Source organism: Drosophila innubila, chromosome X (genome assembly GCF_004354385.1).
Source record: "Drosophila innubila isolate TH190305 chromosome X, UK_Dinn_1.0, whole genome shotgun sequence".
Taxonomy (NCBI): Eukaryota; Metazoa; Arthropoda; class Insecta; order Diptera; family Drosophilidae; genus Drosophila; species Drosophila innubila.
Window position 1 is genome coordinate 38,912,133 of NC_047626.1, and position 288,358 is coordinate 39,200,490.

The following is a 288,358-nucleotide window of genomic DNA, read 5'->3' on the forward strand; positions in this document are numbered from 1 at the left end:
TCGTACAACCAATTCAATCGCGCACTACATTAGTGACTTAGTGATTAGAATATAACAAGACAATCCATTCCGTTATCAACAAGAGACCTGTTGATGCCATCCTTATACCTGCAGGTGAACCTCAGGAAGAAATAACAGCAAAACTAAAGAATGAGCAAGACACGCTCCGGGCTAGGCTGAACACCCAGCATCAGAATAGGATTTTGAGGTAGGAGAAAAGGTCTTGGTAAAAAGAAACCGCAGGCTTGGCAACAAGCTGACGCCCTTGTGTGAAGAACGTGTCGTAGAGGCAGACCTCGGCACGACTGTTCTCATTGGGGGGAGGGTGGTCCATAAGGAAAACCTTAAGTAGGGCGAGAGCTATAAGTTTTATTTTTTGCGCCACTTGGCAATAGTTTTAAGTCTCAACTTTTTGAGCCACTTGGCATTATCTTTAAGATTTTACGCCGCTTGGCGTTATTATTAGGAGACACTTGGTAATAGTACAGTCCGTTTTGTCTGTTTTCCGCAGGTATGGGTGTCTGCTGTCTCTCTTTCTTGAGGGTACTTCGGCGCGTGTGGCAGACTATTCACACGCCAAATATATCCCTATTGTTGAGGGCGAGGTCCTGGTATGGGAGGAATTCAGCTTCGTCAGGCACACCGCTAACATCTCTGAATATGACAGAATGGTAAAGGAAACAATTGGGCTATGTGAAATGTTTCCGCAGTCACACATGAAGAAGCTTCTAAGCGTCGATGCCGCCCACCTCAGAGATATGGTAGAAGCGCTTGGAGTGCATCACAGGGTAGCGAGGAGTTTGGACTTTTTAGGCACAGCCCTCAAAGTAGTTGCAGGAACACCGGACGCTAGTGACTTTGAACAGATGAAGTTCACAGAGTTACAATTGGTGAACTCCAACAACAGGCAGGTAGCTATAAACACGAAAGTTCAAGAGCAGATCAACCAGCTTACGTCAACCGTCAACACAATATTAAAAGCTGCAAAGAAGAGTCAAGTCGACTCTGGTAATTTGTATGAGACGCTCCTAGCGCGTAACAGAATGTTGCTGATGGAAATGCAGAATTTAATGCTCGCGGTGACCCTTGCTAAAATAAAAATAATAAGCCCAAATATATTAGATCACGCGGATTTAAAATCTGTTTGGCTAGATGAACCCACAGGTACTCCAATAGCTGACCTTATGTCCGTTGCGTCCGTTAAAGTGTTACAGTCCACAAACGCCCTTCACTTTATAATTAAGTTTCCAAAAATCAAAATGGCTTGCAGAAAGGTGATGCTGTATCCTGTCGCTCACGAGAACGCTGTACTATAAATCGATGATAACATTATAGCTGAATGTGGAGATCAAGTGCTCACTCTTAAAAATTGCACTTCAACGCCTGGAGGAACCTTTTGTCAACTATCACCTAATAGCTCTTGTACCAGAGAACTTCATGCTGGTGGTTCGGCAAGCTGTCAGATACAGCCGAGTCATCTGGACCCGATCACATGGGTAGAAGACGGAATTATGATCATCAACAATCGGCCTGCTACAGACTTGGGTTCACGGAACGAATCTCATCACGTTCAACAAGTGGGCTCGAATCAACGAGACCAAATATCTGAATCTCAACAGTGTGCAGAGCAAGTTCCCCGGCATTGCAGCATCTCCCCTTCTGAACGTCACCGGTTACCAGGACGTACTAAGTCTCCCTTACCATCATCGTTTGAATGAACGTAACTTGGAGATCATTAAAGAAGTCAAAGACGAAATCGGAAGTGTCAACAGCGTTGTAATGGCCTTTTGGTTGGGAGCTGTTTGTTGCGCTATAATATGCGCCGGAATCATCTATCATCGGTACAGGAAGAACGTGGTCACAGCCAAGAACATCAGAGAGGTGATCGCCGAGATAGGAACGGCCGAGGGCGGCCGTCAAGTCAACGCAAGTGCAAATGTAATTTGATATCACTCCAGCCACAGAAGCTGGCATTGCTCTGGGCCGGATGTCTTGCACAACGGCAGCGCACGAGGCGTAAGCAAAGCATTTTAGCGGCCGTTGTGAGTTGAATCCAATAGCTTAAGTCTTTTCTATTTGTATCCCTTAGTTTAGTTTTATATCGGTTTTTGAACGAGGCACATCTGCCCACTATTTGCTACGACTGTCCGATCAGATCGAATTATATACCGATCGAAAGGTTTAGTCCTAACTTACATAATGGAATACTAAAACTTTTTCTAACCAACTTGGGTCATGAGATACGGGGGTGTAAGTGGAAGGGAAAAATTTAAATGATTGCAGCTAATGAGGCTGTTGGGGCTTTTAGGTAAAATTTTGTATTTTTTAAGACTTCTACTTAAAAATAAGCGTCGATTGATACCTCAATCACCCAAATCCGATAACTGGTTCAAAAGATAAATAAATTTGAAAATTTTAGTGGACTTCTCAAAATCAAATGAGAAGTCAGTTTGTTTGTCTGTTTGCATCAAAGCGCTAAAGAAGCTTAAATGTAATGATGGGGATTTATTCCTTTTTGAAAATCTAGATATGTTTGTTCTACTTTTTGAGAAAACCGCTAAACTAGAAAACGCTAAATCCCGCTAAAATTGAAACCTCAACAGTTTCTAAGCCATAGAAGCTACAGATATGCTCTATCATTGGAAAGGTGTTTTTAGGGGCTTTTAGGAGTAGCTTTAATTTTTTTATACCCTGAGCCCATTGAAAATGGGCAAAAAAGGGTATAATGTGTTTGGCAGAATGTATGTAACAGGCAGAAGGAGGGGTGGCAGAATCCATAAAGTATATATATTCTTGATCAGGATCAACAGCCGAGTCGATCTAGCCCTGTCCGTCTGTCTGTCCGTCTGTCTGTCCGTCTGTTTGAACGCGTCGATCTCAGATACTATAAATGCTAGAGACTTCAAATTTGGAATGCAGGTCTGTGAATACCATACGCAGGTCAAGTTTGTTTCCAATTTTTAATGCCACGCCCCCTTCGTCCACAAATTGCAAAATTTACAGGCGCAATTTTTGACATAGCACTCCCTAAATGAACAATCAGTTGAGAAGTATGCGTGTTAAACAACCCTGAAAATTTCAAAGCGATTGACCCATAAATAGAGAAGTTATTTCGGAATTTACATTTAATTCAATAATTACACTTGCATGGCAAATCAAACGTGCGAGCGAGACAGCATGTTCACGTTTGTATGCAAGGCGCGCACAAAGACAGAACGAATTAGTACCCATTTTTTTTTTGGGTACCAAATAAGAATCAAGCGATAAGCAAAAATATTATCGATATCATGTAATGAAAATGTTAATGTATAATTTATGTATATACAAATATACAATTTGATTAAAATATAATTGTGTTAATATATAAATATGTATTTTTGCATGGCAAAAATCAGCAGAAGCTGATAGCTGTGCATGAGAGAAATAGCGATCATTCTGCAGCACTACTCTTGCATCTTTGCCGAGCACTGAAAGCTGCAAAATAATAATTTTAATTATTAATATTTTCGATTCCTTACACATAAATATAATAAGTATCTGCTTATTATCGTTGTAAAAAAAAACTTAGTTTTTCCGCTTTAAGAATCTCATAAAATTAGACATTGCCTTTTATTTCAAATTTCGCGCGCACTGCAGCAGCCTTTGGCACACTTGAATTTGTTGCGTAAGAGGGAGAGAGTAAGAGAGGAAAATGGGTGCTGCCAGATTGCAAAGTTGTAGTTTGTGGCTACTTTTGACACACGCTACATCGATTGCAAGCGATTACGATTACGACTTGCGATTTACAAATTTATTAATTTCTAATTAATTTTAAATACGTTTAATATAATACCGAGTGCTATATTAGTTCAGTGGGGCATAACCTACAAGAATTTACACAATACATAAGAGATATAGAGCTAGGAATGCAACTGACAAGGTTAGGTATTTTTAACCCTAAATTATTAAAACATAGTCCATTATCACACGTGAATTCTGAAAAGATTTTAAACATTAAAACTTCAACATGGCTTTAAACAACTACAAACGAAATTTTGATAATTTCCCATATTCCTCGCGAAATTATGAATACTGAAATTATCCATTAACTGAAATTATCCATTACATATATTACTTACAAAACAGCCAAGCTTTTACAGATAAAACCAAAGACCTAGTTATGAACAAATGCATTACAGGAATATTAAATCAAGCATCAATCGAATGTAGATATTCAAAGACACACAAAACTTTTGAAATTAAATACGTAGAGCCTAATATAATGTTGACATGGAACTTACCTAAACCTATTTTAAATCAAAATTGTCTGAATAGAGAAATAACAATAGAAGGTGACAATATAATAAAAGCATTCAACTGTTCACTTCAATTAGAAGAAATATTAATTACAAGCACTATGTTAGATTACACACAAACAGTTTATGTAAACAACAACGTAACTAAATTAGAAACACTTTCCTTTATTCAAGCAAAAGAAATTGTACAACAACAAACAAAACATGAACGACACTTGTAATTATTATAATCACTCTAATACTATATTTTAGCTATAAGTATAAAAACATACCACACAAAATAATTGTTAATTATAAGAAACAAACAGAAACAAACCCACAAACAAATAATGTAAACTTAAATCAAATTTCAAACGTTAACGAAAATCCAAATATTGTACTCAGATCTATCCCAAATTTATACCCTACAATCACCGCCTGAGGACAGGCTAATTTTTATGGATGGGAAGTGACATATCCACTACACATACCCACTTATATTATTTAATACGACACCTCACTTATATATGCCTAAGCACATTCTCGTATCAAGTAATAAGATATCAATAAGGAAAGAGGAATAGAATAACATATTAAGTGCTCCCACAGACCCAATGTTAACATAAACATCCGCCAGCTCACTAAGGGTCAGTATTGTCAACGCGGCACGAATCCAAGCTGTTGCTTAGCACCCCAAATGTTCGTCATCTCAAGAGAGCGATCCCTAAGATCTCTATTTACTTAAGAGCAGATTCCATCTCCAAGATCCCACAGCCGAGGTTTGCTAAGCGTCGCCAACACACTTTATGATTAGTCTAGAATTATTCTCTAACTGGAATGTTCGCCTTTTCCGTATTATAAATAAAGTTTATTTTTTTTATAACTAAACCGGATTGAACATTGTTATTATACAATAAGTATCTGCTTATTATCATTGTAAAAAAAAAACCTAGCATTTTCCGCTTTAAGAATCCCATAAAATTAGACATTGTCTTTTATTTCAAATTTCGCACTGCGCAGCAGCAGGCTCAAATGTGTTGCGTGAGAGGGAGAGAGTAAGAGAGGAAAATGGGTGCTGCCAGAATTCAGGCTGAGCAAAGTTGTAGTTTTTGGCTACTCTTGGCACATTCTACATCGATTGCAAGCGATTACGATTACGACTTGTGATTTACCAATTTATCAATTTCTAATTAATTTTAAATACGTTTAATATAATAACGAGTGATATATTAGTTCAGGCATTAATAACGTAGTCTGCAGTCATAAACACAGTGACTTAAGAAAGCCGAAAGTTGTTCATAGTTTCCCTGGCCCATTGAAAATGGGCAACAATAGTATCCGCTTTTATACCCTGAGCCCATTGAAAATGGGCAAAAAGGTATAATGTGTTTGGCAGAATGTATGTAACAGGCAGAAGTAGGGGTGGCAGACCCCTCAAAGTATATATATTCTTTATCAGATCAACATCAAATGACAACTAACACCAGGAAGCCACTACATAAAACAATAGTAATTCCAATATTATTCTTAATAATATTTTGACTCAACAAACTAGTGGCCAAAGCTTAGAAATAAACCCGATTCAATCAAAAATGGATATCTTATATTCACAATAGGAACTAAAACTTACTAATTAATTACGAATACCACTACTTAACTGTTAATTAAACAAAATTGATGATACATAAAATAATCTAATAAAACAAGCAAAAGAATTTAAAACATTAACACAAATTCAATATTTAACAGAGAAATGAACGCTAATCTAAGCAAAACGTAATAAAAGAGGTCTAATTAATTTTGTAGGAACATTTTACAAATATCTATTTGGCACATTAAATCAAGAAGATAAAGCAGAATTAGAAACAAAAATAAAAAACCTTTCAGAAAACAGTGTCCAAGCAAATGAGCTAAACCAAGTAATAGATGCAGTAAATAAAGGAATAGAAGTTATAAACACTTTAAGTTTAATTAATGAGGGAGAAGAAAAATTAGCAATAATAACATTTAACTTACAAGAATTTACAGAATACATAGAAGATATAGAGCTAGGAATGCAACTGACAAGGTTAGGTATTTTTAACCCTAAATTATTAAAACATAGGAACATTTTACAAATATCTATTTGGCACATTAAATCAAGAAGATAAAGCAGAATTAGAAACAAAAATAAAAAACCTTTCAGAAAACAGTGTCCAAGCAAATGAGCTAAACCAAGTAATAGATGCAGTAAATAAAGGAATAGAAGTTATAAACACTTTAAGTTTAATTAATGAGGGAGAAGAAAAATTAGCAATAATAACATTTAACTTACAAGAATTTACAGAATACATAGAAGATATAGAGCTAGGAATGCAACTGACAAGGTTAGGTATTTTTAACCCTAAATTATTAAAACATAGTCCATTATCACACGTGAATTCTGAAAAGATTTTAAACATTAAAACTTCAACATGGCTTTAAATAACTACAAACGAAATTTTGATAATTTCCCATATTCCTCGCGAAATTATTAATACGCCAGTTTCCGAAATTATTCCATATCCACACAAAAACAAAAACATTTTAACTGAAATTATCCATGACAAATATTACTTACAAAACAGTCAAGCTTACACAGATAAAACCAAAGACCTAGTTATGAACAAATGCATTACAGGAATATTAAATCAAGCATCAACCGAATGTAGATATTCAAAGACACACAAAACTTTTGAAATTAAATACGTAGAGCCTAATATAATGTTGACATGGAACTTACCTAAAACTATTTTAAATCAAAATTGTCTGAATAGAGAAATAACAATAGAAGGTGACAATATAATAAAAGCATTTAACTGTTCACTTCAATTAGAAGAAATATTAATTACAAGCACTATGTTAGATTACACACAAACAGTTTATGTAAACAACAACGTAACTAAATTAGAAACACTTTCCTTTATTCAAGCAAAAGAAATTGTACAACAACAAACAAAACATGAACGACACTTGTAATTATTATAATCACTCTAATACTATATTTTAGCTATAAGTATAAAAACATACCACACAAAATAATTGTTAATTATAAGAAACAAACAGAAACAAACCCACAAACAAATAATGTAAACTTAAATCAAATTTCAAACGTTAACGAAAATCCAAATATTGTACTCGAATCTATCCCAAATTTATACCCTACAATCACCGCCTGAGGACAGGCTAATTTTTTATGGATGGGGAAGTGACATATCCACTACACATACCCACTTATATTATTTAATACGACACCTCACTTATATATGCCTAAGCACATTCTCGTATCAAGTAATAAGATATCAATAAGGAAAGAGGAATAGAATAACATATTAAGTGCTCCCACGAACCCAATGTTAACATAAACATCCGCCAGCTCACTAAGGGTCAGTATTGTCAACGCGGCACAAATCCAAGCTGTTGCTTAGCACCCCAAATGTTCGTCATCTCAAGAGAGCGATCCCTAAGATCTCTATTTACTTAAGAGCAGATTCCATCTCCAAGATCCCACAGCCGAGGTTTGCTAAGCGTCGCCAACACACTTTATGATTAGTCTAGAATTATTCTCTAACTGGAATGTTCGCCTTTTCCGTATTATAAATAAAGTTTATTTTTTTTATAACTAAACCGGATTGAACATTGTTATTATACAATAAGTATCTGCTTATTATCATTGTAAAAAAAAACCTAGCATTTTCCGCTTTAAGAATCCCATAAAATTAGACATTGTCTTTTATTTCAAATTTCGCGCACTGCGCAGCCTTTGGCAGGCTCAAATGTGTTGCGTGAGAGAGAGAGTAAGAGAGGAAAATGGGTGCCAGAATTCAGGCTGAGCAAAGTTGTAGTTTTTGGCTACTCTTGGCACATTCTACATCGATTGCAAGCGATTACGATTACGACTTGTGATTTACCAATTTATCAATTTCTAATTAATTTTAAATACGTTTAATATAATAACGAGTGATATATTAGTTCAGGCATTAATAACGTAGTCTGCAGTCATAAACACAGTGACTTAAGAAAGCCGAAAGTTGTTCATAGTTTCCCTGAGCCCATTGAAAATGGGCAACAATAGGGTATCCGCTTTTTATACCCTGAGCCCATTGAAAATGGGCAAAAAAGGGTATAATGTGTTTGGCAGAATGTATGTAACAGGCAGAAGTAGGGGTGGCAGACCCCTCAAAGTATATATATTCTTTATCAGATCAACATCAAATGACAACTAACACCAGGAAGCCACTACATAAAACAATAGTAATTCCAATATTATTCTTAATAATATTTTTGACTCAACAAACTAGTGGCCAAAGCTTAGAAATAAACCCGATTCAATCAAAAAATGGATATCTTATATTCACAATAGGAACTAAAAACTTACTAATTAATTACGAATACCACTACTTAACTGTTAATTAAACAAAAATTGATGATACATAAAATAATCTAATAAAACAAGCAAAAGAATTTAAAACATTAACACAAATTCAATATTTAACAGAGAAATGAACGCTAATCTAAGCAAAACGTAATAAAAGAGGTCTAATTAATTTTGTAGGAACATTTTACAAATATCTATTTGGCACATTAAATCAAGAAGATAAAGCAGAATTAGAAACAAAAATAAAAAACCTTTCAGAAAACAGTGTCCAAGCAAATGAGCTAAACCAAGTAATAGATGCAGTAAATAAAGGAATAGAAGTTATAAACACTTTAAGTTTAATTAATGAGGGAGAAGAAAAATTAGCAATAATAACATTTAACTTACAAGAATTTACAGAATACATAGAAGATATAGAGCTAGGAATGCAACTGACAAGGTTAGGTATTTTTAACCCTAAATTATTAAAACATAGTCCATTATCACACGTGAATTCTGAAAGATTTTAAACATTAAAACTTCAACATGGCTTTAAATAACTACAAACGAAATTTTGATAATTTCCCATATTCCTCATGAAATTATTAATACGCCAGTTTCCGAAATTATTCCATATCCACACAAAAAAAAAACATTTTAACTGAAATTATCCATGACAAATATTACTTACAAAACAGTCAAACACACAGATAAAACCAAAGACCTAGTTATGAACAAATGCATTACAGGAATATTAAATCAAGCATCAACCGAATGTAGATATTCAAAGACACACAAAACTTTTGAAATTAAATACGTAGAGCCTAATATAATGTTGACATGGAACTTACCTAAAACTATTTTAAATCAAAATTGTCTGAATAGAGAAATAACAATAGAAGGTGACAATATAATAAAAGCATTTAACTGTTCACTTCAATTAGAAGAAATATTAATTACAAGCACTATGTTAGATTACACACAAACAGTTTATGTAAACAACAACGTAACTAAATTAGAAACACTTTCCTTTATTCAAGCAAAAGAAATTGTACAACAACAAACAAAACATGAACGACACTTGTAATTATTATAATCACTCTAATACTATATTTTAGCTATAAGTATAAAAACATACCACACAAAATAATTGTTAATTATAAGAAACAAACAGAAACAAACCCACAAACAAATAATGTAAACTTAAATCAAATTTCAAACGTTAACGAAAATCCAAATATTGTACTCGAATCTATCCCAAATTTATACCCTACAATCACCGCCTGAGAACAGGCTAATTTTTTATGGATGGGGAAGTGACATATCCACTACACATACCCACTTATATTATTTAATACGACACCTCACTTATATATGCCTAAGCACATTCTCGTATCAAGTAATAAGATATCAATAAGGAAAGAGGAATAGAATAACATATTAAGTGCTCCCACGAACCCAATGTTAACATAAACATCCGCCAGCTCACTAAGGGTCAGTATTGTCAACGCGGCACAAATCCAAGCTGTTGCTTAGCACCCCAAATGTTCGTCATCTCAAGAGAGCGATCCCTAAGATCTCTATTTACTTAAGAGCAGATTCCATCTCCAAGATCCCACAGCCGAGGTTTGCTAAGCGTCGCCAACACACTTTATGATTAGTCTAGAATTATTCTCTAACTGGAATGTTCGCCTTTTCCGTATTATAAATAAAGTTTATTTTTTTTATAACTAAACCGGATTGAACATTGTTATTATACAATAAGTATCTGCTTATTATCATTGTAAAAAAAAACCTAGCATTTTCCGCTTTAAGAATCCCATAAAATTAGACATTGTCTTTTATTTCAAATTTCGCGCGCACTGCGCAGCCTTTGGCAGGCTCAAATGTGTTGCGTGAGAGGGAGAGAGTAAGAGAGGAAAATGGGTGCTGCCAGAATTCAGGCTGAGCAAAGTTGTAGTTTTTGGCTACTCTTGGCACATTCTACATCGATTGCAAGCGATTACGATTACGACTTGTGATTTATCAATTTCTAATTAATTTTAAATACGTTTAATATAATAACGAGTGATATATTAGTTCAGGCATTAATAACGTAGTCTGCAGTCATAAACACAGTGACTTAAGAAAGCCGAAAGTTGTTCATAGTTTCCTGAGCCCATTGAAAATGGGCAACAATAGGTATCCGCTTTTATACCTGAGCCCATTGAAAATGGGCAAAAAAGGGTATAATGTGTTTGGCAGAATGTATGTAACAGGCAGAAGTAGGGGTGGCAGACCCCATAAAGTATATATATTCTTGATCAGGATCAACAGCCGAGTCGATCTAGCCCTGTCCGTCTGTCTGTCCGTCTGTCTGTCCGTCTGTTTGAACGCGTCGATCTCAGAGACTGTAAGTACTAGAGACTTCAAATTTGGAATGCAGGTTTGTGAATACCATACGCAGGTCAAGTTTGTTTCCAATTTTTGATGCCACGCCCCCTTCGCCCACAAATTGAAAATAACGATTTACAGGCGCAATTTTTGACATAGCACTCCCTAACTGAACAATCAGTTGAGAAGTATGCGTATTAAACGACCCTGAAAATTTCAAAGCGATTGACCCATAAATAAAGAAGTTATTTCGGAATTTAGATTTAGTTGAATAATTACATTTGGATGGCAAATCAAACGTGCGAGCGAGACAGCATGTTCACGTTTGTATGCAAGGGCGCACAAACACAGTAAGAAATAGTACCAATTTTCTTTTGGGCTTGATTTCAAGCACTATATGACCTAGAGACTTCAAATTTGGAATGCAGGTTTGTGAATACCATACGCAGGTCAAGTTTGTTTCCAATTTTGATGCCACGCCCCTTCGCCCAAATTGCACAAAACGATTTACAGGCGCAATTTTGACATAGCACTCCTAACTGAACAATCAGTTGAGAAGTATGCGTATTAAACGACCCTGAAAATTTCAAAGCGATTGACCCATAAATAAAGAAGTTATTTCGGAATTTAGATTTAGTTGAATAATTACATTTGGATGGCAAATCAAACGTGCGAGCGAGACAGCATGTTCACGTTTGTATGCAAGGCGCGCACAAACACAGTAAGAAATAGTACCAATTTTCTTTTGGGCTTCGATTTCAAGTACTATATGACCTAGAGACTTCAAATTTGTTATGTAGGTTCCTGGATACCATACGCAGGTCAAGTTTGTTTCCAATTTTAGGTGCCACGCCCCCTTCGCCCACAAATTGCACAAAACGATTTACAGGCGCAATTTTGACATAGCACTCCTAACTGAACAATCAGTTGAGAAGTATGCGTATTAAACGACCCTGAAAATTTCAAAGCGATTGACCCATAAATAAAGAAGTTATTTCAATTTAGATTTAGTTGAATAATTACATTTGGATGGCAAATCAAACGTGCGAGCGAGACAGCATGTTCACGTTTGTATGCAAGGCGCGCACAAACACAGTAAGAAATAGTACCAATTTTCTTTTGGGCTTCGATTTCAAGTACTATATGACCTAGAGACTTCAAATTTGTTATGTAGGTTCCTGGATACCATACGCAGGTCAAGTTTGTTTCCAATTTTAGGTGCCACGCCCCCTTCGCCCACAAATTGCACAAAACGATTTACAGGCGCAATTTTGACATAGCACTCCTAACTGAACAATCAGTTGAGAAGTATGCGTATTAAACGACCCTGAAAATTTCAAAGCGATTGACCCATAAATAAAGAAGTTATTTCGGAATTTAGATTTAGTTGAATAATTACATTTGGATGGCAAATCAAACGTGCGAGCGAGACAGCATGTTCACGTTTGTATGCAAGGCAAACACAAACACAGTACCAATTTTCTTTTGGGCTTCGATTTCAAGTACTATATGACCTAGAGACTTCAAATTTGTTATGTAGGTTCCTGGATACCATACGCAGGTCAAGTTTGTTTCAATTTTAGGTGCCACGCCCCTTCGCCCACAAATTGCACAAAACGATTTACAGGCGCAATTTTGACATAGCACTCCTAACTGAACAATCAGTTGAGAAGTATGCGTATTAAACGACCCTGAAAATTTCAAAGCGATTGACCCATAAATAAAGAAGTTATTTCGGAATTTAGATTTAGTTGAATAATTACATTTGGATGGCAAATCAAACGTGCGAGCGAGACAGCATGTTCACGTTTGTATGCAAGGCGCACAAACACAGTAAGAAATAGTACCAATTTTCTTTTGGGCTTCGATTTCAAGTACTATATGACCTAGAGACTTCAAATTTGTTATGTAGGTTCCTGGATACCATACGCAGGTCAAGTTTGTTTCCAATTTTAGGTGCCACGCCCCCTTCGCCCACAAATTGCACAAAACGATTTACAGGCGCAATTTTTGACATAGCACTCCCTAACTGAACAATCAGTTGAGAAGTATGCGTATTAAACGACCCTGAAAATTTCAAAGCGATTGACCCATAAATAAAGAAGTTATTTCGGAATTTAGATTTAGTTGAATAATTACATTTGGATGGCAAATCAAACGTGCGAGCAAAACAGCATGTTCACGTTTGTATGCAAGGCGCGCACAAAGACAGAACGAATAAGTACCCATTTTTTTTTGGTACCAAATAAGAATTAAGCGATAAGCAAAAATATTATCGATATCATGTAATGAAAATGTTAATGTATAATTTATGTATATACAAATATACAATTTGATTAAAATATAATTGTGTTAATATATAAATATGTATTTTTGCATGGCAAAAATCAGCAGAAGCTGATAGCTATGTATGTATGAAATTGCATGAGAGAAATAGCGATCATTTTGCAGCACTACTCTTGCATCTTTGCCAAGCACTGAAAGCTGCAAAATAATAATTTTAATTATTAATATTTTCGATTCCTTACACATAAATATAATAAGTATCTGCTTATTATCGTTGTAAAAAAAAACTTAGCATTTTCCGCTTTAAGAATCTCATAAAATTAGACATTGCCTTTTATTTCAAATTTCGCGCGCACTGCAGCAGCCTTTGACAGGCTTGAATTTGTTGCGTAAGTGGGAGAGAGTGAGAGAGGAAAATGGGTGCTGCCAGATTGCAGGCTGAGCAAAGTTGTAGTTTGTGGCTACTCTTGACACACGCTACATCGATTGCAAGCGATTAAGATTACGACTTGCGATTTACCAATTTATCAATTTCTAATTAATTTTAAACAAGTTTATTATATTAAAGTTTATTATATTAAACTTATTTAAAATTAATTAGAAATTGATAAATTGGTAAATCGCAAGTCGTAATCGTAATCGAGTGATGTATTAGTTCAGTGAGGCATTAATAACGTAGTCTGCAGTGATAAGCACAGTGACTTCAGAAAACCGAAAGTTGTTCATAGTTTCGCGTGTGTAATTTTTGATACCCTGAGCCCATTGAAAATGGGCAACAATCAACTTTATAAAGAGGACATGGGCTCAGGGTATCCTACTGTCGAGCGTGCTCGACTGTAGCCGCACCTCACCGCGAGCGAAGCGAGCCGGGGGTAGGCGAGCGAAGCGAGCAGGGGGCGGAGCCCCCTTGTTTTTTATTAATTTATATTTTTTCGTCACTAGACTTTTACCTTGTGTAGAGGTTTTTTTTTGTGGTATTATATAACACGACAACAACAGAATTTCCTTAACACATTAACACAGTTAATTTTTTAATTACAGACCATAAATTCTATCTCAAATTTCAGGACCGATTATTATTTATAATTATTTTGTATGTCATTCGCAGGAATATTATTTTATTCCTAGAAAAGGAAGAGCCAATGCAGGAGGAAAACTGTAGCTAGATATCGCAATCAGCGGAGCAAGAAAACTATATATGAGTCATCTGTTTGCTCAACTGTAGTGGAGGAGTCTGAGGCTAACAAAACCCCAAGCGACGAGGTGGATTTAACAATATGAATTATCCTAAAAAACTATATACAGAGAGACTTGTCCGATTGGGAAGAAGTAAAAGAGAAGTGGGGCGCTACTTTTCATATGCGTCAAAGTGAGTTGGACTCAATGGATTCCATTGAATTTCTTAACAACTGGCCAAAGCTTAAAGATTCAAGGCTTCAGATCTGGTAAGTAAATGACAATCGAAATTTTTACATGTTTTCAAGTACAAAATTACAGATATATATTGACTTCGACAAATTGTACCCCACAAAGCAAGATTTTCTGCTTTCAAAATGGGAAGAGTTTAAAACAAAGATTGCCAACTATTACCAAGAAAGTCTTACAAGTGCGCGCTGCAAAGAACAATTTGCAGATGCCAAGAAGACAAAAAATAAATGTAAGTGTATTTGAGCTTTTATATAGACATATTTGTATAAACTATATCATCTACATCAGCGGTGGGCACGGAATTTGCAATCGTGAGCACTACAGCAACATCTACAACAAACACAACTTCTGAAGTCATAAATCAAAGCAAAATGAACACATTTATGACTCTGTGCGTCGGGACGAAAAATCTATAGTTGTTGTTGGTTTTGACCAACCAAAACAATTATACACTAAAAGAGTTTCCAATTAATTTTATTTGCAAGTCGAACGCTTATTATGTGGTAAAAATCAAAACGCATCAAAACCAACTTTACTTTTTCACACAGTGTACAAAACGCTGCTGAAGTCATAAATTATAGCAAAATTAACACTTTTATGACCGTACGCGTCGCAGCCGAAACTCGAGCGTTTTCTATGTGTTTGTTGTTTATTTTTATTGGGGGTCATAAATGAGTTGCGCGAATTACCACTTCCTTGCTGGTGTATCCAGGTTCGTCTTTGAGTTGATCCTCTTGGTGTTGCTTTATGTTCAGTATTATGTTAAGTGTTCATTTGAATATCTTTTAGGTTTATGAAAAAGAATAAAGACTGACTGCCTCTGGCAAGATTTGAAATCCAAGTGTACAGAGTTTATTTCGTTTTAGTTATAAGAAGCCTTTCGCAGAGGCTCTGTGGCTTAGTATATAAGGGAACAAAGTATATGAATATAGAGCTATGTAGGGGCTAATGTATTACGAAACCGCTGAGTCGGCTTTACGCCGGATATCGAGTCCCAGATTCAATGTTGTTTACATTGAATCTCAAGTGTGTTGCGTCGGCGGTTTATGCTGTGGTAGACAATGTAGTCAAGTTGTTGCGATGGACAAAGTAATGTCCGGGTTGAACGACATGGACGTTCAGTAGACCATTGACATTGTTCGAGGGGGCTTAGGAGGGGGTAATGTAGGGCGGTTGGCGGTAACTCCTCCCCCCTTAACCTGGAACGACGGCCATAATGAGGGCATGGCAAACGAAGGCATGCCAGGAGTGACAACAGGATCCAGGGTGTCAGGTGTGAAGATAATCGCTTTCTTCTTGAAGATCCATGCGAGGGTCGTGACTAAGCACAGGATTCCGATGAGCACATAGACGGTTGTCAAATGTACAGTGGCCTAATCTTTTATCCGAATTATTTCTAGGTCGTTCTCCATGTCGCTTAGGTAAAGGTCTTGGAGATTCAGCTCTTTATTTTCGGGTATTGTAGTTAGGTTGTGGACATGTGGTAGATTGATCTCGATTTTGTCTGTTATGGTGGTGGCGGCATCGACGTATTTGATACCGTCCGCGAAGATTGAACAGTTCTCATAATGGATGACCATGGAACCGCTGAAGGTCTTGTCAGACATGCAGTCAGAAGTGATATTCAAATTTTTGGCGTTGAAGATAAACAGTAGTCCTTTTATTGGTACGAAGATTTGTGGTTGATTTCCGCCGTCGATGATGTTGCACGTTGCTTTGCTATCGTTGAGTAGATTGTATAGACAATCGGGATTGGTTGGTGTTGCCGGGGTTTCGCATACATGTAATTTGCCCAGTTTAATACAAGGTGAATTTAAAATCTTAATTTCTAAATTATTTTTAATAATATATTGTGGGAGTATTACAAATTTAGTGTTATTAAATGGTAAGGGTATTAGGCGGTAATATTGATATTCGTGTTTTGATAAAATTTGTATTTTAATTTTGAATATAAGTGTTTTGCTTATCGTTGTGGAGTCTAATGAAAGTATATTATACATTTCATGATCTAATTCAATTTTAATATTTTGCTCTAGTAGCAACTGTTTTATGTTGTAAATCTCTTTTGAGTTTAGAATATATTTTGGTATTATTTTTAGTTTGGCAAATAGCAGGCTTTCCGCTTTGTTATTCAAATGATTATACAATATGTCAATGCTGTAATTTATTCGGTCAACGTTTTGGAGAAGTTGAATGTTATGTTGTTCTGAATCTATTTCTTTAAAAATTGTATATTGATAAGTGTTAATAAAATCATTTATCATTTTCTGTTCAGTGTTTATATGGTTTGTGATATTCTTAAATCTAATTAACGTTTCTTTTTGGAATTTTTGATCGAGTTCTAGATTTCCGAGGAGGTTTGCCAAGTCCTTATTTATTTTTATTTCGTCGTCGGCATCCATATTGCCGGAGACGAATTTCACTATACTACCTAATCCATTGATTAATCCCCTCTTTGGTCTGTTACTGTTTGGTAATAACGTGTTTAATCTTTCTAAGACTTGATGTATTTTTTCTTTTAGTGTATTTTTTAAATCAGACAATTCCTTGTCATTAGGCAGGCTATTTATTACTGTCAAAATTTTTCCCGCTGTTTCTTCGTAATCGTTCAGGTGTATGACATGGTTTATAGTTTTAAATGAGTTTACTGTTCTAGCCGATCCTAGGTTGACTTTTATTAACGGCTGATCCTTATCCAAAATGTCGATTTAAAGTCGTTGTCCGTGCCCTAGTGTCAGCCTGTAAGAATTTGTAAAAAATTTTTTTTTGTAACTGTTAATATAAGCGATCAATTGAGTAGTGTGATTAAGTGTTGTTCATTGTTTTTGTTATTTTCTTTATTTTCTGCTTGTGTAGTTTCTGTCTTTTTGCAGTACGTATTGTTACCCCGTTATCTATAGCTTTATGTTTACTAAAACGAGGTGTTATTTTCTTTCTTCTATTTTCTTTCCTAAATATCAAGTTACCTGTTGGTATGTCGGGAGGGGCTGTCCTGGATTCGTTTAAGTGTTCCGTCCGTTTATGGGTCTGATTTTGCATGTTTGATTTAACGATTGGGTAAAGTGTACTTCGAAATTCATTAAGTTTTGTTAAATAGTCATGTTCGTTATTGAACTTAATTGTCTTGTCAAAAATGTGTGTTCGTCCACTAAATAGTTCAAAAGGAGTGAGATTAGTGCTAGAGTGGATGGCGTTATTGTAAGTAATTATGCTTTCGTCAAGAATTTCGTCATGGTCTTGGGTTAATTTCAATTCTTTTCTCTTATTAAGGATTATTCTGTAAATTTCTGTCAGTGTTGAATGCAACCGCTCAACCGGCGAATTGCTGCTTGATTGTTGGAAGGAAGTGATATGAAGTTCGATATTATACTGTTCCAGGAAGTCCTTAAAAATTAATCCCGAAAATTCGGCACCTTGGTCGAGTATTATTTTCTTAGGTATACTAAATTGTTTCATGAAATGTTTAAAGGCTTTCGTAACGCTAACAGAATTCCTATTTGTAAGTGGGTAAGCTTGTGCAAATTTAGAAAACTTATCAATTATTGTCAAATTGTAATTGTTGTTAATAGTGTAAGTGTCTGTGTGGATGATATCTAACGGACCGTTCGGTATTTCAGGTAAGACGAAAGGCGGCTTCTGAGGCTGTCTGTCGTACTTAAGGGTAAGGCATACTTCACAGTCTCGGATTATTTGAGAGATTTTATGTTTTAACTGAGGGGTGTAGATTTCTCGTTTAAGGTGTTGGTATGTTTCGTCAATACCTCTGTGATTATTTTTAGTATAGTAAGTTTTAATTAAGTTGTTGGTTTCGTTCGGGTCTGTTGAGTCGGATAAGAAGGTCAAGCATCTACAGTGTTTATAACGATTAGTGTCTGCGAAGTATTTTAGGTATGCTTCTTTTATTAAGTTGAATATTTCGTCAGTTGTGTATACGGCTAAGGCTTTGTTAAATACGAGTAACGACTTCAAGATGTTGGAGACTTTATTCAGGTCGAAAGAAGGTTCTGATATATAGTTACGAATTTTGTGAGTGAATGGGGAAGTTTTGGTCCAAGAATGTGTTGCGTCGATTTTAAATATTGCTTGAATAGCAAAATTGTTAATCGGTGCTTTAACTAACGGAATGTCGGCAAGAACGGTATAGCTAGCGTCGTTTATACATGTGTTTGGTTCTATTCTACTAAGTGCGTCAGCAATAACATATTGGGAACCCTTCCTGTACACTATGTCATAGTCGTATTCGGCTAATGTGTCTTTCCAACGGAGAATTTTCTGGTTTTGACCTTTAAAATTAGTCATCCAAAAGAGATGTTTATGATCAGTTATTATTTTAAATCTGTTGCCATACAAGTATGGTCGAAAATATTTGACTGCCCAGATTATGGCTAGCATTTCTTTATTTTATTTTGTCCGGATTAGGTTTGATTCCTTCTTGAGTTACTATATGACCCAGGAAATCTATCTCTTTCCTAAGGAAATTGGACTTCGGTACTTGAATTTTTAAATTTGCTTGACGCAACTAGAAAAACTAGTCTAATATCTGTTAAGTGTTCTTGGAGTAAAGTGGAGAAAATTATAATGTCGTCGAGGTATACTAAACAAATTCGCCCTACCAAATCTCCTAGTACATTATCCATTACTCTTTGAAAGGCAGCCGGGGCGTTTTTTAGGCCAAACGGCATCCTTGTGAATTCGTTATGACCACCTTCTACCGAGAAGGCGGTTTTAGACATATCCTTGGAGCTCATCTCAATTTGATGAAACCCGCTTGCTAAGTCCAAGGTGAAGAAATACCTGGCTCTTCCAATACTATCGAGGATATCGTTAATGTTGGGGATGGGGTGTTTGTCAGCAATTGTTTTATCGTTTAACTTCCTAAAGTCGATTACTAGACTCCACTTCTTTGTTCCTGAAGAGTCAGCTTTTTTGGGGACCACCCACACAGGTGCGCCCCAAGGGGAGTGGCTGTTTTTAATGATGTTTTGTTCCAGCATTTTCTTAATCTGTTTTCGCACCTCTTCTTTATGTATGTACGGGTACCTATAGGTTTTAACGTGAACCGGTATGTTGTCTGTTGTCGGGATTTTGTGCTTTACAGCATTAGAAAAAGTTAAGGAAGTATTATCTTCATAGAAAAGGTCTCGGAATTCCTTACATACTTTATGTAAGCCTTCTTTTTCTTCGTTATTTAAATGTTCAGTTTGTAAATGGTCGGAAAAATGTGTCTCATTGCAATGGGGTTCTTCCTGTAGTGCAATGCTGTGTAATTGGTCGTTAGTATGTTCGTTATATGGTATTACTTCTAATGGTTGGTCCAAACATAGGGTTTGTTCTGCGTCGGAGATATTTGTTAATTCGAGGTAACTAGATCCGTTCACAGCCGTATAAAGGCCTCCGGTTATGAAAAGGTTTGCGTCGATGTTCGTAGGGTTACAAAGAAAATCTCCCTCCTTAAGATTAACTGGGAGGTGAATGCGGTTTTTCGTCAATGGTTGTATTAAATGGAGGTCGGTGCTACAGTTAATTTCCGTAAAAATTTGGATAGTCGTGAAGGGCGTTTCGAACTTAAAATCCTGCATGTTTATTTTTACTTTGTGGGACGTCAGGAAATCCATTCCTAAAAGCCCATTGAAATATGGGTGGAACTTGAAAAGTAGCAAGCTTATTTCGCCTGATTCTTTAAGTTCCGGTGGCATGGGCCAAACAATTTTATTTTTTATTTCGTAACTATGTAAAACGGTTTGAATTGTGACATTATTGGCCAAACCCAATATACTGTCTTTTGCGGTGAAAATCGGGTCAAGAAAAGAAAAGGTCGAACCAGTATCTATTAAAAATTTTAAAGGCGCTTTAGTTTGGAAAACGTTAAGAAGTATGTAGGGAAGTGTTATTCCGTGAGATTTTTTGTTTACGTATCCGATTGGTTTGTCGAGGCTTCCCTCTGAAAATTTTCGTTGTCATTTATTTTATTGAAATTTGGGTGGGGGCGTGGCCCCGAGTTATTGTTACTACGATTGTGAGCGTCTTGTCAGGGGTTGTTATTGTTTTGTGACTGGTTGCCCTCCCGTCTGAATGGATTTTGGTTTGATGGGTTAGTGTCCCTACGGTTGTCTCTCCTGTAGTTGCTATTGCCGAAGTTGGTTCCTTGGTTGTTTTGGTTAGAATATTTGTCATAAGGTCTGGTTCTGCCTGTGCTATTGTTAGAGTTTTGAGCCCTATTTTTATTTTGGTAGTAATAGCTCTGTTCGGCCTGACACCACTCATATGCTTTTTCGATGGTTGTCGGGTTCCTAGCCCTAATAATTGTCTTAAGGGGATCGCGAAGTCCCACCAAGAAAGCATGAAGGCAAATGTCGTCATACATTGCTTTTTTGGCCAACGGGCTTACACCCTGATGGTTATATGAATAAGGAAGGTTTAGCAATTGATTTCTGATTCTCATAATGTCAAAGAAAAGCTTGCCTAATGGAAGTCCGTCCGGTAGGGTTTGTATTTCTCTAATGAGTATTGGCTCGGTCTTCTTGCATAAGTACATACTGTTTAGATTTTCCTTAATGTGGTCCCATTCAAGTCTAGTATTTAGCATGTTCAATGTCTGGTCCGCTTTTCCTATTATTTTGTTTCGCAATGTTCTCAATAGCAACTGTCCATAAGGTGTATGGTCCGTACCCCTAATCAGCATAATAATCTCTTCGACGCTAACTATGAACTTTTCCAATGTTCCCGGGATTCCTTCAAAAGTAGGAAGTTGCTTAACGAAAGCGAGAATATCAGTTGGATTGAGAGTCATGTTAATAGAAGTGTTAAGTGCGGTACTGGCATCCCCTATACCTGCCCCACTAGTTGCAGGACTATCATTCCTGACTGTTCCAGAACCGTTTCCTGAATCCATGTTTCTCTGAGTTTCAGGCATAAAGGGTTCTTCTTCCCGAATTTCTGGTAAGCTAATGCTGCTTCTAAGGGTTCTACTTCTTAGGCCTAATCTTGACTTTGTTTTGGCGACTAAACCTCTTTGGGACATTTGCAATTTCACGAAATGTTGTTTGTTATAGGCTTTTTAATATAAAATTTTTTTTTTTGAAAATGTGATATATATATAATGTATAAAAGACAAGGGAGTTAAAAAGTGTGACTTAATGTTTAGATATATAATGTATTATAAAAATTATTCTTTTTTCCTTTTTTATAGTGTACGTATGAATGTGTAATATATTGTAATTTTGCAATATAACTTATCTTTGTTATTACTTTTGTGTAGACGATATTATTGTTGCCGTCTGTAATACATGTGTAATTAGTGTGTGTGTGATAAAAAATATTTTGTGTGGACTCAGTGACAATAGTAATAGGGAAAAATGTAAATTTATTTAGTGCTTTTTTTTTTTTGTTTGGTTTTGTTTATATTAGGGTTTTATTTTACATTTGGACGCCCACTCGAGTTTGTTGTATACAATTGAATGTATATACGGATTATGAGTGGCCCTTCCAACCGCAAAGTGCAGTTCAAGCAGAAAAAGATTGGTTTTTTTTTTTTTTTTTTTCCTAAGTGCTTTGTTTATACTTTGCATTTGACAGAGAGCGTAATTTGATATTTGCGTGGTGGGAGAATTAGGTTTATGTGTTTGCGGCGATAAGTATACAAAGTATGTACAGTAAGTGGAATAGGAAAATTTCGTTTTCTATGTGTTTGTCTACTGACGGTATCTGCACTAAATGCCCGTCAGAACGAAAAATGTTTTTTTATTTTATTTTATTTTTTTTTTTTTTCGTAAAATTTGTTGTATATATGTATTTGCATACCGGCGGTGATCTGCACTAGATACTGGCACGGTTACAAAAAATTTATATTTTTATTTAATTAATTTGCATACCAACGGTATCTGCACTAGATGCTCGTCAGAAACAAAAAAATGTTTTTAATATAATTTGTTGTATATATGTATTTGCATACCGGCGGTGATCTGCACTAGATACTGGCACGGTTACAAAAATTAATATTTTTATTTAATTAATTTGCATACCAACGGTATCTGCACTAGATGCCCGTCAGAAACAAAAAAATTTTTTTAATATAATTTGTTGTATATATGTATTTGCAAACCGGCGGTGATCTGCACTAGATACTGGCACGGTTACGAAAAATTAATATTTTTTATTTAATTAATTTGCATACCAACGGTATCTGCACTAGATGCCCGTCAGAAACAAAAAAATGTTTTTAATATAATTTGTTGTATATATGTATTTGCATACCGGCGGTGATCTGCACTAGATACTGGCACGGTTACAAAAATTAATATTTTTATTTAATTAATTTGCATACCAACGGTATCTGCACTAGATGCCCGTCAGAAACAAAAAATTTTTTTTAATATAATTTGTTGTATATATGTATTTGCAAACCGGCGGTGATCTGCACTAGATACTGGCACGGTTACGAAAATTAATATTTTTATTTAATTAATTTGCATACCAACGGTATCTGCACTAGATGCCCGTCAGAAACAAAAAAATGTTTTTAATATAATTTGTTGTATATATGTATTTGCATACCGGCGGTGATCTGCACTTGATACTGGCACGGTTACAAAAATTAATATTTTTATTTAATTAATTTGCATACCAACGGTATCTGCACTAGATGCCCGTCAGAAACAAAAAAATGTTTTTAATATAATTTGTTGTATATATGTATTTGCATACCGGCGGTGATCTGCACTAGATACTGGCACGGTTACGAAAAATTAATATTTTTTATTTAATTAATTTGCATACCAACGGTATCTGCACTAGATGCCCGTCAGAAACAAAAAAAATGTTTTTAATATAATTTGTTGTATATATGTATTTGCATACCGGCGGTGATCTGCACTAGATGCCCGAACGATAATACAAGTTAGGTTTTATTAATATATATTTTTTTTATGTCGTTGAGTTATATTATTTATTATTATTATTTTTTTTTTTATTATTTTTTCCTTTTTCACAGGCGAGTTTGTTCATTATTGCACTTTTCCTGCCTAGCATTGCCACTAAGTGCTCACCTGGTAATATTACAGTGTAAAAAATAAGATAAAGTTGAATTCCATTTCCTCCAGGGAACGATCCTCGGTTCTTTAATCCTACCGGCTGCGCCAATTACCACTTCCTTGCTGGTGTATCCAGGTTCGTCTTTGAGTTGATCCTCTTGGTGTTGCTTTATGTTCAGTATTATGTTAAGTGTTCATTTGAATATCTTTTAGGTTTAAGAAAAAGAATAAAGACTGACTGCCTCTGGCAAGATTTGAAATCCAAGTGTACAGCGTTTATTTCGTTTTAGTTATAAGAAGCCTTTCGCAGAGGCTCTGTGGCTTAGTATATAAGGGAACAAAGTATATGAATATAGAGCTATGTAGGGGCTAATGTATTACGAAACCGCTGAGTCGGCTTTACGCCGGATATCGAGTCCCAGATTCAATGTTGTTTACATTGAATCTCAAGTGTGTTGCGTCGGCGGTTTATGCTGTGGTAGACAACGTAGTCAAGTTGTTGCGATGGACAAAGTAATGTCCGGGTTGAACGACATGGACGTTCAGTAGACCATTGGCATTGTTCGAGGGGGCTTAGGAGGGGGTAATGTAGGGCGGTTGGCGGTAACTCGCGCGGCGTCAAAAGTTCTTGTTGTTGTCTGAGTTTTGTGAGTAGCGCGAGCAAGGGCTTGCCCATCGCTGATCTACATAATAGATGTTGTTCAATTATCGCTTAAATGTGTAAATGAGTAATTAATTCCTCTTTTTTTTATTCTGTAGAATCTGACCTACCCAAGAACTTTAATTTTTTATTTCAATTTAATAATGAGATTTTTTAATTTCTCTAATAGATGCAGAAGACTATTTGTTCGCAATTTTATTGAATGGGGTTCTGCCGTCAAGTGCTCAAGGACAACACAGGAGCAAAACAACCCAAGAAGGCAACATTAATCGAATCGCAAGAAAACTTTATTCTCCGATTAATAAATATTAATGACTATACCAACAAGGTATCTATGGTCATTAACAAATCATATGTCGCTGGTATGACTGTGCAGCCCTTCATAGTTGTTGAAGGATACACTGATACAGATTTAAAGACTTTCTATATATATTTTGATAAAAATTTGATTTGAGACGTATGCTTTAAATTGTTTCAAGTTCTTAAACTAGATTATCCTTTAGCTTGCCGTGATTCTTGGCTTTTCATTCAACAATATATTTACAACATTAACACAAAGTTTGATATTAAATATCCAAATATTACTTCCTTGATAAACTATTTAAGCACTGCAAATTAAAGCAATCGTCAACATGGAAAAATACACATGTTTTCTGTGAAAAAGCAAGTAATTAAACCTGAAGTACTTATTAAACATTTTAAAGAAGATCACCTTCTGACTAAGAAAAATCTTAAAATATGTTGCGTAGTACAAAACTGAAATCAAATTTTTTGTGATTTCAAAAGTTTTTGAATTCACTTGGAAAGAATACATAAGTGTGCTACAAATGAAAATACTTTTAATTTTGAAAAATCAATCTCTAAAAATATTTTGAATATTTTTACTGTAAGTGAAATGTCTATTAATAAGGAAATATCTTTTCTAAATGAATCTATAAATAATAAATGTTTTGCAAATGAAAATGTAAACAATGAGCAAAATGACAGTAATATACGCTGTATAGAAAGTAAGATGAAAAGAGAGGCTTTAAATTTAGCATTAAGTTTGTATAATGAAAACTTTATGCCGCGAAATAAAGTAATAGAAATTTAAAACATAATCAAATCCTTGCTTTTGACAGTCTCAATGGCATTTTTAAGTTGTATTAATAATCAAAAAAGTCAAAAAAGACTTTGACTGTTTTCTACATTTTTGCGAAAATCCTTTCATAGATATCCAAACTGAGCACAGAATGTTAAAGGTTTTGAATAGTTTACATTTGTTTGAATATCCAAAAAAATTTATTATAAGCAATAATATAACTGAAATTATCTGCAACGGAAATCCCACATTGGGGCCTAGTCCTGCCAGCATTTATATAATGCCACAAGAATTTACTTTTAAATCCATTTTTCAGTTGCCTAAACTTTTAGAGTATACCTTAGAATATACCGAAAACTTATTGAAAGAAAACATTTTAAGTAATTTTGTAAGTGGTCAAATATTTAAGCTTAAAATGAATTTATATAAGTTTGATATAGTTCTTCCATACGTTTTGTACTTCGACGATTTAAAAATCAATAATGCACTTGGCACCCACACTTTTTAAATATGCGGATGTTATTTGAATTTTCCATCCATGCCACAACATCTATTATCGAAATTAAATTATATTTTTCCAGTTTCATTTGTATCATCAAAAAATTTGAAAGATGTTGGTAACGTTAACGCACTTTATTAAGTGAATTGAAACAATTAGAAAATGGCTTTGAAATCGTAACTGATGGAAAAGTTCGCAAGATAAGATTTATTCTTGAACTAGTTGTTGGAGACAATTTAGCCGTTAATAGCATAATAGGCTTTGTTCAGTCGTTCAATTCAAAACGATTTTGTCGAGCATTCTCAAGAACAAAAATGGAAATGAAAAATGATGTGTTTGAGGTAGTGGAATCATTAAGAAACAAAGTTAGTTATTAATTGGATTTACGCAAAAATGATTTTCAAGAAACAGGTGTAAAAGACGTGTGTGTATTTGATGATTTAACAAACTTTCATGTTACTGAAAACTTTTGCTTTGACATAATGCATGACATTTTTTAGAGTGTATGTAGGTGCCTATGATGTCTGCAATATTTTAACATCGTTAATTAATGATATAATTATAACTTTAGACGACATAAATGGTGGAAAACAAGTCTTTAACTTTGGCGAAATCGAAATCGGAAACATTTCGAATCCATTAAATATTGCAAACTTGAAAAATTTAATTTAAAAATGACTGCCAACGAAGTACGCTCTTTTGTTCACTTTCTTCCATTAATGATTGGAGACAAATAAGCATTGGAAACTTTTGACAGTTCTTTTTTAAATAATCAATATTCTTTTCAAATCATCTTTAATTGACGAAGAATTATGTCGTGTAAATTTTTTGGTAAAAAAACTTCATAGTAAATACACTGAACAATATGGTGCATTAAAACCGAAACACCATTTTATGGTGCATTACAAAACTGCCATAGAAAAGTGTGGACCACTTAAATATTTATGGACGATGAGGTTTGAAGCAAAGCATAAGGAATCAAAACTATATTTTAATAATATAACTTCTAGAAAAAATCCGCCATACACAGCTGCATTAAAAGCAAGCATTAAGTTTTCAAAATTTTTGTTTGATAATGATAATGGCATTGAACCTATTCATAAAGTATTAACTGTGGAAATCCAAAATGTAATCGAAAAAGCTCATATTATTTTATTTGCAAACCAAGGCATAGATTTAGAAAGTTGTGTATTTGCTAATGACATTATTTATAGGGGAACACAGTATAAAAATAGTTATTACCTAGCTATTAGAAGCATATGTTTTGAATTATATAAAATTAATTATTTTATAATTCATAACGAAAGAATGTATATTATTTGCAACTCAATTAATGTAAAAGGCTTCGATCATCATTTTCAATCATATGAAGTTGGCGCCAAATGTACGGAAACATGCCTTAAGCCAATAAATGATTTTACAAGTCCACCTTTACATTTATATTGATTGAACAACTCTAAAACATATGTTCGCGAATAGCATATATAATCAAAAATATTATTTTACTTTGTAAATCTTATTTGAATATTTTGGGTCTTACAAATAGGAATATTTCTTCTTAAAATTTAAAGAACTTTGGTCTTATTTTTAGAATTGTTGTCTTGGGATTTAAATACTTTGTGGTCTTTAAATAAGAATAATTCTTCTTAAAATTTTAAGAGCTTTGGTCTCACTTTAGGAATTGTGGTCTTGGGATGTTAATAGTTTTTTGTCTATAAGGAAGAACAATTCTTCTTAAAATTTAAAGAAGTTTAATCTTACTTTAAAAATTTTTGTCTTGAGTATTTTAAACTCTTAAGACTATAAATAAGAATAATTCTTTTAAAATTTTAAGAAGTTTATTCTTATTTTAAGAATTGGGATCTTGAGAATTTTAAACTGTTTAGTCTATAAATAAGAACATATTCTTAAAATATTAATTCGATTTAATATTATACTTATATTTCTGGTCTTGAAAATATATGAGATTTTTATACCCTGAGCCCATTGAAAATGGGCAAAAAAGGGTATAATGTGTTTGGCAGAATGTATGTAACAGGCAGAAGGAGGGGTGGCAGACCCCATAAAGTATATATATTCTTGATCAGGATCAACAGCCGAGTCGATCTAGCCCTGTCCGTCTGTCTGTCCGTCTGTCCGTCTGTTTGAACGCGTCGATCTCAGAGACTGTAAGTGCTAGAGACTTTGGAATGCAGGTTTGTGAATACCATACGCAGGTCAAGTTTGTTTCCAATTTTTGATGCCACGCCCCCTTCGCCCACAAATTGAAAAAAAAACGATTTACAGTTGCAATTTTTGACATAGCACTCCCTAACTGAACAATCAGTTGAGAAGTATGCGTATTAAACGACCCTGAAAATTTCAAAGCGATTGACCCATAAATAAAGAAGTTATTTCGGAATTTAGATTTAGTTAAATAATTACATTTGGATGGCAAATCAAACGTGCGAGCGAGACAGCATGTTCACGTTTGTATGCAAGGCGCACAAAGACAGAACGAATAAGTACCCATTTTTTTTTGGTACCAAATAAGAATTAAGCGATAAGCAAAATATTATCGATATCATGTAATGAAAATGTTAATGTATAATTTATGTATATACAAATATACAATTTGATTAAAATATAATTGTGTTAATATATAAATATGTATTTTGCATGGCAAAATCAGCAGAAGCTGATAGCTATGTATGTATGAAATTGCATGAGAGAAATAGCGATCATTTTGCAGCACTACTCTTGCATCTTTGCCGAGCACTGAAAGCTGCAAAATAATAATTTTAATTATTAATATTTTCGATTCCTTACACATATATATAATAAGTATCTGCTTATTATCGTTGTAAAAAAAAACTTAGCATTTTCCGCTTTAAGAATCTCATAAAATTAGACATTGCCTTTTATTTCAAATTTCGCGCGCACTGCAGCAGCCTTTGACAGGCTTGAATTTGTTGCGTAAGTGGGAGAGAGTGAGAGAGGAAAATGGGTGCTGCCAGATTGCAGGCTGAGCAAAGTTGTAGTTTGTGGCTACTCTTGACACACGCTACATCGATTGCAAGCGATTAAGATTACGACTTGCGATTTACCAATTTATCAATTTCTAATTAATTTTAAACAAGTTTATTATATTAAAGTATATTATATTAAACTTATTTAAAATTAATTAGAAATTGATAAATTGGTAAATCGCAAGTCGTAATCGTAATCGAGTATTAGTTCAGTGAGGCATTAATAACGTAGTCTGCAGTGATAAGCACAGTGACTTCAGAAAACCGAAAGTTGTTCATAGTTTCGCGTGTGTAATTTTGATACCTGAGCCCATTGAAAATGGGCAACAATCAACTTTATAAAAGAGTACATGGGCTCAGGGTATCCTACTGTCGAGCGTGCTCGACTGTAGCCGCACCTCACCGCGAGCGAAGCGAGCCGGGGGTAGGCGAGCGAAGCGAGCAGGGGGCGGAGCCCCCTTGTTTTATCTTATTAATAAGAACATGGTCTTATATAAAATGTTCTTAAAATCAAGATATGTTCTCTTAATTTAAGAATTTCATGTTCTCGACGCATTTTTTAGACCGAAAATCTTAGTTCTGAGACTTGATTTTAGAACATTTTTTTTATCAGTGCATATGCATGAAAATCACAGCCTGTCGAAAGAAATCATAAAATACAGGGTACTCACTTGGTTTTACAATAATTAACACCAAGACTTGTTCACTTCAAGGTTTTATTTCATTTTTCACAAAATTAACATTTACTTCACGAATTTCTTAAGCCACTCGCTCAATTTTTCACGTTCTTATCTACTGTACTCTCTTACTCAACTCTACCGCAGCTCGTTCACCACGCTAAGCGGCGAACGAACTGGGCGTTCTCTTCATTTTCCTTCTCTTCTTAAAAATATTCTCTTAAAACTACACACATAGGGACCTCGATCCAATGGCCCTCTTACGCGCTCTCTTCACTTGATGATTGATAAATATAAACAATTAAACTTAAAATATTGTAAATAAATGATAAAAAGAAAATTATAACAAATAAAAAAAATAATTAACTAAATATGGCAAAATTATTATATAATAAACTAAGTTGATGAGGTGATAATGATAAAAAGAAAATAGAAATGAAATTTTAGTGGTGTGGATAGCACCCAGATTGTGAGCGCTTAACCATCTAACAGGCGAAATCGAAATAGACATTCAATCAAGTTGATGTTTATTTTATAAGTAGATATAGGTTAAATAAGCTTAAGAATTAAATTTCATAATTATCCGTTGGTTGGATCGACCGTCAGGTGCAAAATATTAAAGACCGTCTGTAGACGGTCTTGTAGGTTTGAGCAGAAAAAAATATGGCCGTTCGCTTGCATCACAAGGGAATATCGCACGCGACTTTTGGCGATAACTTTTGCTATTTTTTGCATCTTAATTATACCCTGAGCCTATTGAAAATGGGCAAAAAAGGGTATCAAATTTTTTACGTAGGTTCCTGGATACCATACGCAGGTCAAGCTTGTTTCCAATTTTGGATGCCACGCCCAAGAATCGAGCGATAAGCAAAAGTATTATCGATATCATGTAATGAAATTGTTGATGTATAATTTATGTATATACAAATATACAATTTGATTAAAATATAATTGTGTTAATATATAAATATGTATTTTTGCATGGCAAAATTCCTTATGACGTCACAATTTTCAATATAGTCGGGCAGAAGCTGATAGCTATGCATGAAATTGCATGAGAGATAAAGCGATCATTTCGCAGCACTACTTTAGCAGCTTTGCCGAGCATTGAAAGCTGCAAAACAATAATTTTAATTACTTATATTTCCGATTTTTCACACATATATATAATAAGTATCTGCTTATTATCATTGTAAAAAAAAACTTTACATTTTCCGCTATACAAATCTCATAAAATTAGACATTGTCTTTTATTTCAAATTTCGCGCGCACTGCAGCAGCTACTCGAGTCTACTCTTAACACATCGATTCCGAGCGATTACGATTTGCGACTTATCAACTTATCAATTTTTAATTAATTTTAAATACGTTTAATATAATACCGAGTGATATATTAGTTCAGTGGTGCATTAATAACGTAGTCTACAGTGATAAACACAGTGACTTAAGAAAGCCGAAAGTTGTTCATTGTTTCGCGTGTGTAATTTTTATAGTCTGAGCCCATTGAAAATGGGCAAAAAAGGGTATAGTGTGTTTGGCAGAATATATGTAACAGGCAGAAGGGGGCGTGGCAGACCCACCAAAGTACATATATTCTTGATCAGGATCAACAGGATCTGTTCGTGCGCCTGTTTGAACGCGTCGATCTCAGAAACCATAAGAGCTAAGGACTCCAAACTTTGTATGAAGGTTGCTGAATACCATAGGCAGATCAAGTTTGTTTTTATTTTTTGATCGGACCACTATATCATACAGCTGCCATAGGAACGGTACTTCGAAAATGAAGTTTCAGTATGAAAAAGTTTTTTGTTGGTTGAGATATCAAAACCAAACTGATAGAATATGCATCTGGGCTGGTATTATACATCTTGACCAAATTTGTTTAAAATCGGTCCACTATATCATAAAGCTGCAATAGAGACGCTCAATCGAAAATTAAGTCTTAGTATGAAAAAGTTTTGTAGCCGACCAAACCAAGCTCGTTTACTTTTAGGCAGCAACACCCAGTTCGGACGCCGTGCCACATCGTCGGGCCGAATGTATTTTACCGCTAACCGAATCCTTCTTGGTCGGCTCTGCGGGATTTGGGGTAAAGTCCTTGATTTCGCTCGGGGGCGGCAACGCATCAGCCTCCTCCAGCATTTTCTCGAGTCCTTCTTCCCAACCACACACCCCGTCGTGCGCGAACTCCGTCAACTGCCTCTCCTGCATAGGCAGACAAAACGATGTGTATCCGATAAATCGGCGTCCGCGGAACGCTCCTCTCAATGTCGCCGAACAACGATCGCATGCCCGGGTTGCCGGGTCGTACGGGACCGGAATTTCCACGCAGAGATGCATCTCCATATTTACATCGTATCCATAATTATAAAAGATTAAACTTTGTAAGTTGAAGTATTTAATATTCTTAGAGTGTTAGCGATCATCAATCTTTGGCGGTTGACTCGGCATGGTCGGTTCCATATCGGCTATCGGTCGAACTATGCCAATGAGAGGGTTTTAATTGGGCTATGTTGGCTAACCCACGTTTCTTTTCGCCTTCCTTTGCCAACGTGGCAATTCTGGGGGACACGAACTTAACGACCCGGTGCGGTCCCTCAAACTTTTGTGACAGCTTCGCCGCGAACCCTTCTCTATCCTTGGATAACTGATGTTGTCATAAAAATACGAGCATTTCCATCGTGGGTCGCCATTCCCTCCGACGCAAATTGTAATGCCGCCCTTGATCGCTGGATGCCTTTTGCAAGCTACCTCGAACGATGTCTAATATCTCTCTCAAACGATTAGCTTTCTCCTGCGGACTTTGGGCTATAGTTGCTGATCCTTGGGTAACTTTGTCTTACAACGCTGCCAGCAAACGTGGTTCTCGACCCTGTAACAAAAAAGCTGGAGAGAAACATGTCGAATCCGAAACACTCAAATTGACGGCGAGCGTTATTTCCAGCAAGAGCTCGTCCCAAGAGTCTTGTTTTCTTGAGATGAACTGCGCTATCATCATCTTTACCGTACGGTTCGTCCTCTCCGTTGAGTTCTATTGGGGACAGTACGGAGCTGTGTGTTCCACCTAGACGCTTCATAAATGTCTTGAAACCTCAACTCGTGAACTGTGCTCCGTTGTCGCATACAAACTTCTTTGGGATCCCGTAGCGGCATAACATAAACTGCCTGAACGCCTTTTGCAGGTGCTCTGTTGTCGCTTTTGTTAAAGGCACCAGATCCACCCACTTAAAGAAAGCATCGTAAAACACTAGTAGCATTGTGTTGCCAATTATGACCGGGGCGGGGGTCCCACGAAATCGGCACATAACACCACCATCGGTTCAGCCACTTGTCGGGTCAACATCCGTCCTGCTATTCTCCTTTGCTCCACTTTGAACTTTTGGCACGTTTCACAACTCCTCACATGTTTCGCGGTGTCCCTATACATGCCGGGCCAATAATATCGCTGTACCAATCGGGCTATCGTTTTCCTCAATCCCAGATGTCCTGCAGTGGGCATGTCATGGCACTCTTCCAGCACTCGCTTTCGCATAGTGGCCCCCACGCACAACTTCCACGGTAAGTAATCCTCGTCATCGTCTCTGTGTCCCAGATGACGGTAAAGCTGCTCATTTTCCTCGGTATTTTCGGGAAATTTCTCTGCCTCTTGGATCATTTTCCTTCGCATGCTGGTGAGCCACTTTCAACCGGGATTTTCTTCCATCACTTGGCGCAATGTTTCTGCTGGTTGTTTAGAGAGAGCGTCTGCTACCACGTATAGCTTGCCTCTACGATACTGCACATCGAATTGGTACTGTTGGAGCTCCAAAGCCCATCGAGCTATTCTTCCAGACGGACTTTCTATGGAGTTCAACCAATTAAGTGTCAGATGGTCCGTGATCACTTCAAAACGATATCCCCCGATATAGTTTATTTCCGCTATTAGAAGTTTCCGGCTGGCATACGCAATCATGGTCATCGACGGTTTGCGTTAATACCGCTCCAAGCCCACAATCGCTTGCGTCAGTCTGTAACATAAACTTCAATGAAAAATCGGGACAAGATAATCAAGGCTGCAAGCCGGTACTGAGCCGAACCTAGTACAACCGGTTCGGTTCGGGTTTTTAAGCAGCATGAAACGGTTGAGGAACCGAACCCTTCAAATTATTTACTTTGCAAGCCCGAACCTAAACCGAACCGCTTTTTAAAATAAAAAAATAAAAGTATTACATAAATTGTATGGTTTTATAATACTACGCGATTATTTGAGACTTCGGACTAAAATAAATCATATTTAAATCTTTAAAAAAATTTAAATTATAATCAAAATAATTTAATTTATTTTATAAAAAAAATTTTATTAGTTCAAAATGTAGAGAAAAATGTATAACAATACAAATATTTTTTGTATGAAATTGAACCAAGGCTCGAGCATAAACCTTGTGTTCAGTGGTTTTTTTATTTATTTTTTATTTCCAAGTAATAATTTATTGTTAGTCTAAGAACTAGTTAACCTATAACTATAGGTAGTAGCCTGGCTCCTGCGGTACGGCCGCAAAGCAATGCTTCGCAGGGGTTCGGCCCAAACTATGTTGCGTTTGTCCTCCTATCCAGCTTTCGTAGCTCCATGAGGACTGAGGCAGCAAAATGGCTGACTGCGTTCCAGTTCGACACACTGCTTAGCCTCATATCGACGATAGTCTCAGCAGTAATCGTGACCCCCACCTTGCTCTGAAGGAGATTTCTTTCAGTCTCGAATCTCCCGCAGTCGAAGAAAACGTGGCAGTCTCCGGTATTTCGTTACCGCACCATGTGCAATCGCCGCTCATTTCGTGCCCAAAGCGACGTAGGCTATCCCTGAAACACCCGTGTCCACTAAGCAGCTGGGTTAGGTAATAGTTTGCCTCCCCGTGATTTCTGGACACCCATACATCGATCCTTGGGATCAGCTTGTGAGTCCAGCGATCCTTGCTCGCCGCATCCCACCGTTGCTGCCACCTTTGCATGCTGGCATCTCTGGCTAGTGCTCGGATCACCCTCTTGCTAATGCGGTCACCAACTCGTTCGCCAGTTTTCGCATCGCTCCCGAAACTGCGGCGATTTCAGCTGCGAACTCATCGATTGGCTTGATTCCCGCGATGACCAGAGCTGCCTCGTCCGAAACCGTCCTGAACGCGCTTGTGGTTCTGATGGCGCACAGCCTTTGCGTCGATTCAAGCCCACTCCTGTAAGCCTTTACCCCAATGGCTTTGTGCCAAATAGGAGCAGCGTAGAGCATCACTGATCTGACAACACTATATAGAAGTAGCCTTTTAGCCTGCCTGGGACCGCGTGTGTTGAGCATAATTCTCGAGAGCGCTCTGCATGAAGATGTTGCTTTACTGTTGGCATATACTAAATGCTTACGGAACGAGAGCCTTGTGTCCAGCATTATGCCTAAGTATTTAAATGCTCGCTTTGAGGCTATCGTTGTGCTTCCAACCTGGATGTGCGCCACTTTAACCTTTTTCCTGCTACTCACAAGGACCGCCAGCTTGAGGCCGACGGTGGAGAGCCACTGCTCTATCCTCCTGATGGCGTAGTTGGCAGCCTCCTCCACTTGATTGAGCCCCTTTGCGACCACCACGATAGCGACGTCTTCTGCAAAGCCTATCACGATGCTCGGTAGTAGGCTCAGGCGCAGGATGCCATCATACATAGCATTCCGCAAAATTTTTCCCAGGACAGAACCCTGTGGGACACCAGCTGAGATCCTATGATTCTCTGTGCCATCTGTCAAGCCGTACAGGAGAATCCTGCCATCGAAGTAGCTGCATATGGTCTGCAGAAGATAGCCTGGAATCGTGAACCGCGTGAGCGCACTTATGATTAAGGGCCACTGGGCCGTGTTGAACGCGTTCTGGATGTCGAGGCTATACTTCTTGCTACCGCCTTTCTATCTGGTACCCTCTATCGCTTTTAAAGCCAGGTGCACCACTTTGTCAACTGCATACAGCGTTGAGTGTGCCTTACAAAAGCCATACTGCTGAATCCGCAATGATTTTTTCTAGCACCTTACCCACTGTGTCCAGGAGGCAGATTGGCCTGTAGGAAGAGGCTCCATCGGGTGGCTTCCCTGGTTTTGGTATAAGTATATGTATAAGAATAAGAATATGCCCTCGGCGAGGCACCTGGTGTACAATCCAACGAAGAATTCCAGGTGTAGCGTTAGCGCCAGCTTCAGAGCTCTGTTAGGGATAGAGTCCGGTCCTAGGGCTTTCTTCAGTTTTAGTGTCCTAGCCACCCTAAGCACCTCATCTGCTTAGACTGCCTAGATCTCAGGTTGCGCTTGAGTACTGGGGGTAACATTTGCCATGAATATACCCTCGTCCCCTTGAGGGAAGAGCTGCTCCACGATTCCTTTCAGTATCTCCCTGTCCATCATTGGAAGGGTACTGTTGGCCTGTACGCGCTTAACAATCAGCTTGTAAGCCCTGCGTCATGGGTCATGATCAGCAGTGTCACAGAGCTCGGGAAAGCACCGTTGTTTGCCAGCTTTGATTGACGATTTGAGTGTTTTCCTGCACTCTCGGTAGATCGCCTGACGCTCCTGGAAGGTGGGATGTCCCCTCGTCCGCTGATATCTCCGCCTAGCAGTAATGCTATCATTCCACCAGATCCGATCACTGCCGATCCGACAGAAGACCCATCCTATTCGGATTTTCTCCCATCCCAGCAGGATATAAGCAGTTTCCGCCGGCAATGCAAGTGTGGCAATTTGCTGCCCTCCGTACACCTTGCGCATAGACTTGACTGAGTCTACTTGCAGCTGCACCTGGGTGTCTTCCATTTTCGAATTTAAAGCGTTGATGACTTCTTCCTTCGTGGTAAGATCGTCAAGGTCTCTGATTTCAACTGGCGTTTGCCCTGTTAGAGCTCTGACCTCTGCGTTGGTGCCTAGCGCCTCGGCCACTGCCTCGTGCCTCGGCGTTTTGCTGATTTGCAACAATTAGCATCCGCTCTCCGTTTTGCGAATGCTCTGAACATCGTAACACAAGTCCTTCATGGCTGGTGCGGCCTTGACTGCTTGCAGAAGATCAGAGTACTGACAGTCGGCTGTGCTCCTCGCAATAATGGCATCTGGCCTAGTAATTCTTTTCCTACGTGGACGGCTCGTAACCGTAGTCTTGCCATTGTTGACAGCCTCTTAAGCCTTAGCCGGCCTGCCAATTCACGATTTCTGCTCTGGTTCTTTCCTCTGTTTGGCTGTTTTTGGTCGATGGTAGCGCAGCTTCGATTTCTTGGGTAGCGTTTTCCGTTGAGGATCAACGACCTCTTTTTGCCTCTTCGGGGTGTTGGAACCTCCCGGGTTCTTATTTCCAACGGCTTGCTTCGTTTGCGTGATCCTGGTTTCAGTCATCACAGAACGCAGTGTTTTTTTGGCGGTGTTTGGGTTGACGTACTTGCCGTTAGTGCTGGACTCAGCAACTTAACCGCTGCCTCTTGAAGGGTAACGATTTTAGTCAGATGGTCCTTGACTAGTTTGTTGATGGTGCGCTCGCCACCCTCTATAAGAGTCGTGAGCCCTAGTGCAACCTCGCCAATGTTCCTTATCGCCTCATCGAAAGTTTGCAGATCCTTTGCCCTGGGGCTCAAGAGCGATATTGCCACTGCTGCCACTGCAGTAGCTGGCGGCGCTCTCTTCAGCGCTGAGCTACGCGTGAACACTGTCTTCTCATTATCTCCTACTCCGTCTCCTACTCCTTCTCCTCCTCCTCCTGCTCCTGGGTTCATGGGGTGTACAAACCAATTCACGATCCGAACCGATGTCTTGCTCTATGGTTCGAACTTCCGAACCGAACCTTTAACAAAATTTTGGAGGTTTGCAGCCTTGAAGATAATATGGGAGCTGTCGTCAGATGACATTTGAGTTCTTCAAATGCTACTTGCCGTTCTTCACCCCAGCACCATTTAAGGGCTTTCTTGGGGAGAAGTGTCATCGGTGCCACCAACGCACTATGGTTTTTTTTTTTCGTTTTTTTTTGGCATAAAGTAAATTTTTTTTTTTTTTAGTATTTTAAAAAATTTTTGATTTTTAATTTTTAAACACTTTAGACAGATAAAAAAATGTTTAGCTTTAACATGTGGAGCAATACTGTTCTGCTTGCGCGCTGTAAAACTAAAGTTTACCAATGTTTGTGTCGTTGTTATGTGTTTTTGTCCAATTGTACCGTGTTTTGTTTAAGTGTAGTTGTGTTTCGTGGATCAGTACTTTTGCATGGCAAAGCGTTGCAAAAAGTTGTAAGTGAGAAACTATTAACCAAAGTGTGCAGATTAATGAGAAACTAATCCTTTTTGTCCAAATCCACACGTTTTCGAAAAAATCTAATTTTTCTAGTACCATATGTGTTCAGTCGTGCTGAGCTGGTTGACATTTGGAGCAACAACAATCGCTCGGGAGACGCCGTACAACAGCACATATTGAGAGTGATCGCACAAAAACATTTAGATAACGAAACCATAAAGTCGATAAATGAAATAGTGAAAGGCTTTGTCAATAATTTAAATAAACACTTGCCTAAATGTAATTCAACTGTAGAAAGATTTAAGGGAAAGCACGCAAAATGGCTTGGGAAAACCTTATTCATAGAAATCACTGGTCAATATGCATTGGCAAATAAAGTGGGTCGCCCAAAATGTGATTACGAAAGCGCTGGTCCTCGTCTGAAAAGAAAATTAGCCGCGGAACTTTCAGAGGAGAATAACAACTTATCTCCCTTACTCATACATGCTGCCACAGTTTCAGCTAAAAAATCTAACGAAAAAGACTTGACTGTTTTAAAAGCAGCTGCGAGTTGTGAGAGCATTAATGAAATAAAAAAGAAGCTTTTTGCGGATGAGCCCAAACAAATGTCAGCTGACAGTGCGCTTGCATTTTTAATGGAAAATGGATTCACAAAACGTCAGTATATAAATATACAATGAAATGCAAAAGCTCACGGATGTGATTTATACCCGGCATATCCGGCCGTTCTTAATTCTAAATTAAAACTCAGGCCAAAAGGAATTGAGTATTTTGAAAATAAGGCACTTGTATCATTGCAAAACCTCTTGGATCATACATCATCCCGCATTCTTGAATTGCAACACGAGGTCTTAGAAACACTTCCCAACGTGGTACATTGCAAGTTATTCTTCAGCTATGGATATGATGGTTCGTCCGGCCAGAGCTTATACAAACAGCGTTTCCAGATCCACGATAGTCCTTCAATTGACAGTTCACTGTTTGTTACTACAATTGTCCCATTGAAATTGATAAATGAAACGCAACAAATTATTTGGCTCAATAAGACTCCGCAATCTGTTAGATTTTGCCGCCCTTTGAAGATTGAATTCATTAAGGAAACTACCTCCCTTATATTAGAAGAAAAGGAAAATTTGGATGCCCAGATTCGCAACATGCAAATATATTTGTATAAATTTAAAGAAAAATATATATATGTCGAGTATATTGGCCACATGACACTAATAGATGGGAAAGTCTTAAACATATTGTCAGGCACCTTGTCAGTCTTGCCCAATCTGTGGAGCGAAGCCAAAAAAATTGCTCAACATTAAAGACATAAACTCGAAGGCTTTTGTGGCTAAGGCACACGCTCTTCAATATGGAATCAGTCCTTTACATGCTTTGATCCGCTTTTTCGAGATTGTTTTAAAAATCTCATATAGAATTGAGCCTAAGAAGTGGCATGTCAAGAACTGCGACAAGCTTAAACTAAAAGAATGAAAAAGACTTACAATTAAAAATGATGAAAGAAATGGGCCTAAATGTGGACAAGCCTCTTTCAAATGGTAGTGGAAACTCCAATGACGGCAACACAGCAAGAATGGCATTTTCCAATGCAGCTTTACTGTCATCAATTCTTGATTTTGATTATGATATTTTACAAAGTTTTCATACAATTCTAATGACGATTAACTGCTAAAGTTTTTGTGGCTTATCAGAAAAAATATCCTTGGTATCCGATGTCGCCCACTGTTCACAAAGTCTTAGTACATGGGTACCAAATAATAGACACTTGTTTAGTTCCAGTAGGATGCCTTGAGGAACATGCATCAGAATCCCGAAATAAATTATATAAGAGCGATAGAAGAGGCCACGCTAGAAAATGCAGTAGATTAGACAATATTACAGACGTTTTCAATAAATCCATGGATAGTAGTGATCCATTGCTGTTCAGTACCTATTTAAAAGAACGACGAAATACAATCATAAAGAAAACCATACCAGCAGAAGTTATATCTCTACTACAAGCACCACATTTAGAAATTCAATGTGAAAATGCTGATCCAGATTCCACACAGAATTCGTCCGACGAAGATTATAAAGAACTGGATGGACCTGAGGTTATTGCTTCAGAAGATGAATACTATCAACTAGAAGAAAATTGAGTAACTTCTATAGTAAGTAACATAACCAAACTTATTTAAATTTTTGTAAAATGTATCTTTACTTTCAGAATGAAGCATTAATAATGGATGAATACTAAAATGTGAATTTGTATAATTGTTACTGTTTTTTTCATTAAATATAATAGAAAATAAAAATGTTAAATGGAGCCTTGTTGCATGTCGCCCAGATCGGTTATATGGCAGCTTGGTAGGTCATCTTGGGAGTTAGGGCAAATCGGCCAGATTGGTTATATGGCAGCTATATGAAATAGTGCCCCAAATCATATGAAACTTGATAGGTCATCTTGGGAGCAGACAAAATGTATACAAACCAAATTTCAAAGCAATAGCTTGATAAACAAAAAAGTTAGGGCAAATCGGCCAGATCGGTTATATGGCAGCTATATGAAATAGTGCCCCAAATCATTTGAAACTTGGTAGGTCATTTTGGGAGCTTAAAAAATATATTTAAACCAAATTTCAATTCAATAGGTTTAAAATTAGAGTTTATGCCAAAAGAAACGGAAAAAAAAACCATAGTGCAACGTTGCGAAATTGGGGACAAAACGTCTGTACCAAACGCCATTCCCAAGCATTGTAGCAAGCATTTCTCTCTAGTTAATCAGAGGTTTTAGCAGCTGGATAGCTTTCACCTTTGCTGGGTCTGGTTGGATCCCTTTTTGGCTCTTTAGATGTCCCACATACACGAGAGTCTTCTTCTGAACCTTGTTCAGCCTCAAGTAAGCGGTTCTCAACCGTCGAAAAACTTTCCTCAAATTCTCAAGATGCTTCTTCTTAGTTCTGCCAATCACAATGATGTCGTCTAGATAAGCAAACGCATGTGGTTCCATTTCCGGGCAGATCACCGTATCAGCAGAATGCAAACAGAACAGCATCACTCGCCATTGGAATAATCCACGTCCGGGAACTGTGAATGCCGTGAATTCTCGACTAGCCTCAGCCATGGGTATCTGCCAATATCTGTGTTTTAAATCCAAAGCTGATATGAAACGAGCCTGCCGGAGACGCCCTAAGATGTGGTTTATCCGCGGCACCGGAAAGGCATCTGGAACAGAATGCGCGTTGAGTTGCCTGTAATAGACACACATTCTTCAATCGCCGGTCTTTTTCTTCACCAGCACGATTGGGGCACTGTGAGGACTCCTTAAAAGTTCTATGGCGCCTTACTTGAGCAACTCCTCCACCTGGTTAATGATAGCCGGACTCTTAGGATAGTATCGTTGCTTGAGAGGTTTATCATCTCCCATAGCGATACTATGTTCCGCTATATGCGTCACACCCTTGAGACTGTCAAATTCAGCCAATTTTTCTTCCAGAAAGGATCGCAAATCGGCCTCCAAGTCCTCTGGGCACACTTGTTTGCCCTCCGTGGATTTCTCTGTGACCTCTTTATCCTGTGAATCTGACACCGTTATCTCGTTCCTGGACACCGATCCGACCAATCCTGCCAACTTCGTTTCCTCACGCAGGTCATTTGCAAGCGGCATGGGATCAGTTCTCGGTAGCGTCCCTCTTGACATCACTTTGTCTCGTAATTTCAAACCCGCAACTCCACACTGTATCGTGGTGCCGATTGCCATCAGGAAATCCATCCCCAATATCATCTCGTCAAGCATTATCGGCATGACAAGCATCTCCGTCACCACCCGCTTCCCTGTCAACTGCGGCTCGATTCGTATTTTCTGACTGATCAGCTGCGTAGTCCCATTGGCCAACCTGATTTTCGTATCTGCCTCTATCCTGTCTCCTCTTGCGATCCTCGTCGCGCAATCCTCGCTCACTAAACTTCGCGTGACACCTGTGTCTATGGTGGCGATCACCTCGTGAGCGCCCACCAATACACGAGCGCCAACGCGCTTATCAATTAGAAACAAATGGCATCTCTCTACTGACGGGCTTCGGTCGCAGATGCGGCCACCTGATGCCGTCCCAGGGGCTGCTGTTCATTTCCCACCTCTGGCGGTTGACAGCACTGCTCGATTCTCACACTTCAACGCCTACGAAACAACAATTCTGGATTTGGACACTCACGAGCATAATGACTTTCCTAGACGCATCGAATAAAACATTCCGCGAATTCTGCGGTCTCTCAGGCGCTGGAACTCGAGTCGCAATCTTGTTACCATCACACTGTCCGAACGTCTGTTCCCGCCATTAACTGTCGTCGCTGCTGGAAACGCTGTTCTGAAGGGATTGTGTGTTTGCCACGACGTTTGATCTTGACCTCACGCTCGTGGAAAAATTTGTACTTGTAGCTGAATATTCGCGTCTCTCCTTCCAAACACTTTCAAACTCAACCGCCATCTGTGTGAGTTGTGAGAGGGTCGAAAAATCAGTTCTGCGAGTATACAAGCGATACTCAGGGGCACACTGACTGGAAAAAGTCTAAGAATTCTTTCCGAACACTGCCCACGACTCATCATGCAAACGACTGGTCATTAACCAACGCAATGTTTTGTCGGTTAGCACTTTACCCATAACTCGCGCTTAGCGATCTTTGTCAATATCGTGAGGCATATCTCGATCTTCGATACTTTCGAGGAAAGACAAAGGATCGCCTATCCCGTAGAAACGTATACCCCACTTTCTGACACTTTTCGGAATGAGCGCTCGGCATCATTCCTCCATGTGAAGGTGTCGTGTCGTCGTTTTGCAATCGGCTGTCGACGTATGTCCAGTTGGCAACTTTTCGGTCATGCCTGCCCGATCTTCGGGCGGAATCACGTCCCCCCTCCGCTGACAAAAAATTCATAGCGGTCCCTGCCATTTCAGTCGCTCGGTGAATATCTGACTCTGATTTTAGCAAATTCCTCCCCAATGCTTTTCCGGCAGTCCTAGCGACAGCCACTGCTTTTAATTTGGCAGAAAAACAATCCATGTCTGCCAAACGAGTTCACACTTCTGGAAGATAATGAGCTCCTTTAATCGCCGCTAACACTTGGGGTCGGAGATTCTTGACTTTACCCCCCGTGCCCAACCACAACTCTCGAGCAATGACTTTAAGTTCTTCTTTCCGCAAGTAATAAATCCACTTCACTCCGACTCCGGGGTACCCAATCTCCACCGGAGTGACGTAGGATTCACTACCTAATGATGCCATGTCACCTGCTTATCGTCCACTCGCTATTCTGATTTATTTTATTGTATCTATTTTTTTTTTTTTGTAATTTTATATGTTATAAACAAATTTTTTTTATTAATTTATTAAATTAAATTTTAATTTTTTTTTATTTTAAATAATTCTAATTTTTTTTTAATTTTGTTAAATTTTTATTGTACTCAATTTTTATCAAATTTCAATTTCATTCGATTTTATTAAATTTTAATTTTATCAGATTTAAATTTCATTTATTTTTATTACATTTTAAGTTTGTCTTGTTCTATTACATTTTAAATTTTATATTAACAAAAAAACTTAATTGTTTTATAATTTTAGTTTTATTTATTTTATTACATTTTAATTTTATTTAATTTTTCTTTTAATTTTATTTACTTCTATGAAATTTTTAACAAAAATTTTAATTTTATTTAATCTTATTTAATGTTAATTTTGTTTATTTTTATGAACAACAACATGAACAAGAACAAGAAAACAAAAATTAACGACGCGCGACCTTCCTCTCTCATTCGCTACAATGACAACCAGCCTTTTCGCGGCTGCCGATTTGACATTTTTATACCCTGAGCCCATTGAAAATGGGCAAAAAAGGGAATAATGTGTTTGGCAGAATGTATGTAACAGGCAGAAGGAGGGGTGGCAGACCCCATAAAGTATATATATTCTTGATCAGGATCAACAGCCGAGTCGATCTAGCCCTGTCCGTCTGTCTGTCCGTCTGTTTGAACGCGTCGATCTCAGATACTATAAATGCTAGAGACTTCAAATTTGGAATGCAGGTCTGTGAATACCATACGCAGGTCAAGTTTGTTTCCAATTTTTGATGCCACGCCCCCTTATCCCACAAATTGCACAAAATGATTTACAGGCGCAATTTTTGACATAGCACTCCCTAAATGAACAATCAGTTGAGAAGTATGCGTATTAAACGACCCTGAAAATTTCAAAGCGATTGACCCATAAATAAAGAAGTTATTTCGGAATTTACATTTAATTCAATAATAAAATTTGCATGGCAAATCAAACGTGCGAGCGAGACAGCATGTCCACGTTTGTACGCAAGGCGCGCACAAAGACAGAACGAATTAGTACCCATTTTCTTTTGGGTTTCGATTTCAAGTACTATATGACCTAGAGACTTCAAATTTGTTATGTAGGTTCCTGGATACCATACGCAGGCGTCACTCTGCCATGCCCCTGACCAACCTCAACAACGAAAGTGGAAAATACAACAACTTTACTTCATATGCATGAAATTAACAGCCTGTCGAAAAAAATCATAAGATACAGTGTATCAGACCAAGGCACATGTCGCTGAATTGAGCTCATTCATTCTATACAACACACGTTTCCTTCGTGTCAGGCAAGACTTGCTTTCTACGCAACAGGGTATTTGGCCGTCGGCGATCATAAAACTCTGATGGTGGCCACTCAGCGACAGAAATTAATTGGCGAGTGGTTACCATTGGACGCTTGCCGATGCCAAACAGATCGCAAATATAAATTGTGGCTAATACTCATTTGGTTTTACAATAATTAACACCACGACTAGTTCACTTCAAGGTTTTCTTTCATTTTTCACAAACTTAACTTTTACTTCACGAATTTCTAAAGCGTCGCAACTTTTTACGTTCTTATCTACTGAACTCTCTTACTCAACTTAACCACAGCTCGTTTGTCACTCAGCGTCGGAGCCCCTCGCTCCAGAATTCATACGCTAAGCGGCGAAAATATACTTTTAAAACTACAAGGGACCTCGATCCAATGGCCCTCTCACGCGCTTTCTTCACTTGCGGCTTAATAAATAAAAACAATTAAACTTAAAATATTGTAAATAAATGATAAAAAGAAAATAATAACAAATAAAGAAAATAATTAATTGAATATGGCGGAATATTTATATAATAAACTAATTTGATAAGTGATAATGATGAAAAAATAATAATAAAACGAAATTTTAGTGGCGTCCAGGGTGTGAGCGCTTCACAATTTCGTTTTAATTTTTAACAATTTTCAAAGTTTTTAAAATATTTTTAAATTTACAATTTTAAAAAAATTTAAAATGGCAGATCCATCAAATATGTTCTTTTAAAAAATTTGCCACATTGGATCATCAAATTCTAATCAGTGACCCAAAAAAACCTCCGAGTAACGAGCTGCTGATATCCAATTTTTTTACGATAAATATTCAATTTAATATATAAATTTAAAACAAAAGTATTAAATTTAAAAAAAATTACATTCATTGCACCATTCATTACATTCATTACTACTTAAAAATTTCTTTTTACGCAGTGCCGAATGGAATTTTTTTTTTTTTATTTGTATATTAAATTGAATATTGCTCATCACAAAATTGGATATCAGAAGTTTTGGGGAATGGAAAGATTTTTTGTCACTCGACTTTAACCACGTAGAGGTTTTTTTTTTTGGAAGACATCAGAAATTTTTAAATTGCCTATGCTTCAGACATTGATACTTTGAAAAAAGGTTATTAATATGCTTACTGCAAATTTAAAAATCAATTCACAATTACATCAAAGCAGGAAACACTGTGTTCAGGTATTAAGAAACAGTTCGGCGCGCCGAAAATTTGAGGCATTAAATTTGCGACTGATTGTTTCTATGACAGTAACCGGTGAACCGATTTGAACAAAATTTGTTTAAGATGTATACAACTAACTCGTTAGAAGTGATTAAGATATCTTAAATAACAAAAAAAGATTTTCATACAAAAACGCGACTTTTTGCCGATCGTTCTTATGGAAGCTATATGATATAGTGTACCGATATAAACTAATTTTGGTCAGGATGTTAATGCATTATCAAATTGGTTGAGATATCTCAAAAAACAAAAAAGTTTTTCGTATTAAAACGTAATATTTGACTGATCGTTCCTATGGCAGCTATATGATATAGTGGACCGATTTTAACCGATTTTGGTCAGGATGTATAAGTCTGACATAAATGCATTATCTGTCAGAGTGGTTAAGATATCTCAAAAACCAAAAAAGGTTTTCGAACTAAAACGTGATTTTCGACCGATCAAAAAATTTATATATTCGGCTAACAAGTTATGTCTTCCAAACCATATCATATTTTATTCCAAAAAACCGCGAAATACCTTTCGAGCGATATATGGGACGAATTTGCAGCTTCTATGGTTTGGGAATTTTAGCGGAATTTAGCGTTTTCCCACTAAACTAGCAGTTTTTCAAAAAGTCGTAGAACAAACATTTCTAGCTTTTCGAAAAAGAAGGAAACATACAAACAAACAAATAAACAAACAAACAAGCAAATAAACAAACAAAAATTTTAGGTCCCATTAGCTGCAATCATTTTTATTTTGTTCCTCCCACTTACACGACTCATGAAAAAGCAAAAGTTTTAGTATGCCATTTTGTAAGTTAGGACTAAACCTTTCGATCGGTATACATATATGTATCTCGATCTGATCGGACAGTCGTAGCTAATTTTAAAATTAGCTGTATATATTGCTAGTCGCCATTTGCACCCTTTGTGCTGCTTTCGTCACTAGCGCGGACTGCCGTCCTCATTGATTTTCTATAAATATATAATATGTAATTAAAATATTTTCTCAATTTGATGAACTTATTATAATTAGAATGTTTTATTTCTTGTCTTTGCACATTAGTATGATAAAATAAAAATACAATTTAAACAATTTTATTTGTTTTTTTTTTTTTTTAATAATTTATCAATGCACAATTTTACGGACCGTAGATTTAACAAGATTTAAATATAATTGCATTTATTTAAAATTTTTCTGCAGTTACGAGAAAAAAATTACTTTTGGGTTATATGGGATGTAAATGAGGGTGTAGTCGGATCGGTCTGTTTTTGTGGTTTTTTTTTTTTTTAATTTAATGAGCATTAAATATGTCAACTTACATCGCTCTTACTATGTCTGTTAAGTTTAAGCGAAAATTTACGCTATTCCGGTCAGTGTTCAGTGTAAGCTACGCGTTGCAATCGACGGCCATAATTTGTCAAATGCCCAAGTACAACAAACGCGGCAATCTCTTCCTTGTCCATTTTGACGCCACTGTCAACTAGTGACGTCGTTTATCGGCTTGCATAAACAGAAATTGGTTTAGCAGGTTAGGAATTATTGCCGTCAACACAAAAACTGTCTCTTACTCAAAATTATGTTAACGGTCGCACACCACTGCATAGCGTCGGCTCCAGCTACGTCTGAGATAAATTTCGGCAATACTATGCCGCCATTTTGACGACGCTTGCAATTTTTTTGCTAGTTGCAGAAAGTTTTGGTTTTGCTTTTCCAACAGAACACGAAACGGCGCGTCAAAGACTGTTGGTCGAGAGTTAGATCCCACTACAGTTAGAACTTTTTCCTTCCATTTGATTTCTTGGTTAGACTTAAATAGCGAGTCTCAGCGTACGTGTAAAATCCATCAATTTCACAATTTTACAACGACCGCACAGATTCTTAATGTTTATTTCTCTCTTTTTCTCAACCTATCACTGAGCCACACTGATGACAGCATATGCTGTCGTCCCACTCTTTTAGTTTTGTACAATATCAAAAGGATCTTGCCTTTTGAACCACTAATCAATTCGTTGCAAAACTTGAGCGAACAATTGAAATAATTAAACTTTCTACGACAAATATGATTATTCATACATCTCATAATTTTGTATAAAGTAGTTACTTATTTATAGACAATGAATAATTATAATATGTATTAAATTGTGTTATGACAGTTTTTTGACAGGTAACACCAGTAGATACAAGCAAACAATTTGACATTTATACCGATATCGAGTAATTTGTTTCCGTGTAGACCTGGTATGAATTATCTGAAAATAATCGAAATAATGAAATATTTTTATTAATTACAGATTTTGAGTGTAAATATGTTAAGAATCCCTCAATTAATTGTTCACTATTATATTAATGTAGGTATTCCTGAGAGCGATTCTGATTTGGTTTCGTTACGGATTTGATTTTGCCGATCAGCTGTTTACAGCTGCTCCATACAAAATGTGAGGGCTGCCAGGCAAATTAAAAAAAAATTATACGGATAGTGTGGTAGCCCTAAGTGATTTCACGAAATCAGGTCTGAGGCTGATTTCGTTTTGATTTCATTTCGATAATATGTGAGACAGTGCAGTTCGATAACATTATTTGACCACACTTGGCGTTTGCTTAAATTTTTGTGGTGATCACTGCGGACGGCAGTTCGCGTTAGTGACGAAAGCATCACGAAGGGTGAGAAAGGCGACTTACAATATATACAGCTAAGTTGGAAAATTTGCTATGATTGTCCGATCAGATCGAGTTATATACCGATCGAAAGGTTTAGTCCTAACCTACAAAATGGCTTACTAAAACTTTTTCTAATTCACCGGGTCATCATCGCAGCTTATGAAGCCGTTGGGGCTTTTTGGTAAAATTTTTTATTTTTTAAAAATATATTTTTTATCAAAAATACGCGTCGATTGATACCTCGATGACCCAAATCCGACAACTGGTTCAAAGGATAACTAAATTGAAAATTTTTAGTGGTCATCTCAAAATGAAATGAAAAAGTCAGTATGTTTGTCTGTTTGAATCAAAGCGCTAAAAAAGCTTAGATGTAATGATGGAGATTTATTCCTTTTCAAGAATCTAGAAATGTTTGCTCTACGACTTTTTGAAAAAACCGCTAGTTTAGCGGGAAAACGCTAAGTCCCCGTAAAATTGAATGCCAATTTTAATTTTAATTTAATTAATTTATATTTATATTTAAAATTTTTATATCAAACTGAATTTTGTTCGTCACAAAGTTGGATATCAGAAATTTTGGGGCTAGAAATGGCTTTCGTCACTAGACTTTTACCTCGTGTAGAGGTTTTTGTTGTGGGACTTTAATTTGGAGAATGTCAAAAGTTTCTTGCATTTCAAGAATGAATAATTTAATAACTATATTTTTAATGCTGAATAATTGCTAAAAATGTCCCTGATGGATATGAGAGCTAAGAAAGGGCTGCGAGAATTGAAGCTAATTCCCGAAAATTGCTTAAAAAGACGCAGATAATAAAGGAGCTGTTTATGTGTAAAACTGCAGCTTAATCATTATAAACAAATAGTATTATTCTAATTATACTATTCTGCAACCAAATTGTTAGTAAAAAGTCTTAGAAAAACAGATTTCACACTTTCATTTGTCAATTTGTGTTTCCCTCAATTTTTTTAAATTCTCGAAGTCGAAATCAAATCAGTGTGCAAAAAAGGGTCGTTCCTGAAACTGATCCAGATATGCTTAGGCCAAATCAAAATCAAATCTGAACCAGTTTCAGATTTGCTTAAACCAAATTAAAATCAAATCTGAAATAGTTTAGGAATCCCACTAATAACTATTATGTTACTAAGTATTATGGTGTTCCTTATTTTTCAATTTCAAAATGTCATTTGTCTCACCCCTCAAAAAAAGTTACATTCGATATTAAGATAAGTCACATGCCGAAAAAGTACTGTAAGCTTAAGTAATCCGATTTTGACCAAATTTACAAATATACAATCTGTGAGTTTGGTTCAGATATCCCTGAAACAGCAGAACTTTTACACCGAATTTGCTCCACTTGCAGGTCGAATTTTTTTTAAACCGTATTTTTTCGCGATAAAATCGTTTCAGCTACAATGATCAGTCAGAGCTAGAAACTTTTAGGTCGTCAGAGGCACGTGAAGGACTTAAATCAGAGACATGCAGGGGTGCTACAGAAATCACTTCCGCTTGAATTTTACTTCAATTTTATTTCGCTGTGCCACAGAGCAATCCCCGAAATAATTTTGTGCGCAACGAATAAGCGCTCAATCCACTGGCATACAAAGCTGCCACTTAGTCCGATTCAGATTTTTGATGTCAAGGTCAGCGATATCATATTTTTCAGTCAGATTTTTAAAAATATATACAAAACCACTTCTGTTTTCTTGAAATTAAGCAATAAAAAAATATCTTTTGAGGTAAAACAAGTTTTACTGCAAAATTCTTTTACTTATTGTGCAATTTGTTAAAACATTTGAGGGCAGTTGTACGTCTGACAGGTGGCATCACCTTAAAATCGTCAACGACGTTTTTAATTATCTTCCGCCGTAGCTCTTTGATGCCCAACTGTCTCGCTAGTGACAAATTTATTTATTTTGATGAAAACAATTTAAATTTGTTTTGTTTTGAATTTAGTTTTTATTGCTGCACGATGAGATGCCAGACTGTTGGTAGACAGTTGCTAGAGTTGTCGAGTAACTTTAATTGTTTGTCGCGCAAAAAGTTAAATGTTTAAATTTTTTAGCTATACAATATCAATTGCAATTAAATAAATTAAATTATATAATTAAAATAAGAAAACAATTGAAAACCCATTGTTCTGCAATGATAAACTTAAAAAATATTATAAAAAAATCGTTGGGTAATTTAAATTGAAATTCGTTAAGAAATTCGAGATGGGCGACGTCTTCAGCGTGAGCTAAATCCAATATCTTTTAGATCTGAAGAATATGGAAGAGGCAGAACCCGATGATACAGTTCGATCGGAAGCCGATTCCTTTCGCTTTGAACAGGTGTAAAAGCTCGTCAAGTCCTCTCTTCTTTATTTTTTATTATGTTCATGTTCGATTTTATCATTTTTATGCTTATTCTTATCTCCCAAATTTTTTTTAACTTTAGCTTGAAGTAAATTCTCCCTTAAATTACATACAAATGTCTAGCTAATTTATGGTGTGTGGGTGTCAACTTATGGTTGGCTTACATAGGGGCACGGAGAGTAATATTTGACAGCTACATTGGCAAGGAGCAATTTGAACACAAATGATGTGACATAAAATTCAAGTGGCACAAAAATGTGTCACTTTCAATGTGAACACCGGGGTTATTCCGTGCCTCATATTTTTTGTGACAGAGGTTGGCACGGATTTGACAGAACATAGTGTGACAGCTGTTTTAGTTGAACCAGCTCAAATGAACCCTTTTTTCCGGTGCCAAGCATATAGAGCAAGTTGGTTCTTTTGGGACACTGTGGCACGACCAATTACACTAGGCAACAAATTTAAACTTTTTGGCTATTACAAGAACTAAACCCACTTTTTTTTTTGTTAGATATGGGGCCCCAAACGACGAAAAACATTTTTTTTTCTATGGTGAGAATTTTTTTTAGAATTTTTAAATTTGGCTTTTATTTTTTAATACTTTTTTTTAGAGGTGCGCCCACATTTGTCATCATTACTCGAGAATGCCAAAATTTATTTTTAAAAGCTTTACTTTTACTGAAAGCTTATGAATATGTCTAAATTTTATTAATAAAAAGCTTAAGATTTAAACCAGTAGTTAAAGAGATATTAATTCTTGAATTAAGAAAATAATGTTTTTTTTTAGCTTGTTTCTTAGTTATTTTTACTTTAATATTCGAGGAAAAGTATGATTCATTAAAATCGATGGAGAGAGATATAATATTATTTTGTGTCCAGGCATGTTTTTGTCGACTTTGATGACTTCCTTGTGGAGCGGCATGACCTTTAGTATGAACATTTATTGTGATTTTTTAGATATCTTAACCAATTGGTGTACATTTTATAGTTTTTAAATTAACGTGATCTTAAAATTTATTCCATAGAGAAGCAAAAGTAATGTTGGATGAATATTTTTTAATTGACAATTTTAATTGGACTAACAAAAATGAAGGAATGCTAATCAGGGTATTAAGCAAGCAAAGGAGACGACGTAACATATTTCACATCAATGCTCAAAGTATGGCCAAGAAGATCGATGAATTTATGTATATATTAGAAGATTCAAAACTAGATATTAATTGAGTTTCCGAAACTTGGCTTACGTACAGTGTTAGTAATATGTCAGTGTCTTGTGTAGGATTCAATCTATTCGTTCCGATTGTGAGGGCCACGGAGGAGGAGTAGCGATTTATGTGAGGAACAACATTAAATGCAAGATAATATGCAAACAGCCTGTAGACAGTGTAATAGAATATTTATTCCTGAGTCTTGAACACAGGAATGCCTCAAATAAAATCCTTATTGGCTGCGCATACAGACCAAATACAAACACTGACTATTCAGGCTTTATTAACATGTTGTGTGACATTTCAATGAGTTATAGAAATATGGTCTTGGCTGGAGATCTCAACAGTAATATGTTGAACGAGCGTTATCTCGTAGATGAAATGAACTCTCTAGGTTTGACTCTTGTCAATACAACAGAGCCAACACATTTTTTAAGCACCTGTGATACCCTACTTGAAGTATTTTTTGTTTTTTTTTGTTTTTTTTTTTTTTTATTATTATTAAGTGTAGAACCTGTACAACATAAAATGTACCTTAACAACACATGGATGGAACATTAAAAAATAGACCAAACCTCATAGTTCAGTATGAGGATTCTTTGTATTTTTTGTTAGTGATAAAAGTAAATCGATTCTCTTTGACCAATTCTCAGTACCTGTATTCTCAAAACATGACCACCGTTGACTTTAAACTTGAACTCTTCAACCGCAAAATTCTAGTATTGCTGGACAGTTTTGTTCCAGAACAAAAAAAAAAAAACATTAAACCTACCCAACAAGTATGGTTTAATGATCACATAAAAAGTCTTATATAAGCTAGAGATGAGCCATATACAAAATGGAAGCGGTATAAATCAACAAACCATAGTTTACAATATAAACGATTAAGAGCGCGAGTCAGATCAGAAATTGCAGCCTCCAAACGTTCTTACTATTTAGAAAAATACAATAGCGTGATATCCTCTTCTCAAAAATAAAAGGAAATTAAACAATTGGGTATACGAAAATATAAAAATGAGTCTATAAGTGCAGAGGTAGATTTGAATGAATTAAATCATAAATTTGTTGACTTGACAATCCCAGAGCGTGATGTAAATGCGTACCTGGGACCTGTACCCAATATTAACTGTAATAGTAGTTTTAGTTCTGCTTGTGTAAGTCAGTTTGACGTCTTTGAAGCGATCTGTAAAGTCAAATCAAATGATGTAGACCTAGAGAAAATTTAACCCAAGTTTTTAAAGATACTGTTGCCGAAAATAATATCCTATATAACACACATTTTTAATACAGCTCTTACAGTGTCGATTTTCCCTAGTGAATGGAAATTAGCTAAAATTATCCCTATCTCTAAAGGGAAAGTCGAATTTAGACCTGTGTCGATATTGCCATTTTTATGAAAGGCCTTTGAGAAGATCATGGGAGGACAGATTTCAAGCTATTTATCAACGCACGCGCTCTTAAACGATAAACAATCTGGTTTCGGAAAAAACAAAAGCTGTAAATCGGCAGTTTGTAAAGTAGTCGAGAATATACGGTGTAAAATGGATGACAGCTTTGTCCCTCTAATTACGTTTCTCGATTTTAGTAAGGCTTTTGATACCGTAAATCATCAGATACTGTGTTCCAAACCTAATAGTCTGTTCAAGTTTAGTGTAAGTGCAACAAATTTAAACCATTTGTATATTTGTGATCGTCGTCAGGTTGTAGTTACGTCGTCCAGTTCATCGTCCTTATTGTCAGTTAATCGTGGTGTCCCCCAAGATTCGCTTCTAGGCCCATTATTGTTTTCCATGTATATTAATGATCTTGCTTGTTATTTGACGAATTGCGATTTTCATATGTATGCAGATTACATGCAGTTGTATGTTAGTTGTAGGTTAAAATGAATGGTGTGGAAATAAACCTTGCCAAATCGAAATGGCTTGTCATATTCAAGAAGTTGATAAAGAATAATTTACCAAGACTTATGATTGACAGCACACCCATTGTCTTTTGTGTTAAGAGAGGCAGACACATAACCTCCTATGCAAACAAAACTTTTAAAATGAGCATTTTGGCATTCCTGAGATTTAGGGTTTTTGATTTTTGTACATTAAATACTCATAACAAAAGAAACTGCATATCTCCTCAATAAATTTAAATTCGTCGCTTCTAGACGGACCAGAAATCTTGTCTCCTTACGAATTAACCTAGCAGGATCCCAGAAACACTTCTATGTTTATGCTGTTCGACTGTCGAACGACCTACCACAATCACTAAAAGCAATCGAAAACATAACACATTTTAGTGCCACGCTTACAACACACCTTCAATTAATTAACTATAACTAGATTTATAAATGTTAATTTTCAGAGTTTAAGTAAAAATACATTTTTAAGGGAGTATTAAGAAATTTATACAGATATAGGAAATATAACTTAGTAACTATGTGAATAGCTTTAATATTGTCACAATTTTTTTATTTTTTTATGTATAAATAGTTGTAGCATCCTTAAAGACAACATTCAACATAGTGAATAGTGCGATAATTTATAAGAAATTTTAATACTTGTAGCACTAGGAAACAAATAAATACAATTAATAATATCATTGTAAAATTTTTAATAATTAGGACATTTGTGAGTTTGGACAACATGATAGTTCGGACACCAAATTTTTAGTTATGAAATATTGTGTAACCCGGGCACTACACAAATTTGTTGTTTCTGAAATCCGATCACATTAACGTGTTTGTTTGTAAGAAAAGAATAAAAGTAGAATAAGTATGTGCAAGGGAATCCATTTCAACTGCAGTGATAATAACTACGTGTCGTTATATGTAACATTCGGGTCATTTAGCAGGTTTCATAATCGGTTATCACTTCTTTACTCCTGATGGATCAGTTATCAGTACCTGCTAAATGCCATGATGGCCTCTTGTTCAAATCAGCTTTCTACGATTTTTCACCGTTCGTACAAACCCATCATACTATTAGAAATAAATTTGACACTTTCTGTAGTTGGAAATTTCCTGCCGAATGCAAGAAGTAGAAACAAATTTATATAATACTAGGGGGATCCGCTCCATACTCGAGGAGATGAGCCCTTCTTATATTTTTCTTTAATAAACTTCTTTAACGCAAAAATAAATTACTGTACTATATTAATTATTCGGACACTTATTACTATAATTCGAGCAACCTGAATATTCGGACAGTCAATGTTTATCTTTAAAATATTCTGTAACCTGAGCACCACAAAATTTTGTTTATTTCGCAATCCGATCACATAAACATGTTTGTATGTAAGAAAAGAATCAAAACAGGAAAAATATGTGCAAATGGAGGCATTTCAGCTGCTGTTTCTTTAATTTACGAGCAAAGGGTCGTTATTTCTAACATTGGGTTTATTCAGCAGGTTTTTCAATCAGTAATCCCGATTTTACTTCTGATAGATCAGTAATCAGAACCTGCTAAATAACATGAGACATCAGACTAATACCTGCTAGATTTAAGAGGAAAATTCGAGGTTGGCGTGCAAAACCTAATCTGAGTTTGGTTAAGATACCGCAAAAATCAAAAAAGTTGTTCAGACGAAAGGTTAATTTGAGCCCGACTGTTCCTATGGGAGCTATATGATAAAGTCTTCCAATGTTGACCAAATTTGGTCATATACAGCTATATGATATACTTATCCGATTTTTACTAAATTTGGAAACGATGTAAAATAGTAACATATAGTACAAAAAATATATTCTGTAAGTTTTGTTGAAATATCATAAAAACAAAAAAGTTTTTCATAGGTTAAATTTGAACCCGATTGTTCCTATGACAACTATATGACAAAGTAATCCGAATTGGCTAAATTTGGTCAGTGTATTACAGGCATACATTGGCTCACAGTTTATTTTTGGGAAAACTCAAAGAAAATATATTTTGTGGCCTCCATTTTGTTTAATAGATTTTTGCCCATCCCTCCAAGAGTACGGTTTTAAGCGCATTTTTGTTGAAAATTGTCATTTTTAAATAGTCAGATCCAAAATTTGTAAAAAAAATTCTTGATTATATTGAGATCAGGTGCCTGGACTAGTGGACTCATCACATGAGAGCAGTTTCAGATTAACCGGGACTGCACAATGCCCGCATTATGTTTTGGATCACTGTGCTGGTAGAACTTAAAAGTACTCCGTGTGCCCAGATTTTCAACCATTTGGAGCAAATTATCCTTTAATAATTGAAGGTGCATATTCTTATACATTATGCCATCAATAAAAACCAGGTTTCCAACGCCTAAGCCCGCAATTGTAGCCCAAACCATTGTGCTCCCACCGGCATGCCATTTTCGTTTTTTTTTTTTTGCCACAAAATTTGATATCAGAAAGTTTGAGGCGAAAAACTGCTTTTGTCACTAGACTTTTACCACGTGTAGGGGTTTTTTTGTGGGATATCAGAAATGCTTGCAATTGCTTTTGCTTTTGACATTGTTACTTTTTCATTAATGCAGGCAGATAGTAAAATATATAAATTAAGTTGTTGAATTTCTTTCATATTAAAAAAAATTATTATACCCTGAGCCCATTGAAAATAGAAAAAAAGGGTATAATGTGTTTGGCAGAATGTATGTAACAGGCAGAAGGAGGGGTGGCAGACCCCATAAAGTATATATATTCTTGATCAGGATCAACAGTCGAGTCGATTGAGTCATGTCCGTCTGTCTGTCCGCCTGTTTGAAAGCGTCGATTTCAGAGACCATAAGAGCTGGAGACTTCAAACTTGGTGTGTATGTTCCTGGATACCAAAGGCAGATCAAGATTGTTTTTATACCCTGTGCCCATTAAAAATATGGACAAAAAAGGGTATAATGTTTATTTTTGGATCGGACCACTATATCATATAGCTGCCATAGAAACGATACATCGAAAAATAAGTTTTTAGTATGAAAAAGTTTTTTGTTTATTAATATATCAGAACCAAACTGATAGAATATGCATCTGGGCTTCATCGAAAATGAAGTTTTGGTGTAGAAAATTTTTTTTTTTTGAGTTATGCATCTGGGCTGGTATTATACATCCTGAGCAAGTTTGGTTAAAATCGATCCACTATATCATATAGCTGCAATAGAGACGCTCAAACAAAAATGTAGTCTTAGTATGAGATATCTTGACCAAACTGATAGAATATGCATTTAACTTGGTTTTGTCCATTCTGGTCGAAGCACGTTCAAATCGGGCGACTATATTATATAGCTGTCATAAAACCGATTGGTCACAAATAAACTTTTAGTATGAAAAAGTTTTTTGTATTTTGAGATATCTTATGTTAACTGTTAAAATATGCATTTAAGTTGGTTTTTTACATTCTGACCAAATGTGGTTTAACTTGGTTCCATATATCATATAATTGCCATAGGAACAATTGGTTGAAAATCAACTTTTATATAAGAGTACAGGGGCTCAGGGTATCCTACTGTCGAGCGTGCTCGACTGTAGCCGCACCTCACCGTGAGCGAAGCGAGCAGGGGGCTGAGCCCCCTTGTTTAGCTTACATTTTGGCGATTTCTGACAAAACGGCACTAACGATTTTTATTATTATTATTTATTTGAGTATGTAGTAGTACGTAACATTTTTGCATTTTTTAGTATATAAAACATATATTTTGGCTCAGGGGTTTGGAAGATATTACCTGTTAACTGTTTCTATCGGTCGAAAATCACGTTTTAGTACGAAAAACTTTTTGGTTTTATGGGATATCTAAACCAAACTAATACAATATGCATTAAACTTGGTTTTATATATCCTGACCAAACTTGGTTCAAATTGGACCACTATATCATATAGCTGTCATAGGACCAATCGGTCAATATTAAGTCTTCGTATGAAAAACTTTTTGTTTTACGAGATATCGAACCCAAACTAATATAATATGCATTTAAGTTAGACTTATACATCCTGACCACAGCTGGTCCTAATCGAACCACTATATCATATAGCTGCCAGAGGACCGATCGGGCGAAATCCAAGTCTTAGTATGAAAAACATTTTTTTTCATAGTAAATACGGGGTCTCCGACAGTAGAGTATGCTCGACTGTAGCAATGCAAGCGAAGCGAAAGAAATTCAACAATTTAATTTATATATTTTACTATTTGCCTGCATTAATGATAAAGTTACAATGTAAAAGGAAAAGCAATTTAAAAAATTTCTGATATCCCACAAAAAAAAACGTCTACACGAGGTAAAATTCTAGTGAGAAAAGCAACAATAATTGGCATTCGGCACTGCGCAAAAAGTAATTTTTATGTACAAAGAAGCTCACCCTGTTTGCTCACAGTGCATAATGGCAATTTTCGTTATTTTTTTTATTAATTTATATTTTTATTTAAAATTTTTATAGTAAACTGAATTTTGTTCGTCACAAAAGTGGATATTAAAAATTTTGGGGGTAGAAATTGCTTTAGTCACTAGACTTTTACCACGTATTATTTTTTAAGTATTAAGAGAGGATAGCAACAACAAGGCAAGAGAGCTGACAGCTTTGAGTTGCAAAAATAACCAGTGTTGCCAGACAGTTTTGTTTTGTTTTGAGTAAATTTAATATAAATTAGTAAAAAAAAAAACATGAAAATTGGCATTTGTTTTACATAAAACTTTACTTTGTTCGTCACAAAATTAGATATCAGAAATTTTGGGGCTGGAATATGCTTTCGTCAATAGACTTTTACCTCGTGTAGAGGTTTTTTTTTGTGTAAGTATTATACCGATTATATTGATTTCAAAAAGCGAATTGGATAACTAAAATTCGGATAACCAACAATATCGCTATTCGAATTTAGAAAACCCATATCCCTTACTCAAGATCGTGGAAAAATGCTTATTATAAATTACCTGTAGAATACGACGTCGATTTTGGTAGGTTAACTACATCTCGTCGAAACGTGGAAAGATTCTGTGTAAACCTAGGAAGAAAATCAGAATGCAAGGTTAGTAACGTTAATTCTTTACTTTACCAATTTCTTAACATAACACATAGCAAATGCTCGGGTTTCGGCTGCGACGCGTACGGTCATAAAAGTGTTCATTTTACTATGGTTTATGACTTCAGAAGCGTCTTGTACACAGTGTGCAAAAGTAAAGTTGGTTTTGATGCGTTTTGATTTTTACCACATAATAAGCGTTCGACTTGCAAATAAAATTAATTAGAACTTTTTTTAGCGTATAATTGTTTTGGTTTGTTAAAACCAACAACAATCACACAGATTTTACGTCGCGACGCACAGAGTCATAAATGTGTTCATTTTGTTGTAGATGTTGTTGTAGTGCTCACGATTGCAAATTCCTTGCCCACCGCTGGTATAATTGAATCAAAAGGAGTAAAAAGATAAATTTACTAAGAACAGAAATTTACACAGTAAATTAAAAAAAAAAGAATTTATAAAGAATTTGCCGGAAAACGAGTCCGCAACAAAATTGAAAAAAATTTAAAATGATAGAGGCTCAACGTGCTCAGCCACTCTTGTTCTTATGCGTTCAACGTCCCAAATGGCCATGTTGTTGTTTTAGTACTCAATTACAAAGTAAAAGAAATGTTAACATTACATTTATATATAAGCACTGAATTTTAATGTAAAATGAAAATGAATTGAAACATTAATAAATAAAGAGTCTTTTGCCCACGGCTGGACTCGAACCCACGAGCACTGTCCGACTCCGCGACTCAGTACACTGCCCCACGGAAGCCCACGTCTGAATGGACGCCAATTTGTTATATACGTTAATACAATTTTTTTTTTTCCAGTTATTCAACGCGCCATCATCGAATCAAACAGCAAAATTAATTATTTTAATATCTTCGCTATTTACTGTCCGATCACGACTAAAAATTTCAAATTTAATTATCTTTTGAACTAGTTGTCGGATTTGGGTGATCGAGGTACAGATTGACGCATATTTTTGATAAAAGTTTTTAAAAATAAAAAGGCCCCAACGGCTCCATTAGCTGCAATAATTTAAATTTTGCCCCTCCTACTTACAACCCCATTATTTCATGATTTAGGTGAGTATGCAAAAGTATGCCATTTTGTTAGTTAGGACTAAACCTTTTGATCGGCATATAACTTGATCGGATCGGACAGTGGTAGCAAATTTTCCACTTAGCTGTATATATTGATCCCACAAAAAAAACCTCTACACGAGGTAAAAGTCTAGTGACGAAAGCAATTTCTAGCCCCAAAATTTCAGATATCCAATTTTGTGACGAACAAAATTCAGTTTAATCTAAAAATGTTAAATAAAAATATAAATTAATAAAAAAAAAGCGAAAAGTGGCATTGTGCACTGTGAGTAAAAAGGGTGAGCTTCTTTGTACATAAAAATTACTCTTTGCGCAGTGCCGAATGCCAATTTTCGCTTTTTTTTTCTTATAAATTTATATTTATTTTAGGTACGCCTAAACGCCCTCAAACACACCTTTCCAATGATATATACAACATATCTGTAGCTTTTATGGTTTAGAAACTGTTAAGGTTTCCATTTTATAGCGTTTTCCCGCTAAACTAGCGGTTTTTTCAAAAAGTCGTAGAACAAACATTTCTAGATTTTCGAAAAGGAATAAATCCCATCATTACATTTAAGCTTCTTTAGCGATTTGATGCAAACAGACAAACAAAGAAACTAACTTTTCATTTCATTTTGAGAAGTCCACTTTAATTTTAAAATTTATTTATCTTTTGAACCAGTTATCGGATTTGGGTGATTGAAGTATCAATCGACGCTTATTTTTAAGTAGAATTTAAAAAAAAATTATCAAAAGGCCCCAACAGCCCCATTAGCTGCAATCATTTAAATTTTTCCCCTCCAACTTACACCCCCGTATCTCATGACCCAGTTGATTACAAAAAGTTTTAGTATACCATTTTGTAAGTTAAGACTAAACCTTTCGATCGGTATATAATTCGATCTGATCGGACAGTCGTAGCAAATTTTCCAACTAAGGTGTATATATTGTTAGTCGCCTTTCGCACCCTTCGTGATGCTTTCGTCACTAACGCGAGCTGCCGTCCGCAGTGATATGAAATAATTTAATATATTTCGACATAGAAAAAAAGTTTTGTTGACTTAACTTATAAACTTTGGTATATTCTCTACCATATTCTCAAATATCTTTTTTGGAATTCGATTCCACTCCACTTGTACACGGCTCTAAAGATCGTCCTTGGCGGATGGGGTTTAATCATACTGACCAAGTCGTTGCTCAACATTTGACCAAAAATTTTCTATCGAATCGGGCTTGGGACATTGTGCTGACTATTCTATCAATCTAAAATTTTACATTTGAAGCCATTTTTTAACAGTTTTTGCTATGCACACCATGTCGCCACCTAGCTAAAAAGGTAAAAATGTTTCAAAACAATCACATTTCTTGACAGATATTTGAGAATATGGTTGAGAATATATTAGAGTTTATAAATTAAGTCAACAAAACTTTTTTTTCTATGTCGAAATAATTTAAATTTAATTTAAAGTGCAAAATTGAGTACATGCGAGTTGTATTGGTTTTTTATTTTCCACTCCTTTTTAGTAACTTTTTTATGTTTGCTATTTACTATAATTTCTTACAAATAATATAATCATTTTTTGCCTGTTGCTTTTATAGTTTTGTTATTGTAGATGTCGAAAGACAAAGTTTGGGAACTTGTACTCATTTTTGCTCCCCACTGTATATATTCGGATATTGTCGATCAAACGTTCAGCAGCGTTGCATGAGAGAACTCAAGCTTACCTGCAAATTGAAAGTACCGAAAAGGCCGCAAAAAGCATTGCAAACATTAAATAATAGACACTTTCTACTTTATTTTAACATCTGTAATATAGATCGCAGAAACCAGCAGAAAGTTAGTTTTTAGTCCACAGAGCACGAGTATTGAATTTAATTAATTTTTAATTCTTAGATAAAGTCTTTACTTTGATTATGTTGAACTAAAATTTTGTTTTATTTCAATTCAATTTTCGACTTTATGCCAAATATTTTGCAATTTGGACCAGTGTGCAGTGACTTATAGGCGTAGGTCAAATGCATGCTCCGCAGCACTCAAAAAGAGGAATTGATCTTGGAACTATGGTTTGTTGACGAGATCATCTTAGAATTGACCGAAAATTACGAATTTGGATTACCATTTCCACTAATCAGGTTTTAAACCGTAATCAAAACTGTAACCTTTAACCGGTTTAAGTTAAAAACCTTAACTTAACACTTACCGAATCAATAGTTTTTATTATATCAAAATTATTCAAACCGAAATAGCTGATCAGTAATCAATTCGTTTATAATTTGATTTGAAATTTAAATATTGATCTTAATGGATAGATCTTTTTGAAATCAAAGAATATTTGTTTATAGATTATTGTTTTTTTTTTTAACATCTTTACAAATAAATTTTTTTTTCCGAAATCATATCGGTACTTGAATCCGAATTATAAGAAACAAACCATTATCCATTACGAAACCGATATACAAAGCTTTTGCGTAAAAGATAGCCAAAATACAAACATAACCAAAACCCTAACTGAAACCGATATAAGTTTTTATCTGATACCCCGCTTTTAATAAATTTTAGTTCATTTTAAAATAATTAAACATTGTATTGATGGACCAGTACGTCCCAGTAGCACATGCGATACATGTGATACATGCTCAGGTCTCATGATACACAAAATTTGGTATCATGATCAGAGAACTGCAACGGGTATGAAATGTTCGAACATTGACTCGAACTCGTTGTGATTTTTTCGCTTTGGTTAAGCGACAGGAGCGGACCGTTCGAGCTGAGTGCTCGGTTCGAACGCTCAGTTCAAACACATTGCCCGTTTGTGTTCCTGACCGTTTGTGTTCGTTTGTTTTTGTTCAATCACGAGTACTGACTTGATTTGATGCTTACCCATTTTGTTCAAACGATCAGATCGGTAATGGTACACGAGGCTCGAACCTGTTTTGGGTATTCGAACCGGTATGGGTATTCGAACCGGTATGGGTATGGGTATGCGAACGGGTGTCGGCTTTTGGGTATGCAATCAGGTATGGGTATGGGTATGCGAACAAGTGTCGGCTTTTGGGTATGCAATCAGGTTTGGGTATGGGTATGAGTATGGGTATCGGTTTTGGGTATCTAAATGGATATGGGTATAAGTATGGGTATGGGTATGCGTATGGCTGTGCGCATGGTTGCCTGCGTTTGGTTATGCAGGCTTGCAAGCGTATGCATACGCGAATGTTTTTTTTTTGTACTCTTGTTAGTAAGTATGTAATAAAATTATTATTGAATGGCAAAATAAATTGTATGACAAAGAAATAATATTTTAAAATATATGAATTATTTTATTTTGAAAATAATAAAAAACGTGTTAATAATAATAAATATTATTTTTGCATTTTAAAAATGAACTTATGCTTTAAACATTTTACTGACTGCATTTTTTAAGTAAATTAAACGAAAGAAACTAATTATTATTAACTTATTTCTAGAAGTTAATTTTAAGGTATATTTAAAATTATTGACGAAACTATAGTTGTAAATTTTATTTACCTAACCCTAAAAGTTATACTTATTTAAGCAAAAAGTAAAAATTTATATTTTCTTACACCTGTACCATACATACTATTTCTTTTTTATATACATTTTAGTGTTGAGGTAAACACCGCGCGTGCTCGCTATTGTGCGCTCTGTCGCACACTTGTTAAACACAGGCACTCAAGCTCATACCTATACCCATACCCATACCCATTCAGATACCCAAAACCGATACCCATGCTCATACCCATACCCAAACCTGATTGCATACCCAAAAGCCGACACTAGTTCGCATACCCATACCTGATTGCATACCCAAAAGCCGACACCCGTTCGCATACCCATACCCATACCGGCTCGAATACCCAAAACCGACACATGTTTGCATACCCATACCCATACATACCCAAGTTCGAAGCATACCCAAACCAAAACGTGGCTTGGGTATCGTCATAAACGAACCTCAATCGAGTTGAGTAGCTCGTAAGAAAAAAATCACGCTAGTTACGTATAACCCCACTTCCCTTCCCACGTATGTCCAAAACCCAATTTCGTCTTTACCACCTCTTAATAATAAAGTACAAGAATTGCTTAACTTATTAAATGCCAAATAAGCAATATATTAAAGTAATACAGTAAACAGGAAATGAACAGGTCGACGATCTGGCACATGCCAACCAAAATAAGTTCTAAAGAAATATAAAATCCAAATAAGCAATATAACACAGTAAACTGGAAATGCATAGTTCATCGATCTTTATTAAATTCAGGCTAACTAAAGGCCAACGATCTTACACATGTCAACCAGAATAGTTCATAAGAAAACCTAATAAGCACTTCTGTAAAAAAAAAAAAAAAAATTATCAATAAAGAAAAGTTAGTTGATATTTGCTCACCAAACCCGCTTGACGTATTTTATTTATAACTAATTTATTTTTTTTAAAACCTCGCAACTTCTTTTACAAAATTGGCGCAGCCGGTAGGATCCTTTTTAATTAAAGAGGGTCCAGTGATTATTCAAATCAAACTTAACGCGAAGTGAAAAAATAAAAACTTTTTGTAATTAAAAAAAAAAAAAAAACAACAAAAAGTCAGCGTACAAAAGCGAACTAAAAATCAGTCCGCTAAGTGAACGTGGTGCAGTGCATATTTTAGTCAAGCAGCGCAACACCAATAAATCCAACTAAAAATCAGTAGATTAATGCTTGTATAGTAAATCAAAATCAAATCGATTTAGACAACGCTAAGAAATAAATCAACTCAACCTGGATAGAAGAAAGCAGCGAAAGACCGCTTCATACGACAACGGCAGATAGGCTCACGATAACGGCCAGATGCCTCAAGACCTGTTGGAACAACTGGCCATAAGGGAAAGACAGCTGGAGCAACTGCAACAAGCGTATGTACAGCTTCAAGGAAATGGAAACAACACAGCGCAACAAGAACGGTTGTTCAAAAACATCAATCGCTTGGCGACCTTTACGGGAACGGGGGAAATCTCCATCAACTCCTTCTTCAATAGCGTGGAGTACCTACTACAAACGATAGAGGACCCACAACTTAAGAGAGAAGCCACTAGGACAATATTCTACAGGACGATTCAGGGACAAGCAAAGGATGCGGTGATAAATAAACATGAGCCAGACAACTGGGACCTGATCAAAGCCACCCTGAAGTTGCGATACAGACCAGACAAAGAGCCTCATCAAATCTACAAAAGGATCTGTGACCTGAGAGTGAATTCGGTGAGCGAGCTTGAAGTAGAAATTCAAAATATTTAAAATAAAACTGACGAATTAATTGTATATCATATGAATGATAATTTTATAGACTAAAGTAATGTCGAAAGTTTACTAGTTAACACAGCCAAAGAAATGACCCAAGGCACGTTACTAGACAAGATCTACGAAGTAAGAGATTTGAGCAATATATGAAAGATAATGATGCAACGCAGATATGAGAATAGTTGCATTAGGTATCATTATAGAAAAGTTAGACCCAATCAAAAAAATTATAGGAACAACAATATAATCAGCAAAACAACACAACGCGAAATGCACAACAAAGCAAGAATAACCAACAACAATATAATCAGCAAAACAACACAATGCAAAATGCACAACAAAACAATAATAACCAACAACAACATTATCAGAGCAACAACTCAGGACAGGTTAGACAGAATAATACCCCTCAGAGTTTTAGAGGCAAATATTCCGGACAAAGTAGGCAGTACCAAAATAATCAGAATTATCAGCAAACAGGATCACATCAATCCAGGCAGAATAGGCCAGCGAATGTGGTACCTATGGAGGTTGATAACATAGAATCCAACCAATACCAAAACAATACTGAGCAAAACCGATACGAAAACGACAACTACAACAGTGATTTCAATGACTCCAACGAAGAACACGGTAGCAATCAAATGAAAAACTATCAACAGGCAGAATTCAACAATACCGTTTTTTTTTACGAAGCCGCCTCGGAAGGGTTACCGCTAAAGTAGCAGTAAAAACTTAGAGAATTTGAAACTCGATCACTTAAATGAAAAAGAAGTCAGAGAAATTAAAGCCATTGTATAACGATTTAATAAACTATTTTTTAAAGAGGGAGACCAACTAACTAGTACGACTGAAATTGAACACGAAATACGGACCTCTACAGAGGACCAGTTAAACTTAAAACTCTATAGATATCCACCACAACACGAGGAGGAAGTCAGGAAACAAATAAAAGAAATTGAAGAACAGGGTATAATTAGAAAGAGCAATTCAAGATATTCCAGCCCACTTATAGTAATCCCAAAGAATATCGACAATTCAGGAAAGAAAAAGTTTAGAATAGTAATAGACTACAGGAAATTAAATGAAATCACTATTGATGACAAATTTCCTATTCCGAACATTAATTCAATTCTGGATAAACTGGGAAGAGCTCAATACTTCACTACAATAGATTTAGCCAAAGCCTATCATCAGATTTTAGTAAGAGAAGAAGACAGAAAAAAAACGGCATTCGTAACGCCACATTGGCTATACGAGTTTATAAGAATGCCATTTTGGTTAAAAAATGCCCCTGCAACTTTTCATAGACTTATGAATGAAATACTTAGGGATCATATTAATAAGAAATGCGTCGTGTATCTAGATGATATACTTATTTTCAGCACCTCATTAAAAGAACACATTCAAGCTATCAACGAAATATTCCAGATATTAGAGAAGATAAACTTAAAAATACAGGTTGACAAGTGCAATTTCATGAAAAAGGAAACTGAATTTCTAGGACACATCCTTACAAAAGAGGGCATTAAGCCAAATAAAAATAAGATTGCAATCATAGAAAAATTATTGTTACCACGAACAGAGAAGCAAATAAAAAACTTTTTAGGTATAACAGGTTATTATAGAAAATTTATAAAAGATTATGCTAAAGTAGCACAGCCAATAACCAAGTATTTGAAAAAAAATGTTAAAATAAATTTAAAAGACCCCACCTATGTCGAAGCACTTGAAAATTTAAAACATTTAATCAGCTCTCACCCAATTTTAAGGTATCCCAATTTCGAAAAAAATTTACATTAACCACAAATGCATCAAATTATGCAATTGGATCTGTTTTGTCTCAAGACGGTCATCCGATCTGCTTTGCATCAAGAACACTGAACAATCATGAAAAAAATTACTCAGCAACAGACAAAGAATTTCTAGCAATACTATGGAGCGTAAATTATTTCAGACCATACCTTTACGGTAATAAATTCAAAATATTAACCGACCACCAGCCAATAAAATTCTTAAATTCAAAACATAATGGTAAAGATATTTCACCTAGACACCAGAGATGGTTATTAAAATTAGGAATATATTAATTCGAGATAGATTACTTGAAAAGAAAAGAGAACAGAGTAGCAGATTTTCTTAGTAGATTGGAAGACAGCGACTATACGAACAAAACCGAAAACGAAAGAGACAATGAATACAACGATAATATTTCAGAAATAAACTTGATAGCAAACATTGAAGATAATCTGTCAAGATCAACAAATAACAAATATAAAACACAAATTATTATTACTGACAGTAAAACAGACGAGTATAAAACAATTCATGACTTTCCAACAATGGAGGATATTTTTAGGAGATATATACACAAAGGAAAAGTCGGAATCTATTCAGAATTATCGTACAAGAAAAATTAATAGAAATGTTTTTAGACAATAAACAATTAGAATTCATAAAATGCACATTTAGAGCTCAAGATATTGAACATGAAACAGAAGCAGTAAGACAAATTTCGTTTTATCATGTAAGAATTCAAGAATTCAGGAAACATATAACCAATTGAAAAACAAAATTTACTTTCCAAAATTGTTAGAGTTGGTGTTATAAATCAATGCGATTTTTGTAAAGAAATAAAATATGATAGAAACCCTATTAAAAACAAATTCAGTAAAACGGAAACCCCATCAGATAAAAATCAGATAATACACTTGGATACATATGTAATGAAAAATACACATTTTTTAACGATTAAAGATAAATGTACAAAGTTCGCAGCAGTATACCCATTAAATGATAGAAATCATATCACTATAGTAGAACAATTGGAGAAACATTTTACGAAAATTGGTAAACCGGGTAAAATAATATCTGACAACGAATTTGATTCATTCAGAATTAAAGAATTACTAAGACAAGAAGGGATAGAATTACACTTAACAAAACCTAATAGTCACACTGGCAATTCAGATGTAGAAAGACTACACAATTCACTAGCAGAAAAGTTTGGAATTACATATAAAACGGAAGTTGCGAATATGTTAGTAAAGCAAATTATGCAGAGAGCAGTGAGAAATTACAACGAAAGATATCATTCCTCAATCAAATGTACCCCTAGCGAAGCCCACAACAATAACATAGAATTGACAAAGATAAAAGAAAATATAGATAGCGCTAAACAAAATATGTTAGAAAAGCACAACAGTAACAGGGAACATTATGAGGAAAACGTAAAAAGGGTTTTATAAAGAACTATAAGGCAGTCAGACACAAAGACGCTCCGAAATTCAAAAAAGCAAATCTCAGTAATATTGACCCAATAAATATTAAACGACCTTATAAATTTACAGAAAGTACTAACGACAACAATGTTAATGACGGTAATACTGATGACGGTGGCGATAACAACAATATCGGGAACACTAACGACTCAAGAAATACTTGATCAGGACGGGTATGCGCAAATAGAAATTAAAAACCAAGAGATAATCATTACAACGGATGTAGTTGTACACATAATAAATCTATAAGATATTGATAATATTTTAAATGAAATAGAAAAGAATATACAAATGACGAACAAGGACAACAGACATATACTACAAGCGGAACTGACGGAAACAAAAAACCAAGTTATATACCCTATATGGTAGCCACAATCGCAATAGAAGAGGATTAGTTAATGTAGTTGGTAGTTCAGCTAAATGGTTATTCGGAACAATGGACGAGGAAGACAGGAAAGAAGTTGAGAAGCATATCTCAACGTTTAGAGAAAACATGCAGGCAACAGATGAAGCATAAAATAGGCAAATTTACATAAATACGTATTTCAACGATACAATAAAATACATTGAACAAATAGATAAATCAGATAGAGATGCAATAGAGAGACAATTGAATGCAATTAGCAAATTCAAAAATAACAGATATCAGGAGAACTTATATTATGACCAACAGATAAAAATCCAGTTAATAAAAAATAAGATTGAACATTTGCAGGATAACGTTGCTTGTGCTAGATACACTATATTACACCCCATCATATTAACGGAGCACGATATTAAAACATACAATATCAATTATAACAAACTAAACCATATCAAGTTAGCTACAGCTATGTTCAAAGATAATCTTTTAGTCTTCGCAATAGAAATACCAAAAAACTTTATAACAGTAAAAATACAACAGATAATACCGGTGCCTAATGAAGAAAACTTTGAAATAGATCAGGAATCAGAATTGATATTTAAATATAAAAATTCAACATACATCTATAAAACAAATAAAAGTTAAAAGAAATGCGAAAAAGTAAACATTGTATATTTAAGAAAAATTGCAAAAATAAATAAAATGCAAATATTAGAACTAGATGAAGAAACCATAGTAGTTAAGAACGCAAATAATTAAACTTTATATCAAAATTGTAACAACAAAGAAATTAAAAAGGAAAAAAATATGCTTATACACTTTACAAATTGTACGATAGCCATATGCATAATGCAGCCATACTTTTGTCAATAGTTATATTAATTGCTTACATTGTTTTAAAACACAAGAAAAATAAAATTCAGCTCAATAACAAGAGAATTTAGGAGAATTCTTATCCAAAGGGGGGAGAAGTTACGTATAACCCCACTTCACTTCCCACGTATGTCCAAAACCCAATTTCGTCTTTACCACCTCTTAATAATAAAGTACAAGAATTGCTTAACTTATTAAATGCTAAATAGGCAATATATTAAAGTAATACAGTAAACAGGAAATGAACAGGTCGACGATCTGGCACATGCCAACAAAAATAAGTTCTAAAGAAATATAAAATCCAAATAAGCAATATAACACAGTAAACAGGAAATGCATAGTTCATCGATCGTTATTAAATTCAGGCTAACTAAAGGCCAACGATCTTACACATGTCAACCAGAATAGTTCATAAGAAAACCTAATAAGCACTTCTGTAAATTAAGTTGTCTTTAAAAAATTATCAATAAAGAAAAGTTAGTTGATATTTGCCCACCAAACCCGCTTGACGTATTTTATTTATAACTAATTTTTTTTTTTAAAACCTCGCAACTCCTTTTACAAAATTCGGTCGATACTCGATCGTAAACAGAGAGGCGCGGAATGTGATCGAACACGTTGCGCCCAAGCCGCTAAGTTGATTTGGTTGAACTTTTTGCACACATGACCGATCATACTCGAACATACCCATTGCAGTTCTCTGATCATGATACAGTATCACTGCCAATCACCAGAAGAATCATAGGTATCACAAAAATTTTCAGGGAGGAAACCTGCCTGGTGAATGCGAAACTGTTTCCATAACGTACCGGAACCAATATTGTATTGGTTTTATCTTTGTTTAAAACTCGAATTGTAGATACGTACGTATCGATTTACTATATTCATTTTATACTTACTTTTCTTTATTTTTACTGGACACATTGCGCTCTATACCAAGCATCAAATCCTCAAACCACTGAGCCATTGTCTGCTGTTTTTCAACGGGTTGGGTACGTATGATGGTTTCCTTCAATGAGCTTAAAAATAAAAAATATTTTTCTGGTTAAGGTCACAGTTAACTTATCTGTAAGAATGATTGGTTTTATTATTTAGATATTCAAATTATAAAAAGAAAATCAAAATAAAAACAAAATCAGTTGAACATAGGCCCGAATAGTTTAATCACTGCGGACGGCAGTTCGCGCTAGTGACGTAAGCAGCACGAAGGGTGCGAAAGCGACTGCAATATATACAGCTAATTTGGTAAATTTGCTATAACTGTTCGTTCAGATCGAGTTATACACCGATCGAAAGGTTTAGTCCTAACTTACAGAATGGCATACTAAAACTATTTCTAACTCGCCTGGGTCAAGATATACGGGCGGGTAAGTGGGAGGGGAAAAATTTCAGTGATTGCAGCTAATGGGGATGTTGGGGTCTTTTGGTAAACTCTCTTATTCTTTACAAATTCTTAATTCGATCACCCAAATCCGATAGCTGGTTCAAAAGATAAATAAATTTGAAAATTTTAGTGGACTTCTCAAAATGAAATGAAAAGTCAGTTTGTTTATTTGTCTGTTTGTATCAAAGCGCTAAAAAAGCTTAGATGTAATAATGGGGATTTATTCCATTTCGAAAATCTAGAAATGTTTGTTCTAAGACTTTTGAAAAAACCGGTAGTTTATTGGGAAAACGCAAAATCCCGGTAAAGTTTAAACCTCAACAGTTTCCAAACCATAGAAGGTACAGATATGTTCTACATATAATTGGAAAGGTGTATTTAAGGGACGCCTAAAAGCCCTTAAATACACCTTTCCAATTATATATAGAACATATCTGTACCTTCTATGGTACAAACGCAAAATCCCGGTAAAGTTTAAACCTCAACAGTTTCCAAACCATAGAAGGTACAGATATGTTCTACATATAATTGGAAAGGTGTATTTAAGGGACGCCTAAAAGCCCTTAAATACACCTTTCCAATTTCCTTTCCTTTCCTTTCCTTAAGATTATTTCATCGATATGGCTGCGTTTGTCAAAATCGACCTGTAAATGCGTCAAAATGGAGTTCAAAGTTCACATGTATTTTCAGTTTACATGTCGAGTTCGAATCTCGCTTGATCATGACTTTTTTTAAATCAATCCGACAAAACAAAGACATTCATTTATGTAATTAACATATAGCAGTGTTTGGTCAACTGGCGAGTTCAGTACCTAAGTAGTGCAGAGGATGGTGTATAAGACCCAGGTGTAGGGAGACGCGAGTTCATTTCCCACAACAGGCAGGATTTTTATTTTATTTTTTAATTTAATTTTATTAACATATTTTTAAATTTAAGGATTTTGTACAATTTGGTCAAAATCGGGTTACTATATCATTATATCAAACAAACTCACAGATTGTGCTTTTTACGATATTTTACACCCTGACCAACTTTTGTCAAAATCGGATGACCATATCATATAGCTGTCATAGGTACAATCAAGCTCAAATTAACCTTTAGTATAAAAAGCTTTTTTGTTTCTTAAGACATGTCAACCAAACGCACAGATTGTGTATTTGAGACTGCCTGTTACACCATGACCAAATTTGGTGAACATCGGTAACTATATCATATACCTGCCATTGGAACAATTGGATGGAAATTAAATCTTAGTAAAATAATGTCATTTTTGTTTTTGAGCTATCTCAACCAAACTTACAGAATATGTCTTTTTTACTTAATGTTACACCCTATTCAAATTTGGTCTAAGTCGGATGACTACATAATGCAGCTGCAATATGAACGTTGGTTTCAAATTAACTTTTAATTTGAAAAACTTTTTTAATTTTTGCAATTTATTAACCAAACTCACAGATTCGCTTTTGCACGCCAAATATCGAAGTATTTTAAATTTTTAATTTTTTCGGAATTTTTCGGAAGTGCATATCTTTAACCTGTTCTTATTTTATTTTGGGCAACTAAAAGCTTAAATTATTTTAAACAATATGTCCGATTAATCTAATAAAATTTTCCACTACCTAATTATTCCTGTATATATTGCTAATCGCCTTTTGAACCCTTCGTGATGCATATTCATTAGAATGAACTGCCGGTTACAGCGATATTGACTTATAGAAATAATTAAAAAAATTAATATAAAATTCGAAAATATCTAGGTTAACTTAGATTAAATTAATTAAAAAAATAAATAAAGAGTAGAAGTTTACATATTGTATTAAGTATGTTATTGTAGTAAAAAAAGTGTAGTTTTATTAAATCTTATACAAAACATAACTTTACCGATAATAGTCCTCATAAAGTAAAATAAGTACTAATAGCGGACGAGACATTGACCACTGGTTTCTACAATCCTCCGCCAGCACATTATTTAACAAAGATGACATCATACTTTGAAGCAAGTCTGAATTAATTTCAACAATCTGTAAGTTAAAAAAAATATATTAGTATATTACTTGTTTTGCTCGGCAAACACCGGCTCACTTCGCTCGCAGACGCTCTGTAATGTCACGAAATTTATAACTTATCCTAGTTAACAAAATGTACCTTTGCATTTAAAAATACTACAATATTCACAATTCTGCTCCATTTTATCTAATGGAATAAAAGTGTCAGACCCCATTAAGTTTATATTTTTTAATCAGCACCAACAGCTGAATCGACATAGCGATATCACTTAGATCTGTAGGAGAACTAAAGCCACCAAGCTTGTTATGTAGGTTTTATATATATATAGTTTCTTTCTATTCTTTTTGGATCAGACCACTGTATCACCTAGCTGGCAAAGGAAAAACTAAGTTTTAGTATGAAAAACTTTTTGTCACAGGACCATACACTTTTAATAAATATATGTACAACCCAGGCTGCAAGCCACCAAAGATATGGTAAAGGCTCGGTTCGATGGTTTTAACCATAGAGGAAAACTTAGGTTCGACTCGCGAACTGGTTTATATCAGGGACCGTAAATAATGATTTTTTTTTTAATTAAAAAACAACAACATATTTTTGTCTTAGAAAATAATGATTAACACCAAAATTTTTATAATTTTACAATCTCTGCATTTCCGACAATATTCTTAAATTTCTGAGTTTTTTCTTTTTTTCAATGGTCGCATTCACCAGGCAGGTTAGCTCCCTGATAATTTTGGTGATACCTATGATACTTCTGGTGAGCGGTAGTGATACCGTATCATAATACCAAATTTGTGTATCATGATACCTGAACGTTTTGATTTTAAATTGTTTTTACTTGACTTCAAATTCGTGATCAGCGACCCCAAAAACCCCCGGGTAACGGGCTTCACACGAATCCGATAAATTTTTTTATAAAAGTGACCACCATATTGGATCCACCATTTTGAATTTTTCAAATTGACTTCATATTCGTGATCAGCGACCCCCGGGTAACGAGTTTCAAGCGAGTAAGATAAATTTTTCAAAAAAGTGTCCGCCACATTGATTTTTGGGGTTATTTTGAAAACCTGACGTGCTGGGGCAAAATTTTGAATTTTTACAAATTGACTTCATATTATTTGCTGGGACAAAATGGACTTCGGATTCGGATTCAGCGACCCAAAATTCATATAGTAAGTTTAGTAAGACCCCCAGATAAGAACGTTACTATATTTTTGTATGGCTGTGTAATCATTAGTTTTCAGTAATTAAATAAAACTTATAACTATATCATTATTTTTGACAAAAAAAAAAAAAAATAAAAATAAAAATAGTCATAATCAACAGTAATACACAGTTCATGAGTTTGAGATATCTAAAAAAGTTTTTTATACTTATCGCCTGTCTCCAGAACGCCCGGAAATAAAAATTCATGTCAAACTTCATGTAAAAAAAAACTGCACGAAACTTTTGTTTGTTGTTTTTTTTTTATATGAAGTTTGACAGGAATTTTTATTTCCGGGCCTGCTGGAGTCAGGCCTTAAAACTGGATTTTGAAGCGATCGGTCCTATGGCAGCTATTTAATGATATAGTGGACCGATTTGAACCAACTTCGACAAGGCTGCATAAGACCAATTTATATGCATATTCTATCAGTTTAGTTAAGATATCTTAAAAAACAAACAAATTTGTTGTACTAAAACGTGATTTTAGACCGATCGGTCATAACATCAGCCAGGATACATAAGACCAAACAACATCAGTTTGATTAGGATATCTTATAAAACAAAAAAGTTTTTTATATTGACACTTGATTTTCGGCCGATCGTTCCTATGGCAGCTATGTGGTATAGTCGACCGATTTAACCCTTAAATTCAAATTCTGTGAGCTTGGATAGGATATCAAAAAACATAAATCATTTTCTTACTAAAAGTGATGCCGCTCTACATGGAAGTCATAAAAATCAAGAAAAACATGCATAGATATAAAATTTTATTATATCGCCGTTTCTCCATATATTTTGATGAATCATATCTTTAACGACGCTCAATTAATGCAGCTTAAAAAAAGCTTAAAAAGCTAGTATAATTCTTGATGGAAAACATAAAAAATTAAAATATTAATGATTATATTTAAATTTTTTGTTTTTTTATATTAATTTCAAGTTTTTGACTGCGGTTGACATTTAAAAAAAAAATCTTCAGATTCACTAATTAAGCTCTTTAATATATATTAAATACCAAGCATTAACATTAAGGAATTTGTTTGTCAATTATTTGTTCTGATTAGACACACGAGTTATATTTCTTGTTTTTGTGGAAAAACTTAATTCATTGCATTTTGATTTTGTTTAACGCGGATACACCTATCTGGGCTATCCCTGTTTTAAATGAGGGACAAGAGCGCTTTTAAATAATCTAATGTTCTTAAGATCCTTTCTGGCGACATCGGTGGCGATACTTTTATATTTTCTTGAACCCAAGGCGTGATTTTTGTATTAAACATAATCTAATTTTTATTAAAAATCTATTTTTTTTTTTTTATTACTTTGGCTTTATTTATTGAATCTTCTCCAAGGGAGACTTACAATAAGTTTATCAAATCTTATATTTAAAGCTTAACTAACAGTCATGTTGACTTAATATGATCAACGGTGCCCCAAGGGTCTATTGCTGGGCTGGAAGGTCGTTTCGTTTAAGGCGGGTTCGACTGCAAGCCCGAGTTAACCGTTGAGCAAGAGGATTTGGGTGCAAAGATAGCTTAATGTTGTAGCTCGCCTTTTGTCTTGCTATCTCGTCTTTGACGTATATAACGTTTAAATCTCTATGAATGTTCTCGTTTCGAACATACCATGGTGCCCCAGTGATAGTCCTCAAGATTTTTGATTGTGCTCGCTGGATGATATCAATATTGCTACTGCACGCGTTTCCCCACAGCTGCGAGCCGTAGGTCCACACTGGTTTTATGGAGGAATTGTAAATTAGGAGCTTGTAGTCCAAGCTGAGAGGAGATCGGGGGTTCAAAAGCTAATAGAGATTATTGGCTTTCAGTTTAATCTGCGTTTTTTTTGCTTCAAGGTCACGACGCAAGGTGAGCCGCCTATTAAGATGAACGCCAAGGTACGTTACTTCTTTGGCTTGTGGGAATTGCGTATTAGACAGTGCTAACAGAGGACTTGTTTGCATGTTGAGAGTAAACGTGATGTGTTTACACTTTTGTTTATTTCACTGCGGACGGCAGTTCGCGTTAGTGACGAAAGCAGCACGAAGGGTGCGAAAGGCGACTAACTATATACAGCTAAGTTGGAAAATTTGCTAAGACTGTCCGATTAGATCAAATTGTATACCGATCGAAAGGTTTAGTCCTAACTTACAAAATGGCATACTAAAACTTTTTCTAATTCACCTGGGTCATGAGATACGGGGGTGTAAGTGGGAGGGGAAAAATTTGTATGATCGCAGCTTGTGGAGCCGTTGGGGCTTTTTGGTAAAATTATTTATTTTTTAAAATTTTTTTATCAAAAATACGCGTCGATTGATACCTTGATGACCCAAATCCGTTAACTGGTTCAAAAGATAAATAAATTTGTAATTTTTAGTGGACTTTTCAAAATGAAATGAAAAGTTAGTTTCTTTGTTTGTCTGTTTGTATCAAAGCGCTAAAAAAGCTTAGATATAATGATGGGGATTTATTCCTCTTTGAAAATCTAGAAACGTTTGTTCTACGACTTTTTCAATTTCCCGCTAGTTTAGCGGGAAAACGCTAAATCCCGCCAAAATTGAAACCTCAACCTCCAAACCATAGAAGCTACAGGTATGTTCTATATATCATTGGAAAGGTATGTTTGAGGGCTTTGATGCGTACCTTTTTTTCTAAAGTAGTCAGGTAGCATTTTACAGGTGATATTATGTTTTTAAGCTTACATTTTGGCGATTTTTGACAAAACGGTATATGACGGTTTTTTGGTATATGAAACATAAATTTTGGTTGAGGGGTTTGGAAGATATTACCTGTTAAGTGAATAAATACATTTTTCTATCGGTCGAAAATCATGTTTTAGTACGAAAAACTTTTTGGTTTTATGAGTTATCTCAACCAAACTGATGCAATATGCATTTAACTTGGTTTTATATATCCTGACCAAAGTTGGTTCAAATCGGACTACTATATCATATAGCTGTCATAGGACCGATCGGGTCAAAATAAGGTAAGAGTATGAAAAACTTGTTTGTTTAGTGAGATATTTTAAACAAATTGATAGCATTTGCATTTAAGTCAGTTTTAAAAATCCTGACCGAAGTTAGTTCTTATCGGACCACTATATCATATAGCCAATCGGTCCAAAATTAAGTCTTGGTATGAAAAACTTTTTTGTTTTACGAGATATCGTAACCAAACTAATAGAATATGCATTTAAATTAGACTTATATATTCTGACCAAAGTTGGTTCTAATCGAACCACTATATCATATAGCGGGCAAAATCCAAGTCTTAGTATGAAAAACTTTTTTTTTTCATAGTAAGTACGGGGTCTCTGACAGTAGAGTATGCTCGGCTGTAGCAACGCGAGCAAAGCGAGCAGGGGCGGAGCCCCCTAGTTTTTGTTTATAATTAAAGAACAATTTTTTTTTAAATATGAAATACGTTGAACAATTAAATTTATATATTTTACTATTTGCCTGCATTAATGATAAAGTTACAATGTCAAAAGCAAAAGCAATTGCAAAAATTTCTGATATCCACAAAAAAACACGAGTGAAAGCAATTTCTAGCCCCAAATTTCTGATATCAATTTTGTGACGAACAAAATTCAGTTTAATCTAAAAATTTTAAATAAATAAATATCAATTAATAGAAAAAAGGCGAAAATTGGCATTCGGCACTGTGCAAAAAGTAATTTTTATGTACAAAGAAGCTCACCCTTTTTGCTCACAGTGCACAATGCCAATTTTCGCTTTTTTTATTAATTTATATTTTATTTAAAATTTTAGATTAAACTGAATTTTGTTCGTCACAAAATTGGATATCAGAAATTTTGGGGCTAGAAATTGCTTTCGTCACTAGACTTTTACCTCGTGTAGAGGTTTTTTTTGTATTTTAATACGCCAGTCGGCTAGCCAATTCTCTACTACCGCCAAATGTTCAGCTAGACGTGCCGTTGCTTGCATCTGGAACGACTAAGAATTTAAATTACGTTTAATGTTGGTCCCAATACACTTCCCTAGGGAACTCCAGCTTCATCAGATGTAGTAGTGTTGCATCTCACTGCGAAGACTCTATTGTAGAGGTACGACTCGAGAAGCTTATGAGTGTACACTGGGAGCGTCGATTTGATTTTATGCATGAGACCTTCAAGCCACACTCGATCGAAAGCCTGGGAGACGTCGAGGAATATTGCGCTGCAGTATTCCCGATGTTCGTATGCTGTACGTATTTCTGATGTTATTCTTGCTAACTTGCTCGATAGTTCCATGCTTTTCTTGGAAGACAAATTGATGTTTTGGGATTGTGTTGTGTGTTCTCACATGAGAAATTATACGCGTCAAGGGGCATTTTTCAAAAAGCTTAGACAAGCACGGTAGTAGGCAAATTGGTCTGTACGATGATGGTATTGTATGATATTTTCCAGGATTGGGAATCATTATAATGACCGATTTCTTCCATTTTTTTGGGAAGTAGCCGAGTGTTGTAATCGCGTTGAAAAGTTTACAGATGAGGGAAATAGCACAGTTTGAAGTTCAATGATCATTTTTTGCGTTATTAGATCGCAGCCTGGAGCTTTCTTTGGTTTCATCTGTTCTTTTATGACTTTTACAATTGCATTTGGACGAAATTCAGGTGGTTCAGGTTCGCTAGAACTATCAGATACACAGAATGATAGTAAAAACTAATTTTTTGCGGGATTTGGTTGGAATACATTACGTAGGTGAGCAGAAAATGTGTTGGCTCTGTCTTTGACGCTACGGGCCCAGCAGCCTGAGGAGTTTCTTGTAGGCGTTACCATTTCGATCGGCGCACTTAGCGTAGGGTGAGTCCTCCACAAAGGATGCTTGGTATTGGTTGGTGATAATTGCTCTATGTAGCGGCGCTGGGCATCATGCTTAAGAGCTTTGCTGAGTCTGCGTGAAGCATATTTAAAGCGTTGTTTTGTAGATGGCGACCGGTGAGACTGCCATTCACGTCGCAATCGTCGTTTTTCCAGAACAAGTTGTTCTATTTGAAGATTAGCTTTACGTTTATTGGTCTGCATATGCGCGCGTTGTGGAGTAGAAATATGAGCTGCGGAGCAAGATCGAGGTGAGAGCTAACGTATTTCTTGTACTTGAGCCAGTTGGTTCTGTGTGTTGTGAGTCTATTAGAATATTTCACATATTCCGGGGATTGGAGTAGATTTAATAAAACGGGGGAGTGGTCGGATGAAAGATCCGAAAGTATTACGGCGCTTATTAGATTGCGTGGGATGTTTTTTGTCACAGCAAAATCTATTAAGTCTGGTTGTTTGTTAGGGTCTGCTGGCCAGTATGTAGGACTACCCGGGGAAACATAGTTGAGTTTGTTGCTTGGTTTTATGATTGCGTTGTATAGCTGCCTTCCTTTTGCGATCACAAGGCGAGAACCCCAGTGCGGGTGTTTCGCATTATAGTCTCCTGCTGCTATAAATCGCTGTCCCAGTGAATTGTAGAATTGCATGAATTGATCTTCAGAGATTGTAAAGCTGGGAGGACAGTATTCAGCGGCAATAGTAAGAAATTAAATAAAGTAAGAATTAAAAATCTATCTCGCCCGGGGCAGCGCAGTGTGACGGACAGAGCCTCTCAGATTTATTGGCCATGGCTAGAGGTGCCTGGCGGTTAGGCCTAAGACGCTATGGAGAGTGGTACCCCCAGAAAATAAAAACCACGGCTATGGCTAACATGATGGACTCGCGAGGATGCCAAAGTCTCCGTGGACTCGGACCTAGATAACGTAACGTCAATTGGCAAGACTGCGCTCACCAGGGCAAGGCACAAGCCACAAAGATGCCACAAATGCAGGCATCTACGAGTGCCTACGCCAATAAGGTCGAGGTTGCTGGCAACCAAAAGGCAGCGCTCGACAGAGAGCAACGAGAGTCCCGCGAGCAAGAGGGCTCCAGTAAACAAGCGTCAGCGTGGAGCCAAGGGTGCGATCTCAAGGGCCACGAAGTGGCCGTAATTGACCGAAGCGACGACAACGGCCGGATACCAGTAGAGCGGTGGACCTTGGTTCACACAAATCTGGTGGAGTTGTTGTTCGCAAAGATAACAGAAGAGCCCGGTACCTCCATGCCTACCTTTGATAGTGCTAGGGTCAAGCTTCCGAAATGCAACGGCGACCCAACGCTCAGGTGGCTGACGCAGAAGGTCTCACAGCTGGGAGAGATGGGAGGGAGCCAAGTTAGAGGTGGTAGATAGGTAGCTAAATCCATCGAAGCCAAGGGCGAAGGTACTGTTTCCTACCTCATCCCTATATGGGGACCAGGCGCTGACGCTCCTGCATACTTGCTTGCTGGAAGGTGATGCATACTGATTTTCCTTCATCCAAGGAAGAAGGCCAGAATGTTATCCTCAAGATCAACAAGAATGGAGAGGACATTTTATACCCTTCGCCTTAAAAAACGCCACCCTGAGGACAAAAACGCGCACACCCTTAAAGCTGGAGAGGTGGAGAAGGACCTAGGTCTGGAATCCATCCTTGGAGCAGCCGAGGGTCTGGCGGTAGACGACGACACTGTCGAAGCAGAGGACGGTGACCTGACGATCGTAGTCAACCCGTCAAGTAAAGCAGCCACCCAAGATGTTGAGTGTGCTGCAGATCAATCTGCATAAGAGCGAAACGGCGGAGCTCGTCATAGCCTTAAAGCGAGGCCCCGTTTATGTCGCACTAGTCAAAGAACCATGGATTGCAGCCGGCATGGTGGCTGGACTTAAATCAAGTACCCACAACGTTTTCTATGCACCTACGGCAAGCCTAGAACCATCGTACTTGTACGAAAGTGGTTTCAAGCTTATCTTATGTCAAATTACAGCAATGACGACCTGGCTGTAGTGTTGCTGGAGAACGACAGGAAGCGCCTAGTGGTAGCATCCTGCTACATGGCACATGACAGACCGACCCCACCTGCTAAGAAGACTGGTATGTGAAGCGGCCTCTAAGGACCAACACCTCGTCATTTGTACAGATGCCTATTCCCACCATCCAGTGTGGGGAAGCCCAGATACTAACGACAGATGTGAGTCACTCCTTGACTCTATACTATTAACTAACCTAAACATAGCAAACGTAGGCGAGGTACATACGTACGTAGGGCCCACCTCTTCTAACGTGCTAACACTAACACTAACAACGGGCAATGAAAACTTGATATCGTGGTGGAAGGTCCTCGAAGGACCATCCTTCTCCGATCACAGGTACATTAAATTCGAGTGTACCTTTAAACATCTACAGAAGGCATCAACCTACAGAAACCCCCAGAACACAAACTGGGCAAAGTTAAGAACGATTGCCACTGGGAAAATAGCAGAACCGGGCATCATAGAATCCGCAACGGACATTGAGGAGTCCCTAAAAACCCTGTCCAAGGATCTCACAGATGCGTTTCATGCATCGTGCTTGCTCTCAAGAGCAAAGGGGAAAACCAGGCCACGCTGGTGGAACCAAGATTTCACGATCCAAAGAAATAACCTCAGCGAATTCTACAAGATCGCCAATCAAGCGGAATAAGAAATTGTATACGAGGAATAGAAACTCATGCTCAGAAGATACAAGACGGACATACGTAAAGCTCAGAGAAACTCGTTGAGGAACTTCGGCTACGGGTTCGAGAAAGTTACTGAAACGGCCAGGCTAAGGAAGCTGATCTCCAAGCAGCCTACTATACAGAGTCAACTTAAACTAGAAGACGGCAAATGAGCGGAAGGCAGTAACGAGACCCTTGAAGCTCTCATGTCAGCCCCCTTCCCGGGATGCACAGAGGTACCCGATGTCTCAATACACGAAGACCTGGCAACCGAGGAACAGGAACCGCCAGCTAATAACCCCAAGGAAACTCCAGTGGGCCGTTGACTCCTTCAATGGAATAAAAGCCCCTGGTATTGATAGAATATTTCCAGCCGTGCTACAGGTGACGAAAGACGTGATCACCCCATGGCTGCTAAAGATTTACAACGCATGCCTGAGCACAGGCTACCTTCCTATACAATGGATAACCCAAAGCAGGAAAGTGCAGTCACATGAGCCCCAAGGAGTACAGGCCAATAAAATTAACTTAATTTCCATTAAAGACGCTTGAAAAACTGTTGGATCTTCACATCAGGAAAGAAGGGGGACGACTCATGTCGGAAAAACAGCATGCCTACACTAAAAGAAAGTCAGTTGAAACTACAAAGCATCTATTGAGAAAACCCTTCACCACCAAGAATATGCACCAGGAGTATTTGTGGACATCTCGGGAGGATTCAATAATGTATCCACTACATCAATAACAGATCGCCTTAAAGCGACCAACACTCACCCAGCTATTATCCATTAGATAAACAATCTCTTAGGTTGCAGGCGGGTACTATCACATTTGGGCACTGCCTCTATAGTCAAAGGGGCACACCACAGAGTAAGTCCTATCTCCCCTACTATGGAATTTGGTAGTCGACAACCTAATCAAGAGATATGACAGGAACTTCCCAAAAATAATCGCCTATGCTGATGACTAAGCTAATTATTACGGGAGTCTGTCCATCGAACCTCAGCTCCGTTATGGAACACACGCTCAGGGAGATATGCCAGTGGGCGGAAGGAGTCGGACTCAATATCAATGCGGATAATACGAACCTAATTTTCTTCACGAAGAGATACAAGGTTCCGCAATGGATCCCTCCAAAAATCAACGAAATTCGGCTAATACCAAAAACACAGGTTAAATACCTAGGCACCATGCTGGACAGCAAGCTGACAAGGAGAGCTTATGTTGAGGAAAGAGTGAAGTAAGCCACCATTGCGCTATACGCATCCAATTAGATGATAAAATGCACGTGGGGTCTCTCACCTGCTCTGATGCATTGGATATACATCTCGGTTGTGCTACTAACCCTGATGTTCGGAGTCTTAGTGTGGTGGCAAGCCTCTGAAAAGAAAACCTAGGACCAGAGGAATGGAAAACGGCCCTGAGTCACACCCAACATCTACAAATACACACAGAACGCTCCAAGATGGAAGACTGTCATATAAGCTACCAGACCACTGCAGTATAATCCAGGCGGAAGTCCTTGCAATAAGGAAAGCAGCAAAGCACTAAGCATGACCAAGTCAGTGCGAATTTTCTGGATTCCCAGCCACCAGGGCATTGATGGAAATGAGATGGCGGATGCTCTTGCTAAGGAAGGCGTCAGGCTAGACAACACCAACGTAAAAGAAGACGTTCAAGTTTCACTGAGAACGCTACATAGCTATCAGGAGAAATTGGCGTGGACTGAGATCAACACCAGGTGGCGGAATAAAACTACCTGCAAGATATCCAAAATTATGTGCAAGGAGCGCAACGCACAACCTAGCCAAGATGTCATGCATCTTTTTCGAAAGGACTGCAGGCTACTGGTAGGCATATTCACTGGTCACTGACTTGTGGCGGCGCATGCCGTCAAACTTGGCATCACCAACAATAATTCTGGGGTTCCAGAGACCCTAGACCATCTCATGTGCAACAGCTCAACTTGGGCAAGACTAAGTTATCTTGGAGCACCGATTCTGTTGCCGCTAGAAGGGCTCCAAGAGAGCTACTTGCATTCGCAAAAAATACGTTAATACTACAGGATTTTTAATCCCGTCTAAGGACCATAACACAAAAACGGATTGCTAAGGGCGTTACTGGCCTATGACCGGGTCCCGAGAGAGGCGTCCGGTTTAACCTAACCTAACCTATCAAAAATCTAAATTAGATTCAAGATGTCTTATTGTATCTCATTATTTTTTTTCGAACCTAACCTTTTATTTACGAAAGTGGTTCAGGTCAGGTTCGGGTTCGCGGCGTTTATAATATCAAAGGTTCGGTTCATGATTCGGTTCGGGTTGCTTAAAAATCCAAACCGAAGCGTTTCAGTTAAGAACCGGTTGGCAGCCTTGTGTTAAACAAAACATTACTTTGACGAAAGGTAGGCGGTCCTTAACCCTCTAACAGGCAAAATCGAAATAGACATTCAATCAAGATGATATTTATTTTATAAGTATGTTAAATAAGCTTAAGTTTTAAATTTCATAATTCCGTTGGTTGCAACGACCGTCATGTGCAAAATACTGATAACCGTCTGTAGACGATTTTTGGTTACTAACGTGTTTTTTGAATTGGTAATCACTTATATTACTATTCTAATAAGCAATTGACTTAAATTAAAGTGACTATTAAAAAATATATCAATTTATAAGCAGTTTTAAATGAAAAATTGCTTAAGTTGAACGTTACTACGTAATTTGTGGAAAATCCTTTTCACATGTATTCTTTTTAAGTTAGATGTCTTAAAATATATTTATTTTTGTAATGGTAGTCCCAAAAAGAAGTTTGGGAGACTGATTTGTATAAATTGAGCATTTACTTCTACCACAATACTGACTATATGCATCTTTTTCCTTTTTATTCAACCAAATTGGAAAATTATTTGAACAGCTCGTTTACAGTGATTGCTAATAGTCTTTTTACACTGTGACCGGTATGACGCCGTAACGAAAAAAGCCGGTATAGGCCTTTACCATACAAAAATTGGACAGTTAGGTTCAAATATAAAGGCTTCTAGGCGGGCCCGTATTATTAACGGCGTTATTAACGACGATTTTTTGACAAAAGTTGGCAGCCCTGGCTAAAAATTGATTAAAATCGATTTACCACCACAAAAAAAGGCCAGTTAATATTTAAAATATTTTTTGTAAACCGTCAATTCCTCATTAATTCAATTATGCATTCAACCAGTCGTTGGACATACATGATGGATCCGTTATATACATTTAAAAACAAACTTTATGTACAATTTATAATAAATTTAATAATGAGCAAATTACAATCTGTCAATTAGACTTCGAAATATCGGCCTTTTCATCAGTGTAAACGACTTTCGCCGTAAGCTAAGGCTTCTTGCTTACCGGTCTCAGTGTAAATTGACTATAAGCCGGTTAAGTCATTTCATGTCATTTCCTTGAAGGAAACAAGTTCTTTTGCTATTTTAGAAGGAACTCAGCTTGCTTCAGCTGCTCTGTTATCGTAAAGCTTGAGTCGGAAATTTTCTATGTAAGAACCCACTTGTATAATATGTTTGCATTAGTGCCATTCATGTTCATTCATCATATAGTAGAATAGCTTTTTTAAAGTTTCTGCTCTTAGTCCTTGGATTGTAACTGCCCATAAGGCCGTTCATCAAAGGGACTCCTTAAAATGTGATTATTGTATTCCTCATTTATTTGGAGGCAACTGATTTCTTATATAGCTTCAGCATCCTACCATAATGCAGTGCTTTAGCTCTTTCCACATTGGGATTGACTCTGAGGAGTGGTGATATCTTAACAAATATACAGCTAATTTTATCATCGCTTCTACAGAATCTATAAACTCAAGCAATTGTTAATTCGAAAAAAAAATGAAAATTGGCATTGTGCACTGTGCGCAAAAAGGGTGAGTTTCTTTGTGCATAAAAATTTCTTTTTGCGCAGTGCCGAATGCCAATTTTCGTTTTATTATTTATTAATTCATATTTTTATTTAAAGTTTTTATTTTAAACTCAATTTTGTTCGTCACAAAATTGGATGTCAGAAATTTTGGGGCTAAAAATTGCTTTCGTCATTAGACTCTTACCAATTGCTTTTGCTTTTGACATTGTAACTTTATCATTAGTGCAGGCAGATAGTAAAATACATAAAATTAGTTGTTAAATTTCTTTCATATTAAAAAAAATTTTTTTTTAATTATAAAGAAAACTAGGGGGCTCCGCCCCTGCTTGCTTTGCTCGAGTTTCTACAATCGAGCATACTCTACTGTCGGAGACCTCGTACTTACTATGAAAATAAAAGTTTTTTGGATTTGAACAATATGTTACATATATGTTAACAGGTAATATCTTTGAAGCCCCTCAGCCAAAATTTATGTTTCATATACCAAAAAACGCTAAATTTACGTACTACAAATTTAATAAAAATCGCTAGAGCCTTTTTGTCAGAAATCGCCAAAATGTAACCTAAAAAACATTATTTCACCTGTAAAATTTTAGCTGAGTACTTTAGAAAAAAATTTTAAAGGTACGTCTAAAAGCAAAAACACATTTCCAATGATATCATATCTGTAGATTCTATGGTTTGGAAACTGTTGATGTTTCAATTTTAGCGGGATTTAGCGTTTTCCCGCTAAACTAGCGGTTTTTTCAAAAAGCCGTAGAGCAAATGGAAATGGAATAGATCCCCATCATTACATCTAAGCTGTTTTAGCGCTTTGATACAAACAGACAAACAAACAAACTGACTTTTTATCTTATTTTGAGAAGTCCACTAAAATTTCAAATTTAATTATCTTTTGAACTAGTTGTCGGATTTGGATGATCGAGGTATCAACCGACACGTATTTTGGGTTACAATTTAAAAAAAATTAAAAATTTTACCTTCGTGCTGCTTATGTCACTAGCGCGCCTTCCGCAGTGATATTTTATAAAAATTAGACACTTAAATTTATGAAAATTTTATTTTAATAGTTATATTAGTGATTATCAACTCAAAAAAATCTTTAGAAGCAAAAAATAGCACAAGACATCGTCAAAAGTTGTGTGCGATATTCCCTTGTGTTGCAAGCGAACGGCCATAATTTTTTCACGATTGTTTTATTATTTTGGCCTTAAACGCAATTGTAATCTTCAACATTAATGTTTGACATTAAGAAGACGTTCGGCACTCCAAAGATTTAAAGCATTCAATTTTCGACCGATTGCTCTAATGACAGCTATATGATATAATAAGCCGATTTGAATAAAGTTTGGTCAGGATGTATAAGACCATCTAATATGCATACGGGCAATTCTCTAATGTATCTACGCATTCAAAGTAAAAAAAAAACAAATGCCAAAACATTTTTGAATTTTGGCAAAATTGCTGTTGATGTTGATTTTGGGCAATGGTTCGTTTTAAAAATTAAAATTACAAAAAAACAAGGCATTCGCATGCGACACAGAACAGTCATTCTCGCTGCGTACACTTCAAATACTAATTTCAGCGAAACCTGAAGGAGTTTTAAGGCGATTATTTTATGAATGTAATGCATTAATGCATCTTGTCTATTTTTGATTGAAATATATTAAGTAGTCTATTTTTTATTTATTTTTAATCACTTTCGCACGCGACATTTTGTTCCACCATGTTTTTTGTTTACTTCACATGAATTATATTTTAACTCTTTTAGTCCCCAATAAGCTTTATTATTAAAATTTAAGTGTTCAAGTGTTTAAGTGTTTGCATATTCATTACTTTTTTGAAGTAAGATTTCGTCAAAAAATGATTATAATTCAAACACTCGATTTTGGAAGTCAAATTTTGGCAAAACAGCCAAAAAATGTTTAAAATGTTTGAGCAAGTAACTTAAAAATGTTTCTGGAAAAAAATTTCACAAGATGTGAGTTTTTGATCAATTTCAAGTTTTTGACTGCGGTTGACATTTCTGGAGGGATATCTAAAAACAATTTTTAAAAAAATACTCCAGATTGATCTTTTAATTAAGCTCTTTAATATATAATAAATACCAACCATTAACATTTAGGAAAATTTAAAATTAAATTTTATGTTCTGAGGGAGTTAAATACCAACCATTAACATTTAGGAAAATTTAAAATTCAATTTTATGTTCTGAGGGAGTTCAAAACAAGGCACACTTTTCTAGTCAAATGATTAGACGCACGAGTAATATTTCGTGTTTTTGTAGAAAACGGTTAAATCTTAAATTAATTAATACGTGGAGACACCTATCTGGACTATCCCTTCGCAAATCCTATCTTAAATAATGGAGAAGACCGCTTTTAGATAATCTAATTTGTTTAGATCCTTTCTAGCGAGATCGGTGGCGATACTTTTAAATTAGCATCAGTGTTCCACTAAATATACCATTCGAGAAATCCACCCCAATCATTTCCTATCACATTTAAGACAAGAAAATGAAGCGACAAACTAAGAGGATTTACTTTTTTAATTCGAAATATATTATTTTGTCACTCGAGAAATCTGAATAATCACATTCTTTTGCTGCAATCACTGCGGACGGCAGTTCGCGTTAGTGACGAAAGCAGCACGAAGGGTGCGAAAGGCGACTAACTATATATACAGCTAAGTTGGAAAATTTGCGCCGACTGTCCGATCAGATCGAGTTATATACCGATCGACAGGTTTAGTTCTAACTTACAAAATGGCGTACTAAAACTTTTTCCAACCAACCTGGGTCATGAGATACGGGGGTGTAAGTGGGAGGGGAAAATTTTTGATAATTGCAGCTTATGGGGCCGTTGGGGCTTTTGGTAAAATGTATTATTTTAAAAATTCTACTTAAAATACGCGTCGATTGATACCTCAATCACCCAAATCCGATAACTGGTTCAAAAGATAAATAAATTTGAAAATTTTAGTGGACTTCTCAAAATGAAATGAAAAGTCAGTTTGTTTGTCTGTTTGTCTGTTTGTCTGTTTGTCTGTTTGCATCAAAGCGCTAAAGAAGCTTAAATGTAATGATGGGGATTGATTCCTTTTCAAAAATCTAGAAATGTTTGTTTTACGACTTTTTCAATTTCCCGCTAGTTTAGCGGGAAAACGCTAAATCCCGCCAAAATTGAAATCTCAACAGTTTCCAAACCATAGAAGCTACAGATATGTTCTATATATCATTAGAAAGGTGTGTTTGAGGGCTTTTACGCGTACCTTTAAACTTTTTTTCTAAAGTACTCAGGTAACATTTTACAGGTGAAATAAAGTTTTTTAGCTTACATTTTGGCGATTTCTGACAAAACGGCTCTAACGATTTTTGTTAAATTTTAATATGTTGTAATACGTACAATTTCGCGTTTTTTGGTATATGAAACATAAATTTTGGTTGAGGGGTTCGGAAGATATTACCTGTTAAGTGAATAAATACATTTTTCCATCGGTCGAAAATCACGTTTTAGTACGAAAAATTTTTTGGTTTTATGAGATATCTTAACCAAAATGATACAATATGCATTTAACTTGGTTTTATATATATTCTGACCAAAGTTGGTTCAAATCGAACCACTATATCATATAGCTGTCATAGGACCGATCGGGTCAACATTAGGTTTTAGTATGAAAAACTTTTTTGTTTAATGAGAAATCTTAACCAAACTAATACAATATGCATTTAACTTGGTTTTATATATCCTGACCAAAGTTGGTTCAAATCGAACCACTATATCATATAGCTGTCATAGGACCGATCGGTCCAATATTAAGTCTTAGTATGAAAAACTTTTTTGTTTTACTAGATATCGTAACCAAACTAATAGAATATGCATGTATTTAAGACTTATATATCCTGAACAAAGTTGGTTCTAATCGGAACCACTATATCATATAGCTGTCATAGGACCGATCGGGTGAAATCCAAGTCTTAGTATGAAAAACTTTTTTTTTCATAGTAAGTACGAGGTCTCCGACAGTATAGTATGCTCGGCTGAAGCAACGCGAGCAAAGCGAGCAGGGGGCGGGGCCCCCTAGTTTTTCTTTATAATTAAAGAAAAAAAATTTTTTAAATATGAAATACGTTCAACAACTAAATTTTTATATTTTACTATTTGCCTGCATTAATGATAAAGTTACAATGTCAAAAGCAAAAGCAATTGCAAAATTTCTGATATCCACAAAAAAACCTCTAAACGAGGTAAAGTCTAGTGACGAAAGCAATTTCTAGACAAAATTTCTGATATCAATTTTGTGACGAACAAAATTCAGTTTAATCTAAAAATTTTAAATAAAAATATAAATTAATATAAAAAAATGAAAATTGGCATTCGGCACTGCGCAAAAAGTTATTTTTATGTACAAAGAAGATCACCCTTTTTACTCACAGTGCACAATGCCTATTTTCGTTTTTTTATATTAATTTATATTTTTATTTAAAATTTTTAGATTAAACTGAATTTTGTTCGTCACAAAATTGGATATCAGAAATTTTGGGTCTAGAAATTGCTTTCGTCACTAGACTTTTACCTCGTTTAGAGGTTTTTTTTTGTGGGATAACAACCTTCAAGAAGAACATTTTTTAGAGGAAGAGCAGGAGAGCTCCCCTTCGTCTACAGGATACACAAGAAAATAAATAAAAGAGTAAAAATATTAATAGATACAGGTGCCACCGCTTGTTTTGTGAGCAAGGGTATTTACGACAATGCAGAAGAGTTAGTAATTAAGAAAATTATAAAGACTGTAAACGCCACAGGTTTATTGGTTGGCTACAATCTTTTGAAAGAAGTCAAAGCAGTAATCGATTTATCAGAGGGAAGTTTGCATTTTAATAACAAAACAGAAGAAAATAAACTTTATAAAGCATGCCCAAGAAACGGTAGGCAATTTTATGAGTTCAGATGAAGCTTACACAGTCGCTTCGTACTTTGACTACCAAAATGGAAAATACAAAACATTTTCCCTTTTTAATGTATCAGATACAAAATCATCGTCATTAAGTGAAGGCCCACAAACGAAAAAACAAAGAATTAAAAATAAATCTGAGGAAACAACGTTCAAGGAAAAAATCAAAATAGAGCAGACGTCGTAAGATGTCGGTATCCTCTACGACATTGAAACAACAGCGTTTTTTTATCAACAATGGTAAATACGAATTTCTACGTTTGCCATTTGCGCTTGCAAACGCACCAAGCATAATCCAAAGGGCAATGGGTAATATATTGCGCGAAAAAGTTGGTAAAACTTGCCACATTTATATGGACGATATTATAGTTTTTTCAGAAACTCCGGAACAACATTTCGATGATTTACAGGAAGTCATTGAGATTTTTAAAGCAAACATGAAAATATCTTCAGAAAAATCAAATTTCTTCAGAAGAGAAATTGAATATTTGGGCTACATTGTATCACACAACATAATCAAAACTGGTTCTCAAAAAATAGAAGCCATTATAAAATATCCTCCACCCGAGAATTTGAGACAGTTACGAGGTTTTCTAGGTTTAACCGGTTATTACAGGAAATTTGTAAAAAATTACGCGTCCATAGCAAAACCACTTACTTAATTATTACAAGGACATAACGGAATGGTTTCAAAACATATGTCTAAGAAAACAGAAATATCATTAGACGAAGAAGCTTTCTCTGCCTTCGAAAATCTAAGATCAGACTTGATGGCTAAACTTGAATTTACCCAACCAGATTATTCAAAAAGGTTTGTTCTCAATACAGACGCTTCAGATATCGCCATAGGCGCAGCCTTTGTCTCCAAAACTCTGAATTCAAGAGAAAAAATTATACGCTATTGTGTGGGCATTAAAGAATCTCAGAAATTATTTATATGGCGTCACAAATTTAGAAATTCACACAGATGATGACCGCTTTCATTTGCAGTTTCTGCACGAAACCCTAATCTAAAAATGAACCGATGGCATGCCATTATAGAAGAATTGAACCATAAAATATTCTTTAAACCAGATGCCACTAACGTCGTTGCTGACGACTTATCAAGGATAGTTATTAACCACATTTCTATCACAGGTAGTCAAGAATCCATTGAAAGAAACCACTTGTCTGGAGAAGAATCTTCTTCCGAAAATGAAACTGTTCATTCTGCAAATAGTAGCTATGAAAATGTATTAGAAGAAACCAACAAACCATTAAGTCAATTCAAACAACAGTTACTTATTTCAAAAATAGAATTACCATTCACGAAAAATACGACGTGTTCATCAAAACAATACATATTATAAAATACGACACAGTAGATAACTAAATTAACATACTTAAATAATTTCTGCAACCAAATTTAACAACAGGCGTTCATTGTTGTCTCGAAGACTTATATGAGATTCAGACTAAATTAAAAAGTACATTTACCAATAAGTTTCTTCTCACACGAAAATTTGTGCAAGACATTGAAAACAAAAATGATCAAAAAATTATTATCGAAGAAACACATGCTCGTGCTCACAGAGGATTTGACGAAAATCTTAGGCAAATTTTGAAGCTTTATTATTGGCCTTCATTATATAATAAACTTAAAGAACACATACGAAATTGCGAAATTTGAACAAAAATAAATATAACAGAACCTAGTTTTTCATCAGCACAATTCAAATCATCCATGTCTCGTTCAGGTATAACAATTTATTTTGCCGATCCCCGGCACAGTTTAAGTAATGGACAGGTAGAAAGAGTTCAATCAACATTAATTTAAATTTCTCGCTGTATTCACGAAGAATACAATATAATGGACCACTCCGAGCTTATTTGCCGAGCAGTAAAAGAATATAATAACTCAATCCAATCAACAACCCAACAAAAACCTTGCGACATATTATTTAACAAAATAAATCATGCAAACTTACCGAATAAACTAGAATCAGCTCAAGCATAAATGTTAGGGTATCACAACGAAAATTACCAAACGGGCCAAATCATTTATGAAAAAATACATGGAGAAGAAGTCTTAGGAAATAAAGTTAAGGTCATTAACCCTCTAGTGCCCAAATTTTGTTTTTCAAGAAAAAAATTATTTTTGGATTCAGTATGTATCAAAAGTGAATGTTTGTTTTAGAAAAACTTTTACTTTTGCACGGATCGAGTTTTATAGGACTATATCCTTAGACCGCCTAGAGGCGGCTTTGGGAAGGTAGGCCAACAAAAAATTAGGTAATTAATTCTTTTGTTTACACGTTTTATTATAAACAAATAAAAAACAAATAAAAAACAAATAAAATAACAATTAAAACTAAGGTTTCTTAAATACACAAAGCTTCAAATATTTGTGTACAAAAAGTTTGATTACTTATTTGTGATGAAAATCATAGAAAAAGTCTTTTTTCTGGGAAAAACACAGGTTTATATTACATTTACGGCAGACAATTTGAGTTTCGGAAGTAAACCCGGAAGCTTACAGGTTTTTTTGTCAGAGCGTGATAAAAACATTGGAAAATGCTCGACGGTATCATAACGTACATCATTAATCGGAAGAAAAGTTTTCTTCCCTGTGCATTTATTTTCCTTTCCATGAACTTCTCGCGGGCGCCCGGGTCCTTTTGGCAGGTAAGGAGTTTGTAGCATGCAAAGCACATATGCGACCTCTGATCGGAAGTTTGGCAATTGGTATTTTGTGTTATTAGCGTCGGGCTGGTTTATTCGGTGGAACAAAATGTAAGCGTTTACCATGGCTAAATCAAGCATATGTGTAAATAGTCGATTTGTATACTTGTTGCTCTTTACGGGAATTTTATATCGACCAATAAGTCCGTCCATTAAGTCGACACCACCCAAAGGCCTTCATCTTCGTTGCACACATTTGTTCATCCACAGATAAGCGTTGGCGCATCGGAACTGACTGAAACTTCTCATTGAAGTGATTCACGAGCGGCCGTATTTTGTATAAAGGATCGTGGTCGGCAGAATCCTTGAAGGGCAACTTACTATTATCATTAAAATGCAAATTACCTAGTATTTTTTCAAAGCGATTTCTTGACATTGTGTTCTGAATTGTTCCAAATGCGAACTTCCCGCAATATGAACGAACATTTGGGTAGCGAAAAACTGAGATCAAAAATAAAATGCCAATAAATTGTCGAATTTCTAAATTGGTTGTAGAAAACGAAGTATTGACATCCTTTTGGGCAGCATAGTGATATGCTCAATGATAGTATCATTCAAAAAGAATTGAAACACTTGAATGGCGGATCCAGATTTTTAAGTACTCCGAGGTCAGGCTCAGTAAAGGATATTGCATATTTCTCCGTGACTAGGTTCGTTTGGCGCCACAACATCTTTTTGAAAAGAAGTGATTTTGGGTAGATAGCCCAAACAGATCCTACACATTCAGCTATTGTGCTTTCTTTAACATGAGCAATATTATGATCAGCAGGCGCTTTGCGTTTGCGTTTCTGTGCTTGAGGTGAATTGGATGCAATCGAACTTGAGGGTGACAACAATTTTGCAAAAAGAATAGGACTTCCGCTTGAAGTTACACAAATCTCTCTAGCCAACATAGAATTCGACATATGTAGCACTTTTTCAATCCCTTCTTCATCTTTCTCATTGACAGGAGGCGCTGCCTCGCAAACATCATCAGTCAAATCGTCCTCCAATTCTTCTTCTCCGTCCGTATCAATGTCAAAATCAATTGAATTTAAAATTTTTTCAATCTCCACGTCGGAAAGAGCTGATAGCTTATTCACTTGTCGTCGTCCCATGTCTACTGAAGCAATTATTTGTAATTAAATATGTCATAGGTTGTTCCACTTTCAAACTTACCTTATAATTTTTTTTTTCCCGAATTGTCCCAAGACCGCCTCTAGACGGGATACCTTATAAAAGCAATAGAAAGCTAACGAAAACTTATTTTTAGTATGGGTTTCGTATTTTGAGTCCTTGAGACTATCAGCAACACGGTAAAATTTTTTTGTCCAGCAGCAAACTTTTTATAATATTTTAAAAAAATATTTATATTTTGCACTTTTTACAAGATAATTATTTCGTCCGAGTTGCACAAATTTTCTGCTTCAAATGACTACAGCAGCTTGCGCAAGCTCTAGTATGTATCCCCTGAATTAGAAAAAACGCAAAACCGAGTCAAAAGGAATGAAAAGAATAAAATAACGGTGTTTTTAACCTTACCCGTCTAGAGGCGGTCTTGGGCACTAGAGGGTTAAGAATCGGGACGAATCCTTATAAGAAAGGGAGGAGCTATCACCCAGCTGGCAAAAAACTTCTCTTCAAAATTATAAACAATGTTACCCATTGGATTTCTGTTTTAATCAGTTATCCCCTAGCTTAAATATCTCCCAGCTTGCAAAACAATTCTCTCCAGAATCATAAACGATGTTCCCCATTGGACTTCCATTCCAATCAGTTATCACCCAGCTTTAAAGAAATGATTCTTCTGCGCAGTCCGTAACGTAAACATTTAACGAGCTAGCTTCTCACGCTTTATTTGCAACGTAAGCAAAAAATTCTTTTGCGCAGTCCGTAACGTAAACATAATCCAAGCATCTCAATCACACCATTGAACTTTTAATTACATAAGCCGTTTTATACGAGCTTTCAAAAAGAAGCTTTAGCTTAAGCATAGCTGACTTGCAGCATATGTTCCTCATTGTACTTTAGTTCTAATTTTGGTATCAAACACATCGGGGGTACTTGCCTCCCACTAATAAATATTTTTTTCTATTTTATAACTGTTGAATTGTTTATTTGCATACCAAATTTAAAGTCTCTAGCTCTTATAATCCCTGAGATTTACGCGTTCAAACAGACGGACGGACGGACGGACAGACAGACGGAGAGGACTAGATCAACTCGGCTGTTGATCCTGATCAAGAATATACATACTTTATGGGGTCTACCACGCCTCCTTCTGCCTGTTACATACATTCTGCCAAACACATTATACCCTTTTTTGCCCATTTTTAATGGGCACAGGGGATAAAATCCCCAAATAGGGGGTGATTTATGATGAATTCACCAGTAAAAATTAGATTAAAGTCTTACTTAGTTTATTTTTTAAAAATCTTTTTAATTCCCATACAAAATGAAGATTTGCATGGTTGTTTTCATTAATCATTGGTCATTAATTTCGACTGTCTAAGAATCTATTTTTCACATTTTAATATCGGTATAAATTAATTCAATGCAGTCATTACGTGATGAAAAAAAGGAATAGAATTGGCTGCAAATTAAATAAAAATGGTAAAAAAAAAATGGTCAGATAAAACTCACATTCACCTTTTGTCTTAAAAATACATTATTTTTTGTATGGGACATACGATAATTTCGTGCGTATTCGTAAAACACTTTCACATACGGTAAAATTCACAGTCAAATTCTGGCGTAATTATACCGATTTTTGCTAAAATATTTTAGTGGATTTTGAAAAAATATAATATACGAAACTTTTACATAAAGGGGTCGACATCATAAAGCTGAAATTGGAACGCTTTGTCGAAAATATAGTTTTAGTACGAAAAACTATTTTGGTCATAAAGATATTTCTAGTGATGTAAGTCCAAACTTTGGAATGAATTTTATATTAGAATAGAATATCGACCAAATAAAGTACCGAGTTGTCGATACATTCGAAAATTATAGATCGAGTTGCAAATATCGAGTTTACTCAAGAGTTCTTTAATTTGAAAACGCATTTGTAATCACAATATACTCGCATACTTATTGCACAAATCTTATTGTTTTGTATCGTTTTTATACCATATTTAAACTTTAACATTTTTGTAGGTCATTTATTACTGTCGCTCATCAAAAAATTTAACGACTAATTACTCAATAACACTAGGCAACAAATTTAAACTTTTTGGCTATTACAAGAACCAAACCCACTTTTTTTGATAGACATGGGGCCACAAACGACGAAAAACTTATTTTTTTTTCTGTGGTGAAGAATTTGTTAAAATTTTTGTAATACTTTTTTTCAGAGGTGCGACCACATTTGTCATCATTACTCGAGAATGTCAAAAGCGATTTTCCAAAGCTTTTTCTGAAAGCTAATGAATATACCTATATCTCATTAATATAAAGTTCAAGATTTAAACCAGCAGTTTAAGAGATATCAATTCTTGAATTAAGAAAATGAATATATATTTTTTAGCTTTTTTTACTTTAAAATTCGAGGAAAAGTCGAAAAATTCTGGCTTTTTTATTACTTATTTTTAGAGGTGCGCCCACATTTGTCATCATCATTTTTTGTTTTTTAAGATATCTTAACTTAACTGATAGAATATGCATATAAGTTGGTCTTATGCATCCTTACCGAAATTGCTTCAGATCGGTCCACTATATCATATAGCTGCCATAGGACCGATGGGTCCAAAATCAAGTTTTAGTACAAAAAACTTTTTTGTTTTTGGAGATATGTCAATCAAACTCATGAATTGGTTATATTTAGTTGCTTTTCACATCCTTATCAAATTTTGTTGAAATCAGAGCACTATATCATATAGCTGCCATAGGAACGATCGATTCGAACGGTCGATAAGCAACGAATACGAAAAACTTTTTTATTTTTAAAGTTATCTGTACCAAACTTACAAATTAAGAATCTCGTATTGTCTTATACAACCAGTCCAAATTTGATTTGGAATCGGACCACTATAACATATGGCTGCCATGGGACCGATCAGTCAAAAATCAACCTTTGCGAAAACTTGTTTTATCATTTTTTTTTGCTAATAACTTACCTGTCTTTTCATAGATTTTAACGGTAAACATACTTAACGATGGGTAATTTATATAGCTATATTAATAGAAACAAATTTAATAGTTCAAATAACCTTTTTAAATGCATATTCTGTCAGTTTAGTTAAAATTCCTATGGTAACTATATGATATAGTTAACCGATTTGAGCCAACTTTGATCGTAATGTGTAAGACAATAGCAAATTCAAATTCTGTGAGTTTGGTTAAGATATCTCACAAACCACAAAAAATTTTCATACTAAAGATCGTGCCGCTCCATAATTAAGTAATCAAAGTCGACAAAAGCATGCCAAAAATAATACACACAAAATAATATTACACCGCCGTTTCTTTATATATTTTACATCTTAAACGACGCGTAGTTAATGCATCTATGCAAGTAAAATTGAAAATAAGATGTAATACACTTTTTTCGACTTTTCCTGGAATTTTAAAGTAAAAAAACTAAGAAAAAGGCTAAAAAAATATATCATCATTTTCCTAATTAAAGAATTGATATCTCTTTAAATACTGGTTTTAATCTTAAACTTTGTATTAATGAACTGTATATATATTCCTTAGCTTAAAGAAAAACTAAAGCTTTGGAATGTCAGTTTTGGCATTCTCGAGTAATGATGACAAATGTGGGCGCACCTCTAAAAAAAAAAATAAAAAAAAAAATTCTAAAAAAAAATCTCACCATAAAAACATAAAATGTTTTCGTCGTTTGAGGCCCCAAATCTATCCAAAAAAGTAGGTTTCGTTCTTGTAATTTTTGGCTGTTGCCTAGTGTAATCGCTTCCGCCAAAATCGAGTTGTCGATATTTCGATGTTTATTTACATCACTAAATATTTCATCGAATAGAATTTCCATGTCAGGAATTATTTAATTTTATCGACTTTCTATTTATTTCTCTTATCTCCTTGACAGCATAAAGTGCATATATTGATGCAGCAGCAATACTTACAATATAATAAATTTTATTGTTTGCCGACTCCATCATTCAACGATGACAATGCATAATGCAAAGCATTGAGAAAAGTAGACGTTAAGTTGTCATTTTTTTACAAAAATAAATTTGTAGCAAATTGTGAACACTTCAAGAACTGTTTGGCACGCTATCCGATTTTGTACAAAATCAGCATTGCCAACTTTCCCATTGAAATATTTTGCGTATTGAATTCACTTTTAATTGGTGAATTTAAGTCCAATAAAGTGATAAAATAAAATTTTAAAATGTTTAGCCCAAATGCAACGTAAAAAATTAAATTTTTTTAAATCCGATCAAATCGGAGGTGAAAACCGGAACAGGCCTGATTGTGTTAAATATTTTGCATATCTGAAGTTACCTTAAGCGTTTCAAGTGAGGGGGTGGGATTTTGTGAAGTAACGTGAAAAAGGCTATTATATTTAGGGCATAAAATACAAAATGAGTTGAGCAAAGCATAAACAATGTGCATGTCGGTAAGAATAAGAGCTGATAGTTTCTGGTAGACCTACAGGGGAACGAAAAATTGTAGGAGTCTCAATAGGAAACTAGAATAAATCTCGCCAATAGTCAATTTGTTAAGGAACACAACACCAAGAGTTTTTCTACGATTAATTAAGATGGAATATTGAGAAGAAGAAGCCTACAGGAGTAAACGACCGTCGGGGTCCGAGGTCGACTTGTAAGTTACAGGTTGTGTTGTATCGATGTCAAATGCCATTTAGATCTCAACTTACCTAGAATTGCCTTCATAAAGTTTAAGTGTGAAATAAAATTGTTTAATATTTTTATATAGCATGAAACCTATATATCGAAAATTTTGGACAAATGCCATACTAATACGTGTGAAATTTGGATTTGGAGTGGTTAAGGAACAGATCATTAGCTGACCTTAAACTTTTTTTCTAAAATACTCAGGTAGCATTTTACAGGTGAAATAAAGTTTTTTAGCTTACATTTGGCGATTTCTGACAAAACGGCTCTAACGATTTCTGTTAAATTGTAATATGTTGTAATACGTACAATATTGCGTTTTTTGAGGGGTTTGAAAGATATTACCTGTTAAGTGAATAAATACATTTTTCTATCGGTCAAAAATCACGTTTTAGTACAAAAAACTTATGGTTTTATGAGATATCTCAACCAAACTGATACAATATGCACCTAACTTGGTTTTATATATCCTGACCAAAGTTGGTTCAAATCGGACCACTATATCATATAGTTGTCATGGGACCGATCGGTACAATATTAAGTCTTAGTATGAAAAACTTTTTTGTTTTACGAGATATCGTAACCAAACTAATAGAATATGCATTGAAGAAAGACTTATAGATCATGACCAAAGTTGGTTCTAATCGAACCACCATATCATATAGCTGTCATAGGATCGATCGGGCGAAATCCAAGTCTGAGTATTAAAAATTTTTTTCGACTGAAGCAACGCGAACCAAGCGAGCAGTTTTTTTAAATATGAAATACATTCAACAACTAAATTTATTTATATTTTACTATTTGCCTGCATTAATGATAAAGTTACAATGTCAAAAGAAAAATCAATTGCAAACATTTCTGATACCCCACAAAGAAAACATCTACACGTGGTAAAAGTCTAGTGACAAAAGTAATTTCTAGCCCCAAAATTTCTGATATCCAATTTTGTGACGAACAAAATTCAGTTTAATATAAAAATTAAAATATAAATTAATAAAAACCAAAAACGAAAATTGGCATTCGGCACTGCGCAAAAAGTAATTTTTATGTACAAAGAAGCTCACCCTTTTTGCGCACAGTGAACAATGCCAATTTTCGTTTTTTTTTCTTTATTTATATTTTTATTTAAAATTTTTATATTGCTTTTGTCACTAGACTTTTACCTCGTGTAGAGGTTTTTTTTGTGGGATTATATGTTAACACAATTATATTTCAATCTTATTGTATATTTGAATGTACATAAATTATACTCGTACATCAACATTTTCATTACATGATATCGATAATACTTTTGTTTATCGATCGAATTTTAGCTAGGTACCCAAAAATATGGGTACTAGTTCGTACTCTCTTTGTGCGCTTACTTTGCGAGCGCCTTGCATATAAACGTATATATGCTGTCTCGCTCGCACGTTCAATTTGCCATGCAAATTTAATTATTGAATTAAACGTTACTCCGAAATATCTTCTCTATTTATAGGTCAATCGCTCTGAAATATTTCAGGGTCGTTAATAGGTTCAGTTCAGTTAGGGAGTGCTACCTTAAAAATTGCGCCTGTAAATTATTTTGTGCGATTTGTAGGCGAAGTGGGCGTGGCACTCAAAATTGGAAACAAACTTGACCTGCGTATGGTATCCAGGATACCATACTAAAGATCGTGCCGCTCCATAATTAAGTAATCAAAGTCGTCAAAAGCATGCCTGGACACAAAATAATATTACACCGCCGTTTCTTTATAGATTTTACTGAATCACATCTTTAACGACGCGTAATTAATGCATCTATGCAAATAAAATTGAAAATAAAATGTAATACATTTTTTTCGACTTTTCCTCGAATTTTAAAGTAAAAAAACTAAGAAAAAGGCTAAAAAATACATCATCATTTTCTTAATTAAAGAATTGATATCTCTTTAAATACTGGTTTTAATCTTAAACTTTGTATTAATGAACTGTATATATATTCCTTAGCTTAAAGAAAAACTAAAGCTTTGGAATGTCAGCTTTGGCATTCTCGAGTAATAATGACAAATGTGGGCGCACCTCTGAAAAAAGAAATAAAAAAAAAAATTCTAAAAAAAAATCTCACCATAAAAACATAAAATGTTTTCGTCGTTTGAGGCCCCAAATCTATCCAAAAAAGTAGGTTTCGTTCTTGTAATTTTTGGCTGTTGCCTAGTGTAATCGCTTCCGCCAAAATCGAGTTGTCGATATTTCGATGTTTATTTACATCACTAAATATTTTATCGAATTGAATTTCCATGTCAGGAATTATTTAATTTTATCGACTTTCTATTTATTTCTCTTACCTCCTTGACAGCATAAAGTGCATATATTGATGCAGTAGCTTACAAAATAATAAATTTTAGTGTTTGCCGACTCCATCATTCAACGATGACAATGCATAATGCAAAGCATTGAGAAAAGTAGACGCTAAGTTGTCATTTTGTTACAAAAATAAATTTGTAGCAAATTTGTGAGCACTTATTGAATGTGAGCACTTAATTTTGTACAGAATCAGCATTGTCAACTTTCCCATTGATTTTGCCTAACATACTATATGAAACAGGCCTGTTCCGGTTTTCACTTTCGGCAAGATTTGTCGGAAGTAAAAGTCTTTAGCCTGTTCTTATATCAACCTAAAAATATTTTGCATATTGAATTCACTTTAAGTTGGTGAATTTAAGTCCAATAAAGTGACAAAACATAATTTTAAAATGTTTAGCCCAAATGCAACGTAAAAAATTAAATTCTTTTAAATCCGATCAAATCGGAAGTAAGAAGATTGTGTTAAATATTTTGCATATCTTAAGTTACCTTAAGCGTTTCAAGTGAGGGGGTAGGATTTTGTGAAGTAACGTGAAAAAGTCTATTATATTTAGTGCATGAAATACAAAATAAGTTGAGCAAAGCATAAACAATGTGCACGTCGGTAAGAATAGAGGCTGATAATTTCTGGTAGACCTACAGGGGAACAAAAAATTGTAGGAATCTCAATAGGAAACTAAAATAAATTTCGCCAATAGTCAATTTGTTAAGGAAAACAACACCAAGAGTTTTCTACGATTAATTAAGACGAAATATTGAGAAAAAGAAGCCTACAGGAGTAAACGAACGTCGGGGTTCGAGGTCGACTTGTAAGGCACAGGTTCATGTGTTGTATCGATGTCAAATGCCATTTAGATTTTAACATACCTAGAAATGCCTTCATTAAGATTTAGTGAGAAATTTTTTTTTTTTTTTAATTAACATTTGCTTTTATTAATTAAATCTTCTCCAAGGGAGACTTACAATAAGTTTATCAAATCTTATTTTTAAAACTTAACTAACAGTCATGTTGACTTAATATGAACTACGGTGACCCAAGGGTTTATTGCTGGGCTGGAAGGTCGTTTCGCTTAAGGCGGGTTCGACTGCAAACCCAAGTTAATCGCCGAGCAAAAGGATTTGGGTGCAGGGGTAGCTTAATGTTGTAGTTCGCCTTTTGTCGTGCTATCTAATCTTTGACGTATATAACTTTCAAATCTCTGTGAATGTTCTCGTTTCGAACATACTATGGTGCCCTAGGGATAGTCCTCAAGATTTTTGATTGTGCTCGCTGGATGATATCAACATTTCCCCATAGCTGCGAGCCGTAGGTCCACACTGGTTTTATGGTGGAATTGTAAAGTAGGACCTTGTAGTCCAAGCTGAGAGGAGATCGGGGGTTTAAAAGCCAATAAAGGTAATTGGCTTTCAGTTTAATCTGCGATTTCTTTGCTTCAAGGTGACGACGCCAGGTGAGCCGCCTATCAAGATGAACGCCAAGGTACGTTACTTCTTTGGCTTGTGGAAGTTGCGTATTAGACATTGTTAACGGAGGACATGTTTGCATGTTGAGAGTAAACGTGACGTGTTTACACTTTTGTTTATTTATTTTAGTCCGCCAGTCGGCTAGCCATTTCTCTACTACCGCCAAATGTTCAGCTAGACGTGCTGTTGATTGAATGGGGCATTTGGAGTGACTTAGGATTGTGGTGTCGTCGGCAAACTTAGATGTTGTTAGCCGCTCGTTTATGGGGATGTCCGCTGTGCATATTACGTATAGTGTTGGTCCCAATACACTTCCCCGAGGAACTCCAGCTTTTATAATATGATCATTAGATGTAGTAGTGTTGCATCTCACTGCGAAGACTCTATTGTAGAGGTACGACTCGAGTAGCTTATGAGTGTACACCGGGAGCGCCGTTTTGATTTTATGCATGAGGCCATCAAGCCACACTCGATCGAAAGCCTGGGAGACATCGAGGAATATTGCACTGCAGTATTCCCGATGTTCATATGCTGTACGTATTTCTGATGTTATTCGGTTAACTTGCTCAATAGTTCTATGCTTTTCTCGGAAGCCAAATTGATGTGTTGGGATTGTGTTGTGTGTTTTCAGATGAGGAATTATGCGCGTCAAGATGCATTTTCAAAAAGCTTAGACATGAACGGTAGTAGGCTAATTGGTCTATACGATGATGGTATTGTATGATCTTTTCCAGGTTTGGGAATCATTATAGCACAGTTTGGAAGTTCAATGATCATTTTTTAAGTAATTAGATCGCAGCCTGGAGTTTTTTTTTGGTTTCATCTGTTCTTTTATGACTTTAACAATTTTATTTGGACGAAATTCAAGTGGTTCAGGTTCGCCAGGTCTATGAGATGCACAGGATGATAGTACAAACGAATTTGTTTCAGGATTTGGTTGGAATACATTACGTAGGTGAGCAGCAAATGTGTTAGCTCTGTCTTAATTGCTAAGTGCCCTGCAGCCTGAGGAGTTTCTTATAGGCATTACCGTTTCGATCGTCGCACTTAGCGTAGGGTGAGTCCTCCACAAAGGATGCTTGGTACTGATTGGTAATAACTGCTCTATGTAGCGGCGCACACTGGGGCAGGCGGCCGATATGCGTGGCAAAAATCATTTTTTTGACGAAAGCGTTTGTAAAAAGTAATAAAGGCATTCGATAGAGAAATCTCCAGAGATTACAAATCCAAAAGATTTTGAAATCAGGTAAAATTGTGGGCGTGACAGCCTCTCAAAGTTGACCCTTATTTCAGTGCGCGCACAAATGTGGATTTTTCCTAAAATGCAAACTTTAAAACTGATTTGATGACAAGTTATATGACCGATCTTTATGTTTTTGGTTTCATCTGAAAAGTACATTCATTTTAATTAAATGCCGTAGAATTTTGTTTCTTCACTTGTTGACCTTTCATTCCAGCGATGTTTAAAAAAAAGCACTAAAATTAGGCAATTTTTTGACTTTGATGGAATAGAAAAAAAATTGGACTCCGAAGGACTCGATCCCACTACCACAGGAGTCTTCGTTAATCAATTCTCTAACGAAATAACCCCGGTCTTTCATGCGTCCAGCTGCGTCTGGGAGAGTTATAGGACGAAAACTGATGCAACCTCGCAAAAAAAAAATGGTGATAGAAGAGGAAGAGCGCAGTACAATTACATACGTTTTCGGTATGCCTGTCTGTTAATGAATAAGATGCACAAAATATAGATGCGAATATAATGAATTAGCATTATTGTAACTTGTACCTGTCTTAAAATTGTTTAGAGCCGTTATTGCGCAAATTATGTTTGGGAAATTTTGAGCAGGTATGTATTGCAGGTAAAACCAATAGTGGAGGAAATTTATACGAACTTTTATCCGTTCTGATGCAATATGAATGGAAATCACTGCCTATTCTTTTTCAATAGGGTTTTAGTTTTACCTAGTCAAAAGGAAATACCTATTTAATGATTCAAAGGCAATATTGGGTAAACTAGATGTTGTTTTTACCTAATTAAAAAAGAAGTATGTACCTGTTTAATGAAATGTTTTACCTAATTTAAAAAAAACTATTTAATGAAATGCAGTCAATGTTGTTAGACAGTTCATTTTTGACATCATAAGAGCCATTACCTATCTGGAGCTGCTTTTTCTTGAACAGTATTTTTAAATATAATTCAGAAAATTTTCGTCAGTACTATAAGTGAAGTGTAATCATGGCTTTAAATAATTCAAAATGTTTCGAGATATTCATTGCAAAAAAAAAAACAAACCTGAATTCCAAATGGCTATACTGAATGATTTGAAGGTACCCTTAGAAGATGTCAGCTGAGTTAATAGTCAAAATTACCAACATTTATCGGGACTTGGACAAAAAATGGCAAAAATGCCAAGGATCAACAGAAAAGTTTCAGAGAATCTTTTTGGACTGGCTTGAGGTGGCAGGAGAAGAAACGGGCCCATCTACTAGCCAAGGCAGAGGAAGACCGAGGAAACCTTTGGAAGACTGCTCGACGTACACAAGGAAACGCAAGCTAGACAATGCTACAGAAGCAATATCCACGGAACATTTGGCAGATGCGCTATCCTCAAAATATGTGAAAGTACAGGAAAGGACAAAAGCGGATATTACAAAAGCAGTGAAGATCGCAAGTCCATTACGGCTGAACAGAATAAAGGAAAGCATTCCAACGCCACCCAATTCTGCGGCAACAAGCTATACAGTTGACGAAGCTTTTGCTTTATTATGGATTTATGGGATTGACTAAGGAAAACTATTTCACTTTACGAGGCTCCTTACTTCGACATAATGTCGATGTTCTTCCCGGATATAAAAAAATTGGATTTGCTAAAAAGGAAGCCGTTCCGCCCAATTGGACAATAACCAATGTATCTGTTGAGGTTGGACTTCAGGATTTGATGGATCACACCGCTAGACGCCTAATACAAAGTTTCCCTGAGGAAGAGGTTGAACTGCTTCCCGAACAACTTACATTACTGAGCAAGTGGGGATGTGATGGATAGTCTGGTCAAAGTGCATATAAGCAAATAATACATACAGAAGACGAAACCATTTCTGATGAAAAAATGTTTATGGCATCTCTAGTTCCCTTACGACTAAGAAGTAAAAGCTCTGAGCATTGGAGAAATCCTCGACCATCCTCTGTTCATTACTGCCGTCCAATTTTCTTCAAATATGCTAAAGAAACAAGCGAGCTGACACAATCAACTAGAGACGACATGGATTCACAAATAGATCGACTAATTCCAACTGATATTACAACCAAGAAAACCTTGAAAGTTGATTTTTCGTTTTTTTTCACCATGATTGATGGAAAAGTCTTAAATGATATTGCACATAATAAGTCAACCCTGAGGTGTGCAATTTGTAAAAAGACTCAATCACAATATTCGAAAAAGGGCGATTCAACGAAGGGAAATAATCTGGACGATTCAATGCAGGAAAATAATCTGGACGATTCAACGCAGGATAAGGAATGCTATAAGCATGGAATTTCTCCATTGCATTGTAGAATAAAGTGTATGGACTTTATTTTAAGCTTGCGTACACAATTCCACGGCCAGGAGAAAAATATGACGATAAACAAACACAAAAGGAAATCAGAGCTGACCGGAAAAAGATTATTCAAGCCGAGTTTACTAACAGGCTTGGATTAAAGGTGGACTACCCAAAGCACAATTATGGAAATACCAATGATGGGAATACGTCCAGAAGATTTTTCGCCAATGATGAAGTGACCTCTCAAATAACAGGTGTTCACAATGACATTATTAAAAGGTTGTCAGTTATCCTTAATGTCATAAATTCTAAGGAAATGATAAATAGCTCAAAATATGAAGAGTATGCATCAAAAACAAAGCAACTTTTGATTGAAATGTACCCCAAGAAGTTGCTTACTCCTACCGTTCACAGGATTTTGGATCATGGCGCAGATTTAATTGAGTACCAATGCCTACCGCTTGAGAGTTGTCCGAAGAAGCACAGGAATGCAAAAACAAGGAATATAAAAATTTAGGTACACGAATACTTGCAAGATTTCACGTGAGAGACAGAATGAAGACCTTTTTAATATGCTGTCGGCCTCTTCAGATCCACTTGTTTCATCCTTTAGACATGTTAAATCACGAAATGATTTAGAAGAAAATAATTATAGTCCCGAAATGATAAGTTTATTAGATATTAATCCAAATGTTGATGAATATTTTGAAAAAATCAGGCATAAAATAAATATATACACAGCTAAGCTCATAGAATATTAAAAAAAATTTTTTTTTTTTTTTTGTTATTAGGTTATTAAAACTATTTAATATGTTAAAAATATTGTTTAATAATGAAATAAGATTAAAATAAAGATACTAAACACCAAAAAATTGGTTTTTTTTTTAATTTTACATGTCAAAAATGCACCGAAAATATTTTTCAACTTTGGTCAACAACCCTGAATCGCCCTGTGGGCCAAACACCCTGTGCAAGCACTCATTTTAAAGCTTAAAGAGTTTTCTATCAAATGCTTTTTAAATTTTGAAAATATCTTCACCGGTTCAAAAGATATGATTTTTGCAACGCAAAATGCGGATCTGCCCCACTGTGCGGCGCTGGGCATCTGTTTCTTCTTGCTTTAGAGCTTTGCTGAGTCTGCGTGAAGCATCTTTAAAGCGTTGTTTGGTAGATGACGACCGGTGACACTGCCATTCACGCCGCAATCGTCGCATTTCCAGAACAAGTTGTTCTATTTGAAGATTAGTTTTGCGCGCGTTGTGGAGTAGAGATCTTAGCTGCTACAACAAGTACAGATTCTATTAAGTCAGCAGAGCAGTCGATGTCCGCTTCGATGTTGAACTGCGGAGCAAGATCGAGGTGAGAGCTAACGTATTTCTAGTACTTGAGCCAGTTGGTTCTGTGTGTTGTGAGTCTATTAGAATATTCCACATATTCCGCGGATTGGAGTAGATTTAATAAAACGGGGGAGTGGTCGGATGAAAGATCCGAAAGTGTTACGGCGCTTATCAGATTGCGTGGGATGTTTTTTGTCACAGCAAAATCTACTAAGTCTGGTTGTTTGTTAGGGTCTGCTGGCCAGTATGTAGGACTACCCGGGGAAACCTAGTTGAGTTTGTTGCTTGGTTTTATGATTGCGTTGTATAGCTGCCTTCCTTTTGCGGTCACAGGGCGAGAACCCCAGTGCGGGTGTTTCGCATTATAGTCTCCTGCTGCTATAAATCGCTGTCCCAGTGAATTGTAGAATTGCATGAATTGATCTTCAGAGATTGTAAAGCGGGGAGGACAGTATACAGCGGCAATAGTAAGATTGCTGATGTCCGATTGTACAATTATAGATGTGGCTTGTAGATAGTTTGCCGCAAACCTTTTGTGGAATTCTTGTTTGATGCGGTTTTTTATTGGAATACCGCTTCCGCCGTGTGCTTTTCCATCCGGTGATCTGTGCCGTAGAATATGTATCCACGTATTTGAAAGTTATATTTTTAGTAAGGTGCGTCTCAGAAAGCAGCATTACACCAATGTGATTGTCGTATAGGAATTGGGTAAGTTCAAGTTTATGCCGTGAAACACAGTTGGCGTTCCACAGAGATATTCGTAGAGGCTTCATTGATAATTTGGATTGTTGAGATTTAAGCATGTGTATCAATTTGTTTTGATTTTAAATAACACTTTTGCATAGTTGATCTCATAAACGACTTAAACTCCATCATACGTTGTTGTAAGGTGATATCATCGCTTCAATAGAGCTTTATGACTGCTGCATGGCTTGCTGAGCGTTATCCATAAAAAAATCTTCTTGGATTACACTTTGGTGCGCAGCTGAGGAAGGGAGGGGGGTAGTTGATTGTTGTAGGCCAGATTTAAAAACATTAGCGAAAGATATTCCGTTGATAGTGTTTGCGGGACCAAATGTGGACCTGGCTGCTTTGGCGAAAAAGACGTCGGGTGTACCTCGCGGATACGGATTTTTAGTTCCTTGTACACTGGACAGCCTCTGTAGTTACCTGTCTGATTTCCATCGCAGTTTCCGCACTTTTCTGTACTAGGGTCGTTCTTATTGACTTGGCAGGAATCAGGGCCATGGGAGTCTCAACTAGCTACTTATACCGAACGCAGCGTGCAGTACGTCCTGGTATGCCCATATTCCTGGCAGCTTGAGCATGGGACTGGACAATTCCGTTTGTGTGGTTCCTCAACAGAGATCCGGCGATGCAGCAGGAGCTGTAGTTTGTAGATCGGGTGCACTTCATTTTTCTTTGGAGCTTTACTATCTGGCTCCAGCTCAACTTTAAAGAGAGGTTGCTGTATTTGGATTTTGTTTAAAATATTTGTGACTCTCTTAGCGAGAAAGCCCTTATCTTCTAACGCACTTGCGAGAATGAGAAATAAAATTGTTTAATATCACTGCGGACGGCAGTTCGCGTTAGTGACGAAAGCAGCACGAAGGGTGCGAAAGGCGACTAACTATATATACAGCTAAGTTGGAAAATTTGCTACGACTGTCCGATCAGATCGAGTTATATACCGATCGACAGGTTTAGTTCTAACTTACAAAATGGCGTACTAAAACTTTTTCTAACCAACCTGGGTCATAAGATACGGGGGTGTAAGTGGGAGGAGAAAAATTTAAATGATTGCAGCTAATGGGGCTGTTGGGGCCTTTTGGTAAAATTTTTTATTTTTTAAAAATTCTACTTAAAAATACGCGTCGATTGATACCTCAATCACCCAAATCCGATAACTGGTTCAAAAGATAAATAAATTTGAAAATTTTAGTGGACTTCTCAAAATGAAATGAAAAGTCAGTTTGTTTGTCTGTTTGTCTGTTTGTCTGTTTGCATCAAAGCGCTAAAGAAGCTTAAATGTAATGATGGGGATTGATTCCTTTTCAAAAATCTAGAAATGTTTGTTCTACGACTTTTTCAATTTCCCGCTAGTTTAGCGGGAAAACGCTAAATCCCGCCAAAATTGAATCATTAGAAAGGTGTGTTTGAGGGCGTTTAGGCGTACCTTTAAACTTTTTTTCTAAAGTACTCAGGTAACATTTTACAGGTGAAATAAAGTTTTTTAGCTTACATTTTGGCGATTTCTGACAAAACGGCTTTAACGATTTTTGTTAAATTTTAATATGGTATAAAACGTACAATTTTTTGGTATATGAAACATAAATTTTGGTTGAGGAGTTCGGAAGATATTACCTGTTAAGTGAATAAATACATTTTTCTATCGGTCGAAACTCACGTTTTAGTACGAAAAACTTTTTGGTTTTATGAGATATCTCAACCAAAATGATACAATATGCATTTAACTTGGTTTTATATATTCTGACCAAAGTTGGTTCAAATCGGACCACTATATCATATAGCTGTCATAGGACCGATCGGGTCAAAATTAGATTTTAGTATGAAAAACTTTTTTGTTTAATGAGAAATCTTAACCAAACTAATACAATATGCATTTAACTTGGTTTTATATATCCTGACCAAAAATGGTTCAAATCGGACCACTATATCATATAGCTGTCATAGGACCGATCGGTCCAATATTAAGTCTTAGTATGAAAAACTTTTTTGTTTTACTAGATATCGTAACCAAACTAATTGAATATGCATTTATTTAAGACATATAACAACTAAATTTTTATATTTTACTATTTGCCTGCATGAATGATAAAGTTACAATGTCAAAAGCAAAAGCAATTGCAAAATTTTGATATCCACAAAAACCTCTAAACGAGGTAAAGTCTAGTGACAGCAATTTCTAGACCAAAATTTCTGATATCAATTTTGTGACGAACAAAATTCAGTTTAATCTAAAAATTTTAAATAAAAATATAATTAATATAAAAAACGAAAATTGGCATTCGGAACTGCGCAAAAGTTATTTTTTATGTACAAAGAAGATCACCCTTTTACTCACAGTGCACAATGCCAATTTTCGTTTTTTTATATTAATTTATATTTTTATTTAAAATTTTTAGATTAAACTGAATTTTGTTCGTCACAAAATTGGATATCAGAAATTTTGGGTCTAGAAATTGCTTTCGTCACTAGACTTTTACCTCGTTTAGAGGTTTTTTTTGTGGTTTTTATATAGCATGAAACCTAAATATCAAAAATTTTTGAAAAATGCCATACAAATACGTGTGAATTTTTGATTTGGAGTGGTTAAGGAACAGATCATTAGCTGAGCACCAGATACTCAAAGAATTTATTTCATCCTGCAGCTGGTGATGAACAGAGGGATTATTTGTATGACTCCGAATGAAGTTGTGTTGTAATCGTTCGACGAATTCTTAGATGAATTCGTATGTAGGAAGGTGAAAAAACGAAAGATGAATTTGGCGTTGCCGACCAAACGGCACGGAATTGCTCAAAACTGTTTTTGTTTTATTTATAATTGATGAAATTTTTTTTAGGTAGGGCAAAGTACAACATTTTCCAAATTAATATTCTGAAGTTATAAACATCGCATAATATCATAAGGCGAAAAGATTTTATTTTTAATAATTTGATTGTAGATCGTTAGCATTAGATGTGTTTCGTGCCTCAAAGTTAGGCACGAGCCCGGCCCGCCCCGATATGAGCCATGGGCAGCAAGGACCGTCATGGTCCGTGTCCACCTATAGTCCTGACTTAATCACTGACTGACTGACTTATCTTGCACAGCCCAAACCATAAGACCTATGAGGCTGAAATTTGTACACAACATAGTTGAGACCATTTTTTTTATAAGACGGTGTTTGGCAAAATTTTAATTGCAAGGAAGTCAAATTCGGGGTTAGAGTTCACACTTCGACAAACTTTTTTAGTATGAAAAGCTTTGTTAGATTTAAAATTATTTCAACCAAACATATATTGTATACTATACTTTTCTATACTTAGATCCTGATAAATTAGTCTTTAGTATGAAAAACTTTTTTGTTTCTTTAGGTATCTCAACCAAACTCACAAATTGTGTATTTGGGACTACTTGTTACAGCCTGATCAAATATCAAAGAATACAAATCAAAGAAATACAGCCGAGAGCACACTACACTAGAGCGGCAGCAAGACAAGCGTGAGGTCAGAAAATGGACATAGGCAAGGATGACACATTGAAGCTGGAAGAAATTGCAAAACCGAGAAATACCACAGCTGGAAAATCGGAAAAATCGAAAATTGGAAATCGGAACTGTCAATGCAAACGAGGAATGAAAGCACGTCGATCGCAGAAACTACAAAAGCGCTGCAGGAACTTGTTCAGCTGCTTGCTTTAAAAATGGGAGCTGAAGAGCAGGAGAGGAAAAATTGCAAAATCAAGAAATGGTTTGATAACTTTGAGTTGAACGCTGAGGCTTACGGTCTGAATATCAAACAAATGTACGTGCAAGCTCGTGGCAAAATGACCAAAACAGCAAAGTTATTTTTGGAGTCTACGTGCGTCTATCAGTACTCTGAGCTAAGGATGCTGTTGGAAGACGAGTTAAGCCGCAAATTCAGCAGCGCGGATGTGCATGCAGATCTTCGTAATCGTAGAAAGCAGAAGCAGGAATCATTTCACGAGTATTTTCTGCTAACGATAAAAATTGAAGCAGTTGGAAAAGTCGATGCACAATCGTATATTCGCTACATCGTGGATGGTCTACAGTTAAAGAGCGATTTTAAATATACGCTTTATAGCTGTAAGTCATTCAGAGAGCTGCAAAAGCAGTATAAAATCTTCGAGCAAAATGCTGAAATAAGCTCATAGCCGTTTGTTCAAAATCAAAAGAAGCCGAATGAAACCAATAATAAAAAGAATCATTGCTTTGAAGAAATTGATTAGGAAATAAACTGTCTAGTGGATACTGGAGCTGACGTATCCATCTTAAAAAATATATTTATAACACTGTTCCTGACGTCAACTTAGAGAGCTGTGCTTCAAAGCTACGTAGACTAGGCAACAAGATTACATGTTCAGTTGGATTTTTTAAAGTCGATGGTGCAGTCGATGAAGAGCTGGCCGAACATAAATTTGTTGTTGTTTCGGATGAAGACATGGAGTACGACGCGCTCCTGGGACTTGACTTGATCTCAAAATATAATTTTTCGTCGTCAGCAGATGGATACAAATTTTCATTCCCGCAAGGGGAAGAAGACTTGTGAGGAACCAAATAAGATAAGTATGTACAATGTGGTCTCCTCAAATGCTGATATCTAGTGGTGTAAATCCAAATTTCAGATCGAGTTGAATATCAAAATAGAAAATCGCCCCAAAAAATCATTGAGTTGTCGATATATTGGCAAAAAATTACGATATATCAAGTTTTATATCGAGTTGTTGCCAAAAATAAAAAAACAATTTGCAATGTCAGAAACTTCAAAGATTTTTATAAAAATAAAGTTTTTTCAATAGACTAGTTTAGTCTTAAAATTAATTTTGATGGCTAAATTCCTAATAAATCGCCCTCTTTTTGTATTTAAATTTTTTTTTTTTTTGGGGAGGCCCCCGATATCAGACCTTTACCGCGCGCTTAAATTCACATAACTTCTCGATAAGTGCTTAATTTCAAGAAAAGTTTCGATTGTAGATTATTTAGTTCTGCAAATAAACTACGATAAACAAACTCTTGTGAGTTGTCGATGTTTTCATGGAAATCGATTTAATCAACTTGATAGATCGTAAACAAAATGATCGAGTTGAAGTACTCGATAATCGCAGCTGGAATCACTCGGCAGTCGTCATCGAACTTTGCTAGTCGTCTGCTGCTGGTAAACAAAAAGGATGGTTCTCGTCGAATCTGCGTAGACTTCAGGAAACTGAATTCCATGGTGTTGAAGGTCTGTTTTCCAGTTCCTGTCATCGATGACTTCGCTGCAGACAGCGAAGTATTTCACCGTGATGGATTTGGAAAACCGATTTTACCATGTTTTCATAGAGATGAGCAGTAAAAAAATCCACAGCGTTTATTACCAAGTCAGGTCTCTTCGAATTTAGTCAAATCCCGTTTTGATTTCGAAATTTCCCGGCAGTTTTCATTAGATATGTAAATTTTGTATTTCAAGAGCAGATAAACAAGGATGTACTTGATTTGTATATGGATGACATAATTATTTACGCTGAGACTGCAGAGACATGTCTAGAGAAGATGGCACATTTTTTTAAAAAAGACGGAGCATTTGGCTTAAAAAAAAATTAAGTGGCAAAAATGTAATTTTTTGAAGACAAAGATTTACTTCTTGGGTCACTACACAGAGAATGGAAGCGTTTGGCCTGAAGACGGCAGCAGTCAGCAGATTTGCAGTACCGAAGAACGTCTGAGCAATTCAAGCATTTTTGGGATTAACAAGATTTTTCAGAAAATTCGTGCTGAATTGTTCTCAGATTTCTCGTCCCTTAACGGATTTGCTGCGAAAAGATGCTGTGTTTCAAATGGCTGAACCTCAGATGAAAGCATTTCAGTTTTCGAAGGATGCGTTAACAAAAGAGCTAGTGCTTAAGAGTTGCATACGGATGCATCGAAAGACTGATTTGCAGCGGCGCTTTTGCAGTGGTTAGAAGGCAAACTCCATCCTGAACAGTTTTGGAGCAAGAAGACCTCAGAAGCTAAGTCACGTCAACATAGCTGCATCCTGGAAGCAAAGGCAACATTTCTATCGGTGACGAGATTTAGACATTATTTGTTGGGATCGCCATTTAAGCTGTTCACAGATTGCACCGCTTTTAAACAAGCGCTGAACAAGACGGATGTTTCAAAAGCAGTTACTCAATGGATAATTTACTTGCAGGATTTCGAGTTCGAAGTTGAACATCGACCTGGCGAAAGGCTTAAGCCTGTGGATTGTCTGAGTCGCTGTCCGAGTCGGGTAATGCTGGCATCGTTGGAGATAACAGCACGCATCAAGAATGCTCAAGCTAAAGACGAGATACTTAAATCAGTGGTTGAGATTTTAGCAAGTCTTCCCTATGAGGGATACAAAATAAGAGGTGGAAATAAGTGAGCAGATGCTCACAACGGGCACTTTAGTGTTCAAAAAAACTATACACGCTGTTCAGAAATCTTATTGGATTCATCATCTACAACAAATGGTGCAGCAGCTTGTGAAGAACTGCGTTAAATGCACACTTTTCAACAAAAAGCTGGGCAAGGAGGAAGGGTTCCTTAATTGCATTGATAAAGGAGATACACCACACTATGGAGGCGACTGCAAAACAGTATATTAATATATATTTGCGATTGTGGACGCATTTTCAAAGTTTATATGGCTTTTCCATACAAAGTCAACAAGTTGCAAAGAGACGCTGAAGACGATCGAGACCTTGTCAGAAGTTTTCGGAAACCCAGTACGGATAGTCTCTGATTGAGGTTCTGCTTTCACAGCCAATTTATTGGCAGAGTATGTTCAGGAGAAGGGTATTGAACACATATGGAGCACAACAGGAGTACCTCGAGGAAACGGTCAGATAGAGAGAGTAAATCACACAATCCTTTCGACCATCTGAAAGCTTTCGGCTGATGACACATCCAGGTGGTTCAAGGTAGTACCAGAGGTGCAGAGAGCTGTAAATTCACATGTACACTCGCCGACAAAAAAATCGCCTTTGAACTAATGTTTGGTGTGAAGATGAACAATAAGCCCACTGATCGCTTAAAGAAGATTCTGGAAGAAGCAATTTATGCAAATTTTGAAAACGAACGGCAGCAAATGAGGCAAACAGATGAGGAGATGTAGTCGCCATACGCCGCACGCAATTCATGGCAGGAAAGAAGCTTTCCAGCGAATATTTAGGATCGTATGAGGTGACAAATGTACAGAGAAAGGGCTGTTATGACGTAAGAAAGGCAGCTGATGTAAAGGGTCCGATCAACACATCCACAAGTTGTGACTTTATGAAGCTGTGGCGAATAATGAATTATCGACAAAACAGAGCAACAATTGCCAAGCCGACGCCGAGAGAAGATGAAGAGAAATACGCAGAAATACGCAGCAGACAGCAAGAAATACGACGCAGTTAATTTAATTTACCAATTTTTAAATTTTCATTATATTTTCATCATTAATAAACTTTCGCGTTAATAATCTAACTCACATAAATTTGTTTCTACTCATTACTTAATGCAGGAAATTTCCAACAAGAAATTTAAAATTTATTTTTAAAAGTTTGACTATACGAACGGTAAAAAAATGTAGTAGGCTTATTTGAACAAGAAGGTATCAAATTATTTAGCAGGTACTGATTGCTGATCCATCAGGAGTAACGGGGGATAACTGATTAAAAAACATGCTGAATAACTCCAAAGTTAGAAATAACGACCCATAGTTCTTAAAAGAAAGAAAAATACGCCAACACTATATATCATTTGCATTTACTGCAGCTAAAATGTATTCCGTTGCACATAATTTTGCAACTTTTATTTATCTGTTTTTTTTTTACATACAAATAGTAAAGCGTTTTTCAATAGGTGCGCTTCAACTTTTTTTTTGAATAAAACACAAACGGTTTGACTTTTTTAACTAATTTTTTTTTTATTATCGAGTTTGAACATATACATTTAAGTATGAAATTTGATTTTTTTTGCATGACCACCGCGTGCACGTTTTACGAAGTCCAATCGTTGAACCCAATTTTTTTTGCATAAATCGGCCGAAATTCCAGCAAATTCTTCAGTGATGAAGCTCACTTTTGGCTCAATGGCTTTGTGAACAAGCAAAATATGCGTTACTGGGCAGAAAGCAATCCACACGTGATTCATGAGGCACCGTTGCATCCCGAAAAAATCACTGTTTGGTGCGGTTTACAAGCCGGCGGCGTCATTGGCCCATATTTTTTCGTTGACGAGAACGATCGCCACGTTACCGTGAATGGAAATCGATACCGCGACATGATAAACGATTATTTTTGGCCGCAATTGAATGGTATGGACTTGGACGACATGTGGTTTCAGCAGGACGGGGCCACAAGCCACACAGCACACGTTACAATTGATTTGTTGAAGAGTAAGTTCGATGAGCGCGTAATTTCCAGAAATGGACCGGTCGAATGGCCGCCGCGCTCGTGTGATTTGACGCCTCTAGACTATATTCTTTGGGGTTATGTGAAGTCATTGGTCTACAGTAACAAGCCGGCGACGATTGGTGAGCTCAGAGCCAATATTGAACGCGAAATAGCTGGAATTTCGGCCGATTTATGCAAAAGAGTGGTCGAAAATTGGGTTCAACGATTGGACTTCGTAAAACGTGCACGCGGTGGTCATGTAAAAGAAATCGAATTTCATACTTAAATGTATATGTTCAAACTCGATAATAAAAAAAAAATTAGTTAAAAAAGTCAAACCGTTTGTGTTTTATTCAAAAAAAAAGTTGAAGCGCTCTTATTGAAAAACGCTTTATATGCCGTCAAATTACAATGGTTACTTTAAATATAAAAATTATTGAATAAAAAAAAATTGATTTTTAAATAAAATGAAAATACCTAAAGCTCATTTAAAACGTCTATTTACCAAATATTTCAATAATAAAAAATTTTGTTTCAAAAGTTCTCATTTGGCTTTGCTGCTGCTTTTGTTCAAAAGCGTAAGTCGCAGCAGCAGCAACAGTTCGACTTCTGCAAGTCGCAGTTGCGACTGTTTTGTTCTTTTGCTGTTTGCTTAGGAAACTACCGTTATGTCGACACGAAGGCACAGTCCCTTATAAAAACAAATAACAACAATATAGACATATTTTTTTATCTATATCTCAACATGCGACGACACCCAGTTATCGCCACTCTCCGACGCATAAGTCATAGCTATAATGACACGCATAACTTCTTGGATTAACAGGACATGCCATTCAGCTAAAGAACCAATCATTTTATTGAAACCATTGTTCCCCGGGCGGTTGATATCGAAAAGTGGTGATTTTGACTGGCCACCGGAATTACCAGATTTGACGTTACCACACTTTTATTTGTGGCATTATTTAAAATCCAAGGTATACGCTAGTAAGCCAAAGACCTCCGCTCAACTGAAAGTCAACATTTGAAATAGCCGCCATATCGTCTGAAATATTTTTGCCTTTTTACTATCAAAGCTAAGGGTGTTCATTTACGCGATATCCATCTTAAATATTAGCTGGAACAAATCTCCTCGAGCCATACAAAATAAATTTTCAAACGAAGCTAAAAATTATTTGTTTTAGCTATGTTTTTTTCTCAAAATCAAATCAATCAATTTAATGACCTACCCTGTACTATACAGAAATAAATGATATTCTGACCATATTTATGTAAAACGGACTACTATATCATATAGCTGCCATAGTTGGAATTGGTTGAAAAATGTGGCCGTTCCTTAAGAGCTAATCTCGCAGATTGTGTATCTGTTATTGTGTTATCTATGCTTACCACATAAGGCTCAAATCGGATCACTATCTCATAGCTGCCACATTAATGATCGGTCGAAAATTATTAGTATTAGTACAAAAAACTTTTTTGAGATACCTTAACTAATTGTCTAAAAAATATTATCATTTCCGAAAACAATATAGGGCTATCAGCGCTTAACAATATTTTGGTTTGACATTGAACTAGACGCAGCTTACATTTAACAACATTATAGCGACACTGAGCTACAATTGAATACAAAGTTACTTAACATATATATATATATAAAAGTGTTTCTTTAACCCGGGCAGTGCTAGTGTGATTATATGGTAACATTCCAATCGGTTGACTATACTTTGCGCGTTACTGGTTAGACGTATTTAATTTTTCCTAACTAAAATTTAAATAATCAATCATTTGAACTTGGCTTAGTCCAGACAAAACAGCAGACATGATATGCACATTAACCCGTTGCACTATGGCGTATTTCAGGAAATTAGTTGGCAAAAATCTGTAACTTTTGAGTCCGTTGAGATATTGGTCTAAAATTTAAAATATATATTTCTAACACTTCAAAGAAAATTTGGGCCAAAAAAAGAAGGCGTGGCATGTAAAAGGGCGTAAAATAACGTTCAAACGCAAAATTTTACCGTTAATTTCGCCCTTTCCATGACATGCCTACTTTTATTTTGTGGTTGGAATTTTCTCTGAAGTGCTCTAAATATATATTTCAGTTCAATAGCTGGAGCTTTTACCCATCAACTTCAGCCAAACCTGCCATAGTAAAGCCATTGAACCTTTCAAATTATTTGCTCCTGAGCATAGGCTAACTCTATGGAGCAACATGGAAAAATACCGTGGGTTGTGTTACTAAAAGTCAAAAACCTCCAATCGGGCACAAAAATAGCAATGGTTTTTTGTTTTTTAATCTTTTCTTAAATATTCACAGAATCAAAAACAAAAATCAAATTTCGTGGACTCAACTGGACTCGATTTTGAAACTCAGCCTATATTTAAAAAAAATCCCCAAAATTACTAGGTCGTTCAAAAAGTCCCCGGAGTGACATAAAATTTAGAAATCAATTTTTTTGACAGACTAATTCATTTCTAGGCTGCTGTCAAAAGTTGAGCGCAATCAGACTCTTCGCTATCGAGTTAGAATTTTTATTGTGGTCCAAAAAGCTGAATTTCGTGTTTTGATTATAAGCATTACGGGGTCTCTGCTCCAGGTAAATCAACCATTTGCGATTGGTATTCCAACTTTAAACGCGGTCGTACGAGCACCGAAGACTCGAAACGTTCGGGAAGACCAAAAGAGTGAATTATCTCAGAGATCATCAGACAAGTCCGTCAAATCGTGTTGACTGATCGAAGAGTCAAAGTGCGTGAAATTGCTGAGATTGTTCGCACATCAACTGGGTCGGCGGTTTCGATTTTGCATGACCATTTTCATAAAAATGGATTAAATGGGTGCAGCATTTTCTAGATATTGAACAAAAGGAAAAACGAGTTGCCGATTCCAAGTCCTGTTTGGACATGTATAACCGCAATCCAAGCGAATTTTTAGAGTCGATATATCACCATAGATGAGACTTGAATCCATCACTACATTCCGGAGTCCAATCGGTCATCAGCTGAGTGGCGAGAGGCCGGTGAAAGCCATTCAAAGCGTGTGATAGCAAGTCGATGGGATCGTAAGGTTTTTGCCAGTGTATTTTGGGATGGTCATGGTATAATACATATCGACTATCTTAAAAAGGGTGAAAAATGCAACAGAGAATATTACTCAGCATTGCTTGATCGTGTGAATGACGAAATCAAGAAAAAACACCAGCATATGGTAAAGAAAAAAATCCTTTTTCATCAAGACATTGCACCATCTCACAAAGTTGCTTTAACGATGGACAAAATAAAAGAATTGATGCTGTTTTTAAACTTGAAAATATGGCTCCAGGGACAAAAATTGTAGTCCAATGAAAAAGTTGAATGGGAAACTGAAGCCTATTTTGAGGGACTTTCTTCCGACCATTACAAAAACGGCATCGAAATGTTAAAAGACCGTTGGACTAAGTGTATTAAGCTGGAGAAAACTATATTGAATAAAAATATTGATTTTTGAAAAAAAAAAATGTTTTTTTTACTGTCAGTCCGGGGACTTTTTGAACGATCTAGTACAGGGGTGCTCAGCACCTACGCACACGACTCACATTTGTTTTTGCTTTGCACATAGCAAATGGAAGTGTGGGAGCTTACACATTAGTAGGCTTCTTGTGCACATTGACAAATTACACTAACAAATTTTGACTTTTCGTTTTCCGTCCCTTTCGCTCCTTTTAAAACAAAAACAATTTTAAGCATTCGGTCTCATTCTTTTTATTTGATGTCATGCCGATGAGCTCAGCAACACCAAATTTAATAAATTTTTTGTTGTGTGAGAGACTCGTCGCTAATCCGAATGTAATTTGTTGTTGCCTTACCGTTTCGTGTACACTGAAAAACGATTTATTTTAGTAGCATTTTTTCAATGTAATTTCATATTTTCACAGGAAGAAACATTTCCTAATTTTTTCAGTGTACACATTGAAACAAATAAACTTGTTTGAGTTTGGTCGTTCAATTTTTGTTAAGTGATCGTAATAATAAATAATCTACAAAATTGCTAAAGTTTGAATAAAGCATGAAAACGATACATGAAAAATAAGATTTGTAATAAAAGAACGTGTGTATACGTGATAACAATTGCGTTTTCAAATTAAAAAAAAAATTTTTTGAGAAAACTCGATATTTTCAACTTATTCTACAATTTTTCGATATATCGACAGCTCGATACTTATTTTTGGCAATTTTCTATTTCGATATAAAAGTCTATCTAAAATTTGAGTTTACATCACTACTTTTAACCATCTTTCTATTTTATTTAAAAGTCTCGATAAAAAGGTTGTTTTTTCTATTTTATTTAAAATTAAAAGTCTCGATAAAAAGGTTGTTTTCTCCTAATTCAGAAAGTTTAGTGCCTAAGGTTAGCCAATATCTCTATTACAGAAAGACCTTACTTATTATTAAAATAACTTTGCATTTAAATTGTATCTGAGTATTGATATATTGTTGTGAAACGTTAACTGCGTGTTATTCATTGACAAACCAATGATGAATTGCAATAGACATATCGATAACCTTTGATAGAACTGTATTTTATATGAAACTTGCAATATTTTTCATGATTTTATATAACCATACGTTCAATCTATTTAATCTACCCAAAATTGGTTGGGTCGCAAGTGTCAAATATTTTACAGAGCCATTTTAGTTAAGAAAAATTCGGTACGTCTAGCTAGTGTCGAGCAGTGTATATCCAGTTAACAGGTAATATCTTCCAAATCCCTTATCCAAAAAATATGTATCATATACCAAAAAACTCAAAATTGTACGCATTTTAACATATTTAATTTATATAAATCGTTAGAGTCATTTTCTAATAATACGCCAAAATGTAAGCGAAAAAACCTTATTTCACCTGTAATATTTTAGCTGAGTACTTTAAACATTTTTTTATTTTTTTTTTTTAATTTGACTTTTTTTACCGATTTTTAGAGGGCGACGACATTTGACATCATTACTCGAAAATGCAAATTCCTTTTTCTGAAAGCTTTTGAATATATCTGTAATTCATTTAAGCACAGTCTAAGATCTTAACTAGTATTTTTAGAGCCATAAATTTTTAAATTAAGAAAATAATGATTTTTTTTTTGTACATTTTTTTATGATTTTTTGACTGATTGGAGGAAAATTTAAAGAAAAAAATATATATAAAGCCATATAAATTACCCGCCGTAAAATATGTTTACCGTTAAAATGGATGGAGAGACGGCTAAGTTATTAGTATATAAGCAAACAAGCAAATTTCAAGCAAAAGCTGATTTTCGACTGATCGGTTATTTGTTACAGTAGTCCGATTCCAACCAAACTTGGACTGGTTGTAAAAGACGATAAGAGATTCATAATTTTTGAGTTTGGTACAGATAACTTAAAAAAATAAAAAAGTTTTTCGTACTATATGATATAGTCAACCAAATTTGTTTAGAATGTTAAGGGCAATTAAGGATACACAAAGATATCTTAAAAAACAACAAAAGTTTTTATACCCAACCTTGATTTTCTACCGACCGGTAGTCTGGCAGCTATATGATATAGTGGACCGATGTGTATGAACTTCTGTCAGAATGCATAAGACCAACTCAAATGCATATTCTATTAGTTTGGTTAAGATATCTCAAAAAACAAAAAAGTTTTTCATACTTATATTTTATTTTAGGCCGATCGGTCCTATGGCATCTATATGATATAGTAAACAGATTTGAACCGTTATTGGTGAAGATGTATAAGACAACATAGAATACAAAATTTGTGAGTTTGGTTGAAATATTTTAGAAAATGAGAAAGATTTTCATACTAAAGGTGGATTTTATACCGATCGTCGATTAAATAGTGAACCGATTTAAACCAAATTTGGTATATAACCCATTATCAGAAACACACCCTGTCACATTGGTTGATTTAAGTCAAAAATGGTCAAAATGTGTAAGACAACAACAAATTGATATTCTGTGAGATTGACTAAAGGTCATGCCGCTCCACAATCGTAAAAAGCTATAAAAAAAATCATAATTTTCTTAGTTCAAAAATTAATGGCTCTCAAACTACGGTTTAAATCTTAGACTGTGTTGAATTGAATTACAGATATATTCATTGACTTGCAGAAAACGTAAAGCTTTTGAAAATCGGTTTCAGCTTTAAAAAAAAAACAATCTTAAAAAATTTTGTCATATGAAAATGATTTATTTTTATTTTCGAAACCGGTGTATCTATAATGGATGATACGATATAAAAGCAATATTTGTAAAAAAAAATCAATTTTTTTGGAAGTCATCCTCCAAAAACAGGTACTTGAATTCCAAAGCGGTAATGCCGGTACGTGTACCTTTTATAGTGCCAGCCCATTTCACAACCTTTTCACAGCCATATTGTTAAATTAATCAACCTTAAAACTGTATTCAAACATTTGCCAAAAATAACGTGCCTTCTTCAAACATTGCACACATTCCAAAAGAAATGTAACGGATAATTACTAGTTTTGGTATTCTTAAAAAATCTGTAAGTCCGATGTTTTTCCACCGATCTTAACAGTAGATATGGTTTTAAAAGGCCAACAGTTGGGGCTAACTAAGAAAAATAAAACTTATTTTTTACATACATATCTTTTGAGATTAGATCACAGTTATGACGGTTTTTTTGAGTTTTTGACTGATTTTTCAAAACTGATCGTCGATGAGCCATGTCCGAATGACCACCAAAAAAAATTAATTTTTTTTACAGAAATTTCCCTTATAACGTATCGTTCATTGAAGATACAATGTTTTCGAAAAAAAAAGTCAAATTCACTCCACCCTAATGCACATATAACAATTTTATTGAAGTGTGCGTCGAATATCTTTATCTTTATATCTTAATACAGGGTGCGTACCCTATGAAACCTTGTCATAAATTTGACATGTTTTGGACTTTTGACATATACATTCTATAATTTACCTAATTTCTTAACAATTTTAGCTACGGAGCAATACACACAAGATACTGAGTACTTAGTGTGCTTACGAAATCCACATAGTTGCCGAAATGTGTCGTTTGCGAAGACTATACGCAAGCTCTTTGTGGCAACATCTGTGCCAACAAATAGCTCAAAACAAAAGGCCTTCCTTAAGGTCCCTTATAACATAAATAAAGTGACATCACGCACAATGTACTTTATGGGGTTTAAAATATGAAACTACTAGTCAATTCTGATTTCTAGTTCTAATTTCTTAGGATACAACACAGACCTTAAGAAATTGTGAATTTTCCCGTGTCAATCGTCGTAGCTTCTTATTAGGGAATGTAGAAACTGTAATAAAAGCAATGAATAAAATTATAAGCATATAATACATATGCACATTTGTATTTATCTGTACTTTTTAGTTGAAGCAGCTTAAAGATGTACGAAACGATGCTATCCAAAATAGTGCAACAGCTTATATAAATTGCAGAGTCTGTAATTTAACAAAAATGAATTCACAATAAGTGTAAATTTAGAGACGCATACGTACCCAATGCAGCAAGTCCTTTTGTCAAACTTTCCAGAATATAGACAAACGCGCGTGGTTCTAAAGCAGCAAGGTATGTAACATGGTCTTGAGATAGACAATTTAATAAATTGTAATATGATGAGGCCAATTTAGGGTATTCCTGTAATTAAATCTATTTAGTGTTTTGTCTTTTATTAATATTGTATATAAGATTTACCAGTAGATCACTTTGTCGTATAGAAAGAATTAGCTGTGCGATAATATCAAGAACATTGTGCAAAGTGTCATCACCGTATAATTTAAAAACCCCACAGTTGACATAGTTTCCTCCAAGTGCATTTTTTAAAATTAAAAAACAAATTGATATGCCCTTTAATTTCATAGGATAAAGTTGATCATTCGACACTTCTAGGTGCAAAATACGATTGCCGTAAATGCAAATTAGTTTCGATGCTTCACGGAACAGTAAAATGCCCATGGGACTGGAAACATTGCCAGCTAAACGTTGTGTGCGGCAATGCACTAGTTCGGCGAACAGCTTTAACACTGGCGTGGTAATGGCAGGTTCATGCGCCCAGAGTTCCACCGCACGAAGAAGTATTGGTAAGTAATCCGTGTAGTAACTGAAATTTAAAAATAGCAGTTGGTAAAAGTCAGATTTTAATTTTTACCAAAGCAACTTTCATTTTTATACCCGTTACTTAAAAAATTAATACAAGAGTATATCGTCACTAAGCAAATAACCTATAGAAAAGTCATCCCATAAAACTGAAAGTGTCTCAGCTAAAAGAATGACGGGGCGTCCACTGGGTAATTTTTCGGTGGACGCGTCGTTTGAGGAAATTATTTTGGGTTTCGATTCAGTTGGCTGGCCGAGCTCGTTGCTGGCACAGCAAGCGAAACACAAAACATGCGTGCTATGAAATACCCTTTAGCTATAAAAAATAATTGTCTTTAATATTTTATAAAGAAAAAAATCGTAAATCTTATAATTTTATAAATGTAGATAATAAAAAATATGCGATGTGTTGTTTTTTTTAATTTTAAATATTTATTTGCGCTTGAAATTTCTTCATTAAAAAACTTATTTGTACAGGGTATTAGAGCTTACATACAAATTTTAAAGCGAAGCAACTTATAAACAAAGCGATGTTGTCAATTCTCTCAGCAGCCCATACATATGCACACACTTATTGTAAGATGCACGCATACATAGAGATGAGCCTGCGCGCCCAAATACATCTCTCTCTGTCTCGCTACATAAGGACACGTATGTCCAAAGAGAGCGAGAGATGAATATTCTCATTTTGTATGACTTTTCGACGCGCGCTGCTTGCGCGCTATCAGAGCACTATGGGGATTTTGAGCAGTTTTATAAAATAAATTAATAACTTATAAACTGCGCAAGATATTCTGATATTTTTATTTTTAGTATTATTATTATTTGTTGTTGAAAACGACACTGATCCATATAACTGCCATTTAGCAAAAAAAAAAAGTGATTTTAAGCTTTATTTTATTTAATATAATATATTTGAATAACAAATAAGAATAGTTAAATAATTTAATATTTATTTAATCTTTAGTTTTCTCACAGCTAGGGTGTAAGATAAAAAATCATTAAGCTTTTACACTTATAAAAACAACACATCGCATATTTTTTATTATATACATTTATAAAATTATAAGATTAACGATTTTTTTCTTAATAAAATATCAAAGACAATTATTTTTTATAGCTTAAGGGTATTTCATAGCACGCATGTTTTGTGTTTCGCTTGCTGTGCCAGTAACGAGCTCGGCCAGCCAACTGAATCGAAACCAAAAATAATTTCCTCAAACGACGCGTCCACCGAAAAATTACACAGTGGACGCCCCGTCATGCTTTTAGCTGAGACGCTTTCAGTTGTATGGGATGACTTCTCTATAGCCCAGCCAGCAAAGTTAGGAGCGCTCTAAATTGTGTCTGAAAAGAGCCGATTTTAAGAGTGTTTTCTGAGTAGGCACATATATAAGAGCATTTTCTGAGCAAATTTGCGGGTTGCTCCACATAGGCTCAAAAAGAGCTCTTATGTATGTGTGAGCATATTCGGAGCTGCGGTAAGTAAGTACAAAGTAAAAACCTCGCTTAAAATAACGGTGTGCAGATCGCTTATCGCAAAATGTTCTAAAATTGACAATTTTATTTAGCTTGAACATTGAAGAAGTGTCAGTTGGACGTGCTTAAAAAAGTGTAACAAAGTGTTTAAAATTAAGTAAAAGAAAGTGTTTCAACTGAGATTTATAATTTAAAGCCAAAATGAGTGTCCAGAGATCAAGCCGGTCTGAGTGTAAAAAAATAATTAATGCCCTGAAGGCAAAGAATCGACGCTGTGAGACGCCTCTGCCATCAGAGCTGGACGTATTCAATGAACCCCTAATGGATTAGGGAAATTTTTTGGAGCAAAATTTTATTGAAAATGATGGATACTCAAGTGATAGTAGTGACCTGTCTGAACCTTCGGAAGACCTTGATAGGGCTGTTGCATTTAATATTTCTTGCTCGGCTTTAAATGAGCTTCTTAAGATCTTGCGGCATATATCACCTGATTTGTCGTTGGATTCCAGAACTTAAAAAAAAAAACACCTAAAGATGGTTTTTGGGTACCAATGAATGGCGGTGAATATATGCATTATGGAATCGCTGATTGCTTGACTGATTTTTTTGAAAACTTTTCTTTTAATGAAAAGGAATTATACATTAATATAAATATTGATGGGCTACCACTCTTTAAAAGTTCTAACATGCAGGCATGGCCGACTTTAATAAATGTTGACAGAACTTCCCCCTGTATTGCTAGCAGGCGTCTTTTGTGGAGAGAGAGCAAGCCAAAAGATATTAACGAATATCTTAATTTATTTATTTCTGAACTTTCTTCTCTTATTTCTTCTGGTTTTGTCTATAAATCAAATCATTTCGAAGTAAAGGTTAGAGCCTTTATTTGCGACTCGCCCGCTAGAGCTTTTGTTCTTGGAAGTAAAAGTCATAGCGCCTATTTTGGTTGCCACAAGTGTCATCAACGAGGTGAGAGCTTCCAAAGAAGAATAATATATTAACTTCAAGAAAGCTTACCAAGAACGGATGACCAATTTACAAATAGAACACAAGTCGAACACCATAACATTCTGCATCCACTTAAAATTGAAGAGCTTCCATTAGACATAGTGCGCCAATTCCCATTTCGATTATATGCATACAGTTTGCCTCGGGGTAATGAAAAGTATGTTGAATGGATGGATAAAAATTAGAGGCCAGAACTACTCTTTATCTAAAGAAAAAATTGATTATTTAAATAACCTGTTCATGTCTTTAAAGACAGATATAAGTAAGGAATTTGACAGAAAACCCAGAAGTATTTTAGATATGGATAGGTGGAATGCCGTTGAGTTTAGGCAATTCCTACTATACACTGGACCAGTAGTTTTAAAAGGAGTTTTAACTGAAAGCCGATACGAACATTTTATGCAATTAAGCATTGCTATAAGAATTCTGCTTAGTGATGAGCATTGCTTAAGTAAAAATGTGTGCGCTAAAGAATTGATTCGTAGTTTTATAAGCAAATTGCCAGAGCTTTATGATGCAACTTTTCTAAAACATAATTTTCATTGTTTATCGCATTTGGCAGATGAATGCATTTTTTACCAATCAAGTTTACATTCTTTCAGTGCTTTCAAATATGAAAGTTATTTATGCAATGTAAAAAAAATGGTTAGAAAGGGAACACAAGTTGCTACGCAGATATATAATCGCCTCGTAGAGCAAAGTATGAATAGCACATTAAGAAGAGATTCCAAATCAAAAGTTTTAAAAAGATGTTTGAATGGAAATATTTTCTCAATTCAAAATAAAAGCATATATATGTCCATAAATGCTCCAGACCACATATACATTGTAGATTCCAGAGTTTTTAAAATTAATAATTTTGTGGAAGCAAACAACGAGGTATTTGTAAAATCAAATGAAATTTTACTTAATGAAGATCTTTTTACGTTACCTCTAAAATCAAGCCTTTTTAGGCATAAAATTATCCCAATCACTAGTTATTAGTGACATACCAATAGTTCATAAAGTAGCAGACGTTACACGAAAAGCTATTATTTTTAATCTTTTGTCACCATCGTGCATAATTGTTATTCCATTAATTCATAATGAATGATTTCACTGAGCAATTTTTTAGCACTGGCACGCATTCAGATGAATCAACCTTGGCCTTAATAAAATATCAAAGACAATTATTTTTTATAGCTTAAGGGTATTTCATAGCACGCATGTTTTGTGTTTCGCTTGCTGTGCCAGTAACGAGCTCGGCCAGCCAACTGAATCGAAACCAAAAATAATTTCCTCAAACGACGCGTCCACCGAAAAATTACACAGTGGACGCCCCGTCATGCTTTTAGCTGAGACGCTTTCAGTTGTATGGGATGACTTCTCTATAGCCCAGCCAGCAAAGTTAGGAGCGCTCTAAATTGTGTCTGAAAAGAGCCGATTTTAAGAGTGTTTTCTGAGTAGGCACATATATAAGAGCATTTTCTGAGCAAATTTGCGGGTTGCTCCACATAGGCTCAAAAAGAGCTCTTATGTATGTGTGAGCATATTCGGAGCTGCGGTAAGTAAGTACAAAGTAAAAACGGTGTGCAGATCGCTTATCGCAAAATGTTCTAAAATTGACAATTTTATTTAGCTTGAACATTGAAGAAGTGTCAGTTGGACGTGCTTAAAAAAGTGTAACAAAGTGTTTAAAATTAAGTAAAAGAAAGTGTTTCAACTGAGATTTATAATTTAAAGCCAAAATGAGTGTCCAGAGATCAAGCCGGTCTGAGTGTAAAAAAATAATTAATGCCCTGAAGGCAAAGAATCGACGCTGTGAGACGCCTCTGCCATCAGAGCTGGACGTATTCAATGAACCCCTAATGGATTAAGGAAATTTTTTGGAGCAAAATTTTATTGAAAATGATGGATACTCAAGTGATAGTAGTGACCTGTCTGAACCTTCGGAAGACCTTGATAGGGCTGTTGCATTTAATATTTCTTGCTCGGCTTTAAATGAGCTTCTTAAGATCTTGCGGCATATATCACCTGATTTGTCGTTGGATTCCAGAACTTAAAAAAAAAAACACCTAAAGATGGTTTTTGGGTCCCAATGAATGGCGGTGAATATATGCATTATGGAATCGCTGATTGCTTGACTGATTTTTTTTGAAAACTTTTCTTTTAATGAAAAGGAATTATACATTAATATAAATATTGATGGGCTACCACTCTTTAAAAGTTCTAACATGCAGGCATGGCCGACTTTAATAAATGTTGACAGAACTTCCCCTGTATTGCTAGCAGGCGTCTTTTGTGGAGAGAGCAAGCCAAAAGATATTAACGAATATCTTAATTTATTTATTTCTGAACTTTCTTCTCTTATTTCTTCTGGTTTTGTCTATAAATCAAATCATTTCGAAGTAAAGGTTAGAGCCTTTATTTGCGACTCGCCCGCTAGAGCTTTTGTTCTTGGAAGTAAAAGTCATAGCGCCTATTTTGTTGCACAAGTGTCATCAACGAGGTGAGAGCTTCCAAAGAAGAATAATATATTAACTTCAAGAAAGCTTACCAAGAACGGATGACCAATTTACAAATAGAACACAAGTCGAACACCATAACATTCTGCATCCACTTAAAATTGAAGAGCTTCCATTAGACATAGTGCGCCAATTCCCATTCGATTATATGCATACAGTTTGCCTCGGGGTAATGAAAAGTATGTTGAATGGATGGATAAAAATTAGAGGCCAGAACTACTCTTTATCTAAAGAAAAAATTGATTATTTAAATAACCTGTTCATGTCTTTAAAGACAGATATAAGTAAGGAATTTGACAGAAAACCCAGAAGTATTTTAGATATGGATAGGTGGAATGCCGTTGAGTTTAGGCAATTCCTACTATACACTGGACCAGTAGTTTTAAAAGGAGTTTTAACTGAAAGCCGATACGAACATTTTATGCAATTAAGCATTGCTATAAGAATTCTGCTTAGTGATGAGCATTGCTTAAGTAAAAATGTGTGCGCTAAAGAATTGATTCGTAGTTTTATAAGCAAATTGCCAGAGCTTTATGATGCAACTTTTCTAAAACATAATTTTCATTGTTTATCGCATTTGGCAGATGAATGCATTTTTTTACCAATCAAGTTTACATTCTTTCAGTGCTTTCAAATATGAAAGTTATTTATGCAATGTAAAAAAAATGGTTAGAAAGGGAACACAAGTTGCTACGCAGATATATAATCGCCTCGTAGAGCAAAGTATGAATAGCACATTAAGAAGAGATTCCAAATCAAAAGTTTTAAAAAGATGTTTGAATGGAAATATTTTCTCAATTCAAAATAAAAGCATATATATGTCCATAAATGCTCCAGACCACATATACATTGTAGATTCCAGAGTTTTTAAAATTAATAATTTTGTGGAAGCAAACAACGAGGTATTTGTAAAATCAAATGAAATTTTACTTAATGAAGATCTTTTTACGTTACCTCTAAAATCAAGCCTTTTAGGCATAAAATTATCCCAATCACTAGTTATTAGTGACATACCAATAGTTCATAAAGTAGCAGACGTTACACGAAAAGCTATTATTTTTAATCTTTTGTCACCATCGTGCATAATTGTTATTCCATTAATTCATAATGAATGATTTCACTGAGCAATTTTTTAGCACTGGCACGCATTCAGATGAATCAACCTTGGCCAATGAAGTTGCCTATACTCAGCTAACTTCTAGCTATGCGAATCCATCCACATCAAGTAAGTATAGGTTTGAAAATCTATCTTCAAAGAAAACTAAGTAATTTTGCCCTTTTAAGATATGTTGCAGCTTATTTACGACCAACTGCAAAAATTAAACAAAAATGTAGAAGGTATAGAATAAAGACTTTTCAATTTACAGACTAAACCAAAATATATTTTTATAGATCTTAATGAACGCTTAATTAAATTGGAAGCTGATAACACTAACATTCAAGCTCTCATTTTAACGGAAGTGATAGCACAACGAAAGCTTGTTCAAGGAAATAAGCCTCGTGTGTTGCTACCACCAAAATCCTTCAATAAAATTGAAGACATCGAAAAATTTGAAGAGGATTTAATTAATTCAGCAGAATTGTGTGAACAACTGGTAAGAATAACTAAAAATGCTCTGTAATTTTCAATAAAATGCAGTCGTTTCTTTTTTTTTATATTTTCATTTTTTTATAGGAATCAGAAATCAAAAATTACAACATTTCTGATCCTGCAAAATTTTTGCGCACAATTTGGAAGAAAATTTTTTTGAATAAGATTGCTGTTAAGTATTCATGGAAGGGGACTCACACTAAAAAGTGTGTTCTGAGCATGGCGATAGCGACAGCCGTGAGAAGTAATAATTGTTGCACTTAAAATATTTGACTTTAATCCATTTTTCCATTCTTTACAAAAATGTTTTTTCTATGTTTTTAAAATAACGTTTTTTTTACTCTTTTAAGGTGCTTTTAATCAAAAATTTGCCGTGGATGAAAAACAGATGTCATCAACTTCCAGCAAATGGTGTCAAACTGCAAATGACAGAATTAAATATTATAATAAAGCTAAAAAACATTTGACTAAGGAAAATTAATGGTTTATATATGGGTTAAAATTTAAGATTTAGTTTGAAAGATTTCCATATTTTTTATATAATAATACACATATACATAGAATTTAAGAATTAATTTTTAAGATTTTTCCAATTTTCCGTATACTTTTTGAGAAAAATAAAAAGCAAATATAAAATCTGAATTTTATTGATTGAAATTATTCCAAAAAAATGTTTCAATCAAGTGTCTGAAATGAACCTTTTTCGTTGCGATTTAAGTGCCTAAAAATGATACTTTTACGAGCATTTTCTGTGCGTTTTCAATGCTTAGGAGGGTGAAAGCATTTATTTCTGTGTCAAAAAAGAGTCATATTAGACTCAGAAATTGACCTCTTAAAGTACGACCGTTTTCACGGAAAAAAGTGCGAACATTTGATGTTGTATACTGCGTGAACCCGAACATGAACCGAACCCATTTCTTAAATAAAAAGACTAGTTTGAAAAAATAATAATTACATTCTATTTATTAGTGATGTAAACATACATCGAAATATCAACAGCTCGACTTTCGTGAAAGCGACGATATTTCTAGTTGATTGAATCGATTTCCATGAAAACATCGACAACTCACTGGAGTTTGTTCATCGTAGTTAATTTGCAGAACTAAATAAGCTTCAATCGAAACTTTCTTGCAATTTAGTGTTTAAGGTAGGTACTCACATCGAAAAAATTCCGTTTGCTAAGCCAAACTTCATATAAAAAACAGTGGCGGAACGCAAGAAAAATTATCTCGCTTCAGCTGATACTTCTCAGTCGACTGACCATTTATATGTGTTGTTCAATATAAGGACAGCCATTAGAGAAATGTCAGCTGTTGGTTGTGCACACAAGAGATAATACATTGAATTAAAATGGCAAAACTTAAAGTGAAAAGAACACGCTTGGACTTTTTTATAAGACGATAAGATAAAGTGGATAAAAGAAGTGGAGAAGTACACCATCCTATATGACCAGGATGAAAAAAGCATTTCGATGCAATTTTTATAGATTGACCCAATATGACCGTAGCCTGCGTGCCTCCTTCTCTTTTTCCTTCAGCTTAGGGCAATATGCCAACAATCCCTTCTCCATATCTTAAAATCTATTCTTTTAATTTATTTTTCAAGTTTAGCGCATTTTAAAATGTAAGCAAACCACAGCCCCAATGTGACCACTCAACATTTGGTTACTTTTTGGTGTTGCGTTGGTCACACTAGTTTGCGACGCTAGGCGTCCAACCGCGCGGAAACAAAACAAGTTCACTTAAATTATATAATAACATAATAAAAAACCATAAAATAATAGGTCATCTTAAGACTAATTTAGACTATTATATTTTATTATTTTTAAAATGTACTTCGATTAAAAAATCAAGAAAAGTTATACACAAAAAATTACTATTTTTCTTGCACATAATTGAACCAAGGTTTGAACCCAAACCTTGGGTTTAGGAGGTATATAAGCCGGTTTCCGAACCGAACCTAAGTCTTGCTCTAGGGTTCGAACCATCGAACCGAACCTTTTCCAAAATTTTGGTGGTTTGCAGCCTTGCTTATAACCTTAATTTTAGTATATTACCATGTTTTTAGAGCAGCTAAATCTGATTTTAACTTAAGCCGTATGTTCATACAACATATTTTTTTAAGTGTTTATACGTGCGACTTTATTATGTTATTATTGTGTATAAATTAAATATATAACATATCGTTGCAATTTTAATGGCACTTAGTAGTTGTATATAAAACCATGCGGTCTTAAAGTACATTTTAAAAGCGATGTGCTTATACGTATATTTAAAGCGGCGTAAAAAATTAGCGACGGGTTTAAAAAGCGAGCTTCGCTGAATCTCTGTTAACGTTAAATCGCATTAAAAAGTTTTTACAAAGGCGGTTTAAGGTAAGTCGCTTTCAATTAAAGCAACTTAATGCACTGTATAAGCATGGTATATATTATGATACATCACTGCGGACGGCAGTTCGCGTTAGTGACGAAAGGTGCGAAAGGCGACTAACAATATATACAGCTAAGTTGAAAAATATGCTACGACTGTCCGATCAGATCGAGTTATATACCGATCGAAAAGTTTAGTCTTAACCTACAAAATGGCATACTGAAACTTTTTCTAACCAACTGGGTCTTGAGATACGGGGGTGTAAGTGGGAGGGGAAAAATTTAAATGATTGCAGCTAATGGGCCTTTTGGTACAATTTTTATTTTTTTAAATTCTACTTAAAAATAAGCGTCGATTGATACTTCAATCACCCAAATCCGATAACTGGTTCAAAAGATAAATAAATTTTAAAATTAAAGTGGACTTCTCAAAATGAAATGTCAGTTTGTTTGTCTGTTAGTCTGTTTGTCTGTTTGCATCAAAGCGCTAAAGAAGGTTAAATGTAATGATGGGGATTTATTCCTTTTCGAAAATCTAGAAATGTTTGTTCTACGACTTTTTGAAAAAATCGCTATTTTAGCGGGAAAACGCTAAATCCCGTTAAAATTGAAACCTCAACCGTTTCCAAACCATAGAAGCTACAGATATGTTCTATATATCATTGGAAAATGTGTCTTTGAGGGCTTTTAGGCGTTCCTTTAACCTTTTTTTCTAAAGTACTCAGGTAACATTTTACAGGTGAAATAAAGTTTTTTAGCTTACATTTTGGCGACTTCTGACAAAACGGCTCGAACGATTTCTGTTAAATTTTAATATGTTGTGATACTTACAATTTCGTTCGGCATTCGGCACTGCGCAAAAGTAATTTTTATGGACAAAGAAGCTCACCCTTTTTGCTCACAGTGCACAATGCCAGTTTTCGCTTTTTTTTTATTAATTTATATTTTTATTTAAAATTTTAGATTAAACTGAATTTTGTTCGTCACAAAATTGGATATCAGAAATTTTGAGGCCTCGATATAAATATGTTATATAACGAAGGAACTTAATTGTATAATATGAAAAAGAACGAACTTTAAGTTCCAATACTTTGAATTCACGGACTTTAAAAATACGCTTATGTTATGTTGAGATCTGTCATTCGGCTACGAGTCACAGATGACACATTTTATAGCAGACGCCAGTCGCTCGAAGGCACTGAGCTACCAGGGTTGATGAGGTATCTTAAGGCGATTTTATAAAGTCCCGGCATGGACGCCTTATGCGAATTCCAGAATTGCAAGGGATCACTTTCCCATGAAGCATCCAGCAAGCTGAGATCTAACTTCAGCTCACTATTTTGGGGGTGACCAACACAAAATATCAAAAAATATACCGAAAAAATATCGCATACTCGATATTTGGACAAACAAAATATTACGATATAAATATATTTGTTTTGGAAAAAAATATCGACATATTGATATATTATCAACAACCCTAATATTTATTGCGATTTATTGTATTTAATTTTCACCACTGTTTGTTTTTTTCTACATTCGACTGTAGCCTTTCCCACTAGTTTTTAAAAAAGATATATTTCTTTTTTAAGCTAGGTACGGATTGCAGCACAATTCGTTCTGCTGAGCGTCAACTACAGTCGCGCATACTCAACTAAAAAATAGACCCCGTACTTACTGTGGAAAAAGCATAGACTGTTTAAAAGTAAAAAATCTTTAGTATACTCAACTGTAGGATGCTCTTAGACCAGTCACTTAGATGCTGCTCGGCAGCCGAAGATTTAATGGCCTGGCAGAGCGCTGACTTACAATAAACTTCTTTTACGCAAAAATAAATTACTGTTCTTTTTCAATAATTCTGACACTTGTTAATTAGGACAACCTTTTCTTACATATGTACAAGCAGGTTAATGTGATCGGATTAAGAATCAATAAACTTGTATGGTGCCCGGGTTACAAAATATTTTTTATAGATAAAAATTGAGTGTCCGAAATACTTTTGGAGGGGCTTGCAAGATATTCCCTGTTAACTTAATATATATATGTATATATAGTGACATATTAACCTATGTATAATTCTTCTATGTCAAGCCTAAATGGCCCAACTATAAACAACTCCACATTCTCACTCCCACGGTAGCGCACGATCAGCATGTGTTCCCCTTCAGGCTAAGACGACTAAGCAGTACACAAACTGAACCCATCTAAACAAATTCTTTTCCTATTATGGGAATCTCCGACATAGCAATATTGCAATTTACAGTCTAAATCACTGTCGCAACTTAAACCTGTCAAACTCTCCGCACGAAAATTCCCACATTTCAAAACAGCATAGAAAGCTTTTGGCCTAATGTTAAGCTCTGATCAATTGTAAAATTAATTTTAAAGATGTTTAGAATCGAAAAAGTTCTAAGCAATAAACCCAATAATTAAATATGAAGTGAAATTTACTTTTAGGTAAAAATGTATAAGCGAAACAATTTATTGGCTCAGCCGATTGGATATCAAGTCATAGTAATATGAAGATCCTTCTACAATCCAGTGGTTAAGAATCCTTGTACGACCAAGTGATCCTTTAAATTTGAGCACGTGAATTGCCGCACAAAAAGAGTTACGGTTAACTTTAAGGTTTAAGGCATAGTGGCCCGTTGTAACACACTGTGACTGCACTTAGTGAAAATATTTTATTTTAAACACAACGTGACTGCCACATAAGTGAAATTTAAGCAATTGCTTAAATAAAATTTAAGAACCGACGCTAAATAATTAAATCACTTAAGGTATAAGTGTCGAAGGTGCAATTTCCTAATCACAAAATAATAAGGTATAAGTTTCGATATACTAAAGCAGCGGTGGGCAAGGAATTTGCAATCGTGAGCACTACAACAACATCTACAACAAACACAACTTCTGAAGTCATAAATTAAAGCAAAATGAACACATTTATGACTCTGTGCGTCGCGACGTAAAATCTGTGTGATTGTTGTTGGTTTTAACAAACCAAAACAAATATACGCTAAAAAAAAGTTCTAATTAATTTTATTTGCAAGTCGAACGCTTATTATGTAGTAAAAATCAAAACGCATCAAAACCAACCTTACTTTTTCACACAGTGTACAAGAAGCAAGTTGTTGTTGTTGTTTGAGTTTTGTGAGTAGCGAGAGCAAGGGCTTGCCCACCGCTGTACCAAAGTAACCTGTAGGTTACATTTGGAAGCGCAATAATATCGATTAAGACCAAATAAATGCTATAAACAACATAAAAAACCACGACACAAACAGAACCAAAGCTAAATTTTGAAAACAAAGTTCTAACACCACCACAACCACGAGTAGGTCAACTAAATGATCAGACGTTAAGTCCATTGTTGCATAAAATACGAAATGTACCCGAATTCGAGGGAGACCCTGCTACACTAGCTCTGTTTGTAAGACGTATGATCTACTTGAACCAGCTCTACGCTACATCGAGTGAAAGGCAACAAAGCGTGATATTTAGAGTTTTAAGCAGGGACCGTAAATAATGATTATTTTGTTTTTTCAATTGAAAAATAAGCGTCGATTGATACTTCAATCACCCAAATCCGATAACTGGTTCAAAAGATAAATAAATTTTAAAATTAAAGTGGACTTCTCAAAATGAAATGTCAGTTTGTTTGTCTGTTAGTCTGTTTGTCTGTTTGCATCAAAGCGCTAAAGAAGGTTAAATGTAATGATGGGGATTTATTCCTTTTCGAAAATCTAGAAATGTTTGTTCTACGACTTTTTGAAAAAATCGCTATTTTAGCGGGAAAACGCTAAATCCCGTTAAAATTGAAACCTCAACCGTTTCCAAACCATAGAAGCTACAGATATGTTCTATATATCATTGGAAAATGTGTCTTTGAGGGCTTTTAGGCGTTCCTTTAACCTTTTTTTCTAAAGTACTCAGGTAACATTTTACAGGTGAAATAAAGTTTTTAGCTTACATTTGGCGACTTCTGACAAAACGGCTCGAACGATTTCTGTTAAATTTTAATATGTTGTAATACTTACAATTTCGTTCGGCATTCGGCACTGCGCAAAAGTAATTTTTATGGACAAAGAAGCTCACCCTTTTTGCTCACAGTGCACAATGCCAGTTTTCGCTTTTTTTTTATTAATTTATATTTTTATTTAAAATTTTTAGATTAAACTGAATTTTGTTCGTCACAAAATTGGATATCAGAAATTTTGAGGCCTCGATATAAATATGTTATATAACGAAGCGAACTTAATTGTATAATATGAAAAAAGAACGAACTTTAAGTTCCAATACTTTGAATTCACGGACTTTAAAAATACGCTTTGCGTTATGTTGAGATCTGTCATTCGGCTACGAGAGTCACAGATGACACATTTTATAGCAGACGCCAGTCGCTCCGAAGGCACTGAGCTACCAGGGTTGATGAGGTATCTTAAGGCGATTTTATAAAGTCCCGGCATGGACGCCTTATGCGAATTCCAGAATTGCAAGGGATCACTTTCCCATGAAGCATCCAGCAAGCTGAGATCTAACTTCAGCTCACTATTTTGGGGGTGACCAACACAAAATATCAAAAAATATACCGAAAAAATATCGCATACTCGATATTTGGACAAACAAAATATTACGATATAAATATATTTGTTTTGGAAAAAAATATCGACATATTGATATATTATCAACAACCCTAATATTTATTGCGATTTATTGTATTTAATTTTCACCACTGTTTGTTTTTTTCTACATTCGACTGTAGCCTTTCCCACTAGTTTTTAAAAAAGATATATTTATTTTTTAAGCTAGGTACGGATTGCAGCACAATTCGTTCTGCTGAGCGTCAACTACAGTCGCGCATACTCAACTAAAAAATAGACCCCGTACTTACTGTGGAAAAAGCATAGACTGTTTAAAAGTAAAAAATCTTTAGTATACTCAACTGTAGGATGCTCTTAGACCAGTCACTTAGATGCTGCTCGGCAGCCGAAGATTTAATGGCCTGGCAGAGCGCTGACTTACAATAAACTTCTTTTACGCAAAAATAAATTACTGTTCTTTTTTCAATAATTCTGACACTTGTTAATTAGGACAACCTTTTCTTACATATGTACAAGCAGGTTAATGTGATCGGATTAAGAATCAATAAACTTGTATGGTGCCCGGGTTACAAAATATTTTTTATAGATAAAAATTGAGTGTCCGAAATACTTTTGGAGGGGCTTGCAAGATATTCCCTGTTAACTTAATATATAGATGCATATATAGTAACATATTAACCTATGTATAATTCTTCTATGTCAAGCCTAAATGGCCCAACTATAAACAACTCCACATTCTCACTCCCACGGTAGCGCACGATCAGCATGTGTTCCCCTTCAGGCTAAGACGACTAAGCAGTACACAAACTGAACCCATCTAAACAAATTCTTTTCCTATTATGGGAATCTCCGAAATAGCAATATTGCAATTTACAGTCTAAATCACTGTCGCAACTTAAACCTGTCAAACTCTCCGCACGAAAATTCCCACATTTCAAAACAGCATAGAAAGCTTTTGGCCTAATGTTAAGCTCTGATCAATTGTAAAATTAGTTTTAAAGATGTTTAGAATCGAAAAAGTTCTAAGCAATAAACCCAATAATTAAATATGAAGTGAAATTTACTTTTAGGTAAAAATGTATAAACGAAACAATTTATTGGCTCAGCCGATTGGATATCAAGTCATAGTAATATGAAGATCCTTCTACAATCCAGTGATTAAGAATCCTTGTACGACCAAGTGATCCTTTAAATTTGAGCACGTGAATTGCCGCACAAAAAGAGTTACGGTTCACTTTATTTTTACGCAAAAGAACTCGAGCGTGCTTTTAAAATAAGGCATAGTGGCCCGTTGTAACACACTGTGACTGCACTTAGTGAAAATATTTTATTTTAAACACAACGTGACTGCCACATAAGTGAAATTTAAGCAATTGCTTAAATAAAATTTAAGAACCGAAGCTAAATAATTAAATTCACTTAAGGTATAAGTGTCGAAGGTGCAATTTCCTAATCACAAAATAATAAGGTATAAGTTTCGATATACTAAAGCAGCGGTGGGCAAGGAATTTGCAATCGTGAGCACTACAACAACATCTACAACAAACACAACTTCTGAAGTCATAAATTAAAGCAAAATGAACACATTTATGACTCTGTGCGTCGCGACGTAAAATCTGTGTGATTGTTGTTGGTTTTAACAAACCAAAACAATTATACGCTAAAAAAAAGTTCTAATTAATTTTATTTGCAAGTCGAACGCTTATTATGTAGTAAAAATCAAAACGCATCAAAACCAACCTTACTTTTTCACACAGTGTACAAGAAGCAAGTTGTTGTTGTTGTTTGAGTTTTGTGAAGCGAGAGCAAGGGCTTGCCACCTGCTGTACCAAAGTAACCTGTAGGTTACATTTGGAAGCGCAATAATATCGATTAAGACCAAATAAATGCTATAAACAACATAAAAAACCACGACACAAACAGAACCAAAGCTAAATTTTGAAAACAAAGTTTTAACACCACCACAACCACGAGTAGGTCAACTAAATGATCAGACGTTAAGTCCATTGTTGCATAAAATACGAAATGTACCCGAATTCGAGGGAGACCCTGCTACACTAGCTCTGTTTGTAAGACGTATGATCTACTTGAACCAGCTCTACGCTACATCGAGTGAAAGGCAACAAAGCGTGATATTTAGAGTTTTAAGCAGGGACCGTAAATAATGATTATTTTGTTTTTTCAATTGAAAAAAATCAGTCACTTTTCGTTACTTTAACGAGCGTGAAATATAGCAAAATTTTTCTTCAAGGGTAATCTATGCAATTTTGTTATAATCTCAAAATTTATAATTTTTATTTTTTTACTCATAAGATTTTTTTGATCAACAAAATAAAATTCAAGAAATAATCATTATTTTTGAGCAAACAAATAAAATAAATCTCATAAAGTATTGATTATTTAATATAATTCAACATTATTATTATTGTGCACTGTGAGCAAAAAGGGAAAGCTTTGTACATAAAAATTACATTTTTGGGAAGTGCCGAATGCCAATTTTCTTCTTAATTTTTTATGAATCTATATTTTATTTTAAATTTTTAGATTTAACTGAATTTTGTTCGTCACAAAATTGGATATCAGAAATTTTGGGGCTAGAAATTGCTTTCGTCACTAGACTTTTACCTCGTGTAGATGTTTTTTTTTTGTGGGATATCAGAAATTTTTGCAATTACTTTTGCTTTTGAAAAATATTTTTACTTTGGCCTTGAAGACACCTATTGAGATTGTTAAGGTGTATTGTGAGATCAGTCAAAAATGCAAGTCTTATGTTGAATTCTTGGGACTTTATTTCATTCAAGAAATCTAATTTTGGCAATTGCAACTCCATAAATTCAACTACATCCTTTCTCAGCTCAAAGAAACGCTCAAGGCATTTTCCTCGACTTGACCATCTCACTTCCGTAAACATCAGCAGGTCCTTGTACTGACTTTCACATTCCTCAAGGAAAAGTTTAAGCTTCCGATGTGTTAAAGAATTATGCCCTCCTCCATTGTGTGAATATTATTCGTCCACTTGGAGCACAAGGCCTCTTGATGAATCGCACAATAAAATGATGGTACCTGAATGTCATTTCTTATCAAATGTCCAATAAAGCCATTGGTTTTTCCTAACATAGCAGGTGCACCATCCGTGCATACGGCTGCTAGTTTTCTTGATTCTTGTTTCAAGTCTAATCTTTCATTAACAGCGTTAAAAATATCGACTCCCTTTGTGTTTTCCAAAAGTGGAATTAGTGCAAAAATCTCCTCATTTATGTTGCTTTCTTGGTCAATCATTCAAATTGCTAATATTAACTGACTGAAGTCAGTATTATCGCAAGACTCATCTAAGGCAATAGAAAAATATGAGCAGGACTTTAATTTTTCATTTAAAATTATGTCCAAATAAGAGTTGAGATTCTGAACTCTACGGGTCACCGAACATCTTGATAAAGAAACAGTCTCAATGAATTTCGCTGACATATTTCCGTATTTACCAAAACAGCTTAACATTTCTTGGCAGACTTTTTTAATAAAAGGGCCATCTGATAGTGGCTTGCATTGTTAAGCAATAGCTAAGGTGACTAAATATGATGCTTTCTTTGCTGCTTGATTACCTGTTCGTGAACTGACCATAATTTTTCTTTGCTGTTCATTAATTTCCTGGGAGTTTTCTTCGATATATGACAGAATTTGCTGCGCATCAAATTCATTAAATTGTTGAATAATGTTCTTATGTTCCCCCATCAAGCGCTCCATTGATTCAAGTGGATGGCATATAAAGAAATGCCTTTCGCGATTATATTTTGTATTAACCAATAGTATTTTATTACATAATATACATTGCAATTCACATTTAAAGTTTTTGGCGAAGAAAAGGCTTGCCCGTTCGTCAAACATTTTACCGACAAGTGAAAAAAAATGAAATGTCAAATGATTAAATCGAATTATATACATGTGTTAGAAGATGCACAAGAAAGTGAAGTCTTTTTTGTTTTCAGTGTACACGAAACAATCTGGCAACAACAAATTACATTCGGATTAGTGACGAGTCCATCACACAACAACAAATTCTATGAAATTGTTGTTGCTGAGCTCGTCGGCATTTAAGAAAATGAAAAGAAAGAGAGCGAATGTGTAAAATTGTTTTTGTTTTAAAAGGATCGAAAGGGACGAAAAACTAAAAGTCAAGAATTGTTTGTGTAATTTGTCAATGTGCACTAGGAGCTAACTAATGTGTAAGCTCACACACTTCCATATGATATGTGCACAACAAAAACAAATGTGCGTCATGTGTATAGGCAATGAGCACCCCTGTTTGATAGAATATCTTATGTACTAATTAGACAGAACTCAATATAGTGTTGACAATATTCTGGGCTTACTTCTACTCATCAAATCTATGTGATCTTATGTATTATTAGGATATAGTTGACATGATGTTAGAGTATGGGTGACTCTTTTCTACTTATTGTTCTATATTATCTAATCTATTATTTAGAGTGAGTTAACCATAGGGTTAACGTGTACTTGGCTCCTTTTTTCTTATTGTGAAGATTAGAGTTGTAATATATTTGACTCCTTTCTTTGCATTCTTGTATTACATGATTTTACGTACTAGCGGGTATTTCTTATCTATTTTTTAAATACAGGTTCACACATTAGTCTATTATTTCTGAGCGCCAGGATTGCGACCCATGTGGTAATTCTACATTTTAGTGACCCTTTCAAGTGGTTTGTGTATCAAATCTGTCACGCATTCCGAGGGCTGTTCAAACCGTATGTTCATTTATGAACAATTTTCTTAGTTCGAAAATTTATGTCTCGTAAACTTCTGGTTGAAATCTTAGACAGTGTATCAACGAATTAGAGATATATTCATTAGCTTTCAGAAAAATTTAAGCTATTGAAAATCGGTTTTGGCATGATGATTTATGATGACACGTGTGGGCGCACCTTTGTAAAAAAAAATGTTTTTCGTCATATGGGGCCCCCCCTATCTATCAAAAAATCTTGGTTTGGTTCGCGTAATAGCCAAAAAGTTCAAATTTGTGGGCTAGTGTTATGATCAACGAAATACTTTCGTCCATACTTATTTGGCAGGCAATTTCATATCTTAAGTTATTATATGCCACTTGTTTGGTTAGATAATATCAAAGAACCCAACTCGAAATTACAGCGTTGGCGTATTAAGCTACGCGAGTCAGATTTTACAACAAGGTATTTAAAAGGTAAATTAAATCATGTTGCAGATGCATTATCACAAAGACGACGATAATATTTCAACAATAAGATTATACAAATTCCATACCAATAACAGAAATAAATAATCCGCGAAAAGTTTACTTTATAGATTTTTATGCGATTGACAACGAACAATATCTGTCATGTATATCTATTCCAAATTCGCATGCCTTATATGAACCATCAGGTGACACTGCACACTGGGGCCGCAGGCTAAAAAGCGTGGAAAAATCATTTCTTTGACGAAAGCGTTCGTAAAAAGTAATATATTCATTCGACAGAGAAATCTTTAAAGATTACAAATCCAAAACGCGTGACAGCCTCTCAGTGTTGACACATTTTTCAGTGCGCGCACAAATGTGCAAATATAACAAAAATTACAAATTTTGAAACTGATTTGTAAATAAGTTATGCGACTGATTTTTATGTTCGTGTTTATAGTTTTATATTTAAATGTGCGTTCATTTCTAATAAAATACTGGAGAATTAAGTTTCTTTACTGGTGTACGTTTTATCTTAGCGATGTTTAAAAAAGAACTAAAATTAGGTTATTTTTTTTACTTTGATGGAATATAAATAACATAGACTCGTTTGAGCTCCATCCCAGTACTACAGGAGTCTTGGGTAATCAATTCTCTAACTAAATAACACCGGTCTGCATCCAGGTGCGTCTACGGAAGTTATAGTGGAAAAACTGATGCAACCTCGCAATAAAATAATGATACAAGAGGAAGAGCGCAGTGCAATTTCATACGTTTTCGTTATGAAATGCATCATACAAGATTTAAAAAAAAAACATTTTTTGTGTCAGTTGTTTGTCCAATTTTTTTCTTTTCCCCTGTTCCTCGCTTTGGATGCGATGAGTATACAAAGCAACAAGAAAAACAAGCACACTCGACAGTAGGATACCCTGTGGCTGGGTTCTTAAAGGCTGTTCATGACGCCAAAGGATGGATGCCCTTGCAGAATTCTGTATTGCATTTTGGGATTACTATCAGATATATGATATATTGAGCCGATTTAAACCAAATTTTGTCAGGATGTATAAGACTATATTTTAAATGCATATTATGTCAGATTGGTTCAAATATCTCAAAAAACAAAACTCTTTAGGTACTGAACCCAACCGTTTCTATGGCAGCTATATGACCTATTGGTCCGATTCAAAAATAAAGACAAACTTGATCTGCGTGTGCTATCCAGGAACCTACATACCAAGTCTGAAGTTTATATCTATTAAAGTCATAAAGTCTTATGAGTATATGGTGTTGTAGGTTCAATAAACATTATCTTCCTGACATTATACATAATGAGTCTACATTTCAAATATGGCACTCCTAGCTCTTATCATCCTTAAGATCTTTTCGTTCATACAAACAGACGGACATGTCAATATCAACTCGGCTGATGATGCTGATCAAAAACATATATACTTTATGAAGTCTGCCACGCCTCTTTCTGCCATTTACATATTTTGCACAAACTTGGTATACCCGCATAGGGTTCAGTTCAGTTGATGATGCTCAGTTGCTCAGTGCTGAACGACAGTACGAGTATTACTTTCCAGTTGTTATTACAGAAAACACAAGAAATACAAAAATATGTGTACTCTTTATAGAGTGAGCGCGTATGATTAGTTCTTTCTGTCTTTTTGGTGAGCCGACAGCATAGAAAAGGTTGGTTGCGTTTATTTTGGGGGCTCTCTTAATGATTCAAAAACATAAATCTAAAGGCCTTTGTACACTATAGAGTTTTTTCAGAAGAGTGTAGAGCTAGGTAGAGCTAAGTAGAGCTAGATAGAGAAGTGTAAACACCCTGTAGAGCTTTCTAGTAAATGATTTTAGTGTAAACGCATATTTATGACATTTGGAGAACTCTAGTTCAAACAAGTTAGATATAGTTGAGGATTTTACGTAGAGAATTTGACAGTGTAGTCATGGTCAATGAATTGAATACCATACCAGGTGTGCAAGTTTAAAATGTCGATTTGCTTTCAGCAGATGTAGAATAAAAACTAAACGAGATATCTGCAAGTTTAACCGTTATTTTGTTGGTAAGACTGTCCACTTGAAAACGACATATTAGTTTACTTGCTTACAAGATAGTAACATAGTTTTTTTTTCGAGTTAACCATGCCGATTTTTCAGCCAATTTATAACAAAAGTAAAAAGCATCGGAAAGTCATCGAATTCCTATGTAGACCTACGGCGATCTTTTTTTCAAATATCAAGACTTGTAAACGCGGTTTTCAACTTTTTAAAAGTGGCGAAATTAATGTTTTTAAAAAAAGATCTCGAAAATGCTATGTTTGGGTGGATAAGAAGGGAGTGGTGACCTCGAGCTTCTAAAATTCGACATATGATCGATTTAAGCCACGCATTGAGCGAAAAATGACAAAAATGGGATCAAACACTAAAAAAAGTCATTTTGCAGATTGACAAACTTCCGGCCCATTCATTTATAGTGGTATATTCCCCCGCTATATTCGCCAGACTTGGCGCCTATCGATCGATGGGACGCGTACTAGTTGAGCAGCACTTCTTTACATTCGAGGATATACAAAAATGGGTCGATGAATGGATGTTAACGAAACGTGAAGATTTCTTTTGGCATTCTTTTCATCAATTGCACAAAACGATGAACAAAATGTGTAGAAAGTGAGAGCGAATACTTTGATTTACAAATTTTTTATAATTTTTCTGGAATAAGCGATTCTTTTTCATAAAAAATTCAACATTTTAAGTTTGCACACCTGGTATACATATATGTTTGTACTTATATTATAGTATAATATTAAACAAATATACTATAATTATCATCGTCTGCATATAAAGCGGATCCGTTTCAAACATTTTTATGTGGTTAGTTCGCAGTGCTGCCAAAATTTGACCGTGAATGTAAATGTGAATAAGAAACGTTATGAATAAATGCAGCCAAAACGGAAAGTCAAATTTATGATTTCAGTGATTCCCTTAGTCTATAAAACTTTTTAACATTTAAAAAAAGACTGAAATGGCAACACTTTTGTTTTGATTGGTCAATTCAGATTCTTCTTTTAATCGATAGTAAGCACTACTACATGACAACTTTGAAGGAATTCATTTTTGAAAAATCCATCAATTCCTTAATTAATTGGGCAAGAAGAAATTATAAGAGTGACAACGACAACGATTGAAAGCTTGTATACGACATACGTAGAAAATTTGCATATGCTTAGTTATTGAAAGAACTCGTTGAATAGTTGCCTTCTTGCAATCCACTGCTGTACCCACAATATCTTCTTTTTAGAGCTCTACTCTCTACACTCTACTGAAAAAGCCCTATAGTGTACAAAGGCCTATACATATAAATATATAAATGTAAATGAATAGAGTCTGGAAATAATCGCAAAAAAATCGAAAGTAAATAAGTACAAATACCTGGGAGTTATTGTGACCAGTAATATGCGTTTTGAATCTCACGTTAAACGGAAGATAAGAGATGCAATGGTAGCTTTTACCAGTACATGGAGAAGCTTCATGAACAAAACAAATGTACCAAGCACCGCCAAGTAAAAACTGTTCGAAGCTACAGCCAGGTCCATCATGATGTACGGAGCCGAGGTCTGGGGCTTTACGGCTTCAACGATGTCGAGATGCTGCTAGAATTTTTTGAAGAAATTGTTCAGACTCCCGGCTAAAACGCAAACCAACGCTCTACACTTTAAAATTGGTTTGCCAACAATCTTTCACGAAAAATTGCAAGCTTACTTTGCGTATATAAGAAAAATAATGAGTCTACCGCAACATAGATTGCCCAGGGCTGTGGCGGAAGAGATCCGGACTAACAGAAGCCAGTAACAAGTCGAATTGGCTGCACTATTTCAAGCCAACGAAGTATAATATGATTAAGGGAATTCTGACGAGTGGAATTGCGCGCATGATACAGTGTTAAAGGTGATGGATGCAAACACCGACAAAGATGCGAAGAACAAGCCCGGAATAGCGAATCAAGACTACTCTATAAGCGACTTGAATATAGCCTAGGGGACAACATCTATTTCTTCGAGAAGTTTTCTACTAGAACAATTAGTCTGATTTTCCGCGCAAGAACGGAGATGCTCGCATTGGGGTACAGACCGCATGTCACCGATGATTCTTGCAGCCTTTGCAATATGCGAGCAAAGGATGACATGCTACACAAAATTGCCATATGCCACATTCTGGCTGCGATTCGAGCCAGGCACTTCGGACAAAGTATTCTAACAGATGATCAAGTAATCGAGCAACTAAATGGTAAAAACTGGAGAAACCTTGCGACGTACCTCAAAGTTGCGCTTACATATAGAACCAAAATAATTGAAGAGAATTTTTAAGAAAGAGAATAATATGTAACAAATGAATTCAATAATTATAATTTAGAATTATTTACTATAATATAGCTAACGACATATTGTCATGCTGAACATCTTTTAAATAAAACTTACTACTACTATAAGGCATAAATGACAGAAAAAAGATAAGTAAACATGTAATTTGTATCCAGTAAAAAAAAACCCAATTAATATTTTAGAATTAAATAATTTGTATAAAAATTGTTTTTATTGAATTTTTCGCCATTCTCTTTATGTCCCATGCCACTATGGACGATTTTTCGATTTGGACGGCATAAAGTCCAAGATTTGATGGTAGTATAATCAAAAAAGGCTTCTTCAATTAAAAGTAGATACTTCATCTAGATTAAGAAATATTTTTTTATCGCTTGGGTGGCAATACTTTTTTGTGGCAGCTTTGCAGAGTCAGCTGATTTTTCATAAAATGTGCTTATGAAATTTGGTGCCAAATATATAGTGACTTTCAAAAGCTAATAATGTATTAAAAATAAGCAAGGGAATAGAAAAATTGCGAGAAAATAATGATAGAGTTGACGATCTACGTGCAAAAGTTGCCGGCTCAAATCTGGAGGCTTTCAATGCTTTTTATTTACTTTTATTCGATGCACCAATTATTTACGACTTGTGCACGTTTATTTATAAAATATAAAAATACCGTTCATTTTTTGTTGTTTGGACTTGCAAAATAATTTGTCGGTTGCATTGTTAAATTTTTCTACAATCAACAAAATTCTTTTGTGTCGTGACGTCACTAAACAAGTGTTGTCAAAACTTTTACACTAAAATCGACATTTAATCGTGTTTTTTATCATCTTTACATGGGCATATGTGCCTGAATTTTCGTAGTCAAGGATCTGGGTCTAGCACCCCGGCAAGAAATTGTTCAGTACAAGTTGTTGTTGTGACGCGTGGCACATGTGCTCACTGCCATGCTGCCACTGTCAAGTGAAAACCCCAGTTATGAAAACTTCAGCGTTTGCAAAAACTGCTCCGTAGCAGCAAGAGCAATACAAATTTTACTATGCTCTGGCTACCGCTCTCACTTTTGACGAGAGCCGTAGCAGAGCCATAGCCGAACGAAAAAATGTATTAGCTCTGCTATGCTCTCGGATTTTGTCGTGTTAAAATCTGTAGCAATAGCAATAGCACAAAACGAAATGAGCGACTATGCGTAGCCGGAGCGATAGCCAAAAAACGAGAGCGAGATGAGAGCAGAGCATACGCAATTGTTTTTTTTGCTACGGCTCTCTTGTGTATGTATTTGTTGTTGTTGCTGCGTTGATGCAATTCGGCGATCGTTTGTTATTGCTGGTTCGTAAAGTTCCGTTATGTTTCCTATGATACGTTGCAGTTAGATAATTTTGGCACTTTTTAAAATCATTTCGAGAGTAAACATGGAGCCGCAAAAGAAAACCTTAAGCGTTTTTAAATATTTCGATGAAAGTGACGAGGAGCATGTTAAATGCAAAAAAGCATGGTACTTCCACATGAGTCAACAAATGTCTACGAGAAGATTGAAACGTTAAAATTACCATTTATGAAATCAAATGTAAACGTTTTAAATTTTTGGAAAGACAGAAAGTCAAACGATCCAGAGCTTTATGCTCTAAGCAAAGTATGTTTTGCTATACCGCCAACGCAAGTAAGTATTACTTACTAATTTATAAAAAAAAAATTAATAAACAAGTGGTTAAATTTTTTAATATTTCCAGGTTACAATAGAGCGAGCTTTTTCATCTATGAAACTGGTGTTGTCGGATAACCGAAATAGATTTAGCCACGAAACCTTAGAAAATATACTTCTTGTCAAGCTAAATTCAACACACTTAGATAGTGCCATCGACAACCTAAGTTTGTTTGAAAACGACATCTAACCATAAACTTTTAACTATACGTATGAGTTTTTTTTTTTTTATTTTATTATTTTCTTGTAATTTCGACTGAATAAAACTTTATAAATTTTGTTATTTTGAAAATTTTTGAATTTTTTTTCTCATAATCTCATAAGTTCTATCTCATAATACGAACCAGCAATAACAAACGATCGCCGAATTGCATCAACGCAGCAACAACAACAAATACATACACAAGAGAGCCGTAGCAAAAAAAATAATTGCGTATGCTCTGCTCTCATCTCGCTCTCGTTTTTTGGCTATCGCTCCGGCTACGCATAGTCGCTCATTTCGTTTTGTGCTATTGCTATTGCTACAGATTTTAACACGACAAAATCCGAGAGCATAGCAGAGCTAATACATTTTTTCGTTCGGCTATGGCTCTGCTACGGCTCTCGTCAAAAGTGAGAGCGGTAGCCAGAGCAAATCGAAAAACTACGGAGTAGCGTAGCATTTTCAAACGCTGGAAAACTTCCCTAATCACTGCGGACGGCAGCTCGCGCTAGTGACGAAAGCAGCACGAAGGGTGCGAAAGGCGACTAGCAATATATACAGCTAAGTTGGAAAATTTGCTACGACTGTCCGATCAGATCGTGTTATATACCGATCGAAAGCTTTAGACCTAACTTACAAAATGACATACTAAAACTTCTTCTAACTCACCTGGCTCATGCGATACGGGGTGTAAGTGGGAGGTAAAAAATTTGTATGATCGCAGCTTGTGGAGCCGTTGGGGCTTTTTGGTAACATTTTTTATTTTTTACAAATTTTAATTACAAACACGATCCGATTGTTACCTCGATCACACAAATCCGATATAAGATAAAAAATTTTAAATTTTTAGTGGGTTTCTCAAAATGAAATGAAAAGTCAGTTTGTTTGTCTGTTTGCATTAAAGCGCTAAAAAACCTTAGATGTAATAATGGGGATTTATTCCTTTTCGAAAATCTAGAAAAGTTTGGTTTACGACTTTGAAATAACCACTAGTTTGGCGGGAAAACGCAAAATCCCGATAAAATTTAAGCACCAATAGTTTCTAAACCATAGAAGTACAGAGTTTGAGTTTGAGGGCTTTTAGGCGAGCCTTTAAACTTTTTTTCTTAAGTACTCAGGTAACATTTTACAGGTAAAATAAGGGTTTTTAGCTGACATTTTAGCGACTTTTGAAAAATTTACACATGACATCTTTATTAAATTTCAATTGGTTACAGTCAATGAAATTCTGCGTGTTTTGGTATGTCACTCCTATCTGTAAAAAATTATTTCGGCAAGATATTACCGATTAAGTGTATACATACATATTACTAAGAGTTCAAAGATGACAGCAGCAATAAAGTGGCAAATCAGCAAACCTATGAAGCGGACAGCTTTTGCGTAACAAAAATAACCAGTAGTGCCAGAAAATTCTGTTTTGTGTTGCAGAAAAAGCCAGTGTTGCCAGATAGTTAAGTTTTGTTTTTTGTCAATTCGGGCTGGTATAATACATACTTATTGACCAAATTTGGTTAAAATCGGTCCACTATATCATATAGCTGCCATAAGAGCGTTACATCGAAAATGAAAATGTAATAATATATGAATTTAATAATAATAATTTAGAATGATCTACAATAATACATATTTAACGACATATTGCCATGCTGAAAATTTTGAATAAAACTTACTACTTCTACTACTACTAAATGTAAATATATATTACAAATTAATTTGTTCGCAAAATACACGATACATTTAAACGTAGACAACAACACATCTCTCAATCTGAGCCGGAATTCTATTCTCGCCAACTTCTCTGAATCTGAGTCGAAATTGTAATCCTCAAACCACTTTTCTCTGAATCTGATCCGATTGGTATTCCTCTCAGACACTTGTCGCACCGGAACCGGAGCCGGAACTGTATTCCTTTTCACGCTGTTCATATATGATCTGCCATCAGTTTTAGCACATTCTCGAGAACTTATGTATGCTGATGATTTTAAAATTTGTCAGCAATATAAAGATTGGGCATGTCACATCAAATTGCAGGATGATATTGATTCTTTGAATCTTTTAAATTTAAACTGTTCCAAATGTACTATATTGACTTAACTCGTATTAACCCTTATTTGGCGTCATACTCACTGTATGGTGGTCATCTTTGTTGGAGTACTGCTGTTGATGATCTGGATATACTCTTAGATCACAAACTTTAATTTTCCGACAATATTACTAAGATGGTAAAAAAAAGCCATGTCAGTTCCTGGTTTTATGAAGAGGTGGTCGATAGAATTCGATGACCCCTCTACAACTAAAACTCTATATATCTTGTTAGCCCGTCCAGATTTGGAATACGGCTTATGTCTAGCGATCGCACTAAAGTGATGCAAAAATAAACTCCCTTTTACTTGCACGGCGTTTACTTAATTGGAATGTGGAATCGACATTGTGGCGACAGCACATTTGGCACATTCGACGCCATTTTCATCATTCGGCCCGAATGTTGACTTCATTTCAGTACAAAATCCAAATGATCATTTTGGCTCATTCATAATGAATGTTAAGATTTTTTGCCACTCACCCTGGAGAAATTCCGAATTTTTTATCGAACACGCGATGCTTATCGATAAGCTCGTGAAAAAAGCAATTGTCACCTTAACCAGCTGTTTTCTTTAATGAAAACGGTAGGCATTAAATTTGCGCCAATTATAATATCAAAACAAATATTGAAATGTTGTTATTGTCAGCTTTTTATAATTTTTGCTTAGAAACCGAAACCCTGATTTGCTTTTCGTGAATGGCAAATGGGTTAACAGTTTCACATTTGGTCGTGGAAAGCCAAAAATGTGCCACACTCAAATGTGAGCAAATGTGGCACATGTGAGTGGTCGTGGAAATAGCCAATTAGACTTCCTTCGTAATCTAGAAGACTTTTGTTAATTCATTTCTTACAGCTAACTTCGTTTCCCACTTAAAAAGTTTATTTATAACTTATTTAGCTAATAATTAGTTTGGTTAGATATATTTTAACCTATATTTCCAACTTCCGTTCTTCCCATTTTTTGTCCGCAACTTTCTACCCGCATGCCCGTTTTGTATTAATATTTTTTTTTCTCATTTCTGTCCACCGCGAACGTGTCGTTCGTTATGCGACAGCGCTCCTTGGCTTCCTACGTCAAATGGGATCCGCAAGTGGACCACTTGAATGTGCATTCTAGTTACGTGAACGCACTGGCGGCATAAGCTCCATATGCACAATTTTCTAATGTCAAATAAGACATTCGTACGCATTCAAAGTGAAAAAAAGCATATGAGCATAGAGCAGCGGTGGGCAAGCCCTTGCTCGCGCTACTCACAAAACTCAAACAACAACAACAACTTTTGACGCCGCGCGCAAATCATTTAGTGTATAATTTTTTTTTTTGTCAAAACCAACAACAACCACACAGATTTTTCGTCGCGACGCACAGATTCATAAATGTGTTCATTTTGCTTTAATTTAAGACTTCAGAAGTAGTGTTTGTTGTAGATGTTGTTGTAGTGCTCACGATTGCAAATTCCTTGCCCACCGCTGGATAAGAGCTATAATTACTGTTAATGTTGATCTTTCGAAATGGTTGGTTTAAAAAAAAAAAAATTCAAAAAACCAAAGCATTCGCATGCGACACAAAACAGAAGTCGTTTTCGCGGCGGACACTTCAAACACTAATTTCAGCGAAGCCTGAGGAAATATTTTAATGCGATTAATTTATGAATGTTATGCATGGATGCATCTTAATAATGTCTATTATTTGATTTAAATTTATTAAGTAATTTATTTTTTATTTAGCTTTGATAACTATCGCACGCGACATTTTGTCCCACCCTGTATTTTATGTTTTTTGTTTACTTCGTATGAATTTTATTTTAACTTTTTTATTCCCTAATAAGCCAAAAATATAGAAAAACTTAATTATTTCAAAAAATGAAGTCGGTATGCTCAAACTAATTAACTAATTTATGTGTAAAATGTTTAAAGTAACTTGAAAATGTTTCTGGAAGATTATTTCACAAGATGTGAGTTTTTGATCAATTTCAAGTTTTTGGCTGTGGTTGACATTTTTGGTGAATTGTCCAAATGTAAAGTTGGACAGTTAAAATTTTGATGTACGTCAGTTAGACTTAAATGGCATTTAGAATTTTTTTTGTAAATTGGACAATCCCCTCCCCATTAGCCCTTAGGAAAAAAATTTATATAACGGCAAAAACTCTAAAAGTAAAGCTAAGCACTAGTCAGGGCTGGAAATACTGATTAATTTTTTTTTCGAATAAATATTTTTACTTAGTTGAATGTTCCCAGCGAAAAATAAATATTTTATAAATTTAGTTAAGTAATCAAGTCTACAGTAAATTACTTTGAAAATGCTTCAATTCTGTCAAAACTTCTTTTTATTTTAATTGTTGACATTTAAAATGCTTGAAAATTCAAGCTTACAGTAAATTATTACTGGCACTGGTTTATGTTCCAGCACCAGCAAATATTTATTTATTTTTTTCCCTACCAGTACAATTTTACTTGACATTTTTTCAAAGCATTAAAAATTTGCTTGGGATTTTTCTTACCAGCATACTTTTTATTGGGATATTTAGATGCACTATTTAATTTTTTTGCATATTATAATTCAGCATATTTTTACTTAAAATTTAACTAAACCAACAATTGAATTAACAAAAGAAATGTATATTAACATAAAATTATACTTACATAACATTGATATAACATGTCTAACTTAAATTCAGAGCTCGAAAGAATTGCTCCCTCTCGAGCTTGTTGTCAGAAAAAAACCACTTGTCTAGTGACTCGATGGGAAACTGTCACAAGAAAACACTCAAACTTCGTTTGTCTTTGACTTGCTCTGCACTCAACCGATGAGCACTTTTGTTCGCTCGCTTGGGTCAGTGTCACTCGAGACCGTTTACTTCGTAAAAATTCGGCAAACGGTCTTTTGAGCATGATATAGTAAATATATGCTGAAAATGAAAAAATTCAAGTAAAAATAGGCTGGAGGTAAAAATCCCAATTAAGAATTTGCTGGAGTATAAAATTTAAAGTAAAAATATGCTGAAGTATAATATCCCAAAAAATTAAATAGTGGATCTAAATATCCCAATAAAAAGTATGCTGGTAAGAAAAATCCCAAGCAAATTTTTAATGCTTTGAAAAAATGTCAAGTAAAATTGTACTGGTAGGGAAATAAATAAATAAATATTTGCTGGTGCTGGAACATAAACCAGTGCCAGTAATAATTTACTGTAAGCTTGAATTTTCAAGCATTTAAAATGTCAACTGGAAAATTTCAACTAAAAGTACAATTGATACAAAAAGTAGTTGTGACAGAATTGAAGCATTATCAAAGTAATTTACTGTAGACTTGAATATTCAACTAAATTTATAAAATAATTATAATAACAGCTCGGCAGAACGGCTGATGGTAAGACAACACCCTGCTCTAGCCCCATGATGCATCACTAGTAGCAAACTAAGTCATTAGGTTCAAATAGGCAAATTATATCACCGTGATGCATCACTGGTAGTAAACCAAGTCGTAAGATTCAAGTACTGCTGAATGTGCTAGGCTAACAAACGAAAAACAGTGCAAGCAAGAGATACGCAAAGATACGAATAAAAACGAAGAGATTTCAAATCGTATTTTGTCTCTGCTTTGTCCGCTTGTTCTTGCACGTTTTACTTTTCATTTTATTTCAGTTTTATCAAGCTATATCTTAATAATATTCCATGGCGCGTCAGTCTCAATAAATGGGAGTTCGAATTCCACAGGGACAGTTTGTTAAATTTAATTTGAGAAAATATATAAAAAATAAAAAAAGGAGCAGTTTTTTGTAGTCCTTATTGATAAATTATAATCTAAATAATAATATTTACACAAAAATTTAATAGCAATTTTTGCATTTCAGACCGGCCAGCACAGCAGGAACTGCTGCGAAAAAGGCGATCCAAACATGAAGGAATAATTATAAATACAACCAGTCAGAAAAAATGCATAATTATCAAAGAAAAACAACAATTAAAATATACGTCAAGATTAAAGGTTACAAATAGTTAGCTTTAATCAGATTATTCCTATAACAGCTATGTGATATAGACATCCGATTTTGACCAAATTTGGTCTGGGTGTAACAGGCAGTCTCAAATACACAATCAGTGAGGTTAGTTGAGCTAGCTCTAAAACTAAAACTAAAACTAACAGTTTTTCATGGAAAGCATTTTTCCAAAAGTAAGATCTTTAACCCCGTCTTATTGCAATATTTAATTATCTCAGCTATGTTGTGTGAAAATTTAAGCCTCATAGGACTTATCGTTTGGGCTGTGCAATGATCAGTGAGTCAGTCAGTCAGGACAAAGAATTATATATATATATTTTTTTTTGAAGATAATTTCGTTAAAAATATATATACAGCTTAGCTTTTCCCATTTCCGACTGAAATGGATTCGTTTTTACTTTTCAACTCGGTTTTGAAAACGTTTCGATAACAGTAACTCATCGATCGTATCAGCTGTTTTAGCCAATGAAGAAGTAGGAATTGCTAAAATAATGTAAATTGCTAAGTTATTTCTGCAAAATGCCGGCAGTTATGGTTATTTGTTGCTTGCATTTTGCATTACATTTTGCCACCAGCTGATTGCCTATCTTGTGCATGTGTTTGTTAATATCGACATGAACCAGAGCTGTTATGAATTCAAAATTAAAAACATTCAATCTTTAATTTTCCTTTTATATCCGATCAGAATTATTTAAAACTATTTTCAATTCATTTAAAAAAATTCATTTTAATTTTTATGTACAAAGAAACCCTTTTTGCTCACAGTGCACAATGCCAATTTTCGTTTTTTTTTTTATTTATTTATATATTTATTTAAAATTTTTATATTAAACTGAATTTTGTTAGTCACAAAATTGGATATCAGAAATTTTGGGTCTAGAAATTGCTTTCGTCACTAGACTTTTACCGCGTGTAGAGCTTTTTTTTGTGTTACAAATACCATTATTAACACGTATTGATCTAATGGCGTTTTTCTGCGTTTTCCCTAATCCCTGCAACACATCTTGGATCATTAAATAACCCAAGGCAAGAAATTTGAACTTTTTGGCTTATACAAGAGCCAAACCCACTTTTTTTTTTAAATATGGGGCCCCAAACGACGAAAAACTTTTTTCTATGGTGAGATTTTTTTTTTTTGAATTTTTTAAAATTTCGCTTTTTATTCATACTTTTTTCAGAGGTGCGCCCACATTTATCATCATTACTCAAAAAGGCCATAACCGAATATCCAAAGCTTTACTTTTTCTGAAAGCTAATGATTATATCTATAATTCATTAATATAAAGTTTAAGACCAGTAGTTTAAGAGATATCAATTCTTGAATTAAGAAAATTATGTTTTTTTTTTGTAGCTTTTTTCTTATTGTTTTTAATTTAAAATTCGAGGAAAAGTCGAAAAAAACATTTTATAATATTATTTTGTGTCCAGGCATGTTTTTGTCGACTTTGATGAGTTCCCTGTGGAGCGGCATAACCTTTAGTATGAAATTTTTTGTGTTTATCCAAACCAAACTCATATGACAAAAACAATTTTTTTTTCGAAGGTGAGATTTTTTTTTCGAATTTTTTAAAATTTTGTCTTTTTTTTTACTTTTATTAGAGGTGTGCTCACATTTGTCATCATTACTCGAGAATGCAAAACCGATTTTCAAAAGCTTTAATTTTTCTGAAAGTTTATCTATAATTAATAAATATAAAGTTTGAGATTGAAACTAGTAGTTTAGGAGACATAATTTTTTAAATTAAAAAAATTATGACTTTTTCCAGTTTTTTTTTTTTTTTAGATTTTTTTACTGTAAAATTTGAGGAAAAGTCGAAAAAAATGTGTTCGCTTTCCTTTTCTATTTTATTTGCATAGGAGAATTAACTACACGTCGATAAGATATAATTCATTAAAATCTATGGAGACACGGCGATATACGTGGGCAGTCCGGTAAGTAGTGCGCTTTTTCCCCTGAGGTCGCCAGTATCGCAAGAGTAATGTACTATCGGGTAGTTAATTCTTTTAGACGGGCACTGTCAAAATTTCAGACGATTCAGACCTTAATTTGATTTTGACAGCGTATGAAAGAAAACATGTTTGCGGATTTTAAAAAAATTTAAAAAGAGTAATATCGATCGGTGATCCGATTTTTGTTTTTGAAGGGAAATCGCGAAGCTAAAGCAATGAGCGTTTGGTTGCTGTATACGGTGACTCTTCTCCTTCGTTGGCGACTGTTAAAAATTTGATTAATTAACTCAAACGTGCTTGCACGTCACACACTGGGGCAGGAGGCCGAAAAGCGTGGCAAAAATCATTTTTTTGACGAAAGCGTTCGTAAAAAGTAATAATGGCATTCGATAGAGAAAACTTCAAAGATTACGAATCCAAAAGATTTTTGAAATCAGGTAAAAATTGTGGGCGTAACAGCCTTTCAAAATGGACCCATTTTTCAGTGCGCGCAAAAATGTGAAAATTTTATACAAATTGCAAACTTTAAAGCTGATTTCATGACAAGTTATATGACCGATCTTTATGTTTTTGTTTTCATATGAAAAGTACATTCATTTCTTATTAATTTAGAATAGAATTTTGTTTCTTCACTTGTTGACCTTTTATCCCAGCGATGTTTAAAAAAAGCACTAAAATTGGGCTACTTTTTTACTTTGATGGAATAGAACAAAAATTGGACTCATTTGGACTCGATCCCACTACCACAGGAGTCTTTGTTAATCAATTCTCTAACGAAATAACCCCGGTCTTTCATGCATCTGGGTGCGCCTAAGCACACTTTTAGTCGAAAAATTGAAGCAACTTTGCAATTTACTAGTGTGAGAAGAAGAGCGCAGTGCAATTTCATACGTTTTCGTTATGCCAGGCATCATACAATTTTATAAAAAAAACAAAAAGTTTTTTTTTTTGAAATAAACGTAATAAAACTTTTTTATATATTAAACGACGCTGTTTAAAGAATAAAAAAGATTGAAATTTATATTTCGAACAAAAAATAAATAATTTTTTTTTTAATTTTACATGTAAAATATGCACTGAAAATATTTTTCAACTTTGACCGAAAGCCCTGAATCAACCAGTAGGCCTATTACGCAGTGCAAACACTCATTGCTCAATGCTTTTTAAATTTATTTATGAAAATATCTTCACTGGTTCAAAAGATATGATTTTTGCAACGCAAAATGAGGATCTGCCCCACTGTGCGTCGTTTTTTGTCGTACACCATACAGGTGTCTCTCAAACCGATACAGCAAACAAAATCGTAACAAAATGCTATGATCACGTATTATCAGACTGCCGATTTTTGGTACGCGAGTTAGCTAAGACAGTAGGCACCTCAAAAACCGCATGGGTTATATCCTACACGCAATATTGGGCCTGAGAGATGACTGCCGCGTTTGCTCACATTTTAGTTTCACCAAGAAAATGAGCCATCACAAAGGCAATGGCAAAATTTAATGAATAATGCTTTGAACTGATTCGGAACTCTCCTTACTCATTAGACCCAAGTGACTTATTTTTAGTATCAAAAATAAAATAAATAAAAAAAAATTTAAAACTGTTTAACATTGTGAGGCCCATTACTTTGTCGGACCACCCGCGTAATATTATTTTGTTTGTCGACTTTGATGACTTCCTTGTCGAGCGGTACGACCTTTAGTATGCAAATATTTTGTGATTTTTGATATACACAAAATATAAATTTGTTGTTATTTTACACATTTTGACCATATTTGGTTCAAATCGGTCTACTATATCATATAGCTGCTATCGAAAAGATCGGTTCAGAATCAGTCTATACAGTAGTATAAAAACTTCTGCCGTTTCTTAATCATCCTGAGCAACTTTTTTTTCGAGTTTCTTCATGAAACTTTCAGGACTGATAAATTTGAGGTCGCTGAATCCGAAAAAAACATTATTTTTGTTCGTCCTTGTCAGTATAAAAGACAGGACCATTTTTTTGTTACCATAGGGTAACGGTAGTACCAACAAGGTACAGGTTTTCTTAATACTACAAAATGCGAATATATGCGAAAAAGTCTAACAAACACAGCTTTATCCAACAGGGGGGCTCCTCCTCGATATATATGATCAAATTTGGTAAAAATCGGTGCACTATATCATATAGCTGTCATAGGAACGATCGGGGTAAAATTCACCTTTTGTATGGAAAACTTTTTTGTTTTCTGAGATATCTCAACTAAACTGTGTACCCTGTACTTCCCAGCTTTACCATATGGTAATACGAAAATAAAAAGTGTAAATTTACAGAAATAAAGTGTTTTTTCGTTCCAAATTTATTTTTATAATTAAAAAGAGCACTCTTTTACCTTTCTAATTATGTGTGCATTGCCTATGGTTCAGTACCAAAATTAGTTAAAAGATTAAAATTTACATGCGACGAATTGCCAAATGCCGTTTTTTTGCACTGCAGAATATAGTGAGCAACTCAAAGCGCATTTTTCGATCAGCTTACTTCGAGGGATTGTTTCAATCAACTTTTTATCGGTTAAGGTGCCTGCACACGACAAACATGCGCGCTGAGCATGCTCGGATCGCGTACATTTTTAATCGTGTGTGGAGTAGTTGGCGAGCGGCTCGTTGGTATTGTAAAATTTTAATTTCCAACGAGCGGATCACATGCTTGTCGCACACAAAACGTCACTTTGGTTTAAACGTTAATGAGATAAAATTGAGCAAAACATTAATTGAAAACGTAACAAGTAGGCTTGTTATTAACGAGTCGCTCGCCGTCTGTGGGAAAGGGAAAACTTCAACGAGCCGAGCATGCTCAGCGCACATGTTTGTCGTGTGTGGGCATCTTTAAAGACAACAAATTACTCTTAGAATATCATATTAAAGTTAATCTAATCTTAATATGTTGTCTAAAAATGAAGTTTTAGAAAATGTCAATTGATTGTTACCACATGGTATCGCTGGGAATAATCGGTTTAATATATATTATCCAATCTCGCAGGTTGGGTATGTGGTAATGTGTTATATATCTCAACCAAATTTGGTTCAAATCGGTTGACTTTTCAATATAGCTGCCATAGGAACGATCAGTCGAAAATCCAACTTTAGTATGAACAACTTTTTTGTTTTTTAAGATATCTCGACCAAACTCACAAATTGTGTATTCTATGTTGTCCTTTACATCTTCACTAATTTTGGTTCGAATATGTTCAATAAATCATATAGCTGCTATAGGACCGATCGGTATAAAATCAAGTTTTAGTATGAAAAACTTTTATGTTTTTTGAGATATCTTAACTCATCTGATAAAATTTGCATATAAGTTGGTCTTATGCATCCTTACCGAAATTGGTTCAAATCGGTCCACTATATCATTTAGCTGCAATAGGGCCGATCGGTAGAAAATCATGTTTTAGTATGAAAAACTTTTTTGTTTTTGGAGATATCTCAATCAAACTAATAAATTAAGTATCCTTAATTGCCCATTACATCCTAACTAAATTTGGTAGGAATCGGACCACTATATCATATAGCTGCCATATAAACGATTAATACGAACGGTCGATAAGCAACCTGAAATGAAAAACTTTTTTATTTTTTAAGTTATCTGTACCAAACTTACAAATTATAAACCTGATATTGCCTTTACAACAAAATTTAGTTGGAATCGGACCACTATAACATATAGCTTCCTCTTGTTTCATTATGTATGTGCTAATGTGATGTAAATCCAAATTTTAGATCGAGTTTTATATCGAAATAGAAAATCGCCAAAACTAAGTATCGAGTTGTCGATATATTGGAAAATAGTAGATCGAGTTGCAAGGATCAAGTTTTTTTTAAATAAATTTATTTTAATTCAAAAACGCAATTGTATTCACAAACACACGCGTTCTTTTAGTAAAAATTTTATTTTCCTTAATCGTTTAGTTTGGTTATTTCTTACAGTCGCTCATCAAAAATTTAACTACCAAATTCAATTGTATAAATCAGCGGTGGGCACGAAATTTGCAATCGGGAGCACTACAACAACATCTACAACAAACACAACTTCTGAAGTCATAAATCAAAGCAAAATGAACACTTTAATGACTCTCTGCGTCGCGACGAAAATCTGTGTGGTTGTTGTTGGTTTTGACAAACCAAAACAATTATACACTAAAAGAAGTTCTAATTAATTTTATTTGCAAGTCGAACGCTTATTATGTGGTAAAAATCAAAACGCATCAAATCGCATCAAAACCAACTTTACTTTTTCACACAGTGTACAAGACGCTGCTGAAGTCATAAATCATAGAAAAATGAACACTTTTATGACCGTACGCGTCGCAGCCGAAACTCGAGCATTTGCTGTGTGTTTTTGTTAAGTTTTATTGGGGGGTCATAAATGAGTTGCGCGCGGCGTCAAAAGTTGTTGTTGTAGTCGGAGCACTGGGAGCAGCAGGAGCAAGGGCTGGCCCACCGCTGGTATAAATGAACTACCACGAACAATCCACAGGGAGTTGTTGATTTTTTTTGGAAATCGATTTATTCAACTCGATAGATCGTGAAAAAAATTATCGAACTATAGGACTCGATAATCGCTTCTGCGAAAATCGAGTTGTCGATATTTCGATATATTTTTCCAACACTACTTAGCCGTCCGTCTATGTAAATAAAATATAAAATAAAATGGAACACATTTTTTTCGACTTTTCCTTGAATTTTAAACAAGAAAAAATCTACAAAAAAACTAAACAAAAAATTATTTTCTTAATTCGAAAATTTATGTCTCTTAATCTACTGGTTTAAATCTTAAACTTTGTATTAATGAATTATCACTGCGGACGGCAGTTCGCGTTAGTGACGAAAGCAGCACGAAGCGTGCGAAAGGCGACTAACAATATATACAGCTAAGTTGGAAAATTTGCTACGACTGTCCGATCAGATCAAGTTATATATTGATCGAAAGGTTCAGTCCTAACTTACAAAATGGCATACTAAAACTTTTTCTAATTGTGGGTGGGGAAAAATTTGTATGATCGCAGATTGCGGCTTCTTGGTAAAATTATTTATTTTTTTAAAAATTCTTATCAAAAATACGCGTCGATTGATACCTCGATTGACCCAAATCCGTTAACTGGTTCAAAAGATAAATAAATTTGAAAGTTTTAGTGGACTTCTCAAAATGAAATGAAAAGTTAGTTTCTTTGTTTGTCTGTTTGTATCAAAGCGCTAAAAAAGCTTAGATGTAATGATGGGGATTTATTCCTCTTTGAAAATCTAGAAATTTTTGTTCTACGACTTTTTCAATTTCCCGCTAGTTTAGCGCTAAATCCCGCTAAAATTGAAACCTCAACCGTTTCCAAACCATAGAACCTACAGATATGTTCTATATATCATTGGAAAGGTGTTTGAGGTCTTTTATGCGTACCTTAAAACTTTTTTTCTAAAGTATTCAGGTAACATTTTACAGGTGATGTTATGTTTTTAAGCTTACATTTTGGCGATTTCTGACAAAACGGCACTAACGATTTTTATTATTATTATTTATTTGAGTATGTAGTAGTACGTAACATTTTTGCATTTTTTAGTATATAAAACATATATTTTGGCTCAGGGGTTTGGAAGATATTACCTGTTAACTGTTTCTATCGGTCGAAAATCACGTTTTAGTACGAAAAACTTTTTGGTTTTATGGGATATCTAAACCAAACTAATACAATATGCATTAAACTTGGTTTTATATATCCTGACCAAAGTTGGTTCAAATTGGACCACTATATCATATAGCTGTCATAGGACCAATCGGTCAATATTAAGTCTTCGTATGAAAAACTTTTTTGTTTTACGAGATATCGTAACCAAACTAATAGAATATGCATTTAAATTAGACTTATATATTCTCACCAAAGTTGGCTCTAATCGAACCACTATATCATATAGCTGTCATAGCACTGATCGGGCGAAATCCAAGTCTTAGTATGAGAAACTTTTTTTTTTCATAGTAAGTACGGGGTCTCCGACAGAAGAGTATGCTCGGCTGTGGCAACGCGAGCAAATCGAGCGGGGGGCGAAGCCCCCTAGTTTTTCTTTATAATTAAAGAAAAATTTTTTTTTAAATATGAAATACATTTTACAACTAAATTTATATATTTTACTATTTGCCTGCATTAATGATAAAGTTACAATGTCAAAAGCCAAAAAAAAAACCTCTACACGAGGTAAAAGTCTAGTGACGAAAGCAATTTCTAGCCCCAAAATTTCTGATATCCAATTTTGTGACGAACAAAATTCAGTTTAATCTAAAAATATTAAATAAAAATATAAATTAATAAAAATAAAGCGAAAATTGGCATTCGGCACTGCGCAAAGAGTAATTTGTATGTACAAAGAAGCTCACCCTTTTTGCCCACAGTGCACAATGCCAATTTTCGCTTTTTTTTATTAATTCATATTTTTATTTAAAATTTTTAGATTAAACTAAATTTTGTTCGTCACAAAACTGAATATCAGAAATTTTGGGGCTAGAAATTGCTTTCGTCACTGGACTTATACCTCGTGTAGAGGTGTTTTTTGTGGTAGGTATATTCATTAGCTTTCAGAAAATTTTTCGAAAATCGGTTTTGTCATTCTCGAGTAATGATGACAAATGTGTGCGCACTTCTAAAAAAAGGGTACGAAAAAAAGTCAGATTTTTAAATAATTCTAAAAAAAAATGTTTTCGTCATATGGGGCTCCAAATCTATCCAAAAAAGTGGGTTTGGTTCCCGTAATTTTAAGTATTTTAAAAATATTTTAATATAATGCAAAACATTTTAAATTTTAAGAAATCTTTTTACAATTTATTTGAAACTTTACAGCATACGTTTCATACGTTCAAGAATAACCACATTTCGTGAATTTTTCGCAAATTTAAGATTTAAGCTAAGATTTTTTTGGAGACCAGCATTTTATGTACGCTCACCATACAAAATCTTAAAGAGCATTCAGGAAAGTTCTACAAACATTTTTCCAAAAAAAAATATAGAAAAAGCAATAGCCTATGCTCCAAAAATCAACAATGGCTACTTTAAATGTAAAAATTATGGAATAAAATAAAATTTATTTTTAAATAAAACACAGCAAGTGGTAACTGAAGTCTTGAATACCATCAAATCAGTTAAGTGTGCACACTGGGCCACATCGCAAAATATTTGACATAAAGTTGAAAATTGCAGATATATGAAACTTGGCATATTTATAATAAATATAGTAAGCAAAATATGTAGACAAAATTTTTAGTTCATTTGACCACTCCCACCCTGACCGCCCATATAAGACCACATTGTGGATACGTAATCTTCATGTAAAAAGGAAATTGCCATGGAAATTGAGACTTTAAATTATTTTTGGTAATGTAAAATAGTTAAAAATATGAAAACATACAAATATTTTAGGTGGTCAAAACTACATATATATTCGGATTTTTGCGATCAAACGGTCAGCAGCGTTGCATAAAAGAATTCAAGCTAACCTGCAAATTGAAAGTACCGAAATGGCCGCAAAAAGCAATACAAACATTAATCAATATAACCTTTCTACTTTACTTTAACATACATTACAGATCGCAGAAACCCGCAGAAAGACGATCAGAAGACGATAATTTTTCTTGAGCTTTCTTCATTTTTGGACAAAATAAAACAATACACATAAATGACAAATAGGAATTGATAACAAAATATTTTTTGGTTTATCTATTCTTCATTCCCTGACCTTCAATATCCAATATTAACAATAAGTTTTGATCTAAAAGTGTGCAAATGCCAAGCGCGAAAAGTCAATAAAAATTTCCCGCCAATTTTATCAATACAAACAGCTGACTAAACACCTAAAGCCCGATAAAACTTGAACGGTTGCAGTAATACCGAAAATAATTATCAATTATTCATAGATAAAGTATTTACTTTGATTATGTTATACTTAAATTTTGTTTTATTTCCATGGAGCTTTCGACTTTACGTGGGCAGTCCGACCATCCGCGTTTGCTTACATTTTTGTTTCACTAAGAAAATGAGCCATCACAAAGGTATTGACAAAATTTCATGAATAATGCTTTGAGCTGATTCGGAACTCTCCTTACTCTTTAGATTTAACCCCAAGTGACTTATTTTTACATCCTAAACTTAAAATTGCGTTTGACAGACAGAAATTTTCATCAAATGAGATGGCTATTACCTTCAAATTAACCATTTTAAAGACCCGGACGGCAAATAATTTTTCAAGGGGTTAAAATTGTGGGAGCGTCTTTTGAAGAAGTGTGGTGACTCATAATAAGACTAGACTGAAAAATAAAATAACTAAAAAGTTTTAAAAGTGTTTAACATTGTAAGGCTCATTACTTTTAGGACCAACTACGTATGCCAAATATTTTGCGATCTGGCCCAGTGTGATGTTACAAAAAAATAAGTGAATAAATGAATCTCGAGAAAAAATGTCGTCGTAGACCTACCGCACGACAAATATTAATATTATTAAGGTAAAAAAAACAGCACTACATAGAAAATACACGCATATTCGCATTGGATAGATGAAAAATTAAATTCAGAGCTTTCAGGAACGGAAATACGAGAGAAAATTTATAGGACAGACTTAAATGCATTATCTGTCAAATTTGTTAAGATAACTCGAAAAACAAAAAAGTTTTTACTACTAAACGTGATTTTCGACAGACCGAAAAATGTATATATTTTCAGTAAAGGCCAGTTTCGAGTAGACCAGAAATTTCCGCCGGCGGAAAGTTTACTATGGAATAGTTGTCAAAATCTTCTTCTCTTTTCGCCACCGAAATTTTTATATGGAATTTTGACCTACCAGAAAGTTTTTTGGTCTACTCAATACGGTCCTTTAACAAGAAATATCTTCCAAACCCCTCAGCCTAAACTACTATATAACACTAGGCAACAGCCAAAAAATTTCAAGAACCAAACCCACTTTTTTTTGGATAGATTTGGGGCCACATATGACGAAAAACATTTTTTTTTTTTATAGTGAGATTTTATTTTTTAATTTTTTAAAATTTGGCTTTTAATATTATTTTTTTCAGAGGTTCGCCCGCATTTGTCATCATTACTCGAGAATGCCAAAAACCGATTTTCAAGAGTTTTACTTTTGAAAGCTATTGAATATATCTATAATTTATTAATACAAAGTTTAAGATATAAACCAGTAGTTTAAGAGACATAAATTGTTAAATTAAGAAAAATTTGATTTTTTTTAAGCTTTTTTTTTATAGCTTTTTTTACTTTAAAATTTGAGGAAAAGTTGACATTCAATATGTTAAAGTCAATGAAATTCTGCGTTTTTTGAAATATCACACATATCTGTTTCTCTTTCTCAAGATATTAACAAATAAGTGTATATATACATATTACGTTAAATCAAAATATGATAGCAGCAATAACGTGACATAGCAAAAAACCTATGTAGCAGACTGCTTTTGAGCGGCAGAAATAATCAGTGCTGCCAGAAATTTTTTGTAGCATATATTTTGCGTTGCAGTAATAACCAGTGATGCCAGACAGTTTTTTTTGTAGCATTACGGGCAGTTATAAGCTAACAGATTTAATGGTTGCGGTCTTCGGTCTATATAAATAAAAAGCTATTATTGGGTAAAAGGAATGTCGAGGAATGTGCCGAGTGCCGAACAATTTTATTTTTTTAATTATAATTATAATATTTATATAATTTATATATTATATTGTTCGTCACAAAATTGGATATCAGAAATTTTGGGGCATCTAGACTTTCGTCACTAGACTTTTACCTCGTAAGAAGGTTTTTTTTGGAAAAATCAGAAATTTATCTGTTTCATATTTTCCTGATTGTTATTTCACAAATAATTAAAAAAAAAGCTGAAGAAATACCGCAACCATTAAATCTGTTAGCTTATAACTGCCCGTAATGCTACAAAAAAAACTGTCTGGCATCACTGGTTATTACTGCAACGCAAAATATATGCTACAAAAAATTTCTGGCAGCACTGATTATTTCTGCCGCTCAAAAGCAGTCTGCTACATAGGTTTTTTGCTATGTCACGTTATTGCTGCTATCATATTTTGATTTAACGTAATATGTATATATACACTTATTTGTTAATATCTTGAGAAAGAGAAACAGATATGTGTGATATTTCAAAAAACGCAGAATTTCATTGACTTTAACATATTGAATGTCAACTTTTCCTCGAATTTTAAAGTAAAAAAAGCTAAAAAAAAACGCTTAAAAAAATCTTAATTTTCTTAATTCAAAAATTGATATCTCTTAAACTACTGGTTTAAATCCTAAACTGTGTATTAATGAATTATAGATATATTCATTAGCTTTCAGAAAATCTTTTTAAAATCAGTTTTTGTCATTCTCGAGCAATAATGACAAATGTGTGCGCACCTCTAAAAAAAAATGTACGAAAAAAAGTCAGATTTTTAAATAATTCTAAAAAAAAAAATGTTTTTCGTCATATGGGGCTCCAAATCTATCCAAAAAAGTGGGTTTAGTTCCCGTAATTTTAAGTATTTTAAAAATATTTTAATATAATGCAAAACATTTTAAATTTTAACAAATCTTTTAACAATTTATTTGAAACTTTACAGCATACGTTCAGGAATACCCACATTTCGTGAATTTTCGCAAATTTAAGATTTAAGCTAAGATTTTTTTTGGAGACCAGCATTTTGTGCACGCTCACCATACATAATCTTAAAGAGCATTCAGGAATGTTCTACAAACATGTTCGGACTTGAGTGATCGAGGTATCAATCTACGCGTATTTTTCATGAGAAATTTTTAAAATTTTACCAAAAGGCTCCAACGGCCCTATTCGCTGCAATCATTTCCATTTTTCCCTTCCCACTTACACCTTATCACATGACCCAGGTGAGTTATCAAAAGCTTTAGTATGCCATTTTTTTAGTTAGGACTAAAGCTTTCGATCGGTATATAACTCGATCTAATCGGACAGTCATTTCAAATTATCCATATTAGCTGTATATATTGCTAGTCGCCTTTCGCACCCATCGTGCTGCTTTCGTCACTAGCGCGGACTGCCACCCGCATTGACTCAAAAATATATATTATTTTATACGTACAGCCACTCAAAGAGCATGGTATATTGAATTCGAGCATTAAGAGGCAATGCAAGACCACGCAAGTCCCGTGCTAAGCCAATAATTGCCTTCTTGACTTCATCATTAGGAAAACATTTTGTGTCCATTAATACATTTCCCAGTGATTCAAACTGATCTGAAATAAGTGGTATATAATATATATTTATATATTTTTATTCGAATTCGACTTACTTGTAAGAGGTGTTAAAAAATGGTAAAAACGCTCTTCGTCCTCTCCCAAGTCAAACATTAATAAGCGACTCAGTGATGTGTAAAACATGGTGCGGCAACGCATTTCGTTTAGTGAAGAACTAGTACCAAGAAAAGGAAAATGATCGCTTGTGTGATGTGTCAACATGAATTGTACTTCTTCTAGACGTGCCAATTTACGCACTGAATTAAAGTGCACAGAGAGGTCCGATAATAACATTAATGTTTTTGTTATTATTTGTTCAGAACGACCCCAAAACTTTAAGTTAGTTATGCTGCAAAAACAAGAACATGTGACTTAAAAATCGACTTACGATAAAAACACATACATTTTACGGTTAATAAAACTTAGTAGCATTTGTTCGTCGTTTAATCCAAATACTTCACTAAGCCGTTTGTATACAGTTGCTTTTTGTGCCTGGTCACTGCTGTGCATCTTACGAACCTGGTCTAAGAAGCTCAGAATTGCCAATTCTAGCTTCTCACAGCCAGTTTGGGGTAAGCGTGAGTCAGTTAAACTCATTAGTTGCAGTACACGAATAACTAGCTCTGCATCCATATTGTCATGCTCGTCGCTGGTTGTTACAGAAAGTCTGCCGACAATGGCAGATCCAATTATATACACCAACCAAGTTAATTGTAACTCATGCACAGTTATATCTGTAGGGTTAGCATTTACCATTTGTACAAGATTTTCGTATTCACGAGCTTTTTGATCAAAATGCTGCACTAAAAAGTTGCAAGTTTTATTGTACTCGCAACGTTCGATCACCGACAACTGTTCAAGCTGTTGCTGCACCATGCACAGATCATCCAAAGGATCTTCCATATTATCACGAACAATCAAAGGCACAGCATCTAGACGCGACTCAATATACGCCTTAACTACTTCAGGGGTATAGGTGCCAAGAAAATGCGGGTCCGGTGATTTAACGTACGGTACTGAAGCAACCATACGCTGCCAAAGGGTGAGTAAATAGTGTACACTATTTGGAGCGAAGAGCCACATCTGAGGATGAAATAAATTTTGTATTTCGTTTTTTAAACACTTCCAAAATATACTCACATGTAGAGATTGTACTGTAAATTTAGCAATGAGTTCAATAGCTTCTGGATAACAGGGAACAGCAATGAGTTCACCCAGTTGATAATTAGACTTCAACCGCGCAAGCAAACGGCAGAACTCATGATAGTTATCAGGATCACTAAGACCCTAAACGCAAATTAAATTATTAATTAAGCTTATGTTGTTTAAAATTATTTTGAACTTACATGCAAATTGGTGAGTATATTTTTTACACCTTCAACCAGATGAGTAAGAAATTTTGTTCGCTCTGAGTTGCTGAATAGTGATCTGCGTACAGATGTCATTTGCACCAGGCACGATAGTGAGTAACTCGCTAAACTATTCGGTAATATTTGATATAAATCAAAGAACAATTTTAATGTGTTCGAATCAAGAAAAGCAGGACGCCAAGCTGTCGGTATCTGTGAGTATAGGGTAAATATTTAATATTTTTCAAATTACATTTATGACATATACGAACCTGAACATTGTTCATATCATCAGCTGACTCATCTGTTGAGCTGCCAATAAAGTCAAAGCTTAGACAATTCTTTGTAAGGCGTAACACTTGTGATATTAACCTGTGTTAAACAAAAACCAAATTGTCATCTTTTTTCCGGGATTATAACTATTATAATTCTTAAAATACAATTAAAAATAAACCTTCATACGAGGTATAAGTTTAGTAATAAAAGCACTGACATTTGGCACTTTGTGCAAAATGTTCTACATACCGAATAATTACACCAGACAACAGCCCAAAAATTAAACGAACGAAACCCACTTTTTTGGATAGAATTGGGGCCACAAACAACGAAAAACATGTTTTTTTTTCTATCGGAGAGTTTTTTTTATAGAATTTTTTTAAAAATCCGGCTTACTTTTTTTTTTAGTGGTGCTTCCACTTTTGTTATCCTTAGTTGTTAATGCCAAAACCGATTTTCAAAAGCTTTACTTTTTCTAAAAGCTAATGAATATATTTGTTATTTATTTTTACACAGTCTTAAATTTAAACCAGTAGTAGTAGAGACAACAGTTTTTGAATTAAGAAAATTATGATCTTTTGCATAGCTTTTTTCAGCTTTTTAACTTTAAAATTCAAGGAAAACTCGAAAAAAATTAATTAAAACTTCGGTTCTATTTTATTTACATAGCTGTATTAATAACGCGTTGTTTAAGATATGATTTATAAAATTCTATGGCGATATAATATTTATTTAATCTGTATCGATGTTTTTTTCGATTTTTATGACTTCCTTTTGGAGCAGCATGACCTTTAGTATGAAAATTTTTTGTGATTTTTGAGATATCTTACTCAATCTCACAAAATATAAAAATTGTTGTTATTGTACACATCTTGACCATATTTGGTTCAAATCGGTCTACTACATCAAATAACTGCCATAGGAGAGAGTGGTTCAGAATCAGCCTTTAGTATGAAAACTTCTGCTGTTTCTTAAGATATATCATCCAATCTCGCAGGTAGTGTATCTGGTAATGTGTTAAATATCCCTACCGAATTTGGTTCAAGTCGGTTGACATGTCAATCTAGCTGCCATAGGAACGATCAGTTGAAAATCCAACTTTAGTATGAAAAACTTTTTTGTTTTTTAAGATATTTCCACAAAACTCACAAGCTGTGCATTTTACATTGTCCTTTACATCTTCACCAATTTTGGTTCAAGGCTGTCCACTATATCATATAGTTGCCATAGGACCGATCGGTCTAAAATCAAGTTTTAGTATGAAAAACTTTTTTGTTTTTTGAGATATCTTAATCAACCTCATAAATTATGTATCTTTAATTGCCCATTACATCCTTTACCAAATTCGGTAGAAATCGTACCACTATATCATATAGCTGCCATAGGAACGATCGATACGAACCGATAGCGACCTTTAGTACATAAAACTTTTTTATTTTTTAAGTTTTCTGTACAAATCTTACAAATAGTAAACCTCGTATCATCTTATACAACCTGTCCAAATTTTGTTGGAATGGGATCACTATAACATATAGCTGCCATGGGACCAATCAGCCGAAAATTTGCGTGAAATTTTTTTTCGTTTATATGCTAATAACTTAGCCGTCTATCCATAGATTTTAATGAATCATATATCAAACGACAGGTAATTAATGCAATTATGTAAATAAAATATGGCAGCTACATGATTTAGTGGTCCTATTTCAACCAAATCTATCAGTTTAGTTAACATAACTAAAACAAGGGGGCTCCGCCCCCTGCTTCGCTGCCTACCTGCTTCGCTAGCCTACCCCCGGTTCGCTTCGCTCGCGGTGAGGTGCGGCTACAGTCGAGCACGCTCGACAGTAGGATACCCTGAGCCCATGTACTCTTATAAAAGTTGATTGTTGCCCATTTTCAATGGGCTCAGGGTATAAAAATTACACACACGAAACTATGAACAACTTTCGGTTTTCTTAAATCACTGTGCTTATCACTGCAAACTACGTTATTAATGCCTAACTGAACTAATACATCACTCGGTATTATATTAAACTTATTTAAAATTAATTAAATTGATAAATTGGTAAATCGTTTGCAATCGATGTAGAGTGTGTCAAGAGTAGCCACAAACTACAACTTTGCTCAGCCTGCAATCTGGCAGCACCCATTTTCCTTTCTCACTCTCTCCCTCTTACGCAACAAATTCAAGCCTGCCAAAGGCTGCTGCAGTGCGCGCGAAATTTGAAATAAAAGGCAATGTCTAATTTTATGAGATTCTTAAAGCGGAAAATGCTAAGTTTTTTTTTACAACGATAATAAGCAGATACTTATTATATATATATGTGTAAGGAATCGGAAATATTAATAATTAAAATTATTATTTTGCAGCTTTCAGTGCTCGGCAAAGATGCAAATGTACTGCTGCAAAATGATCGCTTTTTCTCTCATGCAATTTCATGCATAGCTATCAGCTTCTGCTGATTTTTGCCATGTAAAAATACATATTTATATATTAACACAATTATATTTTAATCAAATTGTATATTTGAGTATACATAAATTATACATTAACATTTTCATTACATGATATAGATAATATTTTTGCTTATCGCTTGATTCTTATTTGGTACCCAAAAAAAAAAATGGGAACTTATTCGTACTGTCTTTGTGAGCGCCTTGCATACAAACGTATACATGCTATCTTGCTCGCACGTTCGATTTGCCATGCAAATGTAATTATTGAATTAAATGTAAATTCCGAAATAACTTCTCTATTTATGGGTCAATCGCTTTGAAATTTTCAAAGTCGTTTCATACGCATACTTCTCAACTGATTGTTCAGTTAGGGAGTGCTACGTCAAAAATTGCGCCTAATAATCGTTTTGTGCAATTTGTGGGCGAAGGGGGCGTGGCATCAAAAATTGGAAACAAACTTGACCTGCGTATGGTATTTACAAACCTGCATTACAAATTTGAAGTCTCTAGCACTTATAGTATCTGAGATCGACGCGTTCAAACAGACGGACAGACAGATGGACATGGCTAGATCGACTCGGCTGTTGATCCTGATCAAGAATATATATACTTTATGGGGTCTGCCACCCCTCCATCTGCCTGTTACATACATTCTGCCAAACACATTATACCCTTTTTTGCCCATTTCCAATGGACTCTGGGTATAAAAACAAATAAGTTTTTCATACCAAAGGCTGATTCTGAATCGATCCCTCCTATGGCAGCTATATGATATAGTAATCCGATTTGAGCCAAATATGGTCAAGATGTGTAAAATAACAACAAATTGATATTGTGTGAGATATCTCAAGATATCTCAAAAAACACAACAAATTTTCATACTAAAGGTCATGCTGCTCCAAAAGGAAGGCATAAAAGTCGAAAAAACATCGATACAGATTAAAGAAAAATTATATCGCCGTTTCGCCATAGATTCTTATAAATCATATTTTAAACAACGCGTAATTAAAAAAGCTATGTAAATAAAATAAAAACGAAAATTTAATTAATTTTTTTCGAGTTTTCCTTGAATTTTAAAGTAAAAAATCATTATTTTCTTAATTCAAAAATTGATAGCTCTAAAACTACTGGTTTAAATCTAAGACTGTGTATGAATGAAATATAGATATATTCATTAGCTTTTAGAAAAAGTAAAATCCGTTTTGGCATTAACAAGTAAGGATGACAAAAGTGGGAGCACCTCTAAAAAAACATTAAGAAAAAAAAAACAGATTTTTAAAAAATTAAAAAAAAAATAAAATCTGTCATAGATAATGATGATGATTGATGGCCGATCGTTCCAATGGCAACTATAGTGAACCAATTTGAAGCAAATTTGGTCCGGACGTATAAGACTGACAAAAAAAAATTTTCGTATTTAAACGTTATTTTGGACCGATCGTAAAATGGGTATATTCATTTACCACCAAACCCCTGAGCCAAAAGTTATGTATCATAACCCAAAAAACCAGAAACTTTACGTGTTACAAATAATTAAAAATCGTTACAGATATTTCGTCATAAGTTGCCTAAATACCTTATTTCACCTGTAAAATTTTACTTGATTACTAGCGCTTTTGCAAGAAATCGGAGAGCAAAGATTTTCGAAGAGGAATAAATCTTTATCGTCGAATCAAATTTTTTTTTAAGCGCTTTGATTCAAACAGACAAACAAACAGACTTTTCATTTCTATTTGGAAAGGAAATGGAAATTGGCACACAAATATATATTTGGATATTGTCGTTTAATCGTTCAGCAGCGTTGCATGAGAGAACACAAGCTTGTCTGCAAATTAAAAGTACCGAAAATGCCCTAAATAGCATTACAAACATTAAATAATAATCACGTTCTACTTTATTTTAACATACATTATAGATCGCAGAAAACCGCAGAAAGTTGGATTTTACTCCACAGAAGACAAGCATTTTTCCTGAATTTTCTTCATTATTAGACAAAATAAAACAATACACATAAATGACAAATAGGAATTGTTAACAAAATATTTTTTGGTTTATCCATTCTTAATTCCCTGCCAGTGAGCAGTTGTCGGATTTGGGTGATTGAAGAATTAATTGGCGGGTATTTTTTATAAAATATATATTATACTAGAGGGCTCCTTCCCCTGCTCGCTTCGGTCACGGAATCGACGTTTTAAAAGAAGGGCACTTCTTGTATTTTTTTGAATAAATTTTTTTACGCATAAAAAATAATTTACTGTACAATATCAATGATTCGAACACTTGTTTAAATCGGTCACTAATAATTTGGTTATGAAATATTCTGTAACCCGGGCACAGAATAAATTTTTTGTTTCTGAAATCCGGTCACATCAAAGGATTCGTATGTAAGTACAAAATAAAAGTATAAAAAGCATTTTAAGAGCAGCTAACTCAAATTATATATCTGGGCATATTTTTATCACCTTTTTGAGAACATTTGGGTCATTCGGCAGGATTTTTTAATCAGTTACCTTTTTCTTAATCGTGTTAGATTAGTAATCAGTACCTGCTCAATGATATGATATCTTCTCAACAAGTCAGCCTACCTCAATAATTATTCACAGTTATTATATTTTTTGTTTTTGGAAATTTCTTGCTGAATTAATGAAGTAGTAACAAATGTATAATATATAGCATTTTTTTGTAAAAACATGTTATGAACTGCTTTTTTCTCGGTGGGCCGCGCCGGCTGGCTCATCGGTTCTCAGGGTAGAGTCCCATCCCTGGCCCGCAGTCTAAACAATCGATTACACCATCGATACATACCAAACTTTACAACACTACAACAAAAGACTACAGAAATCAACAACAGACGACAACAAAACCTGCAATAAACAACAAAACGGTAAGTAAACGAACAAGCATTCATATTAAATAAACTAATCCACCTCTCGTCCAACCAGGATCCCGGTTCCGGACCCAGGGATCCTCTTTCAAACCCAAAAAAAAATTTGGCTCCCTACCTGATCTAAAAGATACGGTGACCACCCCCTTGCACATGCTTTAACTATACAATTTAAATAAATAACAAAACATATCGACTAAGCCGATAATAATAAACACAACAAACAAAAACATCTAGCTGACACAAACGATAAAAACAAGTACATAACAAACAAGCGAACAAATTAAATTCACGCTGCCCGCGGTTTTAAATGTGTGCCTACAATTGAACTTTGTGATAAAATCAAGTTTTGCGGTAAAACGACAGATTTTGTGGGAAAATCGCCCGATTTAGCGGGAAAAAATCCTCACTTGGCGTGGAAAGGCTAGATTTAATGGGAAAACTCGAGACTTTGGAATGGAAAAGCTAATTTGTGAGTTTGGTTAAGATTTCGCAAAAATCAAAAAAGTTTTTCATACTAAAGGTTAATTTGAACCCGATTGTTCTTATGACCGCTATATGATATAGTAACCCGATTTTAAACAAATTTGGGCAGGGTGTCCCAAATATACAACCTGTGAGTTTGGTTGAGATATCTTAAGACACAAAAAAGTTTTTCATGCTTAAGGTTAATTTAAACCTCATTGTTCCTATGACAGCTGCCATCAGATGCAAATTAACCTTAAGAATGAAATACTTTTTGATTTTTGCGAAATCTAACCAAACTCACAGATAAGCTTTTGCATTCAAAGTCTTGAATTTTCCCCCCAAATCTAGCCTTTTTCTAGCAAAATATACCTTTTTCCGCCAAATAGGTATTTTTTCCGCCAAATCTGGCAACTTTCCTCCTTTTCACATATTTCAATTGCAGGCAAACATTTAAGACAGCGGTAAGCTTGAATTTAATTTTTCCCTTTTTTTTACAAAAAAATGTTATATAATATAAATTTGTAACTTCTTTATGCATTCAGCAGGAAATTTTCAACAACAAAATATGTAAAATTTAAGTCAAATAGTATGCTAACTGATAATTATTATTTTGTACGAACGGGAAAAAAACGTAGTAGGCTGATTTGTATAAGATGGTATCACATCATTGAGCAGGTACTGATTACTGAACCACCACGAGTAAAGAAGTGGTAACTGATTAAAAACCTTGTCGAATGACCCTAATGTTCTCGAAAGTGTAAATATATGCCAAGACTAAATAATCAGCGTTCACTGCTGTTAAAATGCATTCCATTGCACTGTTCTTACAAAACCGTTAATGTGAAAGGATTTCAAAAACAACAAATTTGTGTTTTGCCCGGGTTACAGAATATTTCATAGAACAAAATTGAGTGTCGAATTATTAGGTTGTCCGAATTAACAAGTGTCCGAAGTATTTAAATTGTCGAGTAATTTATTTTCGTGATAAAAAAAGTTTACTCAAAAAAATATAAGAAGTGCTCCTCTTTTCATGATTCAATTCCGCGAGCGAATCGAACCGGAGGTTGGTCAGCGAAGCGAACAGGGGGCGGAGCCCCTTAGTATTAAATATTATTACATATATGATGAGATAAAATAAAATAATAAGAAGGAAGGTAAATGTCTTTGTCGGTCTGATCTCAAAAAAAAAAAAAAAAAAATAGTGGGACAGTAGGATACCCTGTGCCCAGGGTACTCTGTACTGAGGTTGATTTTCGACCAATTTTCCTACGGCAGCTATATGATATATGAAGCCGAATTAAACCAAATTTGGTCAGACTGTACAAAACCAACTTAAATGCATATTCTAACAGTTTGGTTAAGATATCTACAAACTACAACTTTGCTCAGACTGCATTCTGGCAGCACCCATTTTCCTCACTCACTCTTTCTCTCTCTCTCATGCAACAAATTTGAGTCTGCCAAAGGCTGCTGCACTGCGCGCGAAATTAGAAATAAAAGACAATGGCGAATTTTGTGAGATTTTTAAGTTTTTTTCTACAATGATAATACTCATTGAATACATGTGTGAAGAATCGGAAATATTAATAATTAAACTTATTACTTTGCAGCTTTCAGTGCTCGGCAACGATGCAAAAGTAGTGCTGCAAAATGATCGCTTGTCCTCTCATGCAATTTCATGCATAGAAATCAGCTTCTGTATGACTTTATTGCAAAGTGTGACGTCATATGGAATTTTGCCATGAAAAAAAAAAAAAATCACTGCAGACGTCAGTTCGCGCTAGCACAAAGGGTGCGAAAGGCGACTAGCAATATATACAGCTAATTTGGAAAATTTGCTATGACTTTCCGATCAGATCGAGTTATATACCGATCGAAAGGTTTAGTCATAAATTACAAAATGGCATACTTAAACTTTTTCTAACTCACCTTGGTCAAGAGATACGGAGGTGTAAGTGGGAGGGGAAAAAATTCAACGATTGCAGCTAATGGGGATGTTGGGGCCCTTTGGTAAAATTATTATTTCTTTTTAATTCTAATTAAAAATACGCGTCGAATGATACCTTTATCACCCAAACTGTTTCAAAAGATAAATACATTTGAAATTTTAAGTGGACTTCTCAAAATGAAATGAAAAGTCAGTTTGTTTGTCTGTTTGCATCAAAGCGCTAAAAAAGCTTAGATGTAATGGTGGTGATTTATTCCATTTCGAAAAGCTAGAAATGTTTGTTCTACGACATTTTGATAAAATCGCTATTTTAGCGGGAAAACGCTAAGTCCCGCAAAATTTGAAACCTCAACCGTTTCCATAGAAGCTACATATATGTTCTATATCGGAAAGGTGTGTTTGGGGGCTTTTAGGCGTACCCTTAAACTTTTTTTCCAAAGTACTCAGGTAGCATTTTACAGGGGATATAAAGTTTTTTAGCTTACATTTTGGCGATTTCTGACAAAACGGCTCTAACGATTTCTGTTAAATTTTAATATGTTGTAATACGTATAATTTCGCGTTTTTTGAGGGGTTTGGAAGATATTACCTGTTAAGTGAATAAATACATTTTTCTATCGGTCAAAAATCACGTTTTAGTACAAAAAACTTATGGTTTTATGAGATATCTCAACCAAACTGATACAATATGCACCTAACTTGGTTTTATATATCCTGACCAAAGTTGGTTCAAATCGGACCACTATATCATATAGTTGTCATGGGACCGATCGGTCCAATATTAAGTCTTAGTATGAAAAACTTTTTTGTTTTACGAGATATCGTAACCAAACTAATAGAATATGCATTGAAGAAAGACTTATAGATCCTGACCAAAGTTGGTTCTAATCGAACCACCATATCATATAGCTGTCATAGGATCGATCGGGCGAAATCCAAGTCTGAGTATTACAAATTTTTTTAGACTGTAGCAACGCGAACCAAGCGAGCAGTGGGCGGAGCCCCCTAGTTTTCTTTATAAATAAAAATTTTTTTTTTAAATATGCAATACATTCAACAACTAAATTTATTTATATTTTACTATTTGTCTGCATTAATGATAAAGTTACAATGTCAAAAGAAAAATCAATTGCAAAAATTTCTGATATCCCACAAAAATAACATCTACACGAGGTAAAAGTCTATTGACAAAAGTAATTTCTAGACCCAAAATTTCTGATATCCAATTTTGTGACGAACAAAATTCAGTTTAATATAAAAATTAAAATATAAATTAATAAAAACCAAAAACGAAAATTGGCAAAGCTAACCCTTTTTGCGCACAGTGAACAATGCCAATTTTCGTTTTTTTTTCTTTATTTATATTTTTATTTAAAATTTTTATATTGCTTTTGTCACTAGACTTTTACCTCGTGTAGAGGTTTTTTTTGTGGGATTATATGTTAACACAATTATATTTCAATCTTATTGTATATTTGAATGTACATAAATTATACTCGTACATCAACATTTTCATTACATGATATCGATAATACTTTTGTTTATCGATCGAATTTTAGCTAGGTACCCAAAAATATGGGTACTAGTTCGTACTCTCTTTGTGCGCTTACTTTGCGAGAGCCTTGCATATAAACGTATATATGCTGTCTCGCTCGCACGTTCAATTTGCCATGCAAATTTAATTATTGAATTAAACGTTACTCCGAAATATCTTCTCTATTTATAGGTCAATCGCTCTGAAATATTTCAGGGTCGTTTAATAGGTTCAGTTCAGTTAGGGAGTGCTACCTTAAAATTTGCGCCTGTTAATCATTTCGTGCGATTTGTAGGCGAAGTGGGCGTGGCACTCAAAATTGGAAACAAACTTGACCTGCGTATGGTATCCAGGAACCTGCATACCAAATTTGAAGTTTCTAGCTTTTATAGTCTCTGAGATCGACGCGTTCAAACAGACGGACGGACGGACAGACAGGGCTAGATCGACTCGGCTGTTGATCCTGATCAAGAATATATATACTTTATGGGGTCTACCACGCCTCCTTCTGCCTGTTACATACATTCTGCCAAACACATTATACTCGTTTTTGCCCATTTTTAATGGGCACAGGGTATAAAAACCCCAATAAGGGTGAAAATTAGATTGGGGACTCACTTAGTTTAGTTTTTAAAAATCTTCGAAATTTGTTTTGTGCAATTTGTCACTACTATTGTCCGTTTACCAACACTGATTTGGTCACACGGCAGATAAATTGATAAGTACACAGCATGCTCAAAATTTTCTTCAATCTATTTGGTGGGGCTAAGGTGGAAAATATTTTTGACATTTTAATATCGGTATTAATTAATTATATACATTCGTTACGTGATGAAAAAAAGAAATAGAACTTGATGCAAATTAAATAAAAATGATAGACAAAATGAGTAGATAAAGCTCACATTCACATTTTGACTAAAAAATAAATTTTCTGTAATTTTTGTATGGGACATACGATTTGAAAAAACACTTTCACGTACGGTAAAATTGACAGTCAAATTCTGGCGTATTTATACAGATTTTTGCTGAAATATTTTACGTTTGGAGTTTTAGAACAAAATTGCACATAAAGTGGATTTTGGTCGACATCATAAAGCTGAAATTGGAACGCTTTGTCGAAAATATAGTTTTAGTACAAAAAACTATTTTGTTCATAGAGATATTTCTTGTGATGTAAGTCCAAACTTTGGAATGAATTTTATATTAGAATAGAATATCGACCAAATAAAGTACCGAGTTGTCGATACATTCGAAAATTATAGATCGAGTTGCAAATATCGAGTTTTCTCAAGAGTTCTTTAATTTGAAAACGCATTTGTAATCACAATATACGCGCATACTTATAGCACAAATCTTATTTAACTTTAGCTTTAACATTTTTGTAGGTCATTTATTACTGTCGCTCATCAAAAAATTTAACGACTAATTACTCAATAACACTAGGCAACAAATTTAAACTTTTTGGCTATTACAAGAACCAAACCCACTTTTTTTGATAGACATGGGGCCACAAACGACGAAAAACTTATTTTTTTTTCTGTGGTGAAGAATTTGATAAAATTTTTTTAATACTTTTTTTCAGAGGTGCGCCCACATTTGTCATCATTATTCGAGAATGTCAAAAGCGATTTTCCAAAGCTTTTTCTGAAAGCTAATGAATATATCTATATCTCATTAATATAAAGTTCAAGATTTAAACCAGCAGTTTAAGAGATATCAATTCTTGAATTAAGAAAATGAATATATATTTTTTAGCTTTTTTTACTTTAAAATTCGAGGAAAAGTCGAAAAATTCTGGCTTTTTTTACTACTTTTTTTTAGAGGTGCGCCCACATTTGTCATCATCATTTTTTGTTTTTTAAGATATCTTAACTTAACTGATAGAATATGCATATAAGTTGGTCTTATGCATCCTTACCGAAATTGCTTCAGATCGGTCCACTATATCATATAGCTGCCATAGGACCGATGGGTCCAAAATCAAGTTTTAGTACAAAAAACTTTTTTGTTTTTGGAGATATCTCAATCAAACTCATGAATTGGTTATATTTAGTTGCTTTTCACATCCTTATCAAATTTTGTTGAAATCAGAGCACTATATCATATAGCTGCCATAGGAACGATCGATTCGAACGGTCGATAAGCAACGAATACGAAAAACTTTTTTATTTTTAAAGTTATCTGTACCAAACTTACAAATTAAGAATCTCGTATTGTCTTATACAACCAGTCCAAATTTGATTTGGAATCGGACCACTATAACATATGGCTGCCATGGGACCGATCAGTCAAAAATCAACCTTTGCGAAAAACTTGTTTTATCATTTTTTTTTTTGCTAATAACTTACCTGTCTTTTCATAGATTTTAACGGTAAACATACTTAACGATGGGTAATTTATATAGCTATATTAATAGAAACAAATTTAATAGTTCAAATAACCTTCTTAAATGCATATTCTGTCAGTTTAGTTAAAATTCCTATGGTAACTATATGATATAGTTAACCGATTTGAGCCAACTTTGATCGTAATGTGTAAGACAATAGCAAATTCAAATTCTGTGAGTTTGGATAAGATATCTCACAAACCATAAAAAATTTTCATACTAAAGATCGTGCCGCTCCATAATTAAGTAATCAAAGTCGACAAAAGCATGTCTGGACACAAAATAATATTACACCGCCGTTTCTTTATAGATTTTACATCTTAAACGACGCGTAGTTAATGCATCTATGCAAGTAAAATTGAAAATAAGATGTAATACACTTTTTTCGACTTTTCCTGGAATTTTAAATAAAAAAACTAAGAAAAAGGCTAAAAAAATATATCATCATTTTCCTAATTAAAGAATTGATATCTCTTTAAATACTGGTTTTAATCTTAAACTTTGTATTAATGAACTGTAGATATATTCATTAGCTTTAAGAAAAAGTAAAGCTTTGGAATGTCAGTTTTGGCATTCTCGAGTAATGATGACAAATGTGGGCGCACCTCTAAAAAAAAAGTAATAAGAAAAAAGCGAGATTTTTAAAAAATTCTAAAAAAAAAAAAAAAAAAATCTCACCATAAAAAAATAAAATGTTTTCGTCGTTTGGGGCCCCCAATCTATCCAAAAAAGTAGGTTTGGTTCTTGTAATTTTTTGGCTGTTGCCTAGTGTAATCGCTTCCGCCAAAATCGAGTTGTCGATATTTCGATGTTTATTTACATCACTAAATATTTCATCGAATAGAATTTCCATGTCAGGAATTATTTAATTTTATCGACTTTCTATTTATTTCTCTTATCTCCTTGACAGCATAAAGTGCATATATTGATGCAGCAGCAATACTTACAATATAATAAATTTTATTGTTTGCCGACTCCATCATTCAACGATGACAATGCATAATGCAAAGCATTGAGAAAAGTAGACGTTAAGTTGTCATTTTTTTACAAAAATAAATTTGTAGCAAATTGTGAACACTTCAAGAACTGTTTGGCACGCTATCCGATTTTGTACAAAATCAGCATTGCCAACTTTCCCATTGAAATATTTTGCGTATTGAATTCACTTTTAATTGGTGAATTTAAGTCCAATAAAGTGATAAAATAAAATTTTAAAATGTTTAGCCCAAATGCAACGTAAAAAATTAAATTTTTTTAAATCCGATCAAATCGGAGGTGAAAACCGGAACAGGCCTGATTGTGTTAAATATTTTGCATATCTGAAGTTACCTTGAGCGTTTCAAGTGAGTGAGGGGGTTTTGTGAAGTAACGTGAAAAAGGCTATTATATTTAGGGCATAAAATACAAAATGAGTTGAGCAAAGCATAAACAATGTGCATGTCGGTAAGAATAAGAGCTGATAATTTCTGGTAGACCTACAGGGGAACGAAAAATTGTGGGAGTCTCAATAGGAAACTAGAATAAATCTCCCCAATAGTCAATTTGTTAAGGAACACAACACCAAGATTTTTTCTACGATTAATTAAGATGGAATATTGAGAAGAAGAAGCCTACAGGAGTAAACGACCGTCGGGGTCCGAGGTCGACTTGTAAGTTACAGGTTGTGTTGTATCGATGTCAAATGCCATTTAGATCTTAACTTACCTAGAATTGCCTTCATAAAGTTTTAGTGTGAAATAAAATTGTTTAATATTTTTATATAGCATGAAACCTAAATATTGAAAATTTTTGACAAATGCCATGGAGTGGTTAAGGAACAGATAATTAGCTGAGCACCAGATACTCAAAGAATTTATATCATCCTGCAGCTGGTGATGAACAGAGGGATTATTTGTATGACTCTGAATGAAGTTGTGTTGTAATCGTTCGACGAATTCTTAGATAAATTCGTATGTAGGAAGGTGAAAAAACGAAAGATGAATTTGGCGTTGCCGACCAAACGGCACGGAATTGCTCAAAACTGTTTTTGTTTTATTTATAATTGATGAAATTTTTTTTAGGTAGGGCAAAGTACAACATTTTCCAAATTAATATTCTGAAGTTATAAACATCGCATAATATCATAAGGCGAAAAGATTTTATTTTTAATAATTTGATTGTAGATCGTTAGCTTTAGATGTGTTTCGTGCCTCAAAGTTAGGCACGAGCCCGGCCCGGCCCGATATGAGCCATGGGCAGCAAGGACCGTCATGGTCCGTGTCCACCTATAGTCCTGACTTAATCACTGACTGACTGACTTATCTTGCACAGCCCAAACCATAAGACCTATGAGGCTGAAATTTGTACACAACATAGTTGAGACCATTTTTTTTATAAGACGGTGTTTGGCAAAATTTTAATTGCAAGGAAGTCAAATTCGGGGTTAGAGTTCACACTTCGACAAACTTTTTTAGTATGAAAAGCTTTGTTAGATTTAAAATTATTTCAACCAAACATATATTGTATACTATACTTTTCTATACTTAGATCCTGATAAATTAGTCTTTAGTATGAAAAACTTTTTTGTTTCTTTAGGTATCTCAACCAAACTCACAAATTGTGTATTTGGGACTACTTGTTACAGCCTGATCAAATATCAAAGAATACAAATCAAAGAAATACAGCCGAGAGCACACTACACTAGAGCGGCAGCAAGACAAGCGTGAGGTCAGAAAATGGACATAGGCAAGGATGACACATTGAAGCTGGAAGAAATTGCAAAACCGAGAAATACCACAGCTGGAAAATCGGAAAAATCGAAAATTGGAAATCGGAACTGTCAATGCAAACGAGGAATGAAAGCACGTCGATCGCAGAAACTACAAAAGCGCTGCAGGAACTTGTTCAGCTGCTTGCTTTAAAAATGGGAGCTGAAGAGCAGGAGAGGAAAAATTGCAAAATCAAGAAATGGTTTGATAACTTTGAGTTGAACGCTGAGGCTTACGGTCTGAATATCAAACAAATGTACGTGCAAGCTCGTGGCAAAATGACCAAAACAGCAAAGTTATTTTTGGAGTCTACGTGCGTCTATCAGTACTCTGAGCTAAGGATGCTGTTGGAAGACGAGTTAAGCCGCAAATTCAGCAGCGCGGATGTGCATGCAGATCTTCGTAATCGTAGAAAGCAGAAGCAGGAATCATTTCACGAGTATTTTCTGCTAACGAGAAAAATTGAAGCAGTTGGAAAAGTCGATGCACAATCGTATATTCGCTACATCGTGGATGGTCTACAGTTAAAGAGCGATTTTAAATATACGCTTTATAGCTGTAAGTCATTCAGAGAGCTGCAAAAGCAGTATAAAATCTTCGAGCAAAATGCTGAAATAAGCTCATAGCCGTTTGTTCAAAATCAAAAGAAGCCGAATGAAACCAATAATAAAAGGAATCATTGCTTTGAAGAAATTGATTAGGAAATAAACTGTCTAGTGGATACTGGAGCTGACGTATCCATCTTAAAACTAGTCGGCCGGTGCTACAGTCGAGCATACTCGACTGTCGGAGACCCCGTACTTACTATCCAAAATCAGTCACTTCTAAAAACTAAATAATATTTAAGATTACCATAAACTCTTATATATTAAATTTGTCGCCGCTCGAATTTGCTTAGTGTGATAATTATCTTAAAATGGAACACTTGGTAGCACAACAAAATCAAATTTCAAAATCACTTGTACACAGCGCGCACAAAAGAGTTGAAAAAGAGTCAGTTTAAAGTCAAATATACATACATATGCATTAATCATTAGGAAGAGCAGGACATCCATATGTGCAATTCAAAGATCTGTTAAGTGCACACATACATACATATGTTGGCACGCGCCAAAACAAAAGAAGTTTATAGCTAAGCATTCATATATATAAACATGCGTTTATGCATATTTGGCTATGTTAAGCATAAGTGAAACCTTAACAGAGAATAAATTAAAACTGCATGTTAAACATGCTAAATGTTAAATCAAATAGTAAAATAATTGAAAACCAAAAAAAGACAAATTTACTAAAAACATAAATTTACACAGTAAATTTATAATAAACATGAAATTAACATAGAATTTTAACTTAACGTTTATATAAACACAAAAAGACAAAGGCTCAAAGTGTTGAGCCACTCTCGCACTTATGTCTTTATCCTCCTAAATGGCCTTATTGCTTGTTTTAGTGCTCAATTAAAAAGTAAAAGAAATAATTTATATTTTAACATTTAATGTTAATATTACATTTTAAATAAGCACTGAGTTTGTTTTAATATAAAATGAAATTGAATTCGAACATAAATAAATTAAAAATCTTTCGCCCACGGCAGGACTCGAACCCACGAGCACTGTCCGACTCCGCGACTCAGTACACTGCGCCACCGAAGCTCACGTCTGAATGGACGCCAATTTTTTATATAATATGTTAATATAAATTTTTTGTTTTATCAAGATATTCAAGTTTTAATTACTGCCAACGCGCCATCAATGAATTTAACAGCAAAATTTATTATTTGAATATCTTCGCTATTTACTGTGCGATCAGAATGAAATTTTCAGCAAAAATTTAGGACAATTATATTTTCATCTGTGCAAAATCTGGACTTTCTGGCTTTCAAAATGCTCTTATAATTTGGATATGAAATTTTCAATGTCGATTTGCAGGCGGTTAAGGGGGCGTGGCTGATTTTTGAAACAAACTTGATCTGCCTACAGTATAGAGGAACCTACATACCAAGTTTGGTGTCTCTAGCTCTTATAGTCTCCGAGATCTAGGTGTTCATACAGACAGACAGACAGACAGACGGACAGACAGACAGACAGACAGACGGACATTGCTATATCGACTCGACTATTGATGCTGATCAAGAATATATATACTTTATAGGGTCTGCCACGCCTCCTTCTACCTGTTACGCACATATTCGGTAAAACAAACCCAATAGACCCCTGTACTTTTTTTAAGTACGGGGTCTAAAAATGTATTTATAACACTGTTCCTGACGTCAACTTAGAGAGCTGTGCTTCAAAGCTACGTAGACTAGGCAACAAGATTACATGTTCAGTTGGATTTTTTAAAGTCGATGGTGCAGTCGATGAAGAGCTGGCCGAACATAAATTTGTTGTTGTTTCGGATGAAGACATGGAGTACGACGCGCTCCTGGGACTTGACTTGATCTCAAAATATAATTTTTCGTCGTCAGCAGATGGATACGAATTTTCATTCCCGCAAGGGGAAGAAGACTTGTGAGGAACCAAATAAGATAAGTATGTACAATGTGGTCTCCTCAAATGCTGATATCTAGTGGTGTAAATCCAAATTTCAGATCGAGTTGAATATCAAAATATAAAATCGCCCCAAAAAATCATTGAGTTGTCGATATATTGGCAAAAAATTACGATATATCAAGTTTTATATCGAGTTGTTGCCAAAAATAAAAAACAATTTGCAATGTCAGAAACTTCAAAGATTTTTATAAAATTAAAGTTTTTTTAATAGACTAGTTTAGTCTTAAAATTAATTTTGATGGCTAAATTCCTAATAAATCGCCATCTTTTTGTATTTAAATTTTGTTTTTTTTTTGGGGAGGCCCCCGATATCAGACCTTTACCGCGCGCTTAAATTCACATAACTTCTCGATAAGTGCTTAATTTCAAGAAAAGTTTCGATTGTAGATTATATAGTTCTGCAAATAAACTACGATAAACAAACTCTTGTGAGTTGTCGATGTTTTCATGGAAATCGATTTAATCAACTTGATAGATCGTAAACAAAATGATCGAGTTGAAGTACTCGATAATCGCAGCTGGAATCACTCGGCAGTCGTCATCGAACTTTGCTAGTCGTCTGCTGCTGGTAAACAAAAAGGATGGTTCTCGTCGAATCTGCGTAGACTTCAGGAAACTGAATTCCATGATGTTGAAGGTCTGTTTTCCAGTTCCTGTCATCGATGACTTCGCTGCAGACAGCGAAGTATTTCACCGTGATGGATTTGGAAAACCGATTTTACCATGTTTTCATAGAGATGAGCAGTAAGAAATACACAGCGTTTATCACCAAGTCAGGACTTGAATTTAGTCAAATCCCGTTTGGATTTCGAAATTTCCCGGCAGTTTTCATTCGATATGTAAATTTTGTATTTCAAGAGCTGATTAACAAGGATGTACTTGATTTGTATATGGATGACATAATTATTCACGCTGAGACTGCAGAGACATGTCTAGAGAAGATGGCACATTTTTTTAAAAAAGACGGAGCATTTGGCTTAAAAAAAATTAAGTGGCAAAAATGTAATTTTTTGAAGACAAAGATTTACTTCTTGGGTCACTACACAGAGAATGGAAGCGTTTGGCCTGAAGACGGCAGCAGTCAGCAGATTTGCAGTACCGAAGAACGTCAGAGCAATTCAAGCATTTTTGGGATTAACAAGATTTTTCAGAAAATTCGTGCTGAATTGTTCTCAGATTTCTCGTCCCTTAACGGATTTGCTGCGAAAAGATGCTGTGTTTCAAATGGCTGAACCTCAGATGAAAGCATTTCAGTTTTTGAAGGATGCGTTAACAAAAGAGCTAGTGCTTAAGAGTTGCATACGGATGCATCGAAAGACTGATTTGCAGCGGCGCTTTTGCAGTGGTTAGAAGGCAAACTCCATCCTGTACAGTTTTGGAGCAAGAAGACCTCAGAAGCTAAGTCACGTCAACATAGCTGCATCCTGGAAGCAAAGGCAACATTTCTATCGGTGACGAGATTTAGACATTATTTGTTGGGATCGCCATTTAAGCTGTTCACAGATTGCACCGCTTTTAAACAAGCGCTGAACAAGACGGATGTTTCAAAAGCAGTTACTCAATGGATAATTTACTTGCAGGATTTCGAGTTCGAAGTTGAACATCGACCTGGCGAAAGGCTTAAGCCTGTTGATTGTCTGAGTCGCTGTCCGAGTCGGGTAATGCTGGCATCGTTGGAGATAACAGCACGCATCAAGAATGCTCAAGCTAAAGACGAGATACTTAAATCAGTGGTGGAGATTTTAGCAAGTCTTCCCTATGAGGGATACAAAATAAGAGGTGGAAATAAGTGAGCAGATGCTCACAACGGGCACTTTAGTGTTCAAAAAAACTATACACGCTGTTCAGAAATCTTATTGGATTCATCATCTACAACAAATGGTGCAGCAGCTTGTGAAGAACTGCGTTAAATGCACACTTTTCAACAAAAAGCTGGGCAAGGAGGAAGGGTTCCTTAATTGCATTGATAAAGGAGATACACCACACTATGGAGGCGACTGCAAAACAGTATATTAATATATATTTGCGATTGTGGACGCATTTTCAAAGTTTATATGGCTTTTCCATACAAAGTCAACAAGTTGCAAAGAGACGCTGAAGACGATCGAGACCTTGTCAGAAGTTTTCGGAAACCCAGTACGGATAGTCTCTGATTGAGGTTCTGCTTTCACAGCCAATTTATTGGCAGAGTATGTTCAGGAGAAGGGTATTGAACACATATGGAGCACAACAGGAGTACCTCGAGGAAACGGTCAGATAGAGAGAGTAAATCACACAATCCTTTCGACCATCTGAAAGATTTCGGCTGATGACACATCCAGGTGGTTCAAGGTAGTACCAGAGGTGCAGAGAGCTGTAAATTCACATGTACACTCGCCGACAAAAAAATCGCCTTTGAACTAATGTTTGGTGTGAAGATGAACAATAAGCCCACTGATCGCTTAAAGAAGATTCTGGAAGAAGCAATTTATGCAAATTTTGAAAACGAACGGCAGCAAATGAGGCAAACAGATGAGGAGATGTAGTCGCCATACGCCGCACGCAATTCATGGCAGGAAAGAAGCTTTCCAGCGAATATTTAGGATCGTATGAGGTGACAAATGTACAGAGAAAGGGCTGTTATGACGTAAGAAAGGCAGCTGATGTAAAGGGTCCGATCAACACATCCACAAGTTGTGACTTTATGAAGCTGTGGCGAATAATGAATTATCGACAAAAAAAGAGGATAGAGCAACAATTGCCAAGCCGACGCCAAGAGAAGATGAAGAGAAATACGCAGAAATACGCAGCAGACAGCAAGAAATACGACGCAGTTAATTTAATTTACCAATTTTTAAATTTTCATTATATTTTCATCCTTAATAAACTTTCGCGTTAATAATCTAACTCACATAAATTTGTTTCTACTCATTACTTAATGCAGGAAATTTCCAACAAAAAATTTAAAATTTATTTTTAGAAGTTTGAGTATACAAACGGTAAAAAAATGTATTAGGCTTATTTGAACAAGAAGGTATCAAATTATTTAGCAGGTACTGATTGCTGATCCATCAGGAGTAACGGGGGATAACTGATTAAAAAACATGCTGAATAACTCCAATGTTAGAAATAACGACCCATAGTTCTTAAAAGAAAGAAAAATACGCCAACACTATATATCATTTGCGTTTACTGCAGCTAAAATGTATTCCGTTGCACATAATTTTGCAACTATTACTATAAATATCAAAATTATTGAATAAAATAAAATTGATTTTTAAATAAAATGAAAATACCTAAAGCTCATTTAAAACGTCTATTTACCAAATATTTCAATAATAAAAAATTTTGCTTCAAAAGTTCTCATTTGGCTTTGCTGCTGCTTTTGTTCAAAAGCGTAAGTCGCAGCAGCAGCAACAGTTCGACTTCTGCAAGTCGCAGTTGCGACTGTTTTGTTCTTTTGCTGTTTGCTTAGGAAACTACCGTTATGTCGACACGAAGGCACAGTCCCTTATAAAAACAAATAACAACAATATAGACATATTTTTTTATCTATATCTCAACATGCGACGACACCCAGTTATCGCCACTCTCCGACGCATAAGTCATAGCTATAATGACACGCATAACTTCTTGGATTAACAGGACATACCATTCAGCTAAAGAACCAATTATTTTATTGAAACCATTGTTCCCCGGGCGGTTGATATCGAAAAGTGGTGATTTTGACTGGCCACCGAAATTACCAGATTTGACGTTACCACTTTTTATACCCTGAGCCCATTGAAAATGGGCAAAAAAGGGTATAATGTGTTTGGCAGAATGTATGTAACAGGCAGAAGGAGGGGTGGCAGACCCCATAAAGTATATATATTCTTGATCAGGATCAACAGCCGAGTCGATCTAGCCCTGTCCGTCTGTCTGTCCTTCTGTCCGTCTGTTTGAACGCGTTAATCTCAGATACTGTAAGTGCTAGAGACTTCAAATTTGGAATGCAGGTTTGTGAATACCATACGCAGGTCAAGTTTGTTTCCAATTTTTGATGCCACGCCCCTTCGCCCACAAATTGAAAAAAACGATTTACAGGCGCAATTTTGACATAGCACTCCTAACTGAACAATCAGTTGAGAAGTATGCGTATTAAACGACCTGAAAATTTCAAAGCGATTGACCCATAAATAGAAGTTATTTCGGAATTTAGATTTAGTTGAATAATTACATTTGGATGGCAAATCAAACGTGCGAGCGAGACAGCATGTTCACGTTTGTATGCAAGGCGCGCACAAACACAGTAAGAAATAGTACCAATTTTCTTTTGGGCTTCGATTTCAAGTACTATATGACCTAGAGACTTTAAATTTGTTATGTGGGTTCCTGGATACCATACGCAGGTCAAGTTTGTTTCCAATTTTAGGTGCCACGCCCCCTTCGCCCACAAATTGCACAAAACGATTTACAGGCGCAATTTTTGACATAGCACTCCCTAACTGAACAATCAGTTGAGAAGTATGCGTATTAAACGACCCTGAAAATTTCAAAGCGATTGACCCATAAATAAAGAAGTTATTTATAATTACATTTGCATGGCAAATCAAACGTGCGAGCGAGACAGCATGTTCACGTTTGTATGCAAGGCGCGCACAAAGACAGAACGAATTAGTACCAATTTTTTTTTGGTACCAAATAAGAATTAAGCGATAAGCAAAAATATTATCGATATCATGTAATGAAAATGTTAATGTATAATTTATGTATATACAAATATACAATTTGATTAAAATATAATTGTGTTAATATATAAATATGTAGTTTTGCATGGCAAAAATCAGCAGAAGCTGATAGCTATGTATGAAATTGCATGAGAGAAATAGCGATCATTTTGCAGCACTACTCTTGCATCTTTGCCGAGCACTGAAAGCTGCAAAATAATAATTTTAATTATTAATATTTTCGATTCATACACATATATATAATAAGTATCTGCTTATTATCGCTGTAAAAAAAACTTAGCATTTTCCGCTTTAAGAATCTCATAAAATTAGACATTGCCTTTTATTTCAAATTTCGCGCACTGCAGCAGCCTTTGACAGGCTTGAATTTGTTGCGTAAGTGGGAGAGAGTGAGAGAGGAAAATGGGTGCTGCCAGATTGCAGGCTGAGCAAAGTTGTAGTTTGTGGCTACTCTTGACACACGCTACATCGATTGCAAGCGATTAAGATTACGACTTGCGATTTACCAATTTATCAATTTCTAATTAATTTTAAACAAGTTTATTATATTAAAGTTTATTATATTAAACTTATTTAAAATTAATTAGAAATTGATAAATATAAATCGGTCATAATCATAATCAGTGATGTATTAGTTAAGTGAGGCAGGAATAACGTAGTCTGCAGTGATAAGCACAGTGACTTTAGAAAACCGAAAGTTGTTCATAGTTTCGCGTGTGTAATTTTTGATACCCTGAGCCCATTGAAAATGGGCAACAATCAACTTTTATAAAAGAGTACATGGGCTCAGGGTATCCTACTGTCGAGCGTGCTCGACTGTAGCCGCACCGGGGGTAGGCGAGCGAAGCGAGCAGGGGGCGGAGCCCCCTTGTTTATTTGTGACATTATTTAAAATCCAAGGTATACGCTAGTAAGCCAAAGACCTCCGCTCAACTGAAAGTCAACATTTGAAATAGCCGCCATATCGTCTGAAATATTTTTGCATTTTGCTATCAAAGCTAAGGGTGTTCATTTACGCGATATCCATCTTAAATATTAGCTGGAACAAATCTCCTTGAGCCATACTAAATAAATTTTGCAATTTCTTAGGTCAATTAGCCCTTTTTACCGTTAATTTCGCCCATTCCATGACATGCCTTCTTTTATTTTGTGGTTGGAATTTTCTCTGAAGTGTTCTAAATATATATATTAAATTTCAGACCGATATCCCACCCAGTTCAATAGCTAGAGCTTTTTCCCATCAGCTTCAGCCAAACCTGCCATAGTAAAGCCATTGAACCTTTCAAATTATTTGCTCCTGAGCATAGGCTATCTCTATGGCGTAACATGGAATAATACCGTGGGTTGTGTCACTAAAAGTCAAAAATCTTCAATTGGACACAAAAGTAGCAATGGTTTTTTCTTAATCTCTTCCTGAATACTCACAGAATCGAAAACAAAAGTCAAATTTGGTGGACTCTGCTTTGAAAATCAAGAAAATCGCCAAAATTATACGTAGGCTGCTATATATATTTCTGGCCTAGGCAACAATAAGTGTTGCCAGGTGCAATCTGATATTTCCATTGGAAAGGTTGACATTTTTTAGCATAACATCACTCAGAACGTGTTGTCATTTAATCGTGAATTGTTAAACTTACAGAGCTTTGAACAATTCAATTCCGTTAAAAAAATGGAATTGACTCATGAGCATTTTCGTGCGATCATTTTTCACAACTTTCGACGTGGATTATCCAGACAAGAGTGCATCGATGAACTTAAGTCTTTGTATGGCGATCAAGCACCATCCTATAGCACCGTGAAAAACTGGTATAACGAATTTAATCGTGGTCGCAGTTCGCTCAACGACGAATTCCGTGAAGGTCGTCCAAAAACGTCCGTTGTGCCAGAGAACATTGATGCCGTGCGTGAACTAATAATGCAAGATCGTCATGTGACATACCGGGAGATAGAGGCATCCTTGGGCATTTCTCCCACCAGCATACATTCGATATTACATAAACACCTGACCGTAAAAAAGGTTTGTTGTCGTTGGATCCCGCACAATTTGACAATCGCTCAAAAAAAGGCTAGTGTCGATTGGTGCAAAGAAATGTTGAAAAAATACGATCGCGGTGCTTCAAAAGATGTTCATAAGATCGTCACAGGTGACGAATCTTGGATCTATGCGTATGAGCCCGAAACAAAACAACAATCGACCGTGTGGGTCTTCGAAAACGAGCCAAATCCAACAAAAATTGTTCGTGGAAGAAGCACTTCGAAGCAAATGGTCGCCTGTTTCTTCGGCAAAACTGGTCATGTGGCGACTGTTCCGCTTGAGCAACGAAGGACGGTCAATTCTGAGTGGTACACCACAATTTGTTTGCCTGAAGTCTTCGGAGAAATTCGAAAAACAAACAAGAGAAGACGAATCATTCTTCACCATGACAACGCGAGCTCTCACACATCGGCTCAAACCAGCGCCTTTTTGACCGGCCAAAACGTCGAATTGATGGGTCATCCGCCGTACAGCCCTGACTTGGCACCCAATGAATTCTTTTTATTCCCGCACATCAAGAAAAAAATGCGTGGTCAACGATTTTCGTGCCCAGAAGATGCTGTTGAAGCGTTCAAAAACCATGTTTTGGAGGTGTCTCAATCGGAGTGGAAAAAGTGCTTCGACAATTGGTTTGAGCGCATGCAAAAGTGTATTCTCTAGAATACTTTGAAAAACAATAAAACAATTTTTGATGATAAATATTCGCATTTTCATTATTAGGCCAGAAATATATATAGCAGCCCTCGTAGTATAGGTTCAAAGGGAAAAAAAAATTTTTTAAATAAATTTTTTTGTATCAACTTATTTTTAAATAGAGGTCAGCTTAAACAAAAAAATAAGTTTTATACCAAACCTCACCTCGATTTAAAAACATACTGATGAAAAGTTTGCACTTAAAACTCAAATTTTTCAAAAATTATCATAACTTCGAAATTCTCCACACGCCACAAAAATTGTACTAAAAATATGAAATTTTCTGTTTAAATTACTAGAACCAATTCTCAATCGAACCACATTCAAATTAAACGTAACAACTTAAAATTGATTTTTGCCACGTACTATCCTGAAATACGCCATAGTGCGATGGCTAATACATTAGCTTTTGATGAAAATTTCCTTAGACGTAGGAGGCTCAAGTGGGGTTTTTTGGATCAACTTCCCTACCACCTAAGCGAGCACGGCGTGCCACCACTCTTTAAGCCAATTGCTCTTGTTTTGACTGATCTCGGTCATCTGTCATTTTTTTTTTAACTGTGTTTTTAAGTTCATCTAATTTGCATCGGTTTTCACACACAAATCAAAAGGGTGAATTTCTCATAAAATCTGGCAACACTTTGTTATATCTTTTTGCACTTTAGTGGCTTGACCGTTGAACGCAAAACTGATGCAATAAGACGTGTACTATTTCCATCAGTGGAAATGTGTTAACACGACACCGACGGTTTTTTTTCTTGGAAAATAAAATTGTCGGGGGACAAGCGCTCGTTTAACGGAAACTTAAAATATCATTCGTCTTATCATTTTACGAGAAAATTGTACCCTGTTTTCGTCTTCTTTTATAATGTTAAGGCTTGGGATTTATAATATACATTAAAGAGCTTAGTTTAAGGAACAATTCCAAATTATATTAAATTTTTATTTATTTCCGTTTAATGAGTACTCGTGTATTTTTATAAGAGTTGAATTAGCGTCAAAGCTTTTGACGTGGAGTGTATCATATAGCTGTCATTAGAGCAATCCGTCGAAAATTTAATGCAGCGTTTCGCAAGGGCATCAAGTCTTCGGCGTGTCGAACAGATTCCAAATGCGTGAGTACTGGGTATCCTACTGTCGAGTGCGGTCGACTGCTCCGCTTGTTTTTATGTAATTGTGATTTGATTTTTAAATTTTGAGAATGCAGTTGGCGACTAGCAATATATACAGCTAAATTTGCTATGACTGTCCGATCAGATCGAGTTATATACCAATCGAAAGGTTAAGTCCTAACTTACTAAAACTTTTGCTAACTCACCTGGGTCAAGAGATACGGGGGTGTAATTGGACGGGGAAAAATTTCAACGATTGCAGCTAATGGGGATGTTGGGGCCCTTTGGTAAAGTTTTTTCTTTTTTAAAAAAATCTTATTAAAAATACGCGTCGATTGATACCTCGATCACCCAAATCCGATAACTGGATAAATAAATTTGAAAATTTTAGTGGACTTCTCAAATTGAAATTAAAAGTCAGTTTGTTTGTCTGTTTGCATCAAAGCGCTAAAGAAGCTTAGATGTAATGATGTGGATTTATTCCTTTTCAAAAATCTAGATATATTTGTTCTTCGACTTTTTTAAAAAATCCGCTAGTTTAGCGGGAAAACGCTAAATCCCGGTAAAATTGAAACCTCAACGGTTTCCAAACCATAGAAGGTACAGGTATGCTCTATATATGATATGGAAAGGTGTGTTTGAGGTCCTTTATGCGTACCTTTAAACTTAAGCAACTTAAGTACTCAGGTAACATTTTACAGGTGAAATTAGGTTTTTTAGCTTACATTTTGGCGATTTATGACTAAACGACTCTAACGATTTTTATTTAATTTGAATATGTTGTAGAACGTAAATACAAATAAATATAAATTAAGTAATTTTTATGTACAAAGAAGATCACCCTTTTTGCGCACAGTGCACAATGCCAATTTTCGTTTTTTTATTTTAATTTATATTTTAATTTAAAATTTGTATATTAAACTCAATTTTGTTCGTCACAATATTGGATATCAGAAATTTTGGGGATAGAAATTTCTTTTGTCCCTCGACTTTCAACTCGTGTAGAGGTTTTTTTTGTGGGATTTTTTATACTCAATTTTGTCACGAACGATATTAAATTTGGTACATAAGTAATTTTTAAAAAAATGTGTTGCATTCGGCACATTACGCAAAAAGGTCCCGATTCTTTATTGCCAAAAATAGCGTTTATGCGCAGTGCCAAATGTCAAACATTTTTTTAAATTCAGATGAATATGGTTCATTATCTAGTATACAGATGAAATTTACTAACGGATAACCTATTATCTCTGGGTTGCACAGTGGTCGGACTTGTATGGAGGTGTGGTACGTGCGCACAAAAGTCTAGGCACCAACATAATCACTTTAACTTTGCGTTTGTGTGCGCAACTACAGATACGACGCTTGTAAAGTTAGAGAAAATCCCTGTACGCGACGCACGGCGTGTTTCGACCACTGCTCTAAAGCAAACCAAAAGTTGGTATTCCTGAATCCAAGCAACCAATTCCATAAAGATTCTAGAAAGACTTATTAAAATGTATTGCATAAAATTAATTTTTTTTAAATGTAAAAACATTTGAATGAATTTATATTCTGAATGTAAACTTTTAATTAATTACTAGGGGGCTGTGCCCCCTGCTCGCTTCTTCTAAAATTTTTATTGAATTAACTTCTTTTACGCAAAAATAAATTACTGTTCCATTCCAATACCGCGGACACTTGTTAATTAGGACAACCTGAAATTTCGAACACTCAATTATTATCCATAAAAAAATACTTTGTAACCCGGACACCACACAAATTTATTGATCCTGAAATCCGATCATATTAACGTGTTTGTATGTAAGAAAAGAATAAAAGTAGAAAAATATGTGCAAGAAAATGCATTTCAACTGCAGTTATTGTCATTCAATAGCAAAGGGTCGTTATTTCCAACATTGGGTTTATTCGACAGGTTTGCCTTCTTGCCTTCTTTGCCTTCTTTGCCTTCTTTACTTCTGATGAAGATCAGTAATCAGTACCTGCTAAATGACATGATAGCATCTTGTACAAATGAGACTACTACGTTTTTTCACTTTTCGTACGAAGCTACTATTATCAGTTCTCAGTTATTTGAGAAGAATTCGCCATTTTTTGTTGTTGGAAATAACATTTTTTGAAAGAGATATTATATTCATAATTATATTCACGCTGTCAGCTGCCCCTGCAATTGGACTTTGAGAAAATCGCCATATTTAGCGGAAAAAAATTTATAGGAAAATTGGAGACTTATTAATTATATAAAACACTAGGGGCTTCGCTTCCTGTGAAAGGAGGAGCTCTTCTACTATTTTTCTTGAAAATCCTTTTTTCATCGCAAAAAATTACGAATTACGAAAAGAACGAAAAAATTATATTTATACTGTCCGCTGTTTTAAATGTTAGCTTGAATTTAACTCTGTGGAAAATCAAATTTTGCGGGAAAATTTCCAGATTTGGCGGAAAAAGTTCTTATTTGGCGGAAAAAGGCTGTTTGGCGGGAAAGTTAAAAATTTTGAATGCGAAAGCTAATCTGTGAGATTGGTTAAGATTTCGTAAAACTCAAAAAAAGTTTTTCATACTTAAGGTTAATTTGAACCTAATTGTTCATTTGGCAGCTATAGTTGTCCGATTTTTAACAAATTTGGTCGGGGTAAAACAGGCAGTCCCAGTTGAGATATCTTAAGAAACAAAAAAGTTTTTTCATACTAAAGGTTAATTTGAAAACGATTGTTCCTATGACAGCTATATGAGATACTCATCCGATGCTAACCAAATTTGGTCAGGGTGTAACATATGGTAAAAAGGACAAAATCTGTGAGTTTGGTTGAGATATCTTAAGAAACAATTAATTTTATCATACTAAACGTTACTTTGAACCCGATTGTTCCTATAACTATATGATATAGTCATCTGATTTTAGCCAATTTTGGTCAGGGTGTAGCATATGGTAAAGAAGACGCAATCTGTGAGTTTGGTTGAGATAGCTTTCAAGCTAACAAAGCTTCTCATACTAAAGGCTAATTTGCTTTCGATTGTTCCTATGGCAGATATAAGATATAAATAGTCATCCGATTTGAACCAAATTTGATCAGTATGTTAAATAAATATTCTGTGACTTTTGCTGAGATAGCTTTGAGACTAACAAAATTATTGATACTAAGCAATTTCTCAAAGTGTGAACTTTGACCCGAATTTAATTGCAATTCGAATATCGCAAAACGTCGACTTATTGCACGATAAAATTGTCTCATCTATGTTGTGTGAAAATTACCTAGATCTTATGATTTGGACTGTGCAATGATCAATCAGTCAGTCAGGACAAAGAATTTTATATATATACGTAGAGTTTATAGCTCGGTTGCAATTTGAAATTAATTCATGGGAGTCCGCTTTAGATACATATCAGAAATACATATAGCCAAAAAATGATATCACTGATATTTTATGAACTCCGAAATTTTTAAAGGGCAGTTCGCAAAAGCAATTATTTTAAAAATCTAGAGGTTCGTGTAGTGGGAAAAAAATTGTTTGGCCCCCTTCGCACAAAGTTGCTTATGCCCTTGCTAGGCGGAAAGGCTATAGGCGAGACGACGACTATAGCAATACCCGTTACATACTTTTAGGAGCCGGTATTTCTTAAAAAATAAAAACTGCCATTGTTTAACCGATCTTAATGCGATTAAATAGGATGATAGATAATAACAGATAAAGTTAACTACCGAAAATCGCGTTATATCTTGAAACTGGTGTGTGTTGTGGTTTTTTGCGATTCGCGGGGGTGAAAGGAGGCGTGGCAAAAATGTATGCTCTGTGGGCACGCTTTGCTTTTGTAATTGCACCGACGATAGGAAAGCAACGATCGTATAGACGGAGGGCACCAAGTTTACAAAATACTAACCCTTGCAAACAATAACGTGTGTGTGCTCTGCGTAGAAACTTATGACTTTTTTCTATTGGTCGTTGCATTTGGAAGCTAACTGACCACTATCAACAATTTCAAAGATTTTGACTTTATAAACTTGAACTTACCCAATTCCTATACGACAATCACATTGATGTAATGCTGCTTTCTAAGACGCACCTTAATAATAAATATAACTTTCAAATACGCGGGTAAATTTCTACGGCACAGATCATCCGGATGGAAAAGCACATGGCGGAACCGGTATTCTAATAAGAAGCCGCATCAAACATGAGTTTCACAAATAATTGTACAATCGAACTTCAGCAATCTTACTATTGCCGCTGTATACTGTCCTCCCCGCTTTACAATCTTAATTCATGCAATTCTTCAATTTACTGGGACAGCGATTTATAGCAGCAGGAGACTACAGTGCGAAACACCCGCACTGGGGCTCTTGCCTTGTGACCACAAAAGGAAGGCAGTTAAACAACGCAATCATAAAACCAAGCAACAAACTCAAATATTTTTCCCCGGGTAGTCCTACATATTGGCCAGCAGACCCTAACAAGCAACCAGACATAAATAGATTTTCCTGTGACAAAAAACATCCCACGCAAACTGAAAGGCGCCAAAGCACTTTCTGGTCTTTTATCCGACCACACCCCCGTGTTATTAAATCTATCTCCAATCCCCGGAATATGTGGAATATCCTAATAGACTTACAACACACAGAACCAACTGACTCATGTACAAGAAATACGTTAGCTCTCACCTCGTTACTGCCCCGCAGTTCAACATCGAAGCGGACATCGACGGCTGTGCTGATTTTCTAGAATCTGTACTTGTTGCAGCAGCTAAGATCTCTACTCCACAACACGCGCATGTGCAGACCAATAAACGCAAAACTAATCTTCAAGAAGAACCACTTGTTCTGGAAAAGCGACGATTGCGACGTGGATGGCAGTCTCACCGGTCGCCATCTACAAAGCAACGCTTTAAAAATGCTTCACGCAGACTCAGCAAAGCTCTAAAGCAGCGGTGGGCACGAAATTTGCAATCGGGAGCACTACAACAACATCTACAACAAACACAACTTCTAAAGTCATAAATTAAAGCAAAATAAACACATTTATGACTCTGTGCGACGCGATGAAAAATCTGTGTGGTTGTTGTTGGTTTTAACAAACCAAAACATTTATACACTAAAAGAAGTTATAATTAATTTTATTTGCAACTTGAACGCTTGTTATGTGGTGAAAATCAAAACGCATCAAAACACATCAAAACCAACTTTACTTTTTCACACAGTGTACAAGACGCTGCTGAAGTCATAAATTATAGCAAATTGAACACTTTTATGACCGTACGCGTCGCAGCCGAAACTCGAGCATTTGCTGTGTGTTTGTTGTTTAGTTTTATTGAGGGTCATAAATGATTTGCGCGCAGCGTCAAAAGCTGTTTTTGTATCAGGAATATTGGGAGCTGCGGGAGCAAGGGCTTGCCCACCGCTGCTCTAAAGCATGAAGAAGCAGATGACCAACGCCGCTACATATAGCAATTATCATAAACCAGTACCAAGCATCCTACTTCCCAAAAAAATGGAAGAAATCGGTCATTATAATGATTCCCAAACCTGGAAAAGATCATACAATACCATCATCGTATAGACCAATTAGCCTACTACCGTTCATGTCTAAGCTTTTTGAAAAATGCCTCTTGACGCGCTTAATTTCTCATCTGAGAACACACAACACAATCCCAACACATCAATTTGGCTTCCGAGAAAAGAACTATTGAGCAAGTTAACCGAATAACATCAGAAATACGTACAGCATATGATCATCGGGAATACTGCAGTGCAATATTCCTCGATGTCTCCCAGGCTTTCGATCGAGTGTGGCTTGATGGCCTCATGCATAAAATCAAAACGACGCTCCCGGTGTACACTCATAAGCTACTCGATATAGAGTCTCTACAATAGAGTCTCCGCAGTGAGATTTAACAGTACTTCATCTTATGATCATATTATAGAAGCTTGAGTTCCTAAGGGAAGAGTATTAGGACCAACACTATTCGTAATATACACAGCGGACATCCCCATAAACGAGCGACTAACAACATCTAAGTCTGCCGACGACACCACAATCCTTAGTCGCTCCAGATTTCCCATTCAAGCAACAGCACGTCCAGCTGAACATTTGGCGGTAGTAGAGAAATGGCTAGCCGACTGGCGTATTAAAATAAATAAACAAAAGTGTAAACACATCACGTTTACAATCAACTAGAGCTCGCAAATAACAGAATACTTTTAGTGTCCGCAAAAAAAAACTTCTCGAACGGACACACTGAAAAAGAGATCGAAAAGACACTCTCAGTTCTGTTTTTGCTCAATTGTCAAGCGCTCAAGAAAAAATAGTTATTTTTGTTTTCCTTTTGCTTATGTTACACTTTTGTTGAGAGCAAACCTCGATAGTGTCTTTTGCGTATGTACGCGTGATTGTGAGTGTGGTGTACTATACTGGTGTACTATACTGTACTGGTGTACTAATATTAAGCAAGAGTCACTTGCTTTTGAAGGTTCTATTTATCTAAATATATACATAAATAAAAAATAAATAAATAAATACGCATTATTTATCATACAATCAACTTTGAACAATAACAATTGTACGTACATTTTCGAGCGGCTTAAAAGTTCGTGTCGCTTCATCTGGTATACGCACTTAAAACAACAACAACATCAAAAGACACTTTTCGCTGACACTTTTGTGTTTTGCTCATTTGCTAACAGTTGTTTCGTGAGCGCTCGCTCACGCTTTTTGGTTGTTATTCGTAGACAGGCACTTTTTTTTGCTGAGCAGAACATACGATTGAATACGATCGAATTGAAAAAAACTGTTAACTGTTATTTGCGAGCTCTGCTCTCAACATGCAAACATGTCCTCCGTTAACAATGTCTAACACGCAACTTCCACAAGCCAAAGAAGTAACGTACCTTGGCGTTTTTCTTGATAGGCGGCTCACCTGGCGTCGTCACCTTGAAGCAGACAAAACGCAGATTAAGCTGAAAGCTAATAACCTTTATTGGCTTTTGAACCTCCGATCTCCTCTCAGCTTGGACTACAAGGTCCTACTTTACAATTTCACCATAAAACTAGTGTAGATCTAAGGCTCGCAGCTATGGGGAAACGCGTGCAGTAGCAATATTGATATCATCCAGCGAGAACAATCAAAAATCTTAAGGAATATCACTGGGGCACCATGGTATGTTCGAAATGAGAACATTCATAGAGATTTGCACGTTATATACGTCAAAGATGAGATAGCACAGCAAAAGGCGAATTACAACATTAAGCTATCCCTGCACCCAAATCCTCTGGCTCGGCGATTAGCTCGGGTTTGCAGTCGGACCCGCCTTAAACGAAACGACCTTTCAGCCCAGCAATAAACCCTTGAGGCACCGTAGTTCATATAAAGTCAACATGACTGTTAGTTAAGCTTTAAATATAAGATTTGATTAACTTATTGTAAGTAAGTAAGGCAATATAAATTAAAAAAAAAAAAAAATTCTTCCCAGTGCAACAAAGACAAGGGGCTTCGCTCCCTGCTCGCTTCGCACGCGGTGTTGTGCGGCTACAGTCAAGCTCGACAGTAGGATACCCTGCGCCCAGGTACTCTGTACTAAAAGTTGATTTTCGACCGATCGGTTCTATGACAGCTTTTTGATATAGTGGACCGATTTGAGCTAACTTCAGTCAGAATGTACAAAGCCAACTTAAATGCATATTTTATCAGTTTGGTTAAGAAATCTCAAAAAACAAAAAAAAAATTTTATACTAAAACTTGACTTTTGATTGCGCGTCTCTATGGCAGCTATATAATATAGTGGACTGATTTGAACCAAATTTGGTCAGGATGTATAATACCAACCCAGATGCATATTCTGTCAGATTAGTTGAGATATCTTTTCAGAAAACTTTTTCATCCTACTACTTGATTATCGACCGATCGGTCCTATGACAGCTAAATAATAGACCGATTTGAACAAAATTTGGTCAAGATTTATAATAACAGCCCAGATATATATTGCGACAGATTGGTTGAGATAGCTCAAAAAACCAAGAAGTTTTTCATACTCAAACATTATTTTCGACCTATCGTTCCTATGGCAGCTATATGATTTAGAGCAGCGGTAGGCAAGCCCTTGCTCTCGCTTCTCCCAGTGCTCCGGCTACAACAACAACTTTTGACGCTGCGCGCAAATCATTTATGACCCCCAATAAAACTAAACAACAAACACGCAAAAATGTGAAAATTTTATACAAAATGCAAACTTCAAAACTGATTTGATGACAAGTTATATGACCGATCTTTATGTTTATGCCGTAGGATTTTGCTTCGTCACTTGTTGACCTTTTATCCCAGCGATGTTTAAAAAAAGCACCAAAATTAGGATATTTTTTGAATTTGATGGAATAGAACTAAAATTTGACTCATTTGGACTCGATCTCACTACCACAGGAGTCTTTGTTAATCAATTCTCTAACGAAATAACCCCGGTCTTTCATGCATCTGGGTGCGCCTAAGCACACTTTTAGTCGAAAACTGAAGCAACCTCTCAATTTACTGGTGTGAGAAGAAGAAGAACGCAGTGCAATTACATACGTTTTCCCTATGCCAGGCATCATACAAGATTTATCCAAAAAACAAAATTTTTTTTTTTTGAAACAAGCGTAATAAAACTTTTTTATATATTAAACAATTAAACAAAAAAAGATTGAAATTTATATTTCGAACAAAAAATAAATAATTTTTTTTAAAATTTTACATGTAAAATATGCACTGAAAATATTTTTCAGCTTTGACCGAAAGGACTTAATCAACTAGTAGGCCTATTACGCACTAAAAGCACTTATTTTAAAGCTTATGAAGTTTTCTATCAAATGCTTTTTAAATTTTGAAAATATTTTTACTGGTTCGAAAGATATGATTTTTGCAACGCAAAATGAAAAACGTGCCCACCGCTGATTTAGAGGTCCGATCCAAGAAAAAAAAGCAAGCTTCGTTTCAGACGATCCTGATTGATAATATATATTAGGGGTTCTTAAATAAATTCGTAGTCCCCGCTTTTGAGTTGACAAATTTTTCGTTTTTAGCCCTTCCAAGGACGAATATTATGTTTTAAGGAGAATTTGTCTTTGTATTGAAAAGTCCTGGGCCTAACACGAGTTTTAATACCAATCTTGTCAGGATCGTACTAACAATACTAAAGATATGCTTACAATATCAAAAAACACGTTTTTTAACTTAAAAAGCGGGACTAGGAATTGATTTTAGGACAATGGTTTCTTGGGTTACCAATGGTCAATTTTTTTTTGCCAACACAAATCGATGCACTCTAATATATATATATACCTTACGGGGTCTGACACGCCTCCTTCTGACTGTTACAAACATGCTGCCAAACACCTTATACCCTTTATTCGCCATTTTTAATGGACACAGGGTATACAATTAATCGCTTCAATCTTTTTGTGTTTTCATACCCTGAGCCCATTGAAAATGGGCATAAAAAGGTATAATGTGTTTGGCAGAATGTATGTGACGGGCAGAAGAGAGCGTGGCAGACCCCCAAAGTATATATATTCTTCATCAGGATCAACAGCCGATTCAATTGTCCGTCCGTCCGTTTGTTTGAAAGCGTCGATTTCAGAGACCAAATTTGGTTTAAATCGGTCTACTATATCATATAGCTGCAATAGGGACGCGCAATCGAAAATTAAGTCTTAGTATGAAAAAGTTTTTTGTTTTTTGAGATATCTTAACCAAACCTATAGAATATGCATCTGGGTTGATATTAAACATCCTGACCATATTTGGTTCACATCGGATCACTATATCATTAGCTACCATAGGAACAATCGGTCAAAAATCAACTTTTAGTAAATAGAACCTGGGCACAGAATATCCTACTGTCGAGCGTGCCCTACTGTAGACGCCCACTTGTTATTTATGTGTATTGGAGAGTGCTCTGCCGTTTGCTGTCTTTTAGCATGCCTGTGTCGTTTTACTTATTTTTTAAGAAACGGGTATAAAAACAAGGAGAAAAAGCAACGGATCGTTGATTTCATCAGCAGTTTTAACATTTAATAAATAATAACTTGAGTTTGTACTTTTAGTATAAAGGCGCTTTATAATTTTTTGTTGATGGTTTTAACACATCGTGAATGTAAAGCATTGAAGCCAAAAAAGTGCTACCTGTCCAAAACGGAATATTTTTTCAGGTAAGCCCTTCATCTTGTCATAATTGTTCGTTATTATCTGTCCCTAGCATATCTCACTTTATTCTTGGATGCAAACTTTTATGTTGGAAACAAATTTAAAAGTGTTATGACTGCAATAGATTTAGTCGAAACTCACCTCAAGGCAAGCGAAACTGTGCTCTCGATATCACAAAATTTAAGTTCTGGACCAGAAATTTCTGAAAATCGTCGAAAGAGCAAAATGATTGTCAGTATATGTACGACTTTCAAAGAAAGCAGGTCTTTGTCGCTTTGGTGTACACTGCGACTGAAAACTGGCACTATTAAAACCTTTATATGTTACGGTTCATGTTCTTCATTTCAGACAAAAACTTGGATGTTAATCAAAATAGCACAAAACTAATATTAATAAGATAAAAATATTCAATTTAAAATTACAAATTATTAAATTTTGCCCATCAAATTGATATAAATTGTTAAACATGCTGTTGATATCGACGATCCGTTGTTTTCTTCCGTTGTTTTAACTTATGCCAACAAAGTTAATAGTATAAAAGATAACGATCCCCTATGATTCTATTCTCGGGATCAGCTCGTTTTAAGCTCGAGAAAAAATAAACTTACGCCTGTTGGGTTTCATCCAGAAAGTTTAAGCTCTTGCTATTATCCCGTGCTGTATTCAAAAGTGAGCAAGATAGTAGAAAGGTGTCAAACAGTTGCTGGTCTCTGTAGGATGTGGCTATCTTTCGGTTCTTTGAAAAAGACAAATGTGCATCTAATTCCACAATCGAATTCATTTCGGATACTAGTTGTGAGAGAATTTGTACGCCTATTGTACAATGTTCAACGGAACCCTAAACGGATATAAATAACAAATATTAAAAAAAAAAAAATTGGTCATAAATCTTGGGGTAATAGGAAATAGAAAAACATACCTGCAAAAATCTTTTGACATCCTCAAGCAAGTTTTGAAAGATAAGTTCACCCTTGTATGAATCGAACCAACCGTATTTTGTGATTTTCGCTAGAAGCGTAACGAGAGCTTGAACTACAAAGTGCTGCAAATTGGGCCTGGTTGCTAAGTAGTTGAGAGCATAGCTGCGTATATCGATGCGTTGCCCCAGGGTTATACCCTGTATAAGTTTTGTTAGGGTAGACGCGGCGAGAATCTGTGCGTAGCTGGAATCAGCTCGGTCCAACAGTAACTGACACTTTGGTAAGGCATCCTGGCTATTGACAAAAGACACAAGACTCTTTTCAGCATCGGCACGTATGCCAGCATCTGTAGCTTCATATAGTTGCTTGCACAATACTTCTAATTGTTGGATATCCTATATAATTGTAAACATAGAGGAGTTATTGATATTTGCACATAAGTCAAAAAAAAAGTTAAAAATAGGATACCCTGAGCGCAGGCACTAAGATGCTCTGCGGCACGCCAAAGTCTTAACGCTTTTGTCCTTATCAAAAGACAAAATAAAGTATTCATACTAAAATTCGATTTTCGACCGATCGTTCCTATGATATCTACACGTAGATGATAAAGTCAGCTTCAAAAATAACAACTAGCTTAATCTGCGTACGGTATCCTTGGAGCCTACATACCAATTTTAAGTCCAACTCTTACAGTCTCTGAGATCGACACATTCAAACAGACGGACGGACATGGCTAAATCAACTCGGCTGCTGATAATAATAAAGAATAAAAAACTTGAAAAAGTATGTATTAACAGAAACATTAACCTACGTACATATGTGTATCAAACGTCATTGCTTGATACAAGGAATAGACATAACACAAGCTAAAACACAATTCAGCTTTAATTATACTTAAAGCAGCTTTGCATTAAGGACACGGGCCATGCAATATAGACAAGTATTTGTTTTGTTCTATTTTTGTCAAACTCATTTGGGATGCAGCAAATTTTGAATGCTGCATTAACGCTGTTAATTTATTTGACTTTAAGAATATTTGTATATTTAAATGTGTAGGCACCAATAAGTTAAACTGCAATTATAAAGGAATAACTAGCAATAATTGAAATCACATAAAAACACTAAGGATACAAAATAAAAATATGCATAGATATATACCATGTTTGTTTTGTGTCTAACAAATTATATGTAATGTCTTTATTATGGTTTGTTCGACCATAAATGATTGCGCTTGACGAACTCTCAGACTCTGAAACTCGATAGGGCTTCCAGGAATTTATGCGGTTTTAATACAAATAAATAAAAACTAAGTATTAGTTATAAAACTGCAATAATAAAATGATTTATACTGAGAATAGAGACGTAAGAAAGTTCGATATAGGGATGGCTTTCGAAATTATGATTTCGATAACATATCAATATTAATTTACGATACAGGCAACTGCTGAGAACGAACAATGGGGGTATCCCTAAGGCAGTTTCGGATTTGGTTTTGTTACAGATTTGATTTCCGCTGTTCACAGCTGCTCCATATCTAATGTGCTGAGCTGCAAGGTAAATTAAAAACTAGTCGGAAAGGCTATAGTCGAGATCCCAACCATAGGATACCCGTAACTTACTTCAATATAAATAAGAGTAATTTAAAGAAAATACTTTTTTTGATCTGAAAACGTGTATTCACGTGTATAGCTGCCGTTCTACTTGTCCGATCTTGATGCGATTCAGTGAGATAATAGATAATACTAATAGAAAACGTTAATTATCACAAAAAACGAATTATCTTAAAAACGGAGGGTGTGGTGGTCTTTCGCGATTTGCGGGGACGGAGGGGGCGTGTCTTAAATTTGAAACAAACTTGATCTGCGTGGGGTATATAGAAAGTTTGGTATCTCTATCACTTATAGTCTCTGAGATCCTTTTGTTCATAGGGACGGACGGACAGACACACATGGCTATCAGAGAACTGCAACGGGTAAGAGATGTTCGATCACACTCGAACATTGACTCGTACTCGTTGTGATTTTTTCACTTTGTTCAAGCGATCGGAGCGGATAGTTCGAACTGAGCGTTTGATTCGAATCAAATCGTCCGCGACCATGCTGATCGTTTGTGAACGTTCGTTTCGATCGAGTCACGAGTCATGATCGAACTTGCTGGTTGATTTGATTTGATTCATACCCGTTTTGTTCAAACGATCGAATCAATTATCGAGTCATACTCGAGTTGACTTGTCAGAAAATGTGCGAGGCAGAGCGCGCACGTGGCAGCGTTTGCGCTTGCAATGATATGTATTTATGTGCATAAATATGTATATAAATGCATTAGTATTTATGCTTAAGACGTTTATTGTAAAATTTATTACGGGCTGCGTATACATACGTACATGTTATATATGTATATACCAGTGGTGTCCAAACTCACACAATGAAAGATTTGCGCTTGTGTGCGAATCAGCGAAACCCGAAAGCAACGCGTTGCAACGTGACGTTTTACTGCTTTACACTGAAAAAATAAAGTGCGTGCGATACAAACATAAAACAATTTAAATCGATGCGCAGCATATATGTATTGTATCGTCGATATTGGCGTGCTGAAAAGAAGAAAGCATAGGTTAGGATTTTTACCTCATTCCGAATATATTTTGCATAACTCACCCAAATCGATGTATCCTTTGTATTCTTTAATCCGTAAGAGATCTGATACGTGCTGATCGGTTAATTTGATGCGACTTTTACTAAATATTATTTTCAAAGTGGAAAATGGAACCTCACAATTGTATATTGTACCAAACATTGAGTATAGTCTACCTATCTCTTTTTTAAGACAATAATATTTATTATCGAGTTCTCGCCAGAAATGCTCGCCACTTTTTAAAGGAATTTCAATATAATCTCTTAATTCTTTTAGATCGCTTTGGATTTCTGCGTTGTGTTCCTGGACTTCGCATATAAGAGGGTAGTCGTGCAGATCTATCAAATTTTTAATGCAGCTTATGTCTTGAAATCTTTGGTTGCAATTATTTTCAATTGATGTTACTATGTTGGCATAGTTTTGAAAGAAATCCAAATTTTTCAATGTCAAGCCAGAAAAAATGAGTGAAGTTTTCGTTAGAGATTTAAGGCTTTTGTTTTTGAGTTGGTCTTTAAGTAAATGCAGCTTTCTATTAAAATGGTGTATTATTGTTACAAGAGTTATTATATTGGTGTTTTTGCCTTGAAGAGATAAGTTCAGGTCATTTAGCATTTCGGTTAGGTCGCATAAAACGCCAAGTCCAGTTGAAACTCCTTATTTTCCAATGCAATGACAAACTCATCGGTAGTCGGTGTTGGTGACGATTTAAAAAATAATACAATTTCTTGTCTTAAATTAAAAAACGCTCAAAACTCTTTCCGCGACTGAGCCATCGCACTTCTGTATGCAGCAAAAGATCTCCATAGTCTGCATGCAAATCGTCTAAAAAACTTTAAATTTTCGGTGGGTCAGTGCATTGTGTCCGCCTCTTATTTTATTTATAATTTTAATTGCCGTGTCCATAACGTTTTTAATTTTTACTTCCTTTGCGAAAAGTGCTTGCTGGTGAATAATGCAATGGAATGTTGGACAAGACAGACCGTTTTTTCGCATTATTCCCATGAGACCAATATTATTCCCTCTCATTACTTTTGCACCATCTGTGCACATGGCGCTCATTTTTTCTTTATTCACAATTGAAAAGACACGGGATTCTAAAACGTCATATAAAACTTTTCCTGTTACATTGCCGTGCAAAGAAACAATATCAAAAACTTCTTCAAAGCAGTTTAAATTAGCATCAACTGTTTTAACACAAATTATTAACTGGCAAATGTTATTGATGTCGGTACTCTCGTCTAGCGATATCGAAAAAAATGTGCAATTTTCCAGGCGCTTTCTTGCTTCGGAATAAAACAAGCGGCCTATATCTTCGGTTCTGCGTGCAAGAATATTACGTGATATGGGAATACTTTTACAAATTTCAACGGCTTTCTGGCACTGCTCTCCAAAGCCCTGTAAAACATCTGTCGTCAAATTCATGAAAAATGTTCCATCACTAAATGGGCGACATTGTCTGGCCAGACCTAAAGCAACTGTATAAGATGCTAAGTTAAGCGAAGTTTTATCAATTTTATTGTTGTCAGGATTTTTGAATTCTTCCTTGTCAGCTATAAATATTAAAAAATGTCTTGCCTGCATCTCTAAAACTTTTAAATCTCTCTCCCTCCCCTTTGTTTCATCATAGCCCCCGTGGCAAAGTTGGTAGTGCCTATTAATTACGTCAAGGGTAAATCGACATGCAACGTAATTGCACAATAAACATTGAGCATTACCATCCATGTTCCCAATGAAAAATAATTTATTTTCCCAATTGAGATTTTTTTCGGTGTGGTAAAAAATCGTGCGCTCTATGATCTGTCCTCATTGAATTTAGCACAGTGACTGACTGCGCGTTTGACTTTTGAGCTTCAGCCGAACACATGAGTCGTGAGAGAAAATGCAGCCGAACACGCGCATCGTGCGAGAGCAAGTTGCCAAGCGTTCTATTTATAGAATACACATATTCTCTCTCTCTATACATGTGTCGGCTGCGACGCCGGCAGAGTTTGGTTTGCCAACCACGCGTGGCTGCCTTTTCAAGTTTTGGACATCGCGATGCATCGCTGGTATATACATATGTACATTCATGCAATTACACATGCCCATAATAAAATAATAATATTGTTATTTTTTTACAGACTGGAAAAAACTATCAAACTTTAAATTATATAAAATAAATTATACTTTTATAATATTAATTAATTTAATTTTTTCATTTTACTTTTAATTTAAAATTTAACTTTTTAACAGACATTTTTCATCATTTTATTTTATATTTTATAAACTATTCTAAGTTGACATTAAATAAATAAAAAAATATTTAAAATTAAATAAATAATTAATAATAAATAAATAAATTATAAATAATAGTTTTAATAAAATGTGTGTACATAATTGCGTTTATATAAATATGCATTTACATAAATATAATATAATTACATATATATAAATGTATGTACATATATGCGCACATTTACTTAGAAGAAGAAGCAGAAAAAAAATACAAAATCAACACTGTCGTTTTCGATCGTACTCGAACAATCACAATCAAATCAAATCAGTCAGCAAGTTCGATCCTGACTCGTGACTCGATCGAAACGAACGCTCACAAACGCTCAAAAATCAAATCAGATCGCATGACTCGAACGCCAGTCGACCCGAATTGTTCGAAAGCAAAAAATCATACCCGCGACTCGATCGAACCCGTTGCGACCAATTCTCTGAGTTTATTTGTCGCTGTGGTGCTCAATCATACTCGAACATACCCGTTGCAGTTATCTGATGGCTATATCGACTCGGCTATTGATGCTTATCAAGAATATTTATACTTTATACGGTTGGAGATGCCTTCTTCTCCCTGTTACATACAGTCCAACGAACACAATATACCCTTTAACTTATTTTTTAAGTAACGGGTATAAATATACGGAAAGTGTGGTAGCCCTTAGAGATTTCACGAATTTTTTTAAAATTTGGCTTTTTTTTAATACTTTTATTCAGAGGCGCGCCCACATTTGTCATCATTAATCAAAAATGCCAAAAGCGATTTTCTAAAAGCTAATGAATATATCTATAATTCATTTATACAAAGTTTAAGATTTAAACCAGTACATACAGAGACATCAATTCTTGAATTAAGAGAATTATGATTTTATTTAAGCTTTTTGCTTAGCTTTATTTTACTTTAAAGTTCGAGGAAAAAACGATTTTCCAAAGCTTTACTTTTTCTGAAAGCTAATGAATATATCTCTAATTTATTAATACATTTAAACTAGTACTTTAAGAGATATCAGTTCTTGAATTAAGAAAATTATGATTTTTTTTTAGCCTTTTTCTTAGCTTTTTTTACTTTAAACTTTAAGGAAAAGTCGAAAAATTTATTACATTTTATTTTCTATTTTATTTTCTTAGCTGCATTAATTACGCGTCGTTTAAGATATGATTCATTACAATCTATGGAGAGACGGCGATATAATATTATATTGCGTCTAGGCATGTTTTTGTCGACTTTGATGACTTCCTTGTGGAGCGACATGACCTTAGTAAGAAAATTTGTTGTGATTTTTGAAATATCTTAACCAATCTCACACAATATAAATTAGTTGTTATTTTACACACTTTGATTATATTTGGTTCAAATCGGTCTACTGTATCATATAGCTGCCATAGAAACGATCGGTCAAAAATCCATCGGTTATATCAAAAGTTGTATTATTTCTTGAGATATCACTGCGGACGGCAGCTCGCGCTAGTGACGAAAGCAGCACGAAGGGTGCGTAAGGCGACTAGCAATATATACAGCTGACAATGAAAATTTGCAACGACTGTCCGATCAGATCGAGTTGTATACCGATCGAAAGGTTTAGTCCTAACTTACAAAATAACATGTTTACTAAAACTTTTTCTAATTCACCTGGGTCATGAAATACGGGGGTGCAAGTGGGAGGGAACAAATTTAAATGATTTCAGCTAATGGGGCTTTTGGGGCCTTTTTATACCCTGAGCCCATTGAAAATGGGCAAAAAAGGGTATAATGTGTTTGGAAGAATGTATGTAACAGGCTGAAGGAGGGGTGGCAGACCCCATAAAGTATATATATTCTTGATCAGGATCAACAGCCGAGTCGATCTAGCCCTGTCCGTCTGTCTGTCCTTCTGTCCGTCTGTTTGAACGCGTCAATCTCAGATACTGTAAGTGCTAGAGACTTCAAATTTGGAGTGCAGGTTTGTGAATACAAACGCAGGTCAAGTTTGTTTCCAATTTTTGATAACACGCCCCCTAATCCCACAAATTGCACAAAATGATTTACAGGCGCAATTTTTGACATAGCATTCTTTAACTGAACAATCAGTTGAGAAGTATGCGTATTAAACGACCCTGAAAATTTCAAAGCGATTGACCCATAAATAAAGAAGCTATTTCGGAATTTACATTTAATTCAATAATTACATTTGCATGGCAAATCAAACGTGCGAGCGAGACAGCATGTTCACGTTTGTATGCAAGGCGCGCACAAAGACAGTACAAAATAGTACCCATTTTCTTTTGGGTTTCGATTTCCCTATTTCAAATTTGTTATGTAGGTTCCTGGATACCATACGCAGGTCAAGTTTGTTTCCAATTTTAGGTGCTACGCCCTGTCCGTCTGTCTGTCCTTCTGTCCGTCTGTTTGAACGCGTCAATCTCAGATACTATAAGTGCTAGAGACTTCAAATTTGGAGTGCAGGTTTGTGAATACATACGCAGGTCAAGTTTGTTTCCAATTTTTGATAACACGCCCCCTAATCCCACAAATTGCACAAAACGATTTACAGGCGCAATTTTTGACATAGCACTCCCTAGCTGAACAATCAGTTGAGAAGTATGCGTATTGAACGAGCCTGAAAATTTCAAAGCGATTGACCCATAAATAGAGAAGTTATTTCGGAATTTACATTTAGTTCAATAATTACATTTGCAATGCAAATCAAACGTGCGAGCGAGACAGCATGTATACGTTTGTATGCAAGGCGCGCACAAAGACAGTACGAAATAGTACACATTTTCTTTTGGGTTTCGATTTCAAGTACTATATGACCTAGAGACTTCAAATCTGTTATGTAGGCTCCTGCATACCATACGCAGGTCAAGTTTGTTTACAATTTTAGGTGCCACGCCCCCTTCGCCTACAAATTAAATAAAAAGATTTACAGGCTCAATTTTTGACATAGCACTCCCTAACTGAACAATCAGTTGAGAAGTATGCGTATTAAACGACCCTGAAAATTTTAAAGCGATTGACCCAAAAATAAAGAAGTTATTTCGGAATTTACATTTAATTCAATAATTACATTTGCAATGCAAATCAAACGTGCGGGCAAGACAGCATGTATACGTTTGTATGCAAGGCGCGCACAAAGACAGTACGAATAAGTACCCATTTTTTTTTTTTGGGTACCAAATAAGAATTAAGCGATAAGCAAAAATATTATCGATATCATGTAATGAAAATGTTAATGTATAATTTATGTACATACAAACCCACAAAAAAAACATCTACACGAGGTAAAAGTCTAGTGACGAAAGCAATTTCTAGCTCCAAAATTTCTGATATCCAATTTTGTGACGAACAAAATTCAGTTTAATCTAAAAATTATAAATAAAAATATAAATTAATAAAAAAAAAAAGCGAAAATAGGCATTGTGCACTGTGAGCAAAAAGGGTGAGCTTCTTTGTACATAAAAATTACGTTTTGCGCAGTGCCGAATGCCTATTTTCGCTTTTTTTTTTATTAATTTATATTTTAGCGGGATTTAGCGTTTTCCCGCTAAGCTAGCGGGAAATTGAAAAAGTCGTAAAACAAACATTTCTAGATTTTCAAAGAGGAATAAATCCTCATCATTACATTTTAGCTTTTCTAGCGCTTTGATACAAACAGACAAACAGACAAACAAAGAAACTAACTTTTCACTTCATTTTGAAAAGTCCACTAAAAATTTCAAATTAATTTATCTTTTGAACCAGTTAACGGATTTGGGTCATCGAGGTATCAATCGACGCGTATTTTTGAAAAAAAATAAATAATTTTACCAAAAAGCCCCAACGCCTCCACAAGCTGCGATCATACAAATTTTTCCCCTCCCACTTACACCCCCGTATCTCATTACCCAGGTGAATTAGAAAAAGTTTTAGAATGCCATTTTGTAAGTTAGGACTAAACCTTTCGATCGGTATATAACTTGATCTGATCGGACAGTCGGCGCAAATTTTCCAACTTAGCTGTATATATAGTTAGTCGCCTTTCGCACCCTTCGTGCTGCTTTCGTCACTAACGCGAACTGCCGTCCGCAGTGATATACAATTTGATTAAAATATAATTGTGTTAATATATAAATATGTATTTTTGCATGGCAAAAATCAGCAGAAGCTGATAGCTATGTATGTATGAAATTGCATGAGAGAAATAGCGATCATTTTGCAGCACTACTCTTGCATCTTTGCCGAGCACTGAAAGCTGCAAAATAATAATTTTATTTATTAATATTTTCGATTCCTTACATATATATATAAAAAGTATCTGCTTATTATCGTTGTAAAAAAAAATCTTAGCATTTTCCGCTTTAAGAATCTCATAAAATTAGACATTGCCTTTTATTTCAAATTTCGAGCGAGCTGCAGCAGCCTTAGGCAGGCTTGAATTTGTTGCGTAAGAGGGAGAGAGTGAGAGAGGAAAATTGGTGTTGGCAGATCTGGCAATTTTCCTCTCTCACTCTCTCCCTCGTACGCAACAAATTCAAATTCAAATTTATCAATTTATCAATTTCTAATTAATTTTAAATAATTTTAATATAATAAACTTATTTAAAATTAATTAGAAATTGATAAATTGGTAAATCGCAAGTCGTAATCGTAATCGACTGATGTATTAGTTCAGTGAGGCATTTATGTTTCATATACCAAAAAACGCAAAATTTTATGTACTACAACAATTTAATAAAAATCTTTAGAGCCGTTTTGTCATAAATTGCCAAATGAAAGCTAAGAAACTTTATTTCACCTGTAAAATGTTACCTGAGTACTTTAGAAAAAAAGGCTAAAATGATATATAGAACATATCTGTAGCTTCTATGGTTTGGAAACTATTGAGGTTTCAAATTTAGCGTTTTCCCGCTAAGCTAACGGTTTTTTCAAAAAGTCGTAGAGCCAACATTTCTAGAATTTTGAAATGGAATAGATCCCCATCATTTCATGTAAGCTTTTTTAACGCTTTGATACAAACAGACAAACAAACCAACTGACTTTCATTTCATTTTGAGAAGTCCACTAAAAATTTCAAATTTTTTTATCTTTTGAACCAGTTATCAGATTTGGGTGATCGAGGTATCAATCGACGCGTGTTTTTAATTGGAATTTGTAAAAAATAAAAACAAAAAGGACCCAAAAGCCCCATTAGCTGAAATCATTGAAATTTGTTCCCTCCCACTTGCTGGATTTTGGACCGATCGTTTCTATGGCAGCTATATGATATAGTAGACCGATTTGAACCAAATATAATCAAAGTGTGTAAAATAACAACTAATTTATATTGTGTGAGATTGGTTTAGATATTTCAAAAATCACAACAAATTTTCTTACTAAAGGTCATGCCGCTCCACAAGGAAGTCATCAAAGTCGACAAAAACATGCCTAGACACAATGTAATATTTTATCGCCGTCTCTCCATAGATTGTAATGAATCATATCTTAAACGACGCGTAATTAATGCAGCTAAGAAAATAAAATAGAAAATAAAATGTAATAAATTTTTCGACTTTTCCTTAAAGTTTAAAGTAAAAAAAGCTAAGAAAAAGGCAAAAAAAATCATAATTTTCTTTATTCAAGAACTGATATTTCTTAAAGTACTAGTTTAAATGTATTAATGAATTATAGATATATTCATTAGCAGAAAAAGTAAAGCTTTGGAAAATCGTTTTTTCTTCGAACTTTAAAGTAAAAATAAAAAAGCTAAAAAAATCATAATTTTCCTAAATTTAAGAATTGATGTCTCTTAAAGTACTGGTTTAAATCTTAAACTTTGTATTAATAAACTATAGATATATTCATTAGCTTTTAGAAAATCGCTTTTTGGCATTTTTGAGTAATGATGACAAATGTGGGCGCGCCTCTGAAAAAAGTATTAAAACAAAGACAAATTTTATATTAAATTTATTCTAAAAATAAAATCTCATTATAGAAAAAAAAAGTTTCGTCGTTTGGGGCCCCATATCTATAAGAAAAAAAGTGGCTTTGGTTCTTGTAATAGCCAAAAGTTCAAAGTTGTTGCCTAGTGTAATTAGTGAAATTTGAAATGTTTTGTCGTTGGAAATTTTATGCGCGCGGCTAGATTTGGCAGAAAACTTCGAAATTTCGCGTGCAAAAGCGAATCTGTGAGTTTGGTTAAGAAATTTCAAAAATTATAAAAGTTTTTCATATTAAAGGTTAATTTAAAACCGACGTTCATTTGGCAGCTATATTATATAGTCATCCGATTTAGACCAAATTTAAACAGGGTGTAACATTTAGTAAAAAGACATATTCTGTGAGTTTGGTTGAGGTAGCTCAAAAAACAAAAATAATTTTCATACTAAGAGTTAATTTCCATCCAATTGTTCCAATATGAATTTATTTATTTATTTATTGTCAAATTATAAGCAGCCGACACTTAACTACACTGATAAAAAAAATGTTCTTAAATCAAGATTTTGGTCTCAGAACTAAGATTTTTGGTCTAAAAAATGCGTCGAGAACATCAAATTCTTGAATTTAGAGAACACATCTTGATTTTAAGAACATTTTAAATAAGACCAAGTTCTTATTTTTAGAATAAATGATCTTAAAATTAAAATCAAAAAATAAAAAAAGTGAAAATTATTTTTTATATTTATATTTTTTTTACTTTTAAATTTTGATGTATTTATATTTTATTCTGTGTTAGTAATTTTATAAATGTTATTTTAATTTGTTACGAGTGGGATTCGAACCGCCGCCTACTGCTTCACAACTGAAGCGGCCTCTCAAACCAGAGCGCCACGGTGCGTGCCATCATTTGTTTGATACGAAATAGTACCTATTTATACTTTCCTAACAATTTAAGATTTTTATTCTTATATTAAGATTTTAAGATTTTTTAGATTAATAATCTTAGTTTTAGTAATTTGGTCTTAAAATAATCTTATTTTAAAAACAAAATATTTAAGATGAATGTTCTTGATTTTAGAAGTTGGTCTTTTTTTCAGTGTATACATTTAAATTAACAAATAAATTAAAATATTACTGTGTAATGTAAATGTAAATATAAATATTAATACTCTGGGAGTATCTAAAATGAAAAAGAAAACGATTGGTCCAACATTTGTTGCAAGGATTGGGGAAAACCCAGAAAAACCCAATCAGACCAAGATAAAAATTAGAGATTAGTTAGTTAGTAAGATTAGTTAGAAATACTAATATAGAGCTTTAATAGTAAGCGAAAAACACTCGAAACTAATAGTACGGTATAGATTGTTATAATCAGCACCCAGAATACGAAGAGGTTCATGCAAAGCCCAGTTAGTGGTGCAATGCGGATGATACAGAGGATTAAAGTTTCGAGTTAATCTTAAAGGTATGTTGAAAGTAATTTCTTCCATCAAACTAACTGAGTCTACTTGACCCTGTAGTAATTTATGGACGAACATTACTCCAAGCATAATTCTAATTAGTAAGAGAAGGAAGATTGACTAAGCGATGCATAAGACCAACTTATATGCAAATTTTATCAGTTTAGTTAAGATATCCTAAAAACCAAAAAAGTTTTTCATGCTAAAACTTGATTTTGGACCGATCGGTCCTATGGCAGCTATATGATATAGTGGACAGATTCGAACCAAAATTGGTGAAGATGTCAAGGACAACATAAAATACACAATTTGTGAGATTGGTTAAAATAACTTAGAAAATAAAAAATGTTTCATACTAAAGGTGGATTTTCGACCGATCGTTCCTATAGCAGTTATATTGAATAGTGATCCGATTTGAAACAAATTTCGTAGGGATATATAACACATTACCAGATATACAACCTGTGCGATTAATTGATACCCACAAAAAAAATCTCTACACGAGGTAAAAGTCTAGTGACGAAAGCAATTTCAATTTTAAATAAAAATATAAATTAATGAAAAAAAAAGGGTGAGCTTCTTTGTACATAAAAATTACCTTTTGCGCAGTGCCGAATGAACATTTTCGTTTATTTTTTTTTATTTGTTTATATTTTTATTTAAAACTTTTATATCAAACTGAATTTTGTTCGTCACAAAATTGGATATCAGAAATTTTGGGGCTTGAAATTGCTTTCGTCACTAGACTTTTACCTCGTGTAGAGGTTTTCTTTGTGGGATATCAGAAATTTTTGCAATTGCATTTGCTTTGACATTGTAACTTTATTATTAATGCAGGCAGATAGTAAAATATATAAATTTAGTTGTTGAATTTCTTTCAAATTTAAAAAAAAAAATTTTTTTTTAATTATAAAGAAAACTAGGGAGACCCCGTACTTACTATGAAAAAATAAGTTTTTCATGCTAAGACTTGGATTTCGCCCGATCGGTCCTATGACAGCTATATGATTTAGTGGTCCGATTTGAACCAACTTTGGTCAGGATATATAAAACCAAGTTAAATGCATATTGTATCAGTTTGGTTGAGATATCTTATAAAACCAAAAAATTTTTTCGTAATAAAACGTAATTTTCGACCGATAGAAAAATGGATAAATTCATTTAACAGGTAATATCTTCCAAACCCTCAGCCAAAATTTATGTTTCATATACCAAAAAACGCAAAATTTTATGTACCACAACAATTTAATAAAAATCTTTAGAGCCGTTTTTTCAAAAATTGCCAAAATGGAAGCTAAGAAACTTTATTTCACCTGTAAAATGTTACCTGAGTACTTTAGAAAAAAAGGCTAAAATGATATATAGAACATATCTGTAGCTTCTATGGTTTGGAAACTATTGAGGTTTCAAATTTAGCGTTTTCCCGCTAAGCTAGCGGTTTTTTTAAAAAGTCGTAGAACAAACATTTCTAGAATTTTGAAATGGAATAGATCCCCATCATGTCATGTAAGCTTTTTTAACGCTTTGATACAAACCGACAAACAAACCAACTGACTTTCATTTCATTTTGAGAGGTCCACTAAAAATTTCAAATTTATTTATCTTTTGAACCAGTTATCGGATTTGGGTGATCGAGGTATCAATCGACGCGTGTTTTAAATTGGAGTTTGTAAAAAATAAAAACAACATGGAGGCTCCGCCCCCTGCTCGCTTTGCACGCCTACCCCCGGCTCGCTTCGCTCGCGGTGAGGTGCGGCTACAGTCGAGCACGCTCGACAGTAGGATACCCTGAGCCCATGTACTCTTTTCTAAAAAGTTGATTGTTGCCCATTTTCAATGGGCTCAGGGTATGACTCACTGAACTAATACATCACTCGATTACGATTACGACTTGCGATTTACCAATTTATCAATTTCTAATTAATTTTAAATAAGTTTATTATATTAAAGGTATTATATTAACTTATTTAAAATTAATTAGAAATTGATAAATTGGTAAATCGCAAGTCGTAATCGTAATCGAGTGATGTATTAGTTCAGTGAGTCATACCCTGAGCCCATTGAAAATGGGCAACAATCAACTTTTAGAAAAGAGTACATGGGCTCAGGGTATCCTACTGTCGAGCGTGCTCGACTGTAGCCGCACCTCACCGCGAGCGAAGCGAGCCGGGGGTAGGCGTGCAAAGCGAGCAGGGGGCGGAGCCTCCATGTTGTTTTTATTTTTTACAAACTCCAATTTAAAACACGCGTCGATTGATACCTCGATCACCCAAATCCGATAACTGGTTCAAAAGATAAATAAATTTGAAATTTTTAGTGGACCTCTCAAAATGAAATGAAAGTCAGTTGGTTTGTTTGTCGGTTTGTATCAAAGCGTTAAAAAAGCTTACATGACATGATGGGGAGCTATTCCATTTCAAAATTCTAGAAATGTTTGTTCTACGACTTTTTAAAAAAACCGCTAGCTTAGCGGAAAACGCTAAATTTGAAACCTCAATAGTTTCCAAACCATAGAAGCTACAGATATGTTCTATATATCATTTTAGCCTTTTTTTTTCTAAAGTACTCAGGTAACATTTTACAGGTGAAATAAAGTTTCTTAGCTTCCATTTTGGCAATTTTTGAAAAAACGGCTCTAAAGATTTTTATTAAATTGTTGTGGTACATAAAATTTTGCGTTTTTTGGGTATATGAAACATAAATTTTGGCTGAGGGTTTGGAAGATATTACCTGTTAAATGAATTTATCCATTTTTCTATCGGTCGAAAATTACGTTTTATTACGAAAAAATTTTTTGGTTTTATAAGATATCTCAACCAAACTGATACAATATGCATTTAACTTGGTTTTATATATCCTGACCAAAGTTGGTTCAAATCGGACCACTAAATCATATAGCTGTCATAGGACCGATCGGGCGAAATCCAAGTCTTAGCATGAAAAACTTATTTTTTCATAGTAAGTACGGGGTCTCCCTAGTTTTCTTTATAATTAAAAAAAAATTTTTTTTTTTAAATTTGAAAGAAATTCAACAACTAAATTTATATATTTTACTATCTGCCTGCATTAATAATAAAGTTACAATGTCAAAGCAAATGCAATTGCAAAAATTTCTGATATCCCACAAAGAAAACCTCTACACGAGGTAAAAGTCTAGTGACGAAAGCAATTTCAAGCCCCAAAATTTCTGATATCCAATTTTGACGAACAAAATTCAGTTTGATATAAAAGTTTTAAATAAAATATAAACAAAAAAAAAAAAAATGAAAATGTTCATTCGGCACTGCGCAAAAGGTAATTTTATGTACAAAGAAGCTCACCCTTTTTTTTCATTAATTTATATTTTTATTTAAAATTGAAATTGCTCGTCACTAGACTTTTACCTCGTGTAGAGATTTTTTTTTATCAATTAATCGCACATAATCTGTATGTGTTATATATCCCTACGAAATTTGTTTCAAATCGGATCACTATTCAATATAACTGCTATAGGAACGATCGGTCGAAAATCCACCTTTAGTATGAAACATTTTTTATTTTCTAAGTTATTTTAACCAATCTCACAAATTGTGTATTCTATGTTGTCCTTGACATCTTCACCAATTTTGGTTCGAATCTGTCCACTATATCATATAGCTGCCATAGGACCGATCGGTCCAAAATCAAGTTTTAGCATGAAAAACTTTTTTGGTTTTTAGGATATCTTAACTAAACTGATAAAATTTGCATATAAGTTGGTCTTATGCATCGCTTAGTCAATCTTCCTTCTCTTACTAATTAGAATTATGCTTGGAGTAATGTTCGTCCATAAATTACTACAGGGTCAAGTAGACTCAGTTAGTTTGATGGAAGAAATTACTTTCAACATACCTTTAAGATTAACTCGAAACTTTAATCCTCTGTATCATCCGCATTGCACCACTAACTGGGCTTTGCATGAACCTCTTCGTATTCTGGGTGCTGATTATAACAATCTATACCGTACGATTAGTTTCGAGTGTTTTTCGCTTACTATTAAAGCTCTATATTAGTATTTCTAACTAATCTTACTAACTAACTAATCTCTAATTTTTATCTTGGTCTGATTGGGTTTTCTGGGTTTTCCCCAATCCTTGCAACAAATGTTGGACCAATCGTTTTCTTTTTCATTTTAGATACTCCCAGAGTATTAATATTTATATTTACATTTACATTACACAGTAATATTTTAATTTAATTGTTAATTTAAATGTATACACTGAAAAAAAGACCAACTTCTAAAATCAAGAACATTCATCTTAAATATTTTGTTTTTAAAATAAGATTATTTTAAGACCAAATTACTAAAACTAAGATTATTAATCTAAAAAATCTTAAAATCTTAATATAAGAATAAAAATCTTAAATTGTTAGGAAAGTATAAATAGGTACTATTTCGTATCAAACAAATGATGGCACGCACCGTGGCGCTCTGGTTTGAGAGGCCGCTTCAGTTGTGAAGCAGTAGGCGGCGGTTCGAATCCCACTCGTAACAAATTAAAATAACATTTATAAAATTACTAACACAGAATAAAATATAAATACATCAAAATTTAAAAGTAAAAAAAATATAAATATAAAAAATAATTTTCACTTTTTTAATTTTTTGATTTTAATTTTAAGATCATTTATTCTAAAAATAAGAACTTGGTCTTATTTAAAATGTTCTTAAAATCAAGATGTGTTCTCTAAATTCAAGAATTTGATGTTCTCGACGCATTTTTTAGACCAAAAATCTTAGTTCTGAGACCAAAATCTTGATTTAAGAACATTTTTTTTATCAGTGTAGTTAAGTGTCGGCTGCTTATAATTTGACAATAAATAAATAAATAAATTCATATTGGAACAATTGGATGGAAATTAACTCTTAGTATGAAAATTATTTTTGTTTTTTGAGCTACCTCAACCAAACTCACAGAATATGTCTTTTTACTAAATGTTACACCCTGTTTAAATTTGGTCTAAATCGGATGACTATATAATATAGCTGCCAAATGAACGTCGGTTTTAAATTAACCTTTAATATGAAAAACTTTTTTAATTTTTGAAATTTCTTAACCAAACTCACAGATTCGCTTTTGCACGCGAAATTTCGAAGTTTTCTGCCAAATCTAGCCGCGCGCATAAAATTTCCAACGACAAAACATTTCAAATTTCACTAATTACACTAGGCAACAACTTTGAACTTTTGGCTATTACAAGAACCAAAGCCACTTTTTTTCTTATAGATATAGGGCCCCAAACGACGAAACTTTTTTTTTCTATAATGAGATTTTATTTTTAGAATAAATTTAATATAAAATTTGTCTTTGTTTTAATACTTTTTTCAGAGGCGCGCCCACATTTGTCATCATTACTCAAAAATGCCAAAAAGCGATTTTCTAAAAGCTAATGAATATATCTATAATTTATTAATACAAAGTTTAAGATTTAAACCAGTACTTTAAGAGACATCAATTCTTAAATTTAGGAAAATTATGATTTTTTTAGCTTTTTTATTTTTACTTTAAAGTTCGAAGAAAAAACGATTTTCCAAAGCTTTACTTTTTCTGCTAATGAATATATCTATAATTCATTAATACATTTAAACTAGTACTTTAAGAAATATCAGTTCTTGAATTAAGAAAATTATGATTTTTTTAGCCTTTTTCTTAGCTTTTTTTACTTTAAACTTTGAAGAAAAGTCGAAAAATTTATTACATTTTATTTTCTATTTTATTTGCTTAGCTGCATTAATTACGCGATAAGATATGATTCATTACAATTTATGGAGAGACGGCGATAAAATATTACATTGTGTCTAGGCATGTTTTTGTCGACTTTGATGACTTCCTTGTGGAGCGGCATGACCTTTAGTAAGAAAATTTGTTGTGATTTTTGAAATATCTTAACCAATCTCACACAATATAAATTAGTTGTTATTTTACACACTTTGATTATATTTGGTTCAAATCGGTCTACTATATCATATAGCTGCCATAGAAACGATCGGTCCAAAATCCAGCAAGTGGGAGGGAACAAATTTCAATGATTTCAGCTAATGGGGCTTTTGGGTCCTTTTTGTTTTTATTTTTTACAAATTCCAATTAAAAACACGCGTCGATTGATACCTCGATCACCCAAATCTGATAACTGGTTCAAAAGATAAAAAAATTTGAAATTTTTAGTGGACTTCTCAAAATGAAATGAAAGTCAGTTGGTTTGTTTGTCTGTTTGTATCAAAGCGTTAAAAAAGCTTACATGAAATGATGGGGATCTATTCCATTTCAAAATTCTAGAAATGTTGGCTCTACGACTTTTTGAAAAAACCGTTAGCTTAGCGGGAAAACGCTAAATTTGAAACCTCAATAGTTTCCAAACCATAGAAGCTACAGATATGTTCTATATATCATTTTAGCCTTTTTTTCTAAAGTACTCAGGTAACATTTTACAGGTGAAATAAAGTTTCTTAGCTTTCATTTGGCAATTTCTGACAAAACGGCTCTAAAGATTTTTATTGAATTGTTGTAGTACATAAAATTTTGCGTTTTTTGGTATATGAAACATAAATTTTGGCTGAGGGTTTGGAAGATATTACCTGTTAAATGAATTTATCCATTTTTCTATCGGTCGAAAATTACGTTTTATTACGAAAAAATTTTTTGGTTTTATGAGATATCTCAACCAAACTGATACAATATGCATTTAACTTGGTTTTATATATCCTGACCAAAGTTGGTTCAAATCGGACCACTAAATCATATAGCTGTCATAGGACCGATCGGGCGAAATCCAAGTCTTAGCATGAAAAACTTATTTTTTCATAGTAAGTACGGGGTCTCCCTTTTTTTAAATTTGAAAGAAATTCACCAACTAAATTTATATATTTTACTATCTGCCTGCATTAATAATAAAGTTACAATGTCAAAAGCAAAAGCAATTGCAAAAATTTCTGATATCCCACAAAGAAAATCTCTACACGAGGTAAAAGTCTAGTGACGAAAGCAATTTCAAGCCCCAAAATTTCTAATATCCAATTTGACGAACAAAATTTAGTTTAATTTAAAAATTTTAAATAAAAATATAAACTAATAAAAAAAAAAATAAACGAAAATTTTCATTCGGCACTGCGCAAAAGGATATTTTTATGTACAAAGAGCTCACCCTTTTTGAGCACAGTGCACAATGCCACTTTTCTTTTTTATTTTTCATTAATTTATATTTTTATTTAAAATTGAAATTGCTTTCGTCACTAGACTTTTACCTCAAGTAGAGATTTTTTTTGTGGGTATCAATTAATCGCACAGGTTGTATATCTGGTAATGTATCCCTACCAAATTTGTTTCAAATCGGATCACTATTCAATACATCTGCTATAGGAACGATCGGTCGAAAATCTACCTTTAGTATGAAAAACTTTTTTATTTTCTAATATATCTTAACCAAACTCACAATTTGTGTATTTTATGTTGTCCTTGACATCTTCACCAATTTTGGTTCGAATCTGTCCACTATATTATATAGCTGCCATAGGACCGATCGGTCCAAAATCAAGTTTTAGTATGAGAAACTTTTTTGGTTTTAAAGATATCTTAACTAAACTGATAAAACTTGCATATAAGTTTCTTACGCATCCTTACCGAAATCGGTCCTCTATATCATTTAGCTGCAATAGGGCCGATCGGTAAAAAACCATGTTTCAGTATGAAAAACTTTTTAGTTTTTGGAGTTATCTCAATCAAACTAATAAATTAAGTATCCTTAATTGCCCATTACATCATAACCAAATTTGGTAGAAATCGGACCACTATATCATATAGCTGCCATAGAAACGATCGATACGAACGGTCGATAAGCAAACTTTAATACGAAAAACTTTTTTATTTTTAAGTTATCCGTACCAAACTTACAAATTAAATATCTCGTATCGCCTTATACAACCTGTCGAAATTTGGTTGGAATCGGAGCACTATAACATATAGCTATCATGGGACCGATCAGTCGAAAATCAACCTTTGCGAAAAACTGGTTTTTTTGTTTATATGCTTATAATGTAGCCATCTTTCCATAGATTTTAACGGTAAACATACTTAGCGATGCGTAATTAATATTGCTATATACATAGAAACAAATTAAAAAGTTCAAATGACCATCTTAAATACATATTCTGTCAGTTTAGTTAAAATATCTCAAAAAACAAAAAAGTTGTTCATATTAAAACTTGATTATCGACCGATCGATATGACATAGTTAACGGATTTGAACCAACTTTGTTCATCATGTGTAAGACAATAAAAAATTCAAATTCTGTGAGTTTGGTTAAAATATCTTAAAACACAACAAATTTTCATTCTAAAGTTCATTACGGTCCACAAGGAATGAATGAATCATATCTTAAACGACGAGTAATTAATGCAGCTATAGGCCTGGTTACACTTAGAGTGAAACGACCTCGGAATCAAAAACTCCATACAAAACAAACGTTAAAATTTTTTTTACGATTTGCAGTTTGATATTTGGTTCACACTTCTCGCTTCGTAGCGCTACGTACCGGCATAACGTTGTGTTAACTATAACATGGCACTGTTAAAGCCACTCTTCGCAATTACGTATTGGAAATATGTTTCAAACCTATTTTCGTCAGTCAACAATGAAAAAAATGAGCGCGGCAATTAAGAGCACAAAAAAGTGGATAAGGTGCAGCTTATAAATGCCGATAAAATGAAGAACGCAGATATGAATAAATAAGAAAAAATAAAATAGATCTTTACTCAATGACAATATTAATTAAATAAAATTGAATATATTGAATAAGCATGCATAAATATGAAATTACATGAATACAAATAACAATCATAATTAATTTAACGTTTTTCTGCATTTTATTTGGTTAAATTAGTTTTTGTCATTTTGTTTTGTTTATGAACAGCTGATTTGGTTTAACAGGGCTCAATAAAAGAGCACGGTAGATAAATACGTATATCGATAACAAAAATACCAAAATTCTGTACATAACATAACAGCTGATTTTCAGCGAGGAAAATGGGAAAACGTAACGATTTCAGTTCGCTCCGAGTGTAAACTAGGCTTATGCTAAAAAATAGAAAATGAAATGTAATACATTTTTTTTGACTTTTCCTCGAATTTTAAAGTTAAAAAGCTAAGAAAAAAGCTGAAAAAAATATTATCATTTTCTTAATTCAAGAATTGATATCTCTTGAACTACTGGCTTAAATCTTAAACTTTGTATTATAGAATTATAGATATATTCATTAGCTTTCAGAAAAAGTAAAGCTTTGGAAAATCGGCATTCTCGAGTAATGATGACAAATGTGGGCGCACCTCTGTAAAAAAAGTAATAAAAAATGCTAGATTTTAAAAATTCTAAAACAAAAATCTCATTATAAAAAAATGTTTATGGGTTTGTCCCAAATGTATTCAAAAGTTCGTTTGGTTCTTGTAATTTCTTGGCTGTTGCCTAGGCAGAAACTACAGCTTAAATGTGTGGTGCGGGTTGCAGAATATTTTATAGCTAAAAATTGAGTGGCCGAATTATTAGGTTGTCCAAATTAACAAGAGTCCGAATTACAGTAATACAGTAATTAAGTTTTGCGTTAAAGAAGTTTATTTAAGATAAGAAAAATAAAAGAAGTGCTCCTCTTTCTCATGCTTTAATTCGAGCGAAGCAAGCCGGGGGTTGGTGAGCGAAGCTTGTATCAAATAAATTTGTTGCTACTTATTGCATTCAGCATGAGACTTCCAAACACAAAAAATTTCAAATTTTTTTCAAATAACTGATAACAGATAATAATTGCATCGTACGAACGGTGAAAAACGTAGTAGTCTGATTTGTATAAGAAGATATCATTTCAATTAGCAGGGAGTAATTACTGATCTATCAGAAGTAAAAAATTATAATAAACTGATAAAAAAACGTGCCGAATAAACCCAATGTTAGAAATAACGACCCTTTGCTTTTAAATGGCAGAAGCTACAGTTTTAATGCCTTCATTTGCACATATTTTTGTCACTTATATTATTTTCTTACATACAAACACGTTAATGTTATTGGATTTCAGAATAAAAAAATTTGTGTGGTGCACGGGTCACAGAATATTTTATAGATAAAAATTGAGTGGCCGAATAATTAGGTTGTCCAAATTAACAAGTGTCCGAATCATTGAAATAGTACAGTAATTTAGTTTTGCGTTAAAGAAGTTTATTTAAGAAAAATAAAAGAAGTGCTTCTCTCTTTCACGCTTCAATTCCGCGAGCGAAGCAAGCCGTGGGTTGGTGAGCGAAGCTAGTATTAAATAAATTTGTTGCTACTTATTGCCAATGCCACTTTTCTTTTTTTTTTCATTAATTTATATTTTTATTTAAAATTGATATTGCTTTCGTCACTAGACTTTTACCTCGTGTAGAGATTTTTTTTGTGGGTATCAATTAATCGCACAGGTTGTATATCTGGTAATGTGTTATATATATTATTTTATTTATTTATTTATGCACGAATAAAAGCAGTAGGCAAAAAAAAATTACCAAGTATAAAAATTAAGTTAAAGATTAAAAATACAAATACAATTAAAAATAAATTATGAACTATAACGAAAAAAAAAAATTATAGTTAGATCTGGCGTAAGCAAAAATTATAAATGATCCAACATTTGTTGCTAGGATTGGGGTAAACCCAGAAAAACCCAATCAGATCAATTAAGATTAGTATTGTTAATAACAATAGTATGAATGTTAGATTAGTATAAAGTAGCATAACAAGTTATTAGTATTAGTAAGGTCAGGGATTTAACGATAGGTATTGGCAAATTGCGGATTTTAGGGAAGGGAGAGGGAGAGAGAGCTCTGAGGAGAAAACGTGAAAGAGGCTATTATAGGTAGTGCATAAAACACGAAACGAATCGTGTGAAGCGTAATCAGTTGTGCATGTAGATAAAAATAAAGGCTTGTAATTCCTAGTAGACCTGCGGGGGACCGAATAGGTGACGCGGGCCAGAAGGGAACTACAATCAATCTCGCCAATAATCAATTTGTGAAGAAAAACAACACCAAGAGTTTTCCTACGATTAATTAAAGACGGAAGATTGAGAAGGCGAAGCCTATGGGAGTACGGTGGTAAACGAAGGTTGGGATCCCAGTTAAAACCACGTAAGGCGAAAAGCAAAAATTGCTTTTGAACTGATTCAATTCGATTCTGGTTTATTTGATACTGAGGGCTCCATATGCATGAACAGTATTCCAGGATGGGACGAACTAAAGAAACGTAAAGGAGTTTAGTGGTGAAAGGATCATTAAATTCTTTCGACCAACGTTTAATAAAACCAAGTACTCCTTTGGCGTCATTAACTATAGTAGAGATGTGCAAATTGAAGAATAATTTGCAATCAAATAAAACTCCAAGATCCTTTACATTTTTTATACGTTGCAAAGGGGTATTGTCAATCGTATAAGTACCTAAATAGGGCCTAGAACGACTAAATGTCATGAACATACACTTTGAACAATTGAGATACAACTTATTGGCCGAGCACCATAGTTGCATAGTGTTCAAATCGTCTTGCAGACGATTATGAAGAAGGGGATCAGTGTATGAAAAGATAAGCTTTACATCATCTGCATACATTAAAATATAAGAATGGGACAGAATAGTGGGTAGACCGTTAATGAACAGAGTGAAAAATAAAGGCCCCAAGTGACTACCTTGAGGTACACCAGAAGTAACGTGAACCGAACTCGAAATGGTTGACCTAAGAAGCACTTTTTGGGTCCTACCTTTTAAGTAGGTGGAAACCCAACGTACAAAGGCGGGAGGGAAACCTTTGCAATTTAGTTTGTAAAGTAAGAGGTCATGGTTCACAGAGTCAAAGGCTTTACTGAAGTCAGTGTATATGACATCAGTTTGCTTTTTCTCTGAAAATGCATCATTTACCAAGGAGGTTAATTCAAGCAAGTTGGTCGTAGTGGACCGACCCTTAATAAAGCCGTGTTGTGCAAATGTTGGGGAAATGATCGATTTACAGAGATGCTGCAAAGAAGAAACAAGGATTTTTTCAAATAATTTAGGAATGGCTGATAGCTTTGCAATGCCTCTGTAGTTCGAAATATCAGACTTACCACCTTTTTTGTGGAGGGGAATGATATAAGATTCTTTCCAAAGATGTGGAAAGATTGAAGATTCAAGGGATAGATTAAAAAGCTTATGCAACGGAGCAGCTAAAGAAGAACAACATTCCTTAAGGAGACAACTAGGAATGTTGTCTGGCCCAGGAATGAAAGAAGATTTTGAAGAGCTAATAGAAGAGATTATAGTGTTAAAAGAAGTAGAGGGAGCAAACATAGTGTTTGATTGAAAAATAGAATAAGGATAAGATGAGTTGGAAGGGGAGATTGGAGAATAGGTGGATTGAAAAAAGTTAACAAATAGTTCAGCGGCTGCAGAGTCGTTGCTGGCATTATCTATCCCATAAAAAAAGAGGAAGGTAAACTGGGGGATTTACGCTTCAAGTTAACAAATTTGTAAAATTGTTTAGGGTCACGGGAAAACTGTCTTTTGCAACGAATTAGATAATTCTCGTAGCATAGCGAGTTTTAATTGGCGAAGTCCGACTTGGCTACTGTGTACTTAGACCAGTCAAGACTCGAACCAGACTTCTTATATTTTTTAAAATATTTAGATTTAATATTTTTTAAACAAGAAAGTCTAGGTGTAAACCAAGGAGGCTTTATAGAACCAGACGGTGGAACATAATTTGGATCGCACACATCTAAGAGTGCATTTGGGGTCTCATAGAAAGAACTAAGGGCAATATCAATGTCAGTAGCTTTCTCTAAAAAGCACCAGTCGGTAGCAAGGATAACTTCATTAAGCAATGAATAATTTCCCTTACGTAAACAACGACGAGGTAATTGCTGACATAATAGAGGTGGACTAAAAGGTTTTGAGATTGAGACAGAAATTTCTATAGTAGGGTGATGTAAATCTTCAGGGACACTTAATGGGGATACCCTAGAGACGGCAGTATTTGCGAAATCATTAATAAAAACCAGATCAAGAATTCGATCATTGTGATTTCTTATTGAATTCATTTGAAACATTGAGAGATCAAGCAAGTTTTTTAAAAAATTATCTTGATTTAAGGGAACAAGATAATTTGTGCTACTGAAAAATGACCAAGAAATTTTAGGCAAATTAAAATCACCCAGCACGATAAATAAGTCTTTGTCTTTGTCTTGAAGGTTAATTTCTTCAATACAGGTGAAATGTTGCAAGTAAACTGCAGGAGAAGCTTTTGGAGGGATATAAGAGCAGGTGATGAAAATTGATCGAGTTGAAAAAGTTACTTTGACAGCAACAATTTCAATATCAGTAGTCAAATTAAAAGTAATGCGTTCTGACTGAAGTGCCGATTTAGTGGCAATAAGTACGCCAACACTTCGAGTCGGTCGATCATTTCTATATAAAATATAATTATTTGACATAACTTCAGAGTCAGATATTGTAGGATTTAACCAAGTTTCTGACAAAGCAATTATATCAGAATCAAAGGACATACTACTCAAATATAGATTTTTAAGCTTAGTAAGGAGGCCTCTAACATTTTGATAATGAATACAGGCAAAATCGGGCCGCAGGTCTAGTTTTTTGAAGCCGTACTAGCGGGCTCCTGTACGTTGGAACTGCCGGCTGTAAGCGATACAGGCAAGGATTCACTACGCCTTTTGGGCTTAAACTCATGAACAATCATATGAGGTGGCCAAAATTTTGGATCACAAATGACAGCAAATGAGTCGTGGGGGATACTTATTTTAAAAGATGCTATTTCACGGGCCGTAGCAAAATTAAATTTAGTGATCGAAACCTTAGCAGAGACTTTGCTAGAAATGTATGCATCCACATTTTCACAAGTAGTGTCCGAGGATAACCTAGACACAAATACTTGCTTACGAGGAGCAACAACATTTAAAATAGGGACCTCAGATGAAGGGGCAACTACGTTATCAGTTCTATTGCTAGGCGCTGCATTACGAGGAGGTCTACCCTTCCGACCAGATACAGCCCGCACCGAAGACACGATGACTTGGGCTGATTCAGTTGACTGAGTGATATAATCACCTGTAGAAGGTGTAGGAGAATTGAATAGGTTATTAATACCCGGAGAGGCCGATAAAGACAAAGTTGGCGAAGCGTCTTGATATTGACGAGATGCCAATGGAGTCACGGGAGGCTGAGTAACCGGTATATTAGGGGGAACTGATAAAAATTGAGAATCAGGTGGTGAGCTAAATTTATATTGGCTAAGCAACTCCAGACTAGAGTCAAAATCACTGGAAAGAAGCTTAGCCATTTTATTAAGTTTTGAGAATTGGTTTTTCACAGAACTATACATTCTTGAGAAATCAATTTGTATGTCGATGCATACTGGACAAGACCATTTCACTGCACCACATTCCTTTTTAGAAACGGCAATGATCTTATCACATTCTCGACCTGTAAGACCAGCACACTTTGCATGCATGATATTCTCACACAACCAACAATAAATAAATCTCGGTTGCTCAGAATCATCAGCACACTTGATATTGCAGTTTTTCTTGCAGCACGACATATTTCCAACAGGGGTTAAACAAATACTCAATAGGCAGAATAGGTAGAAATAAAATAGAGCGGGAGGCACTCAAATGAAGCTCTAAACAAGAGAGCAAAACACAAAAACAATTTGCCTGTGAGAGCACGCTGCTAAACAAAAACGAAAATGCAACAGCGAACACACGCACAAACAAATGTATTAAGATGTGCGAAGAGCCGAAACTGAGATAAGGAGATGTAAACACAAACAAAATCAATCGCTGTGCTTACAATAACAACAAACTTGTGTGAGCGAGGTGTAAAGCAAAAGCCGAAATACACAAACAAACACACGCACAAGAATGTAATTATTTAAGGGAAACTGCAAAACTAAGTTTAGCAAAAATAAAATGCTATATATTAGGACCACAATGCACAAATGATTATAACTTACACAGCAAGTCGATAGCTTGTTCACTTATGCACAATTATAGATCAAAAAAATTTAAAAACGGTGTGTTATAATTCACAGAAACAGATAAAACTTTACGAGCAAAATAAAACACGTCTAATTCGCTCAAACAAAGAACTCTCTCTATCCCTACCAAATTTGTTTCAAATCGGATCACTATTCAATATATCTGCTATAGGAACGATCGGTTGAAAATCCACCTTTAGTATGAAAAACTTTTTTATTTTCTAATATATCTTAACCAAACTCACAATTTGTGTATTTTATGTTGTCCTTGACATCTTCACCAATTTTGGTTCGAATCCGTCCACTATATTATATAGCTGCCATAGGACCGATCGGTCCAAAATCAAGTTTTGGTATGAAAAACTTTTTTGGTTTTAAAGATATCTTAACTAAACTGATAAAACTTGCATATAAGTTTCTTATGCATCCTTACCGAAATCGGTCCTCTATATCATTTAGCTGCAATAGGGCCGATCGGTAAAAAACCATGTTTTAGTATGAAAAACTTTTTAGTTTTTAGAGTTATCACTGCGGACGGCAGTTCGCGTTAGTGACGAAAGCAGCACGAAGGGTGCGAAAGGCGACTAACTATATATACAGCTAAGTTGGAAAATTTGCTACGACTGTCTAACCAACCTGGGTCATGAGATACGGGGGTGTAAGTGGGAGGGGAAACATTTTGATAATTGCAGCTTATGGGGCCGTTGGGGCTTTTTGGTAAAATTTTTTATTTTTTAAAAATTCTACTTAAAAATACGCGTCGATTGATACCTCAATCACCCAAATCCGATAACTGGTTCAAAAGATAATTAAATTTGAAAATTTTAGTGGACTTCTCAAAATGAAATGAAAAGTCAGTTTGTTTGTCTGTTTGTCTGTTTGCATCAAAGCGCTAAAGAAGCTTAAATGTAATGATGGGGATTGATTCCTTTTCAAAAATCTAGAAATGTTTGTTCTACGACTTTTTCAATTTCCCGCTAGTTTAGCGGGAAAACGCTAAATCCCGCCAAAATTGAAACCTCAACAGTTTCCAAACCATAGAAGCTTCAGATATGTTCTATATATCATTAGAAAGGTGTGTTTGAGGGCTTTTAGGCGTACCTTTTTTTTTCTAAAATACTCAGGTAACATTTTACAGGTGAAATCAAGTTTTTTAGCTTACATTTTGGCGATTTCTGACAAAACGGCTCTAACGATTTTTGTTAAATTTTAATATGTTGTAATACGTACAATCGCGTTTTTTGGTATATGAAACATAAATTTTGGTTGAGGGATTCGGAAGATATTACCTGTTAAGTGAATAAATACATTTATCTATCGGTCGAAAATCACGTTTTAGTACGAAAAACTTTTTGGTTTTATGAGATATCTCAACCAAAATGATACAATATGCATTTAACTTGGTTTTATATATTCTGACCAAAGTTGGTTAAAATCGGACCACTATATCATATAGCTGTCATAGGACCGATCGGGTAAAAATTAGGTTTTAGTATGAAAAACTTTTTTGTTTAATGAGAAATCTTAGCCAAACTAATACAATATGCATTTAACTTGGTTTTATATATCCTGACCAAAGTTGGTTCAAATCGGACCACTATATCATATAGCTGTCATAGGACCGATCGGTCCAATATTAAGTCTTAGTATGAAAAACTTTTTTATTTTACTAGATATCGTAACCAAACTAATAGAATATGCATTTATTTAAGACTTATATATCCTGAACAAAGTTGGTTCTAATCGGAACCACTATATCATATAGTTGTCATAGGACCGATCGGGTGAAATCCAAGTCTTAGTATGAAAAACTTTTTTTTTTTAAATAAAAATATAAATTAATATAAAAAAACGAAAATTGGCATTCGGCACTGCGCAAAAAGTTATTTTTATGTACAAAGAAGATCACCCTTTTTACTCACAGTGCCGAATGCCAATTTTCGTTTTTTTATATTAATTTATATTTTTATTTAAAATTTTTAGATTAAACTGAATTTTGTTCGTCACAAAATTGGATATCAGAAATTTTGGGTCTAGAAATTGCTTTCGTCACTAGTCTCAATCAAACTTATAAATTAAGTATCCTTAATTGCCTATTACATCATAGCCAAATTTGGTAGAAATCGAACCACTATATCATATAGCTGCCATAGGAACGATCGATACGAACGGTCGATAAGCAAACTTTAATACGAAAAACTTTTTTATTTTTAAGTTATCCGTACCAATTTTACAAATTAAATATCTCGTATCGTCTTATACAACCTGTCGAAATTTGGTTGGAATCGGACCACTATAACATATAGCTATCATGGGACCGATCAGTCAAAAATCAGCCTTTGCGAAAAACTGGTTTTATTGTTTATATGCTTATAATGTAGCCATCTATCCATAGATTTTAACGGTAAACATACTTAGCGATGGGTAATTAATATTGCTATATACATAGAAACAAATTAAAAAGTTCAAATGACCATCTTAAATACATATTCTGTCAGTTTAGTTAAAATATCTCAAAAAACCATATCGACCGATCGATATGACATAGTTAACGGATTTGAACCAACTTTGTTCATAATGTGTAAGACAATAAAAAAATTCAAATTCTGTGAGTTTGGTTAAAATATCTTAAAAAACAACAAATTTTCATTCTAAAGTTCATTCAGGAAGTCATCAAAGTCGACAAAAAGACTCCTGGATACAAAGTAATATTATATTGCCGTCTCTCCATAGATTTTAATGAATCATATCTTTAACGACGAGTAATTAATGCAGCTATAGGCCTGGTTACACTTAGAGTGAAACGACCTCGGAATCAAAAACTCCATACAAAACAAACGTTAAAATTTTTTTACGATTTACAGTTTGATATTTGGTTCACACTTCTCGCTTCGTAGCGCTACGTACCGGCATAACGTTGTGTTAACAATAACATGGCACTGTTAAAGCCACTCTTCGCAATTACGTATTGGAAATATGTTTCAAACCTATTTTCGTCAGACAACAATGAAAAAAATGAGCGCGGCAATTAAGAGCACAAAAAAGTGGATAAGGTGCAGCTTATAAATGCCGATAAAATGAAGAACGCAGATATGAATAAATAAGAAAAAATAAAATAGATCTTTACTCAATGACAATATTAATTAAATAAAATTGAATATATTGAATAAGCATGCATAAATATGAAATTACATGAATACAAATAACAATCATAATTAATTTAACGTTTTTCTGCATTTTATTTGGTTAAATTAGTTTTTGTCATTTTGTTTTGTTTATGAACAGCTGATTTGGTTTAACAGGGCTCAATAAAAGAGCACGGTAGATAAATACGTATATCGATAACAAAAATACCAAAATTCTGTACATAACATAACAGCTGATTTTCAGCGAGGAAAATGGGAAAACGTAACGATTTCAGTTCGCTCCGAGTGTAAACTAGGCTTATGCTAAAAAATAGAAAATGAAATGTAATACATTTTTTTTGACTTTTCCTCGAATTTTAAAGTTAAAAGCTAAGAAAAAGCTGAAAAAATATTATCATTTTCTTAATTCAAGAATTGATATCTCTTGAACTACTGGCTTAAATCTTAAACTTTGTATTATAGAATTATAGATATATTCATTAGCTTTCAGAAAAAGTAAAGCTTTGGAAAATCGGCATTCTCGAGTAATGATGACAAATGTGGGCGCACCTCTGTAAAAAAGTAATAAAAAAATGCTAGATTTTTAAAAAATTCTAAAACAAAAATCTCATTATAAAAAAAAATGTTTATGGGTTTGGGGCCCCAAATGTATTCAAAAAAGTTCGTTTGGTTCTTGTAATTTCTTGGCTGTTGCCTAGGCAGAAACTACAGCTTAAATGTGTGGTGCCCGGGTTGCAGAATATTTTATAGCTAAAAATTGAGTGGCCGAATTATTAGGTTGTCCAAATTAACAAGAGTCCGAATTACAGTAATACAGTAATTAAGTTTTGCGTTAAAGAAGTTTATTTAAGATAAGAAAAATAAAAGAAGTGCTCCTCTTTCTCATGCTTTAATTCGGCGAGCGAAGCAAGCCGGGGGTTGGTGAGCGAAGCTTGTATCAAATAAATTTGTTGCTACTTATTGCATTCAGCATGAGACTTCCAAACACAAAAAATTTCAAATTTTTTTCAAATAACTGATAACAGATAATAATTGCATCGTACGAACGGTGAAAAACGTAGTAGTCTGATTTGTATAAGAAGATATCATTTCAATTAGCAGGGAGTAATTACTGATCTATCAGAAGTAAAAAATTATAATAAACTGATAAAAAAACGTGCCGAATAAACCCAATGTTAGAAATAACGACCCTTTGCTTTTAAATGGCAGAAGCTACAGTTTTAATGCCTTCATTTGCACATATTTTTGTCACTTATATTATTTTCTTACATACAAACACGTTAATGTTATTGGATTTCAGAATAAAAAAATTTGTGTGGTGCCCGGGTCACAGAATATTTTATAGATAAAAATTGAGTGGCCGAATTATTAGGTTGTCCAAATTAACAAGTGTCCGAATCATTCAAATAGTACAGTAATTTAGTTTTGCGTTAAAGAAGTTTATTTTAGAAAAATAAAAGAAGTGCTTCTCTCTTTCACGCTTCAATTCCGCGAGCGAAGCAAGCCGTGGGTTGGTGAGCGAAGCTAGTATTAAATAAATTTGTTGCTACTTATTGCCAATGTCACTTTTCTTTTTTTTTTCATTAATTTATATTTTTATTTAAAATTGATATTGCTTTCGTCACTAGACTTTTACCTCGTGTAGAGATTTTTTTTGTGGGTATTAATTAATCGCACAGGTTGTATATCTGGTAATGTGTTATATATATTATTTTATTTATTTATTTATGCACGAATAAAAGCAGTAGGCAAAAAAAAATTACCAAGTATAAAAATTAAGTTAAAGATTAAAAATACAAATACAATTAAAAATAAATTATGAACTATAACGAAAAAAAAAAATTATAGTTAGATCTGGCGTAAGCAAAAATTATAAATGATCCAACATTTGTTGCTAGGATTGGGGAAAACCCAGAAAAACCCAATCAGATCAATTAAGATTAGTATTGTTAATAACAATAGTATGAATGTTAGATTAGTATAAAGTAGCATAACAAGTTATTAGTATTAGTAAGGTCAGGGATTTAACGATAGGTATTGGCAAATTGCGGATTTTAGGGAAGGGAGAGGGAGAGAGAGCTCTGAGGAGAAAACGTGAAAGAGGCTATTATAGGTAGTGCATAAACACGAAACGAATCGTGTGAAGCGTAATCAGTTGTGCATGTAGATAAAAATAAAGGCTTGTAATTCCTAGTAGACCTGCGGGGGACCGAATAGGTGAGGCGGGCCAGAAGGGAACTACAATCAATCTCGCCAATAATCAATTTGTGAAGAAAAACAACACCAAGAGTTTTCCTACGATTAATTAAAGACGGAAGATTGAGAAGGCGAAGCCTATGGGAGTACGGTGGTAAACGAAGGTTGGGATCCCAGTTAAAACCACGTAAGGCGAAAAGCAAAAATTGCTTTTAAACTGATTCAATTCGATTCTGGTTTATTTGATACTGAGGGCTCCATATGCATGAACAGTATTCCAGGATGGGACGAACTAAAGAAACGTAAAGGAGTTTAGTGGTGAAAGGATCATTAAATTCTTTCGACCAACGTTTGATAAAACCAAGTACTCCTTTGGAGTCATTAACTATAGTGGAGATGTGCAAATTGAAGAATAATTTGCAATCAAATAAAACTCCAAGATCCTTTACATTTTTTATACGTTGCAAAGTGGTATTGTCAATCGTATAAGTACCTAAATAGGGCCTAGAACGACTAAATGTCATGAACATACACTTTGAACAATTGAGATACAATTTATTGGCCGAGCACCATAGTTGCATAGTGTTCAAATCGTCTTGCAGACGATTATGAAGAAGGGGATCAGTGTATGAAAATATAAGCTTTACATCATCTGCATACATTAAATTAACAAATATATGAATGGGACAGAATAGTGGGTATATCGTTAATGAACAGAGTGAAAAATAAAGGCCCCAAGTGACTACCTTGAGGTACACCAGAAGTAACGTGAACCGAACTCGAAATGGTTGACCTAAGAAGCACTTTTTGGGTCCTACCTTTTAAGTAGGTGGAAACCCAACGTACAAAGGCGGGAGGGAAACCTATGCAATTTAGTTTGTAAAGTAAGAGGTCATGGTTCACAGAGTCAAAGGCTTTACTGAAGTCAGTGTATATGACATCAGTTTGCTTTTTCTCTGAAAATGCATCATTTACCAAGGAGGTTAATTCAAGCAAGTTGGTCGTAGTGGACCGACCCTTAATAAAGCCGTGTTGTGCAAATGTTGGGGAAATGATCGATTTACAGAGATGCTGCAAAGAAGAAACAAGGATTTTTTTCAAATAATTTAGGAATGGCTGATAGCTTTGCAATGCCTCTGTAGTTCGAAATATCAAACTTACCACCTTTTTTGTGGAGGGGAATGATATAAGATTCTTTCCAAAGATGTGGAAAGATTGAAGATTCAAGGGATAGATTAAAAAGCTTATGCAACGGAGCAGCTAAAGAAGAACAACATTCCTTAAGGAGACAACTAGGAATGTTGTCTGGCCCAGGAATGAAAGAAGATTTTAAAGAGTTAATAGAAGAGATTATAGTGTTAAAAGAAATAGAGGGAGCAAACATAGTGTTTGATTGAAAAATTGAAAAAGGATAAGATGAGTTGGAAGGGGAGATTGGAGAATAGGTGGATTGAAAAAAGTTAGCAAATAGTTCAGCGGCTGCAGAGTCGTTGCTGGCATTATCTATCCCATAAAAAAAGAGGAAGGTAAACTGGGGGATTTACGCTTCAAATTAACAAATTTGTAAAATTGTTTAGGGTCACAGGAAAACTGTCTTTTGAAACGAATTAGATAATTCTCGTAGCATAGCGAGTTTAAATTGGCGAAGTCCGACTTGGCTACTGTGTACTTAGACCAGTCAAGACTCGAACCAGACTTCTTATATTTTTTAAAATATTTAGATTTAATATTTTTTAAACAAGAAAGTCTAGGTGTAAACCAAGGAGGCTTTATAGAACCAGACGGTGGAACATAATTTGGAATGCACACATCTGTGTGTGCATTTAGGGTCTCATAGAAAGAACTAAGGGCAATATCAATGTCAGTAGCTTTCTCTAAAAAGCACCAGTCGGTAGCAAGGATAACTTCATTAAGCAATGAATAATTTCCCTTACGAAAACAACGACGAGGTAATTGCTGACATAATAGAGGTGGACTAAAAGGTTTTGAGATTGAGACAGAAATTTCTATAGTAGGGTGATGTAAATCTTCAGGGACACTTAATGGGGATACCCTAGAGACGGCAGTATTTGCGAAATCATTAATAAAAACCAGATCAAGAATTCGATCATTGTGATTTCTTATTGAATTCATTTGAAACATTGAGAGATCAAGCAAGTTTTTTAAAAAATTATCTTGATTTAAGGAACAAGATAATTTGTGCTACTGAAAAATGACCAAGAAATTTTAGGCAAATTAAAATCACCCAGCACGATAAATAAGTCTTTGTTTTGTCTTGAAGGTTAATTTCTTCAATACAGGTGAAATGTTGCAAGTAAACTGCAGGAGAAGCTTTTGGAGGGATATAAGAGCAGGTGATGAAAATTGATCGAGTTGAAAAAGTTACTTTGACAGCAACAATTTCAATATCAGTAGTCAAATTAAAAGTAATGCGTTCTGACTGAAGTGCCGATTTAGTGGCAATAAGTACGCCAACACTTCGAGTCGGTCGATCATTTCTATATAAAATATAATTATTTGACATAACTTCAGAGTCAGATATTGTAGGATTTAACCAAGTTTCTGACAAAGCAATTATATCAGAATCAAAGGACATACTACTCAAATATAAATTTTTAAGCTCAGTAAGGAGGCCTCTAACATTTTGATAATGAATACAGGCAAAATCGGGCCGCAGGTCTAGTTTTTTGAAGCCGTACTAGCGGGCTCCCGTACGTTGGAACTGCCGGCTGTAAGCGATACAGGCAAGGATTCACTACGCCTTTTGGGCTTAAACTCATGAATAATCATATGTGTTGCCCAAAATTTTGGATCACAAATGACAGTTAATGAGTCGTGAGGGACACTTATTTTAAAAGATGCTATTTCACGGGCCGTAGCAAAATTAAATTTAGTGATCGAAGCCTTAGCAGAGACTTTGCTAGAAATGTATGCATCCACATTTTCACAAGTAGTGTCCGAGGATAGCCTAGACACAAATACTTGCTTACGAGGAGCAACAACATTTAAAATAGGGACCTCAGATGAAGGGGCAACTACATTATCAGTTCTATTGCTAGGCGCTGCAGTACGAGGAGGTCTAACCTTCCGACCAGATCCAGCCCGCACCGAAGACACGATGACTTGGGCTGATTCAGTTGACTGAGTGATATAATCACCTGTAGAAGGTGTAGGAGAATTGAATAGGTTATTAATACCCGGAGAGGCCGATAAAGACAAAGTTGGCGAAACGTCTTGATATTGACGAGATGCCAATGGAGTCACGGGAGGCTGAGTAACCGGTATATTAGGGGGAACTGATAAAAATTGAGAATCAGGTGGTGAGCTAAATTTATATTGGCTAAGCAACTCCAGACTAGAGTCAAAATCACTGGAAAGAAGCTTAGCCATTTTATTAAGTTTTGAGAATTGGTTTTTCACAGAACTATACATTCTTGAGAAATCAATTTGTATGTCGATGCATACTGGACAAGACCATTTCACTGCACCACATTCCTTTTTAGAAACGGCAATGATCTTATCACATTCTCGACCTGTAAGACCAGCACACTTTGCATGCATGATATTCTCACACAACCAACAATAAATAAATCTCGGTTGCTCAGAATCATCAGCACACTTGATATTGCAGTTTTTCTTGCAGCACGACATATTTCCAACAGGGGTTAAACAAATACTCAATAGGCAGAATAGGTAGAAATAAAATAGAGCGGGAGGCACTCAAATGAAGCTCTAAACAAGAGAGCAAAACACAAAAACAATTTGCCTGTGAGAGCACGCTGCTAAACAAAAACGAAAATGCAACAGCGAACACACGCACAAACAAATGTATTAAGATGTGCGAAGAGCCGAAACTGAGATAAGGAGATGTAAACACAAACAAAATCAATCGCTGTGCTTACAATAACAACAAACTTGTGTGAGCGAGGTGTAAAGCAAAAGCCGAAATACACAAACAAACACACGCACAAGAATGTAATTATTTAAGGGAAACTGCAAAACTAAGTTTAGCAAAAATAAAATGCTATATATTAGGACCACAATGCACAAATGATTATAACTTACACAGCAAGTCGATAGCTTGTTCACTTATGCACAATTATAGATCAAAAAATTTAAAAACGGTGTGTTATAATTCACAGAAACAGATAAAACTTTACGAGCAAAATAAAACACGTCTAATTCGCTCAAACAAAGAACTCTCTCTATCCCTACCAAATTTGTTTCAAATCGGATCACTATTCAATATATCTGCTATAGGAACGATCGGTTGAAAATCCACCTTTAGTATGAAAAACTTTTTTATTTTCTAATATATCTTAACCAAACTCACAATTTGTGTATTTTATGTTGTCCTTGATATCTTCACCAATTTTGGTTCGAATCTGTCCACTATATTATATAGCTGCCATAGGACCGATCGGTCCAAAATCAAGTTTTAGTATGAAAAACTTTTTTGGTTTTAAAGATATCTTAACTAAACTGATAAAACTTGCATATAAGTTTCTTATGCATCCTTACCGAAATCGGTCCTCTATATCATTTAGCTGCAATAGGGCCGATCGGTAAAAAAACCATGTTTTAGTATGAAAAACTTTTTAGTTTTTGGAGTTATCTCAATCAAACTTATAAATTAAGTATCCTTAATTGCCCATTACATCATAACAAAATTTGGTAGAAATCGGACCACTATATCATATAGCTGCCATAGGAACGATCGATACGAACGGTCGATAAGCAAACTTTAATACGAAAAACTTTTTTATTTTTAAGTTATCCGTACCAAACTTACAAATTAAATATCTCGTATCGTCTTATACAACCACTATAACATATAGCTATCATGGGACCGATCAGTCAAAAATCAACCTTTGCGAAAAACTGGTTTTATTGTTTATATGCTTATAATGTAGCCATCTATCCATAGATTTTAACGGTAAACATACTTAGTGATGGGTAATTAATATTGCTATATACATAGAAACAAATTAAAAAGTTCAAATGACCATCTTAAATACATATTCTGTCAGTTTAGTTAAAATATCTCAAAAAACCATATCGACCGATCGATATGACATAGTTAACGGATTTGAACCAACTTTGTTCATAATGTGTAAGACAATAAAAAAATTCAAATTCTGTGAGTTTGGTTAAAATATCTTAAAAAACAACAAATTTTCATTCTAAAGTTCATTCAGGAAGTCATCAAAGTCGACAAAAAGACTCCTGGATACAAAGTAATATTATATTGCCGTCTCTCCATAGATTTTAATGAATCATATCTTTAACGACGAGTAATTAATGCAGCTATAGGCCTGGTTACACTTAGAGTGAAACGACCTCGGAATCAAAAACTCCATACAAAACAAACGTTAAAATTTTTTTACGATTTACAGTTTGATATTTGGTTCACACTTCTCGCTTCGTAGCGCTACGTACCGGCATAACGTTGTGTTAACAATAACATGGCACTGTTAAAGCCACTCTTCGCAATTACGTATTGGAAATATGTTTCAAACCTATTTTCGTCAGTCAAATTTTTCCAACCACAAAAAATTTCAAATTTTTTTTTTTAATAACTGATAACTGATAATAATTGCATCGTACGAACGGTGAAAACGTAGTAGTCTGATTTGTAAAAGAAGGTATCATGTCATTTAGAAGGTTCTAATTACACTAGGCAACAAATTTGAACTACAAGAACCAAACCCACTTTTTTCTTATAGATATGGGGTCCCAAAAGACGAAACTTTTTTTTTTCTATGGTGAGATTTTTTTTTTAGAATTTTTTAAAATTTGCCTTTCTTAATACTTTTTTTCAGAGGTGTGCCCACATTTGTCATCAATACTCAAAAATGCCAAAAGCGATTTTCCAAAACTTTACTTTTTCTAAAAGCAAATGAATATATCTATAATTCATTAATACAAAGTTTAAGATTTAATCCAGTACTTTAAGAGATATCAATTCTTTTTTTTAAATGGCTAACTTTATTTAATGTGAATTTACAAGTACTTATTTTATTTTACTTAGTTTTTATAGCCTACTGTTACTATTAATAGTAACTTATACTATAGTGGAATATTTAATTTTCAACAAATATATACATATGTACATACTTAAACCTAGATAATAGGGTAACTGAATGGGAAAAGGGGAAGATTAAAGGGTTCTGTGGGACAGGTCGGTTGGGTGAACTCTCTTGAGCCTCCTTCTCATCCTTACTCCGTTGATACGTCTCCATCTTAGGAACCTTTGCGCCAGCTGGTTAGGGTGATGTGCGAGTTCAAGCTCATTAGTATTTGGGATGATACTACGAGCGTCCCACGTACCAAGGCGCAGCACAGTAGCCATTATTTGTGCTGCTTCCCCGGCTTGGAACCTCTGAGTTCCTTGATCTCCTCTAATAACTCAGCGATGGTTTTTTGGAGACCCGCAATGGTCTGCTGCATGGAAATTATAATCTGTGCTAGTGAGCCATCAAATGCCGTAAGATCATGCTGCTGTGATTGCTTTGGATTTTCCACGCGTTGTTGGAGTTGGTCAGTACCCTGAACTTGCTGATAGCTTGTATTAAAAGGAGAACTCCTATGTTGATGTGAGCTATTCCTATCAAATCTTATGCCCTGCTGCCGTAGCCTTGACGCATCTGCGTACGACAGACCATGTCTCACAATTGAGGTTGGGATTACCTGCTGCTTGATAGTACGCGTGGGCTGAGAGTTGCCTTCACGCATCACGGGACCAGTATTGACTCCGGTTTTACGGCTTTTCAGCCGTTGGACGCGTATTCTGCAACTCTTATTAGTTGCTTCGTGGTTTCCGTGACAATTAACGCACACCAGGTCGTCATAAGTTTTTGCCTGGCACAGGCTAAAACCAGTCCAGTGAGGCTTACTGCATCTACCGCATCTGGGCTCCTTGGTGCAATAATTTTTGGTATGGTCAAATCCAAAGCAACGGTAACATTGACGCATGTCAATGTTCTTTCTCGGCATCTCCACTCTTACCTTTTGCCGACCGACTTTATTGACCTTTGGAGCCCGATTATTGTGGGCCTTTTGTAGATCTATAAACCAAACATTCTGGCCTAGAGCTATGGATGGAGCAGTTTCAGAGGGGTCCTCCATCGGTGATTTTGACTTCGGATTGTACATATTTACCACATAGTGCCCTTGAGAGGTGAATGCAGTTTTAATTTTCTCGGTAGGGGTAGATGCAGCCAAGTTGCATACCACCACTCTAAATGCTCTGTCCTCAGGGAGGCAGAAGTGCGTATATTGGAGGTTTACTTCCGAAAGCTTTTTTGTGATGGCTCTGTGGGCATCAGAGTCGCGAGCGTATATGCGCAAATTGCCATTGCGAGCAACCTTAAACTCGTATGAGTCAGCAGTAACCGCCGAATTAAGATGCCTCTCCAGGGCTGGTACATCACTGACGGCCAGTACTGTGATTTGGCTGGGCTTTAGCGGTTTTTCTTCCGATGGTATTTGGGTCTGTGTCTCTCCATCTTTGTCGGTTTCGTCCTGGAGAACGTCCATGTCGGGGTCAAAGTCTGCTTGACTAAGCTCTAGATTTGTAAACCGGTTTCTTGCAGGTAGCGTAGGTCTTTTGTTCACAATTTTGGGTGTGCTGCTGACCATTATTGGCTGGTTGCCAAATGAATAAACTCCTCCAGATGAACAAGTAGTCACGTAACAAGCAGCTGAAGTTGAAGCTACCGAGAATGTAACTGCCGATGTAGTGGGAACAATAGTGGCTTCGTGTACATATCCAGATGCAGCACGTGAGATGCCTTGTGCGGCAAGGTCTTCCATCAGTTGTGATCTTAGTTCAGCAGATGATAGACCTACAATTTCCTTCATTTTCAGATAGTCAGGCAGCCGACTGTGCTTTTTCAGTTCCTCACTAGGCCGAGAGTCAGTTAGGCCGAGAGTCATTGCCAATTATTAATATTTATTTATTTGCGCGCACAAAATAGACAAAACAGAACAAAAACAAAAAGTTTGCTGATAAGCGAGAATTTATTGCCCCTCTTGTGCGGCTGCGCGCAGGTTGAGGGGTTATGTGATGCCCAATGGGCAGTGGTCGTGGTTCTGGCGCACTACTTTCTTATCTTTATTCGCAAGATTTTGCCGGCACCGTTATAACGCGTTGCCCAACTGGACAGTGTGTGCTATTTTTAGCACAGAGCAGAGAAAACAATCGAAATTTGATTAGCTGGAACTTAGTGCAAGCGCGACACGACCGTTCACAGTGAATGCAAATTTGCGACTGATATCAATTCTTGAATTAAGAAAATGATGATTTTTCTTAAGCTTTTTTCTTAGCTTTTTTTTAATTTAAAGTTTGAGGAAAAAGCGATTTTCCAAAGCTTTACTTTTTCTGAAAGCTTATGAATATATCTTTAATTCATTAGTACATTTAAACCAGTAGCTTTGCTTAGCTTTTTTTACTTTATACTTTGAGGAAAGGTCGAAAAAATTTATTACATTTTGTTTTCTATTTTATTTGCTTAGCTGTATCATTATGCATCGGTTAAAATATGATTCATTAAAGTCTATGGAGAGACGGCGATATAATATTGTATTGTGTCTAGGCATGTTTTTGTAGACTTTTATGACTTCCTTGTGGAGCGGCATGACCTTTAGTAAGAAAATTTGTTGTGATTTTTGAAATATCTTAACCAACCTCCCACAATATAAATTAGTTGTTATTTTACATATTTTGACTATATTTGGTTCAAATCGGTCCACTATATCAAACTTAAAACTTGGTTTTATATAGCCTGTCAAAAGTTGGTTCAAATCGGACCACTATATCATTTAGCTGTCATAGGACCGATCGGGCGAAAATTAAGTCTTAGTATGAAAAACATTTTTGTTTAATGAGATATCAAAACCAAACTGATTGAATATGCATAAAACTTGGTTTTATATAGCCTGTCCAAAGTTGGTTCAAATCGGATCACTATATCATATAGCTGTCATAGGACCGATCGGGTGAAAATCAAGTCTCAGTAAAAAAAACAACTGGGTTAGGGTTGGCGAGCGCAGCGAGCAGGGGGCGGAGCCCCCTTGTTTGTACTAGGGTCATTCTTGTTGACTTGGCAGGAATCAGAGCCATGGGAGTCTCCACAAGCCACAAATACCGAACGCAGCGTGCAGTACGTCCTGGTATGCCCATATTCCTGGCAGTTTGAGCATTGGACTGGACCATTTCGTTTGTGTGGTTCCTCAACAGTGATCCGGCGATGCAGCAGAAGCTGTAGTTTGTAGATCGTGTTCACTCAATTTTTCTTTGGAGCTTTACTATCTGGCTCCAGCTCAGCTTTGAAGATAGGTTGCGGTATTTTGCTTTTGCTTAAAATATTTGTGACTCTCTTAGCGAGAAAGCCCTTATCTTGTAACGCACTTGCGACCTCGGAAGGAGTTACATCCGGTTCAATACCTTTAAGTACCACCTGCAGGCCCTTGCTGCTTTTTAGTTGGTAAGTGTAGAAGTTTTTCTTTGCTTTATTTGGATACTTGGAGATTTTACGGAAATGATCCTCGTCTTTTGATTGAAGCTTGATTTCGTTAAAATTAAAGGAATGACATGAAAATTGTTGTTTCCAACGAGAACAACAATTTAGTTCACCAATGCGTTGGATATCTTCTCCAGGATGTATATTGATGGGGGCTTTAGTTTTTTTGGTACACTTCCAGCTTCGGCTGGTCGTTGACAGTATCAGCCAGCGGTGCAAACCTATTGTTCGTGTTTACTGGGTCCCCAGCAGTTTGGTTTGAGTCACCGCGGTTAATTTTTGTTTTATATTCCTGTATTTTGTGCTTAGTTTTCGCTTTATTTGAATGTAGCGATCCATTCCAGTCTGCGTAGCCGGACCCGCCGGCTTTGACGCTGCGCTTGCAATCGAAGTAGTTGAATGAGCTTGCGCTTGGCTAGCATAAGATGGTACACAGTTGTTGTTACTGCAGCGACTTGTAAGGGCAAGTTTGGTGGTGATAGGGGTTTCCGCGGGGAGGGGGTCGGCAGTGGAGAGGCACACTCTTCGCTCCAGGTTTTTGGAGTTGTAGTTGGTTAAATCGGAGAGCAAGAACGCGCTCTCACATCTTCTACGGCTAAGAGGTTCTGCTTTGATGTTTCGGCTGTTTCTGGTGTTGCGTCGGAAACATAGTTAAAGTAAGCGTTATTTTTGCCCAAAGAGATTCGCCGCTCGTCTTGCTCGCGCTGAAGTTGGGCACAGATATCGTAGAGACTCATCGAAGTTAACACTTGGTCAATTCAAATTCTATTTTATTTTTTTATAGTTTATATATATATAAAGTTGTTTGTCCAACTGACTGATTTACCATTGTACAGTTCAAACGGTTTGTCGTACGAACGTGAAACTTGGTCAAAATCGACCTGTAAATGCGTCAAAATGGAGTTCAAAGTTCACATGTATTATCAGTTTACATGTAGTAGTCACTTAAATTAAAGTCAATTGCATATTATTATAGTAATATAATCGTCTACAGATGGTCTTCAGTATTTTGCACCTGACGGTCGTTCCAACCAACGGAAAATTATGAAATTTAAAACTTAAGCTTATTTAACCTACTTATAAAATAAATATCAACTTGATTGAATGTCTATTTTGATTTTGCCTGTTAGAGGGTTAAGGACCGCCAATTTTTCGTCAAAGTAATGTTTTGTTATACACAAGGCTGTCAACCGGTTCTAAACTGAACCGCTTTGGCTTGGATTTCTTAAGCAACTCTAGCCGAATCATGAACCGAACCTTTGATATTATATACGCTGCGAACCCGAACCTGACCTGAACCACTTTCTTAAATAATAGGTTAGCTTCGAAGAAAAATAATGAGATAAAACAAGTCATCTTGAAACTAATTAAGATTTTTGATAGGTTAGGTGAGGTTAAACCGGACGGGTTTAAGAATCTAGTGATGCCAGAATCGGTGCTCCAAGATACCTTAGTTTTACCCGAGCTGAGCATTTCCATATGAGATGCTCTAGGGTCTCTGGAACCCCAGAACTATTGTTGTCATGCGCCGCCGCAAGGCAGTGACCTGTGAGTATACCTACCAGTAGCCTGCAGTCCTTTCGAGAAAAGTGCATGACATCTTGGCTAACTCGTGCGTTTCGCTCCTTGCACATAATTTTGGATATCTTGTAGGTAGTTTTGCTCCGCCACGTGCTGTTGATCTTAGTCCACGCCAATTTCCCCCGATAGCTATGTAGCGTTCTCAGTGACCCCTGAACGTCTTCTTTTACGTTGGTGTTGTCTAGCCTGACGCCTTCCTTAGCAAGAGCATCCGCCATCTCATTTCCATCAATGCCCTGGTGGCTGGGAATCCTGAAATTTGCACTGACTTGGTCATGCTTAGTGAACCTAGTGCTTCCTTTTTTGCCAGAATACTTTTGAAACTCAGGTCTGACGATTGCATGGATCTTATTGTCGCCTGACTATCGACAAATAAGTCGATTTCATGTTGCGCCGGGTTGGTGCGCTGAGCAACCTTTGCTGCTTTCCTGATTGCAAGGACTTCCGCCTGGATTATGCTGCAGTGGTCCGGTAGCTTATATGACAGTCTTATTTCAAGATCCGCACAATATATAGCTGCTCCTACTCCTCCTTCCATCTTGGAGCCATCTATGTATATTTGTAGATGTTGGGTGTGACTCAGGGCCGTTTTCCATTCCTCTGGTCCCAAAAAAGCTGTTTTTTTCATCATCAAAACATGTACGGGATGATACCATGTAGTCCGATGATCTGACCATATCCCTCCCGATGGAGCTGTGCCCGTAGCCTTGGAGGCTGCTAGACGGTACTAGGCGTTGAGCTGCCTTCCCCACAGCTAATTGTGCGTAGATCTCGAGTGGTTCGATTCCGAGCATGGGTTCGAGTGCTTTGGTGGGGGTGGATCTCAGCGCCCCTGTGATGCAGAGCATTGCCTGCCGCTGAGCCCTTTCCATTAGCTTGACGTAGGTTTTCTTTTCGGAGGCTTGCCACCACACTAAGACTCTGAACATCAGGGTTGGTCGCACAACCGAGATGTAGATCCCATGCATCAGAGCAGAGAGCAGCGCAATGGTGGCTTTCTTCACCCTTTCCTCAACATTATCTCAGCTTGCTGTCCAGCATGGTTCCTAGGTATTTGACCTGTGTTTTTGATATTAGCCTAATTTCGTTGATTTTTGGGGGGATCCATTGCGGAACCTTGTATATCTTTGTGAAGAGAATTAGGTTCGTCTTATCCGCATTGATATTGAGTCCGACGCCTTCCGCCCACTCGCATATCTCCCTGAGCGTGTGTTTCATAACGGAGCTGAGGGTCGATGGACAGACTCCCGTAATAATTATGCTTATGTCATCAGCATAGGCGGTTATTTTTGGGAAGTTCCTGTCAAATCCCTTGATTAGGTTGTCGACTACCAAATTCCATAGTAGGGGAGATAGGACTTCACCATGTGGTGTGCCTCTGTGTACCACTTTGACTATAGAGGCAGTGCCACAATGTGATAGTACCCGCTTGCAACCTAAGAGATTGTTTATCCAATGGATAATAGCTGGGTGAGTGTTGGTCGCTTTAAGGCGATCTGTTATTGCTGTAGTGGATAAATTATTGAATGCTCCCGAGATGTACACAAATACAAATACACAAAAAATTCTTGGTGGTGAAGGGCTTTCTCAATAGATGCTGTGTAGTTTCTACTGACTTTCCTTTACTGTAGGCATGCTGTTTTCCGACATGAGTCGTCCCGCTTCTCCTGATGTGAAGATCCAACAGTTTTTCAAGCGTCTTTAATGGAAATTAAGTTAATTTTATTGGCCTGTAGTCCTTGGGGCTCATGTGGCTGCACTTTCCTGCTTTGGGTTATCCATTGTATAGGAAGGTAGCCTGTGCTCAGGCATGCGTTGTAAATCTTTAGCAGCCATGGGGTGATCAGGTCTTTCGTCACCTGTAGCATGGCTGGAAATATTCCATCAATACCAGGGGCTCTTATTCCATCAATACCAGGGGCTTTTATTCTATTGAAGGAGTCAATGGCCCACTGGATTTTCCTTGGGGTTATTAGTCCTGTTGGCGGTTCCTGTTCCTGTTGCCAGGTCTTACGTATTGAGGCATCGGGTACTTCTGTGCATCCCGGGAAGGGGGCTGACATGAGAGCTTCAAGGGTCTCGTTACTGCCTTCCGCCCATTTGCCGTCTTTTAGCTTAAGTTGACTCTGTATAGTAGGCTGCTTGGAGATCAGCTTCCTTAGTCTGGCCGTTTCAGTAACTTTCTCGAACCCGTAGCAGAAGTTCCTCAACGAGTTTCTCTGAGCTTTACGTATGTCCGTCTTGTATCTTCTGAGCATGAGTTTGTATTCCTCGTATACAATTTCTTATTCCGCTTGTTTGGCGATCTTTTAGAATTCGTTGCGGTTGGATCGTGAAATCTTGGTTCCACCAGCGTGGCCTGGTTTTCCCCTTTGCTCTTGAGAGCAAGCACGATGCATGAAACGCATCTGTGAGATCCTTGGACAGGGTTTTTAGGGACTCCTCAATGTCCGTTGCGGATTCTATGATGCCCGGTTCTGCTATTTTCCCAGTGGCAATCGTTCTGAACTTTGCCCAGTATGGGTTCTGGGGGTTTCTGTAGGTTGATGCCTTCTGTATATGTTTAAAGGTACATTCGAATTCAATGTACCTGTGATCGGAGAAGGATGGTCCTTCGAGGACCTTTCACCACGATATCAAGTTTTCATTGCCCTAGCAAACAACCAGACTTAATAGATTTTGCTGTGACAAAAAACATCCCACGCAATCTGATAAGCGCCGTAACACTTTCGGATCTTTCATCCGACCACTCCCCCGTTTTATTAAATCTACTCCAATCCCCGGAATATGTGAAATATTCTAATAGACTCACAACACACAGAACCAACTGGCTCAAGTACCAGAAATACGTTAGCTGTCACCTCGATCTTGCTCCGCAGCTAATATCTCTACTCCACAATAAACGTAAAGCTAATCTTCAAATAGAACAACTTGTTCTGGAAAAGCGACGATTGCGACGTCTCATCGGTCGCCATCTACAAAACAACGCTTTAAAGATGCTTCACGCAGACTCAGCAAAGCTCTTAAGCATGAAGAATCAGATGCCAAACGCCGCTACATAGAGCAATTATCACCAACCAATACCAAGCATCCTTTGTGGAGGGCTAATCGAAACGGTAACGCCTACAAGAAACTCCTCAGGCTGCTGGGCCCGTAGCGTCAAAGACAGAGCCAACACATTTGCTGCTCACCTACGTAATGTATTCCAACCAAATCCCACAACAAATTCGTTTTTACTATCATTCTGTGTATCTGATAGTTCTGGCGAACCTGAACCACCTGAATTTCGTCCAAATGAAATTGTAAAAGTCATAAAAGAACAAATGAAACCAATGAAAGCTCCAGGTTGCGATCTAATAACGCAAAAAATGATCATTGAACTTCAAAACTGTGCTATTTCCCTCATCTATAAAATTTTCAACGCGATTACAACACTCGGCTACTTCCCAAAAAAATGGAAAAAATTGGTTATTATAATGATTCCCAATCCTGGAAAATATCATACAATACCATCATCGTACAGACCAATTAGCCTACTACCGTGCTTGTCTAAGCTTTTTGAAAAATGCCCCTTGACGCGCATAATTCCTCATGTGAGACCACACAACACAATCCCAAAACATCAATTTGGCTTCCAAGAAAAACATGGAACTATCGAGCAAGTTAGCAAGAATAACATCAGAAATACGTACAGCATACGAACATCGGGAATACTGCAGCGCAATATTCCTCGACGTCTCCCAGGCTTTCGATCGAGTGTGGCTTGAAGGTCTCATGCATAAAATCAAATCGACGCTCCCAGTGTACACTCATAAGCTTCTCGAGTCGTACCTCTACAATAGAGTCTTCGCAGTGAGATGCAACACTACTACATCTGATGATCATATTATAGAAGCTGGAGTTCCCCAGGGAAGTGTATTGGGACCAACATTATACGTAATTTAAATTCTTAGTCGTTCCAGATGCCCCATTAAAGCAACAGCACGTCTAGCTGAACATTTTGCGGTAGTAGAGAATTGGCTAGCCGACTGGCGTATTAAAATAAATAAACAAAAGTGTAAACACATAACGTTTACTCTCAACATGCAAACAAGTCCTCTGTTAGCACTGTCTAATACGCAACTCCCACACGCCAAAGAAGTTACGTACCTTGGCGTTCGTGACCTTGAAGCAAAAAAAACGCAGATTAAACTGAAAGCCAATAATCTCTATTAACTTTTTAACCCCCGATCTCCTCTCAGCTTGGACTACAAGGTCCTACTTTACAATTCCACCATAAAACCAGTGTGGAACTACGGCTCGCAGCTGTGGGGAAACGCGTGCAGTAGCAATATTGATATCATCCAGCGAGCACAATCAAAAATCTTGAGGACTATCACTGGGGCACCATGGTATGTTCGAAACGAGAACATTCATAGAGATTTAAACGTTATATACGTCAAAGACGAGATAGCAAGACCATTGAAAAAAAGAAAAAACTCAGAAATTTAAGAATATTGTCGGAAATGCAAAGATTGTAAAATTATAAAAATTTTGGTGTTAATCATTATTTTCTAAGACAAAAAAAAGTTGTTGTTTTTTAATTTAAAAAAATCATTATTTACGGTCCCTGATATAAACCAGTTCGCGAGCCGAACCTAAGTTTTCCTCTATGGTTAAAACCATCGAACCGAGCCTTTACCATAACTTTGGTGGCTTGCAGCCTTGGTTGTACATATGTTTATTAAAAGTGTATGGTCCTGTGACAAAAAGTTTTTCATACTAAAACTTAGTTTTTCCTTTGCCAGCTATGTGATACAGTGGTCTGATCCAAGAAACTATATATAATTGCATTATAAGGAAACCTACATAACAAGCTTGGTGGCTTTAGTTCTTCTACAGATCTAAGTGATATCGCTATGTCAATTCAGCTGTTGGTGCTGATTAAAAAATATAAACTTAATGGGGTCCGACACTTTTATTCCATTAGATAAAATGGAGCAGAATTGTGAATATTATAGTATTTTTAAATGCAAAGGTACATGCTGTTAACTAGGATAAGTTATAAATTTCGTGACATTACAGAGCGGCTGCGAGCGAAGTGAGCCGGTGTTTGCCGAGCAAAACGAGTAATATTCTAATATATTTTATTTAACTTACAGATTGTTGAAATTAATTCAGACTTGCTTCAAAGTATAATGTCATCTTTGTAAAATAATGTGCTGGCGGAGGATTGTAGAAACCAGTGGTCAATGTCTCGTCCGCTATTAGTATTAATTTTACTTTATGAGGACTATTATCGGTAAAGTTATGTTTTGCATACGATTTAATAAAACTACACTTTTTTTACTACAATAATATACTTAATACATCACTGCGGACGGCAGTTCGCGTTAGTGACGAAAGCATCACGAAGGGTGCGAAAGGCGACAAACAATATATACAGCTAAGTTGAAAAATTTGCTACGACTGTCCGAACAGTTTCCAAACCATAGCAGCTACAGAAATGTTCTATATATCATTGGAAAGGTGTGCTTGAGAGCTTTTAGGCGTTCCTTTAAACTTTTTTTCTGAAGCACTCAGGTAACATTTTACAGGTGAAATAAAGTTTTTTAACTTACATTTTGGCGATTTCTGACAAATTTGAGTATCTTGTAGTACATAAAATTGCGTTTTTTGGTACCTGAAACATAAATTTTGGCTGAGGGGTTTGGAAGATATTACCTCTTAACTGAATATCTTCATTTTTCTATCGGTCGAAAATTACGTTTTAGTACGAACAACTATTTGGTTTTATGAGACATCTCAACCAAACTGATACAATATGCATTTTACTTGGTTTTATATATCCTGACCAAAGTTGGTTCAAATCGGACCACTGAATCATATAGCTGTCATAGGACCGATCGTGCGAAATCCAAATCTTAGTATGAAAAACTTTTTTTTTCATAGTATAATTAAAGAAAAAATTTTTTTTAAATATGAAATACGTTCAACAACTAAATTTATATATTTTACTATTTGCATGCATTAATGATAAAGTTACAATGTCAAAAGCAAAAGCAATCGCAAAAATTTCTGATATCCCACAAAAAAAACCTCTACACGAGGTAAAAGTCTAGTGACGAAAGCAATTTCTAGCCCCAAAATTTCTGATATCCAATTTTGTGACGAACAAAATTCAGTTTAATCTACAAATTTGAAATAAAAATATAAATTTATATAAAAAAAGCGAAAATTGGCATTCGGCACTGCGCAAAAAGTAATTTTTTTGTACAAAGAAGCTCACCCTTTTTGCGCACAGTGCACAATGCCAATTTTCGCTGTTTTTTTTATTAATTTATATTTTTATTTAAAATTTTTAGATTAAACTGAATTTGTTCGTCACAAAATTGGATATCAGAAATTTTGGGGCTAGTAATTAAATACTATAAAACAATAATTTATTAATACATTGGTACATACATAAGTACCATATGCTGGTATTTTATCGAGATAAGCCTAACTTTAATTTAAAGTATTATGAATTTAATTATAATTATATACATACAGAAAACAACAAATAGTTTTTGAAGTAGTGTACGGGATATACGTTTCGGTTTTCGGCTCTTTTAAAAATATGTTTTCGGTTACGGTTCCGGTACTCAAAATGAAACGGTTAATTTCGGTTAACGGTTTCGGTACCAGCTCCGGTATTATTCCCTGCTCTCAAGTATTACACCTAGTATCACATTAGATAAATAAAACGGCATTAATTAGTATAATTGATCAAAAAAAACCTTTTCACGAGGTAAAAGTCTAGTGACAAAAGCAATTTCTAGCCCCAAAATTTCTGATATTCAATTTTGTGACGTACAAAATTCAGTTAAAATAAAGATTGTAAATAAAAATATAAATTAACTAGGAGGCTCTACCCCTGCTCGCTTCGCTCGCGGAATTGAAGCGTGAAAAAGAGGAGCACTTCTTATATTTTTCTTGACTAAACTTCTTTAACGCAAAACGAAATTACTGTACTATTTCAATAATTCAAACACTTGTTAATTTGGACAACCTAATAATTCGGACACTTAATTTTTATCCATAAAATATTTTGTAACCCATGCACCACACAAATTTTTTTATTCTGAAATCCAACCACATTAACGTGTTTGTACGTAAGAAAATAATGTAAGTAAAAAAATATGAGTGCATGAAGACATTTGAGTTGTATTTTTTATCAGTTTATTATTATTTTTTATTTTCTGATAGATCAGTAAATAGTACCTGCTAAATGACATGATACCTTCTTATACAAATCAGACTACTACGTTGTTTGCAAATATTATCAGTTATCAGTTATTTGAAAAAAGTTTGATATGTTTTGTCGTTGGAGATTTCATGCTAAATGCTAAAATTATTTAATATACTTCGATATTTGGCGGTCAAAAGCGAATCTGTGAGTTCTGTTAAGAAATTGCAAAAATGAAAAAAGTTTTTCATATTAAAGGTTAATTTGAAACCGACCTTCATATGGCAGCTATATTATATAGTCATCCGATTTAGACCAAATTTGAACAGGGTGTAACATTGAGTAAAAAAGACATATTCTCTGAATTTGGTTGAGACAGCTCAAAAAAAAAAATTATTTTCATACTAAGAATTAATTTCCATCCAATTATCCACCAAATTTAATCAGGGTGTAACAGGCAGTCTCAAATACACAATCTGTGAGTTTGGTTGACATGTCTTAAGAAACAAAAAAGTTTTTTATACTAAAGGTTAATTTGAGCTTGATTGTAGCTATAACAGCTATATGATATAGTCATCTGATTTTGACTTAAGTTGGTCAGGGTGTAAAATATGGTAAAAAAAAAAACAATCTGTGAGTTTGGTTGAGATAACTTGAAAAACATATAAAATTCTCCATACTGTTACGACTTGGCTTGTTTCTCTGGGCCGACGCTGGCTAGCTCATCACCTCAGGGTAGGGTTGTTAACCATCGCATGCAAACGCACAATCACAATCATCGATTCCAACTTCTCAACGATCACGAACAAAACACGACACAACATATCGATACAAAACCAAAACATCGGACACACATATCGGCAGCTTCGCTCTTATACTGCAGCGTACCCGCCCTTTCTGTGGCGGCAACATTCAAATTTAAATATCGTTGCGCCACCTAACAATGTTTTCGACGACTACTTTACTCCATGGCGATGCGATCCCCCTCCCTCAATAAATTATTTAAGCGCTCATCCATTTCATTTTCATATCCTTAATAAATATATAAATACTCCTTTCATTAAAATTTTTAATTCAACAATTTTATATATTAATAAATATTTGTCTATTTTCGTTATTCTATATGATTGTGTTTTATTCCTATTTATTAAGCATTTCCTTTATGTCCATTTCCTCTCCCTTTTCTTTTAATGTTATTATTATTATTTAAGAACAATAAGGGACTCCTAATATCCCTACAGAATTCTGAAGAAGTTCAGGTCCAAATATATATATGTACGGGAATATGCGTAACTTAGTGACGGATGGCACAAAAACAAAGAAAGATCAACAAAAAATACGAAAACAATAAATAAATAAACGAAAATAAATAAACAAATAAATATTGAAATAAATAAAAAAAAAAATTTAACAGAATTGAATAGTTTATAAGTTTGAATTTAAATAAATGAAAATTTATCAAAAATAACAAAAAATACGAAAACAATAAAGAAATAAACGAAAATAAATAAACAAATAAATATTGAAATAAAAAAAAAAAAAAATTAACAGAATTGAATAGTTTATAAGTTTGAATTTAAATAAATGAAAATTTATCAAAAATAATCAATAAATAATTAAATAATAATAAATGACGTTACGTTAACAAAGCAAACAAAATATAAACAAAATAATTACAAATGAAACAAATAAAAAATTAAATAAATAATAAACTAATCAAATCAAAGCAAGGGTGCTCCGCCACCTGCTCGCTACGCTCGATTACTAACTACTAACCATCAAACATACATAAATATATGCAAAATTAACATATATAGATTAACATAATTTAATGATCTATTGAATTAACAGAAGAAATGTATTGTTGAGCCAATGAGCTTTTCATTAGCTGTGTCTTTGCGAGAAGAGAAACCGTAGTCCAAATTAGAAATATAAAAAAGATCGATAGAATTTCTTTAAAATCTATATTTGGCCACGCACGGCACTTCAACTTAATATTAACTATATTTTTGAAAGGGTTTGTAATTTGGCAGCTTGCTCGAATTAGCAAGTGCCAGGCGAAAGATAAATCAAAGTCCAGCGACAATCTGACCGACGACAATAGCGAGCGAATCGATGCTTAAAATGTAAGGATAGCCGAAGCAGAAGGCGACGGACACCTGATTACAGTGATTACAACAAGAATGGTAAATGTAACATAAGATCAAAGCAAATTAAAAATTTAAGAGAGAATGCTACGTTGACTATTTAAGTTTGATCAGCTGGGCGGTCGACTATGCGCATAACCCGACATTCTCTCCCCATTGGAAGACAAGGGTTTCCAACATCATCTTGCTTTGGTAGAACGCAAAGCTTACGCACAGCACGCTTCGTTGTTCCAGTGGCAGTCTTGATAACAGCTACTCGTGCGACGCCGTCAGCTCCGCAGATTACTTCAACCACTCGAGCTAGTGGGCATTTTAAAGGTGGCAGGTTCTCGTTTTTGACGAGCATGACATCGTTGACAAACACCAGGATCGGGAGTGCGCCATTTCGAGCGCTGATTTAGAAGAGTTAGATACTCCTTTCGCCAACGGCTCCAGAAGAGTTGTTGGTGGTACGACACTCTTTGCCAGCGATCCAAAAAGTATGCTTGAGTCAGGACATCAAGATCGGCAGGATTTTCTGAAAGTGGAACTGAAGGTCATGAATTAATGATCGCCTCAATGTGACATACTAGGGCTTGGTAAAAATGGTATTTGGCCGTCTTCACTGCTGCTTCCCAGATACCGCCAAAATGCGGCGACCTGGGAGGAATGCTGTCCACCAAACAAAACTCCTGAACGCCTTCTTGATGAGTGCTGCTCAGGAACAAACGTCGCAGTTCCTCCAACTCATTCTTAGCGCCGACAAAATTAGTTGCATAGTCCGACCATATGCGAGACGGCTTGCCACGGGTTAATATAAATCGTCTCATTGCACTAAGAAAGACAGATGTGGATAAGTCCTGGACTAGCTCAAGCTGAACGGCTTTCATCGCGAAGCATATGAAAATACAAACGTAGCATTTTACAGGCTGTCTGTTCCTGACATCACTCTTGTGGAAGAATGGTCCACAAAAATCAATTCCTGTCACCATGAATGCTCGCGAGCCAACTACTCGATCCTTGGGGAGTTCTGCCATTATGTGCTCAGCCAGGCGAGGCTTGGCTCGAAAGCAAATTATGCATTTGTTCACAGCAGCAGACGCCGTCTTACGGCCACCAATAGGCCAGAACTGGAGCCGAATGTGAGCCAGTAGACAGCGAGGTCCAGAATAACAAGCGAATATGACAATCCTGGATGCTGAGCCTCAAAGTTTAATGCAGAATTCTTCAAACGTCCGCCGACACGAATGAGTAAAAGGCCATCGATGAAAGGTGCAAGCGAAGCCAATGAGCTAGATGCCTTTACTCGGAGTCCTTTCTGCTGCCTTCGATAGTCGTCCAGCAGGTGTGACATCTGAATAGTGCGGATGAGCAGCACAATCTCCGTGGTGAGTTTTGGCTCCCTAATCCTATGACAAAATTTGTGTACATATGCGAAGACACGCCGCACAGGCAGGCGGCCGATATGCGTGGCAAAAATCATTTTTTTGACGAAAGCGTTTGTAAAAAGTAATAAAAGCATTCGATAGAGAAATCTCCAGAGATTACAAATCCAAAAGATTTTTGAAATCAGGTAAAAATTGTGGGCGTGACAGCCTCTCAAAGTTGACCCTTATTTCAGTGCGCGCACAAATGTGGATTTTTTCCTAAAAATGCAAACTTTAAAACTGATTTGATGACAAGTTATATGACCGATCTTTATGTTTTTGGTTTCATCTGAAAAGTACATTCATTCATTCACATAATTAAATGCCGTAGAATTTTGTTTCTTCACTTGTTGACCTTTCATTCCAGCGATGTTTAAAAAAAGCACTAAAATTAGGCTATTTTTTGACTTTGATGGAATAGAAAAAAAATTGGACTCCAAAGGACTCGATCCCACTACCACAGGAGTCTTCGTTAATCAATTCTCTAACGAAATAACCCCGGTCTTTCATGCGTCCAGCTGCGTCTGGGAGAGTTATAGGACGAAAACTGATGCAACCTCGCAAAAAAATGGTGATAGAAGAGGAAGAGCGCAGTACAATTTATACGTTTTCGCTATGCCCAGGCATCATACAAGATTTATCAAAAGAACAAAAAATTTTTTTTTTTTAAAAAGGCGTAATAAAACTTTTTTATATATTAAACAATGCTTTTTAAAGAATAAAATAGATTGAAATTTATATTTCGAACAAAAAATAAATAATTTTTTTTTGTTAATTTTACATGTAAAATATGCACTGAAAATATTTTTCAACTTTGGTCAACAACCCTGAATCGCCCTGTAGGCCAAACACCCTGTGCAAGCACTCATTTTAAAGCTTAAAGAGTTTTCTATCAAATGCTTTTTAAGTTTTGAAAATATCTTCACCGGTTCAAAAGATATGATTTTTGCAACGCAAAATGAGGATCTGCCCCACTGTGCGCCGTTGCTTTTCCCACGAGTTGGTGAATTTGGATTTAAGTGATAAGTCTTCCTTCTCCACGACTCCAATAAGAACCTTTTTCCTCAGTTCAGGCAAAGGTTTCACAGCAAGACAGGATTGTGGACACTCATTTTTTCCCAATTCAAGAAGTTCAGGTCCATGCGCCCAAAGCGATGATTCAATTAGCTCACTTGGCAGTGCTCCTCTTGACAAAATGTCAGCAGGCTTAACCGCAGTGGGTACGTAACGCCATTCCATTTCAATAGTCAGATCTTGAATAAGAGAGATTCGATTAGAAGTGAATATTTGAAAGCGAGAAGGTTCATCTCGTATCCATGATAGGGCTACAGACGAGTCAGACCAGCAATAAGAAGGACAGTTGAACAGATTAATTTCATGCACTTCTCGCATGAGTCGGGCGAGTTATACTGCTCCACACAATTCCAGTTTGGGTACCGTGAGCATCTTTAATGGTGCCACACGATACTTTGCACAGAAGAGCTGAGCTGTACGTCTTCCTTCTGCCATAGATACAACATAATTGCATCCTCCAAAGGCATCAATAGAAGAATAACAGAATCCATGAATCTTCGGCAAATGAGCAAGTCGTGGAAATCGCAACTGTTGAGTGCGTTCACGGTCAGCTGACAGGGTGAGCCAAGTTGATTTTAGAGATGAGGGAAGACTCTCGTCCCAATCCAATTTTTCTCTCCAGAGCTGCTGCAAGAAGATTTTAGATGTCACTGTCATCATCAAATTTAAGGAATGTCTCCTTTTTCGAATCTGGAATTTGCTGCAACACAGCTGGATTATTTGAGCACCATTTTCTCAATTTAAAATGCCCACGATCCAACAGAGACGGTAACTGTCGCATTATTTCCAAAGCCTCTTGAGCAGAGTCTCCACCACAGATCAGATCATCAACGTAGAAATAACGCATTAGTATTTTCGATCCGATTGGGATGAAGATCTCTCGTCAGATGCAAGTTGCTGCATAGCGCGAACCGAAAGAAAAGATGCAGGTTTCGTGCCGTAGGTGACAGTATCAAGCTTGAAGATTTGTATTTCCTGAAGCGGGGAATTACGCCACAAGATGCACAGCAAAAAGCTGTCAGACTCGTCTATCCTAACGCAGCCATACATCTTGCAAATATCTTCAGTCAGAGCTACAGGAAAACTGGAGCAATATGTTGAACAGCTTTGGCTGTAGTGTGGGTCCTGCCATGAGTAAATCGTTCAATGAGTATCCTGAGGACGACCTGGCAGACCCATCAAAAACTACACGTAATTTTGTTGATGTGCTATCCTCCTTAAAAACGCAGTGATGAGGTAGAAAATATTAGCATAGACGTGTTGAATCGACATCAACAAGCGACATATGATTTAGTTTTAAATATTCGTGAATAAATGCGGTATTTTGGGGCTTCAATTGAGGACGACGTTTATTTTCCAGATTTAGAAAACAACGATATGCTTGCTGGTACGAATCTCCAAGCATTTCAAGATTTGTCTGCATTGGCAGGCGAACCAAATATTCGCCTGTCGGCAAACGCAAATAGTTTTCAACAAAATGTGCTTCACATTCCTGTTCCTCCTTACTTAGCTTCGAACTCGGATCATCAAAGCTCTCGATTTCCCAGAATCGATGCACAATTTCATCTATGCGAATTAACAAGTCAATTTTCCTAGACCTGAAGAATTCTGGGTCTGCTAGACGAATATTACCAGGTATATGCCAGCCTTCTGAGCTCACGGTTAAATTTGGTTGATTGTCAGTTGTGGCAGAAGCCACTCGACCGTAATAATTGTAGAAAATTCAGACGTGAGAGTCATCAAACTGACATTAACTGAATATCCTTCAGAACGGAAATGGCTGTCTCCAAGGCCGGAAACTACAGCAGTCGATTTGTTTCTGCGAAGTTGCATTTGATGTGCAAGAAACAAAGTAATAATATGCAACTGCGACCCAGAGTCGAGCTTTCACATTGACTAACGCAGTGGCAAGGAAAACGAGATCTCGACTAGAATTCTGGGTCAACAGTGAAGTAGAGTTTGACGAAGTTGCGTTGCCAGCGGATTGTGCAGTTTGTGACAGAGAGCCTTGCGATTGGGGTGCTGAAGACTGCGAGCTTAAATGCAATAGGCTATGATTCTTGTTGCTACATGTTCGGCAGGCGCCCGAGTTGCAACTTCGCAATTGGTGTTTCTTTTTTAGACAATTCAAACATAAAGATAATCTCTTAGCTTCTCTATGACGAAGCTGGGGCGATAAATCTGCAAATTTAGGGCATGTGTATATCTAGTGATTTGTTGTGTTGCAACAGACGCAAGCACTGGACAATGTGTTAGTGCCAATCAGCGACTTTCTATTGGAGTTAGTTTTGTTGTTCTTGCCCACCTGAGAGTCGACTGCATTTGCTGCAGCTGAGCGTTCCACATTTTCCATTTAGAGGCAGCGCTTTTCCACAAATGCTGTAAATTGTCCACACTATGGAATTTCGTCGTCTGACGTCACTTCCTCCCACTTAGAACGCGTTGCAACTTTGGAACTTTTCAAAATCCGTTAAGTCTGGATCCTGATCGATAAGGGTTGAAAAAAACGAGTAGAAATCCTCATATTCCGCATAACTTCCACTAAACTCTGTCAACTTGAGATCTGGTGCATTTGACTTTCTCTGGTTGATAATTGTTGTCACGCCTTCCATGAGGGCATGGTACTGGTAGAGCTGGGTCCACTTGATGGTTTACGTTTTCCAATTTCCCGTAAAATTAAAGATTTCATGGACACGATTAACTCCTCGAATTCATCACGAAGTGGGCTGCCAATCACATCATAGTCAAGCTCCTCAAGAGTATCATGAGTGAGAGTAATTGTGGATTCAGTTTTATTGACTAAATCTAAACGCACATCTAACTGCTCGTCACTCATATGGCTCTGATTATCTGGGCTCAGAGCCTTTTCAGTTTTTACAGCATGTTCATATATTGACTGCACTTTCAGTTTAAGAAAAGCTGATTTGCTTTCAAAGGCCAACACAGTGTCGTTACCAGGCATTGAACTTGTTTACACACACACACAGATCAGTAAATTTCCAAGCGATATTTTGCCGAAAATTGAGTTAGAATTTCAGTATGTAAATGTTCGCAAAATAAACGGCACAAAATAGGTGTGGAAAGCAATAGAGCAACGATTCAAATTTGCGGTCAATAACCCGAGTTAAATGTCTAGCAAATAATTAGCACTGTACATATGGAAACGCTAGCGAAGCGTCTGTGGCGCAAACGACAGCTGCATATATATATATATATATATATATATATATATATATATATAATTAGATTTTTCTTTATTTACTGTGAGTTTGAATCTTATAAAAACCGCGCACAGTTCTAACGGTTAAGTTGAATCTATTATAAAATAAAAAGACAAGGCGATATTACACGACGAGTTCATTTATTCAAGAACAACTTTAGACTAACTGATAATTGTGCTTTGCGTTATAACGAAAGCTAATTTCGGGCATTTAAATGTTTACAATATTATAAAGGCTGGGAACGAAATTACTCAGCGTTGGCTGGGAACGCAAATTTGCTGACAGTGGGTTATTTCGATCAATGCTGATCGATGGGGGAGAAGCCCGGCTTAGCTGCTCTTTGTTTACAAGTGCAGCCTGCGAAAGTTTACATTATCGGTATGCGAAATTTAGGGTGGCTTGGCTACTCTTTGTTTATAGTTCCAGCCTGTGAAAGTTTACATTATTGGAATGGGGAATTTGGTGTCTAGACTTATGTATAACGTGGACATAGAATATATTATGTATAACGTAGACATAGAATATGTCACTATATATATATATATATATATAAGTTAACATAAGTTAACGCGACGCGGTTTGACTCCAGCACAGACGCTGACTCAGCTCTGGGCCGGATGTCTTCACATAGCAGGCGATGCACGAGGCGTAAGCTAAGCGTTTATGCAGCCGCTATGATTTTTGCATTGTGTAACTTGATATATTTTTTATTGTACTTTGTAGCTTCATAAGTCTCTTTTTGTCAATTAAGTTTTAGTTCTTATTCGGCATGCCTTGAGACAGCAAGTCCAAGCCCAAATTAACTCCCTCACAGACTACTGTGTTGTAACCAATATTGAATATGTTAATAAACATAACATTTAATTAAATAAAACTAATAATCATCTAATTGGCGCCCAACGGTAACGAATCGCGCTCCGTCCCAAGTCGCGTAGCCGTGGATTTAAACAAAAAGTTTTCAAATCAGATAAAAAAAAATCTGATCTTGTGTTTGTGTTGTGAACAATACAATCATTAAGCGAAGCAACTTAACAAGAGACATTTAAATAGATAAAAATAATATCTGAACTTGTGTTGTGTGTTGTGACACTAACGGCGTTCGCATTTAAATCTGCGCTAAATACTACAACAAATTCGACATAGCGTAATCTTCGTTTAGTGCTGTGCAGTGTACCTGACCTACGTCAACTCGGTCAGTGCAAGTGAATTGAATTACACAAATCGTTTCTTTATACACCGAAGCCGCTGAAGCTCTTCGGGCAGCGGTGTGTCACCAGAATAGCGCGCAAGCTAATCTGGGCAGCGTTAAAAATTTTTTTTTTTTTTTGTGCGTGACCGCAGCGAGGGAGACAGCGTCACCTGCGAATATTAGGATACTAGCGTTACCGCATAATTTCATAAAGATCATGTAAGTGAGCTTTTCATTCACACATATTTTAAGTACTGCATGAGGTAGATACAATTTTTTTCTCTCAAAAAATTCAATAATTTACTAAACAGTGTTGTTGCACATCGATTATTTTGTTCTGCAAATCCAATTGGCTGTCCAATTGACTGTCCTATCGTTTCGACAAATACTTTGTTTTGATTATTTTTTATATAAATGATGCTAATCTGATTCTGTAGCTAGTTGCCATATTCCTTAACTAATGAGAAAGGCGTTCGGAAAATATAGAGACCCTAATTTTAGAAAGTCTGACTCAGAGGACTCAGATAGTAGCGATATTAGAGTGGACCCATACGAAGAGGTACGTTCAAATAGAACAGATATGAATCCCCAGCCACTCAAGGCTTTGGTTGAATCAGCAGTTTCGGGTGTGCTCAAAGCACAGGCAGAGGCATTCAGGGAAAGGGATGCGGCTTTTAAAGAGAGCTTCAACCGGAAAATTGCCGAGTTGACAGAAAAAGTAACAGATTTGATTGAGACCTTTGAGGAAATACAAATCGTGGACAACGTCCGCTGCGACGAGCCTCTAGACGCGGTCAAGTGTCTCGCAGAGTTCACGGGCTCACAAGAAACTTATGTTTCATGGCGACAGGCTGCAATGGTGGCGTATAAAATATTCACACGATATAATGGCAGCTCTCGCCTTTACCAAGCGGTGATAACCATCAGAAGCAAGATAAGGGGTTCGGCCGACGCAGTTCTGTCTTCGTTTGCCACGATCCTTAATTTTGATGCCATCATAAACCGCTTAGATTTCACTTACAGTGACAAGAGGCCAGTTCACGTCATAGAACAAGAAATGGGCACTCTCAGGCAGGGACAGCTTACCTTGCCACAATACTATGACGAGGTCGAGAAAAAACTCACCTTACTCATAAACAAGGTAAATATGACATATGACGCAGCACTAGCTAAGGGCATGTGCGAAAAGCTTAGAGGGGATGCCTTGCGCATATTCATTTCCGGCCTCAAGCGCAGCCTCTCTGATGTTCGGTTTGCGGCACACCCGCTCGATCTCCCCTCCGCTTTGGCACTCGCACAAGAAATCGAGGCCAATCATGAGAGATACACCTTCGCGGCAAACTATGCCAGAAGTATCGAGGACAAGACTCGAAAACCCGAACAAATGCCTCAATTTCCGCAGCGGCAAAAGGGCGCAGAAGCAGTCGAGACACTGCCTGCCCCTAGAAAAAGCCCCCATTACACGCGGCAACAAAAGCCGCAGCAACATCAGCAGCCCAAACAGTCCGATCAGCGTAGTGGTAGGCAAAGCAGCGGCAATAATGATCCGCAGCCAATGGACGTTGACCCTTCAATGTCTAAGGTGCTGATGCCATCACAAGCACTAGCCTACGTCAACTCGGCCAATCCACAGGCGTTCAAAAGAACGAACACCTCTGACCGAGCAACGGGTCAGAGGCGTCAAAGAGTAAATAATACCATTCAGAGCCAAGGATATGGAGCTGAAGGGTATGCAGCGGCAGCTAGAAATGCTGAGGCGAAGATAGCCGATGATTTAGACGGCGACTCTGACGCTCTCAATTTTTTAGGGGTAAGTTCCTGCTGCCCTTCATCAGGCGAGAAGTAGCGGGTACTCAAATGAGATTTCTCATCGACACTGGTGCGGCGAAAAACTACATTCGGCCGCACCACGGGCTGAAAGGAGTTCGCCCAGTCGACAACCCATTTACCACCCACTCCATACATGGCACTACCAAAATTTCTGAGAAGTGCTATGTATCAATGTTTGGAAAAAAAGCAACTTTTTTCCTTCTCTCAGAATTGTCAACATTTGATGGAATCATAGGCCTCGATCTGCTGACAGAGGTCGGGGCTCAGCTCTGTCTAAACTCGAGCCAACACAGATTTGGCAACAGTATCGAACACATTTTATACTACAAATGTGTGGATGTCAGTTTCACTAATATAGATTGCGCAGACGCACATCCCCTGATTAGACAAAATTTTTTAAAAATGCTAATAAATAGGAAAAAGACGTTCGCAGACGCTAATGAGGCGCTACCGTACAACACATCGGTGGTAGCCACCATTAGAACGGTTGACGAACAGCCTATCTACGCTAAGCTGTACCCTTATCCTATGGGCGCAGCTGAATTTGTCAATAAAGAGATTCAAGATCTCTTGAAGAATGGCATAATTCAAAAATCCGTTTCTACCTATAACAACCCCATTTGTGTGGTTGACAAGAAGGGCACGGATGAAATGGGTAACCGAAACATGCGTCTCGTCATGGACTTTCGGAAACTCAATGAAAGAACGATTACAGACAGGTATCTCATGCCCACTATTACCATGATTTTGGGAAACCTGGGTAAAGCCAAGTACTTTTCGACACTGGATCTTAAGTCTGGGTACCACCAAATCATGCTCGCAGAACGCGACCGGGAGAAGACTTCCTTTTCCGTAAATGGAGGAAAGTATGAATTCTGCCGACTTCCTTTCGGCTTGAAAAACGCCGCCAGCATTTTCCAAAGGGCGATCGTTGACATACTGCGAGAGCAGATCGGCAAGACGTGTTACGTGTATGTCGATGACGTCATCGTCTTTTCGAAAGATAAGGAGTCCCATGTCAGACACGTTGACTGGGTACTAAAAAGCTTATATGAAGCTAACGTGAGGGTGTCAAAGGAAAAGTCACAATTTTTTAAGAAAAGCGTGAATTTTCTTGGATTCCTGGTCACTAGCGATGGTGCCACAACCGACCCAGAGAAAGTCAAAGCGATACAGGAATTCCCGGAGGCAAAGACGGTTTTCGAAGTGAGATCATTCCTAGGACTCGCTAGCTATGATAGGTGCTTCATCAAAGATATTGCATCAATAGCAAAGCCCATTTCAGATATTCTTAAGGGTGAAAATGGGTCAATTAGCAAGCATAGATCAAGAAAGATTTCTGTCGAATTCTCTGATCTCCAACGCAGTGCGTTTCAAAAACAGCGAAACATATTGGCATCTGAGGATACCCTGACTTCAATAAGCCGTTTGATCTAACGACAGACGCTTCGGGGTATGGGATAGGGGCAGTCCTTTTTCAGGAAGGGCGTCCCATCACTATGAACTCCAGGACACTAAAGAATCCAGAGGTCAATTATGCCACAAACGAAAGAGAGCTACTAGCTATCGTGTGGGCCCTTGGCAAATTGCGCCACTATTTGTATGGAGTGAAAGATCTTAACATCTTCACAGACCATCAACCCCTGGCCTTTGCCGTTTCTGAGTCTAACCCTAACGCTAAAATCAAGCGATGGAAGGCGCGCATTGACGAATCCAACGCGCGCATATTCTACAAGCCAGGCAAAGAAAATACGGTCACTGATGCCCTATCCAGGCAACACCTTAACGCTCTAAGCCACCAAGATAATGAATCATGCATTGCCACGATTCACAGTGAGCTTTCCTTAACTTACACAATCGAGTCCACCGATAAGCCCTTGAACTGTTTCCAGAACCAGATAATTCTTGAGGAGGCGCGTTTTCCACAAAAGCGCAGCTTTATTCTATTCAGGAACAAGAGGCGACACTCCCTGAGTTTTACCTGCAGAGAATCACTTCTCGAGGAACTAATGGAGGTAGTAAAACCTGATGTGGTGAATGCGCTACACTGCGACTTACACACTTTGGCGCTGGTGCAGGACGACTTAGTGCGGAAATTTCCAACCACCAAATTTTGGCACTGCAAAAATAGGGTGGTGGACATTTTCAGTGTTAGTGAGAGGAGAAGAATTCTCGTCACAGAACACAACAGAGCTCACAGGGCAGCCCAGGAGAACATTAAACAGGTCCTCTCAGAGTACTATTTCCCAAAAATGGCCAAAATAGCTAACGAAATTGTACAAAATTGTAAGACTTGTGCCAGGGCTAAATACGTTAGGCACCCTAAAAAGCAAGAGATTGGTGAGACGCCGATTCCTTCATACCCAGGAGAGATGCTACATGTTGACATCTTCTCAACTGACAAAAAATTTTTTTTAACTTGTATTGACAAGTTTTCAAAATTCGCTGTAGTTCAGCCGATCATGTCCAGAACAATAGAGGACTTAAAAGTGCCCTTATTACAGCTCATGAATTTCTTCCCGGGAGTCAAAGCCAAAGCCAAAAGCATTAGCGACACCGTAGAGGTAATTATGTTGTCCACAGTAGAGTACAACAAGACAATCCATTCGGTCACTAATAAGCGGCCGGTCGATGTCGTCCGTTCACTCTCAGGTGAATCACAGACGCAGATTCAAAACAAGCTTAAAAGAGCGCAGGGCAACCTCAGAGCTAGGGAAAATGACTCCCGCCAAAATAGGGTCTTTAAAGTATGAGAGAAATTCTTGGTAAAGTCTAATCGCAGGCTCGGAAATAAACTTACACCTTTATGTGAAGAAAGAGCCGTGGAAGCTGACCTGGGAACTACGGTTCTCATTAAGGGGAGGGTAGTCCACAAAGACAACCTAAAGTAGTGTTTTCTTTTCTACTTTTAATTTTTAGTGTGCCATTTGGCAGTTTTTCTTTTACATTAGGTTGCTAGAGATATAAGTTTTAAGCCACTTGGCACCCCGCTTTAGATAAGTCTTAGTATTAGGTTGCTTTACGATATTCATAAGTTAAATAAGATCGGTGATGGTTGTTCAACATTTTTCCTCAAAATAAAAAGAAAGTAATTTTCATTCCATAGGTTTGTGTTTCTGCTACTACTTATCCTCGCGAAGACTTCGGCACGGGGCCCCCGACTATTCCCACGCTAGGTACATACCGATCGTCGACGGCCAGGTCTTGGTATGGGAGGAGCTCGTTTTCGTCCGACATTCAGCGAACATATCTGAATATGAGCGCATGGTGGATGAGTCAGCGAAACTAAGTGATTTGTTTCCGCAGTCACACATGAAAAAACTTCTGAATGTAGACTCTGAACATCTCAGAGACATAAAGGTAGTTGCAGGCACTCCAGGCGCCGTGGACTTGGAAAAAATAAAGATCAATGAAGCCCAATTAATAAGTTCAAATAATAGGCAGGTGCAGATAAACACTAGAGTACAGGATCAGATTAATCAACTAACGCTCACAGTCAACCAAATTTTGAAGGCCTCAAAGGACAGGCAAATTGATTCAGGCCACTTATATGAAACACTTTTAGCTAGAAACAGAATGTTGTCGATGGAATTGCAGAACTTTATGCTCGCTATAACTCTGGCCAAAGCCAACATTGTCAGCCCAAACATCTTAGATCACGCCGACTTAAAATCTGTTTGGTTTGAAGAGCCCACAGATACTTTCATAGCCGACCTAATGTCCGTTTCGTCCGTCAAAGTTCTACAATCCACAAATATGATATATTTTATAATCTCTTTTCCAAAAATTGAACACAGCTGCAAGAAAATTACAGTCTACCCAGTCGTTCACAAGAATCATATGCTGCGAATCGAGAACAACATCATCGCCGAATGCCAGGATCAAATCTACGCGCTGGAAAACTGCACAGCCACCCCAAGAACGACGTTTTGTCAACGGTCAACAGCCAGCTCATGCGCCAAGGAGCTTCATACTGGCGGAGTAGCTTATTGCGACCTTCAGCCGAGCAACCTAGACGCAGTTTCTTGGGACGACGATGGAATTGTCATCATCAATGATGCGGCGGCGGAAGTCTGCGTAGATAATGGCACCGTAACCTGGGTGCATGGCACACAATTAATCATCTTCAAAAAGTGGGTCACCATTAACGGAGCGAGATACATTAATCGCAACAGCGTGCAGAACCGGTTCCCAGGCATCGCAGCTTTCCCTCTACTAAACGTCACAGGCCATCAGGACGTGCTCAGTCTCCCTAATCTTCATCGACTTAATTAACGTAATCTGGAGACGATACAAGAGGTCAGGAACGAAATTGGCAACATCAACTCGATCCTACGGTTACTTCTTCTTGGCATAACTTGTGACATAGTCTTTGGCATCGGTTTAACCTACCGGCAGATCATGAAGACGAAGGCTACGGATCTAGGGGTGAACGAGGTGATCGCTGAGATAGGTTAGGCCGAGGGCGGCCTCAACTTGAGGGGGGAGTAGTTAACATAAGTTAACGCGAAGCGGTTTGACTCCAGCACAGACGCTGACTCAGCTCTGGGCCGGATGTCTTCACATAGCAGGCGATGCACGAGGCGTAAGCTAAGCGTTTATGCAGCCGCTATGATTTTTGCATTGTGTAACTTGATATATTTTTTATTGTACTTTGTAGCTTCATAAGTCTCTTTTTGTCAATTTAGTTTTAGTTCTTATTCGGCATGCCTTGAGACAGCAAGTCCAAGCCCAAATTAACTCCCTCACAGACTACTGTGTTGTAACCAATATTGAATATGTTAATAAACATAACATTTAATTAAATAAAACTAATAATCATTTAATTTATATATATATATATGTATGACCTACATGTCTGTATGTAAGTACGTATGAAAGTACAAAGCACAGCAGCAACCACGAACCGACCGAAAATGTACAGCTAATCATGCACTGTTTGTAACTAATTGCTTCACAACTTGCCAAATTTATTTGCCGAGAACAAAGCAAATAAATATATTTAACAAAAAACCGAAAAATCACGTCGGGGTCACCAAAATGTTGAGCCAATGAGCTTTTTCAATAGCTGTGTCTTTGCGAGTTTTAAGGGAAACCGTAGGCCAAATTATCCATATAAAAAAGAGAGAATGTTACGTTAACTATTTATGTTTGACCAGCTGGGCGGTCGACTATGTGCATAACCCGACATGTATATTAACATAAAATTAATTAACATAACATTCATATAACATGTCTAACATAAATTATACTATGTAAATATAACATTGATGTAACATGTATAACTAAAATTATGTTATGTTATTATAACATTAACATAACATGTGTACCTGCTGTGCGTACCACGGCGTGCAAAGCGAATCTTATTTGCTTAATATATTCGTTGTTTATTATCCGATCGCAATGAAATTTTCAGCATACATCATAAAGATGGTAATCTAAACGTGTGCTCTACCTATTAAACTGGCCTTGAATTTGGATATTTTAGTTTTTTTTGTCGATTACAGGAAAATTAGGGGGCGTGGCAAAATTCTAAGGCAAACTTGATCGCGTGCGCAACATAGCAGTATTGTCACCGAATTCGGTAGCTCTAGCTGTTATTGTCTCTGAGATCCAGGTGATTATATGTCCTCCATATATCATATCTCCTCAAATATCTTCTCTGTTTATTAACCGATCTTTATGAAATTTTCAGCACACCTCAGTACTCGTCCCCCCATCCTGTGTGTTAGGTCTCAAGGCTGTAGCTTTAAAAGTGCTCTCGTCATTAGATTTTATATCATTTACGTGGGCGGAAGTAGGCGTGGCCAAATTTTAAGATAAACTTGATATAGGTCAACATCCTCGGAGTATTGTCACCCAATTTGGTTGCTCTAACTTTTATAGTCTCGAAGATAAAAATTAAATAAACAACTGCCAATCCAGTCCGGGAACAGCGGGGAATAAGCGATACGGCTCACCAGAAATTCAGCCAGACAGCACTGACGTCGCCGTCTCTTGGCTGAACGCTGCCAAAACACACTTTGTTGTCAGCTGTTTGTTTAATTGTTGTTTTGTCTTTGACGCGACGCACGTTGTATTGTTTTAATTGTTGTAATTATTTTGTTTATTTGTTTGTCGTTGATTGCGCGGATTGTTTTGTAATTTATTGTGTTTTTGTTATTTGTATTTACTGCCAAGAATATATATTATTTGTAGGTGTGTGTGTGCATAAATGAATGCGTGTATAGGGGTCACTAAACTTTTGTAATGTATTCACTGTTCCGTACCGCTGTACTGTTTTTGCCACAAAGATGTGCCGCGTAGACTACATCTTGTAGATTACACAATTATCTACGTGTAAACAATTGAGTGTCAACTATAAATTGCAAACGTGTAAACGATGTAAGCAATGTCAACAATCTAGACAATGCCGACAACGTAAGAAGAGTGAGCTGGCGCACTCAAGGGAAAAAGGTTATATAAAATTGTTGAATATTAATTTAATTGTATTCAATTAAAGTTGGGTAACTATCCAACTTTATGGTTTAGTATTATAATATTATGGTGCACCATAATGGAGCTGTATTTATTGGTTTGAAATTAGTTCGGTTTGTCGAATGACAGAAGTGATCGAGAGAGGTAAGTCCGTGATTATGAGTAATTTAGTTCGTTCATTTGCTCGCTTGTTCAGATGGAAATGTATGGAGTTTTAGGAGATTTTCGGGCTGTTTTGCTTTCTGTGTCACCCCTGATTATAGTGCATTTGAAACACATTGTCGATCTCTATAAGAACTTTAAGTACAGGATCACTTGACATTATTAATGCCGACAGAAATATTAACTAAAAATACCCTAATTATTAAGAAATATATAATCACTGCGGACGGCAGTTCGCGTTAGTGACGAAAGCAGCATGAAGGGTGCGAAAGGCGACTAACAATATATACAGCTAAGTTGGAAAATTTGCTACGACTGTCCGATCAGATCAAGTTATATATTGATCGAAAGGTTTAGTCCTAACTCAGAAAATGGCATACTAAAACTTTATCTAATTCACCTGGGTCATGAGATACGGGGGTGTAAGTGGCAGGGAAAAAATTTGTATGATCGCAGCTTGTGGAGCCGTTGGGGCTTTTTGGTTTAATTACTTACTTTTTTTCTTATCAAAAATACGCGTCGATTGATACCTCGATGAACCAAATCCGTTAACTGGTTCAAAAAATAAATAAATTTGAAATTTTTAGTGGACTTCTCAAAATTAAGTGAAAAGTTAGTTTCTTTGTTTGTCTGTTTGTATCAAAGCGCTAAAAAAAGCTTTTAGTAATGATGGGGATTTATTCCTCTTTGAATATCTACACTGAAAATAGACCAACTTCTAAAATCAAGAACATTCATCTTAAATATTTTGTTTTTAAAATAAGATTATTTTAAGACCAAATTACTAAAACTAAGATTATTAATCTAAAAAATCTTAAAATCTTAATATAAGAATAAAAATCTTAAATTGTTAGGAAAGTATAAATAGGTACTATTTCGTATCAAACAAATGATGGCACGCACCGTGGCGCTCTGGTTTGAGAGGCCGCTTCAGTTGTGAAGCAGTAGGCGGCGGTTCGAATCCCACTCGTAACAAATTAAAATAACATTTAGAAAATTACTAAAACAGAATAATTTATTCTTAAAATAAGAACTTGGTCTTATTTAAAATGTTCTTAAAATCAAGATGTGTTCTCTTAATTCAAGAATTTGATGTTCTCGACGCATTTTTTAGACCAAAAATCTTAGTTCTGAGACCAAAATCTTGATTTAAGAACATTTTTTTATCAGTGTAGAAATGTTTGTTCTACGAGTTTTTCAATTTCCCGCTAGTTTAGCGGGAAAACGCTAAATCCTGCTAAAATTGAAACCTCAACAGTTTCCAAACCATAGAAGCTACAGATATGTTTTATATATCATTGGAAAGGTGTTTGAGGGCTTTTATGCGTACCTTAACATTTTAACCGGATAAGATGGCGGGAGTAATTATATTTATAATCTATATAATCTATCTAATTATATTTATAATCTATAATATATACAATACACATATACATACATGCAGTGGCAAACCAGTGTTGTGCCATTACACTTAATTTTTGAATGTCTACACATTGGTGACGACAATGCGTAAACAATGAAGACAATCCGTAGTAATGTAAACAATCCGTAAACAATGTAAACAATGCAAACAATGCATAAACAATGCCTACAATAGTATTCTTCATAGGTTTGGTAAAGTTGCTGGTTGGTTTGCTGTTATCTTTTTTTTTAAATGGGCTGAAGTCCTTGCTAAAAAAATTTAAAACAAAAAACCTAAATGCAATGTGTCACCCAATCGCAATTATCTATAATATTTATATTTTATTAATTTACACGTTAGAAAGTTATATTTAACGTGTAAATTAATAAAATATATATTTACACGTTAGAAAGTTATATTTAACGTGTAAATTAATAAAATATAAATATTATAGATAATATATAATCCCACAAAAAAAACCTTTACACGAGGTAAAAGTCTAGTGACGAAAGCAATTTCTAGCCCCAAATTTTTTGATATCCAATTTTGTGACGAGCAAAATTCTGTTTAATCTAAAAATTTTAAATTAAAAATATAACTTAATAAAAAAAAAAGCAAAAATTGGCATTCGGCACTGCGCAAAAAGTAATTTTTTTGTACAAAGAAGCTCACCCTTTTTGCTCACAGTGCACAATGCCAATTTTCGCTTTTTATACCCTGAAAATGGGCAAAAAAGTGTATAATGTGTTTGGCAGAATGTATGTAACAGGCAGAAGGAGGGGTGGCAGACCCCATAAAGTATATATATTCTTGATCAGGATCAACAGCCGAGTCGATCTAGCCCTGTCCGTCTGTATGTCCGTCTGTCCGTCTGTCCTTCTGTCCGTCTGTCTGTCCGTCTGTTTGAACGCGTCAATCTCAGATACTATAAGTGCTAGAGACTTCAAATTTGGAGTGCAGGTTTGTGAATACCATACGCAGGTCAAGTTTGTTTCCAATTTTTGATAACACGCCCCCTAATCCCACAAATTGCACAAAATGATTTACAGGCGCAATTTTTGACATAGCACTCCCTTACTAAACAATCAGTTGAGAAGTATGCGTATTAAACGACCCTAAAATTTCAAAGCGATTGACCCATAAATAAGAAGTTATTTCGGAATTTACATTTAATTCAATAATTACATTTGCATGGCAAATCAAACGTGCGGGCGAGACAGCATGTAAGTAAGTTTTAATTAGTTAGAATAGTGGAAACACTAAGCGAGATACTTTTGTTAACGTTTATTCGAGCGATACGCTTCCTGGTGATACAAAATAAGATCTAAATCTAAAGAACATAAAAGCTTAACGTCTAACCTAAGCTCGCCGGCAGCGCTGCCGCTGAAGCCGTCAACCTCACATTGCTGTCCCACGGTAATGCAGCGTAAGCGCCTCGTGCATAGTGTCGCGTTACCCAGCGGATGTTGGGCAACATAATTGCAAGTTGTTGACCGATGGAGCTTGCCGAATTTGACGCTTTTGTTTACGCTAACTCGCTGACCACTGATAACGTTGAGTCAGCAAGTCTGGGGAGCGCGTGTGGCAAATTCTCTTCTCTGCTTCGGTTAGCGGGAAGCTCGTAGTTAACTACTCCCCCCTTCGAAGACCGACCGTCCTCGGTCGCGTTCAACACTTTCACCAGCTCTACGATCTGTTGGGCGTTCCGACGTCTTCTTATGAATTGACACAGGAACACGGTGCCGCATGCTATGGCACAGACTCCAAGGCCCATTCCAACTGCCAGCGCGAATCTCGATTCCGATGAGACATCATCCTTGATCATCTTGATGTAGTTAAGGTTGTCTTCACTTAGGCGGCGCAGGTAGGGAAGGCTTAGGATGGTGTCATGTCCAGTAATATTGAGCAACGGGTTTGACGCAACTTCAGGGAACCTCTCCTGGATATTTTTTTGGTTGACGTATTTCGTCCCATTTACGAGAGCATATGAGTCGAAAGTCAAAAGTTGGGTTCCGGAAACGCTAACCTCCTTGCTTCCGTCACATACGACGACTGCTGGCCTGTCGTTGATGATTAGGATTCCCTCGTCTACCACGGTGACTGGGTCCAAGTGGCTAGGCTGCGTACTACAATGCGCTATGTCTCCTGCATTAAGACCTCGGGCGCATGTGTCCTCAGCTGTTTCCTCGCAGAATGTTGCCGTGCTTGTTGGGATACAACCCGTGACCGCTAGTATTTGGTTGCCACATTCTGCTACTATGTTGTCTTGAAGTTGCAGAACGGATTCGTTGTGAGTGACGGGGAAGATTGTTATTTTACGGCAGAGCTTGCTAACCTTAGGATATTTTATGATAAATTTAATTACATTAGGTGATTGTAAAACCTTAATTCTAGAAACTCCTAAAAGGTCAGTAACACTAGTCCCTGTGAGCTCGTTCGTTAAAATGGACTTGAGATCGGCATGGTCTAATATGTTTGGGTTAATTACATTTGATTTAGCAAGAGTGATCGTTAGCATAAGGTTGCCAACTTCGTTAATGAGAATCCTGTTCCTGGCTAGTAATGTCTCGTATAAGTGGGCAGTATCAATCTGTTTATTTTTTGAAATTTTGATTAGCTTGTTGACCGTATCAGTTAGTAGGTTAATTTGACTTTGAGTCCTAGAATTAATTTCGATTTGTTTGCTATTGGAATCTATTAGTCGAGCCTCAGTTATTCTAATGTTTTCTAGGTCATGCGCGTCCGGCGTTCCCGCTACTACTTTTAGTGTTGTCCCTAAGAAGTCTAAACTTCTCGCTAGTCGGTGATGAACGCTGAGAGCTGCCAACAAGTCCCGGACATGTCCAGTGTCCACCTCCAAGAGCTTGCGCATGTGAGATTGTGGAAACATTTCCGTCAGCCTTTCGGTCTCGTCAGCCATGCGGGTGAACTCTGTAAGATTCGTAGTGTGGTGCAAGAAGTCGTAGTCCCTCCATACGAGTACGTCCCCGTCCGTGACAGGAATATAGTTCGAGTGTGAGTAGTCCGTTATTCGTGCCGTTACTGTAGTCAGCATTAACAGTATCGTTCCGTACATCGTTGTCCAGTTGGTCCTGTAATGTAATTGTCCGTCAGTTGGAGTTTCGAAATAAAGTCTAAATCTATCTTAATGATTAAACAGTAAACCTAACGGAGGTTGTCCTTGTGGACCACCCTCCCCTTAATGAGGACCGTTGTCCCCAAGTCCGCTTCTACCTTCTCCTCGTTGCACAATGGTGTGAGCTTATTCCCCAACCTCCTGTTTGTCTTGACGAGGACTTTTCGCCTACTTCGAAAACCCTGTTCTGTCTAGCCTGGTTGATTCGAGCATTTTGCACTAGTTGTGCTTTTCGATCCTATCCTGACGCCTTGATGGGCTTCCGGCCCGCTGCTATGCACGATGTCAACTGGTCTTCTGTCGGTGACCGAATGAATTGTTTTATTATACTCGATCGTAGCCCGAAGGATTAGCTCGACCGTGTTGCTGATGCCTCTCTGCAATTTGAGGCATCGGGCAATTTCTAGAAGAGTGCTGTGGAAGCGCTCAACTTGGCCGTTTGACGTGCTGTGCAACGGAGGCGCGTTTGCAGTATTAACCCCAAAACTGTTTAACAATAGGGATGTTACAGTGTCAGACTTGAGTGAAGGCTCGTTGTCGCAATACACTTGTTTTGCATGGGGAAAAAAGTTCATAATAGTGAGCAATGGAGGTATAATGTCCTCGATCGTCCGGGACGCTATATGCTGAACAGTAGCGAACTTTGAATATTTGTCAATGCAGGTTAGAAAGTATTTCCGGTCTGTCGAGAAGATATCGATATGTAGCATCTCCCCGGTGCGTGAAGGGATTGGAGTTTGTCCAAGTTCCTGCTTCTTTGGATGTCTGTCGTATTTCGCTTTCGAACAAACCTTACAATTGAGAATTACCTCGTTTGCGAGTTTGGTCATTTTTGGGAAGTAGTAATCATTCATTACCTGCTTCACATTTTCCTGGGCGGCCCTATGGGCGCGATTATGCTCAGTGGTGATGATTTCCCTTCTCTCCCCACTATCGTAAACGTCGTTGACAATGTTCTTACAATGCCAGAATTTTGTAGTGGGAAAAGATTTGACCAGTTCGTGTTGAATCTGGGCCAGTGTTGGAAACTCGCAAAGTATCGCGTTTACCACATTTGGGTTGATCACTGATTTCACAATGTCAATAAGGGAATTTTTATCGACAAAGTTGATTACATGTCGAGTTTTTTCTCCGAACAGGATGAAATTTCTCTTTAAGGGAAACCTGGCCTCCTCGAGGACAATTTGGTTTCTGAAACAATTGACCGGCTTGGTGGTTGTCTCAATAGTGTAGGTCAGGGATGCCTCGCTATGAATAGTAGCGGCGTCTGACTCAGGCTCATTATTCTCGAGCGCATTTACCTTTTGTCGTGATAAGGCATCAGCCACGTGATTCTCCTTACCAGGTTTGTAAAAAAGGTTTGCCCCTAGCTCTTCAATGCGTGCTTTCCAACGCTTGATTTTTGCATTCGGGTTTCCCTCGGACACCGCAAACGTAAGTGGCTGGTGGTCCGTGAAGATATTAATGTCTTTTACCCCGTAAAGGTAATGACGAAGCTTGGCGAGAGCCCAAACAATGGCTAACAGTTCACGCTCGTTAGTAGCGTAATTTGCTTCCCTGTCTTTTAAAGTTCGTGATATCATGGTTATAGGCCTGCCGTTTTGCGAAAGAACTGCCCCAATGCCATAATCTGACGCGTCAGTGGTCAGATCAAATGGTTTTTTGTAGTCAGGGTACATCAGCAATACGTCTTCCGAGGCTAAGATATTTCTTAGTTTCTCAAAAGCGTTGCGTTGTTTCTCGTTAAGTTTTACAGGGATCTTTTTCGACCTGTATTTACTTACGGAACCATTTTCACCTTTAAGGATATCGGAAAGGGGTTTTGCTATTGAAGCAAAATCTTTTATGAAGCAGCGGTAGTAGCTTGCTAACCCCAGGAACGACCTAATTGCGAAAAGTGAGTCTGGCTCTGCGTACTGCTGGATGGCTTTCACCTTCTCAGGATCCGTTTTTGCGCCATTATTCGTCACGATGAATCCCAAATATTCGACGCTGTTTCTAAAAAACTGTGACTTTTCTTGGGCTACCCTCATATTTGCGTCCCGCAAACTTTTGAGAACCCATTCAACGTGCTTGACATGCTCCTTTTCACTTTCGGAGAAGATAATGACGTCATCGACATAGACATAGCATGATTTGCCAATCTGTTCTCGAAGAACGTCATCAATGGCCCTTTGAAAAATGCTGCCAGCGTTTTTCAGGCCGAATGGCAGTCGACAGAATTCGTATTTTCCGCCGCTAACAGAAAACGCCGTTTTTTCCCTATCTTGCTCCGCCAGAGTTATCTGATGGTAGCCGGACTTGAGATCGAGCGTTGTAAAGAACTTTGCTTTACCTAAGTTCGGCAAGATCATCGTTATGCTTGGCATGGGGTACTTGTCGGCAATTGTGTTTTTATTCAGTTTCCTGAAATCAATTACTAGCCGTTTTTTCCTATTGCCGTCACTGTCGATACCCTTCTTGTCCACCACCCAAACTGGGTTGTTGTAGGGTGAACTAGATTTTCGAATGATGCCGTTTTTTAGAAGGTCGTTTACCTCTGAGGCAACAAAGTCATCTACACCGCGCGGGTATGGGTATAGTTTTGAATGGACAACTTGATCGCTCACTGTTCTTATAGTGGCGACAACAGCCGTGTTAAAAGGCAGAGACTCGTTAGGGTCCGCGAATGCGTTTGCACAATCTTTTAACATTTGCAAGAATTGCGGTTTTACCGCAATTGGAACTTCGATGTCAAGAATCTTTGAATGATTCACATCTCTGCAATTATGGTAGTGTATCTTTTCTTGAACACCACCCGCTACCAAAGTACCTTTTTTCAGGCTGATAGCGGCATCGACTTGCTTTAACAGGTCGAGGCCAATGATCCCGTCAAATGTGGACAGGTTATCCAAAATAAAAAATGTTGCCTTCTGTCCAAACATCGGTAACAAGCACTTCTTAGTTATGCTGTTCGAACCGTGAATGGATTGGATGACAAACTGGGATTCGACCGGGCCTACACCTTTTAGTTGTTCGAAGGGTTTGATGTAGTTTTTAGATGCGCCCGTGTCGATTAATAGTTTAAGGCTTACCCCCGCTACTCTTCGCCGAAGGAACGGCAGCAGGGACTTTGCCCTAAAAAATTGACGCTGTCAAAAAGGAAGTTGGCGCTGTCGTACTCGTATTCATTATCGGATCCGTCTTCGATCTCGGCTACGTTCTCCTCAGCTTTCCCGCTGTAAGTCGTATCTTGATCCGTTTCAGCTGAGACATGGTCTACCCTTTGGCGCCTTTGGCCAGATACCCGTTCGGACGTATTGGAGCGTTTCATGGCTTGACCCTGGTTTTGATTAACTCTTCCAGAGCCTTGAGCCTTTTGAAAGCTCGTGGGTTGCCTAAATTTGGACATCGAATGGTCAACGTCCATTGGTTCCACCCCTGATGAATTACCTGATGTAGGGTTAGCTGCCTCAGACCTCTGTTGCCATTTCTGTCTTTTAAATGCTGGGCTTTTGCCCTGGTTATTCTGAGCATTGGGTTTTTGCTCCTGAGACTGATAATTGTGGCGACTCTGGTTTCGTGACTCATTCCTATTAAGTTTGTCCTCCTGACCCCTGGCATAGCTTGTCGCAAATGCGTATCGTTCATGGTTGGCTTCCACCTCTTGGGCCAATGCTAAGGCAGAAGGCAAATCCGAAGGGTGTGCCGCAAACAGAACGTCGGTCAAACTTCTCTTTAAGCCGGAGATAAATACTCGTAACGCGTCTCCCCTGAATTTTTCGCACATGCCCTTTGCTAAATCCTTGTCGTAGGTCATGTTTACTTTGTTAGTGAGCAAGGTGAGCTTTTTCTCTACCTCGTCATAGTACTCTAAGATACCCATTTGTCCCTGTCTCAGCGTACCCATTTCTTGTTCAATAACGTGTATGGGTCTCTTATCACCATAAGTGAAATCGAGGCGAGCTATGATCGCTTCGAAATTAAGGACTGTATTAAAAGAAGCCAGTACTGCGTTAGCAGGTCCCTTTACTTTGTTACGAATAATTATGACAGCCTGATAATGTCGTGAACTACCGACATAATTTTCGAAAATTTTGTACGATGCATGGGCCGCTTGTCGCCAAGCTACGTATGTGTCATGCGTCCCAAGAAAGTCGGGTAAGCTTTTTACCGCGTCCATGGGTTCATCACAAGTTCTACCCGGAATAATTTCCGCCTCTTTGTAGACTTTTACTTCAGGAGTTACTAACCTTGTTGCCTCTAGTCGCCCTGACAATTCTTCTATTTTCTTTTCTAGTTCCGCCCTGATCTGCTGTTCTCTTCTATTTGATTCCTCGGCTTGAAATCTTAAAGCAGCATCGATGATCGCGCGCATTTGGTTTGCGTCCATTTTGTCGTTATTATCTTCTGAGTGGGTAGCTTTAACTTCAGATACCTGCCACAGGTCTTGTACTAAGTCTGCTAATTCGCTATCGTCTGAATCGGTTCGTGTTCTATAACTCATAAGACTCAACCTACTACGATACGTAGCATACGAAACCAAAAGAAGAAATGATTTTTCACACAAGAACAGGAAACTCACAAATTTAGCATAAATATTTATTTTTCACAACTTTAAAAACCTATGTGATCTCAAGTATTTAATCGAAAGGCTCACTTACATGCTCTCTCTTATTTATGCGACTATTTGTGCGGGTGCTGCTGTTCCGTTGATGTTGCTGCTCCGTTGATGTTGCTGCTCCGTTGATGTTGCTGCTCCGTTGCTGTTGCAAGGCTTCTTTATTTTCTTCTCCGCTGCCCGAAGAGCTCCTGCGGCTTCGGTGTACTTTGATGGTGGCTTTGTTTTACTTGCAACTCGTTTGTGTTGCACTTCACTTGCGTTGGTTTGGTTTAGTTTTTTGTTTTTACTTGCAACTTATTTGTGTTGCATTACACTTCACTTGTGAGTTGTATTTTAGTTTTATTAATCCGCGACGCGAGGGATTTATTTATTCAACCGTGAGTTACCGTGGTTGGGCGCCAGTAAGTTTTAATTAGTTAGAATAGTGGAAACACTAAGCGAGATACTTTTGTTAACGTTTATTCGAGCGATACGCTTCCTGGTGATACAAAATAAGATCTAAATCTAAAGAACATAAAAGCTTAACGTCTAACCTAAGCTCGCCGGCAGCGCTGCCGCTGAAGCCGTCAACCTCACATTGCTGTCCCACGGTAATGCAGCGTAAGCGCCTCGTGCATAGTGTCGCGTTACCCAGCGGATGTTGGGCAACATAATTGCAAGTTGTTGACCGATGGAGCTTGCCGAATTTGACGCTTTTGTTTACGCTAACTCGCTGACCACTGATAACGTTGAGTCAGCAAGTCTGGGGAGCGCGTGTGGCAAATTCTCTTCTCTGCTTCGGTTAGCGGGAAGCTCGTAGTTAACTTGTATACGTTTGTATGCAAGGCGCGCACAAAGACAGTACGAATAAGTACCCATTTTTTTTTTGGGTACCAAATAAGAATTAAGCGATAAGCAAAAATATTATCGATATCATATAATGAAAATGTTAATGTATAATTTATGTATATACAAATACACAATTTGATTAAAATATAATTGTGTTAATATATAAATATGTATTTTTGCATGGCAAAAATCAGCAGAAGCTGATAGCTATGCATGAAATTGCATGAGAGAAATAGCGATCATTTTGCAGCACTACTCTTGCATCTTTGCCGAGCACTGAAAGCTGCAAAATAATAATTTTAATTATTAATATTTTCGATTCCTTACACATATATATAATAAGTATCTGCTTATTATCGTTGTAAAAAAAAACTTAGCATTTTCCGCTTTAAGAATCTCATAAAATTAGACATTGCCTTTATTTCAAATTTCGCGCACTGCAGCAGCCTTTGGCAGGCTTGAATTTGTTGCGTAAGAGGAGAGAGTGAGAGAGGAAAATGGGTGCTGCCAGATTTCAGGCTGAGCAAAGTTGTAGTTTGTGGCTACTCTTGACACACGCTACATCGATTTTGATTATGATTATGATTTCAGATTTACCAATTTATCAATTTCTAATTAATTTTAAATAAGTTTATTATATTAAAGTTTATTTTATTAAACTTATTTAAAATTAATTAGAAATTGATAAATTGGTAAATCGCAAGTCGTAATCGTAATCGAGTGATGTATTAGTTCAGTGAGGCATTAATAACGTAGTCTGCAGTGATAAGCACAGTGATTTAAGAAAACCGAAAGTTGTTCATAGTTTCGCGTGTGTAATTTTTGATACCCTGAGCCCATTGAAAATGGGCAACAATCAACTTTTAGAAAAGAGTACATGGGCTCAGGGTATCCTACTGTCGAGCGTGCTCGACTGTAGCCGCACCTCACCGCGAGCGAAGCGAGCCGGGGGTAGGCGAGCGAAGCGAGCAGGGGGCGGAGCACCCTTGTTTTTTATATTAATTTATATTTTTATTTAAAATTTTTAGATTAAACTGAATTTTGTTCGTCACAAAATTTAATATCAGAAATTTTGGGGATAGAAATTGCTTTCGTCACTAGACTTTTACCTCGTGTATTGTTATTTCTCTATTCAAACAATTTTGATTTAAATAGTCTTAGGTAAGTTCTATGTCAAAATTATATTAGGCTCTACGTATTAAATTTCAAAAGTTTTGTGTGTCTTTGAATATCTACATTCGGTTGATGCTTGATTTGATATTCCTGTAATGCAATTGTTCATAACTAGGTCTTTGGTTTCATCTGTGTAAGCTTGGCTGTTTTGTAAGTTATATTTGTCATGGATAATTTCAGTTTAAATGTTTTTTTTTTGTCTGGATATGGAATTATTTTGAAAACTGGCGTATTAATAATTTCGCGAGGAATATGGGAAATTATCAAAATTAATGGACTATGTTGTAGTAACTTAGGGTTAAAAATACCTAATCTTGTCCGTTGCATTCCTAGCTCTATTTCTTCTATGTATTCTGTAAATTCTTGTAAGTTAAATGTTATTACTGCTAATTTTTCCTCTCCCTCATTTATTGAACTTAAAGTGTTTATAGCTTCTATTCCTTTATTTACTGCATCTATTACTTGGTTTTATTCATTTGCTTGGACACTGTTTTCTGAAAGGTTATTTATTTTTGTTTCTAATTCAACTTTATCTTCTTGATTTAATGCGCCAAATAGATATTTGTAAAATGTTCCTACAAAATGAATAGGACCTCTTTTATTACGTTTTGCTAATCTAATACCGTTCATTTCTCTTTCAAATTTCTCTGTTAAATATTGAATTTGTGTTAATGTTTCGAATTCTTTTGCTTGTTTTATTAGATTATTGTATGTAACTTCAATTTTTGTTAAATTAACAGTTCAGTAATGGTATTCGTAATTAATTGGTAAGTTTTTAGTTCCTGTTGTTAATATAAGATATAAATTTTTTGATTGAATTGGGTTTATTTCTAAGCTTTGGCCATTGGTTTTTTGAGTCAAAAATATTATTAAGAATAGTATTGGGAATA

General features: G+C 35.6%; 1 protein-coding gene across 1 annotated transcript; it reads right to left on the minus strand.

Moving 5' to 3' along the window:
• Window positions 1-47,627: 47,627 nt before the first annotated feature.
• On the minus strand, window positions 47,628-209,218 carry LOC117779549 (ran-binding protein 16). The gene is made up of 17 exons (XM_034615785.1): window positions 209,038-209,218; window positions 207,879-208,274; window positions 207,568-207,797; window positions 171,269-171,368; window positions 170,994-171,209; window positions 170,788-170,934; window positions 170,051-170,730; window positions 169,704-169,996; window positions 169,494-169,647; window positions 124,906-125,311; window positions 124,710-124,848; window positions 124,575-124,652; window positions 124,446-124,507; window positions 73,167-73,306; window positions 70,800-70,919; window positions 58,917-58,987; window positions 47,628-48,082 (listed from the first exon to the last, which is right to left on the minus strand). The coding sequence occupies exons 1-17, from the start codon at window positions 209,038-209,040 to the stop codon at window positions 48,033-48,035; spliced, it is 3,285 nt and encodes a 1,094-aa protein (XP_034471676.1). The 5' UTR covers window positions 209,041-209,218; the 3' UTR covers window positions 47,628-48,032.
• Between the last annotated feature and the right edge of the window lie 79,140 nt (window positions 209,219-288,358).

Excerpts from the sequence above, each read along its gene's own strand:
- LOC117779549 (XM_034615785.1), bottom strand. Across the intron at positions 169,648-169,703 it reads TTTTTTAACACCTCTTACAA|ATCAGTTTGAATCACTGGGA; the intron begins GTAAGTCGAATT and ends CACTTATTTCAG. Across the intron at positions 73,307-124,445 it reads AAAATTCACAATTTCTTAAG|ATTGTTGAAATTAATTCAGA; the intron begins GTCTGTGTTGTA and ends TTTAACTTACAG.